Source organism: Maylandia zebra, linkage group LG5 (assembly GCF_041146795.1).
Source record: "Maylandia zebra isolate NMK-2024a linkage group LG5, Mzebra_GT3a, whole genome shotgun sequence".
Classification (NCBI taxonomy): domain Eukaryota; kingdom Metazoa; phylum Chordata; class Actinopteri; order Cichliformes; family Cichlidae; genus Maylandia; species Maylandia zebra.
Window position 1 is genome coordinate 28,302,718 of NC_135171.1, and position 288,358 is coordinate 28,591,075.

At 39.9% G+C, this 288,358-nt stretch overlaps 9 protein-coding genes, 2 long non-coding RNA genes and 1 other non-coding gene across 18 annotated transcripts; 8 read left to right on the plus strand and 4 right to left on the minus strand.

Moving 5' to 3' along the window:
- Nucleotides 1-25,000: 25,000 nt before the first annotated feature.
- Nucleotides 25,001-30,018, minus strand: ccdc51 (coiled-coil domain containing 51). 4 transcript variants are annotated; one of them, XM_004548824.4, is made up of 7 exons: nt 29,880-30,018; nt 29,311-29,391; nt 29,030-29,231; nt 28,790-28,927; nt 28,509-28,673; nt 27,555-27,761; nt 25,001-26,961 (listed from the first exon to the last, which is right to left on the minus strand). In XM_004548824.4, exons 2-7 carry the CDS (start codon nt 29,313-29,315, stop codon nt 26,398-26,400), a joined length of 1,281 nt encoding a protein of 426 aa, XP_004548881.1. In that variant the 5' UTR covers nt 29,316-29,391; nt 29,880-30,018; the 3' UTR covers nt 25,001-26,397. The 4 variants fall into 4 exon arrangements, with proteins under 4 accessions (XP_004548881.1, XP_004548879.1, XP_076740297.1 ...); XM_004548822.4 differs by having other exon boundaries at nt 29,030-29,237; XM_076884182.1 differs by lacking the exon at nt 29,880-30,018 and adding an exon at nt 29,503-29,598.
- tma7 (translation machinery associated 7 homolog) lies at nt 29,981-33,388 on the plus strand. Its single transcript, XM_004548821.4, has 4 exons — nt 29,981-30,119; nt 30,973-31,028; nt 31,582-31,669; nt 32,697-33,388. The coding sequence occupies exons 1-4, from the start codon at nt 30,104-30,106 to the stop codon at nt 32,729-32,731; spliced, it is 195 nt and encodes a 64-aa protein (XP_004548878.1). The 5' UTR covers nt 29,981-30,103; the 3' UTR covers nt 32,732-33,388.
- Nucleotides 33,389-35,134: 1,746 nt separating this feature from the next.
- Nucleotides 35,135-48,343, minus strand: LOC101476025 (deoxyribonuclease-1). Its single transcript, XM_004548820.4, has 10 exons — nt 48,259-48,343; nt 42,579-42,664; nt 41,586-41,674; nt 40,901-40,981; nt 40,455-40,567; nt 38,667-38,779; nt 37,731-37,888; nt 37,379-37,475; nt 36,096-36,168; nt 35,135-35,751 (listed from the first exon to the last, which is right to left on the minus strand). Exons 2-10 carry the CDS (start codon nt 42,657-42,659, stop codon nt 35,135-35,137), a joined length of 1,422 nt encoding a protein of 473 aa, XP_004548877.3. The 5' UTR covers nt 42,660-42,664; nt 48,259-48,343.
- Nucleotides 48,344-48,580: 237 nt separating this feature from the next.
- On the plus strand, nt 48,581-51,070 carry LOC101475734 (nuclear factor 7, ovary). The gene has a single exon (XM_024802393.2). It carries the CDS (start codon nt 48,581-48,583, stop codon nt 49,985-49,987), a length of 1,407 nt encoding a protein of 468 aa, XP_024658161.2. The 3' UTR covers nt 49,988-51,070.
- Nucleotides 51,071-72,903: 21,833 nt separating this feature from the next.
- Nucleotides 72,904-76,482, plus strand: LOC112434825 (complement C1q tumor necrosis factor-related protein 4). The gene is made up of 7 exons (XM_024802485.2): nt 72,904-73,022; nt 73,632-73,836; nt 74,428-74,601; nt 74,991-75,070; nt 75,510-75,626; nt 75,792-75,881; nt 76,068-76,482. The coding sequence occupies exons 2-7, from the start codon at nt 73,650-73,652 to the stop codon at nt 76,218-76,220; spliced, it is 801 nt and encodes a 266-aa protein (XP_024658253.1). The 5' UTR covers nt 72,904-73,022; nt 73,632-73,649; the 3' UTR covers nt 76,221-76,482.
- Nucleotides 76,483-80,769: 4,287 nt separating this feature from the next.
- Nucleotides 80,770-85,725, plus strand: LOC101471066 (complement C1q subcomponent subunit C). The gene is made up of 7 exons (XM_024802486.2): nt 80,770-80,925; nt 81,720-81,837; nt 81,934-81,996; nt 82,493-82,646; nt 83,486-83,626; nt 84,851-84,977; nt 85,081-85,725. The coding sequence occupies exons 2-7, from the start codon at nt 81,732-81,734 to the stop codon at nt 85,213-85,215; spliced, it is 726 nt and encodes a 241-aa protein (XP_024658254.2). The 5' UTR covers nt 80,770-80,925; nt 81,720-81,731; the 3' UTR covers nt 85,216-85,725.
- Nucleotides 85,726-89,297: 3,572 nt separating this feature from the next.
- On the plus strand, nt 89,298-93,462 carry c1qb (complement component 1, q subcomponent, B chain). 2 transcript variants are annotated; one of them, XM_024802487.2, is made up of 5 exons: nt 89,298-89,428; nt 89,858-90,023; nt 90,271-90,487; nt 92,048-92,168; nt 92,993-93,462. In XM_024802487.2, the coding sequence occupies exons 1-5, from the start codon at nt 89,426-89,428 to the stop codon at nt 93,200-93,202; spliced, it is 717 nt and encodes a 238-aa protein (XP_024658255.2). In that variant the 5' UTR covers nt 89,298-89,425; the 3' UTR covers nt 93,203-93,462. The 2 variants fall into 2 exon arrangements, with proteins under 2 accessions (XP_024658255.2, XP_076740294.1); XM_076884179.1 differs by having other exon boundaries at nt 89,327-89,428; nt 89,835-90,023.
- Nucleotides 93,463-97,998: 4,536 nt separating this feature from the next.
- Nucleotides 97,999-107,081, minus strand: LOC105940861 (protein SPMIP1). The gene is made up of 5 exons (XM_012918470.4): nt 106,875-107,081; nt 106,195-106,382; nt 105,631-105,808; nt 100,320-100,422; nt 97,999-99,458 (listed from the first exon to the last, which is right to left on the minus strand). Exons 2-5 carry the CDS (start codon nt 106,377-106,379, stop codon nt 99,340-99,342), a joined length of 585 nt encoding a protein of 194 aa, XP_012773924.1. The 5' UTR covers nt 106,380-106,382; nt 106,875-107,081; the 3' UTR covers nt 97,999-99,339.
- A 12,086-nt stretch (nt 107,082-119,167) lies between these two features.
- On the plus strand, nt 119,168-198,522 carry mtss1 (MTSS I-BAR domain containing 1). 2 transcript variants are annotated; one of them, XM_004548830.4, is made up of 14 exons: nt 119,168-119,993; nt 145,850-145,911; nt 153,590-153,663; nt 170,841-170,925; nt 173,071-173,162; nt 173,247-173,321; nt 184,382-184,539; nt 184,644-184,751; nt 185,698-185,795; nt 186,402-186,477; nt 189,091-189,219; nt 191,249-191,399; nt 191,830-191,856; nt 193,152-198,522. In XM_004548830.4, the coding sequence occupies exons 1-14, from the start codon at nt 119,922-119,924 to the stop codon at nt 194,297-194,299; spliced, it is 2,355 nt and encodes a 784-aa protein (XP_004548887.3). In that variant the 5' UTR covers nt 119,168-119,921; the 3' UTR covers nt 194,300-198,522. The 2 variants fall into 2 exon arrangements, with proteins under 2 accessions (XP_004548887.3, XP_076740296.1); XM_076884181.1 differs by lacking the exon at nt 191,830-191,856.
- A 3,440-nt stretch (nt 198,523-201,962) lies between these two features.
- On the plus strand, nt 201,963-203,225 carry LOC143418758 (uncharacterized). The gene is made up of 2 exons (XR_013098774.1): nt 201,963-202,196; nt 202,804-203,225. It is a non-coding gene; the product is annotated as an uncharacterized LOC143418758 (long non-coding RNA).
- A 30,495-nt stretch (nt 203,226-233,720) lies between these two features.
- Nucleotides 233,721-238,896, plus strand: LOC143418759 (uncharacterized). 2 transcript variants are annotated; one of them, XR_013098775.1, is made up of 3 exons: nt 233,721-233,831; nt 236,444-236,563; nt 238,179-238,896. It is a non-coding gene; the product is annotated as an uncharacterized LOC143418759 (long non-coding RNA). The 2 variants fall into 2 exon arrangements; XR_013098776.1 differs by lacking the exon at nt 233,721-233,831 and adding an exon at nt 234,142-234,255.
- Nucleotides 238,897-254,288: 15,392 nt separating this feature from the next.
- On the minus strand, nt 254,289-254,394 carry LOC111501488 (U6 spliceosomal RNA). The gene has a single exon (XR_013098797.1). It is a non-coding gene; the product is annotated as a U6 spliceosomal RNA (small nuclear RNA).
- Nucleotides 254,395-288,358: the final 33,964 nt, after the last annotated feature.

Genomic DNA, 288,358 nt, shown 5'->3' on the forward strand with positions numbered 1-288,358 from the left:
TTTCATAAAAACAAAGATGGCAAACTAAGAAGAAAAAGTGTCACCAGAACAATCAGAGCAGGTCTGTGCACTTCACTTCACTTGACATAACATGTTAATACCAAATCCCGTACAGGTGATGGTAAAGGTCGTAGGACACGATTAACTTAATTTTCTTCCTCATTCAGCGCACATGCTCCACGGAGAGGGGAATCCTGAAACACATCATTCCCATGAGGATAAAAATGTGTCGTCAGGACAAAGCTGATCAGCTAGAACAACTTTGTATTCATTTATATGCAACCAACAACATAAAATAAGCTGGTTTATGTTTTTCCTTCAGTATTTAATTTAATTTATTTATTTAGGACAGTGTACGTTAATGAACATAAATGTAAAAAAAATTACATGAATGTAAACATACCAGATTATAGCCAAGGGCTAATTTCCATCTGTTGTCCTAAAACATAAAAAAATAGACATAATAATTCATAAAAATTCATCATTCATTCATAATAAAGACTCCATCACCAAACTTACACATACACACCATTCTGTTCCTAAATAAAACATTAAAACTATACAACTTATACATGATCACACACTTTCAATGTCACTCATAGATGTACTAATCATTCCAGGAATTTCACCAACATTATCCTGAGATAAATAATTAAAGGAAAAACCTTTTCAAAATTACTTCTAAGTTGAGCCTTTTTCATTGTTATTTTTACACCACAGTGCAGGTAAAAGTCCTTTAAATAAAATTGTGTGAGAAGACAAATTTACAATGGAACAAATTTACTGAAAAAACACATTTTAGTTAGTCTGCTTGCCTATTTGTTCCACTTGCACTTGAGTTACAATCAGCTGATTTCAGCTGATATGCTGGAGAAGGAAAACAGTGGAGCAGTCTGCCGAGTGGATATGGGCATTTTATTTATATTTTATTGCACAAAAGGATGAGAGTGCAATGGCAAAGTGGAAACTTCATCCAGGACAGAAACAACTATATCATACTGTTAACACAACTTCAGCTCTTTGCAAACACTTGCTCGGACAGCATGCTAACGCTGGGTTAGCCAAGAACCCAGAGTGATGTTAAAGCTGAATGCCGACCCCAACTCAGCAGCCAGACCCTGAACTTCAACTGTGAACAAACTCATGAGCAGTCAGACTCCAGCCTCCGTTTCTACCAGTTCATCACCATGACGACCGTTTTGAAGTCGCTTTGCTTTGTGTTTCATCTTTGCTTTGTGTTTTCGGCTTTGTGTTCAAAGGTTAATACAAAGAAAGAGATCATATGTTAGGATAGGGATTTCTGTCGGTGTGTAGCCTCAGGTTTATATTGTTAATTGGTAATTATGAGACGGTGGTTTTCAGGTCATTTTACAGCGAAAGTAAAGTAACAAGTGGTTTAACAAAATACTTTCTACTGGGAGTAATTAAATAATGCACTGCATTACTTATTATTAAAGTGTTCTGTGTAATATGTATAATACATTAGTTTTTTGAGTAAGACTCAAATACAGATCACAACAAAGTGGGGAAATACCTACAACGTGCAAACATTAGACAACACAGCATCCAATTCATTTGCTGTACTTTTCCTGTACTTTTGTAAAGCACTCAAATAAGTGCTTTACAAAAGTACAGTAATTTAGAATAGAATAGAATAGAATAGAATTCAACTTTATTGTCATTGCACATGCACAGGTACAGGGCAACGAAATGCAGTTTGCATCCATCCAGAAGTGCTTTAGTGATATAGATATATTACAATATATATTAGCAATAGTATAGATATGTAAGTATACTACAGAAATGGGTCTATTATGGGTCTATTTACATTCCTTCTGTATTAATTTATAATTGTCCTCATCATGCTCTCACTTAATTGTTTTGAGCATTGTAAGATTAACAGTAGCGTGGTCTAATGCAGCGGTCCCCAACCCCCGGGCCTTGGTCCGGTACCGGTCCGTGAGTCGTTTGGTACCGGGCTGCGAGAGTTGAGGCTCAGGTGTGAAATGTATGGTTTTCAGGGTTTTTATCAGTTTTTAGCGTTATTTTCTTATCGTTTTTATCGTCAACTCGGTTTTTCTGGGTCTTTCCACGTGTGTTATGAATAAATCTTCTTTTTTCAGTACCGGTACTAGTTTTATTTTGTTGTATTTATCCGCGACACCTTAAAGGCCGGTCTGTGAAAATATTGTCGGGCATAAACTGGTCCGTGGCGCAAAAAAGGTTGGGGACCGCTGGTCTAATGGCATTGAAGAGGGATGGGAGAGAACTATTTCAAATGAGGATGGTGCCACCTAATGCACCCCTCTAGACACGCCCCTGGGCTTAAGGTTGGGGACATTAACCATGAAACCTCAGAAGGTTATAGTAGACTTCACCACATTATCCAAATAAAAAAACCTTGCCCTCAGATCAGACTTCAAACTTTGATATTTGACAAAGCTTTGGTCTAGTTAGAGCTGGATCATATGATGCTGAATCCTCCCTTAGTTAGTTTCAGGCTATAGGGGGACTTCCCAAGATGCAGCAAGCACTTCTCCTTCAGTCCTCTATTTTCATGTGTTGCGTGTCATTAACTTTTGTCTTCTCTCTCCTTTAGTTTGTCTTTTGTCCTGTTTATTGTTTGTAGTCTCTCTCTCTCCCCCCAACCAGCTTCTGCAGGTGCCTGCCTCTTCTGTTCAAAGAGTGCGTTTCCAGCTAAAAAGATGTTCTTCGTCTCCGCTTTTACCTCCTCGTAGGGAATCATCAGACTACTGTTCTTGTGAAATGATCACTTAGAAAAGCCACAAATTACACAATGGCAAATGCAGATGTGGTTTTACATCATGTTTAGATAAAAAGATTTGGAACCACAGCATAACAGAGCTAATCACCGTAGAAGTGAATGGTTCAGGTTTTCCTTTCATTTGCCAGCTTTAGATAAAGGAAAATGTTAAAAAGAAAAAAGTTGAGTAATTCCAATAACTGCTTTATTTTTTGATCTCACTGGTCTATTTCATGCCACACAATAATATATTTGCTGGTAAAAAATATACCCCTCCTTGAATCGCTACCTTATCGTGGTGGAGGGGTTTGTGTGTCACAGGGATCCCAGGGGCTATGTTGTCTGGGGGCTTTTGCCCCCTGGTAGGGTCTCCCATGGCAAATTGGCCCTGGGTGAGGGACCAGACAAAGAGCGATTCATAAGACCCTTATGAAAAGGACACCGAGGGAACAGTTTACCCTGCCCGGGATAGGGTTACCGGGGCCCCGCCCTGGAGCCAGGCCCGGGGAGGGTGCCCGAGGGCGAGCGTCTGGTGGCCGGGCCTTAGTCCATGGGGCCCGGCCGGGCACAGCCCGAAGAGGAGACATGGGCCCATCCTCCCGCAGGCCCACCACCCGCAGGAGGCGCCATAGGGGTCGGGTGCATTGTGTGTCGGGTGGCGGCCAGGAGCGGAGGCCCTGGCGGACTGACCCCCGGCTGCCAAGACTGGCAATAGGGACATGGAATGTCACCTCTCTGGTGGGGAAGGAGCCTGAGTTAGTGCGTGAGGTTGAGAGGTACCGGCTAGATATAGTCGGGCTCACCTCTACACATGGCTTGGGCTCTGGAACCAGTCTCCTGGAGAGGGGCTGGACTCTGTCTCAGTCTGGAGCTGCCCTGGTGAGAGGCGGTGGGCTGGGGTGGGTATCCTAATATCCCCTCGGCTTGCTGCCGGTACGTTGGGGTTTTTCCCGGTGGACGAGAGGGTTTGTTCCCTGCGCCTTAGGGTCGGGGAACGGGTCCTGACTGTCATCTGCGCTTATGCGCCGAGTGGCAGTTCAGAGTACCCAGCCTTCTTAGAGTCCCTGGGGGAGGGGGGGGGGGGGTGCTGAAGGGTGCTCCACCTGGAGACTCTGTTGTCCTGCTGGGAGACTTCAATGCTCACGTGGGTAACGACAGCGAGACCTGGAGGGGCGTGATTGGGAGGAACGGCCTCCCTGATCTGAACCCGAGCGGTGCTCTGTTATTGGACTTCTGTGCTAATCACAGTTTGGCCATAACGAACACCCTGTTCGAACATAAGAGTGTCCATAAGTGCACGTGGCACCAGGACGCTCTAGGCCGTAGGTCGATGATCGATTTTGTAATCGTATCAGCAGACCTGCGACCATATGTTCTGGACACTCGGGTAAAGAGAGGGGCTGAGCTGTCAACTGATCACCACCTGGTGGTGAGTTGGATCAGGTGGCGGGGGAGGACGCTGGACAGACCTGGTGCACCTAAACGCGTAGTGAGGGTGTGCTGGGAACGTCTAGCAGAGGCCCCAGTCCGCGAGATCTTCAACGCACACCTCCGGCAGAGCTTCAACAGCATTCCGAGGGAGACTGGGGACATTGAGTCCGAATGGACCATGTTCAGCGTCTCCATTGCCGAAGCTGCTGCATTGAGCTGCGGCCACAAGTTGGTTGGTGCCTGCCGTGGTGGTAATCCCTGAACCAAATGGTGGACACCAGAGGTGAAGGGAGCCACCAGGCTGAAGAAGGAGTCCTATCGGGCTTGGTTAGCCTGTGGGACTCCGGAGGCAGCCGACAGGTATCGACAGGCCAAGCGGAATGCGGCTCGGGCAGTGGCTGAAGCAAAAACTCGGGTGTGGGAGGAGTTCGGAGAGGCCATGGAAAAAGACTTTCGGACTGCCTCGAAGAGATTCTGGCAAACCGTCAGACGTCTCAGGAGGGGAAAGCGGTGCTCTACCTGCACTGTGTATAGTGCTGGCGGAGCGCTGCTGACGTCGACTGAGAAAATTGTCAGGCGGTGGAAGGAATACTTCGAGGACCTCCTTAATCCCACTGACACGTCTTCCGAGGAGGAAGCAGAGTCTGGGGATGAGGGGAATAACCCGCCAATTTCCGGGGGCGAGGTCACTGAGGCAGTTAAACAACTCCTTGGTGGCAGAGCCCCTGGTGTTGATGAGGTCCGCCCCGAGTTCCTGAAGGCTCTGGACGTTGTAGGGCTGTCCTGGTTGACACGCCTCTGCAATGTTGCGTGGAGATCAGGGGCAGTACCTGTGGACTGGCAGACCGGGGTGGTGGTCCCCATCTTTAAGAAAGGGGACCGGAGGGTGTGTTCCAACTACAGGGGGATCACACTCCTCAGCCTCCCTGGGAAAGTCTATGCCAGGGTGCTGGAAAGGAGAGTTCGTCCGTTAGTCGAACCTCGGATACAGGAGGAACAATGCGATTTTCGTCCTGGTCGCGGAACACTGGACCAGCTCTTTATCCTCTCCAGGATACTTGAGGGTGCATGGGAGTTTGCCCAACCAGTCTACATGTGTTTTGTGGACTTGGAGAAGGCATTCGACCGTGTCCCTCGGGGTGTCCTGTGGGAGGTGTTGCGGGAATATGGGGTGTCTGGCCCATTGCTACGGGCCATTCGATCCCTATACAACCGTTGCAAGAGCTTGGTTCGCATTGCCGGCAATAAGTCGGACTCGTTCCCGGTGGGTGATGGGCTCCGCCAGGGCTGCCCTTTGTCTCCGGTTCTGTTCATAATTTTTATGGACAGGATTTCTAGGCGCAGCCAAGTGGCGGAGGGCTTTCGCTTTGGTGGCCTCAGAATCTCATCTCTGATTTTTGCAGATGATGTGGTTCTGTTGGCTTCATCGGGTGAGGGCCTCCAGCTCGCACTGGAACGGTTCGCAGCCGAGTGTGAAGCAGCGGGAATGAGGATCAGCACCTCCAAATCTGAGGCCATGGTTCTCAGCCGGAAAAGGGTGGAGTGCCCACTCCGGGTCGGGGATGAGTTCCTGCCCCAAGTGGAGGAGTTCAAGTATCTCGGGGTCTTGTTCGCGAGTGATGGGAGAAGGGAGCCGGAGATCGACAGACGGATTGGGGCTGCAGCTGCAGTAATGCGGACGCTGCACCGGTCCGTCGTGGTGAAGAGGGAGCTGAGTGTAAAAGCGAAGCTCTCAATTTACCGGTCGATCTACGTCCCTACCCTCACCTATGGCCACGAGCTGTGGGTAGTGACCAAAAGAACGAGATCGCGGATACAAGCGGCAGAAATGAGCTTCCTCCGAAGGGTGGCTGGCCTCTCCCTTAGAGATAGGGTGAGAAGTTCGGCCATCCGGGAGGGGCTCAGAGTAGAGCAGCTGCTGCTCCACATCGAAAGGAGCCAGCTGAGGTGGTTCGGGCATCTGACAAGGATGCCCCCTGGGCGCCTCCTGGGTGAGGTGTTCCAGGCATGTCCCACCGGGAGGAGGCCCCGGGGCAGACCCAGGACACGCTGGAGAGATTATATCTCTCGGCTGGCCTGGGAACGCCTTGGTATTCCCCCGGATAAGCTGGAGGAGGTGGCTGGGGAGAGGGAGGTCTGGGCCTCTTTGCTTAGGCTGTTGCCCCCGCGACCCGGCCTCGGATAAAGCGGATGAAGATGGATGGATGGATGGATGGATGGATGGTAAAAAAATACCTTTAGTTTTATGTGTTGGTGTGTGTAACATGAAACAAATGTATAAATGATTTGCTTTTTCTCTACACTAACTCACATGTCAAACTTACAATGTCTTTACTTTCTCAAAAACATTTGCATGTGTAGGTGTAAATATAGCAGGCACAGCAACACGTGTCTTGTGCACATGCCCAATACACAGACTGCCACACCTTCTGCAGCACCCATGCTCAAAAACAAAACAAAAATACTGAAGGCAAATATTTTCTGCTGAGACCGAGCAGTCTGTGTCTTAACAGAGTGTAAAGATCCAAAGATGATTTATAATTTCAAAGAACAGAATTTGCTTGGTCATTATGATGTGTGTATCCACATAGCAGCATAAACATGGAGGCACAGATAAGGAAGGAATGCTACAACTGCACCATAAGTTTATTTGAGCCAAATCTCAAAGCGAAAGCCAAGTTTCCTTTTTTTATATGCAGCCAGTTTTGTGCAAAAGGCTGGGCTGTGTGTTACAGGTAAGCTACATGGCTTTCAACTACACCTGCAATTCTAATGTAAAATTAAATAAAAACAGAGTGTAGAAAATGGAAACACATGAAATATCTAAATTAAGACATTTTGCCATTTAAAGAAAAAATAATAATAGCTCATTATGAATCTAATGGCAGCAACACGTCGGGCCAACAAGTTGGGCTGAAAAAGTAGGTGTTGGTTTATAAAAGCAGCTGGAGGAAAATTTTCCAGCTAATTAGGTTAATTTGAAACAGGGAAACCTGGACACCATATCCTCCGGGCTAAAGAGGAGAGGGACCGTCTGGCTCATGGTCAAAAGCCTGCATGGTATGGGGGTAGACCAGTGCTTATAGAACTGGCACCATCAATGCTGAAAAATGCTCCCAGTCAGATAACATCTTTCTCAGGAAAGGCTTTGCATATTTCAGCTAGACAACGTCAAGCATTTATTACAACAACATGGCTTTGTAGTAGAAGAATCCAGGAGCTGAACTGAGCTGTCTGCAGACCAGACTCTTCATTAACGGAAAACATTTGGGACACAATGAAATGAAAAATATGACAACTGCTGGACTTTTGAGCAATAATGTATCAGACAAGAAGGGGACAGCATCCTTCTCCCTGAAGTCCAGTAAACAGTCTCCTCAGTTCCCAGACGGTTAGGGACTGTTGGTAAAAGAAGGTGGGATGTTACACAGTGCTATAATGGCTGTGCTACTTTTTGACCCCAACTGTTTGAGATGTGTTCAAATTCAAAATGATATTTTTCTTAAAATGATACATTTTTCTCAGTTTACACATTTGATATGCTTTCTGTGTTCTATTGTGGAGAAAATACAAGTTTATGAGATTTTTGGTGGGGTTGTGCAGTGTGTCATCATGTTATCTTCAGGCTTGACTTGGCTGCAGGATAGCCCGCTTGTGCAACTGTAATCAAAAAGTATTTTGCTTAATTAAACTGAACTGTTAATAATCAGTATATTTGGTCCCTGATGGGATTTTCATTACAAAGCATGGTCTCCAGTGAAATAGAATTCGAAACCCTCCCAGGAACGATACTTGCACAGTCACTGAGAAGCGTTAGACCAGCTCATTTACTTACGGTGACTTGCATTCACTGACATGTCTCATGAGAGTATTTGAATATTTTTCATTGTTCAGTTTATCTACAACACACCTGTTATTTTTGTTACCATTCATAAAAATAATTCAGGTTTCAAATAAACAGCTCTCACTGGCCGTGCCGTGAAAAGCAATGCGGTGTGAGTTTAAAGAAGCCTTTTGGTAACCGAGCGATCCTCTGTGAGTCACTGCGTAATCCTCTCCAGGATGCCTTCTATTGTCTGTCAGCGGGCATTTGAGAGCTGACGTCACCCGGATCTGCTTTAAAGAGCAGAGATCACAGGCAGAGGATGAACAGCTCAGAGCGAGACAAAGGGGCCTGTGAAGGGTTAAAAGTACACAAAGCATTCCTCCTCTGCCGTTTTCCCAGGGACAGACGGAGACACAGCGAGGTACAGTGATGCTCAGACACCGAATGAGCTTCACACAGACCAAAGAAAACAGCAACACATGAGAAATGCAACGTAAGACTTTTTACACGGATGTGACGGTTTCTCACACACGAGATGGCCACGATGTAAGATGTCAGAGGATTCTCAGGTTCACTTTAACAGTTTCCATATATGCAATTAACCATTTTCTACTGACTGCTTCATTAAACGCTTTTTATTCAAGGCTTTTCCTGGAAATTACATGCAAAACCACATCTCAACACACAGACATCTCAAATTCAAATTCAAATTTTATTTATCACATATACAGTCATACATAGTACGATATGCAGTGAAATGCTTAGACAACTGCTCGTGACCTAAAGAAAAAAAAAAGACTATGAATAGAATAGGAAATAAATATGAAAATTAAAAAGGGTAAATTTAACCAGGATGGAATAAAATAAAATATAAAAATTAAAGTTGAAAATAAAATAACTGTACAACAAAATACACAATACACAGTATAGAAATATATAAGAATGCATGAAGAAATATAGAACAATAACAGCAGCTGTACAAGTATTAAATGGAAATGAAGAAATATAATGTCCAGTGTTGTGTAATCCACATTTGTAAGTGTCTTCTATGAGACATCTATGAGAAAATTACCCAACTTCTCAGTTTATTTATGAAACCAGTAAACACTTTCTTGATGGGTTTATGATTTTAAATGCTCTTTTTAAAGTCTTCCTCTAATCACTGTGAAGTTTATCTTGTAAATGATGGTTTTGTTTAGAGTAAAACAGATAATAAAATGTGGTAAGCTTTAGGTTGTGAAGATGTCTGCCGTATGGACCAGCAGTGCATTAAGATTCACCCATCCTGCATTAAAAGGTACTTTTAAAAAGTCACGTTTTTTAACCCAGACAACAACATTTATGGATTCTGTATATATCTGCGTTTTTCTTTACATGGTTAATTTTTATTCCTATTATTTATTTGTTCACTAGCAATGATTTTCAAAAGAGTTCCTGAACTTATGCAGTGATTTCAACCACATAATCACATTAGTCGTTGCTGCAGAGACTGGAGGTCATAGCACTCAGTGCTTGTTTTCACCACTTTGAGATATGTATTTTCATATGGTTGTGTACTAAAACCCCTCCCATGCAGTGCATACGCAGTAATCTGACATCACAGGTAATATTTCTGTATATTTTTGTAGCTATTCCAGTTGCAGGGCATCATGAAGGAAAACCAGGGTCAACATGAGGCGCTCCAGTGTAATCCTCACCTGGTTACAGTCTGTAGACTGTGATTCAGTGGATGGAGATGCATATTTTTGTCAGCTATCTCTGTTTCAGTGAATTTAAGCAGCCTAGAGTCTCTAATGACGCTGGCCAGGTGCCTCCGTATGTGGAAGATAAGAGAGATTTATGAGATTTCACATCTCTTAATATAACCAATACTCCATCAAACAGCTTTTTAAACAAAGTGTTTGCCTTTTTGGAGACGAGATGAGAAGGTGAAAACTAATCTTACTGTGTTTAATCTAAGTAATCTAGAAAAGTTGTGAGACTTGTTGTCATCAGCACAAGCAGTTTATTGTTGCTTTGAATCACTTTGCAGTCTCTTCTGTCCTGTCTTTGGTCATTCTGAGTCTCTTTGTTTTTCTTTGTGAGTAAAAAAACGATTTCCTTGGATATTTTAAACTGCTCACGTCCTAACTCATTAATACTTTCTTGCTGATTTTAAACCAAATTTTCCAAACTTTCCTTTCCTCCTTTCCCTTTTTATCTTTCGTCCATTCTTGGGTTTGACCTTTCTCACAGTACTCTGTGCTTATCTGATTAACACATTAACATTTCAGAGTCTAAAGTGCACTTTTTTTTTTACCCTTGTTTCTTTTGCTCGCATTAGTTTCCCCACTCTAATAGTGTTAATCATTAAAAGGCTATTTTCTTAGATTTTTCCACTGAAGGGCCTGCTACTCATTAAAGATTTTTTCGTGAAAGCCAAGACTTCAGTTCAGTGTTCATGTGAATTTGTTTGGATTGATTGTTTCAACAGTGTGTCAGCTATTGATTACAACTGCAAACTTAGATGTGAGGTTTGCATTTTTTCAATTATTTTTTTTTTAAAAGGGGCAAAAATTAAACAAAATCCATCATTTGATGAAGTCTTTATGCAACAACTTGAGTGTTTTTGTGGTCCTTATAACCCCACTAATATACTGGAGATCCTCCTCATCCTTTCTACTTTTAAATGATCTTTTACTCTCTGCATTGAGGGCAATGACCAATGTTGCAACACTCATATCTGTTTTTATCTGTACTTAATCTGAAATACTATTATCTCCAATCTGGTTCATTTGTTTTTAGGTAGCTACTGAGTTAGAAAAACAAAAACTATCATAGTTTTTACAGCTGTCTTTATAGCTGCTTTTTTATTTTCTCTGGTCGAGCTGTCAGGCTAACACTAAGCTTTCCCACCCTTTCCCACCAGGTTTTTTCCAAACACTGAAAATAGGGAGGGAGGTTTGTGAGCATCTCTGGGCTCCTCTGGATTATGTGGTGGTTTTGAAGCGCAGTATTTTTGCAGGATTCATCTTGAAAGTTCACACAATGGTTAAAAAGAAAAAAACAAACAGTTAATGTCAGGGATTCCAGAATAAAAACTAAGCAAGTGTACTTAGTACGGGAAATTTCTGCTCAAGCAGAATATTTTACTTGTGTCATTTCCAGAAGGGTTGTCAAACTAAGGCTCACAGAGCAAACTAGTCCAATAGTTCGTGCTTTACTCAGGCCCACTTCTTGGCTCTGTAGAAGCAGGGGGAGGTCATTAGTTTTGGACTTTTTACTGTCTTTTGTAGCAGGAAGCAAGAAGAATTGATGTCAAGAAAGTGTTTGTATAAATGAATACTTTTGTCTGAGCAAGAAGTCTAAATCACCATTGTGTTTTACAGCCTGCAGCAGCAGCAGTTATGGACACTGGTCTGACTAAATGTGGAAAAACGCAATGGAAAAACAATTTTTCATAATCTACTTCTACCTCTTTATGCTCTAACGTGTTTCTTTAACTACTTTTCCTCGTGTAGCTCGTTGAGATCATATTGGAGGGTATTTGGAGTTCATGTGGCTCACGAACTCTCGCCTGGAGAAAAATAAGCAGGATTGCAGAATTACAGAATCCAACAGAATACAGATTTACTGCATGTCTATAAAATACAGCAAAATATTATTATTAGAGTTAATAATAAATGAACCATTACATGATAAGAAAATGCATTGGCTACCAAAACGCAGAGATCAGAAGCAGATTTACATACAAAAAAAAAACACAAAACAGAAGGCCAGTGTAACTGAAACTGGAATTCATAAACAAGACTGCCAACAGGAGGGTTACAATACAGAAGACAGCAAATGAAAAAACTACTGTATACTATACACAGGAAACTACCTGAGAACGGGTAGAACCAATGAGTGCATGGTCAAACAATCAGAAAGGAGGAAAAGGGTATTAATCTAAAGAGAATGAAAATAAAATAAAACAGAATATTGCTAAATCAAAGACACGAAAACGGAAACACTGAAAAGAGCAAAAACTATGAAACATGAAGGAGAAAACTACAATAATAAAAACGAAAACAAAACCAAAGCAGAAACCTGGCATTTGCTTTGGCAGGTAACAGTTGCTTAATGTTGGTAAAGAGCTTTAGGGTCAATGAATATTTTTCTTAGGCAAAAGAATCAAAATTGGAGCAATTAATTTAAAACATTAGATTGCAGAGGACTGAGCCAAAGTCTGAGGTAAGTTCAAATGTCCAACAGGACTGAACATGTAATGGTGACTCTGCAGGTCTTAATGAGGGGATGGATCAACACAGATTAACAAAATGAATGTTCAGGGCTTGGATTTCTCTTGTGTTTTGCTTCTTTTGAAGCTCAGCCCAGTCGGCTCTTTTATCTCCTCTCATTTTCCTTGTTGCTCCAAATCTGGTCAATAAGCCAACAGTGTTGCTAAGGGACAGATAAACACCCCTATTACTGTGAATAGATATTAACCCTATTTCCCGTCTGCCCCACCCATGCACAGTATTTATGAACACAATAAATTAGTTTAAACTCAAGGACACTGATATTTCGAGCATCTTGTTGAAGCACTGGCTGGAAAGCGAGTATGTACGAGAGCTGGAATCAGCATTGGCTGAGGAAATGGATTTGCACTAATGCAAGGTCTAAGCATGGTGTATGTACAAACAATAATATCCTGGGCTGGAAAAGAAAACCAAGCCAGGAGCATTCAGACTAGAAGTGGACCAAAAAACTGAAAGATAAAAACTCCTACACCAGAAATTTCATGCCCTTTCTACAAGCCCTACATATCCACATCTACCTGGTTTATTCCATGAGTTTACCAATAAACCCGGCTCTGCCATTATTACCCTCACCTGTGTTTTTCCTGCTGTGACAAGTTAAAATATTATTTTTACTGTTGCTATTGCTACTAATTCTGATGCTGGTGCAGATGTTGTTATTTCATCTACTATGACAAAGGACTTTTCCCATAAACGTTACTTGTATTATCTTATTTCATTGTACGGTCATTTCAAAATCCTCAAAGACCCTCAGAGCTACAGAAGCACCAGAACAGATCACATGATCACATGTGTCTACTGCCAGAGCGCAGAGTACAAACCAGCTGGGATTTCTTCCAAGTTGGGTAATTTCACTAACCGATCTTTACCTGCCAAATACCATAATACCTAAGGATGTGTACATGCAAGCACTTGAATGGGTAATGTAGCACATTACATAACAGAAAATGTAAAGCCTGGTTCAACCTGTTTTTTTCCAGAGCCCCCAGTGTTCAAGCAAATAAAGGCATGGGGTTGCTATGTGGAGAGTTAAGGCTCTTGTGAACGCAACCTGAGCATTCAAAGACCACAGTACCACTCCTCAGTACTTAAACTGATTATTAAAAAGAAATGTAGAGGAACACCCACGGACACATAAACAAATATTCCCTCTGTTGTTTGACTTTGTGATTCTTTGTCAATGAGCTGACTTCAACAGGTCACACACACACACACGCACATACGTTTGCTACGTGCAGAACACACACACTAGTTCTCTAATCCCTCAGCCTGCTGAACTTGCTGACCCCGGCGCTTCAACAAAGAAGTGAAACCCTCTGTATTCACGTGTTCAACTCAGATATTTCCTTTTTGTGGATTCTGAGCTCCAAACGGTTCTTAAAAAAGCTCAAAACTCAGCTGCAAAAGGGCATGAACATAAAGCAACTACAAGCGTTTTTCTCGTGGGCACCTCACCTCTGCTTACACCCCTAAACCTGTTGTGCTTTTGATCTTCAGCGTTTGCAGAAGGGCAAATGAATTTTTTGCAGAACAGATCTTAGATGATTACTGTTACATTTGGTGCTGCCATCAAATTTAAAATTTTATTGGTTTAAACATTCAACATTTTTTCTGTGTTCTATTTTGAAAATGTGAGTTTATGAGATTTGCAAATCATTGTATTGAGTTTTTTTTTTCACACACACTTTCACACAACAACCAATATCTTTTGGAATTGGGGTTGTATGAAAGGCAAGCTTCATTTTTCTGACTCCTGCCTGATTGTTGCTCTGGATCAGCTTGGAGTGAGGTGCGTTTGATGTGTCTCCGTTTCGCCCATCTGTTCCCTGTTCTGATCTTTCCGCACTCTTATCTTATCAACAGTCAAGTAAATAACGATTTTTTTATAGAGCACCTCTTACAGGCATACAGTCACAAAGCACCTTACAAAAAACACATTTAGAAAAGACATTCATTATGGATACAAATAATAGCAAAAACCCACAATAAACCAGAAAACAATCTGAACAGAAGGCCTGGTTAAGCAGAAAAGCTTTCACCTGCTTTTCTAAAAAGGTCACAGAGTTAACAAAACATAGCTGTAGTGGTAAGCTGTTCCAGGTTGTAGCTGCCACAGACTAATCGTCAGTCTTGTATGAGGAATAAATAATACTTTTTGATCCAGCAAACAAAGACTGCTGTGCCTCACTTCAACAGACTGGAAATGTATTTTTTTCAATCTGTTGTTCAAAGTTTACATATCTGATCTCCTTGCCTCCAGCAAAACTGCTGCTTTTTAGGTGTTTAAGTAGATAAAGTCCTGCAGCTACCATGTTCACCTGGCTACTGCCTGGCACTATAAATACAGACTTGTGTATCACTGGAATTGCTGCCTGACTTTAGGCGTAGCCTAGATTTGTTAATCTATTGATGCATGAGAGTCATTCATCGGGGTCCAAGTTGAGCATAGTCAGGATATGTATTTTCAGTTATCTGGCTAATGAGCATGGACACATCTACTGGCAGAGGGGGCAACTACAATAATAGAAACATTTGAGGAGGTTGAATACAGGTGGTTACAGGCGAAGACAGTGAGCGATTTAAAAAAGCACTGTGCGGTAGATTAGTATGAAAAGCACTGAATGAATGGTTGTGCATTAGGATCTTTGGTGACTAAGAGTGGAAAAAGTGCTGTATTCTAGCTTAGACAAGCATCAAATAGAAAAACAGAACTCAAACCAGCAAGCTTTGGATTAGGTCAACAAGTCCAGCCTTGTTGTGGAATCATGTCTCTATAAAAAGGCTTATACTGAACAATAATCGTCAGCAACAAAGAGGAAAATAATAAAGAAATAAAGCTGCTCTGCAAAATCTTTATTATCTCTGTAAGAAAGAAAGGATCTTTGCAACAACCCAGGGGTTAAACCTGAAGATACTGTGCTAGAGGATACCCGTGCATCAGTCTGTGCCTCTGGCTTACACAAGAATTTATATGACTGATGAAAAATCTTTTATTTGCATACATGCTGGAAATGTTTTTATTACTACTGAATACCTTTTACTTACTTTCCCTTTGACACAGTGTCTGCTCTTCTCACAGGGCACGACAGGTTTAAAATGCAGGTTAGACCAGATGTTTTGTTCATCCAGCGTGTGAAAATCCTTTTTTTCATTTTCAGAAACTTTTTAAAAAATGTTGGTGGTGATTTCTAAGAGCTGGTTGTATAACCTCTCTAAGTCTGCACAGCGTCATTTTAAGGATAGACTGGTCGAACTTGTTTGTTGTGTAGGTGAGTTTCATAACACTCTGCTTTACCTTCTAGGTATTTTTTAATTAATTTACAGTGTGATTGTTAATTATAGTGCAATCACTGTGTGTAAACACTGTGCTTGCATAATGCTAACATTAATAGCTTCCCACAAACACTTCTCTTTATCAGATATATATTGAAAGAACAGGAGTTACATCCTGCAGTAAAAATCACAGCAATTAACAGGATGAGTGTGTCTCATGCTGTTGATGAGACACACTTAACAACAGTATTACAAACATAAAGGTAACAAAATATCAGCAGTTTTGTATTTCTACCGGTTTTCATGTACTTGGTTCAGTTATTGTTCATAAACCGTATCTAAAGTATGTCAACAAAAAGGGCGTCTGTAAGTTTAAGAGGTGCATTTGATAGAAACATGTGACTTTGCACATGTGTCAGTGGGCCAAATGTAGCCCACATCTGCATTTCCCTACGAGTCAAATTTGTCCTTCATTGAAGTTGCTGAGTCAGTGTGTGTGTGTCTGCTGCAGCTCAGCGAGGTTCACCGACATGTCTGATGTGTCCCATTTTGGGCTCTTCAGGACCACAAAACAACCTGCTGACGCCCACGTCAAGCCTGGTGGACTAGATGTTGCTCTAAAGAGCATTCACCAAACATCTGCCTGCTCATAACTTAGCCCACATGTGCCTGCTAATCAGGGCGTTACACCTCATGTAGGTTTTTTAGCTTTCGATTAGAAAATATCTTTTCAGTTAATTTGAATTCAAGTCTAGTTTTTCTTCTTTAAGGTGACTTAAATTGTTTTGTTTTTATTACATATTATGACTATAATAACCTTGACCCCCCCCCCCCCCCACTAGAATAAAACACACTAGAAAAAAAGAGGACAATGCAATAATCAAGATAAATACGCTAATTAATCATTTTTTAATAGATGCTACGTGCTGTTTGTGTTTATAGTCAGAGGTTTTCAAACTTTTCCACAGTGAACTATGCTATGAACAAGTCGTTTTGTTTTTATCTCTAAAGCAATTGAGGTCAAAGTTTTTACACTCAAACAGCAGTAAAACTTTTCCATCATGTTCCTTAAGTGATAAAACGGCAAAGAGAGCTTTTCAAGCTGTTTTAAATCATCTCACTGACTTTTATTGCAGTTGCACAGTGTGCATTTTCTCTGATACAGCTAGAGCTGGTTTGGGGGAATTTTTTGTGTAGTGTCCACACTAATGCTGCATTAACATTGGCTGTGCAGTGTTTGTTGACACAACAAAGTGGAAATGAAAAAAAAATTATAAATTGATGGCCTAAATTTTTTGCTAATTGTAAAATCAGCAAAAAAAAATTGTGATACAAACTGATCATTTCTAAAAGATTTCATTTTTGTAAGTCTGGAAGTAGCAGCTTGGATTTGTGGTGTCTTTTTGCAGGGTTGCTGTTTGTGTATGTGTGTGTGTTAAGTGTTGAGATTACAGGAATTGCAGAAGACCGGGTCAGTGCTCTGCAGGGCTATTTGAATCCCTCCTTCCATGGCTTTGGCCCTGCTCCCGCTCTGCTCCACTCCTGTGACCGTCTCTGTGGTGTCCCACCACTGTCACCCAGTTTATCTGAGATTTCATTTTAATTTGCTTTTGCACATGCAACATGTATCCACGCACAACTTACAGTTTTTTACAGTCGCTAACAAGCGCCTACCCATACTTCAGATACTTTTTCTAAACTCTTAACACAGACCCACACCTACAAAACACAATTGGCCAAATGGATAATATCCTTCCCAAAAATACACTTTGTTAAATATATACTAACTCCTCCTTTCAAAATTAGAACACATCTTTCTCTGCACACACTAACTGTACAAAAACACTATAAATCTGACTCAAAATGAAATTAGTCTGTCAAAGAATAACACTTGTTTTCACTTCACAAGGTACATGCAGTCAATCAAAGTACACCAGGTTTCAAAATACTGGCTATTATTGACATTACAAAAACTGCATAGACTTTTATGTTTCAGTTTTACAGGTATTTGCATGCGAAACATGCAATCCACCATATTGACACCAGAAATGTCTTGGTTGGTAACTGTATGTCCACATGTACAGTAATGTTCACATTCAAAAGCATTCCAGTAAAAAGCAAACAAGTTTTTGTTTCTTTACTGTTTACCACAGGAGGTACAGTAGAAACACGGTATGATAGGACAGAGAAAGTTTTACAGTATTGCTTACAGTGAACAAAATATCCATGAAACACACAAGAGCATTCTGAACAAAAAAACAACAGCAAAAAGCCAAGATAAAAAGGGGGGGGGGGGGGAGGGGAGCTAAAAAAAGGCAAAAAAGTTGCATCTAATCTCTGCGATCTTCAGGGTTAGGCCACATGTTTTCATCAACATCACATCTGATGTTATCCAAGTCGATACACCTGGGATAAAACCGCCTGGTATGTCGGATCCACCCTTGGCAATCGTCAACTGTGATGTCCCTGGAGCCAGCATCCATGGCTTCAAGGAGGGACATCTGGTCATGTGGCTGATGGTCATAAACCTTCCACCTCCATGCAGAAAAGAACTCCTCTATGGGGTTGAGGAAAGGTGAATAGGGTGGAAGGAAGAGACTCACCAGTCTTGGGTGGACTTCAAACCATGTTGTTATTGCTTGCGAGTGATGGAAAGCCACATTGTCCCAGGTAATTACAAAGGTCCTCATGTTTTCACCCTCCTGACCCTGCTCTGGAACCAGGCGCTGGTGGAGATCATTGAGAAAGGCAAGCAAGCGCTCTGTATTATAGGGTCAAACCTGACATTTGTGAAGGAGTAATCCTGCATTTGCAATTGCTGCACACATGGTAATGTTTGCCCCTCTCTGTCCTGGCACATCAACTGTGGCCCTTTTTCCAATTACATTTCGTCCACGTCGACGCCTTTTGGCCAGATTGAATCCTGCCTCATCGATGTATATGAATTCATGAGGGGCCTGGTTGGCCTCCAATTCCATAACTCTCTGAAACAAAGTTTAAGTAAGTCATGTTAGTACTGTATACCATACTGTACTGTAACCTAGTATTGTGTAGGTTACCTACTTGCAAAGTGCAAAGCTTATAGAACTGGACATTGGATTGAATATACACTGTACCTGGACATATTGTCGTCGTAGCTCCTTGACCCTCTCACTGTTCCTCTCAAAGGGAACAGTGTAGAGCTGCTTCATCCGCACGTCCGCGAAATGGTTGTGAGGCTGATTCTATCGATATTGTCGAATATCTCATGGTCCGCCACAATTCTGGTTTGTATTTCACGCAGTTTTATTGCATTATTTGCAGTAACCATTTCCACAATGGCAAGCTCCTGATCATTACTGAGGAGCTTTCCTCTTCCCCCAGAGGGTGGAAGACGTTGCATTCTTTAGAAAGACAGACAATTCAACATATGCATTACTGTATGACCATATTGACATGTCAAGTGAGAATAGGAACAATCCATGTAAAATGCAATACTTACCTGTTGGTTTGTTGAAAGGTGCGTATAATGGAGGCAACCGTTGACCGCCTCAAATTGGGCTGCACTCTTTCACCAGCCTCTCTTAGTGAAAGACCATGGTTGATTACATGGTCAATGATAGTGGCACGGATTTCATCACTGACTACTGTTCTTGCAGCCCTTGGAATGCCACCACCACGCATTCTTACACCTCTACCTTGCCCTCTCCTTGGGCCTGCTCTTCTCTCTGGGCCCCTTGCTCTTACTCCTCCTCGACCAGACATTACAGTGTTTGTCTTTTTTTTGTTTCCAAAAACATCACTCCTCAAGGTCTTGCCTTATGAACCCCACTGAGTCTAAGCCAGAATGGAAGAAGGTGTGGTTGGCCCAATTTACCCAACATAAATCAGCTGTGTGTCAATTATTCAATTGTTTGTTTGTTTACAGCTGAGATATATTATTGATATTGATATTGTTTTTGTACTGATATCATTGCAGGGGCAGAGGTTTTTATACTGTATCTACGGTTTGGAATATTGTTTTTGCTATTGTGGGATGTTGTGTGTTAACATTCGTAGATACTACAAGAACAGTCCATAGTTTTGTTGGGAGGTATAACTTGTCTGTTAAGAAAATGTAAGCATTGTGGAAATGTGTTCACTGACTGCATATTGGGTGAACACGACATGAAATGTGTGAATGGTATGGCCACAACAGACCGATCCTGTGCTAATTGTGTTTAGAGTTTTGCAAATGTGACAACTGTTTGGACAAACGCTTGTTAGCGACTGTAAAAAACTGTAATACCATTAATACGGATTTACAAACATCATCATTTTGTGTTTAATAAATCTTTGATGATCCTTATTCTGACCTGACCACAGAATCAGTGTCTTCTATTCTAACCTCTCCACGTCCAAGGGTAGGATCAAAGCAGTGTCAAAGGATGCCAGGAGCTGAATTAAAGGCAGTTCAATTCTTTTTTATGTACATAGCACCCAATCATGACAACAGTCACCTTATATTGTAAGGGAAGTTATCATCATCATAATCATCATCATCATTATTATTATTATTATTATTGTTATTATTATTACTATTAGTAGTAGTAGTAGTAGTAGTAGTAGTGGGGCTAGTAGTAATCTATAGCAGTAATCTGCAGTGGAAACGTCTTTGCTGGTTTCCTGTGTCTGGGTTTCCTCTGTATCTCATGCACAAGGCAAAGTGACAGGTGACCTTTTTATTGGCTTTTTTGACAAGGTTGAGGGTTTTCATCATTCTTTTTATCTTCACCTGATTTTGAATGGATGGAAATGAGCCTAACAAAAGTGGAGAATGATAGGAGAGAGGCTGTAGGACTGCTGTACCGAGAGGGAAAGGGACAGATCATAGTGAATTTAAAGAAAATTTGAAGAATTCAGGCAGACAGATTATTGGATAAATGCAGTGATGCAAAATTTTGAATGAGACTATTTCGACACTGTAGGAAAACAGAGATTAGAGCAGCACAAATAGCTCAGCCATGAAAAGGAACAGAGACGAGAGAAAATTGATCTTCCTCGTTGAATTTAAATACAAATTTCCCTGCAGTCTGAACCTGAAGAGTGTTTTTGCTGAAACTAATTCAAACAGTTGATGTGGCATTTAGGTAGTTTTTAGGAGAAATGGGAGATTTGACTTTCAACTGATTTTGCTTTGAGTTTCTTTAAGGTGAGCCGTGCGGTTCAGAGTCTTGCTGAAATGCTGCTGGTTTCTGTCATTGCGTGCTGTCACAAAGAGCAACCCTTCAAATTGTAGCATTATCGTTTAATGCACTTGACAAAAATCTTCTAAATGTATTTAATGTAGGCTCAAAGCGACGACACTGAAAGCCTGAGCTCACAAACTGTGAGTAAAATGGTTTGTGCTCCTTCTTTGAGTGTGACTCGCTGCAGTTCAGAGGACAGTGCAGTGAAATCGTTTCATCAATAAAGAACAGATTGTGAGTTTTCTCTCTCTCACACAGAGTGGCTGAAGTGCGTGACCTGGATACCGCTGTCATGTGAGGAGGCACGTTACTAGACTTTTCCCTCCCCCTCACATTATTCGGAGCCCTTCACTGTCTCTGTTCCTCTTCGTCCTCCTCTCTGTTTATTGTTTTACTTGCATTCTCACTCTTTCATGCTCAGTTTGATATATTTACATACTGACAGGTTTACATTTCCCCCCTCTTACTGTGCTTTGGTTTTAATTTCAAAATCAGGTGAAGAAATAAATAATAACAGAGAAATAAAGAACTGAATTAATGAAAAGATATAGCAGAAAGGTGGGAGGACGAGGAGTGAGGTCGCACTATCATGAGATTATAATGACCTAAAATAGTTCAGGAAGGGTCGACACTTTAGCTTCAATTCCAGCATCAAAATTATGAGTATTCCTCATTCTGAAGATAGGAATACTCCAACCATTTTTGCCAAACTGTCAATCTGAAACGTATCCATAGGCTGTTTTACAGGCTGGTCTCTGGACTTGTGTTGTTTTTGTTGTTGTATGACAAGATGACACTCTGTAAGCTTGGTTAGCTGGTCGATGAGCTGCACAGGTAAAATGTACAGACACAAATAACTGCTAATTAGTGCTAAATAACAGGTGGACAAACTGAAGCACATATTTCTGAGATGGCCAGTACTTCACAGGAAGTCATGTTATTATTCAGACAATTCTATTTAAAATTCCCCAAAATAGAACAACAGCACAAACACGGCGGTGTTCCCACTTTTCAGCATGTTCCATGAAGCCATTTCTAGAAGACAGAAGGATGTAAACTCATCATGAGGCTGCTGCTGCCTTGAGAGAAACTTGTGATGGCATAGTTTCAAGGAATAAAGTCAAGCATACAATATGTTTGCTGTTGAGAGACTTTCAGTCACGAGAACAGCACCGAGATGCTTGGATGTGAGTCTTTGGGACCTTTTTCGGCATGAAGTCAGGAACAAGAAGGGAAAAGGTCAAACACTATAGACGTTCTCCTTACAAAGTGAGCATCACACTTCTTTATGCATCTCATCTTTATTTTGTGGTGTTTTTGTGATACGATTCAATTTGCTTCTGCAACACTGCAATTTCAAATTTTACTGAGATCTTTGCGTCTTAACAGATGACCCAACATGCACTGAGTTTTAAGCGCTGACTCTCTTTCCTCTAAGGAGGAATGCTTTGTTTTTGTTTGACTCATTCTTCTTCCTCAGCACCTGTGTTTCCCACCATGCTCAAATGTCTTCATTTCTCTCTGGGATTCAGTTTGTTGTGCAAGAAGCAGCTAATGTAGCCCCAGTCAGAGGTCTGATGAGCTCACTCCATGAATACTTTGTTTCTTTTCTTTTTTCTTTGCCTGTCCCATTTGGTTCTTTAGCCTCAGAATTGTTGTCTGAAGACCAACAAGGATACCCAATGGATTTATTTTGCCGAATGGATCATCGTGGCATTGCCGTATTGGTCCATTTGATCGACCTTTGTTTTTATTATTTATTATATTTTATTTTCAAATGTTACAGATGGGACAGACATGAGTGAGGGATAGGAAAGGGAGAAAGAAAGAGGAAGGAAAAGAAAAACAGAAGGGGAGAGGGACAGTGAGAAAGGGGGGGAGAAAAAAAATCTCCTGGATCACCTGTTGAGAGAAGAAGAATAGAAAACAAGCAAAAAAAAAAAACCCCCAAAGCAATATACTAAACACAACACCATCACATTAATCTAGCTAAGTGTAAACAGCAGTAAATACTAAAAATTCAATGTTGTTGTGCAGCACGCAGGACAGACAGCGCACAATGTGCTTTGAAGTAGCAGCCAAGAAAGGTGTAATTTAAGTCTACGAGCAGTGAACACCCGTGTGCACACCTGTGTGGATCAGCGCGCTTGTATTCAAATGGTTTCCACATGTAATGGTCTGCAAGAGGATGTAGAGAGCCATAGCCCTGTCCCCCAGGGCATGAAGCAGGCATGGAGGAGATCCAGGCCCCAGACATCCAGAGGCCTCAGAGTACGAGAGCCCAAGGAGGACCACCGGAGGGGCATCCGTGCCACCCTCATGGGAAGGGCTGAGGATCCCCAGACGAGGCGTCACCCAGTAGCCACCGAGCAGAAGCTAGAGGGGGCTGCACCGGCGTACCCGCCGGCTCTGCCGGCAGCCAGCTGTGCCGGCAGCCAGCTGTGCCAGAATGAACCGAGCCGCAGGCCCAGAGGCCGGAGGCCCGAGGGCCCCCCGCACCCCGGAGGAGGCCTGACCGAGCAACAGGCACCAGGCCCCGCCAGGTAGCCACCGGGAGTGAGCTGGTACATACCTGAGTGCCCAGCCCCGGACACCAAGAACCACCAATGCACCGACCCCTGAGGGCATCAGTCACCGGCAGGGAGTGTGCTGAGGGGAGATAGGCCTTGGAGGGCCTGGGAGTTCCCAGAGAGGTGGAGTCTAAGACCTGACCTGACATATAGACACAGACAAACAGGCACACACAGACACAAACATGCATTCCCACCCTCATGCACACATATACAAACACTCAGCACTCACCCAACGTAAGGACTGACATAAATGGACATGTACACACAATCACACTCCCAAAACATACTCTATACCCCGGGTCCAGGTACCCTCGCCCCCAGAGGGGGAAACAGAACCCAGACCCAAGAGATGTTACCCTTCGCCCCGGGGTGGAGGCAAGCAGACCGTCCCAGGCTCCGCAGCAGCAGGGAGGCCAATCGGACAGAATACTTTGTTTCTAAGCCAAAAGTCTTTGCCATGATTAAAATTTTAATCCTTTTCAGCCCAAAATATTTATTGAGCTTCAAAGAGCTTAAAGAACAAGTTTATTTTCCAAATCACCATCAACATTAATCAGTTAATAAAAATGAGTGTGTGTCCTTGTTCTAAATAAAGACCAACACCTGCTGCAGTAGATTTACAAAGAGACGCGCCAAATTTGGACGCGTGAACATGCAAACTTTCCTTGTTTCCACAACACGTGACATGCTTTAGCTACAAGGATTTACTCACAGTCGCTTTCATTTTTAAAAGAGAAAGATAATGCGCACAAACCAGTTCTTCCAAACAAGACTGGGAAAAAACAAACTTTGTTTTTTTTGTCCGTGAAGATTTCATGAACAATGCTTCAGCAGTTAAAGTCACCAGAAGCAACACTGTTAGAATAAATTCAGACCAATAAAAAAGTTTTATTTTGAACTGTGACTCGTGCAAAGGCCAATAATAAAAATATAGAGCTGGTAATGAGCATAGCAGGTTGTCTTTAAGGACTATAAGGTCATTCAGGATAAGCGTCCCCTCCCTTGAATGAGCACAATATGCTGTGCAGCGATAAAAAGCAGCGTAATAGCGGCCTTTCCGACTTGTTCAGCAGACCGGAGAAAGTTGAGAGCAGCGTGCTCCATCAGTGTTAAGCGGCTGCCCCCTACTGGTGACAGAGGGCATTACACATTAAGCCTGAAAGTTTTGTTTCAGTTCTAAAAGCTGATCTGCGACAGATGTATAACTTAGGCTTTTTGTGTGTATAAAATATCTTTCTTCATAAAGAATTTCTATGTTTGCTGTGATGAATGATAACAAACTGAATATATTTGTATTTAGTGTTATTATTCAGACATAAGAGCCATTTAAAGACAGTTTTTCTTTCACGAGTTGTTCAGGTAAACAAAGGAAGACAGACATTCAGTATTAGCCTGCAAATCACTCTCTGCAACAGCAGTTTCTTCATATGGATGTTTAATAAACAAGGATCATCGCTCATTTCAGCACAAATAATCAGCTACATAACAGCCCGACACCAACATGACGGCACACGGGTTCAAGTACTGGAGAGGGTTAAGAGGGTGTTACACTGCAGTGCATAGGTGTGGTTGTTCTCAGGTAAATATTTAGTTTTATCTAAAGAACAAAATATATTTTGAAGTCCATCTCAGTGACTTTTCTCATGTTAATGAAAACACAGTTCTCATTATTGTTCGTTTCTATATTTATCCTCATCTTAAACACAATATTATGTCCCGTGAAATCAAAGATACAGGTTTTCAGATCTAAATCAAAATGAACATGTCTTTCCTTACATACTAAAATTTCAGCTCCCTTCAGTTTTCCGTCCTGCTTTAGCTTGGAGGTGAATGCCAGTGGTGCAATCATGACCTGTGATGTGGTCCCTCTGAGGTTCAGCTGGTCAACTAACTACATCCAAGGCTGACGAGTATAAGGCTGAATCAAGACGCTGAAAACTCACATGGCACTGCAACCACCTGGCCCCACATCTGATTATGTCCCATTTCTACTTCTGTTTGACGGTGTTGACATCTACAAGTCTTGATTTTATTATTTTTGAGCTACTACTTTGTTCTCTGTATGCCGCCTTCTCACAAAGTACAGAAAATCTGAACTCTTGCACGGTAAGATGCATTTTGGCAGTGTTTTCTGATTTATAATTAAAGTATAATGGAAAGATAAGTACATAGGATATATGCACCACAAAAGGTTTGTCAATACCAGCCTTGAAGTTATCATAATTGATAAAGATTTTTTATCTAACTCTGTCTTTGTGGTCCACTCTTACTGCCGTTGTAGCATTATTTTCAGCTACAGCAGGCAGCTGATTTCAGAGGAGAAAGCTCTCAAGTGTATTGACCTCCTTAGTACCAAAGACCACACAGAGACATTTAGAGACCAGCTTTTAAAAGTAGTGGAAAACTTAGCAGCAAAAGACACGAGAGAATGAACATGGGTAAGAAGCAGGAATAATAAGGCCCCATGAATTTGTCTGTATCAGCTAATCAATCAACCCAACTCACCTAAACAATGTGCTGGAGAACTCGAGTCAGACTTACTATAGTTTTGTATCTGTAAAAGTACAGAATATCACACCAGTTAATTTTTTTCCTTCAGAAGTCTACCTTTTACTTATTATTCTTTTATTTAAACCTATAATGCTAAACTATAATAACCCAGACTCAAGTTTCTTGTGGATATTTGTTGAGAAGTCTGATTCAGCGGTTTGTTCAGTTTAGACAACAAACATCATTTTTAGTTGTTGTAATGTGGGATTCTCTTCTAAGCTGCTAAACGTGACATTCACCAACATTTAGTTTATCTGCCAGCTTGAGATCAGTGAATTTTAAATATTTAGAAGCAGTTAAAATAAGTCCTCAGCCTCATTAGTGCAGTAAGCAGCAGAGGTAGATAATAAACCCAAATCAACACCTGCACCCAGTTTATTAGATAAACCGAGTTCACTGCGGTTTGTAATTTGCACTCATTTGTTCAGATTATTAGTCCCAGTGCCCGATAGTGTTCCCGTACATTTACATATTCAAACTGGAGGTATCGTATCTAACCAGTTCCTCTGAGCAGCAGGTAGACAGCAGAGATGGTGATGGCAGTGGCGGTGTAGGCAAACACTGCATTATAAAGATTGGTGGTCCTGATTTGTTCTCCCAGAGTCCTCTGAGTCTCCTCCAGACTCCTCACCACTGCCTCAGACTCAGCTCTCTCTGGTCTCTCATGTAGCAGCTGACCAGCTTGTGTCTGAAGCTGTGGTTTGGTCTCCAGCAGCTTCCTCACGGTTGACACTTCACTTTCAACTTTCCCAAGCCCTCGTTCCAGTTGTCCCAGTTTTGGTGGCAGGGACTCTAAGAGGGACTCGGTCCTTTTGCTTCCAGTGTGGAGATCTTTTAAGGCTGAAACAGACACAGAGGGCGAGTGTGGGGCTGTGCCTTCTTTGTCCTGGCGAACAGCTCTCCTCTGTGCGAAGGTTTCACTCAGAGCAACTCTGAGACTGTCAATGAGCGTTCGGAGCTCGTCCTGCTGGGAGCGATGGTTTCCAGCCTGGATTTTCAGGGCTTCCTGCAGGCTCTCTGGACCTTTCTGGGCCTCCAGCAGCAGATTCTTCAGCTCCTGCAGAGGAGAAAAGAGAACGTATATGAGCTGAAATAACTGCTGTCTTGGTGAGGATCAGATAAAGGCAAGTGTTAATTACAGATGGGTGACATATTAAAGGAAAAATCTACATTAAGGAGGCTAGTCCAGTCATTTTTCTAACTTAACCTGTTTTTAAGTCCAAAATTGGCCTCATGAAGGCTCTCTTAAAGGAACATGGCAGTAGGTTTTGCATAGCAAACCTTCCAGAAACAGGAACTACAGTGCTATTGGGTATGGGTATAGTTCCTGAGAAAGTCCACCACTTACTCCATTTCACTCGCAGTTTCAACAACGCTTGTCAACTGTTCTCATTCATCTTTTTCATTTTCTTATTTCTTGTTGGCATTTATAACAGTAAAGCTAAAAACATTAATAAAAAAATATGAGACACTTTTCAAAAACAGGTACAAAGCTTCACATTGTTGTTAGTGTTTAGTAAGACCTAGAGTTTAGGGGAGGGTGTTGGAACAGTGCCAGCGCAGTTGCTTCAGGTAAAAAAAAAAAAAAGAAATAAAAAAAAAAGAATCGGTGCACTGAATGAGGTCCCCTAGTGTAGCACCCCTCCTCACCTGCAGGCGGACTCGGTTCACATATGTTGACCCCATGACTCCGATCAGGGCTCCGAGCACCGAGCCAATGATGGACCAGTTCTTGGTGCGTTCTGCTCTCGTCCTCTCCTTCTCGTGGCTTCCTCTAACGGCCACAGAGAATAAAGAAAACTTCTCCCTCTCTGAACCCTCTGCGTTCTCGTACGCTGTCCGGAGGCGGCGCTCCTCCTGCAGTGACAGAGAGGTGGGGTTCAATTCAATCTTCTTATCAGACATCATTAACCTCCTAGGACCTGGCGTCCATATATGTGGACATCACACTTTGGGTTATTTAGACCAAAATACTCAATTTTGCTCTACAAGGGCCTGATATCCACTTATGAGGAAACTATAGAAACTTTAAACGAATGTCTAACGAATGTTAGAAACCAAAATCAGGTAAAAAAATAAAAATAAAAACCTGGTAATTCTTTGTTCTTACATTCATTGGGTCCCAATACGCCCAAATATCAAAGAGTAATTAAAAATGCATGCCATGGAAAAGTTCAGGTCTTAGGAGATTAATGATGTATGATTGTATAATGTGAACTGTGGTTAACTCAAAATAAAAGCACTTCCACTTCCACTACTGACCTCAAACCAACTATAAAACCTAAACCAACAGTTGATGGACCACGTGTTGTTATGGAAGTCTTGACCTCAATTAAAAATAAATAAAAAATTTGTTTTTAAATCCATGCTTAATAGTCTCCAACAAACCAGTGATACCTGCAGTACGGTATTTAATTTTATTTCTTGTCACTCATGGCAGTAAAGTGAATCTCTGTGGTTTTTCGACTGTCTGTGAGATTTTGGTTTGTTTTAAACAAACCATCTGAAAAACAAATTACAACAAAAGCGACATGAAATTTAAGACATTTAATTTTTAATGACTCAAGGACATGGGTTTTGTGTATTTTAATAGCTTCAGCTCACTTGCAGGAGTTTGTGCTCCATTGTGGCCAGTTCCAGGTAGTGTGGCTCCTCCCTTGAGACTCTGTCCAGTCGGTCTCTGATCTCCTTCAGCCTGCCCTGCTGAGCCTCCAGGCTAGCATGAGCCTCACGAACTATCCCTCTGGCCACCATGAATGCTGCCTCAGCCTGGAAAATACAAAGATCTGTCAGAGAACTGTATAACAAGCACCTGACATTCCTTATTCATTATCCACTAAGTCATGTCGGCACAGACTAAACTTGGACGCCGTGTTTTTACTGACCTCAGTGACCTTTGTCTGAGCCTCGCGGACCTCATTCAGCCCCACAAACTCCTCGTACTTCTCCCACCAGTGGTTTACTGTGGCAGTGGCTGCTTGAGCCGACCTCTGACTCCACTGCCGCCCAAACTCACCTGCATGCTTAAAGATAAGAGAAGAGAGAAAAAGGATGACAGTGTTCAAATTTGTTTCATTGTGTTTTGAAGTTCTGTTGTTACCGTAAGAAGAAGATCCTTTTTGTACCTGTAAGACAGTCAAGGCACGCTCCTTCAGAAGCTCTGATCCTTTTTTCCCTTCAGAAGGGGAAGGCTTGTTTGGAGGTGGTGATGGTGATGAACCAGGCTGATGGAGAGCACTGTAGGTTCGTACCTGAGTGAGTTTGCCAGGCAGTGAGTAGCGGGACAGACAGCATGAGCCATGAACCCAGAGATAGATCTGAGCACCTCTGTAACTGACAGAGTAAAGATAACATTAACCAGTTATATTTACAATCACAAATACAGATACAATGCTCACACCAGTACCTCATTGAGCAGAGCAGCAGCAGTACAGGTTAAGAATAGTCAGAGATTGACCGTCACAGCAGCCAACACTGGAACAGGCACCTGGGAGAATAAAGGGAAAACAATTTAATTTGATTAACTGTCAGCTTTATAAGATTTGTGGCATCTTGCATAAGGCAGTCCGCAGGGGGTGTGCTGTTGTAGAAGACAGACCATCTAGTAATATGGAGCTTCTTCAGATAACTTTTAAACCTCCCAGAAATCCTGCTTAGTAGTAGTGGTTATAGGCACGCTTTCAAAGGCAATTCAGGCACAGTGAGAGCTTAGTCTGCCAATAATAAGTCAAACTCGTTCCCGGTGGGTGCAGGACCTCACGAGCACTGCACTTTGTCACAGATTCGGTTCAAAAAAATGTCTGGATATAATTTTAAATATATCAAGAGTACTTTTCCACCAAGGTTACCTACTTCCTAGCTAGCTAGATGTTGCTCCATGTAGCTACCGGCTAGCTGACTTTTCATAAGTTTTAAACTGTTTTGGGACTCTGGTGATACTGTTATGTACACAGCGATATAACAGAGCAAACATACCCGTTTTCTTCAATTATGTCAGCGGACGCATAAGACACGAATTACGTTTCTTTAGGGTAACAGGATTGTAGCATATTGATGTCAAGAATTTTCTTTGAGACAGGCAACAAGCGGTCATTCTATTTCCGGTTCAACGGGGACCTAACAGCGCGGATTAGCGAGAAGTACCAGTTGTCTTCGCAGCAAACTTTCCTTTCATTTAAATTTTATAACAAGCTGTAACCATGTCTGGAAGAGAAGGTGGGAGATTGCTTCATTTGAGATTCGTCTGTAAAATCTGCACATCTTAAAAGATACTGACGATTTTCAGTTTAGCACGTTTATAGTTGGCTAATGCTAGCTGCCGCTAAAGATAACGTTTTCTCTGACCAATCGGCAGTTAAAAATGTGCCATATTACGATTTTTTTTCTGTTTTGGGATATACATACGGAAGATAGAAGATATTTTAGGCCATTTTTTTAATTATTGGGACTGAATGGACCATTCGGCTTATAAATATTATCTCAGGCAACAGACAATATAAACGAAATCTTTAAAAATTTAAATATATTCCTTCTTCTTTCTTCGAATAACCCGTGGTGGTAACTAACATTTGTATTCGAGGCTCAAGGTTTCGCGGTCATCTGGCTGCCTGTTAAGTTAAAGCAGATTTTAAGGAGTTTAGGTTAATTTTTTTTTCCAAGCAAACAAAAGTCAAGAACGCTGTGTTATTTGAATGACGTAACTTGGATCATATTCCTTCGTATATTTCATTTTTATTCACTGGCTATTGTTTATTAGATATTGTAGATTTAGTTATATTTTATATTTTATTTTCATAACAAGGTAATGAAGATTGTTTAAACTTAGTCAATTTATTTTAAAGAGAAACGTTCAGACATTGTAGTCCATTGTTATAGAATGCAATTTTTCCCCCACTGTTTTTATTAGTATACTTTTACTTTGTGGATCTGTTCTTTAAATACGTTTGCCTAGCTTAGGTTTTCATATTTTGTATCTACTTATTGTGTTATTTATTAATTTACTTTTATAGTTCTGAGTTTCATTTTGCTCTCACGGTATTTATGTATCTATGTAAATTTTATTTCTCAGGAGGTAAAAAGAAACCACTGAAGGCTCCCAAGAAACAGAACAAGGACATGGATGACGTATGTATCTGGCTCTTTCCCCCCCTCACCATAGACTGTGTAAAACATTTAATATCAAGCCTCTAAATCATTTGCATCCCTTTGTAATCAAGATAACATGGATAAGACACATTTACATTGCATCATTGCAATATTTTATACATTTCGTTTTTGTTTATTTTTTAAAGTAAAGCTGTTTTCACAGATAATTTGATACGTAAACTTTGATGTATGGATCATTTCGCTAACCCTTTCTGTTTTTTGTGATCTACTTTGTCATTTAATTCTGCTTTAGTAACCTGTATTAATGCCCATTGAAAATTAGAACTGGTGATAAAAATGTATTCCTTAACTTGTTGATAACAAAATCAAATCAAATCATTGTTACACAACCCAGTGCGATGTCTTCAGGTGTCAGCTGAGAATCTGATAAATGGAAATCAGATGAAATATTAATTTTTGTTATTTGACTGAAGGGAAGAAATATTCAGAGGTAAATGTCAGCTGTGGTTTGGAATGAGCTGAGCATAAGACAGAAGCGTAGAAAGATTTTAGATTGTATGTGTCTCCGTAGGATGATGTAGCCTTCAAGCAGAAGCAGAAGGACGAACAGAAGGCCCTGGATGCGTTGAAAGCCAAAGCATCAGGAAAAGGACCTTTGAGTAAGAGCTGTGTTTATATTTTTACTTTATTTGTAAAGAACTATGCACAAAAACAAGAAGTGAAGAAATGCACCAGATTTATGTACTCCCGCAACTACTGCTACACTGCTCCGTGATCAGGTGCACACAGGAGTGATAAAATGCAAAATACATACTCAAAGCACAAGTTACAAGTGGAGTAATATAATACATGAATAATACCTGAAAACCTCCAGCCCCAGTCCCACACACAAAAAACAAACCAAGAAAACCCACACACTATAAAACCTTTGTATCTATATCCACCCAACATTCAATCACCAGACCATCCCACGTATATAGAAACAGGAAAAAATCCAGATCAGGTTGAATTTATTAATTTTGTTTCATAATGACAAACCTTACATATTTCCAAACATACACATCATGATCATACACAACAGCTGTGGTGTTTCTATAACTGATACGTTACCAGCACACAGTGAGAGTTCAGGAATACAGTGACTTCAGCAAAGTGCTGAGCTGCAGGATTCAGGTGATCTGCCAGTTTCTGTAGCCATTTCAGTTTTCAGGGTTCACTTTTTGCAATTTTCTTATTTCCGTCCATAGACTGCTTTCAGATGTTTGTCAACTTGGTAGCTTAACCTTGCTTAACATTTCTTACCATGGCTACAGTGAAAGCCTCAGGTTAGCCCTGGTGTTTCACTGTACAGCTTGCACTTTCTCTGCAGGTCAGGAAACTGAAACAAACCCCAAACTTGCAGCAAATTTAGTCCAAAGTAGACCTCATGTCTCTCTGATGTTTGTGTCTCCTTTAAAATTCAAATATTTTATACTTTGTTTATGCTATTTTGTTTATGCAGTGATCTCTTCTTTTAAAAAAATAAAGTAAATTTATGTTATTGTTTGAGAAAACCTCTAATTTTAAAGTCTTTCAGTCATCAATATATTTTCAAACTTGAAATCTCACTGGTCACAGTTGTGGCTGCAGTTTTAATTAGATGCTTTCTAACACCCAATCTTTTTGTTTGCTTTCTCTCTCTTTCAGCTGGAGGTGGCATCAAGAAATCTGGGAAGAAGTAAAACCTGAGCTGCTGATTTTTGTTTGATCCTGTTCTCGCTTCCTTCGTCTTTTTGCTGAAAGACTACAGTTTGTTTTGCTCGTTAAAAAATAAACCGCATCAAACTCAAAACCTGCTCGGGTGCTCAACCTTTAGTGGAGTAGTACAGGGAATAAATTTAACGATGTTAGGTTTTCAAGGACAATGGCCCTCCAACTGTGATATTTCACTCATACACACAGATCAGCCACAAATCATTATTGTGTGGAGGCGTTGGCAGTGGATCTCTTTGGGCTCTTTCTGCCCATCGAGCCTGATTAGATTGAGGTCTGGGTATTTTTGGAGGCCAGGCCAACACCTTCATGTTTCTTAAGCAGTTTTTGCTTTGTGTATAGTTCATTGTCCTGCTAGAGGAGGCTGCTGCCATGCACCAATGTTTAGGTAGGCGATGACATCCTGTTCTAATGTTGTGGCTGATCAGCGTATATTGACCAATATCTTTAAATCTAGTTATGAAATGAAATGAAGGCCTGCAGCTTAAGATGTGGAAGGACTGTAAAACTAATGTCCACTGCATTTTGTGTCCATATGAAATTTCTAACCATCACAAACCAGCCCAAGTCCATGAGTTTTGTTATCTTGTAAAGAGGGAGATGCCAATAAAGTTTTTTGTTTTTAATTAATGCTTGTTATTATTTGTTCTTTTTAAAAGAATTTGGTAAGAAATCACTTAAAGCTTAATTATCAAGCTGTGTTTAAAATAACAGTAGTGATGAAGCTTTATTTGAAATGCTATTAAAATGTTTAATCTGTTTCTGGTTTTATTAAATTAAACAACAGCACTTTAGGACTGAAGAGACAACTGAAGTGTTGTAGTTACATACAGATTAAACAAAAAGGCACATACATGCTTGTAGCATTTTTTTTCAACTCAATATTTCTCATTCAGCAATAGAAACTGCTCTCAAAGTATGTATATAAAAGATGTTGCTTCAGTCTGAAAAGTGAAGCCAGTGCAGACATGCCTGGAGACATGTCTAATAGCCAGCAGGGGGTGGCAGAAAGAGTAGTGATTGTATAGGATTATAAAGGAAAGCGCTCACTGCTTTTCCTTTTTGACCTTAGTAAATACTTTAATGAGTTCATGGCCGCAATTGGTAGTTTCAAGTTTCACTGAACACGATATGTTTATTTTGTAAATTATGTTCTCCATTAATGTGAAAAAGCTACGCTAGATCACTCGATTTCATGTTAAGATCTACTGCGTACTTGTGACTTTGGTGAAAGTGGTAGGCAATAGCACTCTGCAAATCAGTGGATGATGTCACAGTGGCACACCTTCCGTCTTTCATCTATACAGTCTTTGAAAGCTACAGCCCTGTTTATTAAACCATGAGTTAGACTCTAGCTAACAATTATAAGTAATGCTGAGCCTGAGAACACATGTGTTAACGCTATTGTATGAAATCACTTTTCCAATATTTCCATCTCCTTTAAAGTAACTCTTATCTTGTGGATTTTGTTGTCCCAATAAATACATAGTATAAATTGTAAAATTGTGATTTTAATATTTATTTCAATTGTGTCGTGTTAAAAGCATAGCTTCACAGTCAGTTTTTTTTAATGGGATATATATACAATTTCATTACAGTAGAAAATTTTAAAATATAACTCTTAAAGGGGACTAAGTGACAAAAACTAAATCCCTGTGATAGGTTTGTAGCATAAACCTATTCGCTGGAACGTTAAGGACAATTTAATTACACAGCAAATTAAGACACGAGTAGGCAAAGTTTTTCATGTTTCTCGTGCACGGGAGAGAACTGGACAAACGCCGCTCCTTCGCTTGACCCCAGTTGCTCTCATCTTCTCCCCCGTAACACTGCTCTTTTATTGAGGTTACATGAATATGCATAGGTGCATTAACATACACACAAAGAGTACCTTGCCTGTGCGTTGTGTAAGTGTGTGTGTGTGGGGGGGTGGGGTCAGAGTGTGACCCCATAAACAACTTCCCTAACCCTGCTGGTTTGGAAGTCCAGCAGTTCATCTAAACAAAAGGCACTTAGACTAGAACAGATATAGACAGTTTATCCTACCATAAAACAATAAGAGAAGGTATGACCTCTCCCATGCTCCCAGAATGTGGGTGTGAATGCCAGAACACTGTGGAATGCACACCAAGCCTATGCAGACTGCCAAAGATCACACATCCTATCACTACACAATCGATTATACACCTCTAAGCATATATGGTTAAATATTTCTAAGCATAAATGACAATAAACAATATAAATCTAACACCCTGAATTAGAAAAAGAGTACAGCTCAAATGAGGTCAACCGACAGGGACAGCAGGTTATACTGCTGAACTCGTCCAACCCAAAACAAAAACAAACATAAACAAACAAACGCATCACAAACTTCACATCCTCAAACACAGAAACAACTTAGCCATCTTCCCGTCAATATCATTTTCATCCTCGTCATCATCATCTTCATCCTCATCCTCTTCATCCTCATCATCGTCGTCAGCTGGTTCCACATTCTTGGCGCCTTTGGCTCTGTAGGCAGCCACTTCCATCTCATATTTTTTCTTCAGTTTGGCGTACTTGGCCTCATAGGGGGTCTTTTCTGTGGTACTCATCTTTTTCCACATCTCACCAGACTTCTTGGCGATGTCAGTGATGGAGATCCCCGGGTTATCCACCTTGATCTTTTCACGGTGTTCAGAGGTGAAGATCAAGAAAGCAGAAGGTGGCTTTTTGGGCGCGTTGGGGTCCTTCTTCTTCTTCTTGCCCTTCTTGGCACCTGCAGGTGGTACATAGGACTTCATCTCCTGGTCATACCGGCGCTTGTCATTCTTGGCCATCTCTTTGAACTTTGCCTTCTCCTCAGGTGACATGGACTTCCATTTTTCTGAGCACAGTTTGGAAACCTCTGTTAATATTACTTTGGCTCCTGGGTGCTTCTTCTTGTGCTCCTTATAGAAGTCCACAACAAAGAATGCGTAGGCGGGGGTTTTTCCTTTCAGCTTTTTGGCTGCAATTAATTTGTTCTAATTAATTAATTTTAAACATGTTTGCATGTATAAATATTTTCTTTGAGCAGAAAGTTCATATCACACTTTGAACATGTCAGGAAAAAACAAATTCTGCATCTAGTTGATTTTGAACTCACTCTCTGAACATGATCTGCATATATTCAACGTAAGCATATCTTTCTAACAAATGTCTAAAACGTGTGTAAGTTTTATTTTTTACATTTTTGGGAAAGATTAAAAAAAAACATTTCTTAATAAGAATGAAAAACTGACTTCACAATTTTAACAGGTCTTGTAGTATTATGGTACATAAGCCTTGGATATGCATAAATATCCTGCTTACCGTTTCTTTCATCTGTCTCAACTATGGACTTCAACTCAACCTCCACTGGATAATGGTCACTCACTTTCAGAGCCTGCAAAAGAAACAAAATGTACTGATTAATAGTTTTTGAACAAATATCGAGGTCTAGCTGAATGTCCCCATGAATCAGCGGTTTGTGCATGGGGTATGTTGTCTGGGGTTGCTAGGGTCTTACAAAAGCAAAATGGTGTTGGGTGAGGGGCCAAGAGAGTGTTTCACAAAACCCTATGAGGACACACTCAAGGGACCAGTTTACCCTCCTGGGACAAGGTTAGGTCTGGGGTGAGAGCTTGATGCTGTGCACCTGGTGTGCAGGTTCAGCCTGAAGAGGCAAAACCTAATGACAGTGACATGATCCTGGGCCATGTTGGCCCAGCATTCTTAGTTTTCATGTGTTTTGGGTTTTGTTCTTTATGTATGCCGTGGTTTCTAGGTTGTTCTGTTAAGATGTTCCTTATTTGATTACCCCCCGTGTGCCCCTCTGTGTATCTGTGAGCCCTCGTTTCCCCTCCTTGTGTTTTATTCCATGTTTTCCCCAGCCTGTTATGTCTGTGCTCTCCTCAGGCTGTCTCTCTTTTCTCTCCAGCAATAAAGCTGTGTTTTTGAGTTCATTCCTGCCTCCGTGAGCTTGCGTTTGGGTCCTCATCCTGCCTGCACACAGCCGCAAACATGACAGACAGTATGGAAAGTATCCATACTGTCATAATGACAGTATGGATACTTTCCATACTGCAGTGGTTTACATTTTCAAAGACAATGAGCTGACAGGCCAAGGGTAGAGTCTTTGTCAAACCCAGGTCATAGAGTTACCAAGGACACTTGAAAAGAGTGACTGTAACACTGTTAATAATTTACCCTAAAGTTTTGTTTGTAAGAATAAAGGTCCGACGTCACTGAACTCTCTCTTTTTTTCTCCCCCTATAAAGACAAGTTGAAAGCTTGCTGATTTTCAACATATTTGTGGCCATTGATTGACGGCCTCTTAGGAATTTTAATTAAAGCCATAACACCATACCGCAGCTGTACTTTGGTACCGTCTTTAAGCAACCATGCCAGCTTTTACACACCGAGTTCTGTTTTTCATGTCCAGCTATTTCAGTGATCTTTAAACAGACTGAGTGATGTGACAAAAACACAATTATCTGCCTTATAATTTAGTGTCTAAAAGCCTTCTGACTAATCATATTCTACGTGTGATATTGCAAATGAGGCAGAGAATATAAGAGTAATTCATTTGGTGAAAACCATTAATCAAAACAGACCTGCTCATCATCGAGATTAAACTCCTCCTTGAAGTTGAAGGCTTTTGCAGATTCTGGTTCCACAGCATTAAGCATGTCATCTCCATAGACCACGATCCTTAACACAGATAGGGAAAAAGGCTTATTTTAAAAACCCATAATACCAAATTTAAATACATAATTAGAAAAAAGCAAGAACATTTAGCACCACTCCATTTTAATGTGGCAAAACAAAAGAATCTACTCCTCCTTATTTCAGATAATTTGAAGAAACAGCGTGATGTGTTTATTTTCTTGCTGACGAACAGATCGATACCAGTCTCACGTCTGTCGATTCAAAATAAAGCTGCAGCCAGCACCTGCTATGCATTACCTGTCATAGGTGTTGGTGTTCTTGGTGCTTGTTGTAGTGTCGACGTTATCTCCAATCAGCCAGTGGAAGTTCTCGTCTTCACGAATGCGAATGGTCTTCATGTCACGGTTGGAAACGTACGAGCCGTCTGCATTGAAGTCACCCAAGATCATAATGTTCTGCAGCACAGACATGAAATATTTGCATTTGAGTGTTTTGCTTTAGCTCCTCAATATATATTTGTTTTGTTTTCCCAGTTTAGTGGTTGGATTGGTTCATACGCCTTTTACTACACATCCATCCATCCATCCATCCATCTTCATCCGCTTTGTCCGGGGTCGGGTCGCGGGGGCAGCAGCCTAAGCAAAGAGGCCCAGACCTCCCTCTCCCCAGCCACCTCCTCCAGCTTATCCGGGGGAATACCAAGGCGTTCCCAGGCCAGCCGAGAGATATAATCTCTCCAGCGTGTCCTGGGTCTGCCCCGGGGCCTCCTCCCGGTGGGACATGCCTGGAACACCTCACCCAGGAGGCGCCCAGGGGGCATCCTTGTCAGATGCCCGAACCACCTCAGCTGGCTCCTTTCGATGTGGAGCAGCAGCTGCTCTACTCTGAGCCCCTCCCGGATGGCCGAACTTCTCACCCTATCTCTAAGGGAGAGGCCAGCCACCCTTCGGAGGAAGCTCATTTCTGCCGCTTGTATCCGCGATCTCGTTCTTTCGGTCACTACCCACAGCTCGTGGCCATAGGTGAGGGTAGGGACGTAGATCGACCGGTAAATTGAGAGCTTCGCTTTTACACTCAGCTCCCTCTTCACCACGACGGACCGGTGCAGCGTCCGCATTACTACACAACTCTGTCAAAATCTACAAATTTTCACGAAAGTATGAATTCCTGCTTTCTCTGTTGTGCAACCAACCCAAGCTACAAAGCTTTAGACACTCTCTAACTTCTCCTTACATCAGTATTCCATTTCGTCTTAATAATCTTGATGACATCGTATAGTTCATCGAGCTCCTCCACAGAGTCCGTTGGTTTGGTGTGAACTGGGATCATAACCAGGTCCTCCACAACTACAGCGAGAACACAAATACACACAGTTTACATCCATGACTCAGTAAAAGGGCTAGATGTTACAGTCCCTGATAATGCATTGCTTTAAATGGAGAGACTCTTGAGGGATCTCTGTTATGAGGAAAGGCAGCCCAGAAACTTTACCAGCAGCAAACATCGTTGTGTGCCTCAACTTTCGGTCTTTTACCCAGGCTAATCTGCCATTTTTTCTTCCTTGGTTAGGTTTAGGAATTAGAGATCTGATCTAGATTATCATATAAAAATTTGGGACACATTGTCAATTGTGGACCTTGGATTCATCGGGTGTTTTGGCCATTATCACTAAACACCCTCATTCAAGGAGGCCCTGCCAGGGTTGATCAGGCCCTGGAGTGTGTCACTGGTTTATGTTATTTCTCTTCTTTCTTCTGTTTAGTTTTCTACAGTTTATTTTCTGTCTATTCACTGCAACTGAGAAATAATACTTACCTCTTTAGCATTTATGGAGCCTCACTTCTTCAAAGGGATAGAAAAGGTGATAGAGAGAAGTAAGACAAGAGGGACAAGATAGGAGAGAGCAGAGAAGAGAGCTGGAAGGGGGGCTGGGGCTGGCTTTCCACACCTCCCCGCTGGATTGGGCTGTACGCTCTACCTCCCCACTGCCTCCCAGAAAAGGGAAGAAGAGCAGAGGGGAGAAGAGGAGAATATTTATTTTCTCTCGCAGTTAGCTGACTGCCTTAACTGCCCAAGTGATGTCAGCCCTTTTTAGGCATAGCCAGTGACTGGTCCTCTCAGCAGTGTCCTCTGATCCCAATCTCTCTAAGCAGTTTGGCTGTTGTACTGGCAACACAGCCCCTGCACCCCACTTCCACCTGGTGCACCTTGATCTTCCAGCCTGTGTCCTCTGCCTCAACTGCCAAGTTGGCATAGCGCAGCTTCTTCCGCTCAAATGCTTCCTCAATTGCTTCCTCCCATGGTACCGTCAGCTCAATGATGTACGCATGTTTTTGAGAGTTAGACCAAAGGACGAGGTCTGGTCGCAGAGTAGTTGTTACGATCTCTGTGGGAAAAATTAGCCTCTGATCCAAGTCCACTTGCATCTGCCAATCCCTGGCAGCCTTCAGCAGGCCCAGGTCCTGGGCTGAGGGGCTTGTCCTCGGCTTGTCTCCCTCCCGGACAAATGTTGATGAAAACTGATGCTCCTCTTGGTTCGTGAAAGGTTGAGCGTTGATGGATTTCCTTTTGCACTCAACTTTCTCGGCTAGACACCTGAGGACCTGGTTGTGAATTTGTGCTTGAGTGTATCTGGGACTGTACACAGGGGGCAGGACTACATTCAAGTCTTACTGATTATTTACATTAGTGTAAATTAGTTCAAATTATTGATTGCCTTTTAATAACATTTATGAAATAATTATATATTACTTAATTACCCTAAAGTTAAAACCAGCTGATTTTCTCTCCATACAAATACACACTTCCCCATAATGTGTAAACAGATTTAGATTATCACAGCTTTAAAAAAAAAAACCTGGACCAGAGACTCATCTGTACATCCAGGTTAATAAAGGTGCAGCCAACAGGAAGGCCACAGAAGACATAGTATCAGCTTTAAAGTGAGCTGTTACACTGATTACACACAAGCTTAACTCCCTGTTGATCCTTGCATTTGTTTCCATGACAAACATATCCTACCTGTATTGCTGCATCTTAATTTCAGGATGTAGGGGTCTCTGTTAATAACATCTTTTCCTGTTGTTGCCTCTTCATTAAACTGCTCATGGTTCACCAACGTAACCACATCACTTCTACACACACACACACACACACACACACACACACACACACACACACACACACACACACACACACACACACACACACACACACACACACACAGTGTGGATGTTAATAATATAGTCATCTCAACTCTGGCTCTGAGCAATGAAGCACTGTCCACCTGCTTCCGTTTGCATGGACAAGCCAATCTGAAGAAAGTTTGCTTAAAGCAAGAGGGCTTTAAGGAGCACTGCACCAAGGCCCGGCAGAACTGTGAAGCATGCAAAGCTGCTCTAGTGAGTTCAAGAATAAAAATTTGAAGCTGCAAATGAACAGGATGTGTGTTGTCAGTGAACTCTCACTTGTAGATGAACATGAACTGCTCCTTGTAGCGTGTACTGCCCAGACGATCACTGATGTTATAGGTGTATCCCTCGTGGACTCTGAGAAGATATAAGTTGAGAGAAATTTTGTATAATTCTTTAATTTTGGTCCATTAAATCATGTTATGTCCTCTGATTCTCTGAAAAGAATTGGTTCAGGATGAATGTGTAACGCTTTAGTGAAACATTACCTTTTCATTTAACACAAAAAGCAGGTCAAAGTTGAATTTTTTACATTCATTCAAACTTTATTTCCAAATTACAGTTTGCCTGACAATAAGATGAACATGACCAACAACATAAATTGTTAACATCAGCAGTTTTTAGTGTTGTCATTACAGCTGTCACGCTATCAGACTTTAATACATGATTATTGAAGCCGAAAGAATTCCTGATAATAATATTATTGCATAATACTATTATACAGATGCTGCCAATAAGTGTGCTATTTAAAAAAGGAAATGTACCATTGTGTTTATAATACACAAATAACTTCAGAAGTAACTGTGTAAATATTCTTTAATGTAATAATCCTTAAAAATCGTAATCATTTTTGGTTACCATGAGAAAATTGTTATTCTTTGGGCCACCATCATCATGCTTAAACACGAGCACCCTAAATGATAATAACAGCGATGATGCTGGAAACAAAGCATTTCCTTACTTGTTGAGTTCTTTCATGAAGATTTCTATGGACTCTTCGCTGGTGTCCACCACCTCCAGGATCAGAATGATGTCATATCGAGACACAATCTTTGAAACAGAGAGAAAAAAAAAGCTGAACTGATCAGATGCGTTACTACCTTAAAGATAATTGTTCAGTTAAGATTTAGCTCTTCCAGATATGTAAAATATAAACTGACATTTTTCTATGTTTTAAAAAAAAATACTTATGTAAATATTCTGAGTTGCAACAATAAAGCTGAAGAGGTATCAAAAAAAGACAGAGATGGGAACAATCAGAGAAATGCTGAGTGACTTAAATTGTGTGGTTATAGAGGTAATGGTGGTTCTGTGAATGAAGGGCAAGCTGCCACTGAGCATGGTTACTTGAAGGGACAACAGGCCAGTGGATCCACGTTTAAATTAACACACCCTGATTGTGTGTTTGCTATTGTGGTTCCTAAACAGCCGACACTCAGGGCGGCTGACCTGTACAGTGGCTTGTTGACTAAATATGAAACAGATCTAATACAATAACAATAATAAAACATGGGTTTAAGCAAAGAATTGGAAATGTAACCTCATCACCAGAATAAAAGTAAAGTAAAAACCAGTGATTCAATGATACAGCAAGAAACCACAAGTCAAAATACAACTTACTCCATGTATTTCAGTATATTTTCAGATGCATATATAGGATTACATTTTTACTTAAACAGTGAGTCCTGATACTTATTTTACCACTTTGCAACTCAGCTATTTAATAGAAAGTTTTTATATAATACTTAATTACTTAAATACTTAATAATTGGTAGGAGGGCTGGACTACTTTTCTACATTGTTATCGTCCTCTGTCTTCTTTCCGTGACAAAAAGGCAAAGCTTACTATTTTGTCACATGATTAGACATTTTAATGAAAGCAGGAGCCAGACCTGCAGGTCATTTACAGTTTTGTAAGGTGAAAGTATGTGTGGGCTTTTATACTGGTTATTACCTTAGTCAGGATTTCGAGGACATCAGGGTCTGACACTTTCTTCTTTCCAAACTTCTTAATGTTAAAAGATGCTATTTTCATGATGGCTGCAAAAAGAGGACAAGCATAGCAATCAGAATTATTGTCTGAAGGCCAAGAAAAATTCCCAACAGATATTCCCATTTTTCCAAGTGGACCATTATTGCTTTTGCCATACTGGTCCACTTGATTGTCATAGTTTATTCGATCTACCCGAGCACCCAGCCCCGGACACTGAGAACCACCAACGGGTGGGAGCATCAGCCACTTGCAGCGAGCGTAGTTGGGGAAGATAGGCATTGTATAGGAATTTCTTTTACTTATGTATTAATCACATTATTTTATCCTATAATGCCTTGATGCCACTGGATTTTAACATATCTCACACTCATACAGTAAGATAAATGGTGGGGTCTAGTAAGGACGTTGGGGGAAGCAGACAGCTCCACAGAAAGAAACCTTTGTCTCTTTGAGGACTCTGGGAGGTAGCAAGGGAGTGTGAAACAGCTGTGTACTGCCTTTTGTTCCTGAAGAAGGTATTTAACTGGGAACCATGTTAGGCTCAGTTATACTCATCCAACATGGAGGCACACAGAACTAAACACTGCACACACACTCATACCACCATCATCCCTGTGCCCAAGAACAGCAAACCCTCATCCCTGAACGATTACCGGCCAGTTGCACTGACCTCGGTAGTAATGAAGGTGTTTGAGAGGCTGCTGAAGAACATCGTCTCCTCCTCCATCCCAGACACCACAGATCCGCTGCAGTTCGCCTACAGATCCAACAGATCCACAGAGGATGCCATCGCCCACGTCCTACACACCACTCTCAGCCATGTGGACAAGAAACAGGGTAACTATGTGCGAATGCTGTTTGTTGATTACAGTTCAGCGTTTAACACAATAGTGCCCTGCAGACTGTTCACAAAGCTGAGGGATCTGGGACTTAACAGCCGTCTGTGTGCATGGGTGTTGGACTTCCTCACTGGCAGAACTCAGGTGGTGAGGGTGGGCAGGTGCTTCTCCAACAGCATCACCATCAACACAGGAGCACCTCAGGGATGTGTCCTCTCGCCACTGCTCTACTCCCTCTACACTTCAGACTGTGTGGCCACCCATGGCTCCAACACCATTGTGAAGTTTGCTGACGACACAGTGGTGTTGGGTGCCATCTCCAACAACGATGAGACGGCCTGCATGGATGAAGTGAAGAATCTGGCATCGTGGTGCCAGGACAACCACCTCCAGCTGAACGTCAGCAAGACCAAGGAGCTGGTGGTGGACTTCAGAAGGGGTCAGCACAGAGACTACAAGCCCATTATCATCAATGGAGCTCCAGTGGAGAGGGTGCAGTCCTTCAAGTATCTTGGTGTCCACATCTCCTCAGACCTGACATGGGCTGCCCACATTCAGGTCCAGACCAAAAAGGCTAGGCAGCGCCTGTATCACCTACGACAACTGAAGAAGTTCAGGGTCTCTCCAAAGATCCTCAGGATTTTCTATACAGGCGCTGTGGAGAGCATCCTCACACAGAACATGACATCGTGGTTTGGGAACAGCTGTGTGAAGGACCAAAAAGCTCTCCAGAGAGTGATCCATACAGCAGAACGCTGCTGCAGGATTGCTCTCCCCCCGCTTCAGGACACCTACACCAGGAGATGCCGGACTAGAGCAGCGCAGATACTGAAGGACCCGTCCCATCCTGGCAACAAACTGTTCCAACTTCTGCAATCTGGTAGAAGGTTCCGCATCTTCCGGGCAAGGACCGAGAGACTCAAGAGGAGCTTCTATCCCCAAGCCATCCGTGCCCTAAACACACACACCCGCCCTCTCACATCATCTATAATTGACTGAGACAGGACTCTTCCAGACACTAAACCAAGGCACAATGTACATTTCAATTCCTTTAATTTTAAATATGTTTATATTGTCTATCCTGTAAAATAGTCAGATGTCTATTCATATTAATGTGCAGAATTCACCTGCTTGCTGCTACTGCTGCACATTCACCCAATGTATATACTACATATATATATATATATATATATATATATATATATATATATATATATATATATATATATATATATATATAATGTTTTTCCTCTACACATGTCGAGGAGCGTGTCAGGCTACATTTCACTGTGTGTTATACTTGTATAACTATGCATGTGACAAATAAAGAACCTTGAACCTTGAACCTTGAACCATACTCCCCAAAAATACTCTGTACCCCAAGGTCCAGGGACCCCCAGAAGAGCAATCCACCCCCAGACCCAGGAAATGGTTCCATTTACTCTGGGGTGGACACAAGCAGACTGCCCCCAGTCCTGCAGCAGCAGGAAGGCCCAACAGCCCAGACCCCAACCAGACGGCCAGCTCCTTCTCCCGCACCCTGCCCCAAATGGCGCACAGAGAATGGGGTTATGAAGACCCCATACAAGGGGCATGGTACCAATGACCCTCTGTCAGATAGCAGCTGGCCTCAGCACGGCCCCTCCTGAGAACCCTCAATGTCTACATGTATTTAAAATTGAGAGGTGAGCACCTGCACCAGAGGTGAGGCTGAATAAACCCACTCTGGGCAGCTTTCCCAATCGGCTGAGGCCTTCATGAAACACTACAAAGTTCATATTTTCTGCAAATAACCCATGTTTTTTCCCCACGGGACAATTTAAATGTTTGATAGTTGTTTGAATTGTACAACAGGTGTATTCACCTTTATGGAGAAACTAAAAGGATGGACATAAATACATAAAATAATTAATGAAATCAAGTATGAAAGATTAACCTGAAATAAGTAAAAGAAAATCTTGTTCAGACTCCAAAATACATGAATACATTTTAACCTGTTTTTAAATTAGTGTTTGATTAAATCAGATGATTTTTTTCTGTGTTTATTTTTATTTTTAGTCGAAATGTATCTTTTGATTTTAATTTTTCTATTGCATTTGTTTTTCTTATTTGAGGACCTTTTTAAACAACATTAAACATTTTGGAGTTTTTTTTTTTTTGCTGCTGCTGACGTATTTTAACAAATCAGTAAGCTCTTCTCAAAATCCTCCCCACTGAGATCCCTCACATTAGTGTGAGGAACGAAGACAGGAAACCTGTTCTAACAGGTTCAGTCTCCGTCTTTACAGCACTGCTTTCCAAAGCCCCGTCTCCGTTGAGCTGAGTCTATACCTGCAGCTTTACATCAATACTGCACCTTTAATACTCTATCAGTGACTCATATACACTTTTTCCTAACCCACGTACCAGCCAACAAATGTAAAAGGAAATTAAAGGGTTTACTAGAAGTCAAAACACAGTGGGTGTGACACTGACTCCATGCAGCAGTTGTGAGTCTCCAGTGATGCCTTTTCCTGCCAGATATGCTCCTTATAGAAGCAGCTTCTTCAGTTTAACCATCAGCTGTAGGGAGTTTTAATCATTAGAATTAAAGGATCTAAGCCGTCATATATGGTTTTAAATAAAGACTTCAGGTCATGTACAAAGAATGTTTACGACCTAAACACTTTCTACCCTTTCATCAACATGACATTAATCAGAGATGATACTCCTAATATGCTCAAACCTTCCATTTGCAAGGTACAGCCAATCAGAAGAGAAGTTGAAATAAGTTGATTCAGACAGGGGATGAACAGAGGAGCAGCACCGAGGCTTAGCACAAAATAAATATGGATTATTTTTAACTGAATCATGCAAAGCTACACATACAAGAAGTAGTTGATGCGTCAGCTCAACAACAGTCTAGAGAATCATCTGTACTGTGACTGATACTTGCACCTGACATTTACTGTGCTTGTTGTGTCTTTTTAACTACATTTATTAAACTATGCCTAATATGTGTTTCCTCATTCAATTTATATAACTATTTTGATTTTTAACTTTGTTACTGTAGTGTTTCTTTCACTTTGGTTCGTTCCATTTATAAATCTATTCTGACAAAGGCTGCATTCAGTTTTTCTTTTGGTATAAACGTAATACTTTAAGTACACAAGGACAAGTTAGAAAACCTCTAAGTAAAAAAAAAAAAGTTAGGTATGTAAGAACAGAAAAAAATGAGGCAGGTGTCTTGTTGTGATAGGGTGAGGTGCTCATCCTTTCAGGACTGCCTCTGAGCAGAGTTGGTTTTGGGTACTCGACTAGCCTGCACGCCTCCTAGATGTTTTGGGCATGTCCAAGTGGAGCAGACTGAGGACACGCTCTGCAGAATACATCAGCTGACTTGGGGAATCCTTCGAAACGCTGGAGTGTGTGGCGGGGAGAAGGAGATCTGGAGAGGCTCAGACTCAGCTAATGGTGGAAAACTAATAAACAAAATAAAGAATGAACAGTTGTTCACAGGCCTGGGTATGAGTCCACACACATCAAGGTGGATATTAACTGTCAGTGTTCCCGCCCTGGCGCCACTTATTGTTTCCAAGTTGTGGTTTAACCGAGCACAAAAAAATGTTGTCGGACTGGTTTGCTTTTGTGCTCCTATTTAGACACCCGATCAGAAGAGATTGCAGCTGATAACAGCTGCAACAAAGCAAGCAACCTCAATCCTGATGATGTTTTGGTAAAAACTGGGAGAAGGTCAGGGGTTCGAATCCACTGAACGCCTACCCTGAGGCACCCATGAGCAACGTACCGTCCCTACACACTGCTCCCCAGGCGCTGCATTGGTGGCTGCCCACTGCCTCACTGTGTGAATGGGTTAAATGCATTTTTCCACCCAGCAGTGGTGGTAAACTCAAAACAAGACGCAAAAAGAAACTATATCAAAATGGACCATGGACCATGACAGAAAGACCAGCACTCATTTCCTGTTTCAGACACCTGCTCAATGATGACCAAGGTGCACTAACGCCAACAAAGTATTAACTGCAACCCAAATAATCTCCTCTCCTTAAACTTGTCCAGGTTTTTTCCTACTAACCTAAAGGAGCACTTACCAAATCTTTTTTTGCTGTAATACGTCAGTTAGAGAGCAGGTTCAAATGTGTTCTTGGGTCATTTCGTTTGGAGACTTGTCGGTGGTTTGCACCAATCATGTGTGGTTCTCCCTCTGGCTGCATGGATTTTTATTGGGTACTCTGGCTTACTTCCTTCCTCCCTAAGAAATTCATTCTAAATTAGCCATGTGAATGTGACTGTGAGTGATTATCTGCCTCTTTGTGTTGGCCCTGTGATTACAACCAAGCCAGAGCATACCCTGCCTCTTTTCCCACAATCCTGAATTTGATAAGTAAATTTAATCAAATGGATTTGTATATTTGTATTTTTACTGCTCTGTGTAAGTTCACACTGAGATATTTATAATTCCTGCTGGACTCCTTTGTTTTTTTCTTTACTTGACTTTGACATTTGCTTTTCTTGCACTTTTTACCTTAATTTCCTACATCTTGGCCTCTTTCATGAGCCACAGTTTGTTCCACCTCTATTTAACATTGTTCATTAAAAGCTTTCATTAAAAAACAAAAAACAAAAAAACTAAAACAGTTATGTATTCATAATAGCAGAAGGAGTCATTGTACTTTGGTAGCCTTTAAAAGGATTGTCATGGAAAAACAAGACTAAACATGGTAATGACAAGGTAAAGGAATCAGGTTTGAATTCGCAAGACAGAGCTCATCCTATTACTCTACCATGACATATTTGCTTACATTATGTGGCAGTCTCCAAGCAGTGTGACAGGCTCCTTTAAGTGAAACCCACTGATGGGTGGGCGAAGCTCCACCTCTAACCGCAGGACCAAAAAACACAGGAAATGTATTTCTCTCAGCTATTGTTCACTGGAAGAGAGGCTCCAACTGAGAGGAAAGGGGAAATAATTCTTCACCGCAGAAGTAAACGTAACACAGCATCGTAATCCTGCATTTCAACCTGCCTTTGACTGAAGAAAAACAAGCAAAGAGAAAGTGAAGTTGAACTTCCTCCTTTCATGCTCTGCGCTGTAGCTTTTTACTTTCAACTGAGAACGAGAGAATGGCTTATAATCCAGAGAAGGACCTGTCCTGTCCTGTCTGCCACGACATCTTTGATATTCCTGTCGTCCTGGCATGCAGCCACAGCTTCTGTAAAACCTGTGTGGAGACCTGGTGGAGAGACAAACCCATAAAAGAGTGTCCGGTTTGTAAGGAAAGACCTTTGCTGGGTGAGCCACCGGTTAGTTCAGCCTTAAAGAACCTGTGTGAGGCCTTCTTACAAAAGAAAGATCAAAATGCTTCTGCATTCTCTGAAACTGTTTGCAGTCTGCACCATGAGAAACTGAGAGTCTTCTGTTTGAATCATCAGCAGCCAGCGTGCCTCGTCTGTCGAGATTCAAAAATACATCTCGGCCACAGCTTCAGACCCGTTAATGAAGCTGCAGAAGATCACAGAAAGGATCTCAAGGAATCCTTGAAACCTTTACAGGAGAAACTGAAAGTGTTTGAAGAAGTTAAAGAAAAGTTTGATGAAGCAGCAGAACACATTAGGGTCCAGGCCCAGCAGGCAGAGAAACAAATTAAGGAGGAGTTTAAGAAGTTGCATCAGTTTCTACAAGATGAAGAGGAGGCCAGAACCACTGCTTTAAAAGAGGAAGAGGAGCAGAAGAGTCAAATGATGAAGGGGAAGATTGAAGGTCTGAGCAGAGAGATAGCCGCTCTTTCAGAAATAATCAGAGCCACGGAAGAGGAGCTGAGAGCTGAAGATGTCTCGTTCCTGCAGAACTACAAAGCTGCAGTGGAATTAATCCAGCAGTGCCCTCTGTTGGATGATCCAGAGCTGGCCACAGGAGCTCTGATAGATATGGCCAAACACCTGGGCAACCTAACCTACAACATCTGGAATGAGATGAAGGCGATAGTCTCCTACTTTCCTGTGATTCTGGATCCAAACACAGCTCATCCAGAGCTCATCCTATCAGAAGATCTGACTGCCGTAAGATCTGTAGAGGGGCATCAGCTTCCTGACAATCCGGAGAGGTTTGGCTGCTATTGCATTGTCCTGGGCTCTGAGGGCTTTGACTCAGGCACCCACAGCTGGGATGTTGAGGTTAGAGACTCTACAGGCTGGGTCTTGGGTGTAGCAGCAGAGTCTGTACAAAGAAAAAGTGAAATAAAATCTGGACTTTGGCGGATAATTGGGCTAATTGAAGATAAATATGCAGCATGCTCCCCATCACAACACACCTTTATTCACCCACTGAAGGAGTTCCAGCGGATCAGAGTTCATCTGAACTGGGACGAAGGAAAGCTGTCATTCTCTGATCTCGATACTGACACACACATACACACCTTCATACACACTTTCACGGAGAAGCTGTTTCCATACTTCATCAATAAGAAAGAACACCAGCTAAAAATACTTCCGCTGAAGGTTTCTACAACAGTAAAACTGCTTAATCAATGAAAATGATGGGATTATCAAATACTATAGGTCATTTTATTTGTTCAAAGATCTTTTCTTTGTTCTTGACTTCTGATGAAGCTAATATTGAAAGCATGCTAATGTTACTTAAACGACACATGCTTAAGATTTTGTACTGAGTTTGAATAGGTCAGATCATTTTGTATGGTATGTTAGGCTGGGAAAGAAAAAAAGTCTGAGTTGAATATGATGTCAATTACTATAATGGACATTTCACAATAAAATTCACATCATGTAAATATATTTCTTTCAGTAATGTTGTATCTAATGTAGGTTAATGTAAGCGACTAGCTTATTTGGATTTTGGTATGTATGCCTTCTGGTCCACTAGCATTTTAGATAGCAGCTAAATTGCAACGTGCATGTCTGGTAGCATTGGCAATTTTTAAAACAAAAAGTTGGGCTATAGCAAATGCTTTTGTTTTGTTTTTGTTGTAAAATCAAAGGATTTTTCATTATAAAATGTTTTCAATATTTGTTTGTGTTAGTTTTACAGTGGCTCAATATTCATTTGATACAATAAAGGGATGGCGTCTCATTTCACCACAAAAATCAGTGTTGGCTAATACTGAATATACTGATCATGTATTAGTCTGCTGATGTTTTAAACACTTTGTGGTTCAAGTAGCTTTACAATTGTCCATCCATCCATTTTCTTCCACTTATCCAGGTCAGCGTGGTGTTGTGGTGGGGTGTATGTCAGGCTCCACCACAACACCACTCAGCCAATGCTATGCACTAAGTATGTAGCATTAGCTTATGAGTTTGCACCCTCTACGGTTCTGTGTTCTGTAATTTCCATTTATGTATTTATTCTATGGTGTGTGTTTCTTATAATCTCTCATGCATACTGTATGTCTTGACAAGTGTGTGTATGTGGTGGGGCTGATGTTACACACTTACATAAATATTGTCATGAATAGCAGTCTGAAGACAAACCAGACTTGTGGTTGTGGCAGGAACATTTCTTATATCTCATGTTATATCATTATAAGCAACACAAGCTTCTTCGCTAAAGCAATGGTAGCAAGTTTAACTGTAAATAAATATCTGTACCTGTTTTAAGGAGCTTCATTGTGTTTTATTTTTTTATTTTTTTTATCAACCAATAGTTTTCCATTCATACGCTTATCTTTTATTCAACTTTTGAAGAATCTGTGCATTCCAGTGATAAAATATCCAAACAGAAAATCCAAGAAGGTGAAGTAAAATTCGGGCGAAGAGATTACTTCTTCTTCTTTGGACTGCTCTTTTTAGGGATCCTCACAGAAGATCATCTAATCCTGTCTCTAGCACCCTCTTCTGTCACACCACTGCTGCTGACAGTTTCAATTTCTAGTTTTTCCAATTCAATTTTTATTGACAGACTTTATGTCCATAGTCCAAAAAAAAAAAGAAAAAGAAACAAGACAAAACACAACATATAAACCTTAATAAAAAAATATTAAATATTTGTAAAAATATAAAACCATAATATACATAAAATACACAATTACTTAGAAGAAATCAATAAATACACAAACACTTCAGCCAGTGCTTCCTCAGACTAGATGAGTAACTGGAACCACTCACCGCCGGATCTGTGAGTGCTAAAATTATACTGTTACTAGAGCCATCCAGTTGTTCCCTAAAAGTGAACATCAGATTTCTTAAACGTGCTTTAAAAATCCAAACACCCACAGCTACAAACATCTGACTGGCACTACCGCCTCTAGGTATCCTACGAAGGATTCTCATTGCATCATTATATGCAACATGCAGGTTCTGCGTGTCTGTGAAGGTTCTCAGTCATCCAGGTCATCGTAGTCTAAGGAGCTTGGAAAGAAAAGCGTCTGGACTTCTTTAAGTTGCTTGAAGACGTTTCACCTCTCATCCGAGAAGCTTCTTCAGTTCTAAGGTCAAATGGCGGAGAGTCCCAGATTTAAACCCCGTGGGGCTACCCCCAAAAGGACCCCCTGATGATCCTCTACCTAATCACATGAGCCAAGGTGTGAAAACAGGTGTGGGTCACAATTTTGGGTGAGCTCATTGTGAAACCTATCCCCACCCTATCATGTGATTTCCTGAGGTCAGATGGCCCAGGATGTGAGTGAGTGTTAAGGCGTTTGGGAAGGGATCCCAAAACTGGATTAGAGATGGCAGAGAGTTGGTGTCGTAAACCCCCGCCTCTGTTCAAAGATGGTCGCTCACAATGGACATAAATGGCTTCTTTCACTCCTCTTTCAAACCATCTGTCCTCTCTGTCCAAAATGTGAACATTGGCATCCTCAAAAGAGTGACCTTTGTCTTTTTGATGTAGATGGACAGCCGAGTCTTGTCCTGTGGAGGTGGCTCTTCTGTGTTGTGCCATGCGCTTGTGAAGTGGCTGTTTGGTCTCTCCAATGTAGAGGTCTGGGCATTCCTCGCTGCACTGTACAGCATACACTATATTGTTAAGTTTGTGTTTAGGAGTTTTGTCTTTGGGATGAACCCGTTTCTGTCTGAGTGTGTTGCTGGGTTTGAAATGCACTGGGATGTCGTGCTTGGAGAAAACTCTCCTGAGTTTTATGTAGCCTGATACACCGGCTACATGAGGGATGACAATGTTGTTGCGTCTGTCTTTCTTATCCTCCCTCGCTGGTGTCTGATCTTCTTTTCTGTGCATCTTTGCTGACTTTATAAATGCCCAATTAGGATAGCCGCACGTTTTGAGTGCTTCCTTTACATGTGTGTGTTCCTTCTTTTTACCTTCAGGCTTAGAGGGAACATGTTCTGCCCGGTGGTGTAGGGTCCTAATTACTCCAAGTTTGTGTTCCAGAGGGTGATGGGAGTCAAAGCGGAGGTACTGGTCCGTGTGTGTGGGCTTCCGGTAAACTTCGATGTTGAGTTTGCCGTTCTCTTCAATGTGCACAGCGCAGTCCAGGAAAGGCAAACAGTTGTCCTTTGTGTCTTTCCTGGTGAACTTGATGTTTTTATCCACGGCGTTAATGTGCGCAGTGAAGGATTCCACTTCTTGTGTTTTGATTTTGACCCAGGTGTTGTCTACATATCTGTACCAGTGGCTGGGTGCTCCCCCTTTAAAAGAGCTAAGAGCCTTTCTTTCCACTTCTTCCATGTAAAGGTTGGCTACAACAGGTGACACAGGGGAGCCCATGGCACAGCCATGTTTTTTGTCTGTAGAAACCCTCGTTGTATTTGAAATATGTGGTGGTAAAGCAGAGGTCTAACAGTGTGCAAATCTGATCAGGTGTGAAGTTGCTGCATGCGGGTTCTGCATGCTACATTGTTTGTAGGATGACCACAAGGGGGAAGTATATAGCAGTGTGCAATATGCTTTAAACAAAGCCACTTTAACTGGAAGTGAACAAAAGCTGAATTTGCGTGCAATAATATTTGCCTGCACATAGAGCTTACAACATTGTCTGTATATGTCATCATCATCATTCATCATTCTCAGCTGTATGGACAAATCATCAACATATAAATTAAATAAAATTGGAGATAAAATCCCACCCTGTCTGACACCATTGCTAACACCAAATTCCCCATTTAACCTGCATCTTCTAATGAGTGTACCAGCAAGACAGAATCCTCACAATGTATCGAGGAACTCCCCGTTGCTTCAATTTATCAAGAAGTTTTCTGTGGTTCGCTCGATCAAAAGCTTTGGAGGCATCAATGAAACACATGAGGACAGATTAATTTTTTGCCCTATTCTTTGAGTGCATATATGCACATCCCAGTGCAGTGCTTTTGGAGACAAACTGATTATCCAGGGAAGAGATGAACACACTATCTCTGTCAAACAAGATTCTTTCTAGCACATTAGATAAAATACTGGCTAGTGCAATCGGCCTATAATTATCCAGACAGCTCACTTTTGCAGCTTTATCCTTCATAACTGGTACAAGTAAAATACACAGCATGGAGTCTGGTAGTACTCCACGAATCATAAACCCAGTGAAGCAGAGCGCTAGAAGAGGAGCTAGTCTTAAACTAGCATGTTTTATTCTCTCAGCTGCAGACTCATTGCAGTTTAAGGTTTGACAGTAAATATGTAACTGAATTCAAACATAGGCTTAATCTGTTTGCAAATTTGATATGAGGCCAGGAAATACAGCATATGTGTCCTGTTTTAGGATCATATAGCCTATTAGACTAATGTTTACAGAAAAATAAAACTGTTGTAAAATTGTTTGCTGCCAACAAAAAAAAAATAGATGCAAATTTATTCCTTGATTTAAGAATCTATCTTCATTACTGATGCCTATCAGGGAAATGCAAAAACTTTAAACCCTCTTACCCTCCCCACAAAAGTCTGAAGGAACTTCAGGAAGGGTGACACTATTTTCTGGAGAATTGATTGGTAAATACGCAGTGATTTCATATCTGCTGACCTCTAATGTGAAACCTAATCTGGTCCAGAGCAACAGCACAAGTTACAGTGGTGTTCTACAATGGTAAGAAGTGAACCACCATCATAGTACAGAAAAGCCAGGGTTAAGACTAACAAGGAATCCTGCTTCAAAGCACAGGCCTCAGCTCATTTTCTCTTCTTTTTTTGGCAGTTATACTTCTACAGCATGTTTGCAGAATTCTCCAATTATCATTTAAAAATACTTTGTCTTTCTCTTCAAATGTCCCTGGAATTGCATAAAACTATAAGTTGGTGCTACATTTCATACCTTACCTGAATGCAGCAGAAATAAGTGCCTAACCTACTTCTATTTTAGTTGTTACCAAAAAGGGGAGGAGCTTCTTTTGTTGGTCTTGTCTAATACAGAAACTATATTTAAGGTGCTGTGCCCTGACATAGTGGCTTAATGTCTGACACACATTACCTGGAAAAACGTCACCTAAGAAATACCTGGAAACGGTTGTTGCTCATCCAGTAGGGAGAAAGAGACACGCCCTGAGAGGGAGAGAACGATTATCTCATTCAGATCAGACACACGACTTCCTGAGGGGGGAAAGCAACAGCAGCAAATACTGTGAGTACTGCAACTTTAAATTGCTATCCCATCTGTGATTCTAAGAAGGAAAAACAAGAGACTGGGATCTTCCGGGAACTTTCTGGAGGAGTGAGATTAGCCACGAATGACTGCTGTCGCATTGTGCTTTCTGCCTGCCGTGTTTTCAGCTTCAGTGAGATAATGGCTTTCCAGTCTGAGGAGGACCTCTCCTGTACTGTCTGCTTGGATATTTTTAAAGATCCTGTTGTCCTCTCCTGTAGCCACAGCTTCTGTAAAAGCTGTCTGCAGACATGGTGGGGTGATAAAACAGTACATGAGTGCCCTCTTTGTAAAAGGAAATCATCGAGGAGTGACCCACCTCGAAACCTGGCATTAGCAAAGGCGTGTAAGGCATTTCAAATGGAGAGAGATCAGAGGGTTTCTGTGGAGTCAGAGGCTCTCTGTTGCCTGCACTCAGAAAAATTCAAACTCTTTTGTCTGGACCATCAGCTGCTGGTGTGTCTTATCTGCAGAGACTCAAAAATGCATACCAACCACAGGTTTAGACCCATCCAAGAATTTGCACAGGAGCAAAAAAAGGGGCTCCAGAAATCCTTGAAGCCTTTACATGAGAAACTGAAAGTATTTGAACAAATTAAAGAAAAGTGTGATAAAACAGCAGAACACATTAAGGTCCAGGCTCGCCACACAGAGAGACAGATTAAAGAGCATTTTAAGAGGATGCACCAGTTTCTACAAGAGGAAGAGGAGGCCAGGATCACTGCACTGAGGGAGGAAGAGGAGCAGAAGTTTAAGACAATACAGGAGAAGATTGAAAGTCTGATCAGAGAGATAGCAGCTCTTTCAGAAACGATTAGAGCCACGGAGGAGGAGCTGAAAGCCGAAGACGTCTCATTCCTGCAGAACTACAACGATGCAGTGAAGTTAGTCCAACAGCAGCCCCTACTGGATGATCCAGAGCTGGCCACAGGAGCTCTGATAGATGTGGCTAAACACCTGGGCAACCTGACCTTCAACATCTGGAACAAAATGAAGAAAATGGTCTCCTACTTTCCTGTGATTCTGGATCCAAACACTGCCAACCCAGAATTTATCCTCTCTGAAGATTTGACAAGTGTAAGTCACGGAGAGCGACAGAAGCTTCCCGAAAACCCAGAGAGGACTGATTATCATCGTTCTGTCCATGGCTGGGAGGGCTTTAACTCAGGGACCCACAGCTGGGATGTTGAAGTGGGAGACAACACAGCCTGGTTTGTTGGAGTGGCAGCCGAATCCATTCAGAAAAGGGAGCGGGTAAAATCAGGATTCTGGCAAATCGAGTTCTATAATGGTAAATACAGCACACGCATACTGGGAGCCCCACCGTCTGCTCTCCGAGTAAAAAAGAAGCTGCAGAGGATCAGAGTTCATCTGGACTGGAACAGAGGAAAGCTGTCATTCTTTGATCCTGATACTGGCTCACACTTACAGAGTTTCACACACTCTTGCACTGACAAGCTGTTTCCATGCATAGGTACTTTAAACGACATGCCACTGAAGATATTGCCAGACAAAATTTCTGTAACAAGAGATTATCTCAGTTAAAGTTTGGTGTATTTGATAAGCAGATGCATTGTCCTTCTGTGCGTGGACAGACACCAAGGTAATGTGTCAAAGTATCACACACATGACCCAGAACCTAAGGTTTCTCAGCAGAAAACTGCAACGAAATGAGAAGATTAATGGTTTTCTTACCCCCCGTAAGTGGTTTTAATGTTACTAATGTTTGCATGCTGTAAAATCTGTAGACTTGACCCCCCAGAAATCAAGAAGTGGGAAATTCTGCCTGCGTTTCAATCATGTTCAAAGTACTTATTTACCTACTTAAGAAGGATAATAGCTGATTTATCCTACAGCAATAAATGAATGGGGTGTATTGCCATGAACAATTATGTCAGGTTTGTTTTGAATTAATGAAGTGTAAACCATGGTATATTGGAAAACTAGTACATCCAATAACAGTATTGAAAAGAAGAAAAATGCGAATTCAAATGCAAGGCGAACATTATGCTAATGTAGACATATGCACTTTTTCTTGTTTTTATAACTCGGTTCTGATCATCTCTCTACAACCCACATTTCAGAAAAAGTAACGGTTGCTTAAGGTTTGTCATTTTCAAGTTAACATTATCAGCTCAGTTTCTCTTGTGATGTCGGGTGGCTGTAGCTCAGGAGGTAGCGCCGGTTAACGACTAGTTTCAAGGTTAGTGGTTCAATCCCTGGTTATTCTAAACTGTATGGATGCTACCCAAGAATGGGTAAATGGGGCATGTTGTATACGGTACTTTGGGCGCTTAGCTAGAATATAAAAGTTCTATATAAGGTCCATGTTAGGGTGATAGAGACACATAGATATAAAGACATCATTTACTACAGCACGGTTTCAACAACAGTGTTAACAATTAAGCTGAAAAGAGGCAATAATGTAGCATACTGAAGTAAAACTACTCTACTTAAAGTTAAATGCACTTTTTATTACTTTAGTTCAGATAATTAGAATACACTTTTTAATGATGTGCACCATACACAAGTTGTTTGTACTTGTAGAAACTATACAACATGTTAAAACACCCAGAACTCACTGTTGTCTCATCTGTGTGCCCCATACACAGCACAAATGTGTGTATCAATTATGTGACAGATCTCCTCTGTTTCTATCCTATGCCTAATTTGCTGTATTTACAGTAACACTGGTTTCATTAACATTTGAATGATAAAATGTAACATGAACTTTGACTGGTAGTCACTGATCACTGCAGAAGTCTTGGAGTCTTTTAGTTTGTTTTAATCTGATCCAAATCAGCGTATGAGTTTGCAAAACTTGGAACATTTTCCTGGTGTTTGGAAAATGTTGAACAGTCTTTGAGCTGCTTCCTGGAAAAAGAGCCCATGCCCGGTGGATTACATGTGATGCCTTTGTTTATTTTATTGCTAGTTGGTACAGTCTATGCATTCTGCACATCCGAAAGAATAACATTTTAACATAACTGGCTTCTTTTTACATACATGTTCTGAAAAATAGCTCAATATAACCAAGTCAGCTTGAAAAACTAGCATGGGTTTGGTAAATACACTTATAGAGTAAGTGCAGTGTTTCCTGCTTGTCTGGTGCCATTTCATAAAATGACCACATGGGGAGGCTGTAGACTTTTTCATTTTCATTTAAAGCCTTGGTTGTCACTGAGACTTTATTGCAGTCAACAGACACTTAAATAGGTACATCTTACTGATACTTTGTTTTGTTCATATTAATGTGACAGCATCATGCAAATTGCTCTTGGTTCTCCTTTGACCTCTGACATCGACGAGGCAGTTTTACTCCTGCTCACTGGACATTTTCTCTTTTTTTGGACCATTCTCTGTAAATATCAGGGATGGTTGTGTGGGAAATTCCCAGCATATATGCAGTTTCTGAAATTAGCCTGCCTTAAATCACCTTTGTTTCCTATTTTGATGCTTTTTTTTCAGTTCTCACAGATGGGACAGACATGGCTGGGGGATAGGAAAGGGAGAAAGAAGAATGAAGGAAAAGAAAACCAGAGGGGAAGAGGGACAGTGAGAAAGGACACTTAAAAATATATAAATCTCCTCAATTAACCGTTGAGAGAAAAAAAAAGGAAAAAAGAGAAAACAAGCAAAAAAGAAGAGAGCGGCATAATAAACACAACACCATCGCATTAATAGCTAACAGCAAATAACAGTAAATACTAAATATTGAACAATGTTGTGCTGCACGCAGGACCGACTGCGCACAATGTGCTTTTGAAACAGCAGCCAAGAAAGGTGTAGTTTGTGTCTGTGAACAGTGAACACCAGTGTGGATCAGCACACTTGTTTCTCCACGTAACGATCTGCTAGAGGGTATTCTGACGCTTGACTTGAACTTCAGAAGGTAGTCTTGACCTGTGTCTACATGATAAAACGATTACATGTTTTGACTTGCTGTCATGTGATTGGCTAATTTTAACTTTAACAAGAAATGGGAAAATGTACAGAAAAGTGAGTTTACATGTGCGGCGTTTGATTTGCACTTTTTGAATGTTACGCAATTGGTGGGTGTGTGTGAAAAAAAGTTTTTTTTCAAAATGCTTAAGAATAAACATTAAAGGTGTCTTTGTTGTTTTCTGTAGTTATTTTTGCACCACATATCTGTTTTTTAAATAATTTGTTTTATACATCCGATCAGCATTTATCGGGTTTGTGAATTTTTGTGTTTTGTTCTTCATATTTTCCTTCTTTACTTTTCAAACATTTCCCTTTTTCCTTTCAAAATATAAGAAATACTTTAAATGCTAATCGCTTCCTTTCATTCAACTGCATATCGTTAACTCTTACTGATGCAGTCAGTCTCAAAACTACACTTTATAAGAGAGCCAGTGTCATCCATACCATCATGAATAGGACTCATCTGGAAATTAATTCTTGTTGAATCTATTTATCTACCTGTCTATTTTTTTTTAAGAAAACAAAGGTAATTTAAAAAGTATCAAGCGCGTTGGCAAAATTTGCTTTTACATATCATCTTTTTCATAATGTCTAATAAGCTTCATACAGTTAAACACAATTATTATGACTGAAACACACGCTTATTCTCGCTATTAATAAAAGTAGTATACATGTATGCCTGAATAAAAACAAACAGATGAGATGTTAGAACTCTTTTATTTTTGGAGCAGGCTTCAGGATCTTTATTACCTCCTGAATTTCCTCCTGAATTTAAATATTTTTAATGTTAGATTTAATTCAAAGTCAGCTGTTTAAATAAGAACAGCACATATTACATGAGGGGATATGACAGGTGAAATATTCAGTTTAAAATATACTGACAGCTCTCCAAGTAAGACTCTAAACTGAAATAAAACGGTTCAGTTATGAAGAGCTTAACTTTAATCTCAGCCAAACACTAAGATAAACCAAACATGAACATTTCTAAGTTATCTAAGTGACATCAACCTGAGTTGAACACGACATGACGGTTTCTGCAGTAAAAAGAGTGGCATTGATCATCATGATCGCACCGGCAATGCAACTGAAGCTCAGAGCTGAAAGGCTCACAATCCAACCACTGAAGGACAGAGAGAAACACACAAAGATCAAACATACAAGAACACATACTGTGAAAATAGAGGTTTAAAATAGTATCCTCATTTGTCCCTAAAATTGAATAGGTATTGATAAAACAATATGTAAAGCAGGTATTAAATATGCACTTATTATCATCACCAAATTAAAGACTTTTGAAGAAAATAAGCCTTTTTTCAACTCATTCGATTCATTTTTATGGCTTACAACAACTATACATGCATGATACAGAGAACAAGCAATGCACCTAGAATGAACAAAGTGCATGGGCAAGAACAACAAATGTAGGAATCACATTGCTCAAAAGATTCAGAAAGAATTTTGTATTAGTTCATTAGCCAATATGATTGGACTACCTTTCTCTATAGTTAAAAATAAGATCCAAGTCTTAATACTTCCAAATGAGCAGGATTTCTAGTATTGTTTAGACTTTAACTGAGCCATATACTTTTGGGTTTTAATGCAATAGTTGCTTTTCTATCAGTTTGACCTACTGACTGCCAGCAACCACTCGCCAGCTAGTTTTTAGCTGGGATAACAAAGAGATGTTTGTTTAGGTACCTTACCTGAACCCCCAACCAGGGATGCCGATGGTCATGATGACAAAGACAACCACTTGGGCAAAGAAAATGAAGAAGAAGGCAAAGAAGTTGAAGGAGCTGTCATTCCTAGAAGAGGGAACAATATAATTACTGAGCTGTCTGCACAGTAACTAACAACTCAGACAATTTTTTGTGAGTGTACTGAGCAAAAACCAAAAAGGAAAACAACTCTGAACTTCTTCACCAAGAAGGAGGTACACACCTGAAGGCTTTGTACACAGGTCGATACCAGCAGATAAAGGAGCAGGGAGTGAAAAGTACGACCCACAGGGCGGCGAGGCACAGACCAGAGCGAGCATCACTGGACGAGGTGATGCAGAACAGGGCCAGGGAAGAGGTCAGGTTGAAGAACAGCTTGCCTGTGCAGACTTGACATAGATAAACAACAAAGAGACTATGAATAAAAAGGAAAAGAACTGCAGCCTGACTTTAGGGATCAAAACCAAACAATCCTTCTCCCTTTTGACTCTGGCTGATGCAATATGATGCCATTTTTCACAGGTACTGTTGTCGTCTGCTGCCTGGTCAAGATTTCAGAGTGTGACAGGCCGTTATTAAAAAAGCTCCACACTGTTTTTAAATCTCTTGTTCTTTGCATTTTCACACAGAAACTGCATAATGTAATCTTAATAACACTTTCACGGTTTTCCAGGTGTCCTCAAAATCTGATAATTCTGCAAAAATCTAAATTATAATTATTAATGACACAAGCAGTTACAGGCTGTTTTTACTGGATACACCCTGTGACAGCTCAGTCAGCTGAATTGCATCAGCTCTTAAGAAAAGATGCAATTTGATGCCATCTGTCCATCTGTATGGACAGATGGCAGGAATATGCCAAATATGGTACTTTTGGTGCTGTCCTTTGGCATCTGATACCAGGCAGTATATCCTGCAGGTCTTAAAGCAAACAGTCCCCTCTAAAATCCCCTCTCTGAAACTTCACAAAATGCAGTTAGAAGTTCAATATTTATGCCCTCCATCATGTTTTCCAAAGCCATTCAGTGGTCAAAATTGGAATTTTTGCAAGGCCAATTCTGGCCTCCAGGCCTTATGTTTGACATCTCTGCTTTATCCATTTAAAACTGTAAAAGAACAAAACTAGAACTTGTTTCTGTTTTGTTTCCCTTCTATTTAGCAACATTTACTTTCTCTCTCACTTTCAAAATCCGTGTCAAGTGTCAGTATCAAGGAAATATTAAAGGCTCCTCTTACACTTTTTTCCTGGCCTAATCTAAGAGACAAGGTGTGGAGAAATTCTACAATTTCTCTTTGAAGGACTCAAGGAGAACTTCTGCAAGCTTAACCAGCTGGATTGGTTGTTTTGCAGATGCCCCATGTCAGTGTCCCCAAGTCTTTGATCTAACAGTGAAGCGCGAGTCTTTGTACAAACATTCAAGCTCTTGTGCCAGACAGTGTAGGAGAAGTTACGCATGCACGAATCAGTTTACTGTCTCCAACTAGGAAGTCTTAAGTCTTGGAGGGGGGGGGGGGGGGGGGGGGGGGGGGCAGTTATTCTCCCAGGCTGAAGAAGAATAAAGTCAAAAAACACTTTGGTGTCACTGGGATGTCATCAGTTCATTTCCTATTCGTTTAACAGGTGTTATAATGTATGAACACATCTGTTAGAGCCAATCTATAGAGAAATATTTTTGATACTGTTTCAGTTATTATGTTACATGTCGTGTAAGAAAACACAGCCATAAGTAAATTTAAGAATTTCAATGGATGATTATATTTCTCCCACTGAAAACCCTATGTCCAGAGGAACAAAATCAACTTTTGGGGATATTAGAACATTTCTTTGACAAAAAAAAAAGCAATCAGTGACAAGAAGTACTCTTTCTTCTGAAGAGTAGTGTAAGCTCCAGCATTGCAATGTCCTTTTTTAAACCATGACACCAGCACAATGTCACCCCTCAGGGCGTCTTTTTTCAATGCGCAGAGGGAACTTCAGCTACTATCAGCTGCCTTAGGTGCTCCTTAGGTGCTTTTATGAAGCAGATTAGGTTAGCTGGTGTTATCGCCAGGTACTTTATATAGAGTAACCAGTTATCCACCCTTCTTCATGTCATAATGAATCCAGCATCATGCACTCTGCTCCGTTGCACATATAAGTCTGGAAATGTGTTATATCCATGTTGTTATTATCTATTTATAAACTCTGTTGAGTACACAAAGCAATGAAAAAAAACTGGAGCCCAATTCTTTGTATCTGTGCATATACTTGATCAATAAAGCTGATTCTAAAAAAAAAAAGAATGTGGCTGGCTTCTTTTACTTGTGAAGCTGTGGGTGCTCAAAAATTGCAATAATCACGTACACAGTAAGAAATAAAAAATAATGTTGGACAACGGTCTTTTAAATCTGAAGGTTTCAAATTCTCTGACTTCTACACTTAACTCCCGTTGCTCCTGCTACGAGGTTGTGTGTCACAAGCTTCCGCTCTATACTCTCCAGCCCCTGGGGTTTCTTTGCCAGCTCCTCCTGCTTCCTCATCAGCTCTGCCTTAGCAGCATTCACTACAGGCTAGCACAGAGTGAATTAGGCATTAGAACTCTATGTCAAAGTTATTATGCATAATTACATATATAGGTCCCAAAGTTGCTCCAATGGTTGTGTTTAGGTATATTGCTGGTTCAAGTGAGTCATTCAGGCAGGTCTGCTTAAAATTGAGGTGGGATCCATAAAGCTGGTGGCATTAAAAAAAATCATACAAATGAAATCCTGTCCTGCTGATTATTTCTGGGATTTCTTTTTAAGCATTCAGCACCCAGATATACACAGCAGAATTTAGTGCAACGCTTCCTTTTAATAGCCATGAAAACACTCCTGCTTTTCTAGATCCAGCTTCCCCTGAACGTTCAGATGGTAAGCTGATATAAACCACAGTAAAGAGGGTCTTTACTGTATAGTGTTTACCTAGGAGTTGTAGGAGCCATATTTGTGAGACTCCGTAGGCGTTGTCATGCTCTTTGGGGTCTGCAGAGGTGCAGATGGAGGAATGGTGGAGGAGGCTGTAGCATGGTTAAAAAACAAAACCCGACATCATACTTCAGTCTGACAAAAAATGTGGTCACCAAAAAATTATTCCAAAGAAATTCACTTGGATTTAGTTAGTGAATGAAAGAATTATGAATTAAAGAATTAATTGTTAATTAATTAAAAGTATTAATGTATAAGAGCATACATATACAAATCATACACATTTTAAAACAACACAAAAAAGTAAAATTACACATTTATGTCCACAAGTAATATCTTACTTTTTGTGAACTGATCTTTCTAGATCTTTTCTGAGTACAAAGCTGCAGGGAACAGCATTCAGACCTCTTTATTCTTCATTCTGAAAAGCCTTTTATCCCATATCTCACACACAGCTATATCCTGTGGAGCAATAACCTTCTCTATACTCATGGTGGCTTCACTCATTTGACTTTTATGCCCCACTGGGTTAAGCCATTATCATTATCCTCCCCTTACTTTCAAACTTTACTTTATTTAGAGTCAGTTAGTCAAACCCTTATTTTGTTTTTAAATGTATTTATTTATTTATTTTTTGCAGCACATTATTTATTTTTTTCCTGTTATTTTAGGGAGAAAAAAGGTCAAAAGGTACCAGAACAGAACTTTGGGTGATTCATTTTAACAGACAAGACGTGTATAACTAAACAAAAAAGGATGATATTAATATGATAATATAATAACTCTGGGTTTAAGTAAGGAGTAACATTTTAAAGTGATGTATTTCTAGACCCGGTTTGTAGAGTACGCTTGGGGAGTGTGATCGTGTGTACAGCGTCTCTTTATGTCTGTCTCCACGTTGGTTGAGTGTGGAGTAAGTGCATATGAGAGCATGAGGGTGGGAATGGATGTTTGTATCTGTGTGTGCCTGTATGTCTGTGTCTATATGTCAGGTTGGGTGTCAGGCGCCACCTCTCTGGGGACATCTCAGGCCCTCCAAGGTTTGGAGGCCTATCTCCCCCTACCACCACTTCCCCTGCCAGTGGCGGACTCCCTCAGACATCGGTGCGTTGGTGGTTCTTTGTGTCCGGGGATGGGCGTCCAGGTACACACCGGCTCACTCCTTGGCGGCCGCTTATCGGGGCCTGGAGCCTGGGGCTCGCTCGGGCCACTTCGGAGGTGGGGTGCCCCCGGCCTCTCGAAAGCTTAAATAAAATAATTACTGTTTAGAGTGTAATGTTAACCACAACAACAACAACAACAACAACAACAACAACAACAACAACATAATTAGAAAGTTGTAATAAATGTCATTAAGCGTAACAGGAAAGTAAGAGGAAGGAAGGCAAAAGTGATTACACTTGAGACCTTTTAAGGAAAATGAAAAGTTTAAATTGAAAGAAAAAAAAAAAAACTGGCTGTGAAAAGAAATAACAGAAGTAAAAGCTGCAGAATACATGGCTGGCCATCCTGCAGCCGCGAATCACTACAGTTGCCTAAGAAAAAAAAAAAAGCATTGTCAGATCTCATGAGAAAGAATTAATAAAGGGATCTTTGGTATCTGGAACACTTTCTTTGGTGCTGGTCAGAATGTGTGTAATCTTTTAGCTTGTCTTGATGTCAGTGGCTTCTAAGAAATAACATTTTGAAGAGTTTTAGAGGAGCTTGGCATAGGGTTAGGTCTTAACCCTTCAAACCCCAGGGTGTCAGGCTTGAAGCAGGAGTGTTTGTAAGTTTATAACACTCCCACAACATTAGAGGGACTTTGGCCACCTAATAGGTCATCCCAAATGAAAATTGTGAACAAACCCCAAATTAGAAAATGGGGCATAGACGGTCTTTCCTCTGTGTGGCAGGGTCCAGTTGTCTGTGGATTGACGCATTCAAATTGCCCAAAATGCATACTCTAGCAGGAACTGCTGGACTAAATGACTAACTCTATTCTAGTTATAGTGTGCAGAAGTAGAGTTTGAAGCACTGAGGAGGGGCATGCAGTCTGACTGGGCACTTGGCAATCAAGAGTTGGGTATGGGGCAAACTGAGAATTCTGTTGTTCCTTATTCTACTTGTTTTCCAATTTTGTTGTTGTCATTCAAAGTCTGTTGTTTTCTTTCAACTTCCGTTGTCTTTCATTCAAAGTCTGTTGTTTTCATTCTAATTCAATTTCATTCAAAGTCTGCTGTTTTCATTCAAAGTCTGCTGTTTTCATTCAAAGTCTGCTGTTTTCATTCAAAGTCTGTTGTTTTCATTCAAAGTCTGCTGTTTTCATTCAAAGTCTGTTGTTTTCATTCAAAGTCTGCTGTTTTCATTCAAAGTCTGCTGTTTTCATTCAAAGTCTGTTGTTTTCATTCAAAGTCTGCTGTTTTCATTCAAAGTCTGTTGTTTTCTTTCAACTTCCGTTGTCTTTCATTCAAAGTCTGTTGTTTTCATTCTAATTCAATTTCATTCAAAGTCTGCTGTTTTCATTCAAAGTCTGCTGTTTTCATTCAAAGTCTGTTGTTTTCATTCTAATTCAATTTCATTCAAAGTCTGCTGTTTTCATTCAAAGTCTGCTGTTTTCATTCAAAGTCTGCTGTTTTCATTCAAAGTCTGTTGTTTTCATTCAAAGTCTGCTGTTTTCATTCAAAGTCTGCTGTTTTCATTCAAAGTCTGCTGTTTTCATTCTAATTCAATTTCATTCAAAGTCTGCTGTTTTCATTCAAAGTCTGCTGTTTTCATTCAAAGTCTGCTGTTTTCATTCAAAGTCTGTTGTTTTCATTCAAAGTCTGCTGTTTTCATTCTAATTCAATTTCATTCAAAGTCTGCTGTTTTCATTCAAAGTCTGCTGTTTTCATTCAAAGTCTGTTGTTTTCATTCAAAGTCTGCTGTTTTCATTCTAATTCAATTTCATTCAAAGTCTGCTGTTTTCATTCAAAGTCTGCTGTTTTCATTCAAAGTCTGCTGTTTTCATTCAAAGTCTGCTGTTTTCATTCAAAGTCTGTTGTTTTCATTCTAATTCAATTTCATTCAAAGTCTGCTGTTTTCATTCAAAGTCTGTTGTTTTCATTCAAATTCAATTTCATTCAAAGTCTGCTGTTTTCATTCAAAGTCTGCTGTTTTCATTCAAATTCAATTTCATTCAAAGTCTGTTGTTTTCATTCTAATTCTGTTCTTCTCATACTAATTCTGTTGTTCCTTATTCTACTTCTGTTGTTTTCTTCCTAATTTTGTTTTCATTCAAATTCTGCTTTTTTTTTTTCTTCAAATTCCGTTGTTTTCATTCAAATTCTACCCGCCTACTACGCTTGCAAAGGTAAAATGATTGGCTAGAATTCAAAGTTTATTACATCTCAGGGAAAAAAGCACCGAAAGAAAGCACCGAAATGTGCGCTGCTTTTCGGTCTGGTTACTACCACATATCATACCGGTACCCATCCCTACTGAGGAGTGACAAAATTTTCTCATGATAGTCTTTCTGGTTTAGCAATACTGTGTACCTGCCCTTGTCTGCTGGAAGGATGATAATGTTATTGTCTCCTCTCCTCCATGCTGATGTTGGATGCTGGGGGCTTCGCATTGCTGAGACAGGCTGAAACCTTCGTCCGTAGTTTCTCTGCTTCCACGTCTGCAATATTGTTGTTTTGAATTGCTGTTTCTGTGGCTGTGATCAGCTCCACTAGCAGGATATGTCTCGGCATCACAGCAAAATTCAACCCTTTAGCAAGGATGTTTTTCTCTGCTTGGGTGAGCTGTCTGTCAGACAAATTCTTCACCCACTTGTCCACATTGTCGGTGTGGCATCCTCTCTCCATGGCCACTGATGACATTCTCCCTATTTTGCTTGCTGGTTTCCGACGAAGTCAAACTTCCTTTGTTACCTGGTCTTAGACTTCTCATGCTGTGCTAGATGAGCCTTCTCAAGGAATTCAAACACCTTTTTAAGAGTATTGTCATCTAGAAGCATTGTAAGTCTCTGTCGGATCTGCTCCTTTCGCCATCTTACAATGCTGTGATTGCAGCCAGTCCCCAACTCTCTGTAAATGGTACTCATGGCCATTGATCAGTAGTCTTTGATCAATGAGCTTTGATCAGTGGTTGTTGATCAATGGTCATGAGACTTTGCATATTAATAATCAAGGAACTGACCTCCCAGCCCATTGTTCCTTCAGTGGTGCTAGTTTCAGTCATTATGCAAATGTACTGTTTATAAGATTGGGGAAACCTGCAGTCAGCTGAGACTGAAGAAGTCACTTGGATGAGTGACAAAACATTTCTCCCACTGAAAACACCAGATGAACAGAATCAAACTTTACTTACCTGGTTGATTGAGCATGCATCAACACATCATTATCCAGCATTTTGCGCATAAATTGTTATTATTAGTTGTCACATCCTGTTTTTGAGAGTTAAAATACATAACATTCATATAAGAAATAAACTGTGTAAACTTGTGTAAACTGTATGTGGTGTTAAATAGGCCTATACTACTGTACTTTAATGTCACTCACAAGGGTGGTACTTCAAGAGCCATATATTTTATTTTATGAGGTGGTACTCATTGTGAAAAGTTTTAGAACCACTGGTCAAAAGAATTACAAGTATATAGTTTCCCTCTGTGTATGTGTGTGTTTGTGTATCAGAAAATAACCTACCAAAAAGCTGTGGTCAACACAAATGGTCATCCTGACACACGCACAGGCATCTTCACCTGCAGAGTACAGGGTACCGATTACTTCGACTTCCACACTGTGGAAACACGCTGAGCAACACAAGACAAAAATATGAGGCAGGGAACTGACTATGGTAAGCAGACAATCTGGCGAAGGTTCAATGTGAGCACTGGTCATAAATACTGCTGAAGTAATTGCCAACAGGTGAGGAGCGAGGAGGGCTCCACCCAGGGGAGGAGAGCCAATGCTGTGGAAAATTACTCAGACTCACCCAGATCATGACAAGAACATTGTGGAGGGCTGCACCAATAAGCCTATAGGACACAGGAGTCGATCTCCAGGCCTCGAGGGCCGGAGTCCTGCAGGTTTTAGATGTGTCCTTGATCCAACACAGCTGATTCAAATGGCTAAATGACCTCCTCAGCATGTCTTGAATTTCTCCAGAAGCCTGGTAATGAACTAATCATTTGATTCAGGTGTGTTGACCCAGGGTGAGATCTAAACCCTGCAGGACAACGGCCCTCGAGGCCTGGAGTGCGACACCCCTGCTATAGGAGATCAAATTAATAAACTGAATGTTACAGCCCTAGCAGGGCCTCCTGAAACTGTCCTTGTGTGGGTGTGGTGTTCTTTCTCCTCCTCTCTTGCACCACCCCTCTGTCTCTCTCTCACTCTTCTCTCTCCCCGGGACACAGCTGCTTTTTATTAGCCTTGTTTACCAAGGACCCAGTCAGCAATCACCTCTCCGAGGCTATATAAGCTGGGGATGACCTGCAAGGGAGGTGGTTTTTTTTTTTTAATTTTTAATACCCCTCTGGTGCTACATGGTTTTTTTTTACTAGGTTTTAGAAAGGCTCCTTTGAGTAGTAAGTAGATGGGCTTGTGGTCCCTGGAAGTGTTTCCCCATGGTGAGGAGTTAAGTAAGAAGTGTGGGAAGTGCCTCCCTTATTTGTTTGGTAGTTTTTCCTTTTGCTGTTGCAACTGCTTCCTTTGTTTCATTGGCATTATTGGTAAAACGGTGTTGCCGGCTCTTTAAGTTAAGGTTATTTGTAATAAAACTACATTGTTCGTAATAAAACTATATTTTTATAGAACACCTCTGTCTGTTTTTCTTTTCATTCCATTCCCGGACCCATTTGTTACTGGTCCCCACACTCACACCCGTAGACTAGTGATGGGCAGATGAAGCCCCATGAAGCACTGAAGCTTTTCATCCAATTGGTTCACCCCAACGCGAAGCTTCATGAAGCTTCATTTGCTCTAGCAGGACGTAAAAATAATAGCTGGCATGAATTTGAAGAGTGTGGCATTTTGCACACAGCCTGTAAATGTCAACAACAAAAGGAGTGTGTAAAACATGTATATTGTAGTGATGGCAGTATACTGTGTATATTTATAGTGGCAGTATGGGAAATGATTATTTGGAAATGCTTGAAATGGAAATGATCATTTACTGTGAGGTGAGGTGTGGTTGGGGTGTGGACAGTGGTTGTGCTTTTGTAACGTTGAGGTATGGACAGCTACACACTGCCTGTTCACATTTTATTCTGTAAAAACTAAATTTTCACTGCTTTTATGACCTTTTTAGTGGGGAGAACATAGCTAGGATTTAATGATTTAACAAATCTTTTGAATCCTTTGTCCTCCACAATGCTAAATGGCTGGGAGTCCTCAATCACCATGCTGACCAGGTCTTCATCTATTTGAGATTGTTCTCCTGAGGAAAGACAATAAAGATAAAGCACAAATATAAATATCACATACGTAACTTATAACAGTTGTATAATATTGTTATATCATTTAGTAACATTACTGCATCCTATATTATCATGACATTTGATGGCTCACCTGGTCTTGCTCCACAATCAGTGTCCCCCTTATTCTCATGCAAAGCTCTGTAGTGCCTAAGCATGGATAAGGTGTTGTTGTTGTTATATCCCAGCTCCCTGGCACATAGAAAACACTTCACCTTGTACAAAAGTCAAGACAGCTCAACATAAATTGTATTGCACCATCAGTATCATGAAAATACATCTTCTGTAGAAATTTACATACCTTGTTGGGAGGAATAAGATCAAAATGTTCCCACACAGGGGAGGACATGCTCCTCTTCTTAGCTGGCTCCATTCTCTCCTGACTTTCTCTCCTCACTCTCATAAACCTCCAAACGGTCTCCAAACTCTCACTAACCGCAACTCTCCATCAAACACCCACATTTTTGAATGAAGTCTGAGGGGTTTATATCGCTGTCATATCTCGCGGCAAAGTTCGAACCACTTCATGAACCAGTCACGTGGTACAGCCGGGCAGCGAGGCTTCGGACGTCATCATTTTCAGCTCCTCCCATAAATGAAGCAAGCCTCGATACGCGCTTCGCGGAAACGCCCCCTCCATTACTCGACACACGCTCCGAAGCCTCGATACAGAACGTCCCATCACTACCGTAGACCACTTTGTGGAGATGTAACACTGAAATAGAAATCACAACACTGCTGAATTAAAGACTAAACTTTTAACATAACTGGCTTGTTTTTACATATCATACATGTTCTGAAAAATAGCTCAATATAACCAAGTCAGCTTGAAAAACTAGCATGGGTTGGCTTAAATACACTTATTTAAATAGAGTAAGTGCATTGTTTCCTGCTTGTCTGGTGCCATTTCATAAAATGACCACATGGGGAGGCTGTAGACTTTTTCATTTTCATTTAAAGCCTTGGTTGTCACTGAGATTTTATTACAGTCAACAGACACTTAAATAGGTACATCTTACTGATACTTTGTTTTGTCCATATTAACGTGACAGCATCATGCAAATTGCTCTCGATTCTCCTTTGACATCTGACGTCAACAAGGCAGTTTTACTCCTGCTCACTGAACATTTTCTCTTTTTTTGGACCATTCTCTGTAAATATCAGGAATGTTTGTGTGGGAAACTCCCAGCATATATGCAGTTTCTGACATCAGCCTGCCTTAAATCACATCCCCCCCCCCCCCCTATTCTTATGCTTGACTAGAACTTCAGAAGGTGGGCTTGACCTGTGTCAACATGATAAAACGCTTACGTGCATTGACTTGCTGTCATGCTGTTATGTGATTGGCTGAGAAATGGAAAAATGGTAAATGGCCTGTATTTGTATAGCGCTTTACTAGTCCCGATTATATAGAAAAAAAAGTACATAGAAAAATATATAGAAAAGGGAGTTTACATATATGGTGTTTGATTTGCACTTTTTGAATGTTATACAATTAGTTATACAATCGAGGTGTGTGTGTGGAAAAAAGTTTTTTCAAAATGCTTAAGAATAAACATTAAAAGTGTCTCTGATGTTTTCTGTGGTTATTTTTGCACCACACATCTGGGTTTTTTTAAATACTTTTTTTATAGATCCAATCAGCGTTTATCTTGTTTGGGAATTTTTGTGTTTTGTTCTTCATATTTTCCTTCTTTACTCAGTTACTTTTTAAACATTTTCATTTTTCCTTTCAAAATATAAGAAATACTTTAAACAAATACTGAAGACTAATGACTTCCTTTCATTTGCATATTTGAGCACATTTTCAATTCAATTCATTTTTGTTTATAAAGCGCCAAATCACAACATCAGTTGCCTCAAGGCGCTTTATATTGTAAGGTAGATGCTACAATAATACATACAGAGAAAACCCAACAGTCATATGACCCCCTATGAGCAAGCACTTTGGCGACATAGGAAAGGAAAAACTCCCTTTTAACAGGAAGAAACCTCCGGCAGAACCAGGCTCAGGGAGGGGCGGGGCCATCTGCTGCGAGCGGTTGGGGTTAGAGAAGGAAGACAGGATTGAAGACATGCTGTGGAAGAGAGACAGAGATTAATAACAAGTACATTTGAATGCAGAGAGGTCTATTAACACATAGTGAGTGAGACAGGTGACTGAAAAGCAAAAACAGTGCATCCTGTGCAGCCTATGGCTATTGCAGCATAACTAAGGGAGGATTCAAAGCCACCTGGTCCAGCCCTAACTACATACTTTTAAAGCCTAATCTTACAAGGTCATTAAGATAAGATCGGGCCTGATTATTTAAGACCTTCTATGTGAGGAGCAGGATTTTGAATTCTTTCTATCTATCTATCTATCTATCTATCTATCTATCTATCTATCTATCTATCTATCTATCTATCTATCTATCTATCTATCTATCTATCTATCTATCTATCTATCTATCTATCTATCTATCTATCTATCTATCTATCTATCTATCTATCTATCTATCTATCTATCTATCTATCTATCTATCTATCTACCTTTGAAACTGTGATCAATAAACCACATATCATGAACCATATTTTCTTGTTTTTTAGCATCAGGTGTAACAGATTGTCTTTAAGTTTATAATGACACAGTTTATATTTAACTGAAACAGACTTGTACATCTCACAGTGCAGACAAGTCAAAAAGATCTTTGTGATGCTGAACTGAAACTATAACCTTTATTTAATCACTGTTCTTGTCAGATCATGAGTTTTACTTCCTTCCTTATTTTGCACAGTGTGTGTGTGTGTGTGTGTGTGTGTGTGTGTGTGTGTGTGTGTGTGTGTGTGTGTGTGTGTGTGTGTGTGTGTATGCATGTCAGAAAGTGTCAGGATGAACCACTGACTCATTTTTTCAGTTTAATAAGAAGTCTGTTCACCAACAGAAGGAAATCCCGTCCTTCCATTGAAGATCCAACAATCAGAAAACCCGACAGGTGAGTAAAATAACACATCAACACACAGAAAACATGGAATATTGTTAAATATTTGTTTGTCAACAGCAGGGCAGTGTATATAATAGAAATGTTAAATAACTTAAAGATAAAGTTCACAGTGTGATCATCTCTGGACCAACTTTCAAGTCCTTGAGATTGTTAATCAAAGATAAATTAGCTACAATTAATGTGAACAAGAACAAAATCAATTTAAGCTGTTTGTAAACCAGCTTTCCCTTAAACTAAAAGCTTACATCAGCCACTAATTTTGTTATTTCTAGTAAATTAAATGTACCGAAGGATTATGAACAGTTATTATTATTAACGGTTTAGTCTTAAACAATACAACAATGTGATGTGTCATTTTATCCTCTATTCTATTCTAGTTTATTGAATTGTTTCAATTGAAATTTATGAATATATGCTTGGAAATAGCTGTTGTATAAAGTTTCTACAGGATTTGCAGAAATAAAAGTGAACATTTCTAATCTGAGTCCAAAACATAAAGTGTCTTGAGGAAGCAGAATAAATGTAGAAAAAGACAGAATGTTTATGTCTTCACTTTGTTTCTTACATAGTTTCTTATTTGTAACTCTTGACTTTGACCAGATTCATCTTTGCAATCAAATGTTAAATCCAGTGTTTTGGACCATGGGTGGTAATTATGGGCTAGCGGTCTTGGTGGGCGTGGCCATACTTCTGGAGGCTGTCCAATGTCAAGTGAGCTGCAAAGGAGCTGATGGTGAGCGAGGAGTGAACGGCGCTCCGGGCAGAAATGGGTTGCTTGGAATGAAGGGAGAGAAAGGAGAGCCAGGTAACACCCTGCTAAATGCACAAACATTAACCTGCTTACCGCACTTGGTTTATGTACTTATTTTATCTTAACTGTCAATACAGAAGTTGAAAAAAATAAACAACATAAGTTGAATAAAAACAACAGAATTAGAATTATAACAATCATTTATCTGCATTATTATGTTATTCTTTTAGAACACATTCTACTTTATCGTTCTTTCTCTCACTGTTAGTCCTCCGCTTCTTTTCAGCTCACCTCAGTGCAAATCTTCACATGTTTCAGTTTCTGTCACTTTTGCAGCTCTTCCTTTACTTTATTGTCTCTCTACTGTTGTGTTTTTATTCAACATCGTTCTGTTTTGTGTGCTTTTGCAGTGTTTTTCTATTTACTGGTGTGCTTTGAAATTTTAGTTTACAGTTTGATGCTTCGTGTGTTACAGAACCACTACACTAAAGAGTCAGACGTGCTCCACTGATAATGAGTGACATTGTTACTCTGTAATTGCTGGATGTATAAATAAGAAACAAAGTCTTCACAGGTGCTTTTGTCACCCCTCAACTGGTATAAAACTCAAAGACTGATGTGGAATAATTCATTTTCTATTTGTAGCTGTGATGATTCAAGGTCCAGTGGATACAGCCAGCCTACTGAGGCAGAAAGGAGAGTCGGGAAATCGGGGCACGCAAGGACCCCAGGGCCCAAAAGGTTTCCGCGGAGATTTGGGGAAAGAGGGTGAGGATGGCCCCCCAGGTCCTCCTGGCCCAGACGGCAGGTTGTCCCAAGGTAACGAAGAGATCATTTCTGACCTCGCCATATGCTAACATACAGAGCATATCTTTTAAAACACAGCAAACATAATGCTGAACTCATATTGAGTACACAATAAGTTACACAATGGATAATAAAGCAAGGCAACGTGGAAATGAGAGTTTTTTTTCTTTACTGGTACGTTTAAGCTAGCATATGTAGTCAAACAGTTATCCAGCATCTTGTGCATAATTTGTGACATTCACATGTTACTCATAAGCACACATAGTGTAACATCAGAATATCGAGTGACCACCAGCATTGAGTGTCCAGTCTCATAACATAGCCATGAGTTCTACCTTATAAATTACACATTAAACGCATCATTCATACTTGTGTGTATGTGTGTGTGTGTGTTCTCTTAGCAAGACACACCTCTCAGCAGGAGTCCCGTTCGGCCTTCTCAGTGATCAGAACCGACAGAAATTATCCTGCCTTCAACCAGGTTCAGTCTGATGCCCATCACACCTTTCACTCCCTCAGATGTTTCATTTCTCATATTCTTAGTCTTAATATCTGGACATGAGTCCCTCTTAATGTCACACACACGAGTTTGTCACCTCCCTTCAGCAATATTTACCCATGCAGATATTTTCAGTTTTATCAAGTCACAGTTTGTGTGGACACAGAGTCCTGACACAAAATACTCTTTTAAGAACAAGGTCCAAATGTGACGATTACATTTTTTTCGTTTGAAGCCAAACAACTGCCACTTTTTGACCTCAATCTCAAAATTTTGACTTTGAAATCAAATAATCAATATTTTTTTCTTTTTTTAATGCGGCCCTAATACTGCTTCATAAACAACAGCCTCTCGTTTTTCTCTTACAGTTTTTAGTTACAAGGTTATTGTTTTCCTCTTTGTGTGTGTGTTTGTGTATCAGAAAATAACCTACCAAAAAGTTGTGGTCAACACAAATGGTGATCTTGACACACGCACAGGTGTCTTCACCTGCAGAGTACAGGGTACCTATTACTTCAACTTCCACTCTGTGGCCAAGGTAACTTGCTCCTGTCTGTTCCACTGTAAAATAAATCATACATATTGTGCACATTAGTGTGGCTTATGCTATCATCTTGACAGGCACATTGTGTGTTAAATGCAGTGAAAGCTTTATAAGCTTATCCATATTTCTTCCCAACATTTGTGTGTTGTGTGTTTTTAGGTCAGCATGTGCCTGCAAATAGTCTATGATAGACCAAGAAGAACCCTGGGATTCTGTGATAATAACAGGTCAAACAGGCAATCTGAGCAGGTTGGTTTCAGGTCCAGTGAGAAACATGGAGGGAAAACATTTGATCAAACAACCACACAAATATCTGTTTGTCTAAAAGAAATCCTCCTCTAATAATATCCCTGTATATTGCCTTGGGTTATTCTTTACACTAACTGCAGCATTTTGTCACGAAGCCTCGACTTGATCGGCTGTGTTGCCTTTCAGGTGCTGTCAGGTGGTGTGGTTTTACAGCTCGCAGTTGGACAGAAGGTCTGGCTTGAGTCCTTTAGGGAAAACCAGGGACCTACTGATACCAGGGAGAACCAGGAAAAAAAGATCATCTTCAACGGCTTCCTGCTCTTCCCAAGTCCAGCATAGAGTTCAGCTGTACGCTCAGAAATTTAACTTCACAATGGAGTCTGTGCTCAAACACCAGACTGCATCACTTTGTCAGTTTAATATCTAAAAATCTCATATTTCAGTTGTTGTTTTAAAAGCAGCATCACAGCATTAACATGCATTATCATCTAAAGAACACAATTTCATGTGAACATGTAAGCAGGTAATTTTGTGTCTACTCATGTCAGACTCATGTAAATTTTGATTATTAGCACTGACTAAATAAAATTGAAGGCTATTATTCACTGTGATTGTGTCTGCTGATATTAAATCAATGAGAAATGTACTTTCATACAATTTGATAAATTAAATTGTATTCATCTTTAGCATCCAGTAAAGTAAAAATACAGAAGATATAAAACCTCCTCAGGATCAAGGCTAGAGAGCCCCAAAAAAACCTATTTCAAATGGGAGGGGTCGCCACAGCGTGTTTGAGATACAAACCTCCCAGTGATTTGTATCTCCTCCTGATACTGAACCAGAGAGCTTTCACATGCTAGGTTAACTACTAAACAATGTACATCATGCAATGCAACAGACAAGGCTAGAGTTAAAGATTGATGCTTTTAAAGGTTTTTGTTTTTTTTCCAAATACATGCTCTTTGGATTCCAGTACTCACAGATATAGATTGTAATATATCAGTCAGCACCAAGCCCATTATTTCTCACTGAAGAAGATGTCGTCTGCAGGTCATCTCAAGAACATTCAGGAATAGTTTCAAAAATCCACTGCTGTAAAACAGTTGTAGTTTTAGATAACAGTGTTTTATGCTTTGTTGCAGTAGTGGAAGACTCAGTGGAGTGCCTGGAAAAACTGTAAAACTTGTGAAAATACAGTTAAAAGTCCAAAATGTATGGAATAGATTTTGTGACTGGCTGCAAAGTTTTCAACGAAAAACATAAAAAATTAAATCTTTGGGGTAGCCTATTTTAAAAAAAATATTCTAACGATGGTTAAAGGTTATTTTACAGTGACAGGTTGGCTATCTCTGCACACTGTTGTTGTTGTGACTGTCCGGGCTGAAGAGAGTGGGTTGTACCGGAGCACTCTCCCCGGAGTTAACGGCCCATTTGCCTGTGTTACTGAGTAAACAGACAAACTGAGATCAAAGCGTCCGGTTCTTGAGAACATATGTGAACATTACAGTATATATATTCATATATGTGTATACTGTTAATATGGCTGCTCATATTAAACATCGTCAGTGTTTTAATAGAGGTCAATGTAAGGACAAATCACACCACATCAAATTCCCCAAAATGAGTGGTGTGATTTGTCCTATCCAGGTGCAAGTGATGAGATGGAGTGATGCTAAAATTTTACCCCCTGAGTCTGAACTCTCTGTGTAGAGATGAAACTCCTCCTATCTCTCTCTCTCTCTCTCTCTCTTTTTCTCCAGCTAAACAAAAACAAAACTGAGGTAATAGTCTTTGGTGCCAAAGAAAAACGATTACAGGTCACCAGAGAACTTCAATCTATACACCTAAAAACCACAATCCAGGCGAGAAATTTAGGTGTAGTGATGGATGCAGACCTAAACTTAGAAAAACACATTAAGACAATAACAAAATCAGCTTCCTGTCACCTCAAGAATATATCAAGGATAAAAGATCTGATGTCTCAACAGGACCTGAAAAAACTAGTCCATGCATTCATCTTTAGTAGGCTTGATTACTGTAACAGCATCTTTACAGGTCTACCTATATTTCACTCAGGCAACTACAGCTCATTCAGAACTCTGCTGCTCGAGTCCTCACTAAGACCAAAAAAGTGGACCACATCAGTCCAGCTCTGAGGTCTTTACACTGGCTGCCTGGCCGTCAGAGGATAGACTTTAAAGTTCTGATGCTGGTCTATAAAGCTCTGAATGGTTTAGGACCAAAATACATCAGTGACCTCCTGACCCAGTATGAACCTTCCAGATCCCTCAGGTCACCTGGATCCGGTTTTTTCTCAGTTCCCAGAGTCAGAACCAGACACGGAGAAGCTGCATTCAGCTTTTATGCTCCTTATATCTGGAACGAACTCCCAGAAAGCCTCAGATCAGCTGAAACACTCAATTTATTTAAATCCAGGTTGAAGACTCACCTATTCTCAGCTGCATTTGAATAAAACACCAAATCCACACTGTTAAGCTTAAATTTCAAAACTAACATTTTAACTACTGATTTTATCTACTGTTCTGATTTTATCTACTGTTCTGATTTTACCTACTGTTTTTTTAATCAATTTTAAATCATGCTTTTTATTTGTTTTTGTTCTTTAATGTCTCTGTAAAGCACTTTGAATCACCTTGTTGTTGAATTGTGGTATATAAATAAACTTGCCTTGCCTTGCCTCTTTTTATTTTATTTTATTTCTGCCCATGCACAAACAGCTTTTACTGCCCATCACCCTTTAGCTGTCTAATTTATCAAACAGGAATATTTCATGTGAGCCCCTCCTAAGGTGGTGAGGGAAGTGAAACATGTTCTGTTGTTCGCACTTCTTCTTTTGGTAAACTTTTGTATCTCAGCAGACCTCTAACTTCTGTTTGTGTGTACATTTGGTTGAATTGCTCAAATCTGTTCTTCAGATTCTGTCATGAGTCAGAAACGTTTCAGAATCTTGTACTTTCATAATCCCACTTTTTATACCAGTTTCACTGTGGTGGTTCACAAACGAATAACATTCATGATTAGGTGACCTTTGTAAAGAATCAGTCACGCTTGGTCAGGACCCCAAGAGTCAGTTTTTAGGACCATGGGTTAAAATGTTTCATTTGGCATTAACTTTGTGAGCAGTTTGAACCAAATCTCAAGTATGTATGTCTGGTGCCTAAGTATCCCGAAACTGGGCGAAACTAAAACAATACTTTATACCGAAATAAACATCTCTTTGTATTTAGCTTGATGAGATGATGAGATTACAAATACTTTATTTATCATCAAATACTTTTTATATGATTTGAACCTACTGTGCGCTTACCTCTCATTGTCATGACTTCCTTTCATAGTAAAACCTACTTCACCCCATAACCAGCAGCAGGTTCAGTTTCCTCAGAGTCTCTTCCACCATGGACCTCACCAGCAGCAGCAGCAGCTTTATTTAGGTTACAGAATGTAAAGCAGAATGTGACAGACTATCACCCCGGAACTAAATAATACAAATACTTCCAAAATGTGAAGGCCGTCCTGTCTGCCATCACGCTAGCTGACCATAATGTGGACTAACACAGCTGTAGGTTTAAATACACTTCATTAGCAAGTAGCAAAATAAAAAGTAACACAGACAATACAATGTCAGTTTGTTTATTTAAAAAAGTAACTAAACTGATCACATTGCTTGTAATTTAAATTACACTGAAAAACGAAGAGCTTGGTCTGAGGGCAAAACAGTAAGCACAACATTATGAGTAATGCAGCAGGTAGTTATTCCAGGCAAAATGCATCACCATGGCAACCATAAACAGGGATACAAAATCAGAGCTGTTCCAAATCTAACTTAAACCTTAATCTTTTCCTAAATTGAGGTATTTTGTAATGCTTAAATTTAGCATAGTTCTTATATCCTCACCCGATCCATGTTATGAATATAAAAGTCTTTATTTATCCCAGAAGTCTGAGAAACTGTGTTACAACAACCAGTTACATTAAAACAAACCCCAAAAAACCAAGACATCAACAATGATACAAAATGTAGATTAAATATCATTTTAATGCAGATATTTTTGTATGATGCAATGTGATATTTTGTGTCCACAGAGCTAAAACACACGAGAAAGGGTTCATGCCTTATAGGTGGCATGCCATGGCATGCAGCACAACCTTTCACCACATCCACAGTGATTCTGTGTGAGCTGATGGAGGAATCCAAACTCATTTAAACAGCAGCAACAATGACAAAATCCCTCAGAAAGCAATGTAGAAGCCAATGATAATTCAAATAACAACATATTGAATTTGAGTCTTTGGCACATGCCAGTCTCCAAATGTTTTGACCTTTAAAGTGGAAAATATTAAGCTTGTGTATATAGAGAGGGATTAATATATAAAAGACCGTAAGGACAGAAAATCTTGATTAGCAAAATGGTAAAAAAAAATCCCCAGTAAAATTCATGTCCAGAAAAAAGAATCAATAGATTAGAGGTTGTGATTATTTCATTGAGTCTATGTGGTGTAATATTTTAGAATCGTGGAAAGGAAATTGAGTTGAAATGAGTTAAGGAAAAAAGGTGTAGGGAATATTAGTTCAGTTTGTTCAGTTTGATGATGAATAGACAATGGTGTGGTTAATTTTGTTTATTTAATTGGATTTCTTGACAATGACAAAACCACCCATTTCCTTATGCATCACCAAGACCTCACCTGACAACTGCAAACATCTGAAATGTTCAGAAATCTTTTGGAAAGATTAAAAGAAGAAAACTGGAGCCTTTTTTAAGGTTCTGGTAACTTTGCTAACTTTCTAGTTTAGGATTTGCTTCTCTGTTCTCTCTTTCTTTCTTGTGCTTCCAGCTGTCAGTAAAACCAAGAAATGCAGAACTTCATTTGCTCAGCATAGAAAATAATCAGTGACGTAAAGTTGCTGAATCTTTGCTTTTGGCTTTGGTTTCCTTGTGCGACTGTAACACGACTCCGAGCGTCTCTTCAGTTTGCGTTTAACTCATCGTGGTTGGTTTTATTCTCCCGTCTTTTCTCTCAGGTGAGGTTTCTACATTTATGATGAATTATCTGTTCAGCTACTGATTGATCTGTTTGTTACTCTGAAGCGTTCATTGAAAGGGTCTCCTGTTTCCCGTTTGTTTATTATGTTTGTGTGTCCCGTGCATTAACAGAGGAATTTAAATTCAATAACTGATTTAAAAAAACCTTTCTGTTTCTGACAAATAATTTTGCACTTGTTGCTATTTCAGCGCTTGTTTTTCTCCTTGATGTTGTCCTTGTTTCCTCCTCTCCTTTCATTCCTCTTTGTCTTTGCTTTCCTTTCCTAATCCATTCTCCTTATCCATGTGCCTAGAGCGATACATGACTTGTTATAAATGACTTATTGGCCTATAATCTGTGAAAAATATGACTAACATTTTTCTCATGAACAATATTAAGCTATTTTAAGCCAGAAAGAGTACATCTATCACAAGGTAGAAGCAAAGATACTGTTACATTTTGGGTACTTATCCAGGTGAAAAATGTAACTCACACTAAAAATGTCTTTTCAAGAGAGATCTGACCAAACATAAAATCACAGTTCTTTTAAAATAGCTTAAGGAATCAAAGAGGGTTTGATTGATTATGATGTCAGTACAATAATGTGGAGCCATAAAGATACTTGCAAAATATTCATTTCTTCATTTTATAGAAAAACCCTTCCTCATCACTACAGTCTATCTACCAATATAAGTTAAGACATTACTAATAAAAAAAACATCATTTTTCTCTTCTTTTGCTCCATTATTTGTTTGCTTCTCATCTTTTTCCATCACTTCTCCTCCCTCTCAGGATTTATCCATCATGCTCCACCATTGTTTCCTCACTGTTGGAGCCCTGCTCTCATTGGCAATATCCGGGCTAATCGCTATGGAGACCTGTCCAGCTACAGGGATGCCCGGAATGCCAGGCGAGTGCATTTTTGTGCACATGATTGTTGAGACTGATGTGTTTTTGTTCTCTATTGGTTTTTTGAGTTTCATTAGAACTTTCTGACCATCTTCAGGTATTCCTGGGCTTCCTGGAAGAGATGGTCGTGATGGACAAAAAGGAGAGAAAGGAGATCCAGGTATCTAGAACATAACTGTGTAAAAGCAGGTTATGATAAGGGAAAAATCATTTTGTCACCAATGTATCCTCTACAAAAGGAGAGAACAAACAAAGCGCTGTATTTAGGTCATTCAGCCAGCGCTTCTTAGGCCTGCCACACATATATTGCTGGGTCTTATCACTCACTTAGAAGCCTTCATCACCAAAACGATTCCACTGCAACCATAGATGACCATAGATGGCTCTGGAAGCAATCCCTGTGGCTAATGTTAGCAGCAGAGCTATGAATGCACAGATTCATACATCTGAACATTGGAATTATTGGGACTTGCATGTGATATAATCATCTGCAAAAGTCTGTCTGCTGAAACCAAAATGACTTCTGTTTAAGTGCTGGTCAGACTTACGGCTCCTGGATTAATTCAACTAAATGTCAGATTGTAATCCCTTACGTTACTGATCACCGAGGAAAGTAATTACATTAATGTACTAATGCTTCGAACTTGTTTCTTTAGGAACAAAGTTGCAAGGTGGTCTTGGGCCTCAGAAAGGAGAGAAAGGGGAGCTCGGGCCAGAGGGGCCCCCTGGTAAAAGAGGTCAGATTGGGGAGTCTGGGAAGCCAGGTACCCCAGGAACTGCCGGACCTCCGGGAGAACCAGGAGAACAAGGGTAGGTAAACAGTTCAACAGTTTACTCAGTAAACTGTCAAAGCTGGATTATACCCTGGCCAAATGAGACAACTGCTTGAGACCTAAAGCAGGTTAAATGCTTCTCCAGCTTTATGTGTGCTACATTAATTATATGAAACAAAAAAGGCCATTCCTTGATTTAACTATATGAAATGTATAACTGGTAATGAGTTTATTTTTTAAACCTATGTTTAATTCATTCATTCATTTTAATTAAATTTTGTGTAAAGAGTTCCAAATCAAAACAATAATTGCTTCAAGGCACTTCATATTGTTAAGTTAAGACTGTAAAATAATGTAGGAGCGAAGTCCCCCCCAAAATCAAACAACCCCTTATGAGTAAGCCCTTGACAACAGTAGGAAGGAAAAACTCCCCTTTAACTGGAAGAAACCTCCAGACTCAGGGAGGGACAGCCAAATGAGGGTCGTGGCATTTGGGAGGTGAGGGAGGGAAGGAAGACAGGACAAGTGGAAAGTGTGGAAGACAGCCAGAGATTAATAATTTCTCCACGGGGATCAATAAATTATACATTATTATTATTATTATTATTATTATTATTATTATTATTATTATAATAAGTAATGATTAAATGCAGAGTGATGTATAAACATGATGAGAGTAAAAAGAGGTGAATGAAGAAGCAGAATCATGCATCATAGGAAGGCAAGTATTGCAAAGGGAGGATTCAAGATGAGAGCATTATGTTCACTGTTAAAAACAAAACAAAAAAACAGTCCACTGCAGTTGTTCTGCATTAATTAGCTGCTTTAAAAAAATGGCACCCTGTTCTATTAAAAAAATACTCTCTGTTGCTGCAGGGCTGTTGTAGTCCAGCAGCAGGCGGCCTTCAGTGTGGCCAGAGCGACAAACCAATACCCAGATAAAGCCAGCGTCATTAAGTTCACGGATGCAATCACCAACATCAACGATGACTACAACATAAACACAGGACGCTTCAGGTGAGACATTTTTCTTTCAGGCCAGACCGATCACTGTAGGTGTGTTTGCCACTTTAATGTTGAATGATTAATGTTAGTTTTAAAATTGTAAAGACTCATTCGGCAGTGAAACGTGATGGCAACAATGATTCCTGCTCAAACTTTCATAATAATACATTTCACAATGATCATAGAGTTCAAGCACTCATACTATAACAATCAGAGACAACACTACCACACCATCATAATTATGATTTTGGAGGACTGCACATGAGCATGTCTGCTATTTTATTTAAATAGCACCGAATCACAAAAACTGTTGCCTCAAGGTACTTTATATTGTAAGTTAAAAACCATAAAGTAATACAGAGAAAAAACTTGCACTTGGCGACAGAGTGAAGGAAAAACTCCCTTTTAACAGGAAGAGGCTCTCAGCAAAACAAGGCTCAGGCAGGGGCACGCATCTGCTATGACCAGTTTGGGGTGAGGGGAGGAAAACAGGACAAAAGACAAAATGTGGAAGACAGCCAGAGATTAATAATAAGTAATGATTAAAAGCAGAGCGGTGTATAAACCTGCATACATCAAAACACTCATGCACAGTTAATTCCAGTCATCAAGCTCCACGTTCTTCTTGCTTCATGAGTTACACCAAGAGTCTTTGCATCCAGTCTTTGCGTCTTTCCCATCCACTCGATTCCCCAGATTTAGCACTCTGTGACTTCCTCTTGCCAAAAATCTTAACCTCCTAAGACCCCAGCTCTTCCATGGCATGCATTTTTAATTTCTCTTTGATATTTGGGGCATATTGGGACCTGATGAATGTAAAAACAAAGAATTACCAGAGGAGGTTAAGAGTTTAACAATAAAGGCTTTGAGGTTAGATTGGGTCTTCTACTGATTGCTCTAGAAAGCTGTCCAAATGTGCAGAAGCAAAGGAACTGAATTGAAACAGGCGTCAAAAGGCTTGAAACTTTATGGTCTCACCTTGTAGTTGCTGAGACACACTACATTGCAAAAAAAAAAATCACTCATCCATCCACATCACTGAACTGAGGGCATACCACCGGTGGAAGTCCAGTCCTGAAATTTCCTTGTTACCAAATATTCCAGAGTTAACTGTGAATAACATTTTGATAACTCCGCTGTTTTGAACAAAGTAATTCTGCCCAATATGACATAAGACATAAGAAACAAATCCACTTGTATAGAATCATCTTCATTGTGTTGTTGTGTCGCATGTAGGTGTCGGGTCCCAGGAACGTACTACTTTGTGTACCATGCCTCGTTAGATGAAAAACTGTGTGTGTTGCTGAAGCGTGACAACATGCTGCTGGCATCGTTCTGCGATCATCGGCAGGGAGGGAAACAGGTACAAGCATCAGACGATAACAATTCCTATTATTGGGTCAGAGTGTATTAACCTCTGAAATAGATATATCCTCCATTTAATTTTTGAACTCCGCTGATCCTAGGTGACTTCTGGTGGCCTGGCGGTGTACGTGTCAAAAGATCAAGAGGTTTGGTTGGAGACTAAAGACTACAGAGCGATGAGAGGAACACGAAACGGATACAGCATCTTCTCTGGCTTCTTGCTTCACTCTCACTGACCACCCCCAGGACAGGAAACCGAAAACAGTTTGACAGCTGAATGACTGAAACAACATGAAAACATTTTCTTACTGCTTCTTCACAATGATCATTTACCTTTGTAAAAGGCACAGAATGTTTATTTTTCATTTTCATTTTTATTCAGCGGCCAACATGCACCATTTTATTCTCTTTCTGCTGAATCAGCTCTGAGTTCCTATCAGTTGAAAAGCTGACACTTCAAATGGAGAAGATCTTTGTGTCTGTAACTGACTGTCGATGGTTCTGTCTAAAATTTGAAGTTTCTCTTGTTCAGTTTAATAAAGTTGGTTTCATACTCAGACTTTCTGCAGACTCAGTTGATATTAATGGGTGTGATTTTTAAATGCATTTCCAAACACAGTTTGATTTTTCTAATTTCCATCATTATCTCGAGTTCACATTTAAGCACAGAATGTCCCATCAGCTCCGTGCCTCGCTGTCACATAGTTTAAACAAACAAACTAAATAAAGAGCTGAGCATCAACCAAGCCTTTGTGTTGTTGTGATTCTTTGAATTAATGTCTCCATTTATTATATATTTTCCTTTTCTGTTCACTTCAAAAATGACCACACTTTCAATGATCACACACACACACACACACACACACACACACACACACACACACACACACACACACACACACACACACACACACACACAGCAAAGAGAACAAAATCAGTAAAAGAAAGTCGCATTTGAACAAACTAGCAGTAAAATTGATTGTCAGAGACTACATACATCATGAGGGAGAATACGACAAAGAATAGAGGGAGACAGACACAGGAGGGGATTAGGGCAGAGTGGACACACCTGGGAAAACAACTGGACAGAATCTAACCAATGAGACAGAGGAAGTAAAAGTGAACGCACACGAGAAGACGTAGTGGCCAGGACTAAGACATAAGAAGTTGACAGAACAAACAAAGCAGAACACAGGGAGACCAGTGAGACACAGGGACATGACTGGAGATACAGAAATGGATCACAAAAAGAGAACAAACTAGGATATGAACAGACGACAAACAGAGGATATGATACATGACCTGGGAAAACAACAACATACTAATATTACCAAAAAACAAACTTAAACACAAAAAATCAAATACAAAAAAAAATCTTAAAATACTGAGTTGGAGACCCAGAATGATGACAGGTACTATGTGATGTTCAATAAAACCTGTGGAATAGGTTTAGATGATTGTGGTGCATTAAGGTAACAATATCTATCCTCCACACTCTCAACTGCATGACCAGAGCAGAAATAGGGGATTTGCTTCGGTTGCTGATGAAAGGAAGACAGTCAGGGACTTAGTTTCCCCAGTATGAAGTGAATGAATGTGGAGGTGTTTGTTTACATCCAGCTATGAATGACTTATCGCACCATAGTTAGTGACCATGAGTGCACACATACATTACATTGTCAAAAGCATTCACTCGTCTGCCTTCACACACATATGAATGTCAGTGAAATCCCATTTTTAATCAGCTGGGTCTAATATGACGTCATCTGAGCTTTTACACCTATAACAGCTTCAGATCTTCTGGGAAGGCTTTCCAAGTTTACAGCTGTTTTTATGGAATTATTGATCATTCTTCCAGAAGTGCATTCGTGAGGTTAGACTGATGTTGGATGAGAAGGCCTGATAGTCTCCGCTCTAATTCATCCTAAAGGTGTTCAATCAGGTTAAGGTCAGGATTCAGTGTAGGCCAGTTAATTTCTTCCACACCAGACCTGCTCATCAATGCCTTTATGGGCCTAACTATATGCACTTATGTGCAGTTACGTTGGAACAGGACGGGATCATCCTCAAACTGTTCCCGCAAAGCTGGGAGCATGAAATTGTCCAAAATGTAGTATGCTGATATGTATGTTGAAGCAACATGAGTTCTTTTCACTGGAGCTAAGGGGCTGAGCACTGTAGCGCCTCTGGGAAAAACATGCTCACACCATAATCCCCCCCTCCACCAAACGTGGCACAATGCAGAAAAGGTCTCCTGGCAACTGCCAAACCCAGACTCGTCCATCGGATTACCAGACGGAGAAGCGTGATTCGCCACTCCAAAAAATACATCGTCACTGCTCTAGACTCCAGTAGAGGTGTACTTTACACCACTGCATCTGGTGTTTTGCATTACTCTTGGTGAGGTAAGACTTGCCTGGAACTGCTGGTCATGGAAACTAATTTCATGAACTTCTCTGTGCTTCAGGGAATGGAGCTAATCTCAAGGCCAACTGAAGTTTCAAGGTCTTTAGCAATGGAGTTGGCGACCTGGACACTACATGTCTCAGCATCTGCTGACACTGCTCTGTGATTACATCCTACCACTTCGTGGATGATTTGCTGCTGCGATCTAAAATGCAAGAAATGAAAAGAGGATATGAGAAGAGAAAATGCCAAACTAGCAAATTAACAGGATGCCATTATTAAAAATAAACACCAGCTACATAATGTGGAGCAAATCAAATATTTTGTGGAACAGATACCAACATCCAGAATGAGGTTAGGAGTTCAGCCGCACACTGCCTGGAAACACTGTGTTTTTCTGACAATAAAAAAGAAGTTGATAGAAAAACAGAACAAAATGTTAATTTAGAGGAAAGATTTTTTTAATCAGATGCCCTCAGTGATGCTTCATCATCAATTCTTCATTTGGTGGAGACTTCTCTGACCTTATCTGAAACAGTTTCACTTCCTTAGAAGGTTTCAGAAAAAAATTACTTTCTTGGGTAAAACTGACTAAATGCAATAATCATAAAGAATCAAATGAGAACAGAACAAACAGGGAAAAGTAGATAAATTGAAATATATAACATGCTGGAAATTACTGGTAGAATGTAAATGAGACTGATGGATGTAATTTCCATTTTGTTTTGCTATATTTTCACTTCACAATATTTTAATAACAATATATATTTGAGCCATTTAATTCAAAAGTTCTTTATTGATTAAATTTGGACTTAAAAACATAAAAACACAAAGACACTGATCAACTACAGCTGTCTTTGTCAGGACATTTGTCAATAAACATCATCCAAACTGAGTTATCCTGGTGGATGAGTTCTAAGAAATTTTCCCCCACCCCCAGTTGTTATGAAGAAGGGGCCAAAATGTTTTGTATCATGTATTTCAGCTTTAAAGTTGCCACCTCTTTAAAAACAAAAAACAAAAAAAAACAGTTATTTCCCTATAAAAATGTATTTTTGCTTCATGGATCCAATCAGTTTCGCATGGGTTGTAAAATGATATCTGATGTGATGATGTTGGTTTATATTCCTCCAAGATAAAAAAAAATAGTCTTAAACCAGTGTTGAATAAAAAATAAAACTGAATAACTTACGTTGTATTTTTAGATGTAGCAGAGACAGGGCCTCACAATCTTTTTTTTTTAAACTGTAAAATCAGTGTAGCATTTCCAAACATGCAGTTAAGAGTATGTACAATCATATATATAGTTGAAAGGCAAATCATTTCTGGATGTTCATGATGCAAAAACAATAAATCTCTGCTCAGTTTAACACTTCAGCGCTTCCTCCTTGGTATTGTTCATAACCAATGTCAAATTAGATGTAACATTTATTTCATTCATTTTTTGTGATTATTGGGTGTTTCATTTTGAATAAGTATATCTAGAGATGCAGTGGTTAGTAATTTTACTTCACAGGAAGACAGTCGTAGGTTTTAATCTTGAGGTCTGTGGACTCCAGTGTAGTTTGCATGCTCCCCCATTTCTGCATGGGTTCTCTCCAGGTACCCCAGCTATTCTATTCACTTTTTTTCACACACCACCAAATCACAACAACATCATCATCTCAAGGCAATTTTCATTGCAAGGTTAAGAGCCTACAGCAATAAAGAGAAAGCCCAAATAATCAGACCAGACCATATTTCTCTGGTAACCTAAACGGCCTATTAAAGACCTGCTGCAGTATCTTCAAAACCCAATAGGGGGGCCACAGATTGGATTTGTCCCTGTAAGTCCCTACAGAGTGAAGAATTAGTGTTGTACCACAGAAAGGATTAATAGTGACACCAATAGTTTTTCTTCTTGCTCTCTTAAGTTTCACTTCCTCTTTTTTCGCCCGATTGAGCTGTGGCAGTCACAGTGAAGCACAACGAAAAGTCTTCATCTCCGCTCCCCATCAGCTTATCGCTCCGCTGCAGCAGGAAACACTTTATTACCTGCAAATGGTGAGATGATTTTTACAGATACTAAAAAGCTAGCCAGACAAAACTGTACAGACTTGTACAGAAGTGTTGGGTTTCCTCACATTTCTTGCTGAATGGTTGTTCATGTTGGATTCAATGGTGTCAATTATCTTTCACTTTTTAAGTGTAGTTAAATGTTTTAGAGTTCTTGTCTTTTACAGATTTCTTTTTAAAGACTCAAATGTACTTATCCTAAACATTTTCCTGTATTTTTTGTATTTTAATTTATTATTTTTGTAAGGATTCAATACAATCTTTAAAAAGTCATATCTTCAGTTTGTAGCTTGTCGCTCCACTTAGATGGAAATTCTTCTGAAAGCTTTATTTTATTTTATTTTTATGTTTTGGTTTATTTGTTTTTTTATATGAGGGTCTATTTTTTTGAAAGGTAACTCATATCTGTGTGATCAGGCCCTCCAGTGGCTGAGCTGCAGTACTGCAGTGTTGCTGTTTCTGGTTCACATCACCCCAGCTGACATGCAGTCCTGCAATGGGGGAATCTCTGGGATTCCTGGGATACCAGGCACTCATGGGCCCAACGGCAATGATGGTGCTAAAGGAGAGAAGGGAGACCCCGGTGAGCGCAGACTGCACATGAAGAGAATAAATACTCAATATTAACTGTACACTATATGGAGTGCAGGTTTTCGTTCCTATTACTAAAACATCTATTTAGTCAGAGGACTTCTTCATTAACAGATTTAAAAACACTTCATTGGTGCATTTGCCAAGCTGGCCAAAAGATAACTGATTATCTTGTACTTCAGTTTCAATTTCCACTGATATTTTTATGCTGTGTAATAACTGTTTATTTGCATGAGCAGGTGAGGCAGATCATACCATCAGGGGTCAGAAAGGAGAACCTGGTCCAATTGGTCCTCCAGGGCGACCTGGACTGAAAGGGGACCCAGGCCAACCAGGCAGTAGGGGGTTACCAGGTCTACGCGGGCCGAAGGGAAGCCCCTTTGGCCAACAACAATCCTATTTCTCCTTGAAATCTACGACATCATCAGTAGTAGATACTCCCATCATCTTCAATGGGTCAGTGTGCTGAAAGTTTTGAATCTTCAGAATGAAAAAAGAGTGATATTTTATTTCAGAATTGCTAGGTAAATATAGAAACTACCCAAAGCTAGTGGTAAGGAAACAAAAAGGGAAAAACTGTTTGATTGGATGACAGATAAAGTGACCACTGAGCACCTGATTAACTTAGTTATTCTATTTAAAAAACACTGACTAAAATAGCGGCATATAGTAAAGTCTCCACACATAACAAGTTTTAGATTTTTGTTTAAAAACATGAACAGTAAGTAACAGATTCATCAACACTGTGTAATCTTAGTTGAACCATAGACTGTATATGAAAGATGGCAATAGCTTCCAGGTCTGAAAAATGCAGCCACTGCTTAAACTTGCATTCTTTCTACTGGCCAACAGGGGGTGACTGGTCCAAAAAATCAGATTAATAGAAAAACGACACTCAGCTCCTTCGATTTATGACCTCATTAAACATCATCCTGAGGTGGTTATTGTTTCAAATAGTGTTTTTTAAACTTTTTCAACCCAACAAGATGTTACTCTATTAAAATGTGGTTTTAATTAGAGTAATACACACTGGAGGGGGAGCCGAACCCGAATATGGTATTCGGAAAGGCACAAATAACGTGTTTTTTACAAATATTTATTTTGAACAAATATTTAAAAAAAATATTTGTGTTCGGGAATAAGAAAAACTTTATTATATTAAATTATATTATTATCTATTAAAAACCTGAGTTTCCTTATGAGACCGCAGAACATGACTAGATGAGTGAGTGACATGTGAAAGAGGTGACTGACACGCACTGCTCCACACAGCAACAGAAAAGGCTCGAAAAAAGAGTGAACTGCTTCACAATGTTTGCTGAATTGATATTTTTGTACCTGAACTGGGTTCCAGTTTATAACTTTTGCGAAGATCGGGAGATTATGCCATTGCGCTGCATCATTGACGTCTGCAGTTGGGTGCTCTGGTGTTCCTTTGTCTTTACATAGCTCTGTTAGCTCAGTAATTTAGACAATAGGCTGTTGACAGAGTAATGTTAACGTTCGGTTAAAAAGGTTAAAACAAGGTTAAAACAATGCTTGTGTAGTTGTCACTCATTAACTTAGCTGAAACTCCCCTCATGGATTTGGGGAACCGAATAGAAGAATGTTGCTGCTGCTGAGCCATCTGGCAATGACGTTCAATGACGTTCCTTGTTACATGTTCATTGCTGGATTTATGGGAAAACATCAACTAATATTGCATATCCATAATTATTATAATGGATATAATTAAAGAATACTTACACTATAATGTTTGTTAAAAGTGCAACGCAAAAAAACTGGATTTTTACCCATTTTTAAAAAAATATTACTCGAATACAAATACAAATACTTTTCCCTCCTCAACAAATACAAGTACAGATACAAATACCGGCTGCTTTGCACATCTCTAATACACACATTGCTATGAATAAAAAATAACCACAGCTCTTTGTTTTGTAAGAACTAGCACAACTCAAAACTTAAAAAAACAGAAAAACAAACTATCGTTGTTGATCTGTAAATCTCCCACAGACCAATTTTGGCTGAAGAGAATGAACCGTTTCGAGGAGAAAGACTGACAAATGATACAACGTACATCTGCACCAACAGAGGCATATATTTCTTCAGTTACCACATCTCAGGAAAGTATAAGGTGAGTATGAATAATTTATTCTTGTAAAACTACTCTGTATTTTCTGTTTCTGCCAAGTTCGTGTTTGTCCTTCTCCTTTTTAGTGTTCCAATATTGTATAGATTAAACTGCTGTCATGTTTCCTACTCAACTTTCAAGCTCAGTACTTACAACTTAAAGTATGAATATTAAAAGCCTCATAATAATTCCACCTGATAGTAAAAGGGAACAGTATCCACAATGAGAACATTGATATCAAAGATTTTATATATATATTTAAATATCTCTTGAATTCTTACTTGAAATTAAATATTTCTACATTAACAAAAAAATACTTCATTCTGGATTTTGATTCCAAATTGGGAAATATTCAGAAAACTATAAATTAATATGCATTATCAGGGAGGGGAAACTACAACAACTCCAGTGATCACATTTCATACATTTTGATAGGTTTGATTGTTTGATTGTAAAAATCATTATTAGCAATGATTGTTAAACCTTTTGGAAAAAGCCTGTAAAAAAATGATTTTTTTTTCTCCATTACTTTATTTCTGCCAGTCTTTAAGCCAATCCTTGTCTTTTATATTTTTGTATTTCCTCATTATGTTGGAAAATAAATGTAAAATACACAAATCTTTTAGAATATAAAGTTGCGATGATTTCCATGATTTCTATTATTTACAATTTTGTTTGTTTTTGTATTATTTAGATTCTTACAAAAACAACTTTTGTAAAGTTTATGTAAAATGCAGTCACACCTCTTGAAATAATTCTTATATAAGGAATGCTTGTTTACAATCTTATAATAAATAAAATTCTGTGTGTGACTTGTGATCCTCTAGGTGTGCCTGAAGTTGGAGAAAAATGGTGTAAGTGACATGGAATTGTGTGACCAGTATAATGGGTTTCTGGTCGTCTCTGGCACGGCAGTTCTGGAGCTGGAAGTTGGCGACGTGGTCTCACTGAAGACAGTCAAGACAAACACCATCCTGACAGGCCAGGCCAGCGCCAGCACCATATTCACTGGCTTCCAGATCTTCCCAACCTCCTAAATCTGCAGTCTCCACAGTTTAATAAATTACAAACCTTCTGGGACAGTTAAAGGAACTAAATGATGTTTGTGTCTTCTTTTTTTTTTGTGTGTGTGTGTGTCTTGTGTGTTTGTGTTTGTGTCTTCTTTAACAGAGCAAAGACTACCCACATTTGTAAAGGTTAGCTCTGTGTTGCAGAATTCATCCCATTACACTAACCACAAATCATGTTTTACTCATGCATGCATTACGGAAACACAGTAAACAATTCCCCAGTTTTACTTCACTGTGTCTGTAGTGTTTTGTTAAAGGTCCAGTGTTTACTGCTTCCACATTAACTGATATGGAAATATTACAATAATGTGTTTTAAGCTTCTTTAGTTCTTTTGTTTAATTATAAGTTTAAGTCTATGAACACATTTAATTTTAAGCTCTTCTTTCACATGCCCTCAAAGTTTAACTTTCTTTACTCATAAAATTACTAAATGTTACTTTCATGATGTTTTACTATTATCAGATATTTTACAGGTTTACATGACTAGCAAATTCTTCCCTCTTGTGGTCAAATGTAAACACTCAAATGCAAATGTTTTTCATGTCCGCTGTGACACATCTTAAAACAGAATGAATTTTGTTAAATGTATCAGAATCAAAATCAGAACACTTTATTAATCCTTAAGGAAATTATATGGTTACAGTGGCTTCAAGACAATAAGAACAGTAACGCACTGAACTAAATTGAATAATACAATATATTACAATTATACAAAATATAAGAAATAGCTCTAATATATACAAATTACTAAATTATACATATCCAGAACATCACAGAGATTTAATATGTATGATTTACATTTTACTCTGAGCTGTAAAACTTGTCATTTGTTATTCTCACTGTAGAGGATGTGCACAGGATGTAACTATTGCAATGTGTACTGTGCATTAGATTAAGGACTTGTACAGGGAGATGGCCACAAGCAGGAATGATTAACTGTGTCGTTCAGTGGTGCGTTTGGGTAATCTCAGTCTCTCACTGAACATGTTCCTGTGACTGGCCAACACGTCATGGAGTGGGTGGGAGGTATTGTGCAGCATTGTCCTTATCTTGGATAACATCCGCCTCTCCTACCTTAAGGTGCAGTGGTATTTTTTAACTCAGTCCAGTTTATTATCAATGTAAACTTAAAGGTATGTATGGTCCTCCACAATGTCCGTATCGACCCCCTGGATTGAAACAGGGGTCACAGGTTTCCTGGTCCTCCTAAAGTCCACAATCAGTTCTTTGGTCTTTGTCATATTGAGCTGCACCACATGACAAAAGAGAACCACAGCCTGGTACTTTGTCTCATCACCGTCACTGATGCATCCAACCACCACAGAATCATCAGAAAACATGAAGATGGCTGGTCTCTGTGCGGTGGCTTAAGTCTGAGGTGTAGAGGGGAAAGAGGTTGCTGATTACCATGTGAATGGGTGGATGACTGGATGTGTAAAGCACTTTGGGGTCCTTAGGGACTAGTAAAGCGCTATACAAATACAGGCCCTTTTTGTCAGACACACAATGCTGAAGACGCATATCTTGGTCTTCCTGTCAGAGAGGCATCTACCTGCATCACTATCAGCTTATCACTATGGAAGGTCGGCCTGATGGTATTGAATGCACTGGAAAAGTCAAAAAACATGACTCTTACTGTGCTCGCCGACTGGTCCAGATGGGCATAGACACGATTGAGCAGGTAGATGATGGCGTTCTCAGCTCGAGGTCGGGCTGGTAGGCAACCTGAATGCACACCATAAAACTAAATCCAGGTTCTTATTTCAATTTTTATATACCATTATAAAACTTTGGCTAAACCTTTTGGCTCTACAAATAGCTAATATCCACAGTGTACTTACTACTAGTCATTGTCTTGAACAACAATTTGAACAACACAATTTTAAAATTAGCTCCACTGACTCGTTCTTATAAGGTTGTTTATTACTCTCAAATTTCTCTCTTTCTGGGCTGGTGATGGGGACATGGAAACTTATTTTAAAATAGTGGTAAGTATTATACAGTGGGGCAAAAAAGTATTTAGTCAGCCACCGATTGTGCAAGTTCCCCCACTTAAAATGATGACAGAGGTCAGTAATTTGCACCAGAGGTACACTTCAACTGTGAGAGACAGAATGTGAAAAAAAAAAATCCATGAATTCACATGGTAGGATTTGTAAAGAATTTATTCGTAAATCAGGGTGGAAAATAAGTATTTGATCACCTCAAACAAGGAAAATCTCTGGCTCTCACAGACCTGTAACGTCCCCTGTAAGACGCTTTTCTGTCCCCCACTCGTTACCTGTATGAATGGCACCTGTTTGAACTCATCATCTGTATAAAAGACACCTGTCCACAGCCTCAAACAGTCAGACTCCAAACTCCGCCATGGCCAAGACCAAAGAGCTTTCGAAGGACACCAGGAAAAGTATTGTAGACCTGCACCAGACTGGGAAGAGTGAATCTACAATAGGCAAGCAGCTTGGTGTGAAAAAATCAACTGTGGGAGCAATCATCAGAAAATGGAAGACATACAAGACCACTGATAATCTCCCTCGATCTGGGGCTCCACGCAAGATCTCATCCCGTGGGGTCAAAATGATCATGAGAACGGTGAGCAAAGATCCCAGAACCACACGGGGGGACCTGGTGAATGACCTGCAGAGAGCTGGGACCAAAGTAACAAAGGTCACCATCAGTAACACACTACAACGGCAGGGAATCAAATCCCGCAGTGCCAGACGTGTTCCGCTGCTGAAGCCAGTGCATGTCCAGGCCCGTCTGAAGTTTGCCAGAGAGCACATGGATGATACAGCAGAGGATTGGGAGAATGTCATGTGGTCAGATGAAACCAAAGTAGAACTTTTTGGTATAAACTCAACTCGTCGTGTTTGGAGGAAGAAGAATACTGAGTTGCATCCCAAGAACACCATACCTACTGTGAAGCATGGGGGTGGAAACATCATGCTATGGGGCTGTTTTTCTGCCAAGGGGACAGGACGACTGATCCGTGTTAAGGACAGAATGAATGGGGCCATGTATCGTGAGATTTTGAGCCAAAACCTCCTTCCATCAGTGAGAACTTTGAAGATGGAACGAGGCTGGGTCTTCCAACATGACAACTTGCACAATCGGTGGCTGACTAAATACTTTTTTGCCCCACTGTATAATAATAAGTGACAGTAAACGATGAACAGTAAATTGTTGCTGATTGAATCTGGGTAAGTGTTTGTTGACAAGTTATCTCTCAAGGTTAGCTGCTTGATATTAATTACAGTGATATGACTCGTGACATAAGGCTCTGGCCATTGACTACATATAAGATGGAGCTTTTGTGGCATTAGTCAAGCTTCAAGGTGGATCCCTCTGTGAAACTGAGGGATGCTGTACTTTTAGTACGTCGCCAACTTCAGGCCCCTCTTCTGTGGAACCAGCTTCCAGTTTGGATTCAGGAGACAAAATCCTGCTCCTCACATACAAGGTCTTAAATAATCAGGCCTCATCTTATCTTAATGACCTTGTAGTACCATATCACCCTATTAGAGCACTTCGCTCTCGCTCTGCAGGCCTACTTGTTGTTCCTAGAGTATTTAAAAGTAGAATGGGAGGGAGAGCCTTCAGTTTTCAGGCCCCTTTTCTGTGGAACCAGCTTCCAGTTTGGATTCAGGAGACAGACACTATTTCTACTTTTAAGATTAGGCTTAAATCTTTCCTTTATGCTAAAACATATAGTTAGGGCTGGACCAGGTGACCCTGAATATTTCCTTAGTTATGCTGCAATAGACGTAGGCTGCCGGGGGATTCCCATGATGCATTGAGTTTTTCCTTTCCAGTCACCTTTCTCACTCACTATGTATTAACAGACCTCTCTGCATTGAATCATATCTGTTATTAACCTCTGTCTCTCTTCCACAGCATGTCTTTATCCTGTCTTCCTTCTCTCACCCCAACCGGTCGCAGCAGATGGCCGCCCCTCCCTGAGCCTGGTTCTGCCGGAGGTTTCTTCCTGTTAAAAGGGAGTTTTTCCTTCCCACTGTCGCCAAAGTGCTTGCTCATAGGGGGTCATATGATTGTTGGGTTTTTCTCTGTATCTATGAAGCGCCTTGAGGCGACTTTTGTTGTGATTTGGCGCTATATAAATAAAATTGAATTGAATTGAATTAAAATGAAAACGTGAGTACCAGCTCTCATGGGCATCATAATTACAACTAATGATAAACAAAACAACGATAGTGAATTCAGTGAGACCTAAAACTAGAAATTGAGACCATAAACGCATCAGAAATGTGTTTACTGAGATCATAAATCAGCTGAGCCGCAGCATCATTCCCTCATGGACGTCTAAACGCTCAGGCTTCCTTTGGCAGCCCAATAAGTCGCCTCCTCCTGGCCATGAGTAAGAAAGCAGGTCACAGTGGGTCGATTTTTTAGACACCATCCATCTTTTATCTGTGAAAAAAATATTTCCCCCCTCCTCGATTTCATTATTTGTTTGTTTGTTTGTTTAACTTTGTGTTGAACATTTGGGGGGGGGGGGGGGGTAATACCTGAAATTAGTAAATAAAATCAACAGTCTATTTATGCAAGATTGGTTGGATGTTAATATGGGGGGGGGGGGGGGGGGGGGGTCATAACCCCCCTAACCCCCCTGTAAATTACGCCCCTATCGCCCCCCCCCCCCCCATGAGTGAAATCATAATTTCAAAACTGCATTTTGTAGATTCTGTATAGAGTCTACTTCCTCCACAAAACAACTGGTGAAAGTGGTTTTGTGAAATTGATTTAATGCACTTGTGACAGGAGTTGCAGGATTACAACATTCACTGTAAGATCAAACAATGTACGTGATTAATTAACATAAATAAACAGCTGACCTTATGAAACACAAACGCCTCAGTTACAAAACACTCAGAGAAGGACCTTTAGCTTGAAATTATACTGATCTATTATTCTTTTTTCTTCTGTCATATATGCTCTTACATAATTATAATGAAGGAACTGACCTCCCAGCCCATTGTTCCTTCAGTGGTGCTAGTTTCTGTCATTATGCAAATGTACTGTTTATAAGATTGGGGAAACCTGCAGTCAGCTGAAACTAAAGAAGTCACTTGGATGAGTGACAAAACGTTTCTCCCACTGAAAACGCTACGTCCAGATGAACAGAATCAACTTTTGGAGATGCTCTTACATTAATTGTGGCCAGACTGCTCTAAATGCCTGCTTGGTGTCAGGCAGTCTTCTTTATAATTTTGGCTCAGCATGAGCCATAACAGATAGGATCCACTAATGTGGTCAGTTCATCTTAAGCTCCACTCACATTCTGTTTATAGGCAGCAGCAAATCAGAGGAAAGTTTCCTTTAAGATGAAGGAGCTGGACAACTAGTTTCAAACAGATGATAAACTGAGGAGCTGCACCAAACCCCAATAAAAATTAAAGAAGGGTTATGTTGTACTGTGAGTCATGCACTATTTTTACAGTCCAAGAGCAACTATGGAGCACGAAATGAGCAGAAAATATAGTCTTTAAATAATTATGTTTAATTAGGAATCAATACTAGCCTGTGCTGTGTAACATTTCCTCTGGTGGCTCATTGGAATACACCTAGTACTCAGGTTTCAGGTGTATAAAGGTCAGTTGCTTCTTCCGGACTCTTTCCAGGCAAGATACTCATTAAATATCCAACACTTGGTATCAGGTTATTAGACACTTAACCCTACAGCCATGTGCATTGTAAACAGACAGCATTACAGGAAGTACTGGATTTCAGGATGGATTGATGGGCTGCATGTGTACTTTTTATTCCCATCACCATATTCCTGACAGGACATTTTATCTCATGATAAATATGACCACTTACAGGTGTACTCATGTATCAAAGCTTTGTTTTGTCTTTTGTTTGATAGGAAGTCATAATCTAAGTAGTTCAACACGTACCTTCGAAAACTTCTAAAACAAACAGAAAAAAAATACAATTTTTTTTTTAAGTAAATGAGTTTATAATACCAGGAAATCCCCAAATCACATTAGCCTAGGGTTATAGTTGGACATCTGTTGGCACGATTGCCTTTGAAGTGCTCTTTACCCTCATTAAAGAGCAGCCTCTGGTATGGGGTAACAGAACCTCAGCCTAGGGTATCGGTGGCTGCTGGGCGGCTGAATACCCCGTTCTTTGCATAGAAGGTGTTCTTCACCAAGGATGACCTGGCACTGGATGGAGTTCTGTAATCTAGCGTGTAGTCACCTGTGGATAAAGGAAGATTACAATAATCTGAAGAATTACAAATTTGAGCGGAAAGCATCTACAGATCTACAAATCTGTGGTGGCAGACAGGAACTGAGCACATTCACAGTAAAACCTGTCTGAGTTAATCACAGTCATGGTGTGAATGTTGTTCAGTTAAACTAAGTCTGACACTGGCCCAGTGACCTCCACAGGCTGGACCCAGTGATGCACTGAATAATATTTAGTTAATAAAAACTCAACAATTTCTATTACTACAACTGGAAGAAATTGACCTAATAACAAAAATCTGAAAAATATGATTTTGTATGAGTAGAAGCTGATAAGGTAAGCTAGCAAAAAATGTGCAGAAAGGATTGTCAGGCAGGACCATGTGTTTTTCTTTATTTTCATCATACATATATACTGTTTCAGTGGTGGATGTTCATATTAATCACGGCCAGAGTTTCAAATAATCTGTTCAGCACATGCACATGTAATCTCCCGGCATCAAAACCTCAGCTTTCAGACTGCTCTGAATACTCTAATTTACTTTTTTCCTCTCCTATTGGATCTATATGATGTTTGCGAGAAAGGTGGGACATGCCTGATATGAGGCACATACCTCTGACTGTGATCAGACTGAAAAAAAAACAGCTTGCATTGTGTAACCTTTAAGATATTTAAATTCCAAATAGTGACTATAGTTTAATCAGTCACTGTTACAAGATCTCCTGGTATTAAAACACAGGATTACTACCGATGTTATAGTACATTTAGTACCTAATGGTGATTTTTGATTCAACAAGTTTATCTTTCTAAAGTTTATGCATCATTTTACAGTCACCACACCACAGGGGGCAGATTGTGACTCCATCGTACCAAGCCTCCAGCCATAATCCCAGGAGGAGAGCAGGGGAAAGTTAAACTTCTCCTCAGGTTTAATGTGTCCACGTCTGTGCAAGTACAGAGTTCTCCCTTTGCCCTGCAAAAGACATAGATTACATAAAACATCACTTTTACAAAAATGTAGGAATATAGGGATATACTGAATAAAATTACTAAAATGATAAAATGGCAGGGTTTATTTTATTATAGCTAATTATTAGGGGTGCAACGATACACAAAATTCACGGTTCGGTTCGGTTCGATACTTTGGTGTCACGGTTCGATATTTTTTCGATACAAAAAATGTTCATGCTTTTTTTAATTTGTCATTTATTAAAATTATAAATATACATTTTAACCTAAAAGTATAGTTTTTAAATTTAATGTTGCTGAAACAACAAAATAATAAAAAAAATAAATCTATCTGATCGAGGAATCACTCATCTTTGGAAAAGAGAGTTTATTACAGAGAAATGGCTCTTTCCAAAATAAAAGCTATACTATACGCTTCTTCTGGGCTATATTCTCAGCAGCATATTAAACATATCAGGTCCCCATAAGGAGAATCATGTGCTAACGGCTGTCTAAATGACTCGGGTAAAGTTTGCAGCAGCGTGCTTGTTGTTTTTGTCTGCTTCCACTTGTCTTTGCACTAGGATGATGTCGGCGTAAATGTGCAGTCATATTCGTTGTGTTCCCACTAGTGCTGTCAGCGTTAATCTCGTTAAAATGACATTAACGCCATAACGCGGCAAATCTCCGTTAACAAGTTACCGCAGATCGCCCCGTGCGTGGGGCTGGACGGCCAACACGTTAACAAGCTAACTGTGCTAACGCACTAGTTTCCACCAATGTAATTGAGCATTGTGTGGCACATCCGACATACTGTTTTACTTTTGTCCATGACGCGCTTACCATCAGGGTCATACTTCACATGAAAACCAAAATAGTTCCAAACACCAGATCTGAATGAGGGTGGGGGAGGTTCAATTTCGGGTAGCGTTGAGGCAGTTGCCATGTTGCAACGAGCTTAGCTTCTGTCTTGTTAGCTTGCACTGCGCTCAGTGGATCTGCACTCGACAGTGCAGCCTAGGCGGAGTAGATCCACTGAGCGCTCAACACAGACAGCATCGTCAGAAGAAAAGTTGATAAAATAAATAAAAATGTTTGTATTGTTCGATACATATGCGTACCAAACTGAAAGCACTGTATCGAACGGTTCAATATCGATACGAGTATCGTTGCACCCCTACTAATTATCTTTCCAAGTATCTCAAAGGATTAAAGAGGACATTCATCATGGCTCCTGCCACAGCAGATACTTGCAGCTCACTTCACTCAGTTATGCTACAGTCACACTGTAGAAAACTGGAAATTGTGGCACAACCAAAATATCGTGAACTTGCAGTCTGATTGCCTTTGAAATGGTTGATTTGAGCACAGGGACAGGTCTGTGACCACTTATGAGTTGCTATCTTCTATGTGTTGTCAGCAAGATGGAGTCAGTCCAACAGAGAGAGGTAAGTGGAACAGAGAGAGGTAAGTGACGGACAAGGTAAGCGAATCATGTTGTAACTGATGTCAGACCCCGGAGATTTTTGTGGAAAATTAAAGCGAATGGTAGTTTAGAATTTAGAATTGAACAAATTCCTTTAAGCTTCAGTATTACCAAATACACTTATCAATTGTCTTATAACTAACAACATTTGTCTAAATCATCTCCAACACCCTGGAGAACAACGGGGAGAGTTTAGAGGCTCTCCAAGATTACATCAATCGGTGCTTCCAGGATCTGGTAACGAAGAAGGCCCAGAGTGCACCTTCCCCGGCCAAATCGGAGACAGTGTCGTCGAAAAGATGTCGCCCGGCAGATTCCCCCGGCATAACATCGCCAGCCGGCAAAGAAATTGCCGACATACTGGAGTCAATCGACAAACGACAAACTGCAAGTCCAGTTTCGATGCAAGGCTGTCCTTGGTGGAGATTCCTCACTGGGAATTTAAGCCCTTGCAAGAATCCCTGGAGTTCAGCCAGCAGCAGGTGGAAACGCTCGCTGCTGAAAATGCCACGCTAAGGGAGTCGGTGAAATGTCTCACAGACAATGTTACCCAGCTAAATAGAGAAAATAAAAAACATAAAAGAGACAGTTATTGATCTACAAGCTCGTGGCATGCGTGATAATCTTGTATTTTCTGGTATTCCAGAAGCCGCTGGAGAAGCCGCGGAGACTACGGTGAAAAGCTTCATCAAAACCCACGTGTGGGGGTGCCTACTGGGGTCAGTGGGGAAGCTGGCCCCAGGGATGGGTCACTTGCCCCTCCCTTCCTTCCCTCCCCATCTCCAGCTGCCTCCCTCTTCCCGCTCCACCACAATCACCCACACATGCAGGGCCTTGGGGTAAAGATGTGTCACCAGGGTGCAGGGGAGGCATCCCCCCCTCTGTCCCCTTCTGGCTGCCTGTGCCCCAATTTTATCTCACAATTTAGACATTCACATTACTCACACTCTCATTACACATACATATAGGATCTTGGGGGTGGGCACAATCACGGAGTCCAAATTACCATCAGGGTGTACACCTCACCCCTGGCGTCGTTGCCCACCTCTCAATTTTAAATACACTTAGACATTGAGGGCTAGCAGGAGGGACTATGCGCTTACCTGCTGCTCCTTGGCAGGTAGCTCCATGCCCTCCTGGGTTTTAAATGCACCTTAGAACACACATGCATCAACACTACAATGAGCGGGTGGAGGGAGGTTTGGAGTCTTCTCCCACCCCCATTCTCTGCGGCCTGCTGGAGCGGGAGGGCTAGGTGGAGTTGGCCGTCCGACTGCGGTCTGGAGTGTGGGGCCTCCCTGCTGCTACGGAGTCGGGGTGGTCTGCCTCTCCCCACCGCAGGGAAAAGGGTAACACCACCTGGGTCTGGGTGCAGTTTCCCCCTCCAGGGGCAAGGGTACCTAGACCTGGAGCTTAGAGTACGCTTGGGGAGTGTGATCGTGTGTACAGTGTCTCTTTATGTCTGTCTCCACGTTGGGTGAGTGTTGAGTAATTGCATATGAGAGCATGAGGGTGGGAATGGATGTTTGTATCTGTGTGTGCCTGTATGTCTGTGTCTATATGTCAGGTTGGGTATCAGACGCCACCTCTCTGGGGACATCTCAGGTCCTCCAAGGTATGGAGGCCTATCTCCCCCCACCACTTCCCCTGCCAGTGGCAGACGGCCTCAGACATCGGTGCGTTGGTGGTTCTTTGTGTCCGGGGATGGGCGTCCGGGTACACACCGGCTCACTCCTTGGTGGCTGCTTATGGCCTGGAGCCTGGGGCTCGCTCGGGCCACTTCGGGGGTGGGGTGCCCTCAGCCTCTCGGCCTGGGGCTCGGTCACTCTGGCACAGCTGGCTGGCCTACCGTCACTGCAACCCCCCCGGCTTCTGCTCCGTGGCTGCTGAGTGAGCCCTCATCTGGGGCTCTCCACAGCTCTTTCTGGGACAGTGGCGCGGCTGCCCCTCTGTTGGTCTTCCTTGGTCTCTTGTGTTCTGAGGGCCTCTGGATGTCTGGAGTTTTGATCTCCTCCATACCTGCTTCATGCCCTGGAGGACGGGGCTGTGGCTCAGGCATTTGCTCGGTGGGCCGATGATTTTTTTTGTAACGGTATAAACAATGAAAGGTGGTGGATTGGCCAGATGCTGGCCGCTGTGTAAAAATAACTCAGTTGTTTGGTGGTGGCTTTGGCGGAGCTTCCACAGATTCAGTAAAATTAACAAGTGGAGGCCAGCAGGTGGATGAGGGAGAGGGGAGACCCGAAGAGGAGAGACCCGAGGCAGCCGATGGTCCGAGTGTGAACTGAACTTCAGGTAAGAAGTTATGACCTGCAGTCTATCTGGGTCAGATATAAACCAAGTTTAGGTGGAGTTTATTTTCGTTGTGCTGACTTTTTACAGTCAGTTACAATAACTCATACTGCGTGAGCTAGCATGACAGTTTCTATACAGCTGGGTGGGTGCTATGATGTTACTGATAGTGAACTTTATTTTATTCATAAGGTTAGTTAGTGGAGTTGCCAACCGTCCCGTACAAACGGAATCGTCCCGCATTCAGAGAAATTATTGCGCGTTTCGTGTTGAGCTGAGAAGGGCTAGTTTGTCTAGGATGGAAAAAGACACAAAGACACAAAGGTGGATTTATTCTGTCGTTATGCTGCACAGCTGCCTCTTCTTCTCTCATTATCTCCCCCTCTCTCTCCTGTTGCTACTTTAATCATGAAACTGATCAATGAGCAGCTGATCGGCTTTTCTCTCTTGTTTGTTTATCGCCCACTTTGCGCCAGAAAGAGGAAACTGCCGGTTGTCGCGCTAAACAGCAGCACGTTTAAGCTTTATCAGCTGTTGTTAGAATGTATTTAATATTAATTTCTAGTATCAGTTGATGTTTGCTGGAGCCACAGCTGTAAACCTGCTGGTCATGATATGGTTTGGTTATCTGGTGAGAGGGAAACATGAAGATGAAACCAGGAGATGTCCTTACTGGATCATCAGAGCTGAACAGGTGATGGAGAAACAGGTTTACCTTTTAGGTTACATGAGTGAGTTGAAGGGAAGTTATGAACTGTTTCTGAGAGACAAATAACACCAGGATCCTTTTTTATGTAGCTGACAGCTGGTAACTGTGCAGGTGCGGATCTGGCAAAGTTTTGCCAGGGGGCCAGGTAGGGCATTAACAGGGAAAGGGGGGCACAAAGAAATACTTTCTTATTCTCTTTTAAAATGTCGGGCTGCTATTAAATAATTATCTGAAGCTTACAACCAAAGTTTTTATCTGACATAAAATGTATGGAAATCATACATATACCAACAAGACTGTACATCACTGTCACAACAACGTTTGTTTTCATTCAAAGGCTTTATGGCTTTAATACCTGGTGGGCCGGTCTTTAGTCAAGCCCGGGCTGTTTTTTTGTCCCAGTCCAGCCCTGGGCACGACACGCAGTGAATTAATCTGAGAAGGTGCATCAAAAAATAAATGGCCGCGCCAGCGGTGCACATCGCAAATCAGCTCGCATAGGCACATTAGTTGTGCCGCTTCTTAATGACGGTATCTTAGCTAATAACCCCAACTACCAGATTCAACTTGTAATTGGCTAAAAATAACTTAGCCTACTGGTAAGAGGGATGTTGTTAGCTTTCCATATTCCGACACTTCAAAAGCTTCAGGAGCTTTCCGCTGAAAGCAAAAGTGATGATATTTATATTTAAATGTTTAAATGTTAATTTTATGAAAGAGAGTTTGACTGTCAAAGTGATTCTTACATGGTGAGAGGAGTCCTGATACAGAGCCTCTCTGGTGTGGGGCGAAACCGGCCTCATTAGAGGAGGCACACTGAGCTGCTGTTCACCTCCCACAGAGCACACAGGAGGAGGAGAAGGGCGACGAGGAAGAAGGTCGCTCTGCTTCTCAGTAGTCCTGGCAACAAGAGGCACAACAGCCCTGATGGAAGATAAACAGAAAGTTAATGTTTATTTTCATGCGTGTGTAATGTCATGGTCGCTGGAATCTGTCATGTTTCTGAGGTTTGGACTCTTGGTTAATATTAAATCAAGTCACGTTTATTTATGTCCCACATTTAAGGCCAACAGACGCTGACCAAAGTGCTGCACAGCAATCATCTACAATGTTGGTTAATATTAGTGTCACATTCATGCCTAGCTACCCCCAGTAGGTTTAGTCTAATTATGTGGGTCTCAGTAACATCAGATAAATCTGCTTTTACCCAGACCATGAAAACAAATGATAGCTGAGCACATGTGGATACTCAAGACAACTAAGGTTTTAAATCTTCACTCTTCCACTTTAAAATAAATGAAGGGGCTCACTGAGGGTCAGCAGGTATCTTTGGCAGCTGTGGCAGCTGTGTGGGCTCTTTGCTGTTGTTCCAGGGATTGTAGCAGGATGGGTAGAGTTTGGCATAGCGGCTCCTCCAGGTTAAACGGGTCAACATCTCCTTCTTGATCTGCTCCCTGTAAGAGTTCTGGCTCTGAGTCGTCAGCAGGTCGCGCATTTCCTGCCCGGAAAGCCAAATTTAGTGTGAGAACAGCTAACACAGACGCACAAGTTGCTTTCGACATTGTTTTTCTGAAAGATTAATAGTTAACACATAGAACTAGAAGAAGCCCTCTCAGATAATGTTTATGCCCTAATTTTGAGTTTTAAAGAGCAGAATCACAATACCAAACATCTGTAAGATGCAAATAAATCACAAATGTCACTGTCTGGACAACTTTTCATACTTACAAATAATTGTGCATTTTAATTTAATTATCTTGTGTCCATTTTTTGATCCTTCTTAAGCTGGAGCTAGCTCTGAAGCTCTGAGTCCCTTTTATTTAAACAGCAGCTCCACAGAAACAACACAACAGCCATCACAAACTGGCCATAAGAACAGTCAATGAAAAAGTCACAACAACATATCCTACCAGAGTTATAAAACGGCAGATTATATTTTTATAGTATAAACAAATGGCAAAAGATAATTGTTAGATATAATATAGTTTACCTTTTGTTCAATGCCGAGCTGTGCAGGATCAGTTTCTCACTGTGGAAATGAGCTGTGGATCAGATAACGCTGGGGAACGCCAGGAAACACGACACTCCCTGTTTTTCAACTCCTACATACCTGTGTGTTTGCAAATAGATACCACTGTGGGCACTAATATCAACTAATAAAATTCCTCACAAGTTTCTGACTGATAATTTTTCTTTAGTCACAAGCTAAATTTTTGGCAAATGTTGAGCAAATGGGAGGCCCTGCCTTTCAAAATAAGTCTCACACATGTGTTTTGGCAATTGAGTTTTTCTGTTAAAAGCTTTTTGTTGTTGGAAATAGGCAAGAATAAAGAAAGACAACAGAAAAAAAAAGAATAAATCATTCCACAATCAATCCAATATAATTTTACTAAAATTATTTCTGTACAATGACTTTAGTATATTAGTCATATTAAAAAATAATCAGGAGGGGAAGTGCCAGATACCATGTGATGCTAATTAAATGCATTTTATTATCAGCAATCACCTTCCCCCAACAGGGCGCAATAGATGGATGCACCTCCGTCAGCCTGGTTCTTCCAAAGGTTTCCTCCTGTCAAAAGAGAGTTTTGTCCTTGCCACAGCAAAATATTAGTAAAGGCTCTCCAAAACTAGAATGAGGAGTTGATTCTGATAACTGAGGAGTGTTTCATTTTGTGCCATTTAAAATGAAATCCAACAAACTCATTTATTCATGGCTGTTAGGAAATCTAGAAAAATCTTGGAAAGGAAGAGAACCATAATGTAGAAACTTATAAAGTGTCTGCTGTCATGCAGTCCTCCACTCATGTTTCAGCCCCATATTCTCTTGAATGCATCAAATATGAACTCTGAAATTTGCATCCTAGAATTGAGTTGAAGTAAAGCTAAAAAGCATCTTTACTTTATACAGTCAGCAATGATGACAACCCTGGTTTAAAAAATCTGTAATATTGCAATGATTTGATAACTTGACACATCAAATATATTAAAAAAATCACTCACAGGGTTTTTTTTAAACTTTGATTGGTCAAACAGCAGTAGTGTTAGAAAGCAGTTGCTTTGCTGAATCTTGGTGGTAATCTAAATTAAATCTCTACCAGGTTTTTGGAAACAGAGTTGTAAAAGAAGGCAGCACAGTGGCTCAGTGTGGTCTCACAGGAGTCAGGCTGGGGTACTTTTTGCAGCATCAGCTTCTTTCCGTGAAGAATTTCCATGTTCTTCCCATTCTGAGAGGTACACCCCCACCCCCACCCCTTTCCAGAAACACACTGTTCAGCTGGAAACTCTAAACTGGTGAGTCAGTTCTTAACTGGAAAATAAAATTGAATATTGAACCTGTTTCTGCAACTTGATAACGTTTGCAGTAAATCTCATCAACCACTAGATGGAGAAGTTAAAAGTACAGTCAGTGAGTATATTTACTGGATGGTTAACAGATTTTTTTGTTTTTGAAATTTTCGACTCAGAAGTAAATGGCCTGTATTTGTATAGCGCTTTACTAGTCCCTAAGGACCCCAAGGCGCTTTACACAACCAGTCATTCACCCATTCACACACTGAATGATGATGATGATGTGTAAAATAAACACATTACAAGTCCAGGTTTCTGGGCACCCACATGTCTGCTGATCCCACCTGGACCCATGGATCCACCTCTGCCAACCCTGGAGGCCATCATCAGATCCTCCTGTGTCAGAAAAGCCAGGGCCATCCCAGGTGACCCCTTACACCCCACCCACTACCTGTTTGACCCGCTTGCTGATTGACCTGCCTGATTGACCTGCCAGGACCTGCCAGGTCAATCAGGTCCCACATCTCCAGACTCACAAAAAACTTCTTCCTGTGGGCCAGTTAGGCTGTTAACAAGCACTAGAGCAAATCTGAGCGTCTCTCTGCTCAGATCCCAAATCTTTGTACTTTTAAATCATTTTCCCTCACTCAAGCCTAGCCTTCTAGAAACCAAAGAAGCTTTTAAAACTATTTATTTATCTCCTTCGCTGCCTGCTGGGCCTTAATGTGTTGTGCTCTTTTAGCACAATTTTCTTTAACTTATTTGAGAGGATTTCAGATCCTACTGTAATGTGTTCAGGGTTTTCTGAAGCTTCTTTCTGTGATCCTGTGCAGCCTCCTTGATGGGTCTGGGAATTTGTGGTTGATGGGTGCTCTTGAATCTCAGCAGATGATACATGCTGACTCCTGATGGCCTCAGCTAGGTTCCTCAAGACCAAGTCTGACCAAGAATGTGGATCAGGTCGTTGAAGGGTTTTTTTTTTTTTTTTATAAACTGGCAACTCCCATTGTTTCTCCTCTTCCCACCAGTTCTTTAGAGACTCCCTCCTCCCCAGAATGGAAAGAGATCTTTTCTCCAAGTGAGGCTGAAAACACACGAAACTTTTAGTTGGGTATTTAAAAAATGTTGCTTAATGCCTGCCGAAGGTGGAAGTGGTAATTTTCATTCAGCATACCAGTACTTCATCTATCAGCCGAATTTGTGATTTTCTGTATTTATTTAGATGAATCTTCTCATGGTCCCCTGAAACGTTTCTCAGAAGAAGAGCTCTCAGACCTGAGTTTTATCTATTTTGTGTGGATCATCACAGCAGAGATGCGTTTCATTTTAAGGTGTACATTTGGTTTATCAGAGCATGTTTGTTGGGTCAGTCTTTTCATTTCTTCAAAGTTGGCTGTTTGGTAGTCTGTGATTTATAAATAGGAGCAAATTAGAAAAAGACAGTACACTTATGCTGTGAAATTACTGCTGCCACCTTTTATTACCGTAAACATTAGTATGTTACTGATTTAATCCAGATTTCCATTTGTATTTCTTTCTAACTGCACCTTTCTGTACTTTGGCCTTGAGCCCATGTTGCTTCAAAGACTTCATCCCCACTCCTCCAGGCTGTTGCTATGAATGATGACATCATCCAAATAGGTGGCTGCATATGGAGTTTGGAGGCACTTGGTTCATGAAGCAATTGAAGGTGGTTGTAGCCCTAAATGGAAACCTAAATTTAAGTGTCATGAGCTCGTAAGTTTTTTTTTCCTAAAGGGAGTTCACACAGGAAGTGTGCAGAGATGAGGTGATCACATCACCACAGACCACAGAAAGTCGACCAATGATGGGTGAAGAAAAGGTTGGTGATAGAAAGTAGGCATATCCCAAGTTTAACTTTGAGGCAAGTGACTGAGCGACTACCAATGAAAACAAAGGATACAACTGACTGACATATGATAGATATGTTAATATATTACAGGGTTACCTAGGCAACTGCAGTCTTCAATCAACTCTAGCAACCAACCGCCAAAGGGACAAAGTGATGGATGATGAGCAAATCAGCTCCTGTCTGGATGTCCCTTTGGGCTCTGAAAAACCTGGGGATTAATCTGAATCCTGAGCCATTCACTTGACAAAATCCATACAGAACTGTACAGACCAAATCTTCTTAACCACAAGAACAATGAGGCTAGATAAGAATATCATAACAACCCATCTTGCATTTTCAGACTAGCTTTCAGTTCTTTTTTTAATTTTCTGCAAGAACTGGTAGCATGTTGATTGCACTGACACATACAGATGAGTCTCACTCCCCCAGCCTCACTGTTTATGATTTTTGTTTCATTCGCTGTGACACCACAGAAGGTGTGTCCCACTTGGTGAGCAATTTAGAGCTAAAGATGAAAGCAATATAACTATCTCCCCTTGCAAGTTTTCTAAGCTTGGTATTGTAATGTTGCTGTTTCTTGCCCTGGAGCAAATTATGCAGTGTAAACTACCTTGATAACTCTCAGAGCCAGAACATACTGAATTTAATTCCCCCCCCCCTGCCCTCCCTACCAGTTTTCCTAAACAAGTGTTTCTTTTCCCATGGAACCCACCAACAACTCCTGCACTGCAAACAACATAAAGTTGAGCCACTGCATTCATCATTGTGTATGAACCTACAAGTCATAAATTTTATATGCTTTGTCTAATATTCAGCAGTTCATACTTGGGTCACTACCTTTGCAGAGATGTCGTGTAAAGGCATTGCTTTAGCACATTCCGTTGCACAGCAAACCATCACAAAACATCTTTTTTTGCACACTTTGGTGAGACCTCTATTTAAGGTAAAGGATCTTTTGGAATTGACAGCTTATTAACTAGTTGTAATTCGGGACATATTAGCACAATACGACACAGCCCAGGTCATTATTCTATCCTGAGTTTTATCATATCTCATTTAACCAGCCATCAAGTTAGAATGAGCCACCTGGGAAATAATTTCCTGGTGCTATTTCTTCACCAACAACTGAGTGATTTCTTCTCCATGTTCAGTCTCATGGCATTACTCTATACAGTCTATAGAGACAGCAACTGATGTCATCATCAGGTAATACTAAAAAAAAAAAAGACAAACTCTTGAAACTCTAACTCACCCATTTTATTGTTTTATTGTCAGAACATTTTTCTGTTGAAGAGTGAACTGGTTTGCAGTAAAATAAATTGACCACAAGGTGGAGACAAACACAAACGAACTTAAAGATGCAACCAGAGATGAACAGCCAGCAGTTTGTGGTTGTAACCAAGCACACCATTGTTTTTCTTGTGAAATTACCAATAAGTTTGATGTGTCACATGGCCCTCTTCCTATTGAAAAAACAAAAGTTGTATCCAAGATGGCCGACTTCTAAATGGCCACCATGGTCACCACACATCTTGAGGAGTTTGCCCCCTCACATATGCTAATGTGCCACAAACAGGACTTTAATAACACCAGCCATTCCCATGTTATTACGGTGTATCCATATAAATGGGCCACCCTGTAGATTAAATTTAACAATAATTTTCTTACATGACATTTGACAAAGGAAACATTGAACCCTGTCGATTAATCGGTTTAGACTATAGATATAAAATACACACATCAAATGAGTTTATGTAAAAATATGTTTCAGGCATTGCAGTGGAGAACAAACAAATGTTTCCTGCAGCATCACTTCAAGTGGTTATAATTAGAGTAAATCTGCTGCTGGTTATCCTCCTAAAGGATATTTTTTTAGCTCATTAGAAAAACTGTCAGTTCAACAATAGTGGTTTAGTATGTCGTAGTATTCCACCTTATGTGTTGATGTATTCATTCGTACAATTAAAACAGCAAAAAAATCATTTGATATGAATAACTGGTTTAAAAAACGCCTTAAAATATAATGCAACACATTTATACTTCAACCTAAAATTCATTTTTGAATGTTTTTCCTTGTTTCTCTGATTATTTTACTTGAGTACAGAATCTGATCTCTTTCTCCACAACTATTTTTTTTGTTCTGTGTAACTCATGTGCTACCTCTGAAAAGTCTAACTTTATTTTTAAAAAAGGCACAATGATGTTCAGTGTTTGCAGATGTTTGATCAAATTTCTAAGTGAACCTTCTCTCTGGTTTAAAAATAGAACAATTGCTGCTTTATTGTTGTTACATTATTCTGAGCAGATGTTTTGGTCTCCATGTAAACCACATTTGTGTTTGGTATATGGTAGTCAGTGATTAGGCACACACACACACACACACACACACACACACACACACACACACACACACACACACACACACACACACACACACTTACTTACTTACTTTCAAACATGAGCACATACCATTGTGGCATGCTGGTAGCCATGGGAACAAGATTGGTAGTAAGGCTGGTGTAGTGGTGACTCAGCTTGTTGCCGGGTGAATCAGGAAAATACACTGAGACACACACAGATGCACGCACACACAAACATTCGTACACACTTTGTGTTTATTATGTACTCGTTGCCACATAATAAATATGGAGTGAATGTGAACAGCCTGCATGTTTGATTAAGTGAACTGACAGCGCATAATCGCTAGTGAGTCATTTAATGGTGGTTTCCTGTCGCTTACAATGGTGCTTAAAACCGGAACAGACCAACACAAAAGAACTAAATGGGACATCTGAGAAGGCTTTAGCATTTATCAACAATACCCAAGCACATATATGGACATTTTTAAATGCTCATTAATGTAAAAAAAGTAAATGGCCTGCATTTGTATAGCGCTTTTCTAGTCCCTAAGGACCCCAAAGCGCTTCACACTACATTCAGTCATTCACCCATTCACACACTGGCGATGGCAAGCCACGTTGTAGCCACAGCTGCCCTGGGGTGCACTGACAGAGGCGAGGCTGCCGGACACTGGCGCCACCGGGCCCTCTGACCACCACCAGTAGGCAAACACGGGGTTAGTATCTTGCCCAAGGATATTTGGCATGCAGCCAGGAGGCAGCCTGGGATCGAACCACCGACCTTCTGATTAGTGGCTGACCTGCTCTGCCACCTGAGCTACAGCCAAAAAGTCTTCTATGAAGACCTCTTTTATGTTACAACACCTGTCTCCATTGGGAAATGGGAGCATTTTCCTTCATTACGCAGACTACTTGAAATTTGGGTCATCTTTGAGACATGCAAAAACAGTACATGTGTACATAGTACAAAATATGCAGCCACCACATCATAAACACAAGTATCAACTATAGTTTTACTATTAAAGATAAGTGATTCTGAATATTCAAAGCTCTTTAGTCTATGAGCCACATTTGCACATTAATAGCATGTTTTGTTCTATGGATTTTATCTGCCCCACATCCAAAGCTAATTTTGAATCTGGGAGGAGACTGTATTTTTAGCATTTCCTACAACTAAAGTCATACAAACTCCACACAGAATGACCCCAACCCCCTAGCCCTGGGGGCAAAGGTAACACTAAAAGAAGTCATTTTAAGAAGTCATATTAACCCTCCATTGGGCATGGGGAGCAAAATCTTATACTCACAAAAGGGAAAATGCTCAAAAAAGTTCGGATGACCAAAATGCTGGAAAAGAACAACATGACATCAGAGCTTAATCTTTACTCACATCCCACACAACCCTGACTTTATTTCCTATGTGAAGTCAGCTAAGGTTTTAAGGTTTATACAGCTTTGTTCAAGTTCACTAGCCAAGCATGCATTGCTCATGAGGCTTATTTTTAGTAGGTAATAAAACAATATTTGTGTGGCTTTTCTGTTGTCTCATACTAACAACAGCAACCACATTAAAAAAACAAAACACGGCAACAAGATGCACTCAAACTTATTCATAACCCTACATAAGTAAAGGTTTTGTGAGAGCTGTTCGCAATAAACTTTTGAGCTGAATGACTGAGTTTGGATTTACAAAAAAATCAATGCACTATTTACTTATATCCAGTTATAGTAACATTGCAATGCTTTTTTATGCTTTTAATGCTTTTTATGCTCATTTCAATCTCGATATTTTTTTTATCATTGGACTCTTCTGCAGGGGCAGCAAGGTGGGGTAGTGGTTATCACTGTTGCCTCACAGCAAAAATGTCCTGAGAAGATGGCCTCTGTGACATCATCAAGAACAAAGAGTAGAAAAGAGCTCTTTGCTCTTTCTAAGATAGAGCTGGACTGGTCTGAAGTGAATTTGTAATTACCATATTTACTTGTGTGCGTGATGATCTTAGTATGTGAAACTTTGTGCATAATACAAACGTCCAACATGACAATATAAAAATACTGAAAACCATAATAGGTTCCATTTATAAATATTAGCATTTATTAAATGTTGTTCTGCACTTATAAACAAAAATCCTGCCTGCCATAAATGGCAATAAGAGCCACATTTTCAGAAAGTCTCTCCTCTAAAGCATTTATGGTGCTTTCCTCTGGACTGTTCTCAGTCAAAAGACCTGCGTCAAGAATGAAAAAACAGAGGTCAGTCACCTACTTTCACATCTGGCTAATTGGTCCATGGCTTGGATGTGACTGTTGGGTTATTTGTTTCTTAAAGCTGCAATCTAAAAAAAAAGTCTCACTCAGCTGCAGACAATAAAGAGGAAACAGCTGGACACCACTATAATTACAAGAAAACAAATGACTCCAAATGATTAATTTCAATTTTTTTAAGAATTAAAAACAGCAAGTGTGGCCTGTAAGATAACATGACCCTTGAGACGCCTTTTTCCTGTGCAGGCATTATGGTTTGAGCACACTAAACCGTTCAGAGACAAGGATTTCTGAAGCCAAATGCATCTGTGGCTCCTCACGGACAAGAGTGCTATAAATGTAATCCAACTCACACAACTCCCAAATTTTTAAATAATCATCAGGACAAATGTGGAAAAGACAGCTCAGAGGCGAAGCGTTAGAGAATAATATAAGCAAAACCTGGTAGCAAATCATCAGGTGGCCCTCACTGAACTGCAAACCAGGTGTTGGAAACTGTAACTATTTCCTCTTTTTTAATTTCACTTCATTTAATTTCATATGCAGCGCCACTTCACAACAGTCGTCTTCAGGTGCTTAATACAATAAATAAAGATCTTTCAATATTTGAGAAAAACTAAAACAATCTCGTAATCCACTATGAGCAAGCACTTGGTGGTAGTGGGAAGACAGAACCTTGTTTATAAACAGGAAGACACCTCAAACAGAGGCATATAAACACATGGGAAGTGAAAAGAAGGGAGTGGAGAAAAGTGTTGATTACATCACGGGAAGTCCCCCAGCTTGCTGAGTCTATTTCAGCATCGCTAAAAGTTGGTTCAGGGTCACCTGGTTCAGCCTTAAATACAAGTTTTATCAAAAGGGAAGTTTTAAGCCTGATCTTAAAAGTAAAAATGGTGTCTATCTTCCAAATCCAGACTCGGTGCTGGTTCCACAGGATCTGCCTCCCATCCTACTTTTCAATTCTCTAGGAACCACAAGTAAGCCTGCAGTCTGGTAGCGATTATGCAGCGATTATGTTAATATTATTACTATACTATACTATCACACTATTACTATGAGTTCTCTAAGATATGATGGGATCTGATTGTGAGAAAGAGATTTTTAAATTCAATTGTGGGTTTAATAAGGAGCCAATGAAAATGAGCTAATATGAGAAAAAATATGATATATCTTTTCTTTAGTACTCTCACTTACATGTTTTTGATCAACTGAAGGCTCTTCAGTGAGCTGTTAAGGCAGCCTGACAATAAAGAATTACAAGAGTCCACCCTAAAAGTAACAAATGCACTTATTTTTCTGCATCATTTTAATTTAATGCTGTTTTAACAATAATGTGCAGATGATAGAAGGTATTAGGGCTGGGCCATATCATACCGTTCACGGTAACACCGGTATAATGTTAGGCAATGATAAGAAAATGAAATATCGCGATAGAATATGGGTAAAACGAGTGCGCAGTGCCTTTGTTTTCATACACACATGGTGGAAAAAGCATGGCGGCGACAGAGAATTAGAAGGGCGAAAGCGGATCGTTGATTGAAACAGATAAACCCGAATTGGTTTGTAAAAATGGTGCCAACTTCAGTGGTGTGGAACTGGTTTGGTTTTTGTCTGTCAGATACACACCAAAGCACAATTTTTGGTAGAACATCTAAGCAGCCAAAAAACCTGGCCACACACTGGGCATCCGGGTTAACGCGGTTATGGCTTTAATGTCATTTTAACAAGATTAACGCTGACAGCACTAGTTTTAATACGACTTTGATAAGCTACAAAGCCGCATGGCTTGATTCATTGTCGGTGTCACGGTCTGCGGAGGCAGACCGTGCGGAAATGTGTGTGGTGGACCCAGGAGCGAACACAAGCGAGGATGCAGGAGTGGAGTTAAACAAAAGCGAGCCTTTTATTCTGGCTGATGAAAGGAACAAAACAGAGTGAGGGCAGCATAAGAGTAATAGTTCAAACAGAAACCTAAACTGGACATAAACTAAGGAAAAGCTATGGCTGGAGATACGGAACACAGGGGGTGGTAACACAGACGACGCGACACAGACTACATGAAACACAGAGACTAAATACACAAGAGGGATGATCAGGGGAAGTGGCCACACATGGGAACACAGCTGACACAGATAAACATAACAAGACATGGCAGGAGTAAACAACACTGACGGGAGACTGTCAAAGTAAAACAGGAAGTACACAGGTGCAAACAGGAGGAGAGAGAGAGCGCGGGCATAGTGGGCTGGGGAAACATGGAATGAAACAAGGAGGGGAGATGAGGGCTCACAGATACATAGAGGGGCACACAGGGGATAAAAGTCACAAGGGGAAGTCAAATAAGGAACAACACAACAGGACAACTTAGGAAACATGGCCTAAATAAGGAACGAAATACAAAAATATAAGAAACTAAGAATACTGGGCCCACATGGCCCAGGACCATGACAGTCGGAGCATTACGGATACCATTTCAGGAGCCTTGCGGAGTGATAGGTACTGTGCTTCAACATATGGATATGTCGGCCAATTTCCACTGGAAATTATTTTTGGTTAAAACGTCAGCAAGGAATTTGCATTTGCGCTGTTAAAATTTTATACAGCTTTAATGCACATAAAAAATAACTGCTTGTTTAATTGAAAATATATTGATGGGTTTTTTTTGCACTAATAAAGTTGTGAAGTGTGTAAAGCCTGTAAAGTATTTTGTCTCGCGTCAATTATATCATTATCGCAAATGTTCAAATATATATTGTGATAAATATTTTTGGCCATATTGTCCTGCTCTAGAAGGTATTCCTAGATATTTGTTTAATATGCAAGTTAAAGGACCTACACTGCTCCAAACTCACTCCAAGGTTCCTCACAGTGTCAGTGGAGGCTAAGGTAAAGCCTTGAGAGTAAATACCTCGTTACACAGTGCGATTCTCAGATTTTTAGAGACAACTTGCTACAAGTCAGTTTTGGCAGAAGTGATGAATAAACAGACACAAGTACGTTTTCTGCAAAGACTCCATTCGTGTTAAACTGGCTGATGACCAGTTTAGCTCTTATTGTCATCTCCCAGTAAAGTCACATTAAAGTCACAGCTTGTAGCTCCGCCCCGGCAGACTGCCGCGTCTTCAACACACAACAAACCTCCACTATGCACGGAGGCAGCAGCTTCAAGTGAGCCGAACGCTGCTTCGACAGGAAATTACGTAGCACTACAAATAAAAAGCCCCAACAAAGTAAACCTTTAAAAACACATTTTGACTCAGGTCTACTTATCAATGCATTTCAAATGCAACTTTTCAAGATAATTTCTTGTATATAAAATAAGGGATTGTGCAAGATGTTAAGGACAAAAATAAAGTGAGTTATTTTATTTGTTTGCTTACAAAATAAAAATGAATTGCCGCCACTGGAACTTTGGTAAAAGTATAATGGTTTAATAAACTTCACACAGAGGCAAAATATCCATTTATCACATTTAGCCAAGAAGACTAATTTTCACTTGGAGTCCCCAGCCAGGAAAGAGTTTTATTAGAATAAAATAGCAAAAAAAAAAAAAAAACAAAACAAAAAAAACCCCCAAAATAAATTTATAAAAGTTATCCCAAACAAATAAATGTTGTTGCTGTTGTTGTCAGATCATGTGACCTAATTGATTGTTCAATAGGAAACATTTTAAGGCAACATATTCATATTTGGAGGTAATAAATTCCAGGCAAGAACTGCTTGAGATGAGAGTGCTGATTGGCAAAAAAATTGGTATCCATAATAATATGCAACAATTAGCGGTTAAAACTGACCACATGAGTCAATCTGTAGATGCAGTCACAAACTCCTAAAGTACTGATGGAGCGCTCTATTTAAAATTTTACTATCTAAGAGAAGTCATCTTAAATTAAAAGTAATTTCATCTCAAATTACCAGTTCACAAACTAGTTCAGTGGGCTTCAGGTGCTTGCTGGCGTGTGGTTAGGCAATTAGTAATATGAGAAGAGATTGTATGCTATTATCCTCCATGTACAATATTTTTGTATTTCAAATGCATTTTGTTTTAAAGTCTCATTTCCACACAGGAACAGGCAGGTAATTTTAATCAAGTAAAGCTGCGCAGAGCTGAAAAACTTACCTTGCTTTAATGTATAAATTTCCTGTAAAATAAGAAACAAAAAGTGCCTTTTAGAATTTATTAAATATACTGTTTAACGTTACATGTATAGATTTCAATGGGAACTGGAAATGTCCATCTCAAAATTTTGAGCACATGTTCCCCAGCCAGTAAAAACATGAAAGAAGCAAATAAGAAAACAGCAAGTGCTTTGTGAGTTTGGTCCTTTTTTTATTATAACTCGCCGAAACGTGAAAACGCAATTTCGAAATGACAGAAAAATTAAAACTAATAAAAAAAACTACAGTGACTGAAATTTTAGATTGATGGCTTTTATTGTGAAACTCTTGACGGGATGTGGGCGCTGTCACTTCGGCTACCTTGATGCGCAGTTCGCGGACGCGCTCATTCACTTCAGGTTAGGACTCCCACTGGAGTAAGGAGAGAAGGACGGGGCAGCGTCTGTCGTTAAAACTCGCAGGAGGAAAACGTAAATCACTCGGATACACTCCTGGAAACAACGACTTTCAGAACGTTAAACCTGAGCAGCACATCAGCTGAAAGCCGCGTCGGTTTATTTTTGGGCCAACGGATTGATCCCGGACTGTGTGCGCGCGCGTGTTTTCCTTTGGATGCACATACACACACAAACACGCGCGCGCAGTCACACAGGTTGCTAGCGGAGTTAGCCGGGTTTGCTAGCTCGCTGTGGTTAGCTGGGCTTTCCGTCCGCAGGGAGTGAACGCAGAGCGGGGTTAAAGTTTAGAAACAGTGCCCGACATTTTCCAGACAGAAGGCTGCTGGTTCAGGCATGATGTGTGGGTTTTTCGGAGGTTTGTCAAGTTGGCCGGCTGGTAGCATTGGCTGACTGAAGCCCAGCATTAGTACCTCGGATTGGACTCATGTGTGTTCCCCGCTTCTTCCTTTTCCACTGCTGTTTTTAAACAGTTTTTTTTTTTTTAAAAAGCGGACTTTGCCCTCGGGGTGTTGTAACTCCGCTCCCTATATTAAATAAAAGCCTCAATTGATTCTTCTTTTGGAGTTTCTCAACACTTTGCTGGAAGTTTTTATTTCTTTCTCTTCAAGGAGGAGGTAAAAAAAAGTTGTTGTGAAGTTGAGAAGGATTTTTCCAAGCCTGTGGAAAAAATGGATGCGGGAATAGAGAAAGAATGCAGCGCCTTGGGAGGGCTCTTCCAGCTCATCATGAACGACATGAAGGTAAAAAAAAACGGACATACAAGTCATTTCATTACATGTCGCTACATCTTTTTTTTTTTAATCAAGCTGTTTTTTCCCCTTTATTTTTTTGCATACTTATCCCAATATATTGGGTTACCTGTAATATCAGACTTCAAAAGTCATATCTGCTTCATATTAAGTAACTTCATGGCAGCAGCCTGTAATATTGTAAGCCTGTTATAATATTGTATTGAAGATTTGACCCTTGCAATGCTGATTTGGCAGTTCTATTTATTCTCCGTGAGACTTACACTTAAAAAAAAAAAAAAAATATATATATATATATATATATATATATATATATAATATATATATATATTTTTTCTTTTTTTTATATATATATATATAAATTATGACTGTCATGAACTATTTGATTGGGACAGATTTGGACATAACATCTAAAAAATGCATAAACAAAGTGGAATTTAAAATATAGAGTCTCAGGAAAGCACGAGTAAGCTTGAAATTTAGGTTATTAAAGGCTTGACATGGGATTTCTGGATGTGCAGTGCTGCTGATGTTGATTAGGTAATGAATGAGCAGAGGTTAAAACTGGAAGTGGGCCATCTGAGAGGGTAAGAGAGCTGGATGGGGGTGGATTTTACCAGCTGTGCACCCTTTGATGTTTGTCAAGCACTCTGCCCTTTTGCTGCCTGTCTGTCTGAGTTCCACTGCTCTCAGATGTTCATAGTTAGCAGCTTCTCTTTTCCAATCTCATCTCTTTTTTTTCTTCCCCCCCTTGGTCCAGAATAGGCAGCAAATGGCTCTGGTTCTACTGGCCTTTCACGTACTGGCATGGGCATGGGTGATTTTTACTGATCAGGTTTAGCCATTTGTTGACATTTTGGAATCAGTTAATCAGACTTTGGGAGTTTTTAAATTTTACTTTTCACTGTGGATTTCCTTTAAACTCAGCTTATAAAAATAGATGCATAAATATGATCTGAAGTAAACTCAGCCTGCTGTGCTTGTTTGGGCTTTTAGGTCATGCCAAAATGAAGGTAATGTATGCAATGCATTAAAAACATAGGATAATACCATTGTGCTATGTTTAAGAGAAAAAAGGTGTCCGGTCCGATTGGTGTGCCAAAATGTCTATATTTGGGTAAGGTTGGGTTGAGTACAGTGGGTCGTCTACCAATGGGAAGGTCAGCTGATCGATCCCTAGCTCTTCCTGTAGAAAGGAGTACCATTATATAAGTACCAGTCTGTTTACCAAATCACCAAGATTTTTCTAACTTTTTTTAAGTGACCTTTAATTTACAGAAAAATCCATAGCTTACTGTTAAGTAAGGTAACTTTGGCAGTCTTCTAGAGCAGTTTATGTTTCTCATTTACATTTTTACCATAGAATTACAGATTAAAAGATGGAACTGTATACTGGGAGGCATATTGAGCCATGTTGTTGGACCAGGAGGTGACCATGAAGGGAGTAATGGATGTATATTCAGTCCTGTTCTTGGTTTTTATAGGGATGATCTCTGTACTTTTGAGCATGGCTGTGTACTTGAGTGTACCTGTTATTAATTATTTATTTTTAAGCCCAAATGTCCTTGTTCTTGATATATTTCTTCAATAACAACTTTTTTTTTCTTTGTCAGTATTTGCTATTATGTATTGTCAGAGGGGGTGGTAAGAAGTAAGATTAATAGGTTAGCAAGGTATTCTAAAGCTTAAAGTCAGAGTTTTCTGTGTCATGGAAGTTGCTCTCTCCTTACCTGGCTAAATCACCATCATAACTTCTGCTGAACATATAACCAGAGCAGGTTATGTTCAGTCTGGTTTGAAATCGCATGCAAGCTCCAGGTTTTCACTGTTTCCTTTATTCATAGCACGTTTTGTGTGCAATATAGATTGTTTGTTGGGGAAATGTTAAAATGTGCAGCCTGATGAATAAAGACTGCTTTGTATTCTCACTGTGATGTGCAGGATTCAGCTGGTGATGCAAAAATGTGTACATATTTTAATACTTCATTCTGCAGGTGCTAGAACACAGAACAAACAGCAAGAATACCAAGTCAGTCGGTCAAATTAATTAATTGTCTACTTTATTATTCTATGGGACAGTAACATTTAATGTTTAAATGTGTCTGGTTAATGTACCGGAACTCTAATGCGCCACCATCTTGTTAAAAGCACATACTCAGCCATAAAATAATAATGAAAACTGAAACGTTTTACTAGAGTATTGATTTTCTCCAGTAGCTTGTCTTATTTGTAACAGCGTTGCATTTTATTGTTATACATTTTTATGTTTCTTATAGGTCATCATTATGTAGATAATATTGTGGTAGGTGGCACTCATAGGGATCATTTTGTTATATGACATGTGAGCGCGCACAGAGCCTGAAGCAGATGCTTAACAGAGGAAGTTGAAAACCACCGTTGTGTTACCTGCCATCTCCAATTGGGGGTTTTAGCTTTTGTCAAGCCTGGTAATGCAAAAGAAGGTTGTTTGTGTTGAACTTGCTTCACTGTATCTTTATGCATGCTCAATCATCCAGATAACTCATCCAAGTGACTTCTTCGCTACGTGCAGATGAACAGAAGCAACTTGTTGGGATTCCTTCATTGTACACTTTTCTGGTGTCCTGTTACGAAAACAACCTACAGCAGATGATTCAGTCTTCAGAAATACAGCGATATTGTGTAACAATGGATCTTCGGGTGACTCACGGAAGCTATAGCAGCTCTACTTTGAGCTGTTTTTATTTTTCTCAACATTGTAATGCACATTCTTGGACTGAATAATACACCTCTGATTGAAGCAGACCTTCATCTCTAATAGAGGGGTCATGTTGCTGTAGTGAGTGAGTGTTTGTTGTCTGTTACTGGATCTCTGTGTGATGAAGAGTCTGAGGAAAATTAGTTAAACGTTTTGCGCGTAACATGATGGAACTTGCAGACGTCCTGTGGTGAGAACAGCAAGCAGTACACATGAGTCACTTCTGCTGTCAGATAACAAGGAAGAGGAATGGTTATGATCGAGTGTATGTGCGTGTGTGGCATCATATCCTGGTTCACCAACATGGCACAGACCCAATAGGGGCACTGCTACCATCTGACACACACACACACACACACACACACACACACACACACACACACACACACACACACACACACACACACACAGAGTCATGTCTAATTAAGTAGAGTCTCTCTTCAGATAAATCTCTCCTCCGGGCATCATAACGTGCCTGTGAAGATTTCACACTTCTGAATTAACCAATAGGCAGGGAGGCACAGATGCTTTTAGCAGATTGTAGGTCATTTTGTGATGCACTGATCCAACTTCTTCCAGTTCTGTTACTAAGTACTGATCCAGTACCGGTGTTAATAGTCAGGATTATCCCTATGTAGATTATGCTTTTCATCAGACTTTAAGGAAGAACATGAGAATATTATTTCCTGTGTAAGAGAATAAATCAGGAACTAGCAGGACCAGGATGGATTAAATAAAAACAAATATAACCGCGTATTTACATTATTTACCTAATTTATTTACACTAGTGTCAATTCAGCTCTGTGTGAGAGTTTTATACTGGATGCTGTTGTCATTTAATGTTAGCACATCTCACTTATGTGTTTAGACGAAACTTCTCTCCCTCTTCGGCACTTGTACAAATGGGACTTAAGAGTTGATTGGTGCAGTAGTAGTCCTGCATTTCCTCTCCCCATTGGACGGCTAGGAAAAAAAGTGACAGTGCTTCAACTCATGGTGGCCAGGAAAAAAATTACATAATGGAAAGGAAAAACCAGTTCAGTTAATCTAGTTACAGTCTGGATTATTAAGTAGATATTAATGGTAAATATAACTTCATTTTTCCCCCCATGGACTCCTCAGAAAAAGGTGATGGGTGTGTCATGACATAGCCCAGCAGAGTGAATCATAATAGCACCAACAGCCCTCTTTTCTTCCAGGCTATTGTCCACACATGTCCTGATGTGGTTATGCGTTGCTCCAGTGGAGTGGTTATTCTTACACTTATTCTTCTTTCTTACAGCAAAAATCTTAAACACAATTATTTTGCGAAATATTGGGTTATGGATTATTTGATTGATATTAATTACTCACTGACTTTGGAGAAATTGTGGATTGATTGAACTCTTCATTGCATTTAAGTGGATTTCCTTGAAGTTTATTTATAATTTTTATGAAAACGAGAAAATAAATGAATATAAGCTTAATTAAATTTGTCTGCCAGGGCGTTAACTTTGACCTCCACAGAATAGCAAAAGCAAAGGAAAGGGTGTCATGAAAGTTAGAGTTAAAAAATTGCACAGCACAAACTTGCATACAGCAATTTAATTTCTATATTTAAATACAGCTTAACTGTGCTAGGTAGTGGCATTGTTATCTGCTTTACATTTGGCCATCATCGTTTAAAATTAAGAGAGAGAGAGCAAGGGCTGCAGCATTGGAAGCTTTGACTAACATGCACACCCACACCCAGGACCGGATGTTGCCTAATTTAAATGGACTATGGATTGCAGTGAAATATGTGGTTGATGTTTCACCATCATCTCAAAAAGTGTGTTGGATTGTGCGTTTTCCCCACATTATTACAATGCTGAATCAAGCATAATGAACTTTTAGATCCGAATGCTCCTTCAGTTCCCATTGGTAAACGAACACCGAGACGCTGCTGAGAGTTAAAGTGTCTTTCTCTCTCACCTCCAATAAAATAAACGGTGTATGTTCTTTAGGTGTTTAGGTGACATTAGGGCTGCCACAAACGATTATTTTGATAGTCGACTAGTCACCGATTATTTATGCGATTAGTCGACTAATCAGATCATCATCCATTGAACTTAAAACGTACAGCTTATTGCACCAGCAGCATCTGCTCTTATATAACTATCATTAGCTTACAGCTTTAAGCTTTTAAGGTGCTAACTAAAAATAAAGACAAGATGATAGTTTATTCAATTTTAATGAAATTTGCAGATTGTTTCGGTGCTGTTTAATAAACTCCTTGCTATCTAAAATATAACAGGACACCGGAGAATATTCTCAAGCATCTCACACTTCTGATAATCAGCTGTCTGCTTGACGTTTATTCAGCTGTGTAAAAACTATAACTTTAATCTCAGCCAAACAGATTTACTCAGGAACAAATAAAATACTAAAAAAAAAAAAAAAAAAAAGCCAAACAATAACATTTTTAATTTATCTAAGTGACTCATATATATTTAACCTGAGTAGCGAAAGACAGCAGTGGGTTTGAAAACAATTTGCCGGGAGTCCGGTGTTCTCACGGCGCTAGTGACCTAGCCCCCGGCTAGCTATCGAGCTAGTGGGTAACAGACGTCTCCGAAAACGTCGGAGCGCTTTTGAAAATATGTGGTGTCCTGATAAACTGAGCCGATATTTGAGGTTTACACAGCTACATTCTCGCCTGAAAATATGTTAAACGTTTATTTTGTGACCCAGAAAGAATAATAAGAGTAATATTAAAACTAACTAGCTGCCGCCATTGTTGGAAACTGAGCAGGGCCGCGCTATGAATTCTGGGACACAGCTTCCTCTTCGGGGTTTAACGGCAGCTGGCATCCTTGTACATGCAGTGCTGCCATCTTCTGTTTCAGTCCGTTATTACACTCTTAAATCCTACTACTCATTCCTGCGTCTTTTGCGATCTTACAAAGCTTCAAACGACGCGTCGACTATTGAATCAGTCGTCGACGATTTTGATAGTTGACGTAATCGTGACTAGTCGACCAATCGTGGCAGCCCTAGGTGACATCCATAGATTTGGGGGGGGGGGGGGAGGGGAGATTCGAGGTTGAGCAAGTTATGGCCAGGCTAACATAAAAAAATTAGCACAGGGGAAATGGAGGATGAGGGTAATTTTTTTTTTTCTGAGTAAATGTCCATGTTGAGGGTCCTTGATGGACAGTGATAATTGGCATCATAGAAAAGAAAGGAAAAAAATAGATCAAACTTTAGCCAAGAAATCATCTGAGATGATATAAGATTAATAGTTCAAGTGTTTCCTTGTCGTTTGGATTATTTGGTATCAGTAAAGTCCCAATCCTAAGTTTAATGCTCACTTAGAAATTTTAGTCTGACGAAGGGGGAATATTTTCTGAAGTGTTCTAATAGCACGAGTAAAAAAGCTGGAGAGTCAGAGTATAACTGTTGAATAGTTTTGCGAACTTGTGTCTGACAGAGCTCGGCAGAATGTTTACATCATCAGTTAACACACGGACTGTCTTAACAGCATGTGTGGAAATGCGTCCAAGAGCTAAAGAGGCTCTCAGTGTTCATTCACTTAAGACTCCTTAGCAAGCAGACTTTCTGTGCTGTCTTAAATTGAGGCTCCAGTCCACAGCTCTATAAGATAATTACATTATCTTATAGAGCTTACAAGTGGTCAGCTGTGTTTTAATCTCAACTCATCATCTCATTATTATATTCTCCTCCAACTTCCTCTTTGATGCAAAGACATGTTACCTATCAGAAGAAAATCCATGCTGCTGCAGCTTCATTAGACCTTTGAGTTCTCCTGGAGAGAGACAGACGGATTATTGATTTCTGTCTCGGCTATATCAGGAGTGGCGTTATGAGTCATCGACCTCCCACACTCATCTGTTTTTGCTCACATCTATCCTTCCATCCTGACATCCTTGGTACTTCTGTTTTCATGCTCTGACTGTATCCCCCCCGTCTTTATTGGTGACGTCACACTGCATTTGTCACATTGCTCATATAACGTTTATGGTTCCTCATAGTTTAGTGTGTGTGGGAGCGGCTGATTTCAGGGAAGTCTTAGTGTTGTTGACAGGATTATAGGCAGCCTCAGGTGAATGTGGGCGAGGACACACACTCTTAATGAGCATGCGTTTCTTCAGAACTGGCCAAACAAACTCACATGTAAAGGTGTGTCATCTGTGTGGTTATGTTGTGAGGGAAGGAGGAAGAATAATTAAAATGAGAGCAAATACAGAACTGAAGGAGGGACATTAGAAATAACAGGTTGAGAAATGGATAATTAGGAAAACAGAAGACAAAGAAGAAAAAGAAAAAAGTAAATGAAAGAAGAGATGTGCCTCAGGTGATGTTTTAAAGTTGAGACAATGAACAAAGACCTGAGCCTCCTCCCTGGATAAAATGATCAAACAAAGTAAAGCTACATGCATTCAGGTGCTTTTAAATCGATCATTGTCATCAGTAAGCTGCCCTCTAGCGCATTAAAAAACAGTAAAATCCTGCTGAGAAAAGCTTAGTGCTCACCAGCTTTACACTGTTATGATTTTTCTTCTGAGCATATGATAGATTAGTGTGCAGAGTTCATTGCAGCTCTGAACTTTTCCAGATATTACTTAATGGAGCTGTAAGGAGAAAATGAACAAACTGCACACATTAAAGAGTGCTAGCTTCCTGAGTACAAGGGTAAAATGATGTTTTGTGCCAATGTGAGAATAAGCTAGCTAATTGAAGCTAAATGTAGTGTCAAGTTTCCTTCTTTGCCAAAAACCAGTGTATTTTTCAGGACTAAGAAATGTCTAACTGCGTGTTGAGCTGGGGAATTGATAAGATTTTAATTTCATGAACAATTTGGTCTTTCATCAATTATGAAAACTAGATAATCAGGATAAAAAAAACAATACTTTTTATGTTTTCTTTTAATATCCCTTTACAGTTGTGCCCTGTTCTAGTTCAGCTAAAATGTCAGGAAGGTTGTCTGCAGCTGACTTTGTCTTGAGGATTACCTGTTCTAATTTTGTCAGCACATGACTGAAGTGTTGGTTGGGTGTATGCTCTTCGTTGCTGTCTTCATGGCTACCATGCAAATCCCTGTGAATCCCTGTGAGCAGTCTAGACCTCTCTTTCCCCCGTCTGTCTTTTATCTCCTTTAAAAAAACCTCTTGATAAAATTAAAACTGTAAATATACATGTAATTTAAAAGTTAAGTAAATTTTAAATTTCAGTAATTATATGATATTGAAGTTAATAAATAACTGAACAAATGAACAACATTGAAAATATTGACTAAAAATAATAAACATACACCTTAATAAAAAGGTTTTAATGTTATTATCCAGGGCTTTTATTCATGTGGTCTACTTCTGTTCAAGCTGTCCTTTATGAGGCACTAAGATGTGTTAAACATTCTGGCCTAGCGTATTGTATTTCTTAATTACTGAACTTACAAGTGGACAGATATTAGCTGCAGTATTAAGGTATGACATTAACCTTATTTATTATCTCTTTGTCAAACTTCCTGTTTTGTTTTATGTGTAAAATGGTTAAAGGCAGCAGTAAGATAATAAGTTTATAACTTTTCTATTAAAAAAAAAAGAAGAAAGATTATTAGGCTCTGTGGAAGGTCACCTTAGGTCATGTAGGCTGCTGAGCTTGCAATACACTGGTTTAAACCCTGAGTAAACTAACCTAGCCTCATTGCCTTAACTATATTCGAACCAATAATGCTTAAGCATACAATCACCCCTGAAGGCAAATTTGAGCAGGAAAAGTCCTGTGAAGACAAACTGATCATGCCCGTCTTATTCATTTAAACAGACTACATTTCTCAGATTTTACTGCAACCTTTCAGATCAGGCTGATCTGTTCTAACGTGCAGAAACGCAACCTCACGAGGATCCAGCTGGTGAATCACGATACAGCAACAGACTTGACTGTGCATGGAGTTCAGCTTAAAAGAGGGTGTTGGATTTAACTTACAAACACCTGGATATCATTACATACATTACCTATGAACAGTAGTCATTACATACTTATTTGGTAGTTCTTGATGCAGAACCTTTAATTAGTTGCAGGAAAAGAGTTGAAAGTTTCTTTCAAGAACTGGAAATTTCCATCTTTTTTGTTTTTGTAGCTCTGTAATGCTTAATGTTTTTTATGAGATGTGGAGAAATGGATGCCTAATCAGAAGGAGATTAAGTGGCAAGACTGAAGAGAAAGAGATACTCAAATCATATGCAAAGAAATGGTCACATGGAGATCTGCTGTCCTTTACTTCCTCTTCTCCACCCTAACGGGAACCCCTGTCAGCACTTTGGAAAACGACAACTGAAGATTAAGGAAAGAGCCAAGAAAATTACTTAACTGCTGGTTTGAGAACATGAAGTGATGAAATATTGAGCATTTCAACATGAAACTACAAGGAGCCACATATTCAGAAAACATTCAAGGCATCTGTTCAGTCTGTCTACAATGCATTAATGAATTTCTGTAACTAGAGTTAAAAGAAACTACAAGTACATCAACTAATGGGCCTAAAATAATATAGTAAAGAGTTTAAAGTACTACAATGTTTTTCCACAGTTTTATGTTCTGTTTGTTGCAGGGCAGCTGCAACAAACGCCTATGATATCAACCAAAGCTGACTCATAAAGTGGTAGATAACAGACTTCTTGAGCCTGGGGATTTCATCCTTTTCTGTAAATCTATAATTAGCAATTTAAAAAAAAGTACATTTACCATTTACTAAACAGGGCTGAATGGGGACAGCAACAATTATATTTTGATCTGCTATGTTATCATCTGAGCAAAAGCAGCCTGCTTAGGGTCTCATCTCACCAAAATTAAAGAACTCTTTAGACTCTTTATTCTCATTCTCATTAGACTTCGCCTGTGGTAAAAGAGAAGCCATACACAAAGGGGGGTTAGGTTTAGTCTTTCGAATTTTGGAAAGCAGATGGTTGTCCTTATTCTGCACTGCAGCCTTATGGGTCCTGGTTTGATTGATCTAACCAGGACATATCTAGTACCAACTTTTTCAGTTATGGAGAGGAGAGTTGGAGTATGACTGACTGTGAACCAGGATATTCTTTGGGGATGAAGCAGAACACTACATTTCTACATTTCCAAAATGAGAGTGATACATTCTGCACAAAGAAACTGGCCATGGACTGTGTTGGAGAGATGGAAAAATAGAAGTGCTATATCTTGGAGTCACAGCTTACCTGATATGAAAATTCAATGTTGAGATGAAGTGTCTGATGCAAAATGGCCACTGTTGTATAAATGAAGAGGAAGCACATGGATAGAGAAATATTATCTCTCATCTCTTTTAGTTCCTATTGTACTTCTAACGGTTCAGCATAATATTTTTAGTCTGGAATCAACTGACTGAGCCTGGCGGGTGCTTGTGGACCCTAAGGAGTAACCTTTTTGGCTCTTAAATATAGCAAACTACGTGAGCAACTTTATGGTATTACAAATGTTATATGAAGAAAGTAGGGAAAGATGCAGTCCAAAGAAAAAAATCATGAAACATAGGAGAGAACAAGTTCAAGTTCAAGTTCAACTTTATTGTCACTTCAACCATATACAGTTTAAAAATACACAGTGAGGCGAAACAACGTTCCTCCAGGAACCAAGGTGCTACAAGACAAGTTAGTGCAAAAAAAAAAAAAAAAAAAAAAAAATCTAGTAATAATATTGTGCAAAAGAGCATTTACAGGTTGGTGTGTGCGATGGTTTGGTGGTGTAGGTCAGTGTGTTTGCGCTTGTGTTGGTTAGTCAGTCCAGTCTCAATGTTTTGAGGTATTTGGGTTAAGCTGAGTGATAATGTTAGTGTATGTGTGTGTGTGCGTGTTTATCAGTCAGTCCCTTTTTGCTGAGGAGACGGATGGCTTGTGGAAAAAAGCTGTTGCACAGTCTGGATGTGCGTGCCCGAATGCTTCGGTACCTTTTTCCAGATGGCAGGAGTGTAAAGAGTGTGTGAGAGGGGTGTGTCCGATCAGCCACAATGCTGGTGGCTTTGCGAATGCAGCGTGTGGTGTAGATGTCCTCAATAGAGGGTAGAGAGACCCCGATGATCTTCTCTGCTGTTCCCACTATCCGCTGTAGGGTCTTGCGGTCTGATATGGCACAGCTCCCAAACCAGACAGTGATGCAGCCGCTCAGGATGCTCTCAATAGTTCCTCTATAGAAGGTGGTCAGGATCGGTGGTGGAAGCCGGGCCTTTCTCAGTCTTCTCAGAAAGAAGAGACGCTGTTGGGCTTTCTTGTGCAGGGAGCTGGTGTTGAGGGACCAGCCGAGGTCCTTCTCCAGGTGTACGCCCAGGAATTTGGTGCTGTCAACGATCTTTACAGAGGAGCCGTTGATGCTCAGCGGTGAGTGGTCGCCTCGTGTCCTCCTAAAGTCAACAACCATCTCTTTTGTCTTGTCAACATTCAGAGACAGGTTGTTGTCCTTACACCAGTCCGTTAGTCTCTGCACTTCCTCTCTGTACGCTGACTCGTCGTTCTTGCTAATGAGACCCACCACGGTCGTGTCATCAGCGAATTTAATGATGTGATTTGAACTGTGTGTTGCTACACAGTCATGAGTCAGCAGTGTGAACAGCAGAGGACTGAGCACACAGCCTTGTGGGGCCCCAGTGCTCAGTGTGGTGGTGCTGGAGGTGCAGTTCCCGATCCGTACTGACTGAGGCCTTCCGGTCAGAAAGTCCAGGATCCAGTTGCAGAGGGAGGTGTTCAGGCCTAACAGGCTCAGCTTTCCGATCAGTTGTTGGGGGATGATCGTGTTAAATGCTGAGCTGAAATCTATGTACAGCATTCGGACGTGTGAGTCCTTCTTGTCCAAGTGTGTCAGGGCAAGATGGAGTGCAGTGGAGATGGCGTCGTCCGTTGAGCGGTTATGGCGGTATGCAAATTGCATTGGGTCCAGTGAGGGGGGCAGCAGGGTCTTGATGTGTCTCATGACGAGCCGTTCGAAGCACTTCATGATGGTGGATGTAAGTGCGATAGGGCGGTAGTCATTGAGACAGGACACAGAAGACTTCTTGGGCACGGGGACGATGGTGGTGGCCTTGAAGCACGTGGGGACAACGGCACTGCTCAGAGAGATGTTGAAGATGTCGGTGAGAACATTTGCCAGCTGATCAGCACATTCTCTGAGCACTCTGCCTGGGATGTTGTCTGGTCCAGCAGCTTTACGTGGATTGACTCTGCGTAGAGTTTTCCTCACCTCAGCTGTAGTGAGACACAGGACCTGGTCGTTCAGAGGAGGGGTGGTCTTCCTCGCCGCCACGTCGTTCTGCCTGTCGAACCGAGCATAGAAGTTGTTAAGCACATCTGGGAGGGAGCCGTCACTGTCACAGGCAGGTGGTGTCGTCCTGTAGTTAGCGATGGCTTGTAAGCCCTACCACATGCGTCGTGTGTCGCCGCTGTCCTTGAAGTGGTTGTGGATTCTCTGGGCGTGTGCGCGCTTCGCCTCTCTGATGGCCCGAGAAAGTTCAGCCCTCGCTCTTCTAAGCGCCACCTTATCTCCCTCTTTGAAGGCAGAGTCTCGGGTCCTTGGAAGTGCACGCACTTCCGCAGTAATCCACGGTTTCTGGTTGGGTCGTGAGATGATGATCTTGGAGACAGTGACGTCATCGGTGCACTTGTTGATATAGCTGGACACTGATGATGTGTACTCCTCCAAGTCAGTGAAGTCGCCGTAAGTTGCAGCCTCTCTAAACATGTTCCAGTCAGTGCTCTCAAAACAGTCCTGAAGAGCAGAGATGGCTCCTGCTGGCCAAGTTTTCACCTGCTTCAGAACCGGTTTTGATCGCCTGACGAGTGGTCTGTATGCTGGAATTAGCATAACAGAGATGTGGTCTGAGTAGCCGAGGTGGGGGCGGGGCTCTGCCCGATATGCGCCGGGGATGTTTGTGTAAACAAGATCTAGCGTGTTTTCTCCCCTCGTTGCAAAGTCCACATACTGATGGAATCTAGGAAGCACTGACTTGAGATTTGCATGGTTGAAGTCCCCAGCAACAATAAACAGTCCATCCGGGTGTGTATTTTGCAGTTCACTGATCTTTGTATACAATTCCCATAGCGCTTCCTTAGCATTAGCGCTAGGTGGAATGTACACTCCGATAATGAAAACAGTGGTGAATTCCCGTGGTAAGTAAAAAGGTCTGCATCTAACAGTCACAAACTCCACCAGCGATGAGCAATAACTAGAGACTAGCACAGAGTTCTTGCACCATTTCTCGTTGATGTAAACACACAAGCCGCCACCGCGAGTCTTACCGCACAGAGCTGCATTTCTGTCGGCGCGAAACGAGGCCAGCCCATTTAGCTGAATAGCGGCGTCCGGTACTCTTTCGCTGAGCCATGTTTCCGTGAAAACAAAGACACAGCAGTCTCTAATCTCACGCTGTGTGGCCTGCTGGAGTCGGATGTAATCCAGTTTGTTATCCAGGGAGCAGACGTTGGATAACAAAGTGTACGGGAGCAAACTGAAAGAAAAAATATTTGCGTGACATCAAGGAATGTATAATAAAAGAAGAGAAAGTCCCTTTTCCCCTGCCATTTTCTTATGAAAAAGAAATTCAGATAAAAGATCAGACTGCCGAGTGTGGACCACGTAGACTTTATAGAACAAACCATTAACTCGCGTTGACACATCCTTCCATCAACCCCCACTCCTTTTTAGTCTTCTGTCTTTGAGTCAACCAGTGTTACTCAAACATAACGTCAAACAAACTATCAATGTGCTGTTTGAACAGTCTCACCCTCTCTCCCCTTTGCTTTCTGATGCTTTCAGCACAGTTCCTTTGAGTGCGCCGACTGCCTCCGACATAATTGGCAGGCCAGTGGACAAAATGTCTAGTTTATATTTCCAAATATATATATTTAAGCTAACGTAGTAATTATTAAGTTAACTTCTAAGCTTCAGCTGTGCTTTATCCCAGATGAGAAAACTTTGTGGTTATGTTCTAGTTTATTTAAAAAAATTCTTTTAGTATCGTCATACCCTTCCATTATTGAATGAACAATCTCAAAAACAAACACTGATATTCCTGTGCCTTAAAAGTGCGACCAAAATAGGGTTGTGCCAGTGAATGATGGTCTTTTATTTCCAATAGCTTGCTATGAATCAGTCTTTTATTTAAAGAAAAAAAATCAAGCACATTCCATTTCTTTCTTTACAGTTTTGTGTTTTTGCTCTTCAATTAAAGCTCACTCACATCTTAGTTCGGCTCCAGTCAAGAAGACTAGGAAAGCCTGTGGCCAGCAAGACAAATCGATAGAAAGTAAAACCCTAAAGGTTTATGTGGGTGGGATTATTGAAGGGTGCATTTTTCTCCAAATTACTCAAGGTCTCTCAACCTCCATGACTGATGGCTTTGACGATCCGTCACTTCCACTGTTGTTACCATGCAGATCTCCCAAGGTGTGAACATCTGCTGCCCCTGGGACTTTATAGTTTGTGAGCTTTCGGATTATTGCTACTGATTTTTGTATCGACAGATGGTTTGCCAGATTACTTTTTGACATACTACTTTGGAAACCTGTGGTTCAGTTGATATTTATAAACGGGACAAGTTCTTTATAAAGAACACACAGAGATATAAATTGTTCAAGCAATTAAAATGTCATTTATTTAGCTGCAAACTCAGATTGAATTTTCCAGAAGGAAAAGGCTGTGTCCAAAAAGAAGCCAAGCAATATTGCAATCAAGAACAACTGGACTCTTCAAAATTTCCTAACTTCACCGTCTGCAAGTATTTTCATCCCCGAAAAATGTAATTTATTAAACAGTTTGTGTTGCATAGACTGCATAAATTGCACTATTTTGACTAAAATCCTCACCCAGCGACCGTCTCAGCTACCAGGGAAAAACGCACAGTCAACCCGCCAGACAGTGAAATTTGCCCCCTTTGTGATGCTGGTAACTTTTCCATCTTCAACCTGTGGGGACTGTGGTCGCTCAGCGGTTTCTTATAAACATAGTGGAGTTGTTTTTTTTTTTTTTTTCTTTTTTTGTCAGAAGTTCAATCATGTAAGAATGTGCTACAAGTGAGCATTTAGCCATTTGTAATTCTAATAAATAATACAATACAGTTTTACATTTTTAGGTTAAGAATTGAGCATAGATACATTTTTCAAACCTGAAAAACACAAAAATTCTTTTTTGAAAAATTTCTTTTAGCTGTTTTAGTATAAAATTTTCACAAATGGGTCAGTCTAACTCAAAATGTATATCTGGGTTTTCTAGATAAGTTTAAACATACATCCAACAGATTTTTGGAGATTTATTGAACAATATAAAACAAACAAAAATAATGACGCTCAGAGTAAGAGCTCATTAGAACATTGTGTGCATTATCCAGTAGGTCAGTGAGATACTGAGAATGAAATGCAACCAAAAAGCCTACAACAATGTTTTCTGTTAATGAAATGAAGATGAAATGAAGGTAAAACTTACACATCTTAGTGGTGCGTAATCGCCAGGTTTCGCTTTCAAACTGGTTTCTGTGGAATTTCAGCCGTCATATTGTTTTAGCAAATAACTTTTCCACGGTGTGACACTCAGTGATTTATGAGAAGGTGTGTATCAATAGACCCACACATGTCAAGAGTGGATTTTTCCACTAATAAAACTGTGGAATTAGAAGTAAAAGATGGGAAGGCTTGCATTAGGTGACCAGATGTTTTTTGTTTTTTTTAAGTAGATTGATGCTTTACTCAAACAGTGGTTAGTTTCCGATGATTAAGTTAACATTTAAACAGACCATTCTGCATTCTTATCCGATAATCTGAGACTTGGTGAAAGTGGCACCTCTTCTAGGTGTACTCAAAGACACTGAGGTCATAGGTAACTGTGGGTTGTTTGGGCAGTTTGCAGCAATGCTTTGTTCGGTCCTGCTGGTTTAGCAAGACAATTGGTTGATTCAGCTTCCTATGTGAAAGATGGAAACCAAACAATGCCTGTTAATCCATTTCACTAGGGTAAACATAGGGTTTTTCCCTGTACAGAACTGCCCTTTTAGGGAGTGAATATGGATGCAAGTATGATTAGTCCACATTTGAACTAATGAGTCTGTGTCACCTTACCATTTCATCAAAATGAAACTCAAATAGAAAAACTTTCATTTTTTTTAACGTCTTAAAATTTTTTTTTTTATTACAGCTGTCTGATTTTCCTTTGGAGGATGGTCAAAGCCTCTTCAATAAAATCTCTTTAAAATTTCTTTCTTTTTTTTTTTTATTAGTCTTTTTTGCCTATATAAATTAATGGCATTTTTTTTGCATGTTGACTGATGGATACAAGTGAGGTTTAGCCTTAATATCATCCTTTCATTAGGTTAAGCTTGTTAACTGAAGCTCATGTGAAACCTGCTTGTCCTGGAAAATAACAGCTCCTGTCTGTCAGTAATACCCACATCTACACAAACTCTTATCAGTTTATTTGTGTTTTCTAAAAGATGGAGCATAAAAAGCACACACACAAACTATGCAGTGAGCTGCACGCATGGCTGCACAAGTGCAAGTAAGACCTAAAGTACTTAACTATATTTGTACAGCAGCAAAATGCAGTTACATGGACAGAAAGAAATTCAATGGAAAATGCTACACAGCGCAGAAGAAAAGCTTAAAGATTATTTTAAGTACTCCTTGAATTATTAAGTAGACAGTACATAGTAAATAAACCAAGCAATATATATGCATATATATATATATATGCATATATATGCATATGCATATATGCTTCTGTTCTTCTTAATCTCTTGTTGTTCTAGCACTTTTGCTGTGCACTGCAGAAGTATTAGCAAGTATTAGCTATTTTTCCAGACTGTTTTGGGAACGTCTCAGACTACTTGATGCCTTGATTGTACTTTCTCGGAGAGCTGGAGACATGACGGCCAAATAGTCATTCCTGTTATTATACTCTGTTCTTGTACTTCTTGGAAGTCCACCACATGGACAGAATGCATAGTTCATGCAGTGTAACGTAAAATCTCTGTTGCCGAATTCTTGCGGCAAAAAACGAACAAAACCTCAAAGACTCACAGGTCTGTCAGACTCGAGCAGACCGTAGTGAACTTGCAAGTGCAGAAAGTGTAATTGAAACACTAACTGTTCGCATAGCTTAGGGTAGCATTATGGTTAATTTACACTTTTGTGTTGAAGCATCATTTATACTTATTTATACTTATGTATGTGGTGTGTGTACATTGCTCTGCAATTTTGCCACCAAAACAATACTTGGTGCTGAGTTTGGCCTCGTCCAGTCAATTCAAATATTGGCGGTTTCTTTGGAAATGCATAGGAGGTAGGAAACGCAATCGCAGTTATTGTGGGTTTCACTGAGGTGACATGTAGTCTAATTTCTGGGGAAGTTGTGGCATAGGGTTTCAGGAGGGTTTGATTACAAAATAGTTTTGGCACTGAAGCATAACCTCTTTCAGTATTTCTGACATGGCTTTGTTATTTTGATAATCCCATTGACGTTAGTATGTTGCACCAGTAATTGTGCTTTTCACTGGTATCTGAACCTCATGTTATATCTCTGTCTGGCTGATTGAATGAATGAACCAATGAATTCAGTGGTTGGCTGACTAGTTGAATGAGTGGCTGAGTTAATCCTTGACTCTAGGAAGGTCACCAGGGCAGTATACTCACTTTCCTGAGATGTCACGTCTATCTCTCCTCTCTCTCGCTGCATCATTTCTTTGTGTTGGTCAGTAGAGCAAGTCAGGATTACCGTGGTAGGATTAGATGCTAATGGCAGGTGACTACACACACCGAGGTAATTCTATACCTATTAATGCTGCCCGGTTGACTAAGCAGATAGGATAACAGTGTGTGTTTGTATGTCTGTCTATGTATGTATGTATATGTGTTCTCTACAAGGAGAGCTTAGGCTGTGTGAATAGAGTTTACTGTGTCAGTGCCAGTGGAGGTTACGTACAGTTTCCACTCCTTGGGCAGAGCTTAAAGCAGGTATAAAAGCTGTTTGATTAAAAGAAGTGAAGATGTATAGTAATTATCAGACACCAAACCTAACACTGATTTTAAAACAACTCAGGGATTAAATTTAGGTTTCAACATTGGGGGAATTCCCCTTTAAATGTTTCCTTTAATCTTATTTATAGACTTTAGGGGAGGGATACTACCGATTGGAAGTACAGTATGTCCTATTCTTACCTCACATTGTGCTTTGTCATCCTTTTTTCTGTCTTTATTTTTTCTTCTTTTTTTTCTTTTTTTCTTGATCCCCTCTGTCCCATCACGTCACCACCTCAGCACTGGTCACAAGTTGAACAGATTTTTTTAAACGGTATTTACATAAACATATTATAAGCCACTTAACCAAGAAATGTATGTTTGAACTAATGGTTCACCTTGGCTTTACCTATATAATGTTCTTGAGGATTCACATCGTAAGCGTTGGCTTCAGTGGGACTTACGTTTGAACTAATCGTTCCAGAGTCAGTCGTTTTTTGCTGAGGTGTTTCCTCATTGATTAATTTGCATTTTAGCTAACTGAATGGCTTGGAGTTTGCACGTTTGAACCTGCTCCATCTGTCTGCCACTTTTCTGTTGGAACACCTGAATTATCCCAATGAGGAACAGTGAAGGATATTTCTGTTCTGTTCTTTTCTATTCTATCTGTGTACATTGGCAAGAGTTTCATTCACATCTAAGGGAGATTTTTAGTCTACCTTTGCAGCACTTATTGCCAGTTGTTGTACCTGCTAGATTTTCAGGTATGTTGATATTGTTTACAATACCTGCAATTCAGAACTGAAATTCAAGCCCTGCAACCAGGTCAATAATTTATTTAGGATTTTCTTTAAAAAAAAATTGTAGACAAATATTTATTCATATATAAAAATAGATTCTTATATAAACACAAACATTTACTAAGAGTACCTTGAGTTTTAACTATCAGAGCTTTTTTTTTTTTTTTTTTTTAACTGTAGATACCCATTACTAGCTGTCTTCTCTGCATCTTTCCCCTTTTCCTCTGGTAGAGTCGGACTCATCCAGAGGAAACATTCCTGTTTACCCTCAACTTTCTCAAGATGTTTGTCCAGTCAAGAAATCTTTTGGCTAATCTGCTGAATTTGTATGTGAGGGGAAACAGTCAATATTTCAGGACATCTGGTGAAATCAGGAAAGAAAATGTAAACACATAGCAAACAACAGCTACCCAGTGCTTGATTTCCTGTTCCAGATGTTGCTCATTGGTTTTGTAAGCAGATAGATAAATGTAAAAAGCTAATTAAAAGCTAAATCAGCATACAAAGGGCTGTTGTTTCCATGTTATATTTCGTCAAATGCAGTTCCCCTTGTTTTCAACGTAATTCATTTCAATTTGGACTGAAAGTGGACTACGAATGGAAACCAGAAAGCTTCCAAATCAAGGATCTTTCACACAGATGGCTCATATTTCTACGCTGTGATATTCCCATGTGCTTAACAACAGCAGTGTAAAGAGTTACCATTTTGTTTAATTAAATTTGCCACTCTTGGAAAGGTTTTGGGAGCTTCAATAGGTGCATCTCTTTTGATGTTTTAGAAATGGACAATTTCTTATTTGGATTTAAACTGAAAAAAGACCCAAATGGCATTTTGGAGTAACAGTAAATACCACTAACATTTCCATTTGCATTTTCAACTAACACTCCAGAAATGTAGTAGAGTTAAAATGTAAAAATAGCTGTCCAGCCAGATGAGAGTAGACAGTTGTTTCATCGGCAGCTGTCTCGGGGAACCCGCTGGACATCATCAGTGACCCTTGTGGGTCCTGGGACCCTAATTTAGCAACCACTTCTCGAAACCTCTTAGTATCAAGCTGCAGTGGACCCTGATACTCTGGCTGCCTGCGGTCTCTTCAGCCCTGCCTGCTGCAGAACCAGTGCTGGAATATTTTGTCTGCAACCGACTGTGACATTCCTGGCAGTCACAACAAAGCCAGGCAGAATTTTAGGTTTAGCCAAGAGGTGGCAGGGGAACAAGAAGAGGCCTCCAAGAGCTGCACAGACTGAAATACAAGCAGCAGGATGTGCTTTTTATGGTACGCATTCTTGGTTTGTAGCTTGACGTTCTTGTCCAGGATGACGCTTAGTGTCTGCTCAACTTTAAAAAGGAGTCCAAGTTTAATTAGTACAGATTACCAAGATTTGTAGGCAGTATAAAAGAAAGACTAGATTTGACTTCAGCACATTGGTCATAATTTCTACTTTGAAATTCAAGCAAATTTTAACATAATCTATGGGAAAGAAATGTCAGTTTGACCAGATTAAATTTATATGAACGCTAATAAACCTGGGTAAGCATATGTGAACCCAAAAATGATCAGAGATTTGCAGCAACACAATTCAACAACCATACAGTACAAAACATGCATATACCCAGGCACAAGAGGTTAGACCTCATGCTATTAGATGTTAGAAATTAATTTCACATCAATTTCAGTGTTTCCCACAGATTTAGTATCGTTTCTTAAATTAACTATCAAATAATATAATTTATAAGTTTCCCTTTGAATATTTTGCCATGTGAAACTCAAAATCTATTGCTTTGGACTGCCTGACCAGGCTGGTCCTAAATTTGCAGAGTATCTCCAGAGCATGCAATGGACTACTGCCTTATTACAAGTCAGTGTTGTTGTACTCTGTCTAGTCAGTGGAGGGAATCGTCACTGGGAATAAATCTGAATAATGTAGAGCATAGGTCTTCAGTTAAAATTTAAGGAGGTCCATTTGGAGAAAATGTCCTCAAACAAATATCCAAAATGAGAGACACAGCACTACTCTGGAATCAACAGGGTAGTTGGAGCCATTTTTCTGGAGAGCTTATGGTAAATATTAGGGATGTTCTTGATGATCAATTTATTAGTTGATTAAACTTGGAAAATATAAAAGCAGAAAAGCCTCAGAAAACATTTAGAACTGAGCACAATCAAATGGACATGTTTAAACATTGGCCATATATATTGTTGCTTAAAAAAAACTTTCATTAAATTTAAAACAATTTGATAACAAAATTGTAGTGTTTTAAAATGTTTTAAATGTCTCTGAAATGAGTGTCACACAATGCCACGCCTATGGAGAAAACGGTTAGGCAGCACTTCAGTCAAGTGGTTATATCGTTTTACTTTGACAAAGGCGACATACGACTGCTTGTTTTTGACATTAAGGTATTCCAGAAACAGTGCTGCTTTGCTCAGCTGCCATCTGCTTCCTTTGTACCTTGTTCATTTCCAACCTCCCATCACTGAAAGAGGGAAGGGTGTGGTTGCCCATCAGTGCTACAGCCCTGGTTAATCAAAGCTGCATTAAAACATTGTTAAACCAACTGGTTACTGCTGTTATACTTTAATATAAATAAATATATCAAGTTGTTTCTCCACAGATCAACTCTGTACTGTGTTAATGCCAATGCTGATAGAGATAGGATAATTAAAGTTGACTTAATTTAAAAACGTACTCGCTTATATATATATATATATATATATATATATATATATATATATATATATATATATATATATATATATATATATAAATAAATTAGAGCTGGGCGATATGAGATTTTTTCATATCACGATATGTTTTTTTCATTTCAGGCGATAACGATATCTATCACGATATAAGCCAAATAACTATATTTGTAAGATTTAAATGTGCCGTTGCTCACAAGTAAAATGTGAAATAATCAGCAGCTTGTTTTTATTTAAATATTTATTTCCCATAATAAGTTCAACAGGGTAGATGTACTTAAGGAACATGAGACTTTTTCAGATAAATAAAGGCAAATATTGCAAACTACACAAAAGGCAGCCGCTAAAGCGTTTAAGTTTCAAAATAGAACAAACGAAACAGACTAAATTGTCAATTCCACTTAGAAACAAAATATTAATTCTAAAAATAAATCTTAGTTTGTTTTACAGAATAACAGACAAAACTGACTAACTTTTGTCAATATCAAATAAACTGAGAACTAAAAGGAAATTCTCAATCTCTCCTTGTTGTATAGCTGAGCTTTTCAAACAGTTTTAACAGTTACTTTAGTCTGACAAAAGCCGAATGACGAATTAGCGCTTCCAGTCAGAGACTGAGGCTACGTCCACACGTACACGGGTATTTTTGAAAACGGAGATTTTCCGTTTTCGTTTTAAAAAATAATCCCGTCCACACATAAAGGCAGAAATGAAGGAAAACGCTGCTATGAACATGCCAAAGCAGCAGGTGGCGCTAGATTCCTAACCGTGCAGAAATGTTGGCCAATCAGAAGTCTAGAAGCCTCGGTGGGAAAAAGTAAACAAAGCTGCGGCATAGAAGCAGAACCGAGTCGTATGTGTGGAGGGACAGTAACTGTGTGTATATGTAAGCATTTAAACACTGCAGAGAGTAGAATTAACAGTATTGTAGAAATTCATTTCACCGAAACAATAACGTGGCGCACAGCGTGACGCATGCACCAGTTTATTGTATTTCCAGACTTGCTTTCGGCACAATTTACAGTGCACGCTACTCTGTTTTTTGTCAGACTTGAAATAGCCGAAATACCTTCACACTACGGAACTTTTATGGCTCTTCCGTTCGACAATCTCTCCGGCATTGGAACCATCATCGGTTTTCTCTTCGGTCACGCTCGGTTGATTTTTCTAGTCAGCACACTCATTTCCTCCATTACCCGCTGGCTGCTTCCCAAACAAACACACGTGCGGCTTGGCACTTGTGCTGTACGTAACAAGTCACGCGACGTGACGCTGCGGCTGTGATTGGTTCGGCTCTGCGCTACTTAGTTTGGATTGGCTGACCTTTTTTTTTAATTTTTTAATTTTTATTTTAAGAGGACAAGAGCGGCGAGGTCTATCGCGATAGCTTAATTTCTCTATCGAGTAAAAGTTATATCGTGATACATATCGTTATCGTTCTATCGCCCAGCTCTAATATATATGTTAGTGTATATATATAAGTTTTCAAATTAAGTCAACTTTAATTATCCTAAGTTATATAAGCTTTTTCTTAAACCCCAGTACAAATTTACTCCAAGTTCATCCTATCACTCCTCCACCCACAAGTCAGAAATGGATTTGGAGTGTAGTCTTTCCTTTTCTCTTAATTTTCGTAATTTTCTATTCATCACAGGCTCGCTGTTAGATGTTCACCAGAGACATTCTGCCCACCACCTGCAGTATTTCATCATGCACAGCTAAATCCCTGCAGCTAGTAAACCTGTCAGCCCCATGCTGCGTGCATACTTGGCTAGCTGTAAAGCGGGGGCTGGCTAACGGCTTTAGCAGTGTAGAGCTAAGAGGCTAATGTTGTTGTGTTAGGGGTTAAATCGGTATTATCCTCTCCTTGGTGGACCAGCAGAGACAGAGGACAGACAGGGTGACTGGGTTCATGAAAATAAAGAGAGAGAAAGTGGAATCGGACCTCTGTTCGAGCAGGGCTTTCCTGTGTTTTAATTCAATAACCAGGACACTGCACCAGCAGCTGTTCCTTCAGATATAACCCAAGGTCAGAGCCTACATGAACCAGCGTTACATTACATAATCATTCAGCCGCTTTTACAAAATGTAGATAAAGAAGTAGCTTTGACCCCTCAACGGTAAATGCCAACAAGATATGTTAATAATTAATCTTTTTTCCAGCTCCAAAACAATGGTCTCTTTATTTTTCTTTTTTGTTACAGAGACCTGCTGTGATACTAGTGTTAAATTTAAAAGCTGTTTTACTCACTTTGAAGAAGTGCCTGAGCAATTATTCTTGTGTCTTAATCAACATCAAGTTAGACTTAAACATCACTTTCCCAACTTTGGAAGTTAAATATAAAAGGTTGAACTGAAATGATGTGAGTGGAGTTGACTGCAACATGTTATGGTAGTGCAAATGCAATAAAAGTTTCCTAATAAGTGTTAAACAGGGCAGGGATAGCTCAGAAGGTAGAGTGGTGGCCCCATGATCGGAAGGTCGGGGGTTCGATTCCCCTGAACAGCTACCCTGAGGTACCCCTGAGCAAGGTACCGTCCCTACACACTGCTCCCCGGGCGCCCAGTGGCTGCCCACTGCTTCACTGAGTGAATGGGTTAAATGCAGAGAGGGATTTTCCCCACGGGGACCAATAAAGTACACTTTCTTCTTCTTCTTCTTAAACTAAAAGTACTGACAATGACACAGAGAGAATGAAGTCGACAGGGAGATTTTTTTTTTGTTTGCCACACTTTAACAGTTTGTTATTTAAGTCACAAACAAATATACAAACTGCAAAAAAAATTTAACTAAAAATTTTAAGAAATTATACAAAAAGTTAAATTGTAAATGAATCACAGATATGACACACAACTGTTTTAATAGCTGAATATTCTGGCTTTGTAAAAGATCCCTGAAGCAAATTCAGTTAAATTTTTAGTTTTACATTTTTTTCCAGACAGAGTAGAGGGAAAATGAACACATTTCTAAAACAAATACTCGAATAAATCTGAATATGTAAATCAGTTACCAGAGCATGTTTGCAAACCTTGACAAGCAGTTGGACCTGGCTGATCGAAAGTAAGCATGGCCTCAAAAAGAGAGCTGGAATGCATTATACAACTCCTTTCAAAAAAGAAGTCAGTTTCTCGAGCAGTTCAGGCTGTTGACCAAAGAACTGATTATGATATATATGTTTAAAGATGCAATTAATTAAGCTAATTTGATTTGCTTGAAGTATGTTTCACAAAAAAACTAGTTTTGCCTGTTATGTGGGATGTGTTTATTTGTTGCAAGTAAGCACATTTGGTGCTCCCAAGATTTTTTTCCAGGGGTTTGTACAAAACAAAAAAAGTAGCCATGACAAGTCTCCAAACTACTAACATTTTTCTAACTTTGGTATTTTAATATGTTGGCTTTCCAGCTAGCAGTTAGTGCACTGATGACGTCATGTGAAGTAGGTTTTGCATTGAGATCCCTGGTGTTCATGCCATCTTTTGTTTTTGTTGAGCCCTTAGGGTGTGTTAAATTGGTAAGGAGATTTAAAGCTTTAGGGATTAGGCAACTAATTGATTAATCAGTTGAATTTCTCATGTTTTCAGTGTTTGTTTTTTTTGAGTGCAGGTTAAAACTGACATCATGAACATTATGATGGATTCAGAGTGTGAACTGCAGTTTCATGGCAAATCAGCGACATCTGCATAAGAACATTAGTTTGCTCATGTTTAGCGCCACTCGGGTGTTTCTGCTCATTAGTTGTCAGGCTCAGAATCCCCATCCCCTGTCATAACACGCATCTAGAAGCAAAAAGTAACATGCCGAACAGCTGATAATTGCTTTGTTTTTTTTTGTTATGTTAGAGAAAATCTGGAGAACTCTAAATATATGTGAATGTTAGATCCCCTAGGATTCAGTTAAGAGCTGCATTTATTGCTTAAATCTGTCATTAGTTAACTGAAAACTGGCAATAAACTATCCAGCAAAATAGGTTTTTGTCAAACCTTTCACTTATATTCAGTATTTATTTTTAGATTTTCCATCTCATTTGACCTAAATGTTTTACTTTCTTTAATACCTTCATGCTGCCCCCCCCCCCCCGCATTTGTACATTTCAGACCTCTGTTCTCTTTCTGTCATCCTGATTTTCATTTTGATTAAATCCCAAATTCATTTAAGTGGAGTCCATTAATCCTCACTGGATTTAATACTGCAGCTGTAATGCTCTGCTAAAGCACTGACAACATATTTTCTGTAGCACCTTTCTTTCTCTTAACATAGTTTGTTGGAATATGAACTCCCCTTAGGACTGTAATTTTTCAGTTTTTGTTTCACAGAGTGTTGATGTTGAATGCTCCTGTTGGATTCAAATAGGTCAAATGTTTCAGCTTTACGCGTCTCTGTTCAGTTTTGTGTGATTTGTTTTCTACACATTCCAGTCCTGTGCAGACAAATGTCTGGCAAGTTTAATACTAATACCTAAATAATGCCCCTTTCTCCCTTCGTTAAGGCTACAACTCCTTCAGGATTATGGCTGTGAAAGAAATATTGTTAACATCTCTTTTAGACTTAAGGAATCTTGTTGCATCCTGACTTGTGTTACAGAGGTTTAATGCCCTCATTTGTCTTCTCATTTCCCCCCCGCAGGCCAGTTATCCTACATGGGAGGACTTTGTATCCAAAGGAAATAAACTGCAGTCACAGCTCAGGTAAGAGGCACATTTTAACCCCTTTTTTGTGTGTGTTTTTAAATCAGCAGCTCATTATTAACATGAAACATTTTCACCTGTAGAGCAGATTAACCTGTAGATGAGTATGGGCTCAAAATGTGGTCATAAATATTTTGTACTTGTAAATCAGTTTTGTACTTGTAAAAAAAATTTGTGTGCGTAAAATAGATTTGTGTGTGGACTTAGCCAAAAAACCCCCCTGCAAGTTACAACTACGAATTTTGACCCTATTTTTCTTCCTTTCATCTGATTGGTGAATGTCATGTCAATCACAAATGTAACAATCCAATCAGAGAACAGATGGGTTTGGCTGTCGGAGGGGCGCTTTTTTTGAACTGCAGGTCTTTGAAGGGAATAAATGCCCTTTTACATGCCAACCCAGCATTTTACTTCATCACCACGAAGTAAAACAGTCTGTGGTCGTCCGAGTTTGGTGATTTTTGTGTCACAGGACTACGTGTTTAATACAGGGACTTCCACAGCCTTTTCACCAGCGCTGCGGACGCAGGGGGGGGGCAGTGTTTTGGAAATGACAGTCTTCATTACAAAGCTTTCTTCGTTATGAATTAGCATAGATGTTTTTATTGAACATTTGAAGAAATAGCAAAAAAACCCCACAAACTCTTGTAGTTCACATGAAGTCAGAGATAAAAACGACAAGGAGCAGGTGCATCTAGTACAGGTAGAGCTGCTGCAAAAACCCACAGAGCCCAGCAGCCAGCAACAAATTCTGGATCCTTTGCTTTTAGTTAGCAGTTAGCATTAGCAGCACATCCTGCGTCCGATGTGAAAGGACTTTTATGCTGCGCACTGTGACTCACAGCAATGGTCCCGGGTCAGCCCTGACGTTGTGTTAAACTAATCCTAAAGTAATAATGGTATTTCTAACCACTGACATACCACAACTTTATCCTTTCAACAGCTGCTAAAAGTAAGGGGACCTAGCTGCTATCGGATATTTATATAGAGATTACCCTTCATTATTATTATTATATTATTGTACTTTATTGAGCCCCGTGGGGAAATTGCTCTCTGCATTTAACCCATTCACTCAGTGAAGCAGTGGGCAGCCATTGGGCGCCCGGGGAGCAGTGTGTAGGGACGGTACCTTGCTCAGGGGTACCTTAGGGTCGCTGTTAAGGGGAATCGAACCCCCGACCTTCCGATCATGGGGCAACCACTCTACCTACTGAGCTATCCCTGCCCAAGGACCTGCAGTTCAAAAAAGTGCCCCTCCGACAGCCAAACCCATCTGTTCTCTGATTGGATTGTTTAATTTGTGATTGACATGACATTGACCAATCAGCTTAAAGGAAGAAAAATAGGGTCAAAATTCGTACTTGTAACTTGCAGGGTTTTTTTTGGGCTAAGTCCACACACAAATCTTTTTTACGCACGCACAAATTTTTTTTACACATACAAATCTTTTTTACGCACACACAAATTTTTTTTACACATACAAATCTTTTTTATGCACACACAAATTTGTTTTTACACATACAAATCTTTTTTACAAGTACAAAACCGATTTACAAGTACAAAATATTTATGACCACATTTTGAGCCCATAGATGAGGTCTCCTAACTGTATCACAAAATTTTGGTCATAACCTATTGTATAAAACCAGATATTGCCGTTTCACGCAACGATACTGTTTTCAACCACTCATCAAATCATCAAAGACAAGCTGTTGAACATGTCATAAGTGTGTCACAGTGACATGTTAGTTTTAACAGTTTTGCATGTTTCTCCTCTATTTATTCTCTCACTACCGAGTGTTATATTTTTGTTGTTTAACTCATTCACTGCCATTGACGTCTCTAGCCGTCAGTTGCAGTGAATGAGTCAATGGGTTTAACTCATTCACTGCCAATGGCTGGCAGTGAATGAGTTAATAGTGACTTGCAAACTGTTTTTGGTGTTGGTAAGTAGGGCTGGGCGATATGGCCTAAAATCCATATCGCGGTATAATTTGAAGCATTTGCAGTAATGATATATATCGCAATATATTTTTTCTTCCGTATTTTCTGCACCATAAAGGTGGAATTAAAATCCTTTAATTTTCTCGAAAATCGAAAGTGCGCCTTATAATCCGGTGTGCCTTATGTATGAATTCTGGTTGTGCTTACTGACCTTGAACCGATTTTATGTGTGACACGGCCCTCAAAAATCTATCAAAAATGTTTTAGTACCACTTTGGTGAACTACGAAGCCACACCACTTGATGGATTGCCGGAGCATTACGGCTTCCGTAGTCAGGAGCCTCAGTATATAATATATAATGATGTGCTACGTGATTGCTAGTGACACAGCTATGTTAGCATAACATAAACAGTGAAGCTAGAGGATGAACGCTAACTTCTTTCCACTCGATAAAAGTTAATGTGAGGGTCAAATGCAATCGCATGGCAGGATGCTGTAAACGAACCAAACTTCAGTCAGGACAACAACTGAGATAATCCATCCACAATACGAGGTTAGTTATTAATATACTGCAACAACATGGGAATAGAGCAGCTGCGAGAGAATTCAACATTCAAGCGCAGTTTTTGGCTTTCTTCAAATTCCAAAACGTGCTTCCTCTCTTCACTATTACTGTCGCCCGGCATAATTTGCAGATGATACTGCTTGCAGCTGCTGCGATGCTTTCGACCAAAGCAGGCGCAGCTTGATGACACTATCAACATGCACTTTCGCGGTAGAGCGGTATAGTCAAAATCTCTACCGTTGGCCAAATTCATATCGTTTCTACCGTATACAGTTTCTACTGCCCACCCCTATTAGTAAGGGAAATTATTTATCTTAAAAGGGAAAAAATTGCTAAATGAACCAGAATTTTTTTATATAGTTTAAATATATGAAGGTCATGACCATCCCTATTTAAAATAGGAATGTGACTGTTTGATATCTTTTATCAGTCAGAAAATCTTGTTGATCATCCTGCAACTCAGCAGAACATTGTCAGTTTCCCTGAACTATAATTGGATGGCATGTTGCCAAATACTTAGTCATGTTTTTTCAGTTCGTTTTTCCATAGAAAATATTTGCCCACGATGACAAATCAACCGCATCCTGTCTTGTGTCGTTGTGACATCAGTTTTAGGTCGCAGATGAAACACTAAGAGATTTGGGCTTTTAGAGATTAAGAGACTAAGAGATTTTTAGAGTGTAAGGTAGGGCTGCACGATTTTGCATAAAATGAGAATCACGATTTTTTTGGCTTAGAATTGAGATCACGATTCTCTCACGATTTTCTTTTCCAGTATAAATATTTATTGCACTTATTAACTGCTCATCAACTTCGTAACAGTTGAGACTGAACATAAAATAAACATAAAAACAACAAATGTCTCACGTTTTGTTGTTGCCGCAAAATGTTGTACTGCTTGAAATTCTGTCTCCACCGTTGCTCGACACTGCGTGTTTAGAGCAGGTAGTGCAACAATAGAAAAATAGTTGCGGGACAGCACTGTGTAGCGTTTGTCTAGGGTGTTGATCATTTTCCTAAATCCCTCGTTTTGCACAGTGTTGATGGGAGCCATATCTTTGGTCAGGTGATAAGTGATAGCCTCCGTAATTTCCACACATTAAAGGCCAGTCCGTGAAAATATTGTCGGCCATAAACCGGTCCGTGGCGCAAAAAAGGTTGGAGACCGATGTTTTAACCGATGCATGAAACTATACATTTTTAGACATAAGTTGTAACGGCCGCCGTTTTCTTTGAGTATTTATTACACGGCGTGCTGCGGAGAAAAGCCTGTTCTAACGTTTGAGTCTAAGGTTTATTTTTAGCACCCGGCGGCTCTTTTTTTTTTTTTTTTTTACTTCTCATCCGTAAATAATCTGCTCTTTCATGTGATTCAGTTTATTTTGAAAAGTCTCAAAAGGATCTTGAGCTTTATTGTGAAAGGTTTATGTGGAACATAAACAAGCGGACACGCGATGCTGTTACCGTTGTTGTTGCTAACCACAACGCATAAAAACAGGCGCTTGTCCGTCTGTAGTGTGGTTATATTAAATATAAGAGAAAGAGAGAACTTTAAGAAATTAATATAGCCACTACAGTGACCATCAAAACCATGATCAAAAGGGTGAAAAAATATTGCCGTAAACAGTTTATTTTGCGACACCACGAAACAAACGATAGCGTAAAATGAAACTATAGAGGTTTTTATATCGTCATCCGATATATATCGTTATATCAAACAGCCCTACTGGTCATTGTTGTATTCTGTCATTTTACATGAAAGCTGCACATGTTCTGACCCAGGCTAATTCTGTCCAGTAGCTGGCTTGGTTTAATGACAGTATAATTGCTGAATTTCCCAGTAGGCCAGTTTACTTTGATAAGCATCGCTCTGCTTGCTGTAGCCAGTCACAGTCCATTAGCCCTGCCAGTCAGCCAGCTATGCACACACAAAGCTACAGATACAGGCATAAATAAAGGGCATCCACTTTGCTCTAATGTTTAATGCTACTTAAAAGATCAGCTGTGGATAATTTGCACACACAAAGCTTTATTTCACACATTAACTTCACAGTTATATTTATTCATACAGCCACCAATAAAGATTGATTGTTTGTTTATTAATTCACTTTTTCTCGATACCTTCTAGCCTCATTAACACTAAAACTTCACCAGGTAGTATTTCATAGCTTGAATTATGAAAACACAAAATACATGATTTGCAAGAGGTCCAAAGGCCTCAAAATGGAACATTGTCTGATGCAGTTGAGCTGGTAAAATGCTGTAATCGTAGTCAAAAGGAGGAAGTTTTGACAACAAATAGCTTGAGGCATGCAGAAGAGTTGGACTCTTCTGCATACTGGGCACACATTTAGGATATATGTGTAAATATAAATATTCACTGGAATTTGCATAAACATATTTCCTTGTAGTACAGAATTGACAAAATAAAGTTTAACTTTCAGGCTGATCATCGAGGGTGATGAAACAGTTAACTCCATTTTTCCTGTCTCTTTTCATGCATGAACTGTTAAGCTTGACTAGCAGAGAAATTTTGCTGATAACAGACATGATGACATAACACTTCTTTAAAAATGAAAGATTCAAATGAGTTTACAGTTATAATAAATATAACAAGTCCGTTTCACTTGACATCTTTTATCAGTGATGGCTCATTGCTGCACCATTTTTAATAGCAAAAAATATGTTTCTGCAGTTGGGCTAATTAGAGATTTCAGCTAAAACAAACAAACAAACAAAACAGTCAGACTCTGGTCTGTAGATCTGTAGTTTAACTTTAAAGCAGCAGTTACAAGCTGAAAAGACAAGCTGAAGCCTCTCTTAGGCTCCAGTGGGGTTTTCAGTCTTGCTAAAGTATTTGGGACTCTGTGTTTTTCTGCAGCACCACCAGAGTGTTCATTCAGTGAGGGATTTAGATGGAGAAGATCAAATACATATTTGCACATACAGAGCTTCAAGAGCGTGTTTAATTATATTATATGTTTCTTGTAGTCTGACTGTGTGTCTATGTGCTACAACACATTATTGTCAATGCTGGGACTGTTATTAGGTGTTTTTGGAAAGTTATTAAATTAAATTATTGTTAGTTACTTCTGTTCAGTTATTATATATAATTATGGACAGTGTGCACCAATTAACATGTTCTCTGGTTAATGCACCAGATTTATTCCTACCTTTATAAGTCTACTGCTGGTGCATTGATAGGACAACATGCAAAATCATATGGGCACAGCAAATTGGTAAATACGATTTAAACAGTGTGGTATAATAAAATATATTTAAAGGCACTTGAGCACAGACAGTTAAGAAAACACGACTCCAGTTCATGCTGTCTTTTTTCAAGATGGTATAAAGTTGGTATGAAGATGGAATTCATTAAGTGGATCTAAGCATCATCATCTAAAATTAAACCAATCTCTGCTACACTTGATGTAACCTAACTCTGACCATGAAACCACAGCCACTGTGCACCAGTCCAATACACTGTTGTTTACTTTAAATCCATCACAGTACAGCAAACTAACCTGTATCCTGCACTAACCTGCAGAGTGTTTAATGCAATCTTTAAATAACAAAATTAGTCTGTCTCAGTTTGTATAGGAAAAAACATAATGTCACAAATACAAACCCAATATCTGATTTAAAAACATGAGGACTTAGATGTGAGCTTTATATTTCCAGCTTATCAAATAACCACTGAGCAGTGCTTGTATAGCATTTACTATTGTTGTTGTTGTTGCTGTTATTATTATCATTATTATTATTATTATTGTAATTGGTTCATTAATTTGTTGAGTCATTTGACTATTTATTTTTTAATGTTTACACTTTTATTCTTCCATATTTTCTAAAAAGTTGTTGTAAATTGGATGGTTGTCTTCAGCCTATCCTGTTTGTGAACTGCATTGTTAAGTGTGTGTGTGTGTGTGTGTGTGTGTGTGTGTGTGTGTGTGTGTGTGTGTGAGAGAGAGAGAGAGAAAGAACTCTTTGGTCTTAATATGAAAGAGAATTTCCACTGAGGTCAGATGCACAAACTAGAGACAGGAGTGTCATATGATCTTCTTAGTTTGGCTTTCAGAGATAATGACTGTGTGTGCGTGTGTGTGCATACATGCACTTGCGCAGCTATAGAAGCATAGACCTGACTGGTAATTGACACACATACACAGACAAAAGATCCATTGATGTAGCTGATGTGCGCCTCTCAAGGTCTCCAGTTGCACTCCTAACACTGGCCTTTGCAGGTGATTGGACTCATTTATCTTCACCAGACTGACTTTCATAATAAAAGTGGGGGGGGGGGGGGGGGGGGGGTTGGTTTTTTTTTTCCTCGAGTAGTGCAGAGGCTTGTTCGGGATGCATCTTCTGATTTTGTGTCTGTGTGTGTGTGTGTGTGTGTCTTTCAGATTTAGAAAAAGTTCTTATGGTGGCACTTATGTGTCTGATTACCTGACCTATTTATTCCCACTGTTGCAGATTTTAACAGTTTGTCCAAACCCCAAAGGTACATACTGTATGCTGTAGTCACTTTGTTTATGATTCTGTATCAAATAAGCCATGCCTGATACCAGTGTGCACCCTCTGAAATGGGAACTTCTGATAAACACTGCTCAAGTGTGAACTCATTTAAGATTTTGTCCTTCTCGTCACATCTAATTTGTTTGCGTTGGCGGCTTCGTGGTCCTCAGTGAGTCTGAGCGTGACCACAGTTCCAGCCTCATGCAAATGTTCATCAGAGAGTGAGAGACTTTTTTCGTTTTAAACGTTACCATCCAACGGAAGTGTGGACGCAATGCCCATTAAATTGTGAGCCTGTGTCTCTTTGAAACTTGATTGAGACCCGAAGCACAAATAAGCTCTGCAAGACACCTCATCAGTGCGATAGAGCGTATTTACTAAAGCTAGTAAAAATCTAAAAAGGAGGTTTTTGTGTGGTATTTAACTTAATCCATCTAAAGAGTTGTTGGTTCTTTACAATGTCATGCTTGTGCTTTCAACCAGTTGATCGTCTACCTACGCATGTTGCCATGACACTGTGTGTTGGGCTTTTCTTGGAGGAGTTAATGCAGTGGCGTCTTTTGCTTTCTAAACCTGAACAAATGATAGCATGATGGAATGATATTATGTGTACATTAAGCACGACAGGTAACACGTGTTGTTTGTTTCAGAACGACCATCGTGGTGACCGGAGCCTTCCTGGATGCTTTTCAGAAGGTGGCAGACATGGCAACCGGAACCAGAGGTAAACACACACACACACACACACACACACACACACACACACACACACACACACACACACACACACACACACACACACACACACACACACAGTTGACACGTTACTGTCTGTGGCCCAGTTGTTATCATCTTGCTCTGTGTTTTTATGTGACTCACAGCAAATCAAGATAAATGTTTTCTCTCTTTCTTTCTCCTCACAATGTGATCTTTCACTGTTTCTCTTTTTATTATAAATAGTAACATCATGAGGGAGCTAATTAGCGCTGTTAACTCTCCGTGGACAGTATGTGGGTGGGATAGAATATCAAGTAAAAACCATTAACCATTGTGCTACTAAAGGATGGTATGTGGCAGGACAAGCCCCTAGCTAATTGTCAGTACATTGCTCGTTCTATCTGCCTTTCTTTGATGGCCCAGTGATTGAGTGGCAACCTGTCCAGGGTATACCTCCTCACCATAAGTCGGGCTAAGTGACAACATGGCTAATTTTGTGTGTTAAAGAACCTTCGATTGCGTTCTATCAGGCAAATGCCATAAAGTGCTCTAGTTCACCAGAAAAAGCTTTTTACATATCAGGTTATGCTGTTGATGTTAATAAATAATGAACAGTTAATTAAACATTTTTAAGGGCTGTGATTAGTCTGCTGGACATACTCAACAAAAACTTGAACAAAAAGCAGTCACTAATTCAAATCCTACTGTAGCCTGTGGGTGCTTTTCGGTTTGCATGTCCTCAGGTAACATCTCAGGTCATCTGAGAAGTCTAATAATTTTGTTGAAAATGTATAGAAGAAATGCAAATTTGTCTGTAACTAAGGCTGTAAAAGGCTCTGTGTCATGGTTAAGACCATGACACATTTTAATGTGGGATTCTCTGTTTAGTCTCAGCCAAGATTTTGAAATGATTTCTTGTAGTTCTGGTTATTATTGGAAATATTGAATCAGGGAGTGCTAAAGAAAATGTGTGTGTGTGTATAAGTGAGAGGGTTGACAGTGAATTGATTAACAGCCTTTAGGATACAATCTGTAGACAAAATTTGTAAACCGCCTCATCACATGTTTCCTTCATAGGTCACAGATAAACTGTAGTTCCTGCTACTTGAATCCAAGTAGCAAAAAAAAAAAAAAAAATGAACGAACATTTTTGCGTTCTGAATCGATCAAAATCTCCAACATATAAGGTTTACGGTTTTTCATATACTCACCCAGCTGGCATAGGCTCCAGACCTCAGCAACTCTGAATCCATTAAGATTGGATTAATGGTTGGAATTTCCCAAATGTTGTTTTTTGCTTTTCTTTGGTTCAGAGAATGGGAAATTGAATAACTTTTTAAAACATCACACAATTTTCTTGGCTAGTTCTGATCTTCGCTATACGAAAGTCCTATTATTTATTTATTTTTAGTTTATTTAAACTGATTTTCTTTGTAAGAACTGTCATTGCCACCATAACCAATCAATGACGTTTGTCTGTTGGAAATTCCAAAATCTGTTCAAAAAAGAATGAGTCAGAATAAATAAACTTTTGTGTTTTCTCTAAATTGGCAGCAGATTACAGGACTTTTTGTCAGTCTAAATTAAAAAAAATAAAATAAAGTGTGATAGGCTACTAGAAGGAATTACTTGTACAAATTAATTCCATATAAACATTATTCAAATATGCTTACCAATAGTGTTGTAACTAGTGTTCCACCTCCCACATGCTTGTTGGTGGGAGGGTTATGTTGCTGTGTTTAGTATTGGTGTGCAATACTGCAGATTTTGGTATCGATCCAATACCCAAAAAAAATACAGAGCCAGTATTGCCAATACCAATACTTTTAACTTATAAAGGCAGCATATGTAGGGGAGGGCAGTGTGTAATGATTTATAGGGTGAATCATAATCGACCACTAAATCACTACGATTTACAATTTCCACATTAATAAGTTAACACAACAAAACACAACTTTCAGCTTCTGTATTTTGAAGTTGGGGTTCTTTGAGACCTGGAATGTAAATGTGCCTGTTTATAAAGCACTTTGGGTCATCTTCTGTTCCTTAAATGTGCTAATGGATTTAAATAAAATATACAGTCAACTCAAAACGTTCAGATCTTTTTTTGGTGCATGTTTAAGGTATATTTTTTCATTTCCTAAAAAATAATTTATTTAACACAATTCAGTGGGCTACATGCTGTACTTAGAGGAAAAAAGTAAAGTATCGATCCTGTCATGATGGTATGGATCCAGTACCAATACCAGCGTTACTATCATGTCTGACTTGTAGATGTTGGAGAACGGTCACTTAAACAGAAATTACAGCATCATGAATTACAGAAGATAAACTTGCATACAGATTAGTAGAGTGGTGAAAATGTGGAAGGTTTTAGATACATTCCTCTTGACTTGCATATTCAGTTTTTCCAGTAGTGTCACACTACAGTCATTCAGTGGTAGACCCTAACATGCCAAGAGAAACTGCAGTGTGCCAAGAAGTCGGGGCTTGATTGCAAGCTAGTAAACATGGATGCTGTAGGTTTTCATTTTTTTTCTTTTTGTAAGACCTTTGCAGGTGGCTTATGGCCTAGAAAATAGTGCAATTCATTGATCCCCCAGTGAGCAATGTTGAAGCATAATTTTAGTTTACAAGAAGACTTCATACAGCCTGCCAACTCATTCAAGTTTGTTTAAGAAGGCACAAAATGTTTCAGTTCAGGTTGAGAGAATTGTTAATCAGAACCTGTTTGGTACAACATCAGAAGTCTGTTCTGCCTTGTATAATCTGTATCTTGGTATTTCTGAACTTGCAACAATTATATGAATGACATAATCGGAGGGTATTCATAGTTATTTTATATATTTATATATTTTATATTCATTTTCACTACAAAGCTTGTGTTTTGTTTATTATTTCAGACTAAAGAATTTAGAGTTTCTAACTGTTAGTGATGCCGCAGTGTTTGTTTGAGTCTGGAAACTGAAGAGGTGTCTGGACTCGGAAACTGCTAATGATGTATGATGTAAGAAGCAGATGGTCACCTGCTCACCAACTTAGCCGGCACCCGAAATCACGTGCTGTTTAATGCAGCCCTAGAAGAAGGACATTACTCAGCAAAATCTATCTAGAAGAAATAGATTTTGTAAAAAGTTTTAAAATGTGAATCTGTAGAAATGTTTTTACTGTTTATAGCTATAATAGTTGTCTCTGGATCTGTAAGGGTCTATCACCCAGTCTGCATTTGGTGCCACATGACTGAGGGTTGGGTTGCCTTAGGGCTGTGTGATATAACGAAATATACTAGATGCCAAAATTAAAACATCTATCGTTTCATGTTACATGCTATCGTTTGTTTAGTGGCGTCGCAAAATACACTGTTTACGGCAATATTTTCTTTCATTGTTTGGTCACCATACAGAGAATAACAGCATGGCCAGTGAAGATGAGGCAGAACCAGGTAGCTCCAAACAGAAGGACCAGTCAAAAGAAATCGAGGACCTTATTCCTAAGCAAGGGGCTACCTCTGTAGCATTGACATGGTTTGGTTATGAAAAGTCTGACATGGACCAGAAAAGTACTATGCAAATTATGCCGCAAACCGGTCAACACCACAGACTCAAACATGACAAACCTCTTCTACCACCCACGTGAGAATCGCGTGAAAGTGTATAAAGAGAGTTTATGGATGAGAAGCAAATAAGAGTGGTCAGGTGCTCAAAATAAACCTTAGACTCAAATGTTAGAACAGGCTTTTCCCCCGCAGCACGCCATGTAATAAATACTCACAAAGAAAATGACAGCTATTGCAACTTCTAAATATATACTTTCATGCATCGGTCAAAACACTCGACTCCAGATAAACGACGCCCAGATGAAAACACTTCACGCAAGTCGAGTTGCCCGAGTTTCACAGAATTTACAGAAAATGCACTATTGTATGAAATATATCGTTATCGGGATGAAAAATGTCTTATATTGGGATATGAGATTTTGGTCATATCGCACAGCCCTAGGTTGCCTTGTTTGCAGTCAATCAGCCTCTGTTTGGCTGCTGTGGAGATCTCCAAAGAATGTCTTTTCCTGTTGTTTCCCAATCTATATGTTGTCAGGAGGGAAGGCAGGGACCAGCTGTTGCCCTTTTAAGATGGACTTTACATCCAATACTTTGTGCCAGACTCCTGTGTATCCCTCATCAAATCATCCACCTGTTTTTTTTTTTTTTGCTATTTTATGTTTGTTTTTCAATTAAAATGGGCTATATTTATATTTAAATTTCTTCTAAAATGTCTTATAATTCCTAAATATAAAATAATTCGGAGCTCACCTCAAGGGCTTTAGGAATGTCACCATAAGTGTAATTAAAACAAATGGTATTTAATTCACTTGCACTTTGTTCATCAAGAAAATGGACATACTAAACATCCAAGTCAGACCCCCTGTTTTAACTATATTGACCACGCACCCTTTCATGCTTTTGTGCATGGTCACACCTCCCAAAGGAAAGTGTTAATTTAATGAGTAGTCATGCTAAATAAATGAAATTATAATTACTATCCAAATTATAAAAATTAATTATATTTTGTGCCGTAATCAAACCTTGGTTCTTGTTTGGCACAGCGGTGGATGTAGGAAGGTTACCATCTGTTGGCACTTAGTTCAATGTGAAGCTGATATAGCCTTCACACACTGCGCGTTGATGAGACGCATTCCTCTGTTGTGCATGCGCGCGCATCTGCATAGTGTTTTGACAGCTGCCTCATCCCCCTCATTCTCTGCAGTCTCAACTCAGCTGTCCAGTGTGTGAGAGAAAAGGCAGACAAAAGAAAAAGGAACAGCTGACTTTAAGCAGGGCCAATGCATTTAACACACACTCCTACACATGTTCACTTTTAACACTGGCAAGTCCTGGCATCTTGTAAATTCCCTAATTGTTTTCTCCTTTTCAGCCCCTTGAATTGCCTGCAGGGGACTACATGTATGTCAGAACTGGTTTGGCGGGTCTATGTGTAGGCACTTTGTTTGCTTTTCATGGTAATACTCATGATGTCATAGTTTTGTGGTATGGGAAACGGAGAAGTTGTGCATTTGAATTTTTTTTTCTACCAGGACAGACAGACAGACATGAGTGACAGGTATCAGTTGGTGTCTTGGTCAAAGGTGGCATTGTTCAGCATTGCTGAACACCCCATGTTGCTGTTTCTCAATGTGGAAACGTGTCAGGACAACTTTCAGTGACAGCTGACTTTAATTGTTCGTTATCCACTTTCATGCTTCATAGACGCTGACAGCATCCTTGTGTTGTGTCAATACCTGTAACATCAGTTGTTGAATACAGCCAGAAAAGGCATGCGAAATAAAACCACACAGGTAAACTGTTGTAATTGAAGATTTTATTTTTTGACTGGACAGTATAGCTTTATTTAAAGTCTGCTTCCCACATATGCAACTATCAAAAAAATATGAAACTGTCTCTCCCTCCAAACGTCATAAAGTCACATTTATGCCATAGGATGCCGTTTGATTGATGGCAGCTGATTCTCATGTGTTGATTTTTTTTGTCATAGGTTCCTGTTACAGGCATTGGCACACTTTAGTAAACATCCAGTTTTAAAAAAATATTCTAATAGGTGACTTCACAAATCAGCAAAGCCAGAAAATCTTTGTCCTGTGAGACATTTCATCCTCCTTTATCTGCTTTTGTTGTTGCTTACCAAACTGAGCACTTTGGCATGATCACAATTGAAACTGGCAGATTATTGCTAAATCCACAGAACTATGAGGCATCTTTTCTTACTGAGCTGCAGCTACTTCAGACCTTAAGGTGGTGTGTTAATATCTATTCATGCATTCATTTTCATACGCTCCAGTTCAGAGTTGTGGGGGCTGGAGCCTATTCCAGGTGTCACAGGGTGAACGTTTGGGAACGTCCTGGACAGGTTGCCAGTCTGTCACAGGGTTAATGTGTTAATGTAAGGCCCCATAATTCTCAACAAGAAGCTGGTTTAGAAAATAAGTCGGAGCTTTTAAAGCCACTTATGAACTCATTGCATTGAGCCATTGCTTTAAAGCAATCAACACCTGATCGGTTAGAGTATCCCTAAATGGAAGAGGTGATACTGTCTAAGGCTGCTGACTGGCTAATGTCACCTCTTTTTCCGATGCGTGTGTGTGGGGGATAGGGCTGCCACGATTAGTCGACTAGTCACGATTACGTCGACTATCAAAATCGTCGACGACTGATTTAATAGTCGACGCGTCGTTTGAAGCTTTGCAAGATCCCAAAAGACGCAGGAATAAGTAGTAGGATTTAAGAGTGTAATAACGGACTGAAACAGAAGATGGCAGCACTGCATGTACAAGGATGCCAGCTGCCGTTAAACCCCGAAGAAGAAGAAGCTGTGTCCCAGAATTCATAGCGCAGCCCAGCGCAGTTTACAACAATGGCGGCAGCTAGTTAGTTTTAATATTACTCTCATTATTCTTTCTGGGTCACAAAATAAACGTTTAGGCAAGAATGTAGCTGTGTAAACCTCAAATATCTGCTCAGTTTATCAAGACACCACATATTTTCAAAAGAGCTCCGACGTTTTCGGAGACGTCTGTTACCCACTAGCTCGATAGCGAGCCCGGGGCAAGGCTCACTAGAGCCCGTGAGAACACCGGACTCCCGGCAAATCGTCTTCAAACCCACCGCCGTCTTTCGCTACTCAGGTTAAACATGATATATGAGTCACTTAGATAACTTAAAAATGTTATTGTTTGGCTTTTTTAGTATTTTATTTGTTCCTGAGTAAATCAGTTTGTCTGAGATTAAAGTTGAAAAGAGATTAAAGGTGCTCGAGAATATACTCCGGTGTCCTGTTATATTTTAGATAGCAAGGAGTTTATTAAACACCACCGAAACAATCTGCAAATTTCATTTAAATTTAATAAACTATCATCTTGTCTTTATTTTTAGTTAGCACATACCTTAAACACTTAAAGCTGTAAGCTAATGATAGTTATATAAGAGCAGATGCATGCTAGTGCAATAAGCTGTATGTTTTACGTCCAATGGATGATGATCTGACTAGTCGACTATCAAAATAATCGTTTGTGGCAGTACTAGTGGGGGATAGGATGGGTTATCCAATTAAATCACATGTGATTTAATTCTGTTATATTTCAGTAAACAATGATAAAGGCTCTCCTCTTTCTCATGGCTTTAACTGAGAACTAACTAATTCCTGCATTGATTTAAAGTCTTTGAGTGTCTTCCTCTTCTAATTTCTATGAGTAAATGAATGCCAGTATTTATTAATGTTAATTTTAAAGTGTGACAATAAGAACAGCACTAGAGTTCAATAAATCTCATCACAATCAGCTGATTTTCAAAGCAGGTTCCCCTCCTCTCTTGATTCCACATGACTGGTTTCCTCAGTAACCAAGGAACTGTTGACGTCTTTAGCATCATGGGGCTTTCAAAGCACACACACAGTTACACACACAGAGATCACAAGACGACCTACTGAGTCCTGACTAATTCCACCAGAGGTTTCCTAAGGTCAGCTTTCTCTGCATGTTTGCTTGCTCAAATATTGCAGAGGTAAACATGCAGTTTTCTCTATATTGACTGGTCAGCTGGTCAGTTAATCAATAACAAGTGGATCAATAGAAGGGGAAAGGTTAAATGAGCCACAGTGCATGCAGAAATTGAAAGGCCTTTGAGTCTAAACTGATCAACTATGTAAACTCATGATACATAGGGTTTTTTTCTTCTCCTGATGGCCACAATCACAGTAGGTTTGGAGGAAAAGAAAACACTGGCGGCTAGTCTTGGTGGAACAACTCAGGAGCATAAAAAAAAATGACAGGAATTAATTCACACATACACACTTACAGGCTTTTCTGAAAGGGCCACATTATGAGCAGTGAGGAGGAGAGTGAAGCTGGAAAATCTGGGTTTAGGAGAAGGACAAACAGCCCTTGCACTGTTTCTCTGGCGTCGTCATTGGAAAATGGAGGGAAATTATCAGTGACTGGAGTTTTGTTTTTCCTTTTTTTTCCACTTGAGACTGATTGTAGTCATGTAATTCTTATTTACTTACATATATCTTGTTTTGGTGAATTATATTTCAATATTTTTAGAACTCTGTGTCTATGTCTGTGGTAAAAAATCCTAAATAATAATCCTAAATTAGACAAAAATAAGATCAAAACAGTTTGATGCCAATGCTTTGAGTATTAATTTGTCTGATGTGGTTTCCTGTCAAAATTTTGGAGTGTGTCCTTTAAGTATGGCTGGGCAGTTGATCAAATATTCTTTTCAGTTATTATTTATGGCTTCTGATAGTTTAAAGAAAGTCAGTCCCAGAGACTGGTCAGTGATCCCTTGGTGATCACAGGTTACTAAGGAAAAATTGGTATTCCCCAGCCAGTTGGCGAGTAATTGCTAAAAGTGACATAAGTTGCAAATAGGTATAAAGTACTGTACCCCTCCTCCTCCTCGTGATTGTTTAGATCTCTAATAGATTGCCACAGTCGGCCACAATGCCAGTTTGTTTCCAGTTTGTGTTTTTCATGGTTTCATTATTACTCAGCAAGCAGTTGGTGAGTGTTTGCAGACGTCAGTGTGTTCCACGTAGGCTACAGGGAACCTTAGCAATCTGCTAGTGACAAAGGAGTTTTTAAAATTTTATTTATTTATTTTTATTGCAGAACCCTGTTTGTGACTGATTTCACCTAGCAACAGCAAGGAGTGTCTAGCAACTACTTGCTAACTAGTCAGGCAGTAAACATTTTTTCCTCAGCAACCTATAGTTTTCAGGGGTTGCTGATGGGCTCTAAGCTTGTGTGATTGAAGCCTAAAATAAACAACCTCTATATACGATTCCTGCTTCGTCTATGGGCATGTGAAGTTTAACTACTGGTGTTTCGCCAAAAGGATGTGGAAATCGGTGTTGGAGGTCATTAAGGATCTTCTGTAAAGTGGAAGTTACAGAACCACATTTAGGGTGGTGTTTTCAAACAATAGTGGCAGTATTAACGTTATTATGTCAGCTGATGTAATACACATTCCAGCTAATGGCTTCACACAAATCTGCTGGCACACAGATGGCAGCAATATGCTGTCTGTGTGTTGGCTTTCTGTGCCAGAAAATTCAGCAAAGAACATCACAAGTTGAGCAGGATTTAATTTAAGAAAGAAATGCTCCTGGCAAAAATATTAGAAATGGACCGCAAATGGCATATATCAGGCCTCACAAAGACACAGCGTTGTGTGATACCCATGGTCAAGCATGATTTACTGGTAACCAAATACGTCTGACCTTTTGGTGTATTTAAAAAAGACTTCAAATTCATAAATGCAATTTCTAAACTGCTTCAGAGCTTTAAATCTGCATTATGTCAAATTCAGAACACAACAAAATGTGAGAATCAAAAACAAACTCACTCCCACACTGATCTTGTCAGGTTACATTTTTCTCTGAAGTCATCTCCACGCCACACGGAGCTCTGTTAGACATGTCTGAACACAATCACAAGAACCGCCCACACTGTTCAATACCTGGTTGCACACTTTTGTTTCACTAGCCCTGTGGGTATTCTTGTTGATATATTGCATTTGACCTTTACACTAAAATGATCCATGAGAGCTGATTGCCTAATCCCAACCTTTTCACAGCCTTTTCACACCATGTGTGATTCATGTCTTATTAAATAAATGTTCACACCATGTGTTAGGGTTAAAGGTCTTTGATTGTTGTCTTATATGGAGGCAAAATAATGGGAGGGTGTCATAACTTAATGTCTTAATGTTGGTTTAAAATGGAGCACTGTAACAAAAAATAATTTCCCCCAGGGATCAATAAAGTATTCTGATTCTGATTCTGATAACTGTAATTTCTAGGAAATGATGGAAGCACTGGGTTATTTGGAAAACAAAATGAAAGCTATCTACATTGTTGCTTTAAACTTTGGAGACCTGAAACTGCCAAATGGAAATGTAAAAAGAAAACAAAATAAATAAATAAAAATGGTAAATATGGGAACGTCTGAACGATGCTGTGAGGAACGTTACCTTAAAGTGATCCATATCTAAATGACAGAATGTTACACTTTAACATCTGGCTCAAGCTGTCTTTTTTTTTAACCTCTGCTACAGTTGTACATTTAGGGCTGTCAACAATAACAAAAATATATAAATCAAATTTTATAAATTAATATTTCAAAAGAAATGAATATTCACTTGACAAATATTTAACTGTTAATAGTACCAATAAGTGCACTGTATATGCATCATGGTAGTACAGTAGTTAGCACGGTCACCTCACACCAACGCGTCTCCTGGTTTGAACCCCAGGTGAGGCATTTCTTTGGAGTTGGCATGTTTTCCCTGTAGCTATGTGGGCTCCCCACAAGTACTATGGCTTCTTCCCATTGCCCAAAGACATGCATGCTAGGCTGGTGGTTAATTGATCAAAGCTCTGTATACAAGTATGTATAGTTGAAGAGAGAATGATTAAACTCTTCTTTGGAAATACTTTGGATGTTGAACACAGGATGGCAAAAATGTAGAACTTGAACTGCACTGACTGAACAGATTGAAAAAATCTTTATCAATTAGCTCATGATAGAAGCGTCATTGACCGCAGCTGTTTTGATGGAAAGGTAATTATTTTTCTTTATGTGAATGTACTTAACTATGACCTATTTCATTCTGTGCAGGTACCGGTATGTATGACATGTTTAAAACATGTTCAAGACATTCAAACCTGTGTGAAGTTTTTGAATGATCTGGTTTATACAGCAAGGGTTATTTGAGCTTAACTTGAACCATGACACGAAACTAAATTTATCTAAAAAAGCCCAGAAAATCTTAGAACTGAGGGACCAGCCCAGACGGTGTTCATTTTCTGTCTACTGTAAGCTCATTAGCCATCGTTATGTCTTAGAATTTTAAATAGAGATTTAAAATGTATTTAAAGACTTAAAAAATATATATTTTTAGGCCTGTTGGAACATCTGCTGTAGCTGTATTAAGATAATGATGATATGACTGTAACATTTAAGATTTAATTGATACCTGAGCTGAGAACTTGAAGTGCAATAGGCAAATAAACACACCTCGCCCCACCCATGAAATGAACCTAAACTTCATACCTGAGAGTACATGTTTATGAATGTTACACATGCTGTCCACCATGTTGCTGCACATGTTGGGCTCATAATTATTTTGTTTAGTTACAGCAGAGAGGAGGTTGAAAGGAAGTAAAGGGGATAACAGAAGTCTGGAGGAGGGGGAGGGGCACTGAGGATGGATAAGAGAGAAAGAAAGAGGATCTATAGAGGCAGATGAAATGATGGACGATTGAGTGAGTGTTAATGTGATAGTCAGTTCAGTTTTACTCTTAAATTGCTCTTTGAGTGGATGAGCAGACACACCTGATCTGCCAGTGTAATTGTCCTTTTGTTTTAAACGTGTCAGTTATGAGTCAGCTTTGCAGCCTATGTGAGCCTTCCTGCTTCCTCCCTGTGCAGGTCTCTGATTTAGATATTCAAACGACACAAAATGAGTCAGTGTGAGCTCACACAGCTCGGTCTCTTTGCTGAAAATCTGCTGTATCACTTTCATCACACTAGAGCTGAGTAAAGTGGATGTCACTAATTGTTCGATTCAGTGTCAGAGTAGGAGAGCTGAAATCACAGAACATACCCACACAGTCACAAATCATCAAAAGACCTTTGCTAGAGGCCTGAAAAACATTGAAAGCACGTCCACATTTGTTTTAAAAGAGAAAGGACAATCTTGCTCCTCAACACCATTGCAAACTCCTCTCTTTTATAGGTAGAATTAATGGTTCCATAGTAGTGTCTGTTTTGTTTTTGGATATGCAGCCGATACAGACCTGCTTGAGGCCTGCTTTATATTTTAAAAAATTGCAGTCGGGTAGTATTAGTCAGTGTAAGTAGAATGGGTGTGCCAAAAATGCCAGTTAAATGTCTTATCAAATGAAAACAAAGGACCTTGAGACAACAGCTACGTACTTTCACTTGCATCATAATTAACCTAATTTTAGCCTTGATGACTTTGTGCCATTTATATCTTTTAGACTTCTTATCAACTGTTTAGCACTTCTAATCAGCTGCTGCAAATAGCTTGGAAAGGCACTTTTCAGTTCTTCAAATGAATTTATATCCAGTTTTCACTGAGTACTCCAGGTTCCAGACATACATGTTAGGTCCGGTTTATTGATGAATCCTGTTGGTCAGAATGTAAATTGTTGTATGCCTGACTCTGGGTCATATAGTATATTGCCGACTCATCCAGGGTATACCCAGCCTCTTGTTCTTTGAGAAATAAGATAGATCCAGGGATCTTAAGTTAATCGAATAAACAGTTAAGAAAGTAGGTGGATGGAAAAGGATGATTGACCGACCAGATCAATCTAAAAAAAAAACCAAAGCAACTTCCACATACCTCTGGTGCTTAGGATTGTAACCAGTTTAGGAATGTAACTGCCTTTGTTTTTTTTGTTTTTTTTTAATTTGAATGAACTAACAGGATTGCTTTGTCAAAAGTTGTCATTTTTGTTGTACAAAAACGCAAACAAAACACAACAAAAGGAAAACGGGCTGTGGAAGTAACGGTTCTGTTTGTTTGTCTCAGACGCTAAAACATTAACAGTTTAACAGGAAGTGTTGTGTCCACAGACACACTGAGTCACACAAAGAAACCTTTATGATGAGCAGAGGCCGACAGAGGACTCACTGTTGAAATGAAGAGGCATTTCTGTCCCCACTCTAGTTCTTCTGCCTCAACATTTATGTGACCTCCGAAATGTGGAACAAATCTGAATAAAGGTCCCATACACCCACCAGCCACTTTATGCCCAACTGCTCTTTATAGCAAATACCTAATCGGCTAGTCACGTGGCAGAATCTCACTGCTTTAAAGAATGTAGACATGGTCAAGACTACTGCTGGAGATAAAGTGTAGCATTGGGAAAGGTAGTTGAAACAGCATGAGTGTCTTTTTCAGAAACTGCTCATCCACAAGGAATTGAATGCGTACTCACCGTTAGGCTTCACATATCTGACATGTATATCTATCTATAGATATCTACCTATCTCTCCATAATACAGTTACAGAAAGTCTTAAGAAACAATACAGACTGTAAAAAAACTGGGCATGTATGATAGATATCAATAGGCTCAACACAGTGCAACCTGGATGAACCTTAGATATTCCTTTTAATAATACAAGCATATGCATATAAGCATCTCTGTATACATTTTTGCTGTATCATTTAGATGACAGCGTCACAATTTGGTGTAAACAGTAAAGAATGGTACCTGTCATGATTGCATTAACATCTCATGCTGCTGTGGTTTTTAGCCTCATGGTGGCAGCTGAGCAAGATTTAGTCATCATAGCCTTTCACAGTGTTGTTGCTGACCATGTCTGTCCCTATATGACCACAGTGAACTCATCTCTTAATGGCGGCTTTGAACAGGATACCACAACACTCATATCATCTCAAGCTGGTTTCTTAAACATGAGTTCACCAGGGGCTTTTAAAAGCCCCTGGTGAACTCATGTAATTTCTGTACTAAGAAACACTTGGTATAGAAACTGGTCCTGTTACACTGACTTGATGTGTTACGTTCACGCGTTTTCTATGGTGTTATTAAAATGTTCTGAAGTGGTCCTAAGGTTACGTAAGCTTCTTCATTGTCTAGTCATTCTGTCATCCCTGGTGAAATACACAAATAGTTGCCAGAGTTGGACAAGAGATGCCATCAAACTGCACTAATGGCAGTGCTATCCATCTTTCATACTGCGTTCTGGGTGGCCTAAAAGCAAAATGTGTAACCACAGAGAGATGGACACACACTGAGAACTTTATTTCCTACTTACTTTACAAAGGAAAGGAAAGGAAGCTATATCAGCAGGAGAGCTTTGTTTGTTGTTTGTTTTTTAACCTTGAATGAATAGGCCTACTGTAATTAGTGACCATTAGGCTACTGAATTAATTTCAGCTGATCAGCTAAAATGTTATTAAATCATAAAACTTGCCTGAATTGTGTGGGTTTTTCTCCTCACTTTTTTTTCTTTTTTGGGCCTGTAGTTCTAACTCTTTTAGTCTGGTTTTTGTGTGTAAATTGGCTCACCGTGGCGTCCCCACAGACCTCACCATTTTACTGACGAAAACAATCCCGGTGAAATAAAATAAAATAAAAAAGTCTCTCCAAACTAGGGATGTCTTAACACCAGAAATTTTGTAGTCAGTATCAATTCCACCAGAATTACATGATCCTCAATCATGACACTCAACTTGATACCAAAACAAAGTGATCATCCCACATACAAAACTCCTTTATTAAAAGCTTGTTTTAAAACATAGACGCAGTGGCAGATCTTTAATTACATTTTGTTGGAGAGGCTTTAATGGAAATGTTAGGATAGTTTGCTAATATTATAGTTGCATTACATTATCATAAGCATCTAATACTAGGCATTGCAAACATTTAGCCTATGGAGCAGAGTTGATTTCACAGCGGCAGTGCCAGCTGTCTCAAACAAAATGATAACATGTTTTTCAGGAAAACATATATATTGGATGTCGGTCTTTTAGGTGCTTTGCTAAATTGTAAGTATTTCCTCCCTTGATCCAAAATACACGATAAAATCATTTGCATATTTCCTTTTGCAAATCAGTTTCACCCCTTTGGTCATTCCCCCTAAAATGCAAATTACTTCCCTAGCCAGCTCAACCTTCCTTATCAATTTTATCAGTGTGTCGCAGCAGAGCTGTCGTGGCAGCTGCACCAATCACCATTTTCTACGTGTACTTTTTACTGTTCTTGTGGGGTATCTTTTTATTTTTCGTCAAGTAAAGTTGGACTACAACACTTGTAGCTGTACGCTGCCTGTTTCATTTCTAGAAGAACTGTCACCTCAGTACATTTGGTGCTATGGTAACAAAGAAAAACAAGTACCACTGCCTTTTCAGTATTTTGGCATCTATTGGTATTTATTCTAGTATTTATCCCTACTGCAAACATAGTGTTACATCAAGCCTAAATATACAATCAAACTAACAGATGCAAACACTTCTCTCTATTTCTGGGTTGGAGATTGTAATGGATGTGTTCATATATGATGTCTTGATTCATAACATGAAAAAATCACAGCTCTGGGCTTTCACCCACTCAGATCATTGTTCTTTAAAGTGGGAGCAAAATGGGGAATACCTTTTATAAATGATATAAAGATGGAGAAAGAGACTGAGAGAGCTAACCTCCTGATGTGCACACAAGCTCATTATCAAATGTGTATTAGTCAGTGTGTTTAAATGTGTCCTGGCTGTGTTTGCATTTGTCATGCTTTTGTGGGCATTTCAGCATGAAGCTAACATTGTAACATCATATAAACCCAAACTGGTTATTAAAGGAGGTGGTGTCTTTCTTACATAATTTTTTAACAAAATGAGACACACACCTATTATTTCAACACACATTACACCACTCGTCATAAGATTTTAATCCGATTGATTTCCAAATAGCCTCTAATGAAGCAACAACCTCACACAAACTGCTACAATGTTCAAGAGCTTCAGTTCAGCTCCTGTTTTTGTGTTTTACAGATCATGCAGGCTACGGGCAACAACTCATTTACTCATCTCAGAATTTTTTTCTACTACAGTTTTACTCTATTCACCATTTTTATTTTATTTAGCTTTTGTATGTTTCAAGCTCTTTACTAGACTTTTTAAACTTCATTTAGCTTTTTTATGACATGTTCGATTTTGTTGATAATTTTCATTGATTAGTTTTTGTCTGTTGTCATGACTGCAACTTAATGAGCAAATTCAGCTCTACTGGCGAAACATAAATACACTTAATACCGCTTGTCAAAGTCCTTCTATGTCTTCACTACGTATGTTAATATAAATCTGGACAATTAGACATAAATTGCTGCTGCAAGGGTTGCCAGACACTCAAAATCATGATGTGGAAATTCTGTTTAGTTCCATGTAGAGATATCATTTAGATCAGCCGAGCTCAGAAACCTTTAGATTTTTGGAGCCCTTACGTTGTTTTGAAGTATAGAAAGTTTAAGGTGGTGTGTTATACAAAAACCTGACAGATATCCTGTCATCTGCTCATAATGATCTAGGTTATGATCTAGATTTCCTTCACTGGTTTTTCAGCAGCAGCAGCAAAAAGCTTTAAAAAAATAAATAAATAAGAGTCGCCACATTGATGATAGTCATCTGGGTAAAATCGCAGTGATAAGAGCTCCTTTTAAACTGACAGAGGTGTTGACTCTGTCTTATGTCTGGCCTTTCAGCAGCTCCTTTGATGTCTTTCACAAATATACAGTCAGCAAATACCAACAAAATCCAACCAAATCTCTCTAATAATGTGGATTACATGTCAATTTATTTAATTCATGCTAAGAGCATGCATAGCAACAGGTGTGCGTATTGATGAACACACAGATTTTTTGCATTACTGGCAAATCCTGGTTTTCCTTAATGATCAGCCTCTGAACAAAAATGTTTGAAGACCACAGAGCTGGACTAGCTAGTTAGCTAAGATGGGTTTTTCCTGACTCGGACAGGAAACTTAAGCGTGGGGGTGGACTCCATCCGTAACAATGATCAGTCCCAGGCAGTAAAGCCACTGACTGTGCTTCTCACACAAAGTACTATTTCTCAGATTAAAAAAATAAATTAATAAATGCTTGGGTGAAGATATCTTTACTGTTTTTATTAAAAACTGTAAAAACATGTTGTTCTGTGTTATTTTAATTCATTTTCCGTCAGGTCTGGTTGAAGCTTTTTGTTTTTATGTGGATTAAAAAAAAGGAAAAGAATTCCTTGGTGCAGGAATCATGTCCTGAAAGGAAGATTGCTCTTCTCCTCTTGTGTTTTTTGATCAGCAGTGTTGGACCCTTAAAAAAACAACACTAACACTTGTTAGGAATTATAGATCAATAGAGCCGTGACTGATAACTCCTGTGGTTCTCTGTATCCATTTGTACAGTTAATCTCATAGAAAACAACTATATAAGCTATATACCGTAATGCCAAATACCGGAATGTAATTTATTTACATTTTATTATTAAATTTTGTGAGCACTTTAAAATTAACTCTATTCTGATTTTTTTTTTTTCTTTTTAAAAATAAGTTATTTTCTGATTGTTCCAGGTGCCACCAAGGAGATAGGCTCAGCGCTAACCAGGATGTGTATGAGACACCGGAGCATCGAGTCCAAACTTAAGCTGTTTACCACGTAAGACACTAATTCTCACCCTCCACTCACACACAGCTTTGAATATAATCTTTATGTAGGAAGGAGGTAAGGCAGGTGAAGGTTTGAATGATGGTGCGGTGACACCATTTATCAGGCAGTGTGGGAATTGGGTAATTATTTCCAACAGACATATGTTAACACCAACTGTGTGTGTGTGCGTGTGTGTGTGTGTGTGTGTGTGTGTGTGAGGGAGTGTGAGAAAGCTGGACTTGTATGCTATCCTGATTTCACCCATTATCACTGTCACTGCAACATTACAGCTGTCCTGTCATTACTGTCTGCTGTCATTAGCAGAGGTGTCAGTCAGTGACGCATATATTGTGTCTCATGCGGATCACGGCACATGCACTCAGAAGCCACATTATTAGGTGTACCTGTGCTGCCTGTCTGGAGTCCCCTACAAGTTTTGTTCTTCCATCTTTTTTCATCTATATAAATGAGAATGTTAAAGAAAACATCTTATTTAAAGGTAGCAGATATCTGCTATAACAGCTGCATTATTAAATTGTAAAGTTGTCTCTTTCCAGCCTGCTGAGGTAATGCTCAGGTTAAATTATTCTGTCCCTTACTGAGTAATAAAGTTGTGCTTTTACAGCCTTATTTAATATTTAACTCAGCAGCTTCATAGTAAAGACACAGCAGCAGCACGTAATTTAGCATCAAGTGCACGCAGGCACAGATTCCCAGTTCAGTTATTTGAACCACTCATTTGAAGAAAAAGAAGTCTAGATTAAAGTTACTATTCAGATTGTTTGTTGTAAACTGCTTTTGTAGGGTGTGGCCAGTTTGTTTAAATTATGAAAAACAGTACAATGGAAGCACCTAACACATATACCAAAACATATTTGGGCTCTCATTCACTAAATATGGGGCCGTATTGTAAAAACCTTGGTGTCATTTTTGATCACTTCAGTCACAAAAAGCTTGTCAGCTCAGATGTTCAGTCATGTTTTAGGCAGCTCCGGAGACTCAGTAAGGTCAGCTCAGTTTTATACAAAAAGGAAATCTAGAGATGGTCATGGATGCTTTTATTTCCTCTTTTATTTTGAAAGCTGTTATACATGTAAGTCTACATAAAGTACAGCTTATTCCTATCATTCTTATTACCATGTAATTTTAGAATTGATTTTAAGGTTTTAATTGATGACTTGTTGCCAGTCTTACTCAATAAAATGTGTGAACCATGAGTAAATAAAGAGTAAATCAATAAAGATCGATACAATTTCATCACAAAGACGTTTGGTGCAGTTTCTCTCCTCCAGATATCCACAGTAACATGAGCGTATAAAAGCATTGAATTCTCACACTGAGTTTGTGAATGCGATAACTCAAGAACAAGATGATATGGGCGCTTCAAATTGATACCATGGGTGCATCTACTAAACATTTTGGATCTCAGTGACTTCTGACCTCTGGTTAGAGGTTACGTTTTCTGAAAACCTTATGAATGCGCTAACTCAAGAACAAGATGATGTAGGATTTTAAAATTGATACCATAGGTGTATCTACTAGGAGGCTGAGTAGTAGAACCTACAATTGCTGGTATTTTTAAAATTGATAGAGCACTGGTCAACATGTAATTAAAGTTTTGTTTACTATTCCTTTAGTTACTGTAAACGGATGGACAAAAGTCAATTTATAAGTATCTTGATTCATTCTCAATCATCCAGGAAAGTAAATCTCCAAAAGTTGATTCTGTTCATCTGGACGTAGCGTTTTGTGGAAGAAACGTTTCGTCACTCATCCAAGTGACTTCTTCAGTCTCAGCTGACTGCAGGTTTCCCCAAATCTTATAAACAGTACATTTGCATAATGACTGAAAACAGCCCACTGAAGGAACAATGGGCTGGGAGGTCAGTTCCTTAATCATAATTATGCAAATTCTCATGACCATTGATCAACAACCACTGACCAAAACCCACTGATCAATGACCATGAGTACCATTCACAGGTAGTTGGGGAATGGCTGCAATCACAGCATTGTAAGATGGCGAAAGATGTACCCTTAGGCCCTTATTGGAACTTCACTAAAGTGCTCTTTTGATTTACAGTGTTAATTATTTTTAAAAAAATGTTTCGGCACAGTGTTTTATAAAGTGAGTCTATATCTCTTTTTGCCCTCAGGTCCCTCTCAGAAGGTCTCATCACACCTCTTGAGTTGAAAATGGAGGAGTGGAAAAAAGTGGCCAGTCAGCTGGATAAAGACCACGCCAAAGGTATGTCAACAGGCTAGCACGCACTCACAGACACTTAGGCAAAGACAAAAGCTTCCTCACTTTCTGCTTTTTCCTGTGGTTCAGAGTACAAGAAGGCCAGAGCAGACATCAAGAAGAAATCTTCAGACACCATCAAACTGCAGAAGAAGGTGAAGAAAGGTAAGAATCACCACCTTCATTTCACCTCCAGCAGGTTTTCAGCTGCACTCAGACAACAGAAAACAAGAAAAGGACAAAACAGTTTTTTCCCCATGTGTATATACAAGTTGTAAAACATGGAGATATTACAGCTTCCCCGGGCGCCTGCTTAGTGGGCTGCCCACTGCTTCACTGAGTGAATGGGTCAAATGCAGAGAAAAACAAGTAATTTCCCCATGGGGATCAATAAAGTATCCATTATTATTATTATTATTATTATTATTATTATTATTATTATTCATAGAAGGCTCCACCTTCTATATATGTAAGCCATCTTCCACAGTGAGCTAATCTCTGTAGTAACAACATGAATGTTTTCGATCCTGCCTTCATTGTGTTAACATGAGTGTTTTCAGCTCTCTGACGGATTATTTCATGGCCATCCTTCTGTCATCTGTGCCCCAAGAAAAACCCAATCTTAAAACATATTTATGTATTAAAAGAACAACTATGCACCACTTTGGTTTTAAGTATATAAAAAAATTAGCTCTTTCAAAGTTTTGACATTTTAACTCAAATACTGTCTCACCCCGCAAATATCAATAGTAAACAGTCACCCTTGCTTATTTCTTTGTACTAATTTGGAGCATCTGGAGAAATAGTGGTCTCAAAAACTCATCTATCAAATGTGATACACCTAACTTTATTGGGTTTAGAAATAATCTGTAGTACTAAAACTGCACTGTTAGTTTTGCACTAGAAATTCTCATTGACCTGGCCTGTATGGTGATGGAACTTGTTGTTCCTTAAATTGTGTTCGGACTTTGGGGTAAATAATGACTTGTTGACATGGGGCTTGTTGTTGCTACCTTGCGACTGTTTGATCTTATCTCAGGGTGTATCTCCTTCGGGCTTGTTAATCTTGTTTGGTCTTGTTGGTCTTGACTTTAGAATTACGTGGATTTGTTTCCACTTACTTTGTGCTTCTTGGACTGCTTGTGTTTGATTTGGGGCTTGCTGCAATTACCTTACGACAGTAAGGTAATTGCCACTTTTAGCACAGTCAATATGAGATTAAATGTCTTCCCTACCCAAAATGGAGGGGTATAGTCAGCTATTGTGCTTATAGTAATTTTGTAATTGATCATTATTTTAAATCTGCCAATATTTTTTCACTGAATAAATACTGTGAGAGCAGCCTCTGTACAGTGAGGCCTGAGGTCAGACTCCAGGCTTGTCAGTTGGACTTGTGCCAGAAACCAGGCATACTGGCAGGCAGATACCTGTGCCACTCCCTCCCCTGTTATCAAAGTAACACACCCTGCAGTTGCAATGGTTGCAGCTAGCCTTGACATCCCATTACCAAACAAACTGAAAGCTTGCTAGGAAGGACTGCAGAAGGCCTTGTATGCTAGAAAGAAAGAAATTTAAAAAACAAAACAAAACAGAAATGCCACAAATGCACACGCTTGCATTCATAAACATACATGCATACACGAAGATTGAAATGCAACCTCAAGGCCTCTATACAAATATCTTCTCTGTCCTGTGGCTCTACAAAATCCAATGGGCAAATGCAAAGATAGAAAAATAGTTTGAGCACACATCACAAGTGCAGACCCGCCCAGGGTAAACAGTGATGCCTGTGAATTTAACATCCCTGAACACATTTCTGCTACTCCTATTCCTTTTTGGTCCTTAATTCTGTTTTCTGTCTTTTTTCTGCAACATTCCCTTTATTCTGACTTCTGAGCTCAAAATGACTGACCACATTAGTTTCAGGCAGTCTAAAAGATCAGTAGAAAGTCAGAGCATTTGAAGAAAAGTTTGGGTTAATTACAGCTTGGGTCTATGGTTTCAGCTGTGCTTTCTACTTGTAATGATAACGCTGTGCTGAATATGTAAAGTTACAGATCTCACGTATCCGCCCTGAGCTGGTGCTGTTATGCGGAAAATTTTTATCTAAAGCTAAAAAGCTTTAATCAAGTTGATGCTAAAAATGTAGCTTCTCTGAATGTAGGTCAGTTTGAAAGTGACAAGCATATAGACAAGGCTGGCAGTGTCTCTAATCATCCCATGTTTTACTGTAACACTGAAAGTATTATAAAGTTCTCTTTGAAATAAGCTTGTCCAATGCAGTAATTGTTTATAGAAATGATGGACAAGGCTGCAAAAATTGAAATTGAGGTTTGAATGAACTGTACGCTCTCTATGAGAATTGCAAAGCTGTGAGAGACCATAAGTAAACAAGTAAGCAAAAGCAACTCAAAGACAGAGACTGAACCACAGCTTCACATGTTGTCACCACGTAATCACAGAGCACACACACACGCACATGAGAGCATTTTTTTTCCCTCCCCTGCACAATGCACCAAAACAGTCACCAATCAGGGCTTCACATTATAATTATCCTGCTGTACAGTGCTCTCTGTGTGTGTAGACACCATATAATAAGTAGGGACAGACTGAGAGACTAACTGCTGAGCCATTTGTTGGTACAAGGAGTCTTAAACAGAAATAAAGCCCACTGCGTTTTGTCATTTTATGGATTAGCTGTATTGAAGATGTTGTTTTTGTTCAATCTTGTTCCCAGTGAAGCTTTGCAGTATTGGATTTTTTCTGCACGATCATAGTCCAGACATTGATATTGTTGTATCATAGTTACACCTACATGAAACTATGTTGAACTCCTGTATTTTTAGCAGTTTTCCTCGCTGTGCAATCATCTTTTGCCTCCTCCTCCTCCTCACAGGCTCATTTTTGTAGTCTGTTTTTGCTGATGTATGTTTGAATTAAAGGAAGACCTCATAACGGTAAACATCTGTTCCTTCACTAATCATCTCATCCCATATGATTCTCTGTGTGTGAATGTGTACAGTCTATCATTATGTGGTGCTTAACCACTTTCGGATAGGGAATCTACAACTGGTGTGCGTGCGTGCGTGTGGGAGAGAGGCAGATGATGGGAAGAGTATTGGGGAAACATAAATAAGACATAAAGGTGATTTTAAGTGTTTTAGAAAATTGATGTCATGTCTTTTATTGTCAACACTAGTTCATAGCTCGAGTTTTACTTGTAGTGCAACTTTTAAAATGTGAAAACATGTCATCTACTACCTAAAAACATGTTCGGTTGAGTAGAGGTTAAGTTGTAGAAGTTGCAATGATTCACTGCATTACAAGTGTTTTCATCAGTAAACAGCACTTTCAAATTGCTGTTTTTCACGGGCGTTTGTTGGCAGCGCAGAAGATGTCGAGGAAATGTCAGATATTGCCATGAAATTTGAATTTCTGGTAATTTTCCAAGCACAAGAAGGTCACTGCCTCAGCCCCTTAGGCCTAGAGGAGGTTTTTACATGTAAATAGCCATTCTGTGAGCTATACAGATGCAAATCAGGATAGTAGAAGTTACTTCAGTTTCTAAAAGGTAGTCTCATCTTTTATTTCTGTACCATTTATTTTCCATAATGCATTGTAATCAGTGATTGTTAACTAGACTTTAATAGTTAATTTTAGGAAATTATTATGTTATTTTATTATTGGTTCAACGTTCTGCCCTCTAACGTTTGCCTCTGCCACCTCACCAGCCTTATATTTATACATTTTATACTTGCTTTGTGTTTATGCTTTCTTTAACACGAGAAATATAAACTTAATTTATAACAAAATGTAGATACAGAAGAGGGTAGGAAATGAAGGGAGATTAAACAAATCTTGCGTGGTTGATAAACTTAAACATCCTTGTGTTGCTCTGGTAATAGAGGAGGAGGAAGAGCATGAGAGTGATGGGTTAAAGTCATCATCTCTATGACTCAGCTGTGGATGGATGGATGGAGGTGGAAAGAATAACTGATGCCATCAGACGCTGGGGATGACGACGTTCATAGTGAGGAGCAGGAGGAGGAAGCAGTATTGTTGCTTTGCTCTAAAAGGCAAGAAAGAGTTAAAAAAAAATCCAGAGTGTAAGAGAATCGAGCGAAGCTTCATGGCTGAAGATGTCGAAGAAGTGAAGAGAAGTATTTGATGGTGGAAAATAGTGAGGACAAAGGAAGAATATAATAAAGATGAGAGGTTGATAGAGCTGGAAAGCAGAGTAAGGTAAAAGGACAGCAAGAACAATGAGGTAAAAAGGAGGCGAGTTGATTTAAGAGATTAAGAGCAGGGAGGTTAAAGGACGTTAAATGTCCTCATTTGAATATCCAGACAGTTTTTGCATACAGCTTGTGCTGGTTTCAACCTGCCTTGGAGAGTGCTGCAGAAACCTTTGACATCACCTAAAACTGCCTAACCACCTGTCTCACACCAAAGACATCATCAGCATGTGACGCAGATGGTCTAGACTGTTTAATGAGTAAGCTTTTAAAAGCAGCTGGACATCAGCATCAAAATTAGTCATTGTGCTTCAAAAATATTTTGCAGGCATCATTTGGCATTACAAGCTGTTGAAATTGAACAGTCTTCATAAAACTAAATACTTGCCCTCTATATTTTTTTTATTTTACCTTTGTGTGCAGAGAAAGTCATTTTGGTTATTCCCCGGGCCCTTTCTTTTTTCTTTTTTTTTAAAAGCATGGATGTTTTTACACTAGTTTTAGTTCTAGTTAGCTATAATAACCTTGCACTAAATAATGAGAGATGGTATCAATATATGGATATAATTAAAGAGGTCTTAATTGATCTGCTAAGCCTCCAGTACCCAAGAACCAGGTTGGATTTGCTTTCTCTGAGTGAACAGATCATATTTTGGCTCAAGTCTAATTCCTTGGGTGTGTAGTTGGGTATGTTTTTAGGAGTTCATTTCAGATTGTGTTACATTTTTGGTCCATGGAAGATGTAGTGGTGGCTGGGAGGTTTTTGAATTCATACTTGAGCTGAGTTACTGTTGTCACTATGAGGAATTTTTCAGATGAACTCCACTAACAAATGATAATAGCAAAGTTTGATTAGGAGAAATCTTAAACATTAAGTTAAATGACAGTCATGTCCTTTTTTATTTTCAATTTTCAGTTTTGTTAGATTTTTAGATTCTAAAGTCTAACAAAACTGCAAGTGACACAGAGCAAAGAAATGTTCGTTTTTTAAGTTTGATGTGGAATCTGGTTAACCATATTTTAGACACAATAATTGCATTTAATACAAAGAATAATTCGTTTTATAGCTGCCCACAGCTGCTTTTTCCTTTTGGGATTCTGTATTTTTTACAATTAGTAAAGTTGTATACAGTAATACGAATATCTTCCACATCTGCATTTACCTTTTCACACTTTTGTATTTGTATTTATATTTTTGATCTTTATAGCAGCAGTTTAGAGCAACAGTTACATCAATGCACTTAACATATGGGAAGATAAATACCCTACAATATTAGTGAGAAAACCCCAATGGTCACACGATCTTACTTAGTAAGTAGACATAAGTAGACACTTCAGAACCAGGCACAGTAAAGGGGGAGTGTTGTGCAACGGCTGGTTTTGGGGGTAAGAGGAAAGATAAAGAAATGGGATCATGGAGCGATGAGGCCAAAATACAAATTAAAGGAAAGAGGAGACAAAAGTTAATGACATGCATTAACAGCATATAAACACACGGGCGGTGAAAAGAGTAGTAGTCTGAGCCTATAGCAGCATAACTAAGGGATGGTTCAAGGTCTCCTGATCCAACTTTATCTGTAAATTAAAAGGAAAGTTTGAAGCCTATTTTCAGAAGTAGATCGGGTGTCTGTCTCCTGAAGCCAGACTTGGACCTGGTTCCACAGGAGAGGTGTCTGATAGCTGAAGCTCTGCAACTAGTTCTACTTTGCAAACTATAAGAGCCACAAGGCTGCACTTAGAGAGTTAAGTGCTCCAGAGATAATATGATACTATAAGATATGATGGGGCCTGATCATTCATTATTTAACCTTGCATTTACTGCAACCGCTGCACCACCACTGTGCATTATATATGTATTCGGGGCCTGATTTAGTCTATTCTTTTGTGTCATTAAGTCTTATTGTTGTACAAAAATAAAAATGCACTATTCAGCCATGCTGTTGCAGTTTACAAAGACAATATTCACTGCAGCTTGTGTGGAAGCAGCTCCACACACTGATAAGTGACCTCTTTCCTCATACTGTTTGACTGACAGATGATTACAGGGAAGTGCAGTCCAGAGGAAAAAGATTCCTCTCATTAACTTCTCAGGTTACATGTGTGTGACTTGAGTAGAATTAATTTAGATTTAGCTCTGTTAGATTTTGGCTTGCCTGAGGCATTTTCGTTTGTGTGTTATACATTGTTAAGCCATAAAAATCTAGAGATTGAGAAAATTAATGTCAAAATGGCCACAGGAACAAATTCTCAAATGCATTGAGGTAAGCTGGAGCTACATTTGGAAGCATCCATGAGGTGTTTTTACATTATGTCTCCCAGCTGGTGAGAATTAGCTTTGCGTGAACTGTGTTTCACCTTTAACGGTATGAATTTGCAGGATGGAGCTTCTGAGTTCAGGTCTTTGTGTTTTTGTGGGTGTTGAGCTGGAGCCTTGTAGAAACAGCAGCCTGTGTGTGTTTCCACAGAGCCTAGAAGTCAGACTAACAGCACACGCGGACACTGAGCTTCTGTTAGCAACGTGAAATTATCCTCAGTCTTCTCCATGCTCTCACACACACCTGAGGGAACAGGCTGTGTTTAGGTTGAGCTTAACGTCTGCACAGAGTCTTCAGTGTGTGTGTGGGTTTGTGTTTGGCTGTGGAAATTGCTTCTCACTGTTTTTCACAGGACTTGCTGTCCCCGTCTCTGTTTTTCCTACTTTTCGCTGTTGAAGTTTGAAAGAGGTCTTGTTTGCACCATGTTTGCTGGAAAAATATTTCAAGCTTTGTTAAAGAACAGTTGAACAGAAATCTGGTGAACAGATAAGCCCGGGGATCAGTTTGTGGGATTTTGCAGGTGGCTGTGAGCTGTAATATGAGATGTTAGATGGCTGTAATTCTTCAATTGAAACAATCATCTGCTTGCAAGTGATGGAGTTCAGTAAGAAAATATTGCAAATAAAATGTAGTCAGTATGAAAATACTCACTATATCATATAGCCCAGTGGCATCTATCCTAACTGATGGTGTTTGTTAACTTACCTGCATTTAGGTTCTCAAACTAAAATTCATCTAAGGCTGACAGATAAAAGTGTCAGAGACTATATAGATATTCTTTGAGCAATATCAAGTTAAAATAAAATGAAGAAACTGTGTATGAAACATGAAAGCTGCTGCTTTGTAAAACATGATACTTTGAATTCTTTGAAAACTTCTTTCACCGCCTCTGGGCTTCATTTTTACATCCAGTGGTTGTTTCCACAGTTGGGTGGTCTGCAGGTCAGAACTCTGTTTGTCCTCTCTACCTGTGGGTCTGAACCGCCAGACTCAGACCAGACAACACTGTACCAAACAGTTACACCTACAGACTCTGTTATTCCTCAGTGGCACTTAATTATTCCTGAAGGGAAATCTATGAGAGACTTTCTGTACCACTAAACCTGGTAGTTAACCTCCCTCTGCTCTCAAAGAGTGTGTTGTGCTGAAGCATGTGGAAAGTAGAGCTTAATACAAGTTTCAAGTCTGTGGAGGCAGACTTCCCGCTTCAATTTTCAGTGTAGGGGGTTGCCTCTTAATTTGAGGGTATTTAAAGGCTTGAGATCATTGCGTTGTGGGGATGAGCCACAGATACTGATTGTGTTGTCACTTGTACTGAGCTTTTAATGCAGCCATACTGTGACTTCACATATCTCTAGTAGAAATCTAGACTATAGTGGAAAAGGTTTTTAAACTGACCCTTTGCCTTTAACAAAGAAATAAATAAATAATCCACCCAGGAGCTTTGGACTGACAAGACTTGCTTCTAAAATTCATTTGGTTACATCTCTGCTCTGTCACATTCTCCCCCATATCCTTTGAAATGTTTTTGTAACATTCTCCTCCTCCAGTAACATTGAATGATTCACAGTTCAGAAATAATCCTTATTGCTTTGGTGACATCAAACATCTGTTGAATTTTGTGGAGGAGCAGTTTGCACTGACATTGACTTTCTTTGTGCTCACAGTGGCGACACATGGAGCATGTGTTATAAATGCCATAAAACATTTAAGTCATGTCTTTTACACACCATTTCAGATTGCCTGAAGTGATTTTAGCTTAACTTCAGTTTCAGAATCTTTCTAGTGCAAGAAATCGGTCAGATTCTTAAGGGAATCCTGAAAATTATCCTGAAGAATTTGGTCTCAAAAATGTGCTTTGCTTTTTGTTTCTCCACTTGGATGTTTGAACTTCGCAGCAGAATGACGTATGTGCCGGTTCTGACACCAGAAGGCTGTTTTTACGTTTGTCTGCTGAAAAGGGGAAAGTTTCTTTGCACTCACCTTAAATGAGTTTAGCACATGTAGGTACAAGCAGGTCCAGTGTGCAGCTTACAGAAGTGTGATGTGGAAACTTGTGGGCTCCAGTGGAGAGACGCTGAGAATCTTGCGTGGAAATATCTGTTAGTTATGCAGCTTTGACCTTATACTACAGCCTGTCAGTGTGGCATGAAGACTGTTAGTTTGGAGTGGAAAAGAAAGAAATGAGGGAACGGATTTGATCACAGTTCACTGAAGAGACAGAGCCTTCTGTGAGCTGGTGAGAAAAAAAAAAAAAAGTTCTTTGACTCAAAAGTGTGTATTCAGGAGTGTTTTGGTTTTTGGGGGTTTTTTTAATGGCAAAAATTACATTTTGATGATTGTCAGTGACGAGTCCATATTCATAAAAACAGCCATGACCATGTGTGCTGGTGCAGGATGCAGTTGGCACATTGTAAGCTAGCTGAAAGCTGATGCAGCATTTAAATGGATTGTTTTTTGTATGTAATCTTTATATTGGAACCTTGGAGTGCACCAGACTGAATAAATTTGGAGAAAAGTTGATGCTTTTTGAATCAAGGATCCAGGACGTTAGGATTTCAGTCTACCAAATACTTGGCATTTAACACAATTCAGCACTTTGTGTGTCATATTTGAATTCAGTTGTTCATATATAAGCCTTTGCTCACTTTATCTCAGTTAATGTGCCCTCTTCAGGTCTAATGGCTGGCGGTGTAAAAGAATAGACTCTGTATCAAAGATTAAGACAAGATGATGCCACCCATTAGTTACCGAAGTTTTGTTGTGAAACTTTAAGCAGACTTTTTTTTTTTTTTTTTTTTTTTTTTTTTCTACAGTTGCCATCTTGTTGTTTTCTAATTGAGAAACTAGGGGATACTACACACTCATAAGAGGCCAGCTGCTTTATCTTACTTTGTGAGTCAAATGAGGACCATAATGTAAAAAATATATATAATTTGGTTTTAATAACACTCGAAACCAGCATTTGAGATCAGAGTTTCACCTGGAAAGTGTTTCCTAAGTTTATAGAGCAATAGGGTAATTTTGTCATGGACTAACAAGGAGTTATTTCCTAATGGCCATTAGGTTTCAGGGTTTAGGCATCAGCTAAGCATAATACCCAGTCTGCTTTACAGGGAGGAATAAGAGCTAAAATGGTGATGACAGAACTGTAAAATATCATCTTCAAGGCAGATCACTCCTGAACTGTCCCATGGCTAGCTTTGTGAAGGCTATTATTGTCTAACAAAGACTCGAGGTTGTTGCAGTGGTGAGCTGGGTTTCAGGGCTTCTCATGACTCATGTGACAAGCCTGGTATGGTTCACATGCTGGCATAGAGTCCAGTAAACAATGTAGTAAATCAAATCAAAGGAGTCAGAGAAAGGGAAACCAATGTCCGTTTCTCTTCCTCAAACTCAAATTCCATCCCACTCTAAAGCACCTCAATTACTCAGAGCCTTTTACTGACACGTTATTGAAGGAATTCTAAGCATGCAAGATGCCTGTTAACGACAAAACGCTCAGTCTTCTTAATCTGAGCTGGGAAATCCTACATTGCCATACTAATTTTCACATTTTAGGCACTTATCCTTCTGTGTGCGCTGAACATAAGGCCGGGCAGGGTGTGTGACAAACAGCTGACTGCGTGTGTGCGTGTGTTTGCATGTGTCTCTTCACTGCTTTTATGTGGTGCTGTTCTACCCTCTGGTGGTAGCATATGGGTAACACATTGTGAGCCTGTGTGGTTTCCTTCACACACAGTATTGCTCATTATAAGGAAGAGATGTTAATGTTAATGTTGTTTATAAGAACTGTGATACTTGCTTTGGTTTACTGCCTCCACACCATGAATACACCAAAAGCAAATATTTTTAGATTTAACATTAGCTGGTTGTTATATTGCAGTAGAAAGTTGATCAAAAAGTTAAGGATGGATTTGTGAAAGTTTTTACCACAGATGGCGTGGTGGGAATTTTTTCACTGTTGTGTAATCAAGCATCAGGACATTTGCATAATATCCTCATTTTTCGAAAAACAAATTAACGCCGAATCAAATTAAAATTAAACAGTGGGAAACATTGTGGTGACAATGTAATTAAGTGCAGACTCACAGCTTTCATTTGATGGGTTTTACACAAAATAAATGTATATACTGTTACAAAATTACAGATGGTTTTTAAACATAGCATTTTTCACAGGTTTAAAAGTGTTTGGAAAACTAAAACGATGCCTATCATTCATTTGCACGAATTTCTATGTAAAGTTTCTGTGTGGTTTCCTCCACACACAGCTGTTTCATTCCTTGGGATTCTTTTTGAGATCTTTACTGCAGCTGCCTTCTGTTTCTGCTTGTTTGTGGTAATTTTATCCTCAGTTTTTCCTTCCTGCAGTGAAAAACATTTTTAGATGAGCTGAAGTGGAGAAGTCAATTTCTTTGCCTTAAGGGTTTCTTGAGTTGCGTTTGCTGTACGTTTAGGGCCATCATCCGTCTGTACGATGGCTCTATCATGAGCCTTTTCTTCTACATACTCTTGTCCTCTCATCATTGTTCCAGGAGTGTGTGTGTAATACTGGTGATTTGTATCATGAAGCTAAGATATCAGAATTGCTTTGGACTACAGACATTTCTGCTGTCTCCATATATTTCTATCATCTGGACCGATCTACCATCAGTTCCTCCTGTTTGTGTTTTAGGGAAGGATGAAGCTCGGGGACAATTGGACAACGCGCTGCAGGACGTCAATGTGCGCTACGCTGTGCTGGAGGACACCGAGAAGCGAGCTGTGTGCAGAGCACTGATAGAAGAAAGAGCTCGATACTGTAGTTTTGTCAGCATGCTGAAGCCTGTGCTGGTCAGTTGTGTGTGTGTGTCTGTGTGTGAAAGAGGGATACAGAACAAGACTTTTTCAGACTTTTCTAATCTGGCAAAGTAAAATAAAAGGAGCTTGTCTTGTAGGACCATGAGATCAACATGCTGGGTGAGGTGACACACCTGCAGACCATTCTGGAAGATCTGACAAACTTGACAGCTGAACCCAATAAACTTCCACCAGCCAGCGAGCAGGTACCTTAACCATCTTCTCCATCTTTACTGATCTCTCAGTTTTTCTCTAGCACCCTCTGCAGGCCTAATATTACCCTTTTAGTGCTATTACTCTGTTTTCCCCAGATTTGGATTCTCTGTGGTGGGAGACTCTCATCCACAAATATTTTAATTGCCAAGTGCTGTGACAAGTTGACAGTAGCTCTTGTTCTGCAACCTTGGTGAACTTAATGTTGCAGCACACAGATCAGTTTTTGCAACAGGTTATGATTTGTGGCTCTTCCGCTTACTGCAGATCAAAGCAATTCAACACATGGAGGTGGGGCTTCTCTAAAGAAGTAGCCCAGCATGACAAACCATTTAATCAGCAGGTCCTTGTCATTTAAAAAAAACAACAAAAAAACGAATTTGCATTAAAAAAAAAATAAAAAAATTCATTTTTCCCCCTTGAATGAAAAAGATTAAAAGAACCTTAAATTTCAACATAAGAGTGAAGACATTGTTTTCTCTGACAGATTATAAAAAATGCTCAAGCTGCCAGAAACATTTAGGTGGCTGTTAATATGCCTGGAAGGCCCCGCCCAAGTACATTAGCAATTTCAAGGCAGATGATGTTTTGTTTTTTTATTTTGTGTCTTATTTTCAGCAAATGTCAGAAAAAGACTACGACCAACAGTGATTGGCTCTACTGAAAGTGCTGTGTATGTATGCAAAGCATGGTTTATCTGCGAAGACCCATCTTTGTCCAAAAAACTACACGCTGTATTTTATTTTGACCCACACTGTCATTAACTAACTTGGTTCTGGTAATACCCACTGGAGTTGCAAATGTGTATTAATCCACCACTGAATATAGTTCCAGCTTCAGCACTTCCTGTATTTCTGAGCTTTATGCCTTCAGTAGAAACATCCCAACTTTGGAAAATAAAAGGAAAAACACCACAGCTGTCTTTTGTGTGTATTACAGGTGATCCTGGACCTTAAAGGTTCTGATTTCAGCTACACCTATCAGACACCTCCAGCTTCTCCCAGTAACACTCTCTCCAGGAAGAGCAGCATCAGCAGGTGGGTTACACACCAAAGCTGATATCAGTTTACAACATACAGTATTTCATATCACTTCATTTCACATTCTAATAATATCAGTGTGCATTGCTGCTTTCTTTTCATTTTGATGTTTTGTCACAGTGTTTGTAACTTTACTGTGTGTACTGCACTATATTTAAAAATCACACCTTAAACTTTGTTTCTGTGCAAGTTGATGCAAGTCAAAGTTAAATCCAGGCTCAGACTACATATTTTTCTGAGTTGTGATAATCAAAGTGTCAGATTGGACAGTTACAGTCATAAAGTCGTGCCTTTTTATGACTGACGCACATGAGTGTGCACGTTGTGCAGAGGTGATAACTCGAGATGTCCAGGATGAGAGTGTAAACAGACAATCACAACAAAGCGTGTTATATTACTGGCTTTCGGCTCCATTTCAAACTTTCACTGAGCTTATAGCAGCAACTTCATTCCTCTTTCACTTTGTTGTGTTTTGCAGTGTTTATGGCTTTTAATTCTTAAATAAGTTCTTTATTATGTGATTTTCACATTCCAGACAGTCGCTGCTTTTTTCTTTCTTTCTTTCTTTCTTCATTTCTTATTTTCTGTGTCTTGGCCTCATAGCTACCAGTCAGGATCAGTGAGACATGTTCCCTCTTTGGACTCTATCAGCTGTGCTGTGGATGGACTACACATGCAGGTAACGCACTTTTTAACCTTTGTTACAACAATTTTATTTCTGTTGTTCTCAAAAATACTGTTAAGAATATATTGTACACTATGTGGCCAAAAGTACATGGTCATCCCTTTTCACACACTCCTGTGTCTTTTAGCTCAGTTTTTTTATTTCCAGGACAGTAATGGTAAATCTTTCTTATATAATTGTAGAAAGCAACTTCCTTCTAATTCAGATGAACTTTCTGCACTGCATCCATACTGTGCTTGCTAACGTTAACAGAGAACCACTTCATCCTCTTGTCCAAATATTTTAACATTTGGCTAAAAAAGGTGTATATATGTAAAATGGCAGCACCAAAAATGCTGTACTGACAGTTCAAAATGCAAAATATAGCTGAGGGCACAGTGGTTATGTCCATCTTTCTTAAATAGCTTATGGCCGACGCTTCCAAAGTGCATTTAAAATCAGCCTGACAGTTGTGTGTGTGCGCTCAGCTTTAGGCCAGATCCCCCAACCTCATTGTTGGACTTTAAAACCTTTCTGGCTGAATGGGAACAAATGTGGGCAAATGTTAGCAGCAGATTAATGCCCAGAAATCACAAGTGTAGCATTTGGGGCTGTCCATTGATTTCTAGCCATATACTGTACATCAGTGATATTAAGATACTCTTATTTCATTCAAACTTATATACTTTATAGTTTTAAATCAAATTTCCGCAATAAATAAAGCAAATTCTGGTCAAATATTTTCAATATCTTTAAAGGTGCATTTCACTTAAATATACCATTCCTGCAATGCTGTACACTCCACATTCTTCAGGCTTCATCCACATTTTAAAATGACACTGTCAGCTTTAAGGATCTTCAAAATAAAAGCTTGTAACAGTAACAACAAAAACAAACACATGCCACTCTAACCCTTTCCTGTGTGTAGCGCTGCTCCTCCCCCTATCTGCTCACCGGCTGCGATGAAAGCGGTCGATCTCTCAGCGAAGGGAACTCCCCCTCTCGCCTCGGCCGTCACGGCAGCCGTGGTCGCTATGGTTACGCAGCTGGCTATGGCCACCGCCCCGCTGAGAGTCGCCGCTTTAGCCGCAGGGATTTGAAAACTGTGAGGAAAAAACTATATAACTATTACATTCCTCCCGACCACCCGAGTGCCGTCCTGTGATTTTGACCCTTTTGTCTTCCATTGGTGTGAATCTGGTTTCAATGTCACATTGGCTCCAGCTATTTTACCTCTTTTGTTTTTTTTTAATTCCACATTTTTTCATCAGCTCACACCTTCAGTTTCACCTTTAATTGTCTACGGCCTCCTCCACCCTCAGTGTCCCAGGATGGATCTCATATCTCAAATCCATTTTGTTGTAATTTTAGACGTAATTCTTGATCCCATTCCATAAAAAATGTTTCTGAGCCTTCACAAGTACAGTTCTAGGGACTCTGTAATTGTGTGAGTATTTGCAGTATTTGTTTATTTATCAGTGTCTTTTCTTTTCTTTTTTTCATTCTCTTTAAAAGTGGTTTTGTGTCAACTTTTTTTATGCTTATGTTTCAGATTTATGTGTTACAGTTAAGTACTGTACTAATATTCAATTGAAAAAAACCTTACTTTTCTTGATAGCTTTTAGACTCAAAATGACACTTCTTTAGAGTTTTTTTTTTTTTAAGGAAAAAAAAGTCAGGTCTCTTCCCTGACTGCTTTCTCTAAGCCAGGAGTTTAGCTGGAAATGCTGTGGTCATTTTAGCTTAGTTGATGTTGGATTTTTGGATTAGGAATTCTAAAAAACTGCCCATAATATATTTTTGATATACGATCACCTGGACATTTAAAAGATTCATAACATCCCACTCCTTATTTTCAGTAGCAGTGAATGTAATAATTTGTTTTATTTAAAAAAAGAGAAAAAAAATCAAACCCGTCCACTAATGGCTTTACACAAAGCCAAACGTGACATATTTATTTTACTTTTTTCCTTGTTAACACTGTTATTTAATAAATAACACGATTGCTTCATCCCACCTCAAAAGCAAGCCTTCTCCTTATCTCAAAAACCTGTTATTTGTCTCCCGCCGCTAAGACGCCCTTTCTGTTCTTGAATTTTGGCGTAATGGCCTTTTAAACTGGTGTCATTATTGCTGTCAGTGGTATCTTGTCAGTCGTCCTGTAATAAAAATGTAAATTTATGTTTAAAATTGAGGAAATTATCTCAAAATTACGTGAGAAAGAACAAAATCATTAAGGGTCCATGTTGCTGTTGAATGAGGAACTTTTATTGATATTTTTAAAATGACAAATAAGTATTTTCTGTGTGATGTTTCTCTCAGTAAAACGCTGGCTGAACTGCTAACATGTCGTGTTGATGGTCTAACATCAGCAGCCATTATGCAAGTCTGATATATAGAAAATAGAGCTTGTTTCTTACACATCTGATTAAAACTGATGGCTGTGCTGACATGGATGTAAGTTACAAGCTTTTATTACAAATGTATATTCTGTCAATTTCTTTCCACCAGAGACTTTTATGATGGCTGAACAGAACTATACTCTCTGTACTCTCTGCGGTTGATTTGTGATTCTACATTTGATGATTTGTACCTTTGATCCGCTCTGACTTGGTTTCTTAATGACAGGATTCAGTTGGGTCCACCAATCAGCTGGCCTCTGGGGGAACTGGAGGGGCGGAGAACGGCCTCTTGGCCCCTCCACACAATGCCTACATACATGGAGAGCGAGCTCGCGCCATGTCTGCATCTGGAAAGGTAAAACCCACAGAAAGCATATTTGGATTCTGGTGATTGTTCTTGTAAAATCTCATCTGTATCTTTCAGTCTACATGAAACTAACTGAAACAGTATTTGTGTGCTGTCTAAAATAATTTAAAAAACAACAAACAAACTGTGTTTGCTTGGAAAGCATACGGAAGGAATTGATGCCATCTTTATTGAGACTGGGAGGGTTGTTTGTGTATTATAATGTAAACCTGCAACACTCACAACACAAATGTTAAAACAAAAACCCAAAATATTAAACATTTTTAAACATCAAAGCTGTAGCAGCAAACAAACAACACTAAAGTGAAAAACTAATAAAAAGCTAAATAGAAATTAAAAGAAAAATACAAAACAATACATGAATGTATTTAAATTTCTGTTTAAATAAAACAACAAAAAACCCACAAACTAATAACAGCTGAATTAAAATGAGAAAAACCACTGTGGAAATTGCTGAAATGAAATGGAACTGTAACAAAAAAATTCACGAGAACGAATTAAAAATCAAAACTAATGATAAATATTAAAGTAAAATAATGCTGTACTAAACATCCCTGAAGACACGAGTTTATTTTACGTTTATATTTTTTGTTTACTGATCCAGTCTATGAACTAAGAAAAACTGTTTATTAAAACAAAACATAATAAATAAAAGTCAGAAAATGCATGCAAGTGTATTTTCAATGGTATATTATAGAGTTCAAAAACAGCGGAATTGAATCTTTAAAATAACCAAATCATCCACCAGAGGGCAGCAGGAGATCAGAGGACTAAAATGATCTGCACCCCTAATCTTATGGCGGCTCCTCTTCTCTTTTGTTTCTTTCTACTGTTATCAGTACCTTGTCTGTTTTGCTTTCCTCCTTTTCTTTGTCCTCCCATGTTCTTGCTTCCTGCTTTCAGGGAGTGACAGGAAGAACCAGGAGGTGCTGTTATGGCACTCCACTGTGACAGTTTAAGTGCTTCGGGGAAAAAAGAGAAGTTCTTTGTATTTCATCTGTGTGAAATTGTCACAGTTGATGTTCTCAGCCAGCATACAGATCCTTGTGGTGAACTGGTGTTTTTGGTGCTAAACAGGCTCTAAAAGGTGGTTGGTGGTTCTTGTGCAAACATCCTGTGGTTAAACGCACAGGTGATGTTCTGAGTCTGACAGTCATGGAGTTAAAACTACAAAGATGACATTCAGAGCGGGCTGCTTCTGTGGTTTTTCTCTAAAGCAAAATAAAAAAATAAAAAAACTTGTTCCAAATACTCAAATTACATTCATCACTAATTGACTTTATGAATTAAAAGACACCTGAACTTATTTTACCTGGAGCCCTGAACATGCAGGCATATTGATAACCCAGCAGGAGGCAGAGGACGAGCATAGATTATTAAAAAGTCTCAAAACTAACAAAGTTGTGAGCCACTTTGTTAGCTTTGTTTGTTAGCTAGGTTGATCATATGCAAAAGCTCTTTTACAGGGATTTTCCTCCATAGAGGAATTTTTGGTGTCTCAAGTTGATTTGGCTGGAAATAATGAAAACATTTACAGAATGTTAACACTTTAAAAAATGAAACGTTAAATAAAACGTATTTTTATTCATGATTATGATCTAAATGCACTGCCTTTACTATATTGTGCTTATTTACCTCGTCACAATCCCGAAGGCCGATTATGAGCCAAGAAAATGCCTTTCTGTCCTATTTCTGCTATTGAATTTTATTTTTATAGCACTTTTCAATCCAAAGTAGTTTATTATAAAAAAAATAATAAAAATAAATAAATAAAAGGGTTGCTAAAAATTAATGCTGAATACGTTTAAAATATTTACATAAAATAGCACAAACACCCCCTGTCCTCCAACCACACTTTCAAAAGCTTGACAAAAGTTTTGCGGATGTCACTTTGGACAGAAGCTTTGACCGCTGGATGGTCAACAGTGAATGAGAAGCATGATCTTGCGGGAGTATATAGATCTTTCGTTAGTTGAAAAGTTGTAACCTCATCCGTCTCCTTCTTTCACTCCTTTAGCACTGCTTGGCCCAGGATCAGCTGGCATTGTCACTGGGTGCGCTGAATTCTGACGCCCCGAGAAGCAGCAGAGATTCTCTGCACTGTTCCAGCGGCTATAGCACCCAAACAACCACCCCGTCCTGCTCCGAGGACACTATACACACCCACAGTGAGTACATTAAAGCACAACACTTCTTTTTATAGAAAATCGAATTGAGCTCTTGATTAAAAGCTGTTTGAACCAACTATGTGGCCGAGACGAACATCATGTGATCCAAATACAACCTAAAGTGGCAGCAGCACCGCCAACAATAAAGCAATTAGATGTTGTGTTTATTATGAAAATGGAAACCCATTCTCTCACGGAGCCATAACCTTGGTGTGAATTGCTGCTTGTCTGGCTGAATTTCTCGGATTTACCCTTTAGTGGGTGTCATTTCTGATTTCTGACAGTGAAACTGACTCTCTTGACCTGCCTGCTGTTCACTTGTTTTTTCTGTGCTTTTCTGGTGTATCAGCTCATCTTTACTTCTTTTCCTGTTGTATTTCTTTGAGTAGTTTTGTGTTTTCTTGGTTAAACTGCCTTCCTTCTCTTCCAGCTGTAAAGAGAGATCCTCCTATCTATGGTAGGTCTCTGACTGCCTGTATATCTGCCTGCCTGCCTGTCTGCTTATGTCACGTCCAACATACCATCAAATCTACTTTTGGTTCATCTATTAAAGATCTTACATCAGCTGAAAGAGCACTGTTTATTTAAAAGAAGCAATAAACGTTGTCCTTATTTTCAAATATTAGAATCTTTTTGGCAACGATAAAATTATTAATTTTGGTGCCTGTCAGGGCACTTGTATGGCCAATTTTAATAACCTAATCATTAGTGGCTGCAGTTTCCTCTTGTTATCTCGGTTATCAAGCACAAGGAAAATAAAATCTCTCTTCTCAATTTTACAGTGTTAGTGTTACAAAACATAAGCATTTTCTAGGCTTCAGGACTGCGATTTTAAACATCAGCAAATTATCGATGATTCACTTGTGAAGCATGGTGCCCAGGAGGCAACACTTCTCTGGATAGTCACTTCTTGCTTACCCAGCAGATCCTTTAAAATAAATAAATAGATAAATAAATAAAGCTCCTTTTGTATCAAAGTATAAAGTGATGTAAAAATTGGCTAAATCTTGTGACACTGCTGTGAGGGCATCAGGCGGACAAGCTGACATTGTTTATTTTACCCATTAAGTTAATTAATACATTTTTGGATACAACGTTAATCCAGGTATGGAATTTATTTATTTATATATTTTTTTTTAGCTTAGTCACCCAGCTTATAGGAGACTGAGGTTTCTCCCATCACACTTGCTTGCAAAGAGAAGACATTAATTACTCACATTTCATATTTCTGGTGTTGATGCTAGCAGATGAGAAGCTGCCAGAAGCATTTAAATTACGTAGTCCCTTTTTTTACTTAATTTTGGAACCCAAAACAAACAGAACATTAGAAACAAATTCAGCTGCTTTGTCTGTAATTTACTTCCTCCTGTGTGTGTCTGTGTGTGTGTTTGACCTTTTCAAATTTAATGTCGTTGCCATGAATTGACGTCTGTTTTTAACCTTATTATTTGGAACATTGAACTGGAGCTTTGCATGCGTTTTAAAAGTAATTAGGTTGCATGTTGCCCTGTTTTTGTTTGATAAGAGTTTCCACAATGATGCATCCCCTAATTGTTCATTCACAAACATGACAGTGAGTCACTGATGTGATTATGTGCTCCTGCTGCTTCTGTTGTTTGTCTGTCAGGTGAGCAGATGAGAACCCTTTACAAAAAAAAAAAAAAAATGTCACTGAGATAATCCAGAGGTAATGAAAGGTCTGCCTGAAAGCAGAGCAACTAACATTTTAACATTCTCTCCCCATCTCTGCAGTCGACTATGAGTCCATCTCTCTCCACGGAGACACTGACTCTATCTCCTTACATCACCTCTCCCACGGCAACAGCCAGTCAGATTTCGACAAGTCATCGACCATCCCGAGAAACTCCGACCTCAGATTCCAGTACCGGGAGTTCATCCACTCCAAGCGTCCTGCCTCTACTGTCAGCCTATTGGCTGAGTCCGACTTGAGTGGTGTGTCTAACCGCCAGATGCCATCCCACACGGCAACCATCAGGCGCAAACCTTCATCTAAGCCGCCTTTTCGCAGAGGAACAATCAGTGGTGGGGTTCCCATCCCCATCTCCACCCCGCAGGTTCCACTCAAACCCCTCGGCGGAACCAACGGAAGCGATGAGAACGTTTTCAAAGTGCCCTCTTCTGTAGGTTTAGGTCACAGTAAACTCTGCACCTCCACCCAGAGCCTTAGTGCTTTACCACCCTCCTCCTCCCCATACTACCAGATTGTCCCAGGCCAGATGCCCATCCCAGTGCCCATACCCACTGTTCCTTCACTGCCATCTGAGGGAGGGAACAGTGTCAAACAACAGCAACAGAGGCAATACCAGCAACATCAGCAATACAGTCAACCACAGCAACAGCACAACCAGCAATTCCAGATTCAACAGTTCCAGCAACAGATTCAACAGCAACAGATTCAGCAGCAACAGATTCAGCAGCAACAGTTCCAGCAGCAGAAACAGATTCAGCAGCAACAGTTCCAGCAATGGCAACAGATTCAGCAGCAGTTTCAACATCAGCAGCAGCAGCAGCAGTTCCAACAGCCCCAGATTCAGCAAGCCCAGCAGCTGCAGCCTCAGCACGATCAGTATCAGCTGCAGTTGAACCAGCAGCAGAAACAGAAGCTGTTCCAGCAGCAGCAACAGCAGCACCAGGCCTACACTACTCAGGCAGAGCCCTCCGGTGTGCCCAACAACATCAACTACCAGCCCCAGGCTCCTCCACCCTCCAGCCAGGACCAAGACCCTGAGCAGGTCACCCTAGAAGAAGAAGAAGAAGAAGAAGGAGATGGAGGAGGCAACAGAAACATGTTGACCCTTCTTAGAGGAGTAAAGCTCAGAAGGACCATCACCAATGATCGCTCTGCCCCTCTCCTACCCCCTCCAACCAATCACAAATGAGGCTGACCAGCAGATTTTTATTTCTCTGCTAAACTGTTAAGTTTAGTTTGGTTTCTGAAGAGATATCAGAGTGTGTCAGCACAGAGAAAACTCAAACACACTTTGAAAGTGTTGACAGATTGATTTTTTTTCGCTGGAACTCAACATTGCTTGTTTTATTTTATAAATTTACTTGATTGCCCTTTTAAATTTATGTTTTAAGCATTTTTGAGACTTTTCTGTTGTTGCAGCAAACGTCTTTTTGCCTTTTTTTTCATGCATTTTGATTGTGGATAAAGTTTTTGTGTGACTCAGTCTTACAGAAAGAACTTTTGATTTGATTATTTTAGTTGGTACTCACTTCCTGGTCAGAAAATGTCATTAGGCAGAACAGGAAGCTGTTAGCATCTTTGGCCTGGCTGTGTTTGATTTGCTTTCTGCTTAGTCTCCCAGGATGGCGGGGTTTATCAGTAGTTCAGTGGACTCACAGTGGTTGAACCATGATCGTGGAGTTTCGAATTTACTGACTCTGGGTCAGTGATTGTCTGGTGTATTTGATCTGAGTATTTAGTTGGTTTCTGGTCATCTCAAAGAGCCAAATGCTAACACTCGTGACTTTGCATCTGGCTTTAGATTTAAATAAGGTAGAACAAGAAAGAGTTTGAGGACACAAGGACTGGGTTTGAGATATATTGAGATATATATATATATATTTTTAAGTGGCATATGGTCTGAGGTCACTTGATTGCTCTTACCTTAGATTGGAGATTTGTGCCACTCCTGGGACTCCAAATGTTTCCTCTGAACGTGAGAGTTTGTGGAATACAATGAAAAATGTTACTGTGGGGAAAAACTCTGGTTTGCTGTGTAAATAAGCATCAAATTTTTTTTAGAGCAAAAGTCACAAATAGACAGCGGTTTGTTGGCAACTTTATGAGGCAACACTGATGTTTCAGAAGAAGCGGCTTGACAAATGTGGGTTGCATTTTTGCTAAACATAGCTGGCTATGATGAGCTGAACTGTAGAACAAAACTACCACAGGGGACTGATGGTTTGAATGTACTTTATAAGGTAAACGCTGCCATGTTTCAAGACTTAGATTTAGTCTAGACTTAGTCTTTAGATTTATTTACACAGATATTTGCATCAACAAGAATGCTTTAAACATAATTTTGTTAAAGAGATATTGTGGACAAGATACTACATGAATACCAAGAAATAGGTTTTTGGAATTTCTTGTTACTTGGTGACCAACATATACATTAATCCAAAACAACTTTAAAGTAATTGTTTGTAGTTCTCTTTATTTCCACTATTATTGGAACCCACAGAACCTATGCATCGGTTTATTCTGGTGTCTTCTGTAAATGCATGACTGAATCTGGGTGGTTTGTAGGCCATGTCGTGATAATTCATGTTATGTAGCTTTGAAGTCCACTTGATGAGTGTGCATATCCTGGTTACAATATTTTAAGGAGTCCTCCTTGTTGTTGTTCCCCTGTATAGTTATAGGACATCAATGATGCGGATTTAAGCACCGCTAACATGTTGGCACGAGGAACATTGAATAATACAGTTTTATTCACAAGTAGTAAAAGTTATGCTGAAGTCATGTTTGAAGGGCATCAGGAGCAGATGTAACTTGACAATTATTTCGATTTTTAAAAAGAGTTATATTATTATATAAAATGTGAGAAAACCATAAAAAATGTCTCGTTTTTCTAAATTACTCAGATTATATTAAACTAAGTTATTTTTTTCAGCTCTAGTTACAGGTTTAAAAATTGTTTTTGAGTATCAACAAAGATTTTTCCATATTGACTATTGGAAAATTCAGAAGCTACTTATAGCACTATGCTTTTATCATTTAGACAAACATTTTTCAAATTAGTTTCTATAAACAAAGGATCTGCTATATTCAGTGAAGTTTAGGTTTTGCTTGAAGTTTTCAATTCAACTCCACCCACTGAAATATCTCTGAAACATTCGTTTTAGTTGATTTACTGTAATCAACTCGGATAAAATGCTGCTGAGCCTCAAACTGTCGTAACTTTAAATTAAACATTTTTTCTACAGAGTTTGGTTGGACTGAAATAGCTGGTTCTATTTTTGATCTTTGTTCCAATTTGGTAAAATGTTTACCTCTGCTAATCATGACCTTCTAAATCGTATAAGTCTCTTTATTTTATTTTTTATTCCCTGTTTTGTTTTTGTTTTATTTTGTTTTTTAGTTTATAGTCCTTTAAGTCACACCTCAGATGTTTTCAGTAATTAACCTGGAGTTTTGTCTTCTGATGCACTTCAGTCTAAGGCCATGAGAAATTGGGGGCGCTCACTTCCTGTGCTTGAACCAGAAAAATATAGCATCAAGTGCAGGTTAATAAAAGTTGACTCAAGAAATAATTTGTAGCTTAGCATATTTTACCATGGCAGCCTCATTACTTGGGTGTTTCCTGCTAATACAGCTGCTAAACCGATGTGTTGCTTCTAAAAGTTGCCCATCTTCTTCATTTGTGAGCTGTTAGCATGTTGGACTCAGATTGTCCTCAGTTAAAGATTTGGCGAATTTGAGTGGTTAAAATAATTTTTGTTGGAGCAACAGCTGATTACTTTTATAATAATTTAATGTGGTAGTTCTTCTGTTGATTAATCCAACAATAATTAGGTTTATAAAAGATCAGGAAATGGCACAAAACAGTCAAATGTCCAAAATCCATAAATAGTCAAATTACAATTTTAGAAATCAAAGAAAAAGGTTTTTTTTTCTTTTTGTGTTGGGGGGTCTTTTTTTTTTTTTTTTTTAAATAATTGATTAATGAATTATTAATTTTTCCACATTGTTTTAATTCTTAGCTCAAAATTTTACATTCTAATAAATTATTTCCTCTGATTCTTAAAACTTAAAATTTTGGTTTAAAAATTATATAAAACATGGACGTAGCTTCTATATTTAAGTGAATACCTGCATTCTCACTAACAGCCAACACGGGGGACAAATGTTGTTAGAAAAAGAAGTCTGTGGACAAACAACCATACTTCTTACTTATCTGTGATCTCCCTTTCCTGATGAGTTGTTGGGCTCTGTCACTGCTTTGAATACAACGTTATTTTCATTTTAATTCTTCTTCCTATTAGTCTCATAAAGCAAAGTGAGGGTTAGTTTAAGCTGTGCAGTGTTTCTGGGATTCTCAGATTGCCCTCTTGCTCGTGCCAGCAGTGGGTGATTTCAGAGGCTACATCCATCTTTTATGTACAGTCTGTGCCTATTGGACAGAAAATTATAACATGATAGCAATTATGATACTTTCTACCAAAATTATACCTGAAACTGCTGAGACGACATTAAAGCAGGAAAATTTAAGTTAATTCAACCGGTAAATTTTTTATTTTGGTTCGTAGCTCCTAATTTCTTTGGTGCGAGGAGCTCTGGGCCTCAGTATTTCTAAAGTTCTACTTTGAAGCTGCCTGTGAGAGACCTGCTGCATGCTGGGAAATGCAGTCTGCTTTGTGGTCAGCTGGTCCTGGTCAGTTCCCGGAGAGACTTTTGTGTACTTTTTGTGACTTCCTGCAGCTTCATTCTGATTCGTCTTTAAGCCTCTCTTTTTGATTGGACCCAATGAGCCCCACAGCAGTTGTGTATGTATATATTAGTGCTTCTATTCCTGGGAGAGATCTAAGTCTATAAATCTATATAAAGATGTACGTATACGTATCCTGATTGTACTTTTATTTTGTTGATTTATTATTGATCTGATGACGTGGTTGGTTGGATCTGACGCTGCCAGTGATCGTCGCTCATCATATTTTTTTTTGTAGAAAAGCTTTAAAGGAGGAAACCCAGTGAACTTCCAGGTCTTTGAGGATCTGATACCTGATTGGACATCAGACTGTTAAACAAAAGGACTGAAAGGACATCTAGATGATATAAACCAAGAGAATGTAGACATGTTCTGTTCTTCATCTTTTGACGCTCGCTGTGGGATCAACAACAACAATAATAATAATAATAATAATAATGCTGATGCTAATTGGTTCTGGTATTTTTTTTTTGTCTGTGTTCTGTTTACTGTACTCTTTACACCTGTAGCAGTATAAATTTGCTGTAGGAGTGCTCTGTTTCTATAAAAAGTTCAATATGCAGAAAACTGAAGGACTGCTGACAGCTATTCATAGAGCTGAAACTCTACAAAATAAGCAGTTCTGAAAACTTTGGTCAAACACTGCAAGTAAACATTCATCTTTTGTTTTTGTCCTTATTTTTGTTGTATTGCAGCTACTTTATCATTTACAGTACCAGCCAGCACCTCCTCTAACTGAAGTGCTCTCACATGATCCTCTGGGGTGTGATTTAGGCGTGTGTGGGGTACAAATACAAAATCCTTTCCACGGAGTACAGCGAACACACATAACAGTGTCCTCAAAAGGGACCCTTTACGCTGCTCCTTATTTTCTGCCATTTATATATTCTGTTAGTGGGATGGATGTTAATGTTAAACATGGCCAACGTTTCAAATAAAGAGTTCAACATTTTTACAAGTAATCACCAAGAGCCAAAATCTCAAAGTGCTTTTAGTTCCTTTCTACTCTTACAACTGTACGATGTCATTAATAGCATATATCCCTATTGTGGTCATCTCAGGACAGAAGCCCCACCCACATCAGAAGATATGTATCCTAAAGGGGCCCTGTTCTGCGTATTTGTTTGCCCAACTACAGAAGCTCAGCATGATTTATCCTGTAATGTTCACGCTGCCATGCAAAAGCAGTGGTACCTGTGCTTCTGTAGGACCAGTGAAGTGGCGGACGAGTAAAAAGCGATTACAGTTGTGTTTTTTTTATTGAATTTATTGAAAGGATCCTCAATAATCTGAATGATGGGCAGTAAAAGAAAAAAAAAAAACCCATTAAAAAATGCCTTTTTGTCAAATCAGCTGATTTCATTGTGTGAAGGGAGGAGGAGGATGGTGGAGTCGTCTATAACACCTTAGGAGCGAGGACATGACCACTTATTTTTATTTTCATGGTAAAGTCCAAACTGCATCCAAGATGCAAATGGCTATGTTATACTCCTGACACAACATTAGCTCTTTGCAAGCATCTGCACGGACAGCATGCTAACACAAAGGCAGCAAACAGTCCAGTGTGATGCCAAAGCTGAGTGTAAGCTGACCTGACCTCACTTTCAGCAGGTAACAAAAGCATTGGGGCCTCAGGTCCTACCTGCACGTGGTTGGTGATGGCTTTGAAGTCTTATCGGGCTGGTTTTTGGTTTTGTGCTCAAACTTGAACACTAGAAGGAAGATCATGTGTTTGTGCTCAGTAGGACATTTGGGTGGGGCTGCAGCTTAACTTTTATATTCCTAACTGGTTATCATCTTACACTGAATTTCAGAGCATGTAATGGACTGACACAGTAATGTAACAACACTGGCTACTGGGAGGCTGTTAGCACCCATCCTAGCTAATGCTAATAACATTCATGACCTCAGGCAAGATGAAGAGGAAGCATGGGCTTGCTGGCAGGTATTTTCCCACACAGGTGACTTTGATAAGATAAGGTAACTCTTTATTATCATTGCACAGTCATAAATAGTATAATGAAACTGGAAAACTGTCCCATGTCAGCACTATGTACAACACGACACGGTAACTTAACTTGGCTGCAACTCCCCTGAAGTCTTCAGCTGTAGGCATGACTACTACATTCACAAGAGTATGTGTTGTTATTGTTGCAGTGGAAGCAGGTGAACTTGGAATTTAGGTGAAAGTTGAGGTAAAGATGGCAGCAGCTGTGACTGCAGGCTAAAGCAGTAACTTGGCTCATGTTGTCCTTTCATAAGGCACTGAGTCATCTTTTGAGCTTTGTGTTGCTCAGAGTCATCTGATGCTCAGGGGCAGCAGGTGGGAGGCGAGGGACTTGAATTAAAGACACGTGCATTTTTTTTTTTTTTTAAATCTTTGTGAGAACAGTTGTTGGTATAATGTATTCATTAACCCCTCTAATCCCAGCCTAAACCAGACTCTATTATGAATCCTGAAACCGAGACCAAACTCGCAAAAAAGCGCTTTGAAGATTTGAAGTCAGCACAGTCCAGACCCATTCTTCTCTTTAAGAGGTTCAAGATGATACTTGTCCACATAAGCATACAAAACACACAAAAAGACAGGTGAGTTTGTCCACTTGTAAGGAACTTAGTCACTGTTACATAAAACCTTGAAGCTGTGACAGCGGTGAGTCACGCTGACCCAAATACTGAAGGAGGCAAACTCTGCTCAGTGAGTCAAAGCCCACATCACAGTGACAGTGCACAAATCTCTGTGTTACACCAGTGTTGCAGCAGATGGAGTTTCTCTCTGTACCAGCAGAGGATGCAAGAGACCAAAACAGTATAAAGCCTTTACATGCACCTCTGAGAGTAAACATGCTTAAGTCTTATTCTTTTTTCCTGTAATTTCACCTCCGATTCTTTGCGTTTGTCCTGTTTCACACTGTCCAACTCTGTTCTGAATACCACAATACTGAAAATAAACTTAAGGTATTATATATGTTAAAATATACTCCTAATGATTAAACTACATTTTAATAGTGAGACAGTCTGTGAGCAGCACTTTAGATCCTGTAAGTAAAAGTTAAAGCCACCCTGGTACCTCGTATATCCCACAGTATTTAGTATACTGTATATAACATGATCCTCCCATCCCTTTTCTTCCATTTATTGGATTTCCGGTTACTGTGGGTCTGGAGTACATCCCATCGGTCACAGAGTGAAGGGCAAGGATCACCCTGGACAAGTCACCAGGCTGTCTCAGGGCCAACACACAGAGACCTTCTCTCATTATGAAGTTTTGAGCTGAGGCTTTTCGCTATTTTGTGTTTAAGGTGATTTGATCAGACAGAGAATGTGAGGAACACTGCAAGCTGATATCGCACGAGCGATATGTCGATCACAAAAGTGTTTTATATTCCTTTATCACCCCTCAGCTGCAAAAGGCTGATTATGCGTCATCGTCATCCTGGCGGGGAGGTGACATGGACGCCCAAGTTTGTGATATGCAATAACTCAAGAACGAAATGACGTACCAATTCCAAATTGTTACCATAGCTATATCTACTGAAAATCTTGAATGTGACCTCAGTCTTAAGATCAAGGTCATAGGTCAAGTTTTCTGAAAATCTTGTGAATGCGATGTAGGAATTTCAAATTGATACCATGGGTACATCTGTTAGTAGGCTGAGGGGTAGCACTGGCTGCTGTCAGTCTTTTTATGAATCCCAGTGGAATCAAAATTCACTAAAAAAAACATTGTATTAAAAAACAAACTGAAAATAGCACCTCAGAACATGAACCTGTCAGAAAAAGTGTTAATGCCCCCTGCTGGCCATTACATTTCTGAGCTCAATTAGTCCATACCATTGACTGTAGAAAACAGTCAATGGTATGGGCAGAAATCTGTGCCATCAGAAACTGAATTTGAATAAGTTCAATTTGAATTTGAATGGCTCCGATTGAATCTGAATTGTAACTTGAATAAATGCTTTTGAAAAATGAATTTGAATTAGTCTAATTTGAAATTGAATTTATGGTTTGAAAATGATCATCACTAAATTGAAATTGAATTTATATTTTGAAAATGAATTTATTTGCTTTGAAACTGCATTTTATCCTTTAAAAATTCAGCTCTCGAATAATTTCAGTTTCACTTCTCACCATTCAGTTTCAGTTCTACAATTCAATTTCAGTTCCAAAATTCAGTTTTTTGGAACTTACATCCGGTTCCGGTTCAAGCGCAGATTAATAGAACTACGTTTTACTAGCGGACCGAAAGTGTTACTGACGGGAATCTACAGCGTCTTGAGCTGAATTAAGACTTCAGAAGTCATTCGTCATGTCGAATGACCAGCGGATAAACTCTCAGGTTGGTAATAAATGTATTACATGTATAAGAAGAAGCGTCATGTTAACAAAAGATAGCCGTACAGTAACTGTTATGCTTATTGTAGCTGTTAGCTAAAAACGCTAATTTAGCGTAGTTTGCCCTGAATTCAGCTTTGACAAACAAATATGATCGACTGTTTCTAGTAGAATTCCAAAGTTGTTGTCTTGGACCCTCTCAGAGTACCCCTCTGTACGCTTGCAGAGACCCCTACAGTAGGGAAACGTGCAAAACGGTGTCCAAACCTTTGTGTTTTAGCTTTATTTATGCCTTACACAGCATCCCAACTCTTTAGCTAACTTAATAACTTTAGCTAAAGTGAATAGTTAGTCTAATTCATTAGTGCAGCATTACTGGATCACCTCTGTTTGAAGTGATATAATGTGATATTCAACTATCACTGAAACAGCAAACTTTGTAAATAAGCAAACAACACTTCTCATTCTCTAAACGTTTGGCCACAGCTGTAGATTACACTATCAGTGCTTGTTCACTCTTGACAATAATTACATTTCTAAATTCTCTTTGTGCATTTACAGGTAAACAATATCTAATATTTTATCTAAATGACTGCTTTGTCTTTGAAAAGGGTGAAGAGCCTGAGGCCGGTGACAGTCCAGTTCTACTCTAAGTACATCCTTACAGTGGCTCACAGGACAAGGCCACATTCCTGTCCTGCCAGAAGAGAAGACAAACTTCAGAGTCTTCATGCAGTTCAACCACACCTGTCATATTCCATATGACAGGGGTCTCAAACTCCAGTCCTCAAGGGTGGACTGGAGTCATGCAACTTTTCCATGCCCTCGAGGACTGGAGTTTGAGACCCCTGCCGTATGGTGTTCATGCTGTTTTCTACCACACAGTTACAGCATGTCTGACTGCCTGATCAGCATATGCAAAAATATATGATGAGTTTAAGCATGTGATGACTAAGGCCTTCCATTATGGTGTTTGTCATCACATGTCACAGACATCTGGATGATCATTTGGAATAAACAAAACTAAAAACTTGTTACTTCATCTTTTATCTTTATTATTATTATTATTATTATTATTATTATTATTGTTCTTATTTTACACTTTTCATTGTTAGGCATTAGGTTTATTTGTAGTAGTCCTTTCCAACGTCTTTCCCTCTTCCATGTTACTGTGTCAGCTTGTCAGCATCTATTTGGGTTTGGAAGTGGAACAGAAAGTCAGGAAATCCAAAGTGCCATTAAAACCAGAAGAGGTTCTTATATTTCAGAAGAAGGGATTAATTCAAAAGAAATGACCTCAATGCCATATTTTATTTAGGAACACTAGAGAGCACTTTGCAAAATAACACATTCTTATAATTTCACCCTCAGATGAGCCAAGCTACAACTGTCAGGGAAGGTGATGTAGGTACAGAGCATATGAGAGTGGTTAAGTTAATGTCTCTTGTCTAGATGAAGGCACAATAGGGATCAATGGCAAGGCGTAGAGATTCAGTATCTTCAGTCTTCAGTGGACACTCCATTTCTGGCACAAAACACCTGTAAAAGATGGTCGATTTAGGAGGTGACCCGACAACTTCAGCCTGTCAAACATAGTAATGGAGCAGTATGTTTAAAAAATATATCTAATTAAGCATGCACTCAGTACCCTAAGAATTATTATGGTAGTTAAACACAGTGATAGTTGTATATCACATTATATCACTTCAAACAGAGGTGATCCAGTAATGCTGCACTAATGAATTAGACTAACTATTCACTTTAGCTAAAGTTATTAAGTTAGCTAAAGAGTTGGGATGCTGTGTAAGGCATAAATAAAGCTAAAACACAAAGGTTTGGGCACCGTTTTGCATGTTTCCTTACTGTAGGGGTCTCTGCAAGCATACAGAGGGGTACTCTGAGAGGGTCCAAGACAACAACTTTGGAATTCTACTAGAAACAGTCGATCATATTTGTTTGTCAAAGCTGAATTCAGGGTAAACTATGCTAAATTACCGTTTTTAGCTAACAGCTACAATAAGCATAACAGTTACTGTACGGCTATCATTTGTTAACATGACGCTTGTTCTTATACATGTAATACATTTATTACCAACCTGAGAGTTTATCCGCTGGTCATTCGACATGACGAATGACTTCTGAAGTCTTAATTCAGCTCAAGATGCTGTAGATTCCCGTCAGTAACACTTTCGGTCCGCTAGTAAAACGTAGTTCTATTAATCTGCGCTTGAACCGGAACCGGATGTAAGTTCCAAAAAACTGAATTTTGGAACTGAAATTGAATTGTAGAACTGAAACTGAATGGTGAGAAGTGAAACTGAAATTATTCGAGAGCTGAATTTTTAAAGGATAAAATGCAGTTTCAAAGCAAATAAATTCATTTTCAAACCATAAATTCAATTTCAAATTAGACTAATTCAAATTCAGTTTTCAAAAGCATTTATTCAAGTTACAATTCAGATTCAATCTGAGCCATTCAAATTCAAATTGAACTTATTCAAATTCAGTTTCTGATGGCACAGATTTCTGCCCATACAATGGTCCATACTAAAAACAGATTTATCTCTATCCTGTTAATGCTCCCATCTCATCATGTAGCGTTTAGGGGTTTTCAGCTTTTGCTAGCATGCTCTTTTTTTTTTTTTTTCCAGTAAGTTGATGCTAATCGTCCCCGCTTGTTGAAAGCATCATTATCTTCAAGAGGTTTCCCCTCTTTGTGAGAGGGAGAGAGAGAGGATTGAGGCTCGTGGATCGTGCCGAGTTGTTTGTTCCTTTGTGTGTTCTTGTTCATGGTTTTGAAATAAAAAGTGTATTCACTAGGCTGAAATAACATTTTATGTGAATGTCCTGATGAGTCATGGTAAATGGATGATGGTGAGATCAACTCTGTGAACATTCACTCGGAGCCGGTGACTCATCCAGAGTGAAATGAGCTACAGCCCTCCCTGCGCTGTAGCACAGACACTAAAGTCCTTTTATCCTCTTCCAACAACACTCAGCTGGGTTCCTGCTGTGGATGTACAGAAAACTTGAAAGATCTCCACATATCTTTTTCCTGCTACTTGTTCCGCACCTTTTTTTTTTCATCCGATTTTTCAGAATGAAGCCCAGCTGATACTGTATAGTTTAGAAAGTGTCTTAAAGAGATGCTTGAAAAAACCTAATAAAACATTTCTAATCACTTTAATAAAAACACTTGTGCACCTGCATATACAGAATTATCCACTAACACAGTGTATGATATTCTAGTGCATCCCATCTTGCTGATACTTTCCGGATGTTAAATGTAGGCAGCTGATCTCAAAACAAAAACCATGAAAGGTGTTTAATCTGCAGCTCTGTAGATTAAACACTTTGCTGATAACAAAAGTCACCGCTCATATAGGTCGGAGCCGACAGAATGGCTTCAAGAACTCATGAAACCACTCTTTACTCACAAAATGTATAACCTTGATATGACGGACTCGAACGGAACATAAATACGAGAGTGCAGTGGACACAAACCTGAAGATCATAGACTGTATATAAAAGATAGACATAAAACCACAGTGAGAAAAACATTAAAAGCTAATGCTAACAAGCTCAATTAGCAACCAGCATTTGTAAGCTGTATCAGTACAACGCATACACAGATCGGCTACCTTAAGAAAGGCTTCAACAACACCAAGACAAATGGGGAGGTGAGATGAATTGACACAAGTAAACCTTAGTAGACAGGTATATGGTATAGCTGCACACAATTGCACACCTGTCCATCAAAGCAAGCACATGTCCTTAAGCCTTAATAAAAACCAAAAAAAGATGAGTCATTGAAAACAATCCCCGCTCATACAGCTGATAATAATGGAAACATAGCTGCAAGGAGTAGAAAGTGAACGTTTCGGTTTTAAGTTGAGTTCTTAGGGACTGACTTACTTTGGGAGCCGCCCTTTTCTTTTCTTTTCTTTTCTTTTCTTTTCAGCATTTTGTGGGTCCAGACAGCTTCATGGTTTATTACCTCAAGTTTTGCCTCTACTGCAGGAAGACCTTTCTTCATCATTTGATTTTGACAGCATGATCAAATTTCACACGATGTGGACAAGCACATCGGGGGGAAAAACAATAAATGCAATAAAAATATAGCTGGATCTGAATTTAAAATCTGAATTCTGAATATTTAGTCTGTTTTCCTGTTAATGTTTGGCTTAACTGAGATTATGATAATAGGGAAAAACAATTTTATAAAGCATACTAAAAATCAGTGTTTATTACTTTTCTGGTTCGATAAATTCATGTGTCTCACAGAGACAAGGATCAACAAGGTCCTTGAAATACTTTAATAAAGAAACAAATAGTTGGGCTTTGTGATGCTTACAAAAAAAATGATGCTGAAGCTGAACCTCTGAGTTTAAAGTCCACCGAGGAAAAAACAGAAATTAAGGAAATAAAACATATACCAAAGACAAAAATGGTTGATGGAGCTGTTATCAAAAATATTACAGATACAAAAACGTTTGCTCTGTCTGTCAGAATAAAGTTGAAAGCAGTTTGAGATATTCAGTCCTCTGACTTCCAGCATGATGTCTGAAGGTAATCATCATTCTGGAGGATCGTTAAAAATTAATTTACAATTGTCTGATTACCCACGCTATTTAAAGAGGATTACTAATGACATTTTCAATGAATTCATTTGAATGGAACAAACCAGATGTCGCAGCCGAGCTCATTATTTGTTTCAGTGTTTAAAAACATTTCTTGTTCCTGGTGTTTTCATTAACACTTTTTGTCACTGAATGTTACTAATGGTGTTTATTAACATTAAAATGTGATTAATATACATTAATGTTTTCATTAATATATCAATTTTTCATTTTGATCCTTTCAGGTCCTTTTCCTGAGATGACTTTATGTGACTGACCAGGATTTGCTTCAGTTCTGATCCTTGAAATTAAAATCTCTCATCTGCTTGATTTATTGTTTGTCCCCAGTTCTGCGTCATTGTGATATCACTGAGGGAAATGATGACCAGATTGGTGGTGCATGGATAGGAAGTAACACTGTGCTATTTTTAGCTGCTTACCTCAGAATGATGATAATGCGCTGTCATGGACAGAGTGAGTCCTATTGTTCGTGTGTGATCGCATAGACTCGTCCCTATCAGAGATGGGCGCTAGAAGCAGTTTGTGAGGATGCAGGGTGAGTCCACTGTGGAAAGCATTGTGACTGGACAGGAAAGTTCAAAGACTTCAGGCTTGCTTTTGGCACACTGGGTTCCCTGAGCGTAGAAAAAATCCAATGCCCCCTGTGGAAGTTGTGACTCACCATTAATCATGTGCCTCATCACATGAGTCAAGGTGTTAAAAAAGGTGTGGGTCATTTTCAGCAGAGGTTTTGGGTGAAACCACCATGTGAGAAATGCATTACAAAAAGTACCCAAAGTTTAATATGGATTCTTTTTTATCATTATCATCATTATTGTTACTATTAATGATTAAAAAACCAAAATCATCGCGGTGAATGGGCTGTCAGCTGACAGAAAAAGTTTGATATCCACTGTCTTAATCTGTAATAAAGGTGGCTGTGCAGATTAATGTAAACTGTGTATGGAAACATACTATTAAGGCTGGGATGGTGGTAGTGCAGGTCACCTACTGATTGGAAGGTTGGTGGTTTGATCCCTGGCTGCTCCAGCCTGTGTGCCAAATATCCTTGAGCAAGATACTAACTCCAAGTTTCTCTCTGATGTGTAAATATTTGATAGAAACCACTTAAGCCTAAAAAAAGTGCTTTGGGTGAGCGAGGTAAGTGTAGAAAAACGCTATATAATAACTAGTCCATTTATGGCAGGTCACTCGGCGCTTTAGACATCAGCTTGCAAAGTTTCATATTGTTTATGTTTCTGAAAAGGTTTAAGTGCTTTGCCTAGATTATGTTTATGTTTATTCTGAACAGTGCAGACTGCTGGAGCTTAGTCACACATACACTGTGACACACAGCATACTTTTGTACTCTGTTGTACTTTTCAGACGCCCACGGGTTGTTTGCTTTTGTTTGATGTACCTGTTAGAGTCAGGTTTTGTGATGTTGCTCGGCAGGTGTTCAGCGGATGTAAGACGGCTGATGTCAGTATCTCCATGAGCGCGACAATTGCTTTTAAGTTCAGCGCAGTTTGGGAGTGTAACGTTAAAATTTAACACTATTTATACGAAACTGTCCCTACAGTGTCTAACTCAACCGCTGCTTCACTAGAAAAAGCTATCATGATTCTTTATCATCAGCGGTGGCAGCAAAGTCAGGATGAGTCACATTAAAGGCTTACTGATAACATGAAAATCAAACACTGTGTGCTCAACCTGCCAGTTATCTGAAACTAAACAGCGGCAAGACAAAGGAAAAACTTGGCCTTTAAAATCCCACAGATAACGCAGGGATGATGAGGAAAAAGGAAGAAGAGAGAACTTTAAAGCCTTTTAAAGAGAAATGATTTCCAGACTTTCCCTCAGTTTGCCAAATGTATGTATTTGAGAAACACGGACCAGAGCAACCCAAGCTCTGCCTCAGGTTTTGAATATTTGTAGATCTAACTTTTTGTAAATGAATTACTTTTCATTTTTCAAGAGTGATAAAAAACTACAATAAAAGTAATTCAGTGTTGCTATAGGAACCAGCCAACTGAACTCTGAGTCTCAAAAGCAGATGTGAAACCTTTGAGCCAACACTAATATAATTTATTTTTGACATTATTACTTGAAAAAAAATCATTTTAAAAGCGAACCTCCTAGACTTTGGCATGCTTATTTACATGTGTATGCTGTTAGAAAGGATGTTCATCTTAAACATGGCCCACGATGAAACATTGAGGTTCACTGTGTCGTGATTTTAGCCAGAACAAGTGGATCCAAACGCAGACGCAGAGACACCAAGCAAGTTTCCAGGTATTTATTACAATGACTGGAGTTAGACTGGATGCCAAAGGGACTCACACCAGGGGGCAGAGGTGGAGAGCAGGTAGGCAGGTACATTCTTCCAGAGGTGACTTGATTTTCCAGAGGGACCAAACTTTTTCCTACAACTGAAGCTGTAACGATGTGGTGGATGGAACAGCTGAGTGGCTGAACCGGTTGTGTCAAATAGTCGGAGGATGAGAACAGGAGCTTGTGGAAAGACATGCCTCATGGACATATTTTCCCTCATAAATCTCTGAAATTAGATAGTTTAGATTTCGCCCTTGAAGAAGAAGCGAACTAACCAGCTAATGTCAGAGAGCAAGTGGACTGAGGGGCTACACCAAGACCCAGCTTAAGGCGAATAAGGATTATTTTGAATGTAAGATCATACAAAGCTTCTCTAGTGGGTTATGAGAAAAAAAATATAGAGTTGGAAATGATCAAAACAGATTCTTAAGAATTCAGTTTATATCTCCATTACATGAAAAGTGGCCACTGTAGACGCAGACATAGACTGCTTCTGCTCTGACCTTCCCCCGGATAAGCATTACAAAACGATAGATGTCAGATGAATACACCAGATTTTTGAGCCTCTGTTTGTACACAGGTGGTGGAGAGTTACCTGTTTGCCTAACTGTTTATGGTTTAGTGTTTGTGGTAAGGACATTCAGCGTTCCTTACTGATAACAGATGGGACACAGAAGGGCTGTATAATGGTGATAAAATGTGACCAGGTGATTGACTCTGGATCAGCCTGTGTTTACATTGATTAAAACCATTTCCATCACTATGAAGACACAACTACACACTCGCACACTGTGTTTTTGTATACTTGTGAGGACGCACACTGTCCTACATGACTCCCGATTTCTCTTACTCTAACCTTTACTGTGACCAAACAACTGATCCCAGCTTCAAATCAGTCCCTAAGCCAAACCTGAGTGTGTTTGCTTTCTATCTATAAACACTGTGTAAAGGAACTCTGAGTTCCTCTTGCTTTTTTTCTTACACGACAGTGTGAAAGTATAGCCTTTACTGTGAAACTCATTCATTTTGGGCTCTAAACCAGCTGAGCTGTCCTGAATCCACCCTTTTCCTGACTGTTTGGATCAGGTCATTGCGGTGCTGAAAGATGACCTGCTACACCAGTCTTGACCACACACACAGACACACTCAAACACAGTTTTCCTGCCAAACTTGGGTCAGCTTGGCCAGGGGACAGCATACTGGCCCTTTCAGGGTGCCCTCACCATGGAAACTATTTGTGTCATGTTGCCGCCACACCATGTGACAAATGACCGCGTGCAGACATTAAACAGACCGGCACACACTGCTGACCGTGATCCTTTACAAACAGTCGTTTGTTAATGTAGTTACGAGCAGAGTTAAGTATTTAAGTATTTATTTGTGTAGCAATCATATAAAATATGGCTTCATAAGAGAAGTTCAATCAATGTGAAAAATTGTTGATTATTAATTATTAATGACTTTATAGTGACTACATCATCATCTCACTAAATGCTGGTATACTGTTAATAAATGAATGCGTAGAAAGCAGTAAAACAACGGACCTGGGAGAATATTTAACAGCAAAGAAGAGCTTGAGGTTCACATAAATGTTGTTTTTGGTGTTGAAATAAACTTTTAAAATGCTTTTTAGTTTTTTAAAATTATATAAAATCACCTTTTACCACTAGAGGTCCTCAGTGGGTCAGTTTGGGCTGACTTCATAACGAACTCTTATGCTGCTCTTTCATTTATTCTTGCAATCCCTTCCACTCTGATCCGTTGACTAAAGACAAAACCCCTGATCTGTCCAGTAAACACACGTCATCGTGTTCCTAACGGCCTGCCAAGTTTCACCTCCCTCTGTTTGCTTTCATTGATCTGACGCTGGTATTCCTTTTTTTCCCCCTTTCCTTCCAGGACCTCAGGCTGAATGCATGTACACTGCTCCCTTACAGCTGCTGACTGGATTTGAAACCAGAACAAACTTCATGACCACCTGCTTTTCCTTATTAAATTTAGTTAGATAAAACCAACGGGCAAGAAAAGAGAGAGCCACTACACCTACACTAATTCAGAATAATGAGGGCTCTGTCTCACAGAGCCAACTTTCTGATGGGATGGAGGAAAAGGAAGGGGAAAGAAAATCTAATAAATAATTTACTTTTCTTATGAGAAACAAATATCAGTTATTTAAGAGAATTTCCAAACAATTTATCCAGCTGCTTGAAAAAGCTCTAAATCCACCAAAACATGAAACTATCTTTGTTGATTAGCTTTAATGGCTGGATGTTCCTGATGACGCCTCGGGGGTTTGTGTACTTTTGTGATCCCAGGAGCTCTGCTGTCTAGGGCAGTTGGCCCCTGGTAGGGTCTCTCAAGCCAAAGAGATCAGAGCGGGTCATCTACTAATCGAAAAGTTGTTGGTTCGATCCCTGTCTGCTCCAGTCTGCATGCCAAACATTCTTGAGCAAGGTACTAAGTTGCTCTCAGATTCATCCATTGTAGTGTGAATGTGTGTGAATGTTAGACAGAAAGCACTTAAGCGTAGAAAAAGTGTCTGTGTGAATGAGGCATGTTGTATAACGTGCTTTGAAGTCTCAGGTAGACAAGAAAAGTGCTATATAAAAATAAGTCCTGTCTAGTCATCTCACCTGCAAGTATCTCTTGGCCAGATCTTGGTACATGGTCTTATGTGGACGCACCATCTGCATTAGGTGCCATACAGAACTGGTACAATGTGGACCCGGCTGATGAAATTGGATCCTTGAACATTGTCGTTTGGTAGGGGGCTTGGAGTAGAACTATTACTCCACCATACTGAAAAGAGCCAGCTGGGGTGGTTTGAGTGTCTGAAAAAGCTCCATCGTGGGGACCTCTTAGGTGAGGTGTTCCATGTATGTCCGATTAGAAGGAGACCTGCCGGAAAGGTTATGTCTCTGACAGGGAATTCTGGGCATCTCTGCCACCTGCATGACCCCAACCGAGACAAGCTGCAGGAGATAGATGAATGGATGCTGTTAATTTTTTAATTAAAGAGACTTCATCCTTGAGCAAACAATCTATATCGACCTGGTAAAAGCCTACACACGGCTCACACAATGTGACATGGGTAGCAAACAGTCATTGGGCAACCTCTTAACCCAAAAACAGTTACGCCGATGATGATGATGGTGATGATTAGGAGGGCAATATTTGATATGTGGTTTTACAACTTCAGGATATTTATAAATAGAAACATCTATATTAACAAGTAACGGTAACATAGAAGGCAACTTAACTGACCTAATTCTAAAATAAACCACCTGCAGCCTGAAGAGCCGTCACAAACCCATCTTTAAAAATAGATCACACATCAGTGGTTGATGTCACAACTGCCACCCGGAGTTTGAATGCAGCCAAATTCAAATAATTGAGAGATTATTACTTATTATCTGAAACTAAACCTTTGTTGTCATATCTGTCTTTATGTACCAGCATCAGGGCAAATTTCACTTGGGTTTGGCTCATATCTTGTCTATAAAAAGAAATAAAATAATACATTTGGTCCAAGACTGTTTTTGACCCAGTGAAATTGTCCTCTGTAGTTGGAGTCCACTGTGTCTGTGCACCCAGCTGGATCCCAGCAGGTGGATAATCAGCACTTGCCAAAATCACTTTTGTAATTATGGGGTGAGGCTGAATTCTAGCACAGTACAGCCACAGGCACAATCTGATGTTACTGCTGGTGTTGCTCCTAAAGCATCATAATCCGTCTGAACCATCACTAGTTTGTGATGGTGTAGTTTTAAAAAAGGCTCCACATGGCAAAAGAAAAGGTTTGCTTCCAGAAAGCAAAACCAGGATGACTTTTCTTTGATGGTTACTGCTATAAGAGAGGCTGTGAACTTCTTATAAACCTAAAGAGCCTGTGATCAAAAATAAATCCACTAAATCTAAAAAAAATGCTGCTACTACAAAGCTATGCAATGATGCTCCTGGAGTCCTGGAGTTATAGGAGCAACACCACACACACACAAACACACAGAGGAGCCATAAGTGAATCAGACTGCATACATAAGTTGCACGTTAAGTTGAGGGTTTTCACTATGAGGTGTGGACCTGACTTTGAAGCAGAGGACAATACACACTCATATAGTAGGGACTGAAGTATGATCTACTTTATCTTCCTTTTTGACTCTAATGGGGACCATAATTCACCAAGTGAATAACATGTTTCATCAAATAAAACGAGCAACTGAGAGCATAAAGTCATCGGGAGAGTGTTTGATGAGGTCGTAGATTCAATGATCTGACAGCCGTTTTCCCACAGATTTCTATATAGTCAGACGTCTTAAAACCACTCTCTGATAGGCATGAGAAAGAATGCAGATTTAATGGCTTCACTACATCCATCCTTTGTATACAGTCTTTCTTCACCCTATACTACAAATTTGCAAACCATATCCACCATCGGCTAGCGCGCACTAGAACTGGAGTTATATTTTTTGTATTTTCTAATTAGCTTTTACATTTATTCTCTTTAGTTTCAGATAGTTTCTAGAGTGGGCTGATTAAAACTGTTTAGTTTTACTTGAATTATTATAATATGCAGGGTGCTTTTGAGGGGCAGATTTAAGAAGTTCAGCAGGTTTTAGGACGGCAGTTCACTCCATCCAGTCTCAGTGAATAAATTGTCGATTTCCACTTTTTATTTTCAACTAACTAAAATATGCAGCAAAAAGTGTATTGAACTTAACTCAGATACATAGGCAGATGCACATGAACTCTGCCAACTGCTGTTTTAAGAAGGAGCATTGAGTTTTAATCTCCCACTCAGACTTCTTGTGTGGACTCGTCCATCTGTTAAACTGCTGCTCCTGGTGCTGCTGGTTTCAGCCTGCTGGCCTCCAGCCTGTGGCCTGTTTACAGAGCAGGTTGTGTTCAGAGATGCGTCGCCGGGGAAACCACCCTGCTGAACTTTTGTTCCCGTGTCCGCTGACTGTGGCGGCGGCAGCAGTAGTAGTCATGTGGAGAGAAAAGCCCGCGAAAAAGTCAGCAGCCAATTGGAAAGAGAGGGAGGAGGGGCTGAGCTAGCCGAAGGGAAACAGAAGCAGCTGGGAGAGAAAGTGAGAGTGTGTGTGGGTGGTCACGCTGCAAAAAGTTGAGTTACAGTGCTGACGCGCTGTGTGGGGACATTTTTACACACATGATGAACAGCAATCACAAATGACGGATGACTCGGATTATTACATGATCATATAAACTGTGTATGCATGAATGAAAGTTATTACCACTTATATCCAACCGAGGGTCAAAGAAGCTGGCCCTATTCATGTTGTCCCTACTTAAATGCTAAATACTTAAATAGTAATACACTAGACTAGTACTTAAATAGTGGTTCTCTACTCTAACTGAGCACTTAAAGTGCTTTATTTGTTTTTTAAAAAGGGATTCCCCCACCCCAGTCACATTCACATATTTCTTTATTCTGTGCCTTAAGTGGACTGATGAATACTTGGGAAGCAATCTGGGGTTCAGTAACTTGCCTCGAGGACCTTACATATGGACTGGAGGAGTTGGGAATCAAAACACTGACCTACCAATTAGTATACAGCTAGTTGTTTACTAAACTAGCTGTGCCTACCACCTGAAATACAATTTGCGACCAAGTTTACAATGGAAATAAACCACAACAAAGTTAATGCATCTTTTTCAAATTATTACCCACTTTTATATTAATCAGTCTGAGCAGTGAGGTAAAATGAAAGCTGTTAGTTGTCCTTTTGAGATATTCATAAAATATTCTCTTCAGTGTAAAAAGAAAGCAAAAATAAGCCTCATTCTCCAGCAGTGTTGGGAAGGTTACTTTTAAAATGTATTTCATTACACAATACAGAATACATGCAATGTATACATGCATGTAATACATGCAATGTATTCTGTAACGTATTCCGTTACGTTACTCAATGACAGTAACGTATTCTGAATACTTTGGATTACTTAATATATTATCATGCTTTTTACAACAACGTGAATGTACTATTGCTGTGTGATTTATTACTATTACTGAAGGTCCGCGACTCCGAACTGTAGTAAAGGGACCTCTGACTAATACGGCGGGGTCCCTGTTGGCTCGCAGCCGAAAAATAGCTTTACTTTGTTGTGTGGGTCAACTTTTCTTGCGAGAGACAGAGAGAGGCGTTGAAAGGCTGCTCCAACGGAACTTATTGTTTTCGGAGGAAAACACGAACACGGTGTACAGTCGAGTCTTAATAGCTTACTTACAACTGGGCTCGTCAGGCACTCTTCTTGGCTGAAGTGGTTATTATTATATTTACATGCTTCCAGCTCCCGTTTTTCCTCGATGACAACTCGTACCTTTCCACTCCCCTTTTTCTCCCTCCTCGCGCTCACAGACACATAAAGTGTATGGCAGTCCATTCTCCCTGCAGCACGGACTACACTGCCCATGATGCTACATTCTTTAGAGCTATGCTTGTAGCATTCTGCCTGTTAGCTTAGCACAACAACAACAACAACGAAAAGGCGCTCTCTCACCCAGGAAACACACAGTCGCAGAGAGAGAGAGAGCGTCGCCCTGTAACCATGGCAACCGTAACGCTGCCTGGAACAACAGAACGTAGCTGTCAAACAAAACCCAAACAGTCCTGACCCGCGCCAAAATGAAACAGGAAAGTACCGCAGTGTAATCCATTTATTTCAACAAAGTAACTGTATTCTGAATACCACCTTTTTAAACGGTAACTGTAACGGAATACAGTTTCTCATATTTTGTATTTTAAATACGTAACGGCGGTACATGTATTCCGTTACTCCCCAACACTGTTCTCCAGTTCAGCATCACCTTCATCGCACAGCACAAGTTATCTATTTGCAAGCGCTTACAGATTGAAACTGTTAGATTCACTTAGATAAAAACAGTCTGGAAAGTTTTAAAGCTTTAAAATGAGGATGCAGCTGCATGTTATTTAAATTTGTTGACGGAGCAAAGCTAGCAGCATCCTGTGGTGCAAATCCTCGCAGTGACGGGACGAAAACATTTAAGAAGCATCCAAACTGATGCAATGTTTGACATAATTTTAAAAGCATCTTATTAGAAAATTCATGCTTTTCATAATCTTCCTTTTTAAATGAGGTGCCAATGAGGTCTTTGTTAATATTTGTGCAGCATGCTCGTCGCTTTTTACAGTGTAGATTTTCATTTTGCATTTTCCCGCCACTGAGAAGCTTCTGGAGCCCTTTGAAGAACGCATTCCTCCGAGGGAGAGAGCGAGAGGGAGGGAGAGGGTGTGTGTCTTTCATTCACAAATGTGAACATGTTCGTGGGATGAACAGGAGCCGTTTCTCTGTGTGTGTTCGTTTTGCCCTTAAGAAAAAAATGCTGGTCGAGTTTCGCCTGAAAGTAAAGCTGCAGGGGAGGAACATGCTTTACGTGTGTGATGTGTGTGCAGCTGTACGTCTACCTTTGTTCACTTTTAGACCTCAGGAATGAGGAAAGCGGAGCTAATTTTCTAACAGAGCGCTGGGGTCAGGTTAGGCGTATGTGAGGGTAAGGTTTCGGTTGAGGCATTCAGTTGTGTTAGAATAGGGGATCCATTATGTGACTCAGTGTCCTCACAGCTATAGAAAGGCATGTGTGCATGCGGCGTTCATGTGATGTGAACGTGATAGTCAGGAAGTGAAGGTGTGACAGCAGCAGCAGAGTTTTATCAGAAATACACACACACACACACATGCAGGATAATGTTTAAAAGGACAAATCAGCTGACACACTGAAGTCACCCAACCTCATTACTGAATAGGGCTGCATATAAAGGATATAAAGAACATAAAGAAGTGTTGTTAAAAGCTGGCAGGAATAACTCACATATATGTCCAGATAACACTTTATTAGTGATAACACCATAACCACTGCAGAGATGTGCTGTCACTGAATTTGAGTGCAAGAGTCATGTAACATCTCGTGCCAGTGTGCCACATCCAGAGCTGATTTAAGACAGTGTATGTGACTTCAGAAACTGTTAATGGAGTTTCAGAACATATATTACATAGATTACTGTGCAAAGGTCCCGAACCACCACTCATTTTGTTATGCGTTGCTAGGGAAATTGAAAATAGGTGAAATGCAGTAAATAAGGCAAAAACAGAGTTTTTGAAAATCAGTATTTGGTATGGTCACCTTTATTCTTTGACACATCCTGAACTCTCTTCCTCAAGCTGTCAGGTCATGTGAGGACTGACTCCCTGCTGGACTCCCACCCTCAAGTGGTCACTAAAAGAACTGCAGATACAAGTTATAGATACAATAGTTCATTAAAAAATCAAAACATTTTATGATTTTTCAATGATTTAAAATTGATTTTAGACATGACAAAAAGAGAAGCAGACACCATGCAGCATGAGCCACCTGGACACAAGCAAGTTTCTGCTGTGTAAACTACTGTTTCTAATGTCTTACAATATCTGAAACATCTGCTGCCTTCAGTCCGGTGTTACTGTACTTATGCACTTGGGCCCTGATACAAAGACACAACAAAAATGTAAGTGTATTGTTAAATAATCCTCAATAAGACTTAAAGCTAACTGAATAACTTTTGTGGCACAGAAGCAAGAACCAGCACAGCTGTGTTTGTGTGTCCTTGCAACACTGTATCACATGCTGAATCTCTGGTGTGTTCTTAGCAGCACGTGGGCACATGTGGCTCACATGTGGCTCACATGTTCATGTTCACATACTTTCACCTCAGTCACTTTCACTCTCACACACACACACCTACACACACACACGCACACTTCAAAGTAAAGACGCTGACAGAAAGACATATCCTTTAATTTTTCCCTCTTCCACTGATTTGAAATGCATTTATGTTGCATCATGTTGCTTCACATTTTTGTACCTTGCTTGCTGAACCTGGTTGACATCATTGTCTCACTCAGTCTGTCATCGTTTGAGCAGCTGGTGGAGAAATGTTCAAAGGTTTCATTCACCAGAATTTTCTAGGAAAACTCAATGTAACGTGTGAAGTCCAGGTCAGCTGAACGGAGGAGCCTGACCCTCCACAGACCTCACAAACACAGAGCCGACTTTAAAAGTTTAAATAATGGTTAACTACTGAGGAGTTACACACTCTTCTGTGCCGCGACGGTTGAGACTTTGAAGCTTTCACATGTCCATCTCTTGCCAGTTTCCTAACTGGTCTCTATATCTATGTTTTATTTTTACCAAGTGGTACAGACATTTTATTTCTACACTTCTGAATTCAGAATTTTTCACTTCTTTTTAGCTCGTGATGGGCTTTGACCTGTTAAGTTCACTTTAAAGTGCAATGGCAATCATGCGTGCTGATGCTGAAACAAGATCTTGTACTGACACTTCAGCTGAAAGACTATTCACTGAAGTTGTGTTTTTTGGAACATGGCAGTTTTCTTGATCCTGCTTGTACAGGATTTCTCAATATTCCCGACCCCACTGGAAAACATTCTTACTGTTCACACCAAAACCGTAGACTGCAGTGGAATTTATGTCTTCTCCCATCCCACGGTGAAAACATGCTATATCACTGTGAAGCACTGACAATACTAACTCCGGTGAGAACACAACCCAGAATATCTGTCCCTGGATCCATACATATATATGTAGAACCTCTCTTTGTGAGCACAATCATTGACATAATACATTTTCCAGCCTTTTAATCCAACAACTAAGAGTTAACCATCCCATTTCAGAGACCCACTTTTCCCCCACTTGTTGGTTCATTGTATTCACTCACTGGTTAGATTAAGGGACTGGGTTAAAAGACAGCCCTTCACAACAATAACTTGTTTTGTTGACAGATGGTAAGTGGTAAATTAAGAGTGGATCTTCGTTGATCCTGTAAAGCAACATGCGTCACAGCACAGACTAAAGGACACCGTGTCCATAATTTACAAACTGGCACTAACTGACATCCTGGGGATGAGAACAAGCTGTGCAGGAAGGTCGGTACTACAGTGTTTGCCATCTAAATCATTGAAGGAAATGTAAACATACACACACACAACACACCCAGCTGAATTTGTCATCAGGGCAATACACTGCACACATGTGCCAAGTTTGTGTATATAGAATTAGAAAGATGCACACGCACATGCTCATATATTAAATATTTGCATATTATACACACACACACACACGGACAGTTCAGGTTTGGCCCATCAAAGACAAATATAGCTGTTAACATTTCAGGGCAGCAAATTAAGTGAAGTGACATTTAATTAATATTTAATGATTGCAGCACTAATTATATTTTTCCAGCAAGCACTGTAATAACTTTCTGCTCTATTTGTCACACTATGAGAGATGGCCATAAGAAAATATTGGTCTCAGTTTGTGATTACGTACAATGTCATTATGTAGAATGGTGGGATGATGTGCAAGCAGAGACATTAGCCCGCGTTATCGATCAGCGTCTCTGTCACCGTTTGGAAAGTCAGCAAAATGACGAGCAACTGTTGGTCACAGAGTTGAGAGCTTTCATTACAAACCTACAATCTATAACTTCTTGTCACCAGGTGCATCTTTTCAGGCGTGTTTCCTCCATTTGGCTCATTCAAATGGAATTTATGCATTTCAGGGAGGTGGAGTGATTTCTAGAACCCATTTCTCGCCCTGATGATGCTGTTATCAAGCCGTTTAGTCTGAATCTTAAATTTAAGTTTCGTTCCTCTAGTTTTCATGTTTTATTTTTTAATATTTTTGCTTTTTTTTTTAATGCTGATTCTAAAAAAACACATGGACTTCCTTGGAAACCCATAAAAACTGTTAAAATATTGAAAGCAAGGCACCACATTGTGAGGCCACAGTTTGCCTCCATGTTTAAAACTTTGGTGATATGTAAGGTTTATTGTCATATTCATACAGACATATTTGTACTCGTAGTTACATTACATCTATGGCAATGTTGTAGACGTGGTTTAAAAAGTTACTTTCTTTAAGGGGTAAATAACTAAATTAATGCATCGCTTTTTGTTGAAGTTTTGTTAAAGTAATGCACAATGTGTACACAATAGAAAGATATAGAATTTCTCCAGAATTAAATTAAGTGCAAGAAAGGAAAAAAACAGACAGTTTCTGCATTATGACACCTCTGTCTGTGGTTGTAACTGTTTCTGTGGCAGGATGCCTTGGTATGTTTCCGGGAGAAGTGCTATGGGTTCAAACCCCTGATTGAGTCAGATAATTTGGGCTCTCCTCCCTCAGCAACAACCAACCATCTGCGCTGAAGCAACACAGGCTCCAGTCAACAAATGCTCACACTTGGTAACATAATCAGTTGGGCAACCTGCACATTTTCTGCAGCCAGCTTTGCATCTGTTTTAAAACTCACTTTCAGGTTGTGGTTGGAAAAAAAGAGTGAATCTACTAAAGTTAGGTAACAGCTTGAGGTTTGGAAAGTAAGCTACACATTTCAGGATGTTGTATCATGAAAATTCATTTTTCAGTGTTCAGGGGAGCCAGATGATTTTAGGACTCAACATATCCTGAATATTTAAGTTTGAGCTTCAAGTCCCCCTCCATGCTTTTTCTGCATTTCTTTATATACTGATTAAAATTTCACATAATGTGTCAAACACCCCAAATTACTCTAAATGTTGATTTTTTTTTCTGCTTTTAGCTTTCTATGATGTCATTGAGAGCACATGCCCCCTGTATGGTTGTCTCTGGCAAGGCGGCTCCATCTGCAAGCTCAAAAGCCCCGCCCACCTGCTGTTCGTTTTTATTTGTGGAGGATTAGCCAATCAAAAACACCTTAAAGGAAAGGTGGGATTAACCAGGGAGTAGCTAAAGCACACAGTATAAAAGATTGTCAAAGCTTCTGAGTTCGAAAAATGAAGCTGACCCATGAGCTGCATTCTTAGTAATGGCCATTAATGGGCGATGGCCATGATTGCAAAAAGGCTTATTGTTCTAAAGAAGTCTATAGGAAAACGTTCCTCTGTCCGGACCTCAGTAATCACTTTCCGGCATAATAAGTTTTACTCATATTGGGGCATCGTGTTAATTTCTGTCATTCTGAATGTCAGACTGAAGAATTATCCAGGATGTGCTCGCCTAATGACTTGTGATTGACAAGTCTCACCTTGAGGCTTCATATGGATTAAACAGTGGGTGACACCACAGTAGCTTTAACATTACAAACCACATCATCTTTTATAGTGTGTATGCTAAAGCAGCTTGTTTTAGACAGAAGATGAACCTATTGCCTGCTCCAAGGTTAAGAATCAGAAAATTATGGAGGAATCATTCAAACCTCTTCAAGTAAATTCCAGTAAATTTACTGTAAAATTGTGGCTGAAAGAGCCTGTTAACACCCAAACCAGGAAACATTAGCCTGCCATGTTTTTCTGCGCAGTGGAGGTTCAGCTGTTGGTGGCCAGCATCTCTCTCTACTCATCATCATTGTAAACATGTGGGTAAGTGTACTTTCCCTTTTTCCTTGGCTTACTCTATTTGTAATGTGAATTAACATGGCATTTGTTGAGTGCTCTGTTTGCATCAGCTCATGATTGAGCAGCTAAGCCGTAATCAATTGAAAGTGTGCATATCTGAAGTATAAAAAACATTTTTTTCTAACAAGTTAAACTTTATTTTTGGAACAATGTCGAATATTCCTCAAATCTGTTTTTTTCACCCTAATTGTCCCTTTCGTATATAAATAAGAGGATTTGAAACAACAACCTGGATTCCTTCCTAGATGAAGATGCTGAGTTTCCAGACCTGCTTATTGAAGAACTTTGTCAGCAAGATTGCTCCTTTTGGGATAGTCTATCATGAGCTATCAGCTATCACGAGACCACTGTCAAGCAGCATCAGGACAGAACTGCATCAAACTGTCTGTCATGGCTGCCAGGAGCAGGAGCCATGACTTTAGAAAATACTGTTAGAAATCATCTTCTAGGATCTGTTTTTTCTAATGAAGCAACTTAAATAAAATAAAATGATGCCTTCAAATACTTTCAAGAAACCCGTGAGCTCATGATGACCCTGTCCTGAGCTGACATGGACAAATTAGGTCAGGGTCAAGCTCAATTTACACCCTTTGTTTTAATAAATAAAGGCTCTCAGTCACACACAAACACAAAGCTGCATGCAGTGCAAAAATGTAAATGCTAACTTCTTTGACTGCACGCTTTCTTAGCACATGATAGAATCTAAACACACACACGGTCACCACTATGACATTTTCCAGGTACACTGTGTATATGCACACCTAGTAACACATTAACTCAGTGTGTTGCTTGTGCAGCTCCAGAGCGCTGATGTGGACACACCAGCTGACAGAGTGACTGCTGAAAAAAACAGCACTACAAGCACAGCGCGTCTAAGCCGAGGGTGCAGCTAGAGTAACAGAGACACTGAAATACTATCCACTCCCAGGTAGAGATGACCTGTCACACGGTGCAAGAAGCAAGTCCAGTATCTGGCTGAAAGCAACCAAAATCATCCAGAGTGAATGACAAAGCAAAACCTCGCAAGGACCTTTTTTTAATGTTGCACGAGAAAAATGGTTTCTCTGAGTGGCAATTTTTTAAATTAAATTATTTGGTAGCACTTATAATAATGTCACATTGTTAAGCATTATTAGGGTATTAGCAAGTGCTTATATAGCATTACTCCTCCTTAGTATACCATTTACAAATATCACATATAAAGATAAAGTGCAATTTTTTTCTTCTGAGTAAATACGAAAATATATTAATTTAGTTAACAAACAAATAAAAGGATTGGTGCATATCTAGTCTTTAATGTCTATGGGTGGTGATGATAAGGCGAAGTTTGCCCTCCTTAATGAGCAGTGGAGCCCTTCTTTCTTATCCAGTGAGATGGTACTGAGGAACTTGAAATATACACTGGGGAGGTAGGTGGTGGGGGAAAGCCTCAACAAAATGACAATCCTTTTGTTTTGTGAACATACAAAGACAGTTTTTTGTTTCCACGCCTGTTCACCAAAAAAGTTGCACCTTTTTGTTTGATGACTCATTGTTGCTGAGGAGACCCACACCACGGTGTTATCTGCAACCTGAGAAAGTGGTTTGGACGGAAAATACAATGATGAATCACTAAAGTGAGTAAGCAGCTCATAGGGATCCTGTGCTCTTTGTGAGGGTCAGTGCCAATCCAATTTGCCCGAGGCCTCCCAGTCAGGAAAGTACATGACTCAGTTACAGTGAGAGGTGTTGATGTCGAGTGAGCTCAGTTTTCCTGGGACATACTGAAGCATGATTATGTTGCATGCTAAACTAGAGTCTGTGAACAGTATTCTGACACAAGCGTCCTCCTCCAGAGGTCCTCAAATGTGATGAGGCTGAAGCAAGTGCGAATGAATGGTTTCCAAACTGGAGAGAGTCCAGGGAGGTGGTTAGTGCAGACTGGTTTCAAGCCTAGCCTCCTGAAACAGAATAGGCTGCCGGGGGTGAATTTGAAACTGCCTGGCTCAGGTAGTTGTTGAAGGTGTTGGTCAAGACATCATCCAGCTGATCTGTACATCTGATCAGCACACTTACAGAGCAGAAGGTTTAGACATAAGTTGATTCCACACATGAACTCGAATCGGGTATGGATATGCAGTATTATAGTAGGAAATAGTATTCACACTACTGCAGTATCAGCTGTACTTTTCTTACACGACTACAACCTGACATCACTCAGACTTTGTAGCAGGGAGCTAGCAGGGTAAACACCAGCTAATCTCACATGCAGCTGCATCCAAAAGTCAATGGCTGTTGTAATCGAGAAAAATCACAGAGAAAATCTTTTATGTGCAGTTTAAAAATGATCACTGACAAAAGAGAATAGAAAATCTCTACAGACATATATGATGTTTTAAAAAAAAATCTTTATGTGGATTGTTTGCTTTTTGCTGTGTTGTGAACAAGTCATTCGTTGACATCAGTGATTAGTGGGCTTCATTTCTATGCCATTAACTTTCTGTAGCTTTTTGTGGAAAATTCACAAACCACTACAGTCAAGCGAGAGAGTAGGTGAAAGTTACATTTATAATTCTCAATCTCATGTAGATATTGGAAAGAAACAACAACAAAAAAAAAAATAATACATGGCAAATTTGAATAGAACTTGTTTATTTGAATATTTTGTTAATATTTTGCGTGCTGTGACTTGAAAGTCTTGGAAAACTAACTGTAGTCCACATACATATCGTAACTCCAAATTTAAGTTGGGGACAAGCTTTGCTCTTATTTACACTGTGATGGAAATGAAGACTACACACACACACACAGACACACACACACACACACACACACACACTCACCTGTAAGTAAGATTTACAGGTGCGTTGATCCACACCTGCCAGGTTGTGACCGTTAGAGGGAAATTCTGTTCTAATGAAACAAAACTCCTTCCACTTCCTGTAACTGTCTATACAAACACAGCTGTTATCTTAAGTATTAAAAGCGAGTTTAAATTAAGTCACTCAGATATGGATCTATCTCATTTTAATATTTCCAAAACAACAGTTTAACAGGTCATTTACCCATCCTGTAAGAAAGCCTTGATTCCTTGATTTCCTGCTAATTTTCTTGTTTTAGGTGCATTTTTAAAGTAATACAGAAAATATTGTTTTCACATGAACAAAGATCTCCACTAACTTTTTCAGTGTTAGTAAAGAAGAAGAAGGAGTAACTTTTAATTCACTTTGTTAGCATGAGAATTATTGCCGTCATTAGTATGTCAGCATGCATAACAGACACTGAATTGTAGGTGGTACTGGCAATAAATGTTTTCAGAGATTAGAACAGTTAAACAGGTGTGGGGGTGTTGGGCTTCACTGTATATTGTCCTAGTTAGTACTTCCTGTTCCTGCTCCTGGTCAGGTGGAAAACTATAACAGTTAAATGATTCACTACCAACAGTGCTGTCATTGTAATGATAGATTGGATATGGAGTTCCTTGCTTGTTAGGATGAGGGTGTGGAGCAGTAAAGAAAGTAAAAATCTTTTGATAAACAAGAATCGGACATCCTATTCAAATAGTTGACAAATAAAAGTGACCTTAGAACATTTACCACTCCCTATTCACAACTCACTTACTGATATGTGTTTTATGGAGTATAACTCAGTGTACGGCACATTAAAGTTTGTTTTATCAGTAACATTTGAACTTACACATCTGAGAATGACATGTACAGCTGTGAATGTTTAAACATTATAAGGCACTAAATAAACAGTTTTAAGCACAGCTGAACCATAAAACATGTCACATTTAAAATGAAATGTACTGAAAAGCCTACCTAATGCAATTTAGCCATTAACTGCTTATATGACATTTGTCTGCCTGTGCTGCTTTTGTGTTCTACAATGTTAGGTTCTCTTCACTGGTTAAAGAAAATTTTTCATTCATTTCCTGAGGCATAAATGATCAGGCCCATTACATCTTAATGGCCTCATAGTACCATATTACCCCAGTAGAGCAGTTCCTTCCCAGACTGCACGTGTACTCCTGGTTTCTGGAGACTTTAAAACCAGACAAGAGCCCCCTCTCGCCTGCCTAACCAGCTCCCAGTTTGGGTTCAGAAGACAGACGCCCTCTGTACTCTATACTTAGGCTTCAAATTTTCATTTCTGATTAGTTTTTAAGTTAAGCCTGAATCAGTTTCCTGCCATAGCCTCAGGCTGTCTATAATGTCTGATCCAGTCTGATATTTTTTCCCCATTTAATCAACCAGGAACCAGGAATCTCCCTTCTGGAAAGTTTTTAAGGTTGCCTAGATTGTGTTTGTTGTGTTATTTGATGTCAGTTTTATTAGATTTTTTGAAGCCAATAAATATGCGTAGTGTGATCAGTAATGCTTAGTGGAGAGTATGCGGGAGTCCCAGTCTTTTTTTTTGTTTAGTTGACCATCGTTTTCAAAACAGCTACATAATAACAATTCATTTTCATATTGAACAAAGAAATTCTGCTAATATACTGATGATAAAAAGCAGACCTGTAAGCATTTCATGTTAGATCTATCGTAACACAATTAGGGTCAGCTAGATGCTTAACAAATGCAGCATTTGCATCTGGACAGATTCATCTGCTATCACCTTATTTTAGGATAAAAATGTTTAAGCCACATGGATTTGTTGAAGATTTAAAAACAGCTTTAATTCCCCCTTATTGTATGATCATCGGCTCATGTTAGGTATGCTGAAAGGTCACTTTAGTGCAAATAAGAACAAATACTGTGAGTGTGTCTTTTCTTTGAATTGTTAGTCTCACTGATTAAACAGAAGTCCTTTTGATTGTGGGTCATTGTGCTGTTGTGGCTCAAAGAAATCTAGAAAGATTTTATCAGCTTCTTTTTCTTGAAACTGTTTTCCCGTGAAGTTTATCATACGGTGCTGTAAAACATTAACGCTGGTGCTATTGTCAGCCAAAGGTGTCTGGGAGGTTAGGGTGGTGGAGATTGTTAGAAGTCTACTCACTATTCTTAATTTATGCAAAGCGCTTGAGTGAACAAGCTACTGTTTGTCAGCCACTCCTTCCATTTATACACTTAGAATCACACTGTGGCCCTTGCTCAAGGACACAGGACTATGGTTCCTTAGACTCTAGCAGGAGAACAGATGCCATTCTCCATGTCTTGAATGATATGAGAAAGATCTCGGTGACAGAGTTTCATTAACTGGAAAAATCTTCTTTGGGGTGTTTGATTATTTTTCAGTCTTCATCTTCAAACTTTAAAGTGCCACAGTTGCATAAAGAGTCAGTGTAAAGACAAGAATACAGATTGATTTCCTCTTCTAGGTGGTGCATGCTGACTTAAAACTATAGCTGAGCTGAGGTTTCAACTTATGCGTGAGCTTCACCAAGCTGTGTCACAAACCTTGTGAGACACCATAAAAACTGAGACTGCAGGTGAATACCAAAAACAGAAGTGGAGTTTCTGCTCAGTTCTGAGTTTGCTCAGAGTCTGAAACACACCATCAGTGCCTAAAAACCTTGATTACAGGTAATATCTGTATATCTGCTATTAGTGTCAAGAGGTTTACAGGTCAGCCTTTCCAGGTTAACCTCAATGATGAGGTTCTGTCTTTCTTTGTCTTTGAAGTGGTTATATTATCTAATCTATCTATCTGTCTGTCTGTCTGTCTGTCTGTCTGTCTGTCTATTTATCTATCTATCTATCTATCTATCTATCTATCTATCTATCTATCTATCTATCTATCTATCTATCTATCTATCTATCTATCTATCTATCTATCTATCTATCTATCTATCTATCTGTCTGTCTGTCTGTCTGTCTGTCTGTCTGTCTGTCTGTCTGTCTGTCTGTCTGTCTATCTATCTATCTATCTATCTATCTATCTATCTATCTATCTATCTATCTATCTATCTATCTCCTTTGTCACTAGATGGAGTACGCCTCTCTGGTTGTCACACATTATATTGAGAGGGCTCTATAGCACAGAGTTTGTGAAGGGATTGATTTGTTAATGGCAGAAGATGTCATTGTTAGTTGGTGCAGAGCTAAAGCAGGAGCCAGTCAGAGTTATTACCTGCTGAGCAGTCTTGTGAAGTGGATAACTTGTCCTATGTTTTTCTCCAGGTTGTGCTTCTGTCAGAGACTTCAAACTTATGAATTTGCTCTCACTTGCAGCTATAAGGAGCAGTCTCGAAGAGCAACATACCAGAAAAGAGACAAACATTCAGGTATCTGCAGGGGCGTAATCTTTCCATCACTAGCCCAGGAGCTGGAGCCAATGAATAAATGTGGCCAAAGCAGAGTAATCGACCCAGAATTGAATGCAGATTGTACCCTAGTCCACTGACAAAAAGCACGAGGTTGGTGGTTGTAAGTGGTTTCTCTGTCTAGTGGTAATTGTGCTTTAGCGAGGTCAGACACTAATTAAGGGTAATGATGCCTCACTTTGTAGCTGGTATTTTGTTTCATCTCAAATTTGCTGGATGGGGTTGAGGTCAGGACTCTGTAGAGACCAGAACACATTTGTTTATGGATGCTGCTTGGTTCCCTGTGATGAAAAGCTGACAAATTGCTGCCGCAAAGTAGCAGGTTGTTGTAGTTTTTAAGATTCCCCTAACCCAGGAAAAGCAAAGCATAAGCATGCGTTATGTGGGATTTTCACCCAAGATAATGAAAAAAAAAAGCATAATGTGTTACTGAAGTTTCTGGGAAAGAAGCACAAACAATCTTTAACCCTAACCGTAGCTCTGTGGTTGTTTTTTAGGTACATCAGCACTGACTCAGAAATAGGCTGATGATTCCCAGTGCCTTGCTACACGGCCCTATGTAAGCTGTTCAAATATGAAGAATATCCAATTACAGAAAAGGACTCAGAGTTATCTTTGCCCATGGGAGTCAGGCAGCATATTTGTCCTTCACATGCTTCATTAAATTGTGGAAAATATCAGCCAACTATATCAGATATAGTAGAGACAATTCATTTTACATTTAGTAATTTCATCTTCCAAATATACATTCCTCTTCACACTGACCCCTTGGCTACTCCTTCCTGAGCCTGGTTTTGATGTAAAAGATGTTCTTCCGCTCTCCTTGACAAGCGCTTACTCATAGGGATCACTGCGGTTTTTCTCTCTTATATGGTCATCACATTAAAACAGAACGCACCTTGAGTCGACTGTTGCTGTGACTGATGCTATATAAACCCCCCCCAAACTGAATCAAACTCCTCTCTGCTGTAGAAGACCCAAAAGGGGGTGTTGTCTCTTGGTAGGACCCTACAACATTACATAAACTGCGCCAGGACTGCTTGAAAAATACAACAGAAGATCCCAAGGTGTTGAGGTAACCATGAAACTGGGACGTACAGGAACAATCAAACTCTCAGTACCTGAGAAAATCCTGCGTCGTGCACCACGGGATGCAGTCTCAATGTGTCAATGCCAGGATTTTGTTTTTGCTTTTTATGTATAGTTGCAGTAGCTGCAGTGCCCACCACATTGCTGTTTCATAGAGTTATACATTAGAGAAATTAGGAACTTTAATCCTAAATCTTCTAATACCCTCATGTCCCCGCTCATGCTACAAACATGCAATGTGTCATTGTGATCCACGGCAGTTGATCCCAGTGTGACTGTGCGGTTGTGAATGAATGACACATTTCGTAGGTAGCTTAGGAATGATTTTCATTGCAGAGTTTTTTGTCAGCCATTAACAGTCACCGTGTTTTATTGTGCTTCCTTGGCAGCAGATTAAAGCTCAGGAGTGTCTTTCAGTGAAGACCTGCTCACAGCTGGGATTTCACAGTTATTACTAACAGATGTTTGGTTATCAGTCACTAGGAAGTAATAATCCGAATGACCCCATCTGAACAAAGAGAACTTAAGTCTGTCTTTTTTTTTTTTTTTTTAAACTTATTCTGTTGTTTAGATTTTAGCAAAAAGGCTTTTTTCTTTTTTGGAAAACAGAGTAGAAAAGCACATGTACAGAGAAGTTAGTATTATTTTGGCTGTTGATCTATTCATAAACTGTGTGCGAAAGATGGATATATGTAGGCACCATGACTTCACCCATTGTTCAGTGAGCATTTTTGCCATCACCCTCTTTTTCTTTCAGCCACTCCCATCAGGTGTCGCTACAGAGGATCATCTGCCTCCATGTTTCTCTCACTACATCCATAAACCGCATCTATGGTCTTCTTATTTTCCCCTCCCTGGTGTCTGTCACACTGTCCTCATATATGTCCTGCAGCACTCTCACGCACTTCACATACACATACTTAAAAGTAGACGTGACAAGCAAGAAGCTGATCTGAGAAACCAAAGATACTGCATGCACATATGGTAGCAGCCTTTCAATTACACAGTAGCACTGCCATAAATCATATCGTGCTTTATCTGGAATTTATACAATAATCATAATACCGCATTCAATAAGACCTGAAACTTGTGGCTGAGACCATAAACTTACTGAGGAAGTGTTTACTGAGGCCATAGATCAAGAGAGCACACTGTGGATTTCCCATAAATGTCTTTACTATCAATTTTCTTCTAGCAACCGGAGTTGATTTCAGCTGTTTCCCACATTGAGGCTCATCTTTTATAAAAGTCTATAATTTTAATAAACAACCACAAACAAATGAGCCAAAAGATTTAAGCGTATTTAACCTGTCTTTATTTGTGGGGATAAGAGGCCTGACGCACAGCCTCTCTTGACTAACTCGTGCAGAGGATTATTTACATGACTGACTTCTAGCTGTGCCTGAGCAACACCTGTCCAGGAGTTGGAATGCTGCTGCTTGTGAAAGCTGGGCCCTATTCCAGGAAGCAGGTTCAACAAACTCTGAGTTTAAAAATAAACTCAGAGATGATGAAGTTCATGCCTGAGTAGAGAAAAAAGCCATCATCAGAGGGGCTCAGATGCCAAGATTAACCACGGTAACGGGTAAATAAAAAGCAGAGCCTCTGTTTTCATCCAGTGGACTGAGGAATACGAGTGTGCCATTATAAATGAGGAATACAGATCGTGCTGGGACAAAATAAGACAGTAAGGTAGTCTGGGCCGGATCCATGATCCTAAACAGTTTAAAGGTCCACGGTGCTGTGCACGTGGACTCTGACCTGGACACGGTTTGCTGATTTGTTACAGAGGCTACCTACCTTTGGGCAGATCTGCTCTGGTCTTCCCAGTGAGTAATATATCAATCATCAGATTACACTCAGTCTGTAACACATTTAAAATGCAATCAGTTCAATTTCAGAGTCTCAGTCATTTCGTCTTTGTTAAACTACTCACATCATCTCCCAGATCTGAGCTGTGAGAGACATTTTACCTCAGTGTGACCGTTTACGACACGATAATTGACTGATCATTGATCAGTGTCTTGTGTCTAAGACTTTAAACAGATACAGAAAGTGTGATTTGAACAGTGAGGCAGGGAAAATATTGACTGTCTGACAGCCTGACAGCTGCATTACTGTTCACAGTCTCAGTATTTAAAAGACGGAGACTCTAGACTTTATTCTGAGCTGGTAATACATTTGTGACATAATCAGTGTCTCCATCCTTAAACTGATGACCGAGTGATTGTAAAAGAGCTGATGTTAAGTTGAAAAGTGAACTAGTGTCCTATTGGGATTTCAGATTTTGTTAAAATATAAACCTGCAAATTAATTTTATGAATAAAGACATTTATAGAGTCAGGGTTTAATGTAACCCTCCTCCTGGAAAAGACAAGTGTTTCCCTTATCTCTGGATTAATAAACGTAGAGCTGTTAGTGTAACGTGACTTCGGCACTCTGTGGTTCTCTCCTTTGATTCACTGAGGACCGTGGTGAGGTTAATGGGATCAGCATTCAGAAACTGGTTTCACTATGACATGCATGGTTTCACTATGATTATGTTTGAATCAGTGACACATAGAATACGAAGTTAGCAGATGGTTTTCACTGCTCGGCTGTTTGCCATTCATTAAAAGTAACAAAATTGTGTTGTCTTTGCTTGGCTGAAGATGAAGCCTTTAAAAAAATGTAACTACAGTTTTATTAACCTGATCAGATGTGTTGGAAAACAAATGAACAATTAAATAAACAGGATTCTGATGAAGACTGGCATTAGTTTAGATTCTCTTGAATTAAGCGTGTTTAAAAAAAAATTAATTCACTTTAAAAAAAACACGTTATTTCTCATTTGTTTGTCTCGTTAATTAATTGTTGCTGCTTTTACCTGTTGATACAAATGTGTAACAGCTCTGTTAAATGAGGCATAAACTCAAAGTTTACTGACATTTGACCATGTCATGGGATGAAAAAGCAGGACTGTTTACACTCAGGTTAGAGGTGGAGCTGATGAAGGGACTGAGTACAGGTGTGTAAGTCAGGTGATGAGGAAAGGTTGAAAAGCAGGGATGCTAATTTGTCCCGCAGAGTGTGCAAAGGCTCTCTGGGTTAATCCACTTTAAATAAAGCCATAAAGTCATTGCTCAGACTCTGAACTGCCATGAGCCAAAAAGCAAGCATATCTTACCTTTAATAATACAGTTGAAATGAAGAATTGCTAAGTGGTGAAGGGAGAAAGAGCCTTTGTCAGAGCGTCTGTTCAGCACTGGCTTAGTGTAGCATATTTACAGTGCAGGTTAGACGGACATATATGAAAAAAAAAATAGTTTAAACTGTAAACAAAAGCCAGTGAAACACCTTAATAAAGGTGCTGCAGCTCCCACCAATGTAGAACAGCTCCCCCCTTCTCCAGGAAATAACAATTAATGACCTGTTGAACTGCCAGCTGGACTTTTTCTGTTATCCAGAAGTGGAGAGAAAAAAATTGCCACTTCTCCCAAACTTCCCTCTTTCTCACTAGGCGAGAGAGAGATATTAATCAAACACACGCCTTAAAATTTGATCTATCTTTCTTCAGAATCTCCTCTGACTTTTGCAGCAACACACAAACAACAAAGCTACAGCAAACTGGTTTTAGCGTTTCAACTGCACCATTTACCCAGTAACCCAGAGACCTGCAAGCAGTGTGCACAAGTAACACTTGTGGGCTGCGTGTTGTAACGTTTGAGGTTATTGGGCCTCCTTATGAGTGTTACAATATCTTCCAATGTGTTGAAACAATTTGGCAGTTTACAGTTTTAACCGACTTACAGTGACTGACTGGAAACTTTGCCTTCATTACATTTGCTGTTGGTAGACTAGGAGAAAAGATACATTGTTAATAAGTTTTCAAGTGCTACGTTCATCTCGATAAGGTCGGACTGGTTTTCGGCAGCTGAAGCGGGCGTTGCATGATGTAGATTTTTTAAAGCAATAACACAACAAAAACAGAGTATTTAACAAACTCCTTGCGAGTTCAAAGTGTAGACACAGTCGTGAACATAGCGACACACAGCGATGCCCCTGGGGCTTGTCTGCTGGCAGCGACCCTGGGGACACAGAAGAGCAGTGGTAGTACACGTGCAGTCAGAAATTTAGAATATCCTGTTTTTATTTTTGACACGACCAAAGATTCCACAGTCTGACACCGTGTCTTCACAAGTGACTTCTCCACTTCGATAATTTAGAAGTGAGTCAGAAAAAAAGTATAATCTGATCTAAATCTTTTAGATCAGCAAAAGGGGAATCCCCGACTCTGGCATCCCTGTGAAGGTTTCCTCATATCCAAATATAAACCCTGACCATGACCTTTGACCTGTAATATCTATCGTGACGAACCCCTTCCTTCCTTCAATCTGACAGACAAATAAGTAGAGAAATTTCCTTTTCCTCTGCGTGTTTCCCCCAGATTTAACTCCCAGTGACACAAACACAAAAAGCAAGGTCAGTTCTTCACATCCATACGAGGTCAGTGAAACAACACTGCTGACTTCTTTTGTTCCCGATAATTCAGCCAGACTGTGCATCAGAAATAAAAGGTGGCATATTAAACAGTTTAATGAGATTCTTTCTCATCCACGTCTTCATTCACGCACACGTGTCAGACAGAGACAATGAAGAGTTCATCTGCAGTTTTTCCTGTCGCTCTCTCTCTCCTCCCACCCTCTCCGATTACCCCGTCTGTCCCTCTCATAACAAAGAGAGGGTCTCTCTTTTTTCGAGTCATGCCCAGACATGTGTCTTTTCTCTCTGACTGTCTGTGTTTCTGTCTGATGAACAGAGCCATGAATATACCTGTCACGCAAAATAAAATTGAAGATTATGGAACATCATGGAGTACAGCTTGGGATCCCCAAAGGTCGAGGTTCGTCTGCATTTTGGTCCACAATTTAGCGATATTTAAATACAGTTACACAGGAAAACATATATATACTAGGGGTGCAACGATATTCGTATCGATATTGAACCGTTCGATACAGTGCTTTCGGTTCGGTACGCATATGTATCGAACAATACAACATTTGTAATTTATTTTATCAACTTTCCTTCTGACGATGCTGTCTGTGTTGAGCGCTCAGTGAATCTGCATTCGACTACTCCGCCTAGGCTGCACTGTCGTGCGCAGATTCACTGGGCGCTCAACACAGACAGCATCATCAGAAGGAAGAGCGCAGGGCAAGCTAGCGAGAGAGAAGTTAAGCTCTCCTTGCAACATGGACCTCCCCCACCCTCATTCAGATCTGGCGTTTGGAATTATTTTGGTTTTCATGTGACGTATGACCCTGAAGGTAAGCGAGTCATGGACTAAAGTAAAACAGTATGTTGGATGTGCCACGCAATGCTCAATTACATGGGTGGGAACTAGTGTGTTAGCGCAGTTAGCTTGTTAACGTGTTGGCCGTCTAGCCCCATGCACGGGCGATCGGCGGTAGCTCGTTAACAGAGATTTGCCGCGTTGTGGCGTTAAGGTCATTTCAACGAGATTAACCTGAAAGCACTAGTGGGAACACAACGAATATGACTGCACATTTACGCCGACATCATCCTAGTGCAAAGACAAGTGGAAGCAGACAAAAACAACAAGCATGCTACTAACTTTAGCCGAGTCATTTAGACAGCTGTTAGCACATGATTCTCCTTATGCTGCTGAGAATATAGCCCAGAAGAAGCGGATAGTATAGCTTTTATTTTGGAAAGAGACATTTCTCTGTAATAAACTCTCTTTTCCAAAGATGAGTGATTCCTCAATCAGATACAGGGCTCGCAATATCGCTAGCCCGACGTCCTGGGGCTAGCGATTTTTCCAGTCGGGCTACCAAAATCTATCTCTGCCCTGCCCGTCGGGCTATTGTAGGAAGGAAAAATATATGTCAATGCTTTTGCATTCTTTCAGAAATGTAGCTGGGTAATTATGTCATTGGCATCGGTGAGCCACTGCCAATATGTGACATATTGAAATCGCGTTTGAATTTGCGCTTGTTTTTTGCTTTCAATTTGCAATCGTGCGAACTGTGTATAGAGAGCGACAGCACTGATTGGTGAGTGATGATAATTTGCGCACCAATTCCTCTGACATCGTCTTATTAATCGTTAGCTTACTACGCAAACATGACAAGTGAAATCTCCCGCAGCAAGCTTAAACATGTGAGAGGTTGATCGCGCAGAGAATCGCTGAGCTTATGTGAGTGCGTGTGTAAAAGCAGCAGGAGAAGTTATGACAAATCAGACTATAAGTGTCAGGCGCAGTGGCCCGTGGACATGGGATGGACTCAAGTGCAGATTCAAAACCGGAGGCCAGGGGTGAGGTGTAACGAAAAGAGATTTATTCTTACAATGCTCAGAGGCTAACAGAAAGTGCAGACTGAATCAATGAACATAAACTAGGTGTCTGAGGCGAGAGAAAAATACTGTGGTGATAACTAGATGGCAGGGATAACTGGGTGCAGGTACTGGGCAGGGGAAACTGTGGCGGGCCAGGGCACTGAAACAGAGGACAGAGCAGTCAGGGGAATCCCACAGAGGTTTGCGAGTGAATCCAAGGATAGTACACTGAGCTGTCTTACAAGCTTGCAGGTGGGGGTTGCGTGGAGGGGGGAGGCAGGAGAGGTCCAGGCGGGTGCTGCATGCAATGCAGGGAGGCAGGCAGCAACTGGTATCCAGGAGAGCTTGGTAGGTGGGTTTCAGAGGCTGACGAGAAAAAACAGAGATTCGGTTAACACACACGATTAGTCACCAAGGAACGGACGTGAGGCCGAGAACTGACTAAAGTTGGCAGATAATCTGGCGAAGACCAGTTGAGTGCACCGGTCATAAATACTGCTGGTACGATTGCCATCAGGTGAGGAGCAACAAAGACTCCACCCAGTGGGGAGGAGCTGATGCTGTGGAAAACCACCCAGACCACGACAATAAGGCAAAAAGAAAGTGCAGCTTTATGGTTTCATGGACAAAAGAATTTCTGTGGCTGCAATATGACAAGCTAAATAACCAGGGCTGCACATAAGTGGTCCACAGGTGCGCATTCGCTGTCAAAATAAAAAACACGCACAAGGGTTAGGGTTAAATTTAAAAACTGTACTTTTGAGTTAAAATATATATTTATAATTTTAATAAATGACAAATTAAAAAGGCATGAACATTTTTTTTGTATCGAAAAAATATCGAACCGTGACACCAAAGTATCGAACCGAACTGAACCTCTTCAATAAAGCGATCTATTTAAAACACAATCCACTTAATTTTGTGTATCGTTGCACCCCTAATATATACATATATACAGTATAATTATAGATGATTGCAGATGATGTCTATATTTGACTACTGCTTATAGATCTAACAGTATTGTGACTTGAATTTGAGTTGCCCGAAAGGAAAAGACAAGCGAGACCTCCCTCTTTGTCTCCCTCTCTCTCTCCGCTCAACTCAAAAAGAGCTTAATTAATACCAGGGTCTCCTTCTGTCTCTCTCTATTGACAGAAACTGGGCATGTCCTGGCGTATCCTGTGGTGGTCTGCAGGCTTCAGCTTCCCTCCCACAGGAAAACACAGAACACATTTGTACTGAGACCCAAGGGCGGATTTTCATAAGACTATTTTGGTAACCTTGTTTACAGACATTTAAAATGGTTGCAGCATCACATATTACAAATGATGTCATTAGCAGATTGAAATACAGGCATCGCTGGGAGCTTGTATGCAGCTTACGCAAGCTTGCAATAATTTGTTAATGTAAGTGCAGATTTCGGCTTGAAACATCCACTCTATGATAGAAGAGTGGATGTTTCAAAACCATTTTTTCATCATAAATCTCAAAACATATCTTGGATGTATCTAAATAAAAGCAAAAATAAAAGCCATTGCAGTGATTTTGAAACTGTAACCCACAATGCTACACTTTACTGTTATCCAGAGCTGAATGTGTTGCTGTTTCAAGCCTGCTGACTCTGAAATTCCAGCGATCTGCTGAAAGCAGCTGAGAGGTGGGAGCATGCGCAGGCCAGCCGTGTGTATGTGTTTGTGTTCGCGCACGTGTCTGCTTTATGTGAATAAATGACCTGACGTGAAAGAGCTAGACGATGTGTGTTTCTGCTTGTTTCTTCGCTTGTGTTTATGTATCTAAAAATGTCCGTGTTGTCAGTTTGCTCATCGATCTGCTGCGTGTGCATGTGTGTGAGTGTGCACCGCTGTGGGTTTGAATGTGTGCCGCAAGCTCAGCTGTTTTTGACATTTATATGGTGATTGATGTCCGGAGAGTGCAGTGTGCTCCTCTGCTACATCCATTATCTAATTCCCACTCACTGATTTCCAGGAATATCATGGAAGGGTTCTTCCATGCAGAAAAAAACAGAAAAATTCTGTCATTTCATGAATTTAATCAAGACTGCCGTCGTTCATATAGAGTAGAAAATTTTCCTGAAAAGCATAAGTGAAAGGAATACTTTTGCGAGTGTGGATGAACATACATGTGTATATGTGTACTGAACGGTCTAAACTAACACTGACCAAATTAGAGCCATGCAGACCAAAGAAAGCCAAAATTCCATTGCACGTCTGGCCATCATATCTGCAGAATAGCCTCTGTCATCAGACATGCCATCATTTCCTCTTTTGATTGTATTGCCAGACAAAGCCATTTTTGACAGGCCATAGATATAGCATGATATTTTGTTACCACTTCATTTCCATTTTCACAGCCCAAGGGTCTCTGCATGAAACTCAGTGCTTTTTTTGAAGTAAATCTAGTTTATCTCTGAAGGCATGTTTGGTTTCCAGGTGCCTCTTTAGCTTGCTTGTCACCATGTTAGCGCCTTGAGGCGACTTTTGTTGTGATTTGGCGCTATATAAATAAAATTGAATTGAATTGAATAGTTAGCATTAGCCAACTTTTACTGGCAAATGATGCTCTGAGAGCTGTTACCATCACTGGTCCAGCTGAAGCTGTAGACAGGTTACATTGTGGATCCTTTTCTCATTTTTACTTTTGGTGGGTTGTATCCTCTTCACTGTTGATCACATACTTCGACACATCTCACACACTCACAAGATTCCACCATCAGGAAACTGCTCTTGGACAAAGGTTTATGCAGAAAGAAAGAAATGCACACTCACAAGTACTGATAAACTAAAAAAAATAATTCATTCAAGCTTCCCAATGTGTTAAGCATAGAGAAGCTGCTTCACAACATCTTTCTGTTTTATGTTTGTACCTGCAGTCACCCTGAAGGCGAGAAAGCTGTGCTGTGGACAGAAGATAAGAAAGTATGTATTTGTCTGGAGTCTGCTCCCACTGTAAAGATGCGTCACTTGGTGTTTTCCTTTCCCACTGAGTAAAAGCAGCAAATCTTTCTACATCAAATCTTTCTTTCTGCTTTTATCTCCTCTTCTGGAGATGCTTTCTGTGTACTGAGGAAACTTGGTCTCATCAAAATTGACGCAACAACTGCCACAAAATTTGCTGTCAAATGCCAATCATGTGAATACTGCTAATATGCATTTTGAAGACCTACATAACGCTCCAGCCATTTCACTGCACTAAAATGAGCCTTTTCCATGTTTTTTTTTTTTCAGTTCTTTGGGTTAAGCTCATTGCTTTCTGTGTTGAAAAAAGTGTCTTACGGCAGGTTGCATCTGCTGTGCTGAAGCGCTGAAGATTTCCTTCTTTTCTATCTACACCCTGCTATCATGAAAGCGCTTGAACACATTTTGTGTGTTTTTTGTTGATATTTTGTTTTTTGTTTTTTTTGCATGCCATTTCATGCAATGTATTGGTTTAGGAATGGATCTAAACTTTGACTCTCAGAGTAATTTTAATTAACATTAGATAACATGCAAAAAAGTTAAAGTGCATGCATATAATAAACTTGAAGTGGCCCTTCTTTGTCTTTTGTCCTCTCCTTTAATTTTGTTCCCTTCACCTTTTCCCCTATCTTCCTTTCTAAGTTGCTTCCTTTAGTTTCTTTTTCTCGACTATCTTTTTTCCGGAGAAATATCTTGGCTTGCAGCAGCTGTTACGTGCACGCTCTGTGTGTCCATGTCTGTGTGCAGTTGTGCACTGAAACGTGATCTTTTGGCTGAAAGGAACAGTCTTGAAACTCTCACGTGTATCAGTGCAGCGTGTCACAGGAACGACCAAATAAGGCAGCAAGAGCAGCCGGCATCTGTTACAGCATGCGTGCATGTGTCAAGCTGGCAGAAGCAGCAGGTCTTATTATTATTTAAATAAATCACTTTTTCTCCAGGATTTGAAAGTGGTTTGAAAAGTGTGGGCAATTTTTAGAAATAAAAACAACATTTTTAATAGTGTCAGTTAAGTTCCTAGTAACAGGTTTCTTTCATTGTTCTTCCTGTGCAGGTGTAATGTGATTCAGAGGGGCTGGAAATTTTAGCAAAGATTAAAGAAGTAAAGCCTAGAAGAGATGCCTTAACTTCCTTTTTTGGTACATTGTTTGGGAAAATAAAAGTTGGAGATAAAATTTTCGTTCTATTTACTGACAGCCAGGAAAGTGGAGCTGGAGGATCCTCAAGAAAGGGAGGGCAACTATCATGTAAGGAGCCATTGTAGACCACTGTATTGATTGAAATACAGTATGTGTTTGACCAGACGTGCATGAGACAGATGACTGCAAAACACAGCTGCGATGAATCCCGTATAATGTCCAGTGAACTGTTAGAGACACATGGCCTTTCAGGGCAGGTGCAGGTGGAGCAGGAAGAGCCAGAAGTCCTCCTCGCTGTGCAATGTCTTCACGGTTTGCAAATGCCTCCACAGTATGTACTTCCAGACTCTTATCATGGTTGCACTTACCAGAGGAAGTAAAGGGGCCCATAATGTGTCTCTGCACGTATCACTTTACGTCTCCCTGTGGCAGCGGAGCGTGTTCTGAGTGCAGGAAATTGTCCCATAGCAGAAAACACAACTTGCTAAGTGACGAGGGAAAACCCTGATTAACTAATAAGTGTAGCTTTCTTGCTTCAGACCTGTAGCTCTCCCAGTGAACTGAGAAAACCACCGTCCTCACATAGCAACGCATTTTATGTTTTTCCCATAAAACCCATTAAGGTAACAAAGAGGAGAAAAACAAAAAGACATAAAGGAAACGGACAAAAATGAAAACATTCATCTTTTAACAATAACTTTCATCTAATACATGTTTTAACCTCATGCTTTCACTAAAAACTGCACATGTACTATCTTCATAATAGACATCTCCTACATCAAATAAAACTGTACCTACAGTATAAAAACAAAACAAAACAAAACAATAAAGCAAATGTTTATTGGTTGAGGTGGAAATTCCATCCAAGAACCAGTCAGGGAACAAATAATACATTAAACTTACACTTTCAATGTGGATGGAGAAGGCATTTAGGCTTTTAAAGAACTAAACTAGATGCACCAGAATGCTCAAACCGACTAAAGCGCCTGTTTCTGGAGAATTCTTATCTCACAGCATGATCTTTCAGGTCAAACTTGAACAAACGTCAAACTTTGACCTGCAAATTTGCACTGACCAAGTGGGACATTGCTATATATTGACTTTGCAGAGTGGTTCTGCAGCAAACCTATTAGACAAGAAAGTACCAGCAGAGGAATACTCACCAATATCAGGTTATAATGGCAGTGTTGTGAAACTCTGGGAATATGACTGCATATGAATACTCAACCAGTTGTTACATGAAAGCCAGCATTAAGTGACCATCAAGTAAAAGCATTATGCCAATGCAATTTCACATTGGCCCTGAGGGTGTTACTTGGTGTAAACTTGTCTTTTCTTGAATCATCTGATGATACAAGTGTGATTAATCTGATATAAACAATTACCTTTAATCCAGGCTACACAAACTTAAACTCTCTTCAGTCTTTCAACATCTAAAAGTAGATTAATGTATGTCCTAAAGGTTGAAACACGTCCATCTTCTGCTATTGTTTGAGGTCTCTGCAATTACATTTATTCAATGTGCTGCAGTGTATGAAGTTGTGCAATGTTTCAGATAATGAATCAAAGGCATCCTTCACATAAAAGCTGTAATAAAGCTGTACCGTAAAGCCTGAGGAGATTAACGTAGCGTGTACACCCGCCATGCAAGTTACTGCCTGTTACAGAGATGTACACGGGAAAATTTATGTCCAAACTGTTCATCTGTACATCAGAGGGAGAGAAATAACGAGGGAAGGGGAAGTGAAGTGGAAAGAGATGGTGGCAGAGAGGAGGAAAACGGTAACCAAAGAAGTAGAAGGAAAGACGAGAGTAAAAGTGTGCAGCTGAAAGAAAGAAGAGGATATTGATGACAAGTGAGTCAGTAACAATGTATCTATAACAGTGTGTGTCATTTGAGTTGTGAAATTAAAACTAGGTCCCAGAGGATCGTGGGATATACGTCTACGCCCATGTGCTACTTTCCATTCCTGAGTGACACCTTTAAAACTAATAGACTTCCCTGAGGAGTTCTCCCACACACACACACACACACACACACACACACACACACACACACACACACACACACACACACACACACACACGGGGAGGATTTATACCTGCTCCAGGCCCACCAAGCTCCAAATCATGACGGGACATGTGATTCACCCCTGCGTTAGACCGTACTCCCCATACAACACAAGTATATCTATATAACTTCCCACACCATATTTCTGTGTAAATTACTTAGAATCACTCCAGAACTTACATATTTTGTGAAACACGTGATCTTTTGTCTAAGCAGTGATGTTCTCATGACACCTGTTATCTACACAGAAACTATTACAACACATTTTCCTGCGGAAAATTTTAATTTTGGTTCTGAAGGAGCTGAACAGCTTGTCGTTCATAGATTACAAACAGCTGTTGACCAAGAAAATCAAGTCCCTCACTCAATGACCCAGTGTTTGAATTAGCCGATAAAATGATAAAGTCGTGGTTAAAAGTGCGACGGGCTTAAATAGTTCTGTGTCTGATAAACTTTTTGAATGTCTACAGTTTACACGTGAACTTTGGACTCACATTCTGAAGCCAGATAGACATAGATAGTCCACTTCAGACAGGTTTGCACTATTGGGAATACTTTTAATTTCCAGATAGGCCAGCTCATGATGCCCACTCAGTAGCACTGAAGGTGCCAACAGATTAACTATACTCTTTACATATTGTCACCATGCAGATTTTAACAGGTCTTACAGATTCTGTGTCCATGACTCTTCTAGGGTCTGCTCGCGTCTGATTGACGTAAGTTTCATTATCAGATGGTGAGTCTGAGGGTCTGTGGAGATATCCGTGTGCCTGCCAATTTTCTGTGATGTCATCATAAGTAGATCAACAGCCAGGAAATCACATCATCTGTATACTGGACTCTGGAAAAGGATGAAACTGTGTGTCAGCAGAAAAGGAAATATTCAAGAGATTTGTAAAAGGTCAGAACGTAGCTTTTGTTATCCTTTATTTTTACAAGTAAAGGTCTCACAATATTAAAATCTCTTTTTCAAGACAGACCTACTTTGTCATATATATATATTATTTGTTAACCAAACAGTGATGGTTTACTGAGGGTGGACCCTGTACAAATGGAACAAAGGGGGTACCCCTCAAGTTAAAGTGAACTGGATCCATCAGTCATCAGTTTCTGATGAACTGAGAATGATTTGTGTTAGCTACTACTGTGGCTTGGTTAACTGTGAACTCTGCTGACACAAGGATTAAACATATATTGTGTGGTTGACCAGTCAAAAGTGTGCAAGTCCCTCAAGTCAAAAGTGTGCAACTTGAGGGACTTGACAAATACCTGAAGGACTGGTTAAACCTTTTATAGACTTGTGGTATATGTAAGGGACAGCTCTGCACGACTGAAGGATTAGTCAGTTGTGTGAGTAAGGAAATAAAAGTTCAAGAGGATTGCAAAACCTTCCTGAAACTCAAACATCTACCAGACTGGTCAGATAACTAAGACATGACTAGCTTAGCTCCATCTAAGACTGAACTATTGAGACTTACCAGACAGGCATCTATATCGTCATAATTTAAGGTTTGTTAGGTTGAATTATTTTAAGATGTGCATGAACATCCTAAGAAGGCACAGTATAACATTTACACGATGGTTAAAACTTGTTTTTAAACTTTACTTCAGAGTAAAGTTGACTCTGACTTTATTATCTTACTCTTTTCCACAGAAACTGAACATAAGCAACACACTGAATACCAGAAGAGCTGACAGTGTGATTCACTCCTACTCTTAAATACTTTCCCATGTTGAACAATGAGAAAGGGCAGGACACTGTGTACAGAGCCGTGCCGGTGTATGACAGAGGCATCACTCTGTCAGTAAAACTCACACTACTATCAAACTGAGAAAACAGAGAGACCATGATTATAAAGATGAATTAAAAAAAACACGAATCTTTTTCCTTTATAGTGCTCGTTTCATTATGGAAAACATTTAAGCCAGCCATCTCATGTGAAATACATTATGTAAAGCTTAAATAGCACTAATAATCTTAGTCCAGGCTTTAACTTCTGTTAAATCTGAAACCAAGCTTCAGAGTAGGCGGTGTCTGCAGTGGCGCTATAGTTTTTAAAGTCAGTACAATTTGAAAGACAGTAGCAAATCAATTCAATTTTTATTAATATAGTGCCAAATTAGAACAGAGGCCTTAAGATGCTTTATTTTGTAAGGTAAAGACCCTCCAATAATACAGAGAAAACAGAAAAAACCCCAACAATCATATGACTTCCTATGAGCAAGCCCTTTGGCGATAGTGGGAAGGAAAAACTCCCTTAAACAGGAAAACTCCAGCAGAACCAGGCTCAGGGAGGGGCGGCCATCTGCTGCAGCTGGTTGGAGGTGAGGGGATGAAGACAGGACAAAAGACATGCTGCGGAAGAGAGCCTGCGATTAATAATAGCTAATAATTAAATCCAGAGTTATGTACAAACAGAGTGACTGAAACAGGTAAATGAAGATGAAACACTCAATGAATCATGGGAATCCCCCAGCAGCTGAGTCCAACTGCAGCGTGACTGATGGAATATTAAAGGTCAGCTGATCTAGCTGTAACTGTAAGCTTTATCAGAAAGGAAAGTTTTAAGCCTTATAGTAAAAGTAGAGAAGGTGTCTGTCTCCTGAATCCAAACTGGGAGCTGGTTCCAGAGAAGAGGGGCCTGAAAACAGAAGGCTCTCCCCCCCATTCTACTTTTAAGTATTCTAGGAGCCACAAATAAGCCCACAGTCTGAGGATGAAATGACACAGTACTACGAGGTCTTTAAGATACAATTGATTATTTGAAACCTTGAAAGCCAGCAAAGATAAACCAATATAAGAGTCCTTATACAGTACACTCACAAGATCACTTTGAATCAAATGAAAGCTTTTCAGGGAATTTTAAGGAGAACCTCCTAAAAATTACAGAAGTCCAGCCGAGAAGTAATAAATGAACTAGTTTTTCAGCATCATTTTGGAAGCTTCTTATTTTAGAGATGCTTTGCAAGTGGAATAAACCAGTCATTCATATTTGTTTAATATGCACACTGAAGGACATATCCTGGTCAAAAATGACTCCAAGATTACTCACAGTGTTACTGGAGCTCAAGGTAATGCCATCCATCAGCGCAAGATAAATAGGCTGTGTTACTACTGAATTGCTCTGATGTGAGATAATCAGGATGATATAGCAGACATAAATGATTAGGTTAAAATGGAAGTGAATCTTGTATTAGTTTCTTTGAGTTAGAGAAGTCTGGGCAATGAATCCCAGACAAACCCCCAGTCTGTCATGACTGTCACAGCACAACGTCATTAATAGCGTTTACATCATTAACTTTGGTCCAGGATCAAAATTGCAAATGACCAGTCAAGTTCTTGTGATGTCATTGCTTTGCAATGTGGGAAAAATACCCTTTTTCATATAAAAGCATTTCAAGGGTTTTCCTTATTTATACCATGTAATTAATATGTTATAAAATTAGGATTGCTGCTAGCCAAAGTTAGCTAGTGATCGTTTTGCAAATGCTAATGCTAACTGAATGCTCACCATTGTATAAATCAGAATGTTTGTGTAACTGTTTGCATTAAGATTTCACAAAACTACATTTATTAACAAACATCATTTAGTTATTGCTTGAATCTGTGACCCAAACCTAGGAGGCTCCAAGAATAATTTACTATAAACATGCTCTGATAACAAGAACATGATGTGACATACCCACAAAGAAAGGATATTGCCATTAATACTGAAGGATTTTGCTTTGAACTCCTGGATGGAGAATCTGAGATGCCTGAGAGGCTGAACTTTGGGCAAAACAAAATCCTCTCGAGCATTTTCATTGTTTTGGCTGAGCAATCTGACATATTTCTAGGACTCACAGGAAGCTGTTGTGCGTGTGCGTGAACGTGTGCAAAGTTCAGCTCTGGTTTTGCCAAGTGGTGCAAAAGACTTGTGAAATATGTTCAAACAAATGTTGTGTTTAAATGCTGTGATGAAATTGGGAATAAATAAATAAAGGTGTTGCAGAGGTTTTGGCATCAATTCCTGGTCTCTTTAGACTTCAGGTACACATGTACACCTCTATTCTTTGTGTATTAGATAACATGAAGAAATGAAATTATGCAGAGCTTGCCAAGCCAAACACACCCACACACTGATTCCCATGGGATTTTTCTGCATGTGTGCGTGTGTGCAGTTAAGGGTTAGGGCATGTGCCAGCAGGTCAGACTTCTTAATGTGTGACTGAAAATGAAAGATAAGAGTGAATGAGAGAAAATGTTGAAATAATAACAGCAGACAGGCAGATTATTAAAGATGGATGAATAGCTTTTAGGAATGGCAGGTATTTCTTTTTTCCACCTGATTATTCCAAGTAATATCTTTTTGTATAATTAAAAAAAGTTTACTAGAAACATAAACCAAAATCACCATGAAGTTGTACTGAAAACACAAACATTTTCTTACCATTTAATTGTTAAATATAAACAAAAATTCAAACTTTTATGCAAGTTCTGGTAAGGAAGAGGAACGACAGAATTTTCAAAATAAGGCAAGAAAAAATAAGACTTTATGCAGGAGCTTCTGAAATGCTTCTAGTTTGATTTCAATCTGAGTGAAGGATGGAACAAACGTGAATCTGTGTATTTACTGTCATATTTACTGTCACTTACATAAGTGCAGTTAGGCCATTACATTGTTGACTGAAGTACTGAAGCTGACCAAACTTTTCCAGATTTAATTCTTAATCTAATCATTAACTTCTTCTCATCCTCAGGCTTCTTATTTCTACTATTGTTACTTTTCTGTTCACTGAGCTCTGATCTAACAATAGATGCTTCATTAAAACACACTGCTCTGCCCTTTAACTTGCAGGTACGTATTATGTAGCTGGCCTAAATGAGTAACTTTAGTTTGTAGACCTAACACAGAGCACCAAACTGAGTACTGCAGGTTTACGATAGATAAATATATATTTTTTGTTTTGACATTCACCTGATTAGAGATATTGTTGGACTTTTGTCTTTCTACAATGTAAACTATTTGGAAAATAAATTTACCTTTTTACACTTTAGCAGTTCACATACTGGACTGGTTTATTGCCCTCTGTGTTGAGCATCTTGATCCAAATAAACAATGTTGTAAATAAGCTAAAATTGATACTGAGTGAAAGTTTTGGTTTGTTTGTTTTTAAAAAATACAAATATCATGGCAAATATCATATTTTGTGATAGCTCCAACTCCTGACTGCAAGACCAGCATTTGTGACTGAGAAAGGTTGACAAAGCCCAACCTTTCTCAGTTTACTGACAGCACAAGTACATATTGCCTCAGACTGTGAGTACATAGTACAGTTGAATGGCCTTCTGGGTAATACCTACCTTTATGAAATGTGGGAGTGCCTTCTTGCCCTTTCAAGTGAGTTGACAGATGACTTAACTTAGTGAAGAGATGTGGCTAATGGAAGTACCGCTGGCTCCAGAACTTTTGTTTGGTTAATCTTTATGTACACAGGGGAGGTTTGCTGATAAGGCCGATTTTTTTTGTCCAGTTCCTCCACACTTTACATTACACATTTACTTCTATATATACAGTTGGCATAGGCATTGAAGTATAGGTAATTATTAGCTTTCCCAAGTAACTCTTTATCTGTATTCTAGTTTATCTATTTTAAATTATGTAATTTGTTGCAAGATGCTGTGTACAAACTCCCCCTTTTAAAAAAAAAGCAAAATTGCTGTAAAATAAAGAAAATGAATGAGTTATACTTCTTTAAAAATTATACTTGAATATAGATTTGTTGTGCAAAAAGGAACAGCAACATCTACTTTTATGTTTTAAAAATGAATCCCAAAGTAACGATAAACCTGTTTCAGGGTTCAAGCACGTACTGCAGGGGTCCCCAGTCCCAGTCCACGAGGGCCGGTGTCCCTGCAGGTTTTAGATCTCACCCTGGGTCAACACACCTGAATCACATGATTAGTTCATTACCAGGCCTCTGGAGAACTGAAGACATGTTGAGAAGGTAATTTATCCATTTAAATCACCTGTGATGGATCAAGGACACATCTAAAACCTGCAGGGACACCGACCCCCGTGGACTGGGATTGGGGACCCCTGTTGTACTGCATTCACTGAAGTCGCTGTCTTGTCATGTTAATGCTTTTATAATTTCACTACTCATGTGCTGCATGTTCTTAAATACCATTTTTAAAATCTCATACACAACGGTACATAGCCTCACGATTTCCTGGGAACTAAATTTTGGAATACTTCAGAAAAGAATCACTCAGCCAACAAAGATTTCAGTGTGGGAATTATCTGGATTACTTGTTTTTCAGAACAAGTTACCCAAACCATGCAGCAACATATTAATTAAAACTTTGTGTTGTAGATGGACCCTTTCAGTTCAATTCAATTTAATTCAGTTTTATTTAAAAAGAGCCAAATCACAACAGCAGTCGCCTTGAGGCGCTTTATATTGTAAGGTAGACCCTGCAATAATACATACAGAGAAAAATCCAAAAATCATATGACCCCCCCTATGAGCAAGCACCTTGACTAGAGTGGGAAGGGAAAACTCCCTTTTAACAGGAAGAAACCTCCAGCAGAACCAGGCTAAGGGAGCAGGGGGCATCTGCTGCGACCGGCTGGGGTGAGAAAAGGAAGACAAGACAAAAGATAAGGGAACCTTTGGACCAAAAAAATTGCTAGCACATCAGAGTTAAAAAGTAGATTGTAGTCTGATGTAATTATTCTACTAAAATGCCTCCTGGATGATAGATATGCAAGATGTTACCTGTGGAACCAGGACACGCTGAAGTGTCTGTGTTTGCATTTTCTATATTAGTTTGGAAATATAAAATTAGAGTATTGGTATTGTCACAATAAGTGGAAAATCTAGTCACAGTTATTAATTATCATGAAAAGCTTTACTTCTAATGCCACTTTTATAAAACAAGGTTACATAATGCTTTACAGATAGATTACTGGAAAAAAGTGAAAACACACAAAATAGTCATTAAAATGCAAAGTAAAAGCTGCTTTATAAAAATTGTTTTTACAGGACTTTAAAAGAGAAAAAATAAAGTTTGTACTGTATGTATAAAAAAAGTTTGTCTTACATGTCTTGGACTTAAAAAAAGAAGCAAAGGAGAAAAGGCGGAAACACGCCAAATTATACAAGAACAAGACCTAAAATCTGTGAATCCAGTTTATGTTCAAATAGGTGTCAATATGTATTGAGGCTGTGGCTGTGTTGAAGAATAAAGGTGGTCATACCAAATGTTGACTTTAAAACTCATTAGAATTTAACCTGTATTTCAATGTACTCTCATGTTGTGTTATTTGACAAACACTGAGCCAAAAATGCAGAAATGCTGAGTGAGAAACTAAGTGCACCTCATAATTCAGTTGCTTGTTGAACCAACTTTAGCAGCAACAATAAAGTTAAATAAATAATTGTTTTCCGTGTCACTTTTTGTCTCTCACACCACTATGGAGGAGAAAGTTAACTCTTTTTAGCAGTTTTCTATTAAAATTAACTTTAACATTTAACATGCTGACGTTTGTGCTTTTAAAGAGGTGCTCACCAGGGCTGGGCTGGGACAAAAAATTGGTCCGGGCATTTTGACTAGAGACCGGCCCATAAAGCCTTTGAATGAAAACAAATGCTGTTGTGACAGTGATGTGCACTGTCTTGTTGGTATATGTATGATTTCAATACATTTTACATCAGATGACCACTTTGGTTGTAAGACTCAGATAATTATTTTTTTAGAAGTGAGACATTTTAAATGAGAATAAGAAAGTATTTCTTTGTGCTCCCCTTTCCCTTTTAATGCCCTACATGAGCCCCTGGCAACACTTTGCTAGATCCACCCCTGCACAGTTACCAGCTGTCAGCTACTTAGAAAAGGATCCTGGTGTTATTTGTCTCTCAGAAACAGTTCATAACTTCCCTTCAACTCATTCATGTCACCTGAAAGGTAAACCTGTTTCTCCATCACCTGTTCAGCTCTGATGATTCAGTAAGGACATCTCCTGGTTTCATCTTCATGTTTCCCTCTCACCAGATATCCAAACCGATATCATGACCAGCAGCTTTTACGGCTGTGGCTCAAGCAAACATCAGCTGATACTAGAAAGTAATATTAAATAAATTCTAACAACAGCTTATCACGCTTAAACGTGCTGCTGGTTTCCTCTTTCTGGTGCAAAGTGGGCAATAAACAAACAAGAGAGAAAAGCCGATCAGCTGATCATTGATCAGTAGCAACAGAAGAGGTAGGGGCAGACAATGAGAGAAGAAGAGGCAGGTGCGCACCGTAAAGACACAGAGTAACTCCAGCTTTGTGTCTTTTTTGCATTCTGAGGTCCGGGACAAATCGCATTGCTTTCCACCTCAATACTATTTCCTTCTGTTTGTCTTTGATAAGATTGCTTTCAGAGCCGTTGCCCAAGCAAGGGGGAGCGTGCATCCGAGCTCCTCAGAGTCCATTATGACCAATTGGCTAATCCATCACCTTTCATTGTTTATACCGTTACAAAAACAAACAAACAAAAAAAACATCGGCCCATAAAAACAAAAAATCACAATCGGCCCACCGGGCAAATGCCCGGTACGCCCAATGGCCAGTCCAGCTGTGGTGCTCACATTTGCTGATGATGCGTTAATGTAGGACATTGGATTAGCAGCACCTGGCTGCTAATTACCCTGTTAGTTCCCATGGAAACAATAAGGATGTGCTTAGTTTTTCCACAGGACTGCTTCTTAATTTTTGTTTCAATTACAAAAAAAAAAATGATGACTTATGCCATGTTCTTTAGTTCATGTAGGTTAATTCATGTAAGGTTGTATTTACCTAATTTTAGGAGCTTCTCAGATTATTTCTTTCTGATAGAACGTCTTATAATAGAAAGAGGATGTGCATCCTTTTTACCACAATGTATAAATGCTAATGCTGTCTTCATCATCATGCTGCATGTAATGTCTTTACAACTCTTCTTTAGCACATGCAAGGCATTGCATTTCATGTATTTAATTTATATGAAGTATGAATTAGTACATGTGCACATGCACACACACTCACAAAGTAGAGATAATTCTGACAACCAAAAATAGCTTGAAGTTAGAATCAAATGTTAGATTCAAACTATTTAAAGAGTATAGTTAGCTTTGAATTATTATAACAGGGGTGAGCTGGATCTTAGTATTGAAGTCAGAATCTGCAGTGTGTTTTTTTTGCTTGTTGTTCGAGGCTAGCAACAGCACTGTTTGGTTTCAAATCTATCTAAATCTATTTAAAAATATACCACATGTCACTTCCTTATTATTGCATAACAATGTCACTTCTCTGCATGCATGCATCAACGAAAAGTGATGACCAAAACAAAGAAACACAACGAGAAGCAAACACAAAACACAACATTAAACTTTAAAATTAAATAAATGCACAAAGGAATAAAGTCATGCTCAGCAGCTCCTCCTACAGCCTCATACTACAGCTCTTTCCGGTTGTCTCTGATGTGATAAAACTACTTTGGTTTCCTAGAAGTACAAAATCAACTCTGGCCTCTTCCTTTCAGACAGGAAGCTTCCCTGCAGCTTGCTGTCTTTTGGCAGCACACAAACATCACAGAACAACCTGAAAAGATCTGCAGATGTGGGTATTAGTGTATGTCTGTGGTCTGCGGTCACACACATATACACAAACAGGTGAAGTGAGGTTGCTCCGTTTCCATGGCTGCAGCAAGTTCCTGTCAAAGTCAAAACATGGCAACAAGAAGAAAACATGCCTTGAAATCTTACAGGAAGAGAGCAGGGCTTTAAAGTGGTTCACTCTCACTGCAGTTACCATAATAGCAGAAAGAAATATAGAAAAGGAAAATGAAGAGAAAAAAAATCATAGAAAGAAGAATAGAGAAAGTGAGACAAGATGTGCACAGGTTATGAGAGCAGGAGCAGGGCATAAAAGAATAAAGAGGGAGATGAAAGACAAGCATAGAGAATGAATGGAGGCCTGCAGCCTTCTTGCAGTCACAACAACAAAAAAAAAAAAGGAAAGGAGAATGAGAAAAGCTGCTTGAGGAATTCCATTCAGTCATTTCTAAGAAGGCGTGGGAATTTCTTCAGGACTGCAATGGAAAACTCCAAAGAGGGAATTATGTGCTTGAAGGGTCAAGATAGCACACATGCACACACACATGCACACAAGTAATCCCATTTTACCATAATGCTATGTTCAATGTTGGATTTATGCTTAAGTAGTTTCAAGTTATGAAACTCAGAAAAATGCTAATAAGAACTGGTTTGCATTTACTGCATGTACTGTAGCATGCATTGTTGTTGGTTATAGCAGCCTTCGTTCATTTGTGATGCAGGAAGAACAAGTAACACTTTTCAGTGCACACAGACTCAGTGACTGTCACAGTCCAGGCTTTTCCTAACTTTAGTTTGACTTCACTGGAAACCATCATGAGGTCAATGAAAGATATGAAGAAGAAATAATGAGGAATTAGGATGAGAGAAGAGCAGATGTTACTGATGTGGATCTGCTGTATTCAAACTTACCAAAAAGTCCTAGAGTTATAATAATAACAACAGCAACAACAACAATAAGAAGAAGAATATCACCAGAAAAACAGAGAGCAAAACAAAACAAACAAACCAAAAATCAATCAGATAAAAAAAAAGAAATAGATTTCTGAGTAACATCTCTTCGCAAAATGGGAAATGGGGTCAACTGGGATGTTAAATGTAACCATATAAGTGAATGTGTTTTATGTATGCTTTTTGCATACCTTGGATTTGTACTAATTATTACTAATTACCATATTAGCTTATAATTAAAGATATTGTTCCATCTATCCATTTTTTTCCATTTATTGGGGGAGATGAATATCTATTTCATCGAAAATCTATTTTCTAAATCAGACACAGGAGGAACGTGCACAGAAGAAGAAACCCCAAACAGAAAGACCCCAGCCAAATAGTGGAAATGAAGGCAATAGTAAGCCAACATTGCTAACCACTGCACCACTCTGCCCTGCAATAATAGTTACTGAATAATATTGTATTACTTTAGCCAAAGAAAGCAGGTGTGTGAGCAAGTAGCTAAATCCGATGCAGCATATCTGTTCTCCTTGGAGATGAATGGATTTACATTTAGCTACTAACAAATAAATAACAATAAGTTTAACCACATTTACCACAGAATTGTTCAACAGGCAAAATAAACAAAGATGCATTTTTTTTGCACCTTTGGAGGTTTAGATCATGACACAGAAGCTTCACTTATTGATCTGAAGTTAGGGAAATTTTCCAGTTTATGATGGTTTAAAAGTTGAAATATGTTCATTGTTCACAGGTGACAAAACCGAATCAGTTCAGTGAGTATTCCGGGGTACCCATTGTATCACAGTCTTAAGGATTACCTTTAAACCATGTGATAATTTTAGTTCACTCTCTTGTATGGCTTTTAAAGACCCTTTTTTTGTTTACTGCTGAACACTCAGCAGACATGTCATTATCAGCTACTGAAGGCCTCCTACATTCAAAGCACAGCTCAACTTTTCTCTTTCCCAGAAGTCTTGCGTTACTGCGGGGGGTTTCTCAAAATTAGGGGTCAGATCCACAAATGGCTCACAGGTGCCCCCCTACCCAGCCCCCTGCCTCGACACCACCCCCCAGGAGCTTTCACAGACTTGATTTAATGAGCAGAGGGTCTCAGGAAGAGAGGGAGATATTTCACATCCGATATCCACAGCATGAAAAATCACACATGCCCCTTAAACTAGACAACAGACCGGCTCCACATTCAGCTGCCAGAGCATGAAAATGACACAAAGAGAGTGCAGGGGATAAAGACAAAAATAAATCAAAAAGGATGAAATAAAAACATAAAAGGCAACGTTGGAGAGGATGTGTGGTTTTATTTGGGGTGAGCATGTTCTTGATAAAAGGTGGGGCTTCCGTAACAACAGGAAATCAGTGAGAAAAAAACAAAACAAAACTGCGATAGCTTTTTTTCTCAGTTCCACAGAAATCACAAAATGAAACAAAAAAAGAAAAATATCAACACTGTTTTCACACATGCACTGCTCGAGTGAGCTGCATGTTCTGATGTCCTGTGAAGTCATTAAAGGGTCTTTAACCTGTTCGCTCCCTAGTGTCTGATGCATATGAGCACAGAGGCCCTGCTTTGGAGCAGAATCCATGGAGCGTTGTGTCTGATGATTTGCACAGTAACAAATAAAGCTGTCAGATATATTATAATCAAACAGAATTTGCATTTTTTTTCTTTGAGTTGTAACAGAGTACAAGTAGAAAATGGCTAGAAAAAAGTGTAGTCGTTTTTAAATATACTTTTTCCACCACTGGAATGAGGAACGTGCCCTTTGGAGGCTTATACATTTTCTAGCATTTGGCAGACTGAACGTGGTCTTCAACGTGGTCTTTATCAAGTTGTGCTGCAATGTTCGCACTCACACCAGATCCTTTTTTTAAAAAGTAGTTTTATATATAACTTGAATGCTACAAAGTGCAACAATTAAAAATAGCTGTTTTAGTTTCTGGCCTCATGATATAGCTGTAAAAGGACCTGACACGACCCAGATATGGCTGTTCTGTGCAACTTTTATTTTATTTTACACTTTCCAGTGTCTGTCCTCTGTCATTTCGATCCCCGCTGCCAGCTCCGCTCCTATCAGCCGCTCCGATCGGCTGTCTTCCTCCGAGCCTGGCGGCTACTGAAACAGGGAGGGCCAGATTAGAAGATGCTTGCTGTCTGTGACAACCAGCCTCCCGCTGACACAACGCCCTGAATCCGCTGCTCCACCCCTCCCCTGCAGCTGAGCCACAAACGCTTCACGAATTAGCGTGTCATCCTTGCGCAGGGGCCATGCTAATCTTCTCTGTATCGTATCCAATTTAGCGTACGCGCTTGCCGAAGCAAGCACACAAACCACCCCCTCCGCCACAATAGCGTTTCCGCCCTACATTGCACGTTGATGACATAGTGGTATAGGCTGCCAAGCTCAATCGCGTATCTTATTGCCTGGTGAGTCAGTTTGTGCCATGTGTACTCCCTCCTCCAAACTCTAAATCTCCTTCCCTAAACCAAACAGAGTATTTCCACTTGTGAGAGCTACCACCTGCTGTGTGCTTCATGTAAGAAAGGCAAACGTGTCAGAGTAGTTTAAAACATATGCACACGGCGGTTAGGCTGACTAACTAAATGCAAGTGGAAGTGCTTCCTGCTACACAGTTCTTTTCATCTTTAAGCTCTTGACATGAGTCAAAATTACCCTCACATGAAGCTGAGGTCTTGACTGTTTAATCTCTGGCAACTGAATTTGTAGGCAAAGGGCAAGAATATGCCGTGCTTGTAGTCCAAGCTCTGTTCACCAATCATGTTTGAGCAGGCTTTGATTGCAAGCAGTTTGCAAAAGACAGAGCCAAACTGTCTTTTGCTCTTAAACCTTGCAGTTGCTTTGCTTGCTAGCAGGTTGCTGGGGTCGCCCATAGTTCGAGTGGAAGATCCCAACGTCTCTGCAAACACTTACTTACCTACTGAGTGGTACGGAAACTTAAAACAATTAGATCAAACCAGAAGGTTTGTCTTCAAATTAAAAGTTGCATCTTTCGAAAGATGCAATGCAGCACGGTGGCACGGTGCTTAGCACTGTTGCCGCACAGCAAGAAGGTCCTGAGTTCAGTTCCACCATCAGGCCGGGGTCTTTCTGTGTGGCGTTTGCATGTTCTCCCCGTGTTTGCGTGGGTTCTCTCCCAGTACTCCAGCTTCCTCCCACCGTCCAAAGACATGTACTTATTGGGAATAGGTTAATTGATTAATCTAAATTGCCCATAGGTGTGAATGCGGGAGTGAATGTGAGTGCGAATGGTTGTCTGTCCCTGTGTGTTAGCCCTGTGACAGACCGGCAACCTGTCCAGGGTGTACCCCGCCTCTCGCCCTATGACAGCTGGGATAGGCTCCAGCGGAAGCGAATGGATGGATCTTTCGAAACATTTAAGTTTTCAGCTGTAAAGTTTTACTTTGAAGATGACCATTCCCTGTTTCCAGTTTCACTATGGTTTAGCACTTAGTTAGTGAGTGTTTGCCTACAAGCCGACATGCTCTATTCGAACTAAGGTTGACTGCGGCAATCTGCTAGTGAGCAAAGCAGCTGCAAGGAGATAGCACCTTCGTTGTGCTCAATGTCATCCAGGTGAAGCCAGCAGTAAAATCCTGGATAAAGTTCTGTATATTCATGTTCATGAAAATGTTTAATTAATTTTTTAAAAATGTCCAACCCTGCTTATGTTAAGTTAAAGGAAGTGAGACAAATTATGGTAACTTCAGCTGCAAATACGCTGTAGCTGGTCAATGCAGTCCACAACTATTCACAATCATTGATTCTTTTTATAAATTTCAGTCTGCTTTTTAATTTATCAGGTAGAGGATGATAAGCAACAAAATGAACAACAGCATCAAAATAAGGACTCACAAATGTCAGCAAATTCCTGGATATAGACTGCTGAAACTATCAGAACGGATGTGTGAAGAAGTAGAAAAACCTGAGGGACAAATGTTTGACCACACCAAAGAGTGGGGACCCAGAAGGGAAAAAGTTAGCTAAAAGGATGTTAGCTGATTCAATCATGGCTGACACTGCTTATAAAACCCTGAGACACAACCACATGGTAATCAACACATAATGTACCAACACGGGCATAAATGTCAGCACTGATGTCAAACACTTACGTGTGTTACATCGTAGGCTTTACAAAGATTCCCCTGCAGAAGCCTAAATCGGGCCTTATCTGAGAGACAATCTGAAAACCGCAGACTATAATCTGACAATTAATCTGCAACAGTAAAAAATGAGGGCAGCAGGAAGTCAGTCGATGCGCTGATGCATTCTAACAGGGTTGAATGTATAACTTTAAAATACTTCAAAACATTTTATTTCATCTTTTTCGTTAAGATAATTGTTTTAGCTGTTTGAACTGGACTTTGATGATGTCATTGTTAGGCTGGGGGACCTTATCACTATGTGTTTGAGGTGCTATATGATCCCTTTCTTCTTTCCTCAAAACACATGTGCACAGTCCATTAACGTCCATACTGTGTCATTACAGCCTGAGTGGAAAAACAGCAAGAACAGCAGTCTTGGAAAAACATCAAGAGATAAAACGACAATGAGCGTGCACGAAAGAGAGAGTGATCGCAGAGTGGGAGAGGGGATACTGTGTAAACACTCGCCCTGCAGACGAACGGCACGTTCACTGGTTGTTATTCCACTGTTTAGTCTGACAGAAGCACAGGATGAGTGTATGAATGAGTGTGAGAAAAAGCAAAGAGAATGAATGAGGGACACAGAGCAGTGGGATGGCTACGAAGTCCGGGGGCGTGTCTGGTTCATGATCAAAACCAGATGGAGTTACAGAGGTCAGCTGAGTTATGTTGGGTGTCCACTCTCGCAGAAAGTATTCGGTTCACTTTGCGCGAATCTGCTGAGACGAACGCTGTTATGTGTCTCATCATGGCAGCTTTATGAAAGCTACTGAAGAAATGCTACATGTATATTTGGGGTGCAATGATTTAGGGGTCTTTTTCTATCTGTGTTTTATAGAGAGATGGTTTGAGTCCCATGTATTACAGTTAAAAAAGAGAGTCACTGGCTTCTGGGGAATGGCTGCTAGAAGGTAAAGTAACAAAGGCTAGCAGGAGAAAATGCTTACCTGTGTGTTTACATTTGTTTAAATTGCATCAATGTAGTGTATTTTAATATCCAGAGGTCTTATAGATTAAACTGCTATAGGTGTTTGGTTATGAGTCACTGTTGGGCTAACAGTTTAACACAAGTTTGAAATGATATCGGCTTAATGCGACTTTATGTTGAGCGTAGACAGGAATTTGAAACTAATCTGAATTTAAAATCCTCTGAAAAAGAGAAGAATCATATTTTTTCAGTTTTTGAAGGATGAAAAAGTGAAATGAAAAGTACCATATAAACCATGTATAGTTTTATAATATTTGTTATTATACTGTAGCTATATGGCGAAAAGTGGCTGTTAGTGCCTTTTCTGAGCACAGTTTTTGCTTAATTAAAGTAGCTTATAATATTTTTATTAAGAGGAATAATAATGATAAAAACTACTTAATTTTAATAATACTTTCAGTGTTAAAAAGTGTTTTACAGAAGCATTTAATATACATATAAAATTTAGGTAAAAATTCATACTCCATGAACAAACTAGGAAGACAACTGATGTATCAATGAAATAAAATAAGGCATACATCAGTAGATAATAATCAAATAATAAAGAGTTAAAGGTAAATGACACTGACATAGCTAGACTTTCTAGCAGGGCCCTGGTTAAAAGCTCAGCCTAAGCACTTGTTGGTCAGATGAGATGCCATTGTATGTTTTGAATGTTTGTACTACACACCAAGTAACCACGGTCAAGAAAGAAGTCTTGATACGGCTGCGATAGAACCGATGTGCGCCACGTTGTTGGAGGAAAATCACAGGCTGCGTTTACAGACCGAGACACAGACATGGAAAGTCAAAGGTCAGCGGAGAGTTAAAGATCTGCTCACATAAGCACAATTGAACGCACACACACACACACACACACACACACACACACACACACACACACACACACACACACACACACACACACACACACACACACACACACACACACAGTCACTGCTTTAGAAGATGAACAAAGCAGTGCATCTCTCAGTTTCTTTGTGTGTGAGTGAATGGCAGGACTTGCTTCAGGCTGGGAACACTGGTGTTGAAGATTAAGCTTTTTTTTTTCTTTTCTTCTCTTCTCTTCTTTAAGTCCACTGAGTACAAGTTTGCAAACTAAATTCATCCAGGTCTAGTATTCAACGTAATTTTTTTATTTTTTGTGCTTTTGCATTTTTGCATGCAAATAAAGACATTTCTAACACATTTTAATCATCAGTTCAAAGGTTCAAACTACTTTCTGTCTAATAATTTAAAAAAAAAGCTCTTTATCTTGTTGTGTGCTTGTGGGATTTCATTATGGGACCATTTTTTTCCGTAAGGGCGTGAGAACTCGCTTCTGTTTTCTCTTATAACATCTCGTAGGTTTGCTGATAATAATCTCACCGGAGTCCTTGATTCTTCATCTAAAAGTGGAATTTTCTGTTTGTTTTCTTACATACAAGGTTCAGATTGTGTTCATGAAGACCTGTTTACATGAAATAAGAAAATAAAGATTAACTGCTTTATAAAAACAGCTGTCACAGATTCATGTGACACAGCCAGGCGAATATGCATTTGTAGGAAAAACCTTTGTGATTTTAATGTCAACGTCTAATCAGAAGTTACTGTGTTACTGTCGGCTTGCATTACCATGACTGGCCTGCGTTACTTTTCTAAGTGATTATCTGTAATTACCCTTGAGTAATCGGCCCTTAGTTAACAGGGTAACTGACAGGCATTAAATCAATAAACAATACACAACATAGTATGTACAGTCCAGTTTACCAAAACATTTCTTATATTTCTTTATAGTGCTTGTATACTGCTCTTGCCTGAAACACAGCAGCAGTTCTGCGTTAATGACAGCTTACTTTTGTAATGGATTACTTTGCCGGTCACTCATTTACAGTGTTGGGTAAGTTACTTTAAAATAGTAACTTAGTTACATTACTAGTTACTTCTCTCAAAAGTAACTCAGTTACTTCAAGTTATTCGTTACTTTCAAAGTAACTAGTTACTAGGGAAAGTAACTTTGGTTTTACTCAGAATTCTCTTGTTAATGTGTTGCTTCCATAACTTTGCCAGTCTTCTAGCTTGCTTACCTGCCACAAGTGCACTGTGCCACCTACCAATAGAAAGGAAAAGATAATGTGCATATTTCCACAAGAGAAATCCCACGCCTGGACCGTCATTGACTGCTGCCATGATTCTAGCCTACGTCACAGAGTCATGTGCGCCTTTTACATCCAACACAAAAACTGCTTTCGATTGTACTCAGAACTCAGAAATTCTGCCTTCTGAATAGGAAGATGTAGGCAACACCAGACTGCAGATGAGCTGCTTACAGGGCTGGACTGGGACAGAAAATTGGCCCGGGCATTTTGACTAGAGACTGGCCCACCATTATAGGAAAAATCATAAAGCCTTTGAATGAAAACAAACGCTGTTGTGACAGTGATGTACTGTTCTGATGGTATATATGTATCAATCTATCAATTGTTTGTTGAAAGATTCAGATAATTATTTTTTAAAGCGAGACGTTTTAAATGAGAATAAGACAGAAAAGTATTTCTTTGTGCCCCCCTTTCCCTGTTAATGCCCTACCTGGCCCCCCTGGCAACACTTTGCTAGATCCACCCCTGCACAGTTACCAGCTGTCAGCTACCTAAAAAAGGATCCTGGGGTTATTTGTCTCTCAGAAACAGTTCATAACTTCCCTTCAACTCATTCATGTTAACTAAAAGGTAAACCTGTTTCTCCATCACCTGTTCAGCTCTGATGATTCAGTAAGGACATCTCCTGGTTTCATCTTCATGTTTCCCTCTCACCAGATAACCAAACCATATCATGACCAGCAGCTTTTTTGCAGCTGTGGCTCCAGCAAACATCAGCTGATACTAGAAATTAATATTAAATAAATTCTAACAACAGCTGATCAAGCTTAAACGTGCTGCTGTTGTTTACCGCGACATCCACTGGTTTCCTCTTTCGGCGCAAAGTGAGCGATAAACAAACAAGAGAGCCGATCAGCTGATCACTGATCAGTTTTCATGATTGAAGTAGAAACGGGAGAGGGAGGGGGGAGAATGAAAGAAGAAGAGGCAGCTGTGCAGCAAAGACACAGAATAACTCCAGCTTTGTGCCTTTTTCATTGTAGCTGAATTACGGGACAAACTGTTCCTTTTCACCTCAATAAGAAACGCGTAATATTTTCTCTGAATACCAGACGGGGCGGTTGGCAACTCTAATAACTTATGAACAAAATAAAGTTCAACATCATTAACTTCATAGCACCACCCAGCTGTATAGAAACTCCGTCATGCTAGCTAGCACGCAGTACGGAAAAAGTCAGAATAACGAAAATAAACTCCACCTAAACTTGGTTTATATCTGACCCAGAGAGACTGCAGGTCATAACTTCTTACCGGAAGTTCAGTTCACACTTGGACCGGCGGCTGCCTCGGGTCTCTTTTCCTTCATCCACCTGCTGCCTCCAACACTTGCTAATGTTACTGAATCTGTGGAAGCTCCGCGATAGCCACCACACGAAGTAACGAGTAACGACCCTATCTAAATCCCAGTAACGACTAACGCGTTCCTGATTTTGGCATAATAACTAGTTACCGTGCTCGTTACCACAATAATAACGTAGTTACTGTAACGCGTTACTTAATAACGCGTTAGTCCCAACACTGCTCATTTATCTGAGCAGCCACTGCCACATCCAACTGAGGAAATGCACTTTCTTCTTGAAGACGTCACACTTCTGTGGACACCAGTGTGAGTTTGACACCATGTCTGTCATGGTCCTGCGACCATGACTCAGTGACTTTATGTTTATGTACTTATTGTTATTACTTTCATTATTATTCATGGCTGTTTTGGGATGGTTTGTGTTTGGGATTTTAGACACTGGGTTCTGGGTTTGTGCTCCCTCTGTTGGTCCCTGGTGTTAGTGTTCCCCTGTCTCGTCAGGTTAATCAGGTCCAGCTGTTTCCCCCATCTGTGTGTGATTTCCCAGTGTCTCTTTGTGTATTTATAGCGTGTGATTTCCTCTGCTCCTCGTCGCGTCGTCTGTGTTCCTACCTGGTGTAATCCTCTGCGTGTTCTCCCTGCTGTTCTCCCTTCATGTTCAGGTTTGCCACTCCTCTGTGTAGTTTATCCCAGTTTAGTTTCGTCCTTAGTTCTGTTTGCCATCTCCACCTTGTGTTTGTTATTAACAATAAATCACCCTCACATCTGAATAAGTGCTGCATTTTGGGTCCTCCTTCCACTTTCCACACGGCCGCTGCCCCGGACCGTGACAGTACGACGCGACCACAAGATGGACCCAGCAGCGCTTAACCCGTCCAAGGAGCTACGGGAGAATCTAATCGACGCCACACAGGAGCTGATCGACCTGTGGCTGGAAAGCCCGGGTGGCACGTCCCAGCGCGCTATAGAGAGGCGGCTACAGCGTCTGGTGACCGGTCTCCCATGGCTTCTGGGCTCGCTTTGTTCGTGGGAGCGGGAGTTCCTCCTTTTGGACCTCGGACTTCACCCCCCGTCTGCTTTTACTTTCGAGCAGCCCGAGGCGGTGAGCGAGCGACATGTTCTGGCTTCCCCAGTTTCCGGGACTTTGTTTTCTGGGGCTATTCAGAGCGGGATGGGAGACTGTATGGATCGCTTACCCACCTTCGTGGTGACTGATCCTTCCCAAGTGGGCGTGTACAGACCCTCTGCAAGACTAACAGACTGTGTCTCTGCCACCCCTTCTGAGCCAGGACTTTATCGCCATTCTCCGGCTCAGTTCAGTGCTCGGCCACAAGCTCCCCAGTCAGTAGCTCAGCCGTTAGCCTCCCTGGGGGCGCAATTGCCTGTTCTGCCGCCGCTCCAGTTAGCCACTCAGCCACCACCATCACCGCTAGCATCGCTACAACCCACGGTTCCGGTAATAGCTGAATCACAGTTTTCACACTGTTTTTCCACCGCTGTTTCTAGGCAGGGAGATGAACTGTTACATTACGGACCTGTTCCTCAACAGCTGGCAACATTAGTGACTGTTACTCACTCCGGGGCTTCCCCAGAGGCGGGGTTACTACCCTCAGCTTACTCTGGACCCCTGGTGGCCAAGATGCCAGCTGTGAACTGCACCGGGCTGTCACTGCCTGAGCAGGGTCAGTGCTCTGCGCAGCTGCAGCCCTCCTTATGTGTGCCAGAGGCCCACGTGCCTACTGGTTTTGTTTCACATGTGCCAGAGGCCCACGTGCCTACTGGTTTTGTTTCACATGTGCCAGAGGCCCACGTGCCTACTGGTTTTGTTTCACATGTGCCAGAGGCTCGCGTGCCTACTGGTTTTGTTTCATGTGTGCTGGAGGCCCGCGTGCCTACTGGTCTTGTTTCGTGTGTGCCGGGGGCTGCGGTGCCCACTGGTTCTGCGGCTGTTTTCGCTGGGGGGCCCGAGGAGCCTGTCCAGCCTCCTGCTTCACTAGCTGGGGGGCCCAAGGAGCCCGTCCAGCCTCCTGCTTCGCCTGCTGGGGGGCCCGAGGAGCCCGTCCAGCCTCCTGCTTCACTAGCTGGGGGGCCCAAGGAGCCCGTCCAGCCTCCTGCTTCGCCTGCTGGGGGGCCCGAGGAGCCCGTCCAGCCTCATGCCACACTGACTGCCACGTCGGCTGGGGGGCCCGAGGAGCCCGTCCGGCCTCCTGCTTCTTCGGCTGGGGGGCCCGAGGAGCTCGTCCAGCCTCATGCCACACCTGCTGCCACGTCGGCTGGGGGGCCCGAGGATCCCGTCCGGCCACCTGCGGCTGCTTCTCCACCTGCGGCTGCTTCTCCACCTGTGGCTGCAGCGCCGCCTCCTGCAGTACCATCACCTGCAGCGCTACCACCTGCTACTGCCACGCCTCAGCCTGAAGCTTCAGCCTCGCCTGGTTCTGGTCCAGCTTCATCCTCACCTGGCCCAGCTTCAGCTTCAGCGTCTGCTTCGCCTAGCCCAGCTTCAGCTACAGCTTCATCCACGCCTGGCCCGGCTTCATCCTCGCCTGGCCCGGCTTCATCCTCGCCTGGCCCGGCTTCATCCTCGCCTGATTCTGGTCCAGCTTCATCCTCACCTGGCCCAGCTTCAGCTACAGCGTCAGCTTCGCCTGGCCCAGCTTCAGCTGCAGCTTCTTCATCGCCTGGCCCGGTTTCATCCTCGCCTGGCCCGGCTTCATCCACGCCTGGCCCGGTTTCATCCTCGCCTGGCCCGGTTTCATCCTCGCCTGGCCCGGTTTCATCTTCATCTTCGTCTGGTCCATCATCAGCATCATCAGCATCATCTGGTCCATCATCAGCATCATCAGCATCATCAGCATCATCAGCATCATCAGCATCGTCTGGTCCAGCCTCCGTGTCTCCATCGTCTGGTCCAGCCTCCGTGTCTCCATCGCCTGGTCCAGCCTCCGTGTCTGCATCCTCGTCTGGTCCAGCCTCCGTGTCTGCATCCTCGTCTGGTCCAGCCTTCGTGTCTGCATCCTCGTCTGGTCCAGCCTTCGTGTCTGCATCCTCGTCTGGTCCAGCCTTCGTGTCTGCATCATCATCTCCGCCTGCTGCGGTCCCGGCTTCCGTGCCCTCAGCCTCGCCTGGCCCAGCCTCGTTTGGGTCTGGAGCTAAACGGCCGTTTTCTGGACCGCTGGCTAGGCTACTGGCCGAGCGCCGTCACCTGACTGGCCGCCGTTGCCTTCCGCACGGCCGGCCCCCGGACCGCCATCGCCTGTGTGGCCGCCGCTGCCTTCCGCACGGCCGGCCTCCTGAACTCTTTACGCGCTGCCGTTGCCTTCCGCACGGCCGGCCTCCTGAACTCTTTACGCGCCGCCGTTGCCTTCCGCACGGCCGGCCTCCTGAACTCTTTACGCGCCGCCGTTGCCTTCCGCACGGCCGGCCTCCTGAACTCTTTACGCGCCGCCGCTGCCTTCTTCGTGGACGGCCTCCTGAACTGTGCTTTGGACTCTGCTCCCCTGTGGGTTTTGTGTTCATCTTTGTTTTGGGACTCTGGGGCCTCCGTCCGTGGTCGTGGTCCGGTCCCTCCGTCCTGGGCCCCCTGCCGCCCGCCCGGATCTGGTGGTGTGTTTCTGTGGCTGTCGGGGGCCAGCCCTTGAGGGGGGGGTACTGTCATGGTCCTGCGACCATGACTCAGTGACTTTATGTTTATGTACTTATTGTTATTACTTTCATTATTATTCATGGCTGTTTTGGGATGGTTTGTGTTTGGGATTTTAGACACTGGGTTCTGGGTTTGTGCTCCCTCTGTTGGTCCCTTGTGTTAGTGTTCCCCTGTCTCGTCAGGTTAATCAGGTCCAGCTGTTTCCCCCATCTGTGTGTGATTTCCCAGTGTCTCTTTGTGTATTTATAGCGTGTGATTTCCTCTGCTCCTCGTCGCGTCGTCTGTGTTCCTACCTGGTGTAATCCTCTGCGTGTTCTCCCTGCTGTTCTCCCTTCATGTTCAGGTTTGCCACTCCTCTGTGTAGTTTATCCCAGTTTAGTTTCGTCCTTAGTTCTGTTTGCCATCTCCACCTTGTGTTTGTTATTAACAATAAATCACCCTCACATCTGAATAAGTGCTGCATTTTGGGTCCTCCTTCCACTTTCCACACGGCCGCTGCCCCGGACCGTGACAATGTCTTTGTTATCCCTGTAGAACAGCTCTGATGTGTTTAACATGAGAATCAAATGAAGGAGACTGGACTAGGTTGTTGTCCAAATATGGCTGGCAGATTACATCCCGGAGGCTCCTTAAGTAATCCAAAGTATTCAGAATACATTACTCTCATTTAGTAAGTAACAGAAAACATTACAAAATACATTTTGTAATGTATTCTGTAATCTGTAGTGGAATACATTTTAAAAGTAACCTTCCCAACACTGTAGACTTTAGAAGCAACAAGGTTAAGGGCAAGAAGAGTATAAGAGAGAATGTGCCAAATGTGCAGCTAGGCCGCGACAGCTTGGTGACCTGTGTAGATACTGGTACCGCTGTGGTCAGGAGGGCCATCTTTCTCGAGGATGTAGACAGACTGTCACGCCACTTACTGAGCTTTTGGGAACAGAACCACTAGTACCTTTAGCAGTTAATGGTAGTGAAATCCCATGTGATGAGTGGATAGAAACAGAGCTTTACTTGGACTGTCACCCTGAAAATCGTCTTCTAGTTCTAATGCTAGTATCCAGTAATCCCAGTGTTGCATAAAAGCCCATTATTGGATTTAATGTAATAAAGGAAGTTGGTGGTAAATGGGGCAAGCAGCAACCAAGATCACACAAGATTCAAAATATTAGACAAATCTTCTCAGTATCAGTAAACACTACCAAATCAGTACTAAAACTATTATAGACACCGGACTCAAGTGGACACTATGTCTGGCTTCTGAACAGATTACTACCACATGTGTCCGTGCACACATTGGAGCCCAGTTTTCAGGACAAAGTCTGTTGTTTGTCCCGAATGATGAATCATCACCATCCCTGAGGGTCTTGTCATCCAAGAGGGACTGAGCTCGTCTCCCAGTCTCAATGGCTAATACCAACATGCGGGGTGTCAACATTATGTCTTACGCCTTTGCCTGTTCCAAAGACCTACATATTTGTGCCAAAAATCTCTGCAGCAAGAAGTGAAAGACTATCTTTCAGATCTGCTGAACTGTGGGTGTATTTCAGAGTCCAGGTCACCCTACTCATCTTCAGGCATCTGCGTTGGAAAAAGTCAGGGGAATTGAGATTGTGCTGTGATTACAGCGAGCCCAACAGGAAGTCGAGAACATAGTGTACAGTCGAGTCTTAAGAGCTTACTTACAACTGGGCTTGTCAGACACTCTTTTTGGCTGCAGTGGTTATTATTATTATTATTTACATGCTTCCAGCTCCTGTTTCTGCTCGGTGACAGCTAGTACTTTTCCACTCTCCTTTTTCTCCCTCCCTTGCGCTCACAGACACATAGCAGCAGTCCATTGGCTTCAAAACAAGCGTTGTGTCCTTTAACAAAAGGTATAAAAATCAGGCACAAGAGCTGAATTTTTAAAAAATGAAATAACAGCTTAGCAAATTGGAGTCAAAATTATATTTAACAAAGAAAAGGTTATATTTAGCTATGACATTGCCTGAAGTGATTGTCAGTAATCATCACTCATTTCATTTTTGCAAACTGATCTGCCGTCAGTCACCTGAATCAGATTTTGTCATGTGTGTGCGGATGATTCAGGATGACATAAAAAAAACAAACCAGTGAGCGACACACCTGCTCATCTGTGTGTTGAACCTAAAAAGAGTAAAGTGCCAGATTCTTTTCTTCAGATCAAACGAACTGAACTAGAGATGTGAAAATGTCCTAAATCCTATTTGGTCCTCATCATCGATGACCCTCGGTAACCTTTGATGAGACGGGGTCACGGCCTGTTTTGTGTGTGTGTGTGTGTTTTGGGGCCAAGGAGAGTTGAAGTCAGAAGGTCGAGTACTATTAATGATGCAACTCAAAGCTGTGCACGTGTCAAGTGGCAATAAATTAATTTCTACTATATATTATGTGTTTTAATTTTGGATTTTTGTTTTTCAGATGAAGACCAAAGAGGAGAAGATGAAATATTTGTTTTAAATGTATCGTTACACATGAGCTTGGATTTTATTTTAAAATTATCAGTCATTGAGTTTTTATTCAACTCGTGTTTTACAGTCACAACCATACCTGCTCCCAGTACAACCAGTATTGCATAATTATTAATTCTATTTCCCAGAAAAAGAGAAAGTCTTCCTTCATATCCTCTTTGAGCACATTTTCATGGCATCATGATATTCCTCTCCTGCATGCTCACGTTCCTGTTTTTCAGACTCCAGTGTTCTATAATTATCCTCAATGCTATAACTTTATATACTTTCCTTAGTCTATTGCTTTAAAAGTCCCTCAGTTGTCGCTGAGCTTGTATTCATAGCCAACCCCATTTCCTCTATTATAATATTTCTCTGTGTTGCCCTCTTCTTTTCTCTTTTCGACACCTCCCTGGCCTTTCTTTCCTTTATTCTTCTCTTCATATTTCTCTTTTGGTTTCTTTCCCTCCACTTTCCCTTTCTTTCTTCTTTCCCCTTCTTCTTTCTTGTGGATTCAATTTTCCTGTCCCTGCTCATTTTCATTATTCCTTTCTTTCTCCCATTTTGCCTATTTCCTCTTTTCCTTATTTGTCCTTTCCTTCGTTGCTTTTGGCCAAACATTTGTCTCATTCATTAATCAGTCTAGGATCATTTTTCCCAGGAATTAATGTTTGATGAAAGGAAGTGTTAGTGACCCTTGTATTCTTAGACAAAACTTGTTTACATTTTCTTTCTGCCCTCATCTTTCATAATAACTTCCACATCAATTGATGTTTGTACCTTCCTTGTATTGTGGTTAAATGCTGGTATTTATTTTGCCAACATCCGGTGACTCAGTGTGTTGTAAGGCATTCTGCTTCAAATCAATAAATGAAAAAAAGGGAAAAAAATCAAGAGGGTGTGTCTGGTTTGCCAACCTTCCCGTAAGTAAATGGAGTTTTTTTTTTTTTTTTCAAATCGCTGAGAAGAGGAAGAGGTCTGTTAGTCACTTCAATATTAAATTACGCAGCAACTTGAACCTAGTCCAATTTAAACGGTCCCGGCATTCCTTTGCAGCCAATCACGGAATTCCTTGCCACCCACACAATTTGTCTCAGCCAATTGCAGGAAAGCCTAGAGGGACACGAGTGGTATTCCATTCATTCCTCAGCAATGAGCATTAAAGCAGCGGTTTAGAGTTTCCTTTTTTCTGTCCATCCCTCGATTGTTCTTTCCATTATCTGTGTGCTTTAGGGGGCTTGTGTGTGCAAGGGTGTGTGGAATGTGTGGTGGGATGTGAGCAACTTCCTGTTTTTACTTGTTAAGTACGTCCCTGCGGTGCTTGACTTTCTGTGTGTGTGCGAGAGACAGGGAAGAAGAAAAGAGTAGAAAGAGGGGATTTACAATACAGCACACGCTCCAAAGTCAGTGGACATCGTGACAGTATAAAAAAAGCAACAGTGAACACATGATTACAGCCTGCTGTAACAACCTACTCCTCTGGTTTTAAGGTCTGTTGAAACTTTTGGTTTCAGGCATTTGCTCACATTCAGCAAAAACAATAAAACATTATATTCAAATACACTTAGGTTGTCATTGCTAAGGAGGTTCAAACAGTTGTTTCAGTTTGTTTGATTGTTTTTTGGGATAACTCAAAAAGCTGCAAGATATTTTGGTCTATCCACACAAAATTTCAGTTTAACAAGAATGTATCATAAACTGATCCGGTCAAAGATGCAGTCTAAAAACCTGAGTACACCCTATGAATGAACAGCTATTGTAGAACCACTTTTAGCAGCAATAACTTGAAGTTATTATCATTTGGCTTGATTGGTTTTCCCATTGTTGTGATGGAGGAATCGGTAGAGGAGTTTTCGGCCACTCTTTACAGCGTTGCTTCAGTTCTTTGACGTTCAAGAGTTTTCATTTATACCAGAGGTTGCAAACTTCTGTCATTTTGTTAGTGGCAGATCATATATCATAGTAGGTCTTAATACCACCTTGTAAATCTTCCCTTTCACTCTTGCTGCTATCATTCTGTCACAAATCACTCCTGACACTCATCTCCACCCACTCCACCCAGCCTGCACTTTCTTATTCACCTTTCTTGCACACTGTCTGTTGCTTTGTATGGCTGACGCCAGCCATTTAAACCCATCCACCTCCACTGTTGCCACTCTTTGCATGCTCACCTTCCACCTCTCATTCACACTCATATATTCTCTCACGCTGCTATTGACTTTGGATTCCACTGCACGCCCCCACTTCTCCTGCCTGCTCCCTAGTCAAGTTTATTTCTATAGCACATTTAAAAATGTCTGTTTATCTAAAATAATCATATAACAAAAAACATAGGACAAAATAACTCCCACCCACTCCATGACGTGCTGGCTAGTCACAGGAGCATGTTCAGCAAGAGACTGAGTTTACCAAAAAGCACCACTGAATGACACAGGAAGTCATTCCTGCACGTGGCCATCTCCCTGTACAACTTCTTCATCTAATACATTGTAAAGACTGCAATAGTTACACCTTTTTGAACACTGTCTACAGTAAAATAGAAAATGACACTGTTCACAGGTTAGAGTCAAATGTCAATCATATATATTCCACCTCTGTAATCTTTCTGTCTTGTAGCAACTATAACCCACATAATTTCCTTTAGGATTAATAAAGTATTCTGATTTTGATTCTTATTGAATGAGAGAGTACAAGCAAGGAGACATAAAGTGAAAAAACCTGGGTAAAACCAACGCAAACAAGATCATGTGAAAGGCTGTTTAAAACTGACAGCAGTGCAGTGCAACAGTCGCTCTAAGAACTGGTTCAAATCTTCAAACCCCAGGGCTGCTGGTAGTTTTGAGGCAGTTCAGGTAACAGCAAGTGGCAAGAAGCCATTCACAGATGGCCAACAGAAAGAGTGCTGTGTTTTAGGGTCTTTATTATCACTTATTTGCCTTACAGTATAAGGTGCCTTGAGGCGACTGTTGTTGTAAATCAAATTAAATGAAATTTATTATAACATCAGAGCTTCTAATCTCAGATTTCAAAAACAAAACTGAGATAATTAAAAAGCTAATAATAATATGCCTCTCTCCAAAAATACAATCACCCTTGTGATTGTATTTCTGACCTTAAAATTGGCAACAAACATCACTAGTTAGCAAATACAGAATATCAGTTCAGCTCCAGCATAGTCAGTTACCCGTGATGAGTCAATGTACCTGAACAATATTGAACAAATAGCATTGTATGTGCATGTTTGTGAACTCAGATGGAAAGAAATCATGGCCAAATATGGGAGGAAGAGGGTTTTATAGCAGAAGTTAATGAACTGAAAACTGTTTATGTTTCATTACATCTTGCACCAAGAAGTACTGTGCGTGCAAACGCTCTCACCAGACTGTGTGAAGGAGTGCGTATTCAGGTATAGCGCTGCTTAACAAAATCCAGTGGCAGTCCACAGGCTTAGATGTAGAACGTGAAAACTTTCCTGGGCTGATTTACATGCAGAAGCAACTGGAAGATCCCAGGCAGATGAAAAAAGTGCATTTCATACTGGACACGAAAAGCCACCCAAACATGATGAAGAAAACGTGGTCAAGGAAAGGGAGAAACAAGTTGAGAACGTTCACTAAGGATGTTGAGAGAGACACGCTCTCAGACTTCCTCTGCCTGAGAGAGTTCAAAGAAGGACACAATTACATCAGTCGTGATTATTTACAAAGTGCAATCATTGGAATGCAAGCTGCATACGGGGAAAGAGTCAGCGAGTTCAGAAAAAGAAAAAAGCTCCACTGGACACTGGCCCATCCCTGTTAAACGTTTTAACATTAATTGCAGTGTATAAAGCTCCACTTGGCTTCATACATGGAACTGGCTGAGATAGCTGACAAAGACTGACAGCCAAGGACAATGATCCCTAACCCTTCTAGTCTCATGGTTTAGAGACACTATCAGCACAAGCATGTAGCTACATTAGAACATCAACATGACTATTAACCAGTACAAGATGTGAATATCCTGAATTTTACAATTCAGCATTCTGGCTTATAAATTGCAAAGGCAACATCTGCATTTCAACAACAGATGTTTTTGACCTTCACAGTTTGAGCTGTTTCAATTGTTTCACATCCAAAGTGAGGAACAGGCAGAAAAAAAGGCTGCTGTGATGAAAACAGATAAAAGTGTTTACAACACAACTTAACCAGTGAGGTGTTTTTTTTCTAAGTGTGTCAAAGGTCAAGTTCACAATCTCCGTGTAAACTGTGTAATTTAAACATGTACATGTGTGAAACACAAAGCAAACAAGTAGTTATCATTTTAATTATTTCAAGAACTCATCATCCGCATTAGCATGTCAGCGCTTCTTTGAGGATATTTTATATATTTCATAGAAATCACACATAAACATGACTACCTGATGGAAATTGAATGAGCACACATGAAACAGACTGCGGATTACAGTAAAACACCTCAGGACTCGCAGGGAAAGTGTTTCTGCATCGGATGGATCCAGTTGATCATGCACTCTGCTCGTGAACACAGTGGATGCTGATCTCTGTGTCTTTACTCTGGGTTTGTTTGTTTTGTATATCAAGGAGCTCATGCCTGTTTTTACCTCAGTGGACGTCATGGTTTGTTTGGATAGCACGTGTGTGCTTTTGAAGTGCTAGCTGCAGGTTGTTATTCTTGCTCTGTCCCCAACTTATTGGTTTCTAAATATAATTAGAACAAGTAATAGAATACTTAAAAATCATCTTTCAGAGAATTCACTTACAGATTTCCATTCTTTGAGTGCTGTGTCTTTCTCTGATATCTCCATCTGGTATCTATCCCTAATAAGTTACAATACATGAACTAACGATATGACATAAATTAGTTAGATAATACGGAGTGATGATGGTTTGAAGATTGTGCCACTGACAAAAAGACAGGAGGTGCAGATTTTGTTTTTGTTGGGAGGAACAGGATTAGAATGAGTCCATCAGAGGTACAGCTCAGGTTGAGCAGTTTGGAGACAAATTTAAAGAAGCAACATTGAGATGATCTGGACTTGTGCAGAAGAGGAGTAGTGAATATATATGGGGCAAAGGAACTGCCAGGCGGAAGGAGAAGAGAAAGACTACAGAAACAGTTTATGGACATAGTGAAGGAAGAAACAGAGAGGGTTGGTGTGAGATGGAGGCAGGTGATCTGCTGTGGTGACTCAAACAGAGATCAACTGAAAGACAAAAAGAAGAAGAGATAAAGAACAGGTTTTACACCAGGTTGCATGTTTCTGCTGTAAAACTGGCCATTTTACTCACTGGTGACTGACTCACTTTTAAAGGGAACACCAAATTCTTTAGGAGAACTGCAGTTCTTAGCACTTCTGCACTCATTACCTTAACGTGTGACACATTCTCTTCAGTGAGTGCATTAATATTGTGCAGAGGTTTATCTTAACCCGAACTTTGATCTTGTTCTCAACCAAAATCACTCGATAATGCCTAAATTTAAGCCCCCTTTCCATTAGTACCTACTTGGATTGACTTGCCACAGCTTTCCACTTGACTCAGATCAACTGGTTTTCCATTACAATCGAGTACCACCTAATGTGCCTGGTTATTGTCATAGCAATGCATCCAAACGTCCTGTGTTGTAATTAAAACGTGACACAAATGCTACAACAAATATGGACGTTGAGGCAAGAATGTGACGTTTTCAGAGCACATGCCACCGATTGGCTGGTCAGTGGTGTCACTTAATGAGCCTTAAGAGCGAATCGTTCATAAAAATCAAAACCACCATTTTTGAAACCTGGCAACGAGAGAAAAGGCTACAAAAACAACGCTGTGTACCTGGTCGGATCGCTTGGAACCCCGGCCAAGCAGGTACTAAAAAGGGCTTAATGGAAAACACTGGAAACTGTGGCGAGCTGTGGAGAGTCAATCCAAGTACCCATATGGAAAAGAAATATTAAAAACTTATATATGATTTACTCATGAAAGTGGCCACTTTCTCATTACTTTCATATATTGTTTTAGGAAGTATCCAAAACATACAAGTTTCATTATATAATTTTTCAAGGGATCTTATATCTGTTTTCACTCTTATATGCTTTTCATACAAGTTTCACACAAGACAGATACAAACTTTATAAGATTTATATATATCTTTTCCATATGGGTAGGTACCAATGGAAAAGGGGCTTAACACTGTCTCAGGGCAAACTAACATCATAGAAAACAAAATGGGATAATTTGAATTTATTGCCTGTGATGTGAGAAGTCTAAGTTGATTGAGAGTGTTGCATGAATCCAGTTTAGTTATTTTCAGAGTGTATTATACTTTAAAAAGTGCCTTACAAATAAAGCTATGTTAAACAAACCAGAGCAGGCAGCTAAACAGACAAACACACTGGTGGATTGTTGTTAGTGGCTATGGCCGATCAGATTTGAGGACTTGTTAGGATATATCACTGTAGAATGATACTGTTAGAGACTCGGTCCTTGCCAGGTTTTTTCACACACCAAGGTTCTCGGCCTTCCTTAAAAAAGGCCACAGTGAGGTTACACAGACTTTGTATACCCTTTCTAACCTTTGAACTTTGACCACTGTGCACTGAGTGACATCATTGTTTTGTCATAGAGGAACTGAAGCTTGTAGTTCCGCTAATGAGGCACACACACCCTGGGAAGGGTGGTTTATTAATTCCAGGGTAAATCAGTTCTAGGAAACATGTTTTTGACATTTTCTGATATTAATATTTGTAATCTCCATTCACTCCATCCTTAGTCTACATAATAAATGTTTTATTTTGTTTCGTTTCTGTCTTTTCCTGCTCTTATTCCTAAAAATCTTCTATTGTGCAGCAGTCTTGCACTGCTGTGCTCATCCAAATTTTTATCTGAAACAGCCCATTCATTCCTTCTGGGGTTGACGGTTCATATTTCTTAGTGCTGAACTCAGAGGCTTTCCTGTTGGAGCCTGTTAGGCAATAGTTCACTGTGTACAGCATGCGTGTGTCCTCTGGCTGCGAGCCCAACTAAACAGAAACCCCATGTGTGAACTTTTGGCACAGCATGAGTTGAATGTGTAAGCATGTCAGTGGGTAATCCAGGGAATTGCTTTTTTGTGTATCTTTTCTCAAAAATGGATGCACATATTGATGAAATCTTAACTTTTATTTAGGGTTACATTCAATAAGGAACATTCTGAGGAGTTTAGAGTGGAGACTAGATACTCTGCTGTTATTTCTTAATACTAAATTACTATTCAAATTTAGTCAGCTGTGAAAGTGTCAAGAAAACCCGGTTCAACCAGCACGAGATCCTGATAACTCACGTAACATCTTTGGCTGCAGAGGAGGCGATAAACTGTGGACAAGCGACAACAAGTTGAAAAAATATTTCAGTATCCATGCTGCAAAAACTGCCCGAGGATAAGATATTCTATCAGCCCTCAACTAATACAGTGACACGATGAGTGCTTCATTGTGTCACTATTGTCACGAGGAGCACTCAAACAATGCAAGGAACATTTTGGAAAGATAAAAATCATTTAGACTGAAAAACCAGGATAAGAAAACACTGAAGACATCAACCATACTATGTCTTATCAGTTGCTGTTGGCCAGTCAAAATGGCCAAGGGCTCATTCCTATTGATTATGTCAAAATAAGATAGGAGACAGAACGATAATCAATGTGATAACTTCCAGAGTTGTAAATTCCTCTCACAGTATCATAAACTCTGTCCAGATGCTTTGATCTTTAAACTTGTGGTCTTTGATCATATGCTGTCAACACCTGTTAGCAACACTCTACACATACAACAACTCGAGTCTTTTTTAAACTGTCTGTTACTTACCCGTCTCCCCCTCCCTTTGTTTGCCCCGTAACACTCATTCAACAAAAGGCGTTTACTATCAGTGTAACTGAAACAATAAAGAACAAAACATAGAGTTTACTTGTCTTGCTCCAAAACTTGGGACATGTTTCATCAACTGTTCTTCACAAAGTCTGCGATCACTCCTTACCTAATAGTCATATTGACTGAGGAACACTGTACCCTTACGTGGTTGCAACCTGTCTGACTTATCGTCTATTTTGGCTCATTTGGGAACCATAATTTATTAAATGAATATTGTGTTGTAGTCAGTAAGACCTGAAACAAGCAGTTTTTTTGATAAATTCTTTTAGAGTGTTTCACTGAGGCCACAGATCAAGGGAGCACTAGAGCTTACCCATAGACTTTAACATAGACATTAACTTGTCCACCGCTTTGGCCGTCTGACACTCATGGTGAAAATGTATAATCAAATGAATAAGGCCCCAGTCAAACAGGCCAAACGACGAATCTGTGAAAATCTGGTAACCACTTGTCTAAAGGGAAAGATGTATACTCCTCAACCAGTTGATAAAAACCACCTTGTGAATGCTTTGTTGCTATGTTGCTGCAGTCATAGTCTGAATGGAAGTTATCTACAAACATTGCCCAGCTGCTCTCTGAGCTGTAGTGAAAGTGCGAAATGTGTGACACAAACCGGAATTGGTTTGTGTCACACGTTTTCTCACAGCACTGAGGCAAATCTTTCACTTTGACAGTGAACCTTCTCCATTTTTATGCTAATAGTCAGCAAGTGATTGCAGACAAACACAAAAAAACTACAAAGCAATCGCTGGGAGGTTTTTGGTTCAGCGCCTTTTTTGCAACAGTTTTTACCCAGCGAGACCCAGAAACCTCCAGATCCACTGTCACCCAGTCAGGAGACACATTTCTTTCTTACTAAACAGTTGCTATATCATGTCCAATATGGTAGACAACTCTTGAGTAGAAATAATGGAAGTCGACTTCAGTTTAATCAGAAATTCAAATAAGAAGGAATATAGCCTTGAAGAAAGATGAAGAGCGGATTACGGACGCCTTGCAATCTCAATTCTTTGGTTTTAGAGGTACTTATATACAAGCCAACTCTCTCACCCATACTCACATAGTCACATTGCCTGGAAAGGTTAGACCTCAGACACATGTATGTGGTATGCTTTCCTGGAAGGACTGTATGATCCTTTTCATGGCCCTGTGTGTCAGCACACTATGTTACTGTCTGAACCACAGGCAGCTGACATGCAGCTACAAGTGCAGACTCCTACAGTTCTTACATTTGGCAGTAAAAGCCACTGATCAGGTTTCATGCCATAGTGGGGCTTTAGGGATGGCAATATTGCTGCAATTTTTTTTTTCAGACATGAAATTATTTAACAAAGAATGAATTAATTACAATGAAACTGGGTATAGGCACTTCCCTTACGTCCATATATGGTAGCTTGTCAGATACGTTATATATCCACATGCGCTAGCAGGTTATTTTGTTCAATATTTTGATTTATGACTCCTGGCAGGTCCAGAAACTGCTGATCCTATTAATCACACAAATGACCCTGATACTGTGTTCTTGTTTAAACAACTGAATATATTACAATTACACAAAAACTTAGAATGAGCCTCAATACAGACTTTCAACAAATAAAATTTTGAATGACCATTAATGGTTTTCTTTCTTTCTTTGAGGACCACTGTATTAAATGTAGGACTATTATTCCATTTGTAATATTTGGGAGTGTGGCGTTGTTCTGGGACCTCCCCATCTTTTCATGTACAGCCTATATGCAGAGAGGGAAGAAGCAAGACCTCCTTATTGAATGGAGCAGGCATCATAAGTAATGATGGAACTGACAATAACCTAGTCAGAAACAACAGAGGAGATGGGGAGGAGGTGGGTACCAAAGTGGCTTGTAGAGTTGCTCATGCTTTTGAGCTGTAACAGATCGTTTCAAGGCTTTCTTCCACCTGCTTGAAAGAGCTGCAGCCCAATGCTTACAAGCTACAAGCAAGAAACAACAAACAGATGAGTGTGAATTCTCTTTCAAAATTGGGAGTGTGTCATCAGGTCAAATTGAATTGTGAGCCGTTTTTGCTTTTGCACCACCATGACTTCACACCCACCCTGTCCTTCCCGTCAACAGCTTGAATGTCTCTGGAAATCACAAGTGAGCTGCTCTGCTAAAGGTGCTTTCTTAAAAGGCTGGTGATCAAACTGAAAAACAAGAAATTTTCCACCATAGTGACCTTTCCACCTCCACATGTTTATACTTGTTTTTCTACAGTGCATCACCATTGAACACAGGCTGTAACTTCGCCTGCGCTTTAAAATAACCACTTTCATATTCTTGCTGAAATCATTTAAATAAGATTTGCATTCCTGTAAATGTGTCTTCAGCGTGTATCTGATCCAAAATACAAGACAGCGTGAAAAGTAAAGGTTCAGTAGGAGAGATCATGAGGGCGCTAAATGCACAGCTGAAACATAAAAACACTGAGCAGGAGCTTCTCGAACAACTTCTGTGCATTTCTGTGTGTTTGTTGGTGCTTTGAAGCTTTGAAGGTCTTTTGTGTTTAATTTTTTTAGTTTGCGGATACAATAATTTGATTCCTGTATCATTTAGTAGTCCGTACCAACACCAGTAGGGTTAAGGCCTTCGCACACTGGACGCGTAAAATCTGTATGAATATTTCATGCATTAAAAATGTTTCTGTTAATGCAGCCGTTCACATCGACTTCTTAATTTTCCTGGACAGATTTGTGGCATTTATACGTTTATTTTTTCTGAATGAACAGTTTGAACAACCAGAACATTACATTTGACAATAAGTGCGCTGGTGCAAAAACGTGCAACGGTACTGAATGTACAACAAAACAATAACACAAAATACAATTAAGGCTTTAGAGCTCAGAAGCATTTCCTACCTTAGCCTAAAAAAGCACATTAGCATTGTGTGCATATTGTCTTTAGTTAAAGAGTTATCACTTGATTCTTATTGCCTTTCTATCAGCGAGCCCGGATAACGCTCAGCAGCCGCACTAGTCGACATCTTACTTCTACGCTCTTCTACGTTAGCATGTTTGGATAGATTAGAGAACTTGTAGATATGTGCAGCCTCTGTACATATACCACTTATGCTACCTACAGTAACAATTGAAATTTTGGTATTTAAAGGTATTGTGAGGCTACGTCCACACTAGCCCAAATAGATTTGAAAACTGCTCCACGTCCACACTAGTGTTTTCAGTCGTTTTCACAGAGTTGTGCATCCACATTGAAATGGCCGAAAACGCTACGTTCCAGTCCTGCGCATGTGCAAAAGCGAGTGAGAATTTAAGAATTTGAAGAAAAGCTATCTGGAGCATGTACAAACTGATATTAATCTTTTTTAGGGCTGTCAAAATTGAGAGCAATCAAAACAACTGCTGTATAATACGCTCCGCTATCTTTGTTTAATTGGTCACATGACTGCATCACATGACTAAAATGCGTCATCGTTTTAGAAAGTCTGCGTTTTCGAGTGTCCACACTGCGATGGGACAACTGAATGTATGCGTTTTCGAGAGCGTTTTCAAAAGGAAAAACGCTGTCTCAGTGTAGACAGGAGGCCAAAAAACGAAAACACATTAGTGTGGGCATAGCCTAAGTATAGGCAGCATCCTTACTGTTCTCAAATTGTGGGGTTGGTGGCATGACTTTTTCGACTATTTTAAGGGTGTCTTGCAAGAAGACGTCTGAGCCACTGCTGTAATATGCATCTTGCTACTTAGCACTTCACAGTGCTTTCAGGAACCTTCATGTGGAATTTGTCTACTCACTTTCACGTGGAAAATCCCAAAAGCATTTTTCAGCCATCATTCAACAAAAGCATGTGTGAACCCTGGCCTGTGTGGGTTGTTTCAACCCCCCACCTCAATCAACAGATCTTCAGTGGCTACCAAAAAAGACACATGCCGAAATTCCTGGGAATTGCTCAAGATGGTTTGGCATTCAAATTCCCTGTCACTGAAAGATTAGTATTTGAATGGCATTTGCATGTGAGTGGAAGCTGACCCGAGGCGACCACCTGAAGTATGAGGCAACCGAAACGTTAGAACATTCCTGTCAGGGCAGAGCTTATCTCTGCTGTTGCTTATCTACTGCCAGCATTGACGGGAGGCAGGCGCTGTGGAGGCTTTGTAGGCTCTGTTTACACAGTCCCTTCTTTGAGCTTACACCAGTTCACAATTAGATTAGAACTTTCCGTTAACAGTTCTGTTTTGCATACCTGTTGTCAGTAAACTGATACAGAAACACTGACGAATCAGAAGGAATCACTCAATCAAACCAGTGTTAGAAGTTTAACAACACAAAGTTTCTCAGTAGTAGTTTAGCTTTACAAACTGGCTGTTACATTTTTTCTATGATAGAAATATTTGTTTCTTTCATCCCTCGCAGCCATTTATTTGTAGTTTGTGCAAACCGACTGATGCGTGATAAAGCATGATAAAAAATATGATTTATTGCATGGCCTCTTTTTCTTAACCTATCTCATGTAGTTAGTGAATGTAAATGATAATTTTCAAAACTGAAACAGACAGCCAAAGTTAAAGTGGAAAGAACAATTTGATGGAAAGTGATGGAAATACTTGGAGGAGTCTTTTCACTCTGGTGACCTAAAAGATCAACAAACTTTCTCAGTATGACTTCACCTCGGCTCCCTTTAGGCTGTTCTGCCTTTGTTGACCCCACCCTCTATCTCTTAGTTATGTTCCAGTCATCGCTCAGTTCACACCTTCACCACAGAGAAATCCCTTCAGCTTGCATCGTTAACCACGCTGCTCCAGTATACCCTCGGGTTGTCCTCATAATCATATTTCATATGTTGCATCTTTTTCTTTGTTAGAGAAAGCCAGTAGGTGTCAACATGACAACCAGGTTGCATTTTACATCAACAGTTATGATTTTATAAAACTAACAAAATAGTATTTTAATACCTAAAGATAACCATGAAAAATATTTGTAATTAATAACATATTTATAAATCTATGAAAAACTGTGACGTATTTACATATATGAAGCATGACATTCAGGACTTACCATCCCTCCGCCTCCACTGTTTTCTTACTTTTTTTTTTTTTTTTTTTGCTTAAAAAATAATGGTCTGGGGTAATTCATGTTGAGAAACACAACATTTTAAATTTACTATATAATAACAGAGTGCCGTGAAACCAGATTGTGATGTGGGTAACTTTCCATTTGACACATAAGCCTCCTTTCACCACCCTAATTAATCCTTTCACAGATGGCTCCAGGCTGCTATAGCTGGTAGCTGTTCGCTGGGCTACACCTTCTGCTAATTCATTAAATTTGTGAAGTGGATTATGGTCAATGCTGTTCTGGGCATTTTTAATGGAATTATCAGACAAATAACACAGATTGGTTTATAGTTAATGTACTGACAGAATATCAAAGACATCTGTGAAAACTGGAACCCTTTCGGAGAAGGTGGAACAAAGAGTTAGCTTATTACAGAGTCAGAAAGTCAGAACTCTGAAGTGATGTCTTCCCAAGTTGAATGATTTGATTTGATTTGATTTTTATTGATTAGCATTCAAATATCTCAGTGAAAACAGAACAAAGATCTACCACAAAGCAAGAAAGCATGAGACAAGGCTAATCAAAAGGTATTGGCTGAAGCATTTGCTTATTACGCCAACCCTTTTAACAAAATATCTTTTTGCATGCAGCTCCTGTACACAGGGCTCGAAGCAAATAATAAAACAAAGCAAAAACAAAAACAAAACAAACAAACAAACAAACAAACAAACAAGAAAAAAAAACTTTCCACCTTAGATAAGTAACTACATCAAAGCAAAAGAATCAAAAGGTTTTTTTTTTGGGGGTTTTTTTTTTGCTCTTTTCATTCTTGATTTATATATTTTTCTAATACTCTATTTTTAAACATATTTTTAAACAAGGAAAATGAACTACACCTTTTTAAATCACTGTCATAACTATTCCAGAAAGAAAGAAAAGAAAGGGTTTTATTGCCAAATGTTGAGCAGGTTTACAACATTAGGAAATTGCTGCGGTGCTTCAGTGCAAACATACTGTCATAAATTACGCTTAAATAGACATGAAAAAATAAAAATAAGAATAAGAATTAAAAGTGCTACGTAGAAAGATATATACATGAGTGCAGGTGGTGATCAGTGCCAAACATGGAATGATGCAGTGACACAGCGTAGGGTCATGTGTTAGTGGTGGGAACAGTCGTACGTTTATTGTTCATGTGTCCAACAGCAGAGGGGAAGAAACTGTTCTTATGGCGAGAGGTTCTGGTGCGAATGGACCGGAGCCTCCTGCCTGAGGGGAGCAGGTCAAACAGCCTGTCTCCAGGGTGAGAAGGGTCAGCTGAGATCCGAGCTGCACGCCCCAGTGTCCTGGAGGTGTACAGGTCCTGCAGAGATGGGAGTCTGCAGCCAATCACCTTCTCGGCAGAGTGCACAACACGCTGCAGTCTCTGTTTGTCCCTGATAGTGGCTCCAGCGTACCACACGGTGATGGAGGAGGTGAGGATGGACTCGATGATTGCGGTGTAGAATTGCATCATCGTCCGTGTTGGCAGGTTGAATTTCTTCAGCTGCCTCAGGAAGTACATCCTCTGCTGGGCTTTCTTGATGACGGAGGTGATGGTGGGCTCCCACTTCAGGTCCTGAGTGATGGTGGTATCCAGGAAGCAGAATGAGTCCACAGAGGTGATGGGGGTGTCAGTCAGGATGATGAGGGGGAGTGGGGCTGTGTGCCTCCTGAAGTCCACAATAATCTCCACTGTCTTCTGGGCATTCAGCACCAGGTTGTTGTGGCTGCACCAAGACACCAGACGTTCAACCTCCCTCCTGTAGGCAGACTCATCCCCGTCCGAGATGAGTCCAATAACGGTGGTGTCATCTGCAAACTTGATTAGCTTGACAGACTGGTGGGTGGAGGTGCAGCAGTTGGTGTACAGGGAGAAGAGCAGGGGAGAAAGAACACAGCCCTGAGGGGAGCCGGTGCTGATGGTCCGGGAGTCCGAGACATTCTTTCCCAGCCTCACATGCTGCTTCCTGTCCGACAGGAAGTCAGTGATCCACCGGCAGATGGGATCAGGCACATTCATCTGGGAAAGCTTGCCTCGGAGATGGTCTGGAAGGATGGTGTTGAAGGCAGAGCTGAAGTCCACAAACAGGATCCTGGCGTAGGTTCCTGGGGAGTCCAGATGCTGCAGGATGAAGTGTAGGGCCATGTTGATGGCGTCGTCTACAGACCTGTTGGCTCTGTATGCAAACTGCAGGGGGTCCAGGAGGGGGGCCGTGAGGGTCTTGAGATAGGAGAGAACCAGGCACTCAAATGACTTCATGACCACAGGTTCCACAGGTTAACTCCTCTAACAGAGACACATCTCTGCTTTATATTTGTCCTCATCTTGTTTTTTTTTTTTAAAGAAATCTGTTCCCCTTAAGTCATATTGACTCTCTCTGACTTTGAACAGCTTCTGAGTACTGGGGCAAAGCAAGTTATTTTGTCCTTTATACATTATCTGTGCCATTTTATATTCAACTAAATCATAAAATTTCAGGGTATTCAGATTAATGGATTCCAGCTAGAAAATTGGAAAAGCAAGAAAACATAGGATTCTATTTCCTTCTGAGCAAAATGCAGCAATTCGTGCTTCAGTAGCAATACAGTACAATGTTTTGTTTGTTTGTTTTTTCAATGTTTCAAAACACTGCTACAGTGCTTTCATGGATAGAGCCTCAAACACACAACAGTGACAGAAAAGTTTCATAATTTTAATACTGTTTATGTTGGCTGAAGCCATCTTGGATCGCTAACCTGGGCGTGGTAGAGCTGCTCAGAGTTTCCACATTGGATATGTGAGATGAGGAGGTGTTTTAGATGAAAATTCTGACATCTGACGTCCTCTGGAACACACAATGAATTAAATGATCCAAGCATAAACAGACAAATCGTAAAAAAAGAGAGAGTGATAGTGTTATAAAACTTATGTCAGTGTTGGAGGGTTAAGATAAGATAGCATTTATTATTCCCCACTGTTGGGAAATTCACAAAGGAAATTCAATTAGCTGCTAACTTACACCTCTTGTCCCCATATGGTCACATCTGGCTTTGAAAAGTTAAAGAACACATTGTTTAAAATGCTGCCAAAAGGGTTGAAAAAGACTTCATCTTGCTATGTTATGTATGTCTCACAATGATATCCAGGAAAAAAGTAAAAATCCAGAATTATATAGTGATGGAAATAATAATAGTGTAAGAAAAAAAACTTACAGAACTCTAGAAACTCACTTTCTAGATTATAACCCAAAATCACTCATCATGTTCATTGTCTGCTTTAGCTCAACAACCTTTTTAACATGTCCGATTCTGTATTTACTTACATACTTACACATACCCCGAGGCTGCTTTTATTGTTGCTGGCGACTTCAACCACACCAACTTAAAGACAGTCCTCCCCAGATTCCACCAACATGTCTCCTGCCACACCAGAGGAGACAAGACTTTAGACCATGTGTATTCCAACCTGGCTGGAGCCTACAAAGCCACACCCCTCCCCCACATTGGACAATCGGACCATCTCTCCCTGTTCCTCACACCTAGGTATTCACCACTCATCCAACGTGTGAAACCTGCTGTGAGAACAATTAAAGTGTGGCCAGAGGGGACAGACGCAGTGCTCCAGGACAGATTTAAAAACACAGACTGGAATATGTTCACCCACACAGACCTGGACCAGTACGTCTCATCTGTACTGGATTACATCTCCGAAACCACAGACAGTGTCACCACCCAGAAACGGATCACCATGTACCCCAACCAGAAGCCTTGGATAAACCGGGATAAACCGGGATCTCACCTGGACGACCAACTGCTCCAAGCTGGTCAAGAAGGCTCACCAGCGCCTCTTCTTCTTGAGGACTCTGAGGAAGAACCACCTGTCCTCAGACATCCTGGTCCTCACATATCTATATTATTGCTAATATATATTGTAATATATCTATATCACTAAAGCACTTCTGGATGGATGCAAACTGCATTTCGTTGCCCTGTACCTGTGCATGTGCAATGACAATAAAGTTGAATTCTGTTCTATAAAAAAATTAAACCAAATCAGAGTTAGTAAGTTACTGTACACCTTAATTATATATTTTTAAAGATTGAAATGTTTTGTATGAAAGCAAAACAGGTTTTTTTTCATATTCCTTTGAATTAGACTAAATTAGTGTTAAACATATTTTCCATGAGAACTGCGCAAAATAAATAAGTTGTATGTTCTTAGTTTAAAATCGTTAATTCTAACAGACAAAAATGAAATGTGCTGTTTTACTACAATATGCAAATAGTTTGCCTTTTGACAGAGAATTTAGCCTTCAGCTTTTACTTTTGCTTAAATGTAACTTAATTTTGTTTGTGGAACAACTGAGCCATACGCAGTACAGGGGATTTACACGCCTGCAATATTGCACATAAAAAAATCCAACTCCGTCACAGTATCAACACGTGACAGAAAAGGAAACGCCTATGAAGAAAAAAATCGCTTAAAAGGGTTCAAAGGATGTGAAAATGTGAGTGGAAAGAGATGAAAAGGAATAGCAGGGGTGACGTTATCTTCCACTGTTCTCTGTCCCAGTGGTTATTGTTGTATGACTTTTTCTGAAATAAACTAGTTAAAACATGAAATATCTTCTCACTGAATTTAAACCCAAAATCAGAAGAGGAAGAATTTGGAGCCAAACATATTTACAAAGGATTTACAAGCCTCAGATGGGATATATGCAGATATATGCTCCGTATATATTTCCTCAGACCTCATGAGTGGAACCACACTTGTCTTTAGGCCTTCATCTTTTTTTCTTTTTTTTTTAAACTTGCAAAGTTTTGTGAACATAGGATGTTTCTATAGGGGACACAAAACATGCCCCTTCTGCAAATACCTTTCCAAATAAGCAGCTGAACCCAAGTGCTGCTAATCTCACAGTTCACAATACACACCACACTTGTAAAAAATCAGGATTTCTGTCAATTTGTGACCAATAAATCATTAAGTTGACCTTAAAGACCTTGATGGACAGTCAAATTTTAATAGGTTGTTAACATGACCCCACCTTTCGAGGTTTTATCAGAATTCATTCAAAACTTTTCAGGCTAGATAACTTTCATCTAGAAGGTAAAATGAATATTTACATCTGCACTGTAAGTAAAGTTACTCAGCCCAAAACCATTTTCAGGTGCCTGTGCAGCCTCTTTTACGGTGGCCCTGAGAGGCCAAACAAACTGCAACTTAAGAAAACACCAGCAATAAGAAAAACGCGACAAAAGCACACAAAACACAACGGAAATAGGAAAAACGACAATGGAAATAGGAAAAACAAAACAGAAATAGGAAAAACAAAAACAGAAATAGGTAAAAAACTGATTTCCAAAAGCACAAGGGAAGTGTTTCTGGGGAGACAATAACCTGACGGACCAGTTGCAGAAACCAAAATATGCTAAGAATTGCGCTGGGAGACACTTACAAGAAGTGGAGGATCTATCGGTTTTGTGAGGAAAGAAAAGATGAGAGGTAAGGGTCTTAACCTAAGTATTAGCCTAAAAACCCGTCATCAGTACTATATGAATCCTGATAAAATATATCTACCATGTTTTGGGTTCCTGCAACTGGTCCGTCAGGTTAATGTCTCCCCAGAAACACTTCCCTTGTGCTTTTGGAAATCTGTTGTTTCCTATTTCCGTTGTCGTTTTTCCTATTTCTGTTTTGTTTTTTCCTATTTCCGTCGTGTTTTGTGTGCTTTTGCAGCGTTTTTCTTTTTGCTGGTGTTGCCTTAAGTTGCAGTCTGTTTGGCCTCTCAGGGCCACCGTACTCTTTTCATATAATAAATCTGTATGAGGGAGAAGGAGCAGACAATGAGCCTGAAAAATCATAATCTATGTATATATTTCTTATTTCATAAAGTATTCCCTGTGATCCCTGCATACCGCGTTATCGCCCATTTTGAAAAAACTGCTGTCTGGAACTAGTCACCAGTTACGGGATGAGCAGACAAATTGTGTCAATTTCTTTTTGACACAATTTGTCTACAGACAAACCAAACATCTGCTAAATGACTCTAAACTACCTATTTGGTAGTTTCATCTACAGTAGCTGTCTACACACACACAGTCACGCACACACACACACACACACACACACACACACACACACACACACACACACACACACACACACACACACACACACAGCCTCACTGTCATAGCTGGTAATAACTTGCTAACAATCAGCTTTGTTTCAATTCAAATTATGGACCAATCAATCACCTGGCCTGTACCCGTAGAGGAATCTGATTGGCTGACAAGTGAAACAGAATGGCAGGCTGTGTGAAGGCTCAAATAGAGACCACCATGACTTTCAGAATTAATGTTCTCTGGTTGTAGCATCGTCAATGATTAAACACAGTTCACGGCCACACAGTCACTTTCTGACTTGGCCAATCGACTCTCTGTTCATTCTGAGACGCTTAATGACTCACGCACACAAAGACCTTTAGAGGCTGCTTTCAGACCCACAGTAAAAAGAAACTAAAGAGAACTCTGGTTTCCTTTCAGGTAGTAGACCTATTTATGGTTAGCCCACTGAATGAAGAGCAAAGACTTTAAATACAGACAACCTTTTCTCCAAGTGAAGCCAGATCAGCAAGTTCAAACGTTTTGTTCGTATCATGATCTTAATATCATTTAAAAAAAACCTGAAGTTTCTTATTCTTCTTATTCTCCTGGTTATCCCGTTTTACAGATTCTACTCGGTTAACTTCTTCCTGATGTGCAAAAAGCCATTTATTGGGAAGGAGTCTGAAAACCTGCTCACTGACAAAATGCACAAATTGTTATTGTGTATTTTTTCAATGTAATGTCATATTGTAATTGTTTATTTATTTAATCATATAACTCAAATGCAGTAGTATATGTGTTAAAGTGCTTCACTTGGTACTGGTGAGGAGGGAAACTAAAAGTAAAAGTGCATTTAATTGTAAAGCTTGTGAAGATAGTGATATCAGTGTCAGTTAAACAAACTGCTTCTGATGTACCGGAATGAGTCATCCGCTTACAAACCTAGCTACACCAGGAAATGTTCTCAATTGTTAGAGAGTCTGATAAAAGGTAACCTGAGGACACAAACATATATAAAAATTAAGGGAAATGCACACATTTTTTCAGGTACCTGTTCAGTTCCTGCAACGGTTCCCTAAAAAGAAGCACCTTTTACACCATATATTTTTGTGATTGCCCTGTTTGAGAACTGCTGAGTTAATAAAAGCTTATTTATTATATATTCATTATTGAGTGTACTTGGAAACCAGAAGTCTACATCAGTTTGTTCAAACCAGGTGATCATGCACAGGTTGGTAAAGGTTGATAGCCTTCCTTCTGACCACAGCTCTTACCTGCAACACATCCTGAAAGTGTCGGATTTGTTTTTCCATCACAACTTAAAGGTGCTTCATCCTTCCGCTGCCTATAGTAGCTCTATGTTTTACAGCTTGTGTAGTGACTCACAGTATATGTAACGTCCTCCTCCACTGGCCAGTCAACTGCAGACAGTGAACAGTAATCATTGTGTCTCACTTCTCATGATAAAAGTAGCCACCTTCAGTTAGTCCTTGACCCCACTGTGACACTTAGTTTCACATTGCTGGTGGTCTGAAGGACCCACGGTACCTGCTGTTGTAATCTTTGTAGACGGCAGCACACACCAAAAGTCACGTCACATTCGCAAGCACAAACCACGTTCCGGTGTAGTTTTGGTATCATGCATGTCACATGGGTGTCATGACCATCGTGGCTGGGTTTAATGTTTGGGTTTCTTTCACTGATATTTCAATGACATATATAAAAAGATTATTAGTATTAATGATATAATAATTTTGAGAATAAAGTCAAAAAGTGGAGATTACAGTTGTCGTTTCAGGTCAAACAACTGCCACAGCTGTATAGGCTAATCTCTACAAAATTCTGTGCGCAGATGAGTTAGTGAAGCAACTTGATCAGCTATCTTGTTGGGTCTTGTGATAGATCCTCTTAATGTTATGAGAGTTAAACATCAATTTGCAATACATATATGCAATATCATAGAGGGCTTTAATTTGAACATTTCATTTTTATATTGAATATTATCCTGAAATTTCAACTTTGGCTTTGTATACATCAGTACATGGGCTCAGAGTGAGATGCTGTAACAGCTTGAAAAGAAGATACTTTATGTAGAAAAACAAATGTGTCTGAAAAACAAAACACGCGAATAAAAACCGTTATGGTCTTGTTTTCTCTTTTGAAATCTTCTACAGCTATACCACCATCACTGCAAATGCTTTGTGTCAGGGACCAAGCAGTGAAGCATAAAGGACACAGGTGCTTAATTCCAAAAAGGGGTTTTATTGACCCCAAAATATGAAAATATATTTAAGAAAGCCAAAAAAACTTAAACAGGCAGACCAATAAAAGAGGTCAACTCAATAAACTAAATAGTATAACAATTACCGAAACCTCAAAAACATAAGACAAACTGACCTCCTGAAATGACACAGGGAGAACTTAAATACTGGCTTAGCTAAACCAAATGACACACATGGGGGGAACCAAAATGGCCAACTAATACAAAACAATTAAACAAACATGAAACACCCCCCAGGCAATGAAGCATG

Excerpts from the sequence above, each read along its gene's own strand:
- LOC101471066 (XM_024802486.2), top strand. The coding sequence starts at position 81,732 with ATGCTCCACCATTGTTTCCTCACTGTTGGAGCCCTGCTCTCATTGGCA. Across the intron at positions 82,647-83,485 it reads GGAGAACCAGGAGAACAAGG|GGCTGTTGTAGTCCAGCAGC; the intron begins GTAGGTAAACAG and ends CTGTTGCTGCAG. Across the intron at positions 83,627-84,850 it reads ATAAACACAGGACGCTTCAG|GTGTCGGGTCCCAGGAACGT; the intron begins GTGAGACATTTT and ends TGTCGCATGTAG.
- mtss1 (XM_004548830.4), top strand. The coding sequence starts at position 119,922 with ATGGATGCGGGAATAGAGAAAGAATGCAGCGCCTTGGGAGGGCTCTTC. Across the intron at positions 173,322-184,381 it reads GCAGAAGAAGGTGAAGAAAG|GGAAGGATGAAGCTCGGGGA; the intron begins GTAAGAATCACC and ends TTTGTGTTTTAG. Across the intron at positions 186,478-189,090 it reads TGGATGGACTACACATGCAG|GATTCAGTTGGGTCCACCAA; the intron begins GTAACGCACTTT and ends TCTTAATGACAG.
- LOC105940861 (XM_012918470.4), bottom strand. The coding sequence starts at position 106,379 with ATGCGCGACCTGCTGACGACTCAGAGCCAGAACTCTTACAGGGAGCAG. Across the intron at positions 105,809-106,194 it reads AAGATACCTGCTGACCCTCA|GGCTGTTGTGCCTCTTGTTG; the intron begins GTGAGCCCCTTC and ends ATCTTCCATCAG. Across the intron at positions 99,459-100,319 it reads GGATTATGGCTGGAGGCTTG|GTGACTACACGCTAGATTAC; the intron begins GTACGATGGAGT and ends CTTTATCCACAG.
- ccdc51 (XM_004548822.4), bottom strand. Across the intron at positions 28,674-28,789 it reads CTCAGACAAAGGTCACTGAG|GCTGAGGCAGCATTCATGGT; the intron begins GTCAGTAAAAAC and ends TGTATTTTCCAG. Across the intron at positions 26,962-27,554 it reads TGAACCGAGTCCGCCTGCAG|GAGCTGAAGAATCTGCTGCT; the intron begins GTGAGGAGGGGT and ends TCTCCTCTGCAG.
- tma7 (XM_004548821.4), top strand. Across the intron at positions 31,029-31,581 it reads AGAACAAGGACATGGATGAC|GATGATGTAGCCTTCAAGCA; the intron begins GTATGTATCTGG and ends GTGTCTCCGTAG. Across the intron at positions 31,670-32,696 it reads ATCAGGAAAAGGACCTTTGA|CTGGAGGTGGCATCAAGAAA; the intron begins GTAAGAGCTGTG and ends TCTCTCTTTCAG.
- LOC101475734 (XM_024802393.2), top strand. The coding sequence starts at position 48,581 with ATGGCTTATAATCCAGAGAAGGACCTGTCCTGTCCTGTCTGCCACGAC.
- c1qb (XM_024802487.2), top strand. Across the intron at positions 90,024-90,270 it reads AGGAGAGAAGGGAGACCCCG|GTGAGGCAGATCATACCATC; the intron begins GTGAGCGCAGAC and ends TTGCATGAGCAG. Across the intron at positions 90,488-92,047 it reads ACTCCCATCATCTTCAATGG|ACCAATTTTGGCTGAAGAGA; the intron begins GTCAGTGTGCTG and ends AATCTCCCACAG.
- LOC101476025 (XM_004548820.4), bottom strand. The coding sequence starts at position 42,659 with ATGAAAATAGCATCTTTTAACATTAAGAAGTTTGGAAAGAAGAAAGTG. Across the intron at positions 37,476-37,730 it reads AACACCAACACCTATGACAG|GATCGTGGTCTATGGAGATG; the intron begins GTAATGCATAGC and ends ATCTGTGTTAAG. Across the intron at positions 35,752-36,095 it reads TGAGACAGATGAAAGAAACG|CCAAAAAGCTGAAAGGAAAA; the intron begins GTAAGCAGGATA and ends AATTAATTGCAG.
- LOC112434825 (XM_024802485.2), top strand. The coding sequence starts at position 73,650 with ATGTTAAATCCAGTGTTTTGGACCATGGGTGGTAATTATGGGCTAGCG. Across the intron at positions 75,071-75,509 it reads ATTATCCTGCCTTCAACCAG|AAAATAACCTACCAAAAAGT; the intron begins GTTCAGTCTGAT and ends TTTGTGTATCAG. Across the intron at positions 75,627-75,791 it reads ACTTCCACTCTGTGGCCAAG|GTCAGCATGTGCCTGCAAAT; the intron begins GTAACTTGCTCC and ends GTGTGTTTTTAG.